Source organism: Hyla sarda, chromosome 7, assembly GCF_029499605.1.
Source record: "Hyla sarda isolate aHylSar1 chromosome 7, aHylSar1.hap1, whole genome shotgun sequence".
NCBI lineage: Eukaryota > Metazoa > Chordata > Amphibia > Anura > Hylidae > Hyla > Hyla sarda.
This window is the reverse complement of record NC_079195.1, coordinates 123,916,906-124,205,263: the sequence shown is the minus strand read 5'-3', so window position 1 is coordinate 124,205,263 and position 288,358 is coordinate 123,916,906. Positions and strand designations below refer to the sequence as shown.

Genomic DNA, 288,358 nt, shown 5'->3' with positions numbered 1-288,358 from the left:
ATCTAATTCAGATGGTACATACCGCCAGGACTTGTTCCAGCTAAAACTTCTCTCTGCAGAATGTGACGCCCAGACGTCTCCTCACTATGTCAGCGGATTCTCATCCTCTATATGAAAACAATTATTATTATAAACCTGACAGGCACTGTATCCTCTAAATATAATACTACTATACACTATACTCTTTGATTATAAACCTTCCATACACCATACCCACTGAATATAATACTACCACACACTGTACATTCTGAATATAATACCAACACATACTGTACCCCCTGAATATAAATCTGCCACATATTGTACCCACTGAATATAATACTACCACATACTGTGCCCTCTGAATATAATACTACCACAAACTGCGCCCTCTGAATATAATACTACCACAAACTGCGCCCTCTGAATATAATACTACCACAAACTGCGCCCTCTGAATATAAATCTGCCACATACTGTACCCTCTGAATATAAATCTGCCACATACTGTACCCTCTGAATATAAATCTGCCACATACTGTACCCTCTGAATATAAATCTGCCACATACTGTACCCCTGAATATAATACCGCCACATACTGTACCCTCTGAATATAAATCTGCCACATACTGTACCCTCTGAATATAAATCTGCCACATACTGTACCCTCTGAATATAAATCTGCCACATACTGTACCCCTGAATATAATACCGCCACATACTGTACCCTCTGAATATAATACTTAGAGATGAGTGAACTTACAGTAAATTCAACTCATCACAAACTTCTCTGCTCAGCAGTTGATGACTTTTCCTGCATAAATTAGTTCAGCTTTCAGGTGCTCCCGTGGGCTGGAAAAGGTGGATACATTCCTAGGAGACTCTTTCCTAGGACTGTATCCACCTTTTCCAGCCCACCGGAGCACCTGAAAGCTGAACTAATTTACGCAGGAAAAGTCATCAACTGCCAAGCCGAGAAGTACGTGACGAATCGAATTTACTGTAAGTTCACTCATCTCTAATAATACTACCACAAACTGCGCCCTCTGAATATAATACTACCACAAACTGCGCCCTCTGAATATAACATTGCCATACAGTGCACCCTCTGAATATAATACCACAACCGCAGTAACACCCCTCAACATCCGTTAGCTGATGCAATTACCACGGGAGGGGGGTATTGGTGGTGTTGCTAGTGGATGATGGGGGTGCTACTACTGGGGGGGTGTTGCTGGAGGATGATGAGGGTGCTACTGGCCATCCCCCCTGGCAGTATCACCCCCATCATCCATCCGCAGGATCATCCTCCTGGCAGGAGCACCTCCATCATCCACCATCAGGATCTGCTGATGGAGGTGCTGCTGGGGGGGGGGGGGGTGTTGCTGGTGCATGATGAGGGTGCTACTGCCAGGGGGGAGCATTAGGTAGGCAGCAGTGCCCCAACATTAGGTCGGTCGCAGTTTCCCCACATTAGGCAGCATAGATTCCCCACATTTGGTACCAGTTCCCCCACATTAGGTATGTACCAGTTCCCCCACATTAGGTATGTACCAGTTACCCCACATTAGGTATGTACCAGTTACCCCACATTAGGTAGCAATTTCCCCACATTAGGTAGCACAGATTCCCCACATTAGGTAGCAATTTCCCCACATTAGGTAGCATAGACTCCCCACATAAGGTAGCATAGACTCCCCACATAAGGTAGCACAGATTCCCCATATTAGGTAGCATAGACTCCCCACATTAGGTAGCATAGACTCCGCACATCTGGTAGTAGTTTCCCCACATTAGGCCGCAGGTTCCCTTGCAGGTTCCCCACAATGGGTAAAAGTCTCCCCACAATAGATCGCTGGTTATACCCCCCCCCCCCCCCCACACACACACACAAAAAAACACATACAACACAGAGACAAACACAAACACACACACACAGTCAGAGAGACAGACACACGCACACAGAGTCACATACACACACACACAGTCACACACACAGTCACACAAGCATAGATAGAGACAGACACACACACACAGTCACATACACACATACAGTCACACACACACACAGTCACACACACACACAGTCTCACACACACAAGCATAGATAGAGACAGACAGAGAGACAGACATACACACTCACCCATCCAGTGCTGCGATCCTTCTCACCGGGCGCCGTGCGAGTGACGTAACTCACGTCCTCCTGCGCGGCCATGCGGTGTGACGTCAGGCCGGCGCAGACGTGGGAGCGGAGGACGGGCACAGTGCTGGTGAAGGTGAGGGGGCGGGGGTGATGACGGACGGGCGCAGAGTGAAGGTGAAAGAGGGGGGGGTGATGACGGACGGGCGCACCGCACACACAGCGCAGGGGGGGGGGGTGCTGACGGATGGGAGGCCGGTCGGGCACAGATGGGGGGGGGGTGCTGCGGAGCGTCTTGGTGTCACCCCATTAGGTTGGTGTCACCCAGTGCGGGCCGCACCCCCCGCACCCGGGTCGCAACGCCACTGCACCCCAGGTAAAAATTTGTATTAATGTGCATAAAGAAGCCAAGGAAAGATGGAAAAATCTCCAAAATGCATCAAATTACAGATTATTCATTCTTATAATATGTCAACAAAAGTTAGATTTTATTTCCATCATTTACACTTTCAAAATAACAGAAAACAAAAAAGTTGCGTCTGCAAAAGTTTGGGCACCCTGCAGAATTTATAGCATGCACTGCCCCCTTTGCAAAGCTGAGACCTGCCAGTGTCATGGATTGTTCTCAATCACCATCTGGGAAGACCAGATGATATCAATCTCAAAGGTTTTAAATGTCCAGACTCATCTGACCTTTCCCCAACAATCAGCACCATGGGTTCTTCTAAGCAGTTGTCTAGAAATCTGAAACTGAAACTAATTGACGCTTACAAAGCTGGAGAAGGCTATAAGAAGATAGCAAAATGTTTTTAAGATGTCAATATCTCTGTTCAGAATGTAATTAAGAAATGGCAGTCATCAGTGGAGGTTAAAGCAAGATCTGGAAGACCAAGAAAAATATCAGACAGAAAAACTCGCAGGATTGTGAGAAAAACTATTCAAAACCCACGTTTGACTGCACAATCCCTCCAGAAAGATCTGGCAGACACTGGAGTTGTGGCACACTATTCCACTATAAAGAGATACTTGTACAAATATGGTCTTCGTGGAAGAGTCATCAGAAGAAAACCTCTTCTATGTCCTCACCACAAAAATCAGCGTTTGAACTTTGCAAATGAACATATAGACAAGCCTGATGCATTTTGGAAACAAGTTCTGTGGACCGATGAGGTTAAAATTGAACTTTTTGGCCGGAATGAGCAAAGGTACGTTTGGCGAAGAAGCGGAACAGAATTTAATGAGAAGAACCTCTGTCCAACTGTTAAGCATGGGGGTGGATCAATCATGCTTTGGGGTTGTATTGCAGCCAGTGGCACAGGGAACATCTCACGAGTAGAAGGAAAAATGGATTCAATAAAATTTCAGCAAATTTTGGATGCTAACTTGATGCCATCTGTGAAAAAGCTGAAGTTAAAGAGAGGATGGCTTCTACAAATGGATAATGATCCTAAACACACCTCAAAATCCACAGGGGATTACATCAAGAGGCGTAAACTGAAGGTTTTGCCATGGCCTTCACAATCTCCTGACCTCAACATAATTGAAAATCTATGGATAGACCTTAAAAGAGCAGTGTGTGACAGACAGCCCAGAAATCTCAAAGAACTGGAAGACTTTTGTAAGGAAGAATGGGCAAACATACCTCAAACAAGATTTGAAAGACTCTTGGCTGGCTACAAAAAGCGTTTACAAGCTGTGATACTTGCCAAAGGGCGCAGTACAAGATATTAACTCTGCAGGGTGCCCAAACTTTTGCAGATGCCATATTTTTGTTTTCTGTTATTTTGAAATGATGGAAATAAAATGATGGAAATAAAATCTAACTTTTGTTGACATATTATAAGAATGTCTAATCTGTAATTTGATGCCTTTTGGATATTTTTCCATCTTTCCTTGGCTTCTTTATGCACATTAATAAAAATTTTTACCTGGGGTGCCCAAACTTTTGATCCCCACTGTATATATACGGCTCAGCATCAGCTGTTCTTCTGGCTCTGTAGCCACTAGCACAGCTGAGTCCCGATCTATGCAGGGACATTTGCCTTGGAAAATGCTGTATGGCTGCAGAGGGAAGTTGGTATTACATGCATCCCTATTTCCCTCCTAGGATGCTGAAACTATGGCGTTTTTGCTAAAAAAAAAAAAAAAAAAAACATAGTCTCAGCATGCTGCGATTTGGCAAAACTGCCAGATTCTTATGCTAAGGGTATGTTTAGATGGGTGGATCCACAGCGTATTTTAGGCTGCAGATCCGCCGCAGATGGACCCCTACAGGGTAGACACACTGTGATGTGCAAGTCACTGCGTGCACATCGCGGCTGCTCTCGGCCTAGCTCAGGGAGCAGGGGGAGCGGCCGATGTGTGCTAGTACACAGTGCATGCCTGGCGACTCAATTATCACAGCAGTGTGTCTGCTCGTACCGGCGTATTTCCGCCTAACAAAATTAACCTAACCCCAAGGCCGAAGCCGGGGTGAAAAACCCCTTATTGCTCAACCCTTAAAAAGTAACCGTCATTGGTATGTATTAAAAACTCCCCAGTGTAAAGTTAAAATAACCCCTGACAAGTGTTTACAGGGTTAATGAGGGAAAGTTCCCTTACAGTATTAAGTGCGGTGCTGCAGACACTCACACTACCTTGTCAGAGGGTTGGTTAAAACTCAAACAGTATGCCCACCCCTACATGTTTCGCCGCACCGCGGTGTTCTCAAGAGGTATATGTGGCTACTATATATGTGGCTACCTCTTGAGAACGCCGCGGTGCGGAGAAACATGTTGGGGTTGGCATACTGTTTGAGTTTTAACCAACCCTCTGACAAGGTAGTGTGAGTGTCTGCAGCACCGCACTTAATACTGTAAGGGAACTTTCCCTCATTAACCCTGTACACACCTGTCAGGGGTTATTTTAACTTTACACTGGGGAGTTTTTAATACATACCAATAAAGGTTACTTTTTAAGGGTTGAGCAATAAGGGGGTTTTCACCCCAGGCTTCGGCCTTGGGGTTAGGTTAATTTTGTCTATTGACCCCCAACCAACCTGGGTCATTTACTTTAGGTTTTGGTTTCTGCCTAACAGGCACATCTGAGTCACCCTGTATGGGTCCATCGTCAGCGGATCCTCAGCGTTAAATACACTGTGGAATCCACCTGTCTGAGCATACCCTAAAAAGAGATCATCCAGCAAGATAAAACAGAGCCTATTTCTTCCAGACACAGCACCACACATGTATGCAGGTTGTGTGTTATTAAACTTTGACTCTATTTGAGAGGAAGTAACGGCGGCATGAGCTAGGGCCACGCGCTCCGGGGCTCCGGCCCCGCGCCCTGAGCCCTTGGGACGGACGTGGAGCTAAGCTAACCCCAGGATGCCGGGACACTGACAGTGTAATGACACCAGTACTGCATGCCTACCTGGATGCCCTGTGAGAGCTAGGGGCGCTGAATTCGGCCACAGGAGGAGGGAGGAGTGAGATGGCGGTGACGCGACCCGTTGTTGGACAGGACAGGAGGCGGAGGTGGCGGGGCGGATGTCTTCTCTCCCCCCGTGTGCTGCGAAGGGAGACGCCGGAGAGGAGGTGAGAGAGAGGGAGGTGTGGACTTTCGCGGCCAGTAAGGGAGAGGAGTGTCGGGCTTGCTCCGGAAGCCCATATATGGTGGCCCCTGCCTCACAGTGCGGTGTAACGGCGTGGAGGTGGAGAGGGGCACGTGTGGAGCCCCGCTGCTCCTTGCTGGGACTTGATCAGGCTGGGCCAGGCCCTCTCTTGTGGAAAGGAGAAAGGAATTGAGAAAATGATTTGATGCTACATTTGATAATTATTTTGACAGCTTTTAAGCCGGTGAGTTATCGCTCCCTGTTGGAGGGCAGGACATTTAAGTAGCTAGTCTCCCTGGATAGAAGAGTCTAACATGGGGATAAACTGCTATGAAACCTACTCACGGATTTCCTTTAATAGGTGAAACCAGTTATTAACATCTCTGCAATATTTTGAACAGCAGCAGGCCCCAGCACTGGTCCCATGTGGAATAGACAATACTGGACACCAGACGGTGCGGGGAGGCGGAGAGAGAGAGAGGGAAAGGGAAAATCCCCTTTTTTTTTCTCTCTCTCTCTCTCTCTCTCTCTCTCTCTCTGTGCCAGAAGGTGGGGGGGGGGGGGGGGGGTATTAATAATGAGTAGGTATACTTCTCGGATGTAGACAAGTACAAGCATGGCTATATGGCCTTTCTTTTTTATTGGTGTTGTTATGTATATCTGAATCGTATACTGTAGTTTTGTAAATTTTATATTTAAAAGAAATAAAAGATATTGTAAAAAAAAAAAAAAAAAAAACTTTGACTCTATTCACTTCAATGGAACTGAGCTACAAGACCCTACACAACCTGCAGACAAATGTGATGTTTTTTATGTTATTTTAAAGGGTTATCCAGGATGAGGAAAACATAACTGATTTGGTCCAAAAACAGTGCCACTGTTGGTTGTGTGTGGTGTTACAACTCTGTTACCATCAGTTCAATGGTACTAAGCTCTGTAATAACACACACAAACCCAGGACAAGAGTGGCACTGTTTATGAAAGAATTGAGCTGTGTTTTCTAATCCTGGATTACCCCTTTTAATGGTACAATGGGCAGTTAAAACCAGTCCCCAACATAACGCAGACAGGCTGCAATGCTACATATATGAAGGTTGCATAGACTTTGTCTATGTTCCATGGTTACGCCCAGGGCCCCATACGGGCTTGCAGTCTATTAGTTACACCTGTACTATTCAGTCGGGTAAATATTGTACATTTGTTATATTGACATAGATTGAATGTTTTCACGCTAATGTGTATTAATGTGACTGCACATTTTGAGTATTTGCAAGGAATCACTGTTGACCGAATCAATCTGTTTTCATGACTTTAAAGCCGTACTTCCTCTGACCACAAGCTTATAAATCTCCACACAAGCAGCTCACATAGACATCTAGACAAAAGAGTATTCAGCACAATCAGACCAGTGTTGACATTACACATAGCACAAATATATATATATATTGAAAGTGTAAGAATAGCTGCTGTCATTTTTATGTAACACACATTGAACCATACAGTGATTTGTGATGACTTGTAAGCATTAGATTGAATTAACCCCTTGGGGACCGAGCCCATTTTGACCCTAAGGACGGGAGCATTTTTTGCAATTCTGACCACTGTCACTTTAAGCATTAATAACTCTGGGATGCTTGTACTTATGAATTTGATTCAGCGATAGTTTTTTCGTGACATATTCTACTTTATGTTAGTGGTACATTTTTGTCGATACTTGCATCATTTCTTGGTGAAAAATTCCAAAATGTCATGAATAATTTGAACATTTTCCATTTTTATAACTTTGAAGCTCTCTGCTTGTAAGGAAAATAGACATCCCAGATAAATTATTTATTGATTCACATATACAATATGTCTACTTTATATTTGCATTATAAAGTTGACATGTTTTTACTTTTTGAAGACATCAGAGGGTTTCAAAGTATAGTAGCAATTTTCCAATTTTTCAAGTAAATTTCGAAATCCGAATTTTTCAGGGATCAGTTTTGAAGTGAATGTGAGGGTCTTTAGAAATACCCCATAATGGACCCCATTATGAAAACTGCACCCCTCGACGTATTAAAAATGACATTCAGAAAGTTTGTTAACCCTTTAGGTGTTTCACAGGAATAGCAGCAAAGTGGAGGGAAATTCAAAATCTTCATTTTTTACACTAACATGTTCTTGTAGACCCATATTTAAAATTTTTACAAGGGGTAAAAGGAGAAAAAGCCCACCCAAAATATGTAACCCAATTTCTCTTGAGTAAGGAAATACCTCATATGTGGATATAAGTGCTTTGTGGGTGCACTAGAGGGCTCAGAAGGGAAGGAGCGACAATAAGATTTTGGAGAGCAAATTTAGCTGAAATGGTTTTTGGGGAGCATGTCGCATATGGTGCCAGAACTGTGAAAAACACCCCACATGGTATACTATTTGGGAAACTACACCCCTCAAGGAATGTACCAAGTGGTACAGTGAACTTTAACAGCCCACAGGTGTTTGACGACTTTGCGTTGAAGTTGGACGTGAAAATGAAAAATTGAATTTTTCTACAAAAATTCTGTTACACCAAATTTTTCATTTTCACAAGGGGTAATAGGTGAAAATGTCCCCCAAATGTTAAACCCCATTTCTCTTGAGTAAGGAAATACCTCATATGTGGATGTAAAGTGATCTGTGGGTGCACTAGAGGGCTTAAAAGGGAGGGAGCAACATTGGGCTTTTGGAATGCGAATTTTGCTGAAATGGTTTTTGCGGGGCATGTCTCATTTAGGAAGCCCCCATGGTGCCAGAACAGCGAAAAACACCACACATGGCAACAATTTGGGAAACTACACCTCGAGGAACATAACAAGGGGTGCAGTGAGCATTTCCACCCCACTGGCGTTTGACAGATCTTTGTAACAGTTGACGGTGCAAATGAAAAATTACATTTTTCATTTTCACGGACCACTGTTTTAAAAATCTGTCAGCCACCTGTGGAGTGTTAGGGCTCACTATACCCCTTGTTAAGTTCTGTGAGGGGTAAAGTTTCCAAAATTGGGTCACATGTGGGTATTTATTTTTTTTGCGTTTATGTCAGAACCGCTGAAACAGCCACCCCTGTGCAAATCACCAGTTTAGGCCTCAAATGTATATAGTGCGATCTCATGCCTGAGCCTTGTTGTGCGCCTGCACAGAATTTTACGCCCAGATATTGGGTATTTCCATACTTGGGAGAAATTGTGTTACAAATTTTGTGGGTCTTTATTTCCTTTTACCTCTTAACAAAATGAAAAGTATGGGGCAACACCAGCATGTTAGTGTGAAAATTTTTTTTTTTTTACACTAACAGGCTGGTGTAGACCCCAACTTTACCTTTTCATAAGGGGTAAAAGCCCACCAAAATTTTTAATGCAATTTCTCCCAAGTACAAAGATACCCCATTTCTGGCCCTAAACTGTTGCCTTGAAATAAGACAGGGCTCTGAAGTGAGAGAGCGCCATGCGTATTTGAGGCCTAAATTAGCAAATTAGGGATTTTCATAGGGGTGTACCCGGATGCAAGCGTTTCATTTGCCTCCTCTACCAAAAATACTGTACGTCATTTTTCCCTAAACAGGGTGCCTTTAGCTGTTGCAAAACTCACCACATGCCTGGACAGTCGATGGCTGTCCGGCAATACTGGGAGATGTTATTTTGCAACATCTGGAGGCTCCGTTTTGGAAAAACTGTTGTACAAGACATTTTAAATTTTTATTTGGGGGAGGCGTAAGGGTGTAGTGTATATGTAGTGTTTTACTCTTTATTTAGGGTTAGTGTAGTGTAGTGTTTTTAGGGTACATTCACACGGGCAGGGGTTTACAGCGAGTTTCCCGCTGCAGCAGAAAATTTTCCGCATCTCAAACTTGAAACTTGCTGTAAACCCCCGCCCATGTTAATGAACCCTGTACATTCACACGGGGGCCATGTTAATGAACCCTGTACATTCACATGGGGGGGGGGCATGTGAACTGCAGTTATGCAACAGCTGGTGGGACACTGGTTAGGATTGGGAAACACAGAGTTAGGTAACAGACTACCGCAGTGTTTCCGCACCACTGTCTGTTTCCTTATTCAGTGTTTCCCAACCCATGTGCTTCGAGCTGTTGCAAAACTACAACTCCCAGCATGCAGGGTCTCTCAGTGCATGCTGGGAGGTATAGTTTTGCAACAGCAGGAGGCACACGGGTTGGAAAACACTGAGTTAGGAAACAGGCAATGTTTCCCAACCAGTGTGCCTCCAGTTGTTGCAATACTACAACTCCCAGCATGCCCAGACAGCCGAAGGGCATGTTGGGAGTTGTAGTTATGCAAGAACTGGAGGAGAACCATTTGGGGACCACTGTGTAGTGGTCTCCAACCTGTAGCCCTCCAGATGTTGCAAGACTTCAACTTCAAGCATGCCCAGACTACCCAGGCATGCTGGGAGTTGTAGTTCGGCAACATCTGAAGGGCCAGATGTTGCGGAACTACAACTCCCAGCATGCCTGGACAGTCTCAGGATGCTTTGAATTGACATTTGGAGCGCTACAGTTTGGGCACCACTGTATAGTGGTCTCCAAACAGTGCCCTTCCAGATGTTGCAAAACTACAACTCCCAGCATGCTGAGACTGTCCAAGCATGCTGGGAGTTGTAGTTATGCAACATCTGAAGGGCCAGGTGTTACAGAACTACAATTCCCAGCATGCCTGGACAGTCAGGGCATGCTGAGAGTTGTAGTTTTTCAACATCTGTAAGGACAGTGGTCGTCAAACTTTGGCCTTCCAGATTTGGCAAAACTACAACTCCCAGCATGCTTGGACAGTCTCAGCATGCTGGGAGTTGTAGTTTTGAAACTCCTAGATAGAGCAGTGAAGATCACTTTACGGCAGTCTTCACTGCTGCATCTGGGAAACCGTCACGGCTGCCTCCACTTGCCTGCGCCTCTTGTCAGCCTGCCGCATCCCCGCCATCTTCCCCCGCTGTGCCCCGACATCCAGGGGCGGGCAGAGCGGGGGAATTAAACGTTCACCCCCGCCCCTGCCCTGCGATTCGCAGATCAGTCCTGATCGATCAATCGCAGGGGATAGGAGGAAGTGGCAACCCTGCCACCTCGCTCCTATCCTTCAGGATGATTGGGGCTGTCTCTGACAGCTCCGATCATCCCTATTTTCCGGGCTATCGGGTCATCAGAAACCCGATCATCCCAGAATCTCCGCAAATTGCCGATCTGAATTGATCAGCGATTTGCAGCGATTGCCAACATGGAGGGGTCTCAGAACCACCCTCCCCATGCATTTGCACGGGATGCCTGCTGAATGACTTCAGCAGGCATCCCATTCCGATCCCCGTCTGGCTAGTGGCGGGGATCGAAATTCCCACGCCCGTGGTCCCCAACAGGTTAATGGGGCAAAGAAAAGAAAACAAGCTAATATTCTATTACTTGCACACTCGTGACATATTCTACTTTATGTTAGTTGTAAATTTTGTCGATACTTGCACAATTTCTTGGTAAAAAATCTCAAAATTTTATGACAAATTTGAAAATTTAGCATTTTTATAACTTTGAAACGCTCTACTTATAAGGAAAATGGACATCCCAAATAAATTATATATTGATTCACATATACAATATGTCTACTTTATGTTTGCATCATAAAGTTGACATGTTTTTACTTTTGGAAGACATCAGAGGGCCTCAAAGTTTTTTCTAAACATTTTCAAAATCAGAATTTTTCAGGGACCAGTTCAGTTTTGAAATGGATTTGAGGGGCCTTCGTATTAGAAATACCCCATAAATAACCACATTATAAAAACTGCACCCCTCAAAGTATTAAAAATGGCATTCAGTAAGTGTGTTAACCCTTTAGGTGTTTCACAGGAATAGGAGCAAAGTGAAGGAGAAAATTCTAAATTTTCATTTTTTGCACTCGCATGTTCTTGTAGACCCTGTTTTTGAATTTTTACAAGGGGTAAAAGGAGAGAAATCACCCTAAAATTTGTAACCCAATTTCTCTTGAGTAAGGACATACCTAATATGTGGATGTTAAGTGCTCTGTGGGTGCACTAGAGGGCTCATAAGGGAAGAAGCAACAATGGGATTTTGGAGAGTGAGTTTTTCTGAAATGGTTTATGGGGGCATGTCCCATTTAGTAAGCCCCTATGGTGCCAGAACAGCAAAAAAAAAAAAAAAAAACAACAACATGGCATATTATTTTGGACACTGCACCCCTCAGGGAACATAACAAGGGGTCTAGTGAGCCTTAACACCCCACAGGTGTTTGACGACTTTTCGTTAAAGTTGGATGTGTAAATGATTTTTTTTTCCACTAAAATGCTGTTTTTTTCCCAAATTTTACATTTTTACAAGGGGTAATAGGAGAAAATGTACCCCAAAATTTGTAACCCCATTTCTTATGAGTATGGAAATACACTATGGGGGGTATTTATCAATTTTGCCTGTTGAAATTTTCTTTTTACCCTTTTTTTTTTTTTTTCACCTTGGTTTTCGTGGACATGCACCAAATTTATCATTTGGTGCAAGTTGTTAGTAATTTTGACTCAAATGTTGAAATCAGATGTTCACAGCGCCTTTTACACAGAACTTACCACCACAGAGGACAACGTATTTTACCTTGTAGAGCAGTCATTTCAGAGTCCCTCCTGTAGTATATCAGCAAGCGACATGAGTTATTTTCTTTTGTGAGGTTTATAGTCCCCATGTGAAATGGGTTTTATTTTTAACTTGAGTAGTTTTTTTTTTTTTTTGGTTACTTAAGTGCTTTAACTTTCATGAACCTGTGTGGCCATGTCCAATGCTGGCTCAATGGAGGGTGAAGGTCCCTCAGAGACAACTATGTTGCAGGATAGTATTGAGCAGCCCCGGAGGCGTCGCTGCTTTCACAAAAATTTTAATGTATTTTTTTAATGTATTTTGACGCCTTTACATTTTCTGACATTCCTATGTGTGTTTTCCATGTGCAAAATTTCTTGGCGGTGATTTGTGCCAAAAAAAACCATAAACGTGCAAAATTGCGCCAAAGATCTATTGCCGCAAATGATGAATTACTGACTAAAGTTAAAATCGCACACAGGACCGTGTGATTTTGAGAAAGTTGTAAAAATTACACTGGAGAAAATGCGTCAAAGTGTTGCGCCAAAGTTAAGGGAAAAAAAAACACATAAATCCTTTGATGAATACACCCCTATAAATGGTTTTTGGGGGGCATGTCACATTTAGGAAGCCCCTATGGTGCCAGGACAGCAAAAAAAAAAAAAAAAAAAAAAAAACACATGGCATACTATTTTGGAAGCAACACCCCTCAAGGAACGTAACAAGGGGTACAGTGAGCCTTAACACCCCACAGGTGTTTGATGACTTTTTGTTAAAGTCGGATGTTTAAATGAAAAATAAAAAATGAATTCACTAAAATGCTGGTTTTCCCCCACATTTTACATTTTTACAAGGGGTAATAGGAGAAAAGGCCCCCCAAACTTTGTAACCCCATTTCTTATGGAAATACACCATGTGTGGACGTCAAGTGCTCGGCTGGCGCACTACAATGATCAGAAGTGAAGGAGCGTCCTTGAGCTTTTGGAGAGAGAATTTGGTTGGAATAGAAGTCGGGGGCCTTGTGCATTTACGAAGCCCCCCATGGTGCCAGAACAGTGGACTCCCCACATGTGACCCCATTTTAGAAACTACACCCCTCAAAGAATTTAATAAGGGGTGCAGTGAGCATTTACACCCCACTGGCGTTTGACAGGTCTCTGGACCAGTGGGCTGAGCAAATGAAAAATTATTTTTTCATTTTCACGAACCACTGTTCCAAAAATCTGTCAGACACCCGTGGGGCATAAATGCTCACTGTACCCCTTATAACATTCCGTGAGGGGTGTAGTTTCTAAAATGGGGTCACATGTGGGGGGTTTATTGTTCTGTCACTATGAGGGCTTTGTAAATACATGTGGCCTTTAAATCCGGACAAATTTTCTCTTCAGAAGCCCAATGGCGCTCCTTCTCTTCTGAGCATTGTAGTGCGCCAGCAGAGCACTTTACATCCACATATGGGGTATGTTCTTACAAATGGAATTACAAATTTTGGGAGGCTTTTTTTCCTATTTTCCCTTGTGAAAATGAAAAATTTAGGGTAACACCAGCATCTTAGTTAAAAAAAAATTTCTTTGTTTTCCCATCCAACTTTAACGAAAATTCATCAAACACTTGTGGGGTGTTAAGGCTCACCATACCCCTCGTTACATTCCGTGAGGGGTGTAGTTTCCAAAATGGGGTCACATGTGGGTATTTAAATTTTTTGCGTTTTTGTCAGAACCACTGTAAAATCAGCCACCCTCGTCTGTGCAAATCACCAACTTAGGTCTCAAATGTATATAGTGCGCTCACTCCTGAGCCTTGTTGTGCGCCCGCAGAGCATTTTACGCCCACATATGGGGTATTTCCGTACTCAGGAGAAATTACATTACACATTTTCGGGGTCTTTTTTTTCCCTTTTACCTCTTGTGAAAATAAAAAGTATGGGGCAACACCAGCATGTTAGTGTAAAATTTTTAATTTTTTTACACTAACAGGCTGGTGTAGAACCCTACTTTTCCTTTTCATAAGGGGAGAAAAAGCCCCCCAAAATTTGTAACGCAATTTCTCCTGAGTATGGAAATACCCCATATGTGGCCCTAAACTGTTTCCTTGAAATACAACAAGGCTCCAAAGTGACAGAGCGCCATGCACATTTGAGGACTAAATTAGGGATTGCATAGGGGTGGACATAGGGGTATTCTATGCCAGTGATTCCCAAACAGGATGCCTACAGCTGTTGCTAAACTCCCAGCATGCCTGGACAGTCAGTGGCTGTCCAGAAATGCTGGGAGTTGTTGTTTTTGGAAAATGCTGGGAGTTGGAGGCTCTGTTTTGGAAACACTGCCATATGATACGTTTTTCATTTTTATTGGGGGGGGGGGGACAGTGTAAGGGGGTGTATATTTAGTGTTTTACCCCTCATTATGTGTTAGTGTCATGTAGTGTTTTTAGGGTACATTCACACGGGCTAGGGTTTACGGTGATTTTCCCTCTAGGAGTTTGCGCTGCCGCGGAAAATTTGCCGCAGCTCAAACCTCACATGGGGAAGGGGGGGGGGGGGGCAAACCTCCAGCTGTTGCAAAACTACAACTCCCAACAAGCACTGACAGACCATGCATGCTGGGAGTTGTACTTTTGCAACAGCTGGAGGCACGCTGGTTGGAAAACCTTCAGTTAAGTTCTGTTATCTAACTCAGTATTTTCCAACCAGTGTGCCCCCAACTGTTGCAAAACTACGACTCCCAGGATGTACTGATTGCCGAAGGGCATGCTGGGAGATGTAGTTATACATTAGCTAAAGGTATGCAACTACAACTCCCAGCATGGCAAGACAGCCATTTTCTGTTCGTGCATGCTGGGAGTTGCAGTTTTGCAAGATTTAGAGGGCCACGGTTTAGAAACCACCACACAGTGATCTCCAAACTGTAGCCCTCCAGCTGTTGCAAAACTACAAATCCCAGCATGCATAAACAGCTGTCTGGGCATGCTGAGAGTTGTAGTTTTGCAACATCTGGAGGGCTACAGTTTAGAGACTACTGTATAGTGGTGTCCAAACTGTAGCCCTCCAGATGTTGCTAGGCAACTCACCGGCTTCCGTAGTCTGCACCAGGGAGCCAGCCCCATGTCACCGCCTCCGGATGCCGCTGCCAATGATGGTAAGTGGACATCTGGCGCTGGTCACTGGACAGTTCCCCCGTTCTGCCCACACTACTGTAGGTGGGCAGAACGGTGGAACCGAACTTTAACCCCCCCGCCCCCAATCTGCTATTGGTCAGTTGCTTCTGACCGACCAATAGCAGAGATAGGAGGGGTGGCACCCCTGCCACCTAACTCCTATCCCTTCAGGGGGATCATGGGTATCTTGGATACTCCCGATCCCCCTTATTTTCCGGGTCACCGGAGACCCGGATAACCCCGGAATCGCCGCAGATCGCCGGTCTGAATTGACCCCCCTGTCTGTCAGGACATCCCTAGGCATTTGCATGGGATGCCTGCTGATAGATATCAGTAGTCATCCCGGTCCCCCAGGGAGCATGGGCGTACCCATACGCCCTGGGTCCTTAAGGGGTTAAGGAGTCTTTAGCTCCCCTCTTGACTGAGGCATTTTATGAGTGTCTCTCCTCGGGCACTCTACCGACGTCAATGAGGAGGTCAGCCCTGATTCTTCTCTCAAAGGGTAAAGATCAGAGCCATATTGAGAATTGGGGGCCCATAGCTCTTCTCAATATGGATAGTAAGCTTCTGGCCAAAATACTGTTTAATTGGCTGGGGAAGTTTGCACCCCCGCTCCTTTCGGGGGCCCAGCACTGCTCTGTTCCAGGCCGAAGCACCTTAAGTGCTGTCCTTAGTGTCAGGTAGGCAGTGGAGCAGAGTAGTGCAGGTTTCTGGAAGGGGTACCTGCTGTCCCTGGATCAGGCCAAAGCATTTGATCGGGTGAACCACGAGTACCTCTGGTCCGTCCTCCGGAGATACGTCTTACCGAGTACTTTTGTTAAATGGTTTAAGATCTTGTATGAAGGGACTGAGAGTTTCCCGCTGGTGAAGGGGTGGTCTGGCCACTCTTTTGAGGTGGGGTCCGGAGTCCTTCAGGGTTGTCCTTTGAGCCCGCTTCTATATGTATTCACAATCGATCCCTTAGTCCGGAGGGTAGATTGTGGGCCATTGGCCTGAGTCGGGATGAGTCTGGTGGAGCTGGATGTCGCCCAGAGAGTGGTGGCGTACGCTAATGATGTCACTATTTTCGTCTCCTCGAGGGAGGAGGTCGATGTGGTGATGTCGGAAGTGGACCTCTACTCGGAGGCATCCGGGTCTAAGATCAACCGGGATAAGTGTGAGAGTCTCTTGCTGGGAGTGGGGACCCACGTTTGATCTCCCGGACACCCTTCCAAAGCCCCAAGAGTCAGCAAAAGTTTTAGGCATTACATTTGGCCAGGATGATTATCCCACCAAAAACTGGGATGGTAAACTCCAGGATGCCACTCAGAAGGTGACCCAGTGGAAGGGTCTTTGACCCTTAGGGAAAGGGTACACCTGATCAAATCGTACCTGCTCCTCTTGTTTATCTCTCTGGGCAGCGTATGTATCTTGCCAGAGGCTTATTAAACTAGAATGTACAGCCTGTTTTTCCAACTGTTATGGGGGAAACAGGTTGAACCTAGTCAAGAGGGAGGTTACGTACAGCATGAGGAGACTAGGGGGTTTATCTATGGTAAACCCTGTGGTGTTCTCAATGAACACCTTCTTGAAAGCTAACATCTCAGACCTCTGGTCAGAGAGGGCTCCTCCGTGGGTACTCTCTTGCAGGGAATAGTTTCGGCCTTTCTTCCAGGAATTGGAGAGAGGAGGGCGAGTGAAGGACCTCCATACACCTCATGGATATCTCCCGGCTTATGCTACCCTGGCTCTGAAGGCGATACATTGGTGGGGTCTGGAAGTGTGGGAGTTCAGGACCCAGTCAAGGCAGTTTCTTGACAAGTGAGTTCTGTTAACCCTCTTCCAGAAGCCTCTGGCGCTCAGGGACTGCCCAGGTCAGGATCTGAGGGTTGCTCTAAGTCTTTAGAACTTGATACGTTTTGGGACTTGGCCTGGTGCTGCTTTGAGGGGAAGCTATGTGTAAGGGACCACTTGAAGTGTAGGAGCTCCGATGACCGGGGATGTCCCGAAAAGGAGTGCGGGCCCATGCTGGAAAGCATGGATCATTTCCAGCTTCATTGTCCCTTTAATATAGGGGTTTACAACAGGGTGGGCCCTTCCATACTTGAGTCAACTTGCTGGCCTTTCTTATCCAGAGTGGGCATATGGAGCATTCAAGAACCTGGGTGGCCGTGATCGGGGCACTTTATTCTTAATTAGCTTAGTGGTTAGGTACCACATGTGGAATGCACGGTGTCTAGTATCTACATAGCGGAAAGTCCTCTCTGAGGTGGAGGTCTGTAGGAACATCACCGGTGACCTCAGGAAGATCAGGTCTTTAGAGTGTAGCAGATTGGTTACAAGTAGGGCCTCTCTCCTGTGGAGAGGGTTTTCATTTGATGTGCCCTAGTTGCTGAACCCTTTGGGTGAGGCACTTTAATTCTGGTAAGAGATAGAATGGTAGGGTCAGTGTGTAGAGACAGCTTAACCTGTTGGGGACAGAGGGTGTACAGGTACGCCCTCGTGCCTGGATATCTATCAGCAGGCCTCCCGTAGCAATGCCTAGGGAGGTCCTGAGACCCCCCATGTCGGCAACGCCGCAAATAGTCTGTTAATTCAGACCAGCGATTTGCGGCGATTCCAGGCCAATCGGGTCACTAGTGCCCTGATCGCCCGTAAAATAAGAATGATCGGAGCTGTCCTAAAGGATAGGAGCGAGGTGGCAGTGCTGATACCTCCTCCTATCCCCCCAATGGCAGTTGGGGGCAGGGGGGTTAAAGTTAATTTCCCCCGCTCCGCCCACCTATTGAGGTTTGGGTAGAGCGAGGGGGGGGGGGGAGGACACGAGCGGCGAGGGGGGGGGAGCAAGGCCGGCTTAACGGGCAGCATCGGAGCTTTGGAGGCGGCGGCATGGAGCAGGAGGAGTGCAGCCGGAAAGTGCGGCGGAGGAGGCTGCAGTGAAGATCGCCGGTAAGTGATCTTCACTGTGGCCTTCTAAAAGTTTCAAAACTACAACTCCCAGCATGCCCAGACAGCCAAAGGCTGTCTGGGCATGCTGGGAGTTGTAGTTTTGCAACATCTGGAGGGCCACCGTTTGGAGACCACTGGGTAGCGGTCTCTAAACTGTGGTCCTCCAGATGTTGCAAAACTACAAATTTCAGCATGCACTGACTGTCTGGGCATGCTGTGAGTTGTAGTTTTGCAACATCTGAAGTGGCACAGTTTGGAGACCACTATACGATGGTCTCCAAACTATAGCCCTCCAGATGTTGCAAAACTGTCAGGAATGCTGGGCGTGTAATTCTGCAATATCTGGCCCTTCATATGTTGCAGAACTACAACTCCCAGCTTGCCTGGACAGTCTGGGCATGCTTGGAGTTGTAGTTTTGCAACATCTGGAGGGCTACAGTTTGGAGACCACTACTAGTTATTGCATATCTACAACTCCAAGCATGCCCAGATTGCCCAGGCATGCTGGGAGTTGTAGTTCTGCAACATCTGAAGGCCCCCCCCCCCATGTGAATGTACCCTAAAAACACTACACTAACACAAAATAAAAAGTAAAACACTACATATACATATACACCCCCTTACACTGTCCGCCCCAATAAAAATGAAAAAACTTCTCATACGGCAGTGTTTCCTAAACGGAGCCTCCAGCTATTGCAAAACAACAACTCCCAGTATTGCCTGGCAGGCTTGGAGTCTTGCAACAGCTGGAGGCACCCTGTTTGGTAAACACTGCTGAAGGGTTTTGGTGGAGACAAGCCCCATCCTTGTATACGTGTCCGCCCCTATTGCAAATTCCTCAATTAGGCCTCAAATGCGCATGGCGCTCTCTCACTTCAGAGCCCTGTTGCATTTCAAGGCAACAGTTTAGGGCCACATATGGGGTATCTCCGTACTCAGAAGAAATTGCATTTCAAATTTTGGGGGGATTGTTCTCCTTTTACCCCTTATGAAAAGGTAAAGTTGGGGGCTACACCAGCATGTTAGTGTAAAAAAATAAAAAATTTTACACTAACATGCTGGTGTTGCCCCACACTTTTCATTTTCTCAAGATTTAAAAAGACCCCCAAAATTTGTAAAGCAATTTCTCCTGAGTACGGAAATACCCCATATGTGTACGTAAAATACTGTGCGCACGAACTACATGGCTCAGGGCTATGTACTATGCACTATGTACATTTGAGGCCTAAATTGGTGATTTGCACAGAGGTGGCTGATCGTTACAGTGGTTCTGACATGAATGCAAAAAAAAAATACCCACATGTGACCCCATTTTGGAAACTACACCCCTCACGGAACGTAACAAGGGGTATAGCAAGCCTTAACACCCCACAGGTCTTTGACAAATTTTTGGACATAAAAATTTAAAATGTGTTGTTTTTTCCCCTGAAATGCTGGTGTTGCCCCAAATTTTTCATTTTCACAAGGGGTAATAGGAAAAAAGCCCCCCAAATTTGTAACACCATTTTTTCTGAGTATGGAAAGCATATGTGGATGTAAAGTGCTCTGCGGGCGAACTACAATGCTCAGAAGAGAAGGAGCGCCATTGGGCTTTTTTAAAGAGAATTAGGCTGGAATTGAAGGCTATGTGTGTTTACAAAGTCCCCATGGCACCAAAACAGTGACCACCACCCCACATGTGACCCCATTTTGGAAACTAAACCCCTCACGGAATGTAATAAGGGGTACAGTGAGCATTTACACCCCACAAGTGTCTGACATATTCTTTGAACAGTTGTCCGTAAAAATTTAAAATGTAAAAAAAATTCTGTGAGGGGTGTAGTTTCCAAAATGGGGTCACATGTGGGGTGGAGGTCCACTGTGCTTGTACGATTGGGGGCTTTGTAAATGCACATGGCCCCCGATTTCCATTCCAACCAAATTCTCTCTCCAAAAGCCCAATGGCGCTCCTCTGAGCATTGTAGTTTGCCCGCAGAGCACATTACATCCACATATGGGGTATTTCCATACTCAGAAGAAATGGGGTTACAAATATTTGGGGGCTTTTTCTCCTATTACCCCTTGTGAAAATGAAAAATTTGGGGTAACACCAGCATTTTATTGAAATTTAAAAAAAAAATGTTATGTCCCAATTTAACGAAAGTTTGTCAATCACCTGTGAAGTGTTAAGGCTCACTGTACCCCTTGTTAAGTTCCTTGAGGGGTGTAGTTTCCAAAATAGTATGCCATGTGCTTTTTTTTTTTTTTACTGTTCTGGCATCATGCCGCCCAAAAACCATTTCAGCAAAATTCGCTCTCCAAAAGCCCAATGTCGCTCCTTCTCTTCTGAGCCCTCTAGTGCACCCACAGAGCAGTTTACATCCACATATGAGGAATTTCCTTACTCGAGAGAAATGGGGTTTTGGGGGGCATTTTCTCCTATTACTCCTTGTGAAATTGAAAAGTTTGGGGTAACACCAGCATTATAGTGTTAAAAATCAAATTTTTCATTTTCACGTCCCATTTTAAGAAAAATTCGTCAATCACCTGTGGGGTATTAAGGCTCACTGTACCCCTTGAGGGGTGTAGTTTCCAAAATTGTATGCCATGTGTTTTTTTTTTTTTTTTACTGTTCTGACATCATTGTGGCTTCCTAAATGGGACATGCCCCCTAAAAACCATTTCAGCAAAATTCGCTTTCCAAAATGCCATTGTCACTCCTTCCCTTCTGAGCCCTCTAGTGCACCCACAGAGCACTTTACATCCACATGGGGTATTTTCTTACTCGAGAGAAAATTAATTACAAGTTTTGGGGGCCTTTTTACCTTTTACCCCTTGTATAAATGAAAAACATGGGGCTACAATAACATTTTAGTGTAAAAAATTGAGATTTTGATTTTTCGTCTCCATTTTGCTGCTGTTCCTGTGAAACACCTAAAGTGTTAACAAACTTTTTTAATGCCATTTTGAATACTTTTAGGGGTGCAGTTTTCATAATGGGGTCCATTGTATGGGATTTCACAAATAAAGACCCTCAAATTCATTTCTAAACTTAACTAATCCCTGAAAAAAATTTCTTTTGAAATTTTGGGGAACAATTTGAAAATTGCTGCTATACTTTGAAGCCCTCTGATGTCTTCAAAAAGTAAAAACATCTCAACTTTATGATACCAACATAAAGTTAATATATTGTATATGGGAATTAATATGTAATTTATTTGACATGTCCCTTTTCCTTACATGCAGAGAGCTTCAAAGTTAGAAAATGTTAAATTTTCAAATTTTTCCTGAAATTTTAGAATTTTTCACCAAGAAATTATGCAAGTATCGAAGTAAATTTACCACTAACATAAAGTAGAATATGTCTTGAAAAAACAATCTCGGAACTCTTTTACAGAGTTCACCATGACCACCTTCTCCAGGAATGAATTCCACAGTCTCACTGCTCTTACAGTAAAGAATCCCCGTCTGTGCTGGTGTAGAAGCCTTCGTTCCTCAAGACGTAGAGGATGCCCCCTATAGTTATATAAACATAAACCACAAAGCGCTCCGTAGTGTAATAAAGTTGGGGTGAGAACAACCCCGTAGGTTGTGCTCCCAGTCAGGCACAACACTGATGTAGACTTGTAAATGACACCTTCATGCAGCCGATTCCTCCACCATAGCTTGGTGTCCAATATTGCAATACTTCAACCTCCAACCACAACAGGGATTCCAACAGGCGCAATAGGTGAATAGCAGCACTAGCCGCAAGGGAACTCAGGCAATTGCGGATAATAGATATTAAAATTGATTGTAGAACAACGCGTTTCAACGCCAGAACCGGCGTCTTCCTCAGGTTCATAACAATAGAATGACCAAAGTACATATATATAAGGAAAAAGATAACAAGCTTAATGAGTAAATTGACTTACATACTGCTCCGAAGCCGCAGGATCAGCTGACCGGGCGGAAGTGATGCATCACTCTCTCGAGGTTCGCGCAGTCAGCTGGCAGGGCGGAAGCATTTCGGAGGTCACAAAATGAGAAAAAGGTCAAATTAAAACAACATGAGTAAGTAAATAAAAAATGCCAAATATTAATAGACATATAAGATATACAAAAAGATATACAAGTATCAATGAAAATAGTCAGAATACAATTAAAAAAATAGAAAAAACTATAAATAAATAAATAAAGCCTGCCAATGGATCACTTATAGGGATCAAACAGTATAGGTTTATACTGTATTCTCTATTGTCTTATTGAGCCCGTCCGGATACAGACATTTTCACTTGAATATCCAGTAGGACTCTTTATTAATAAGTTTGCGGAATCGATCCCTAGTATCTGATGGAATGATATCTATTATAACTAATTTTAAATGTTCGGGATTATTTTCGTGTTTCTGCATAAAATGATGCGATACGCTATGTAAGGGAAACCCCTTTCTAATATTAAACCTGTGTGCATTCATGCGGGACTGCACCGTTTGTACGGTGTGGCCCACATACTGCAATCTGCAGGGACATTCCAATAAATATACCGCATGATTTGACTCACAATTCACATTGTGCTTGATATTAAAGGATTCCTTAGTGGCATTAGATTTAAAAGTGCTGCAGTTGTCCTGAATGGTGTTACAGCAGAGACATCTTGCTTTATCACATTTATTATTACGTTTTTTAACCGCTGTTGGAATTGTCAGGTTTTTTGACAGGTTTTTAGCAGATTGTTCTGTGTTTTTAATTTACTTGGAGCCAGAAAATTACGTAGGGACATAGGTTTTCTGAAAGTAATGCGTGGCTGTTTAGGGAGTATATCTTTAAGAACAGGGTCACTAAGAACAATTGGCCAATGTTTCCGTATAATTTTACGGATAGAGTCGGATGCACAATTAAAAGTTGTAAAAAAAATTGTGTTTAATTAACCCCTTTTGTGCTTCAATTACTGCGGCATTAGATTTATTTTTTGGACATATCAAGTCTTTCTGTCTCAATTTTTTTGTGCTGTTAAAAGCTTGTGTCAGGATTTTTGGGGGGTATCCCTTCTCTCAATCTTTGTTGTAAAATTGAAGATTGTTGTTTAAAAGTCATCCGTGCAGTTCTTAGGTATCCGCAAATATTGGCCAAAAGGCACATTCCACAGCCACTTCGGATAGTACCAGCTATGGAAGTGTAGGAAGCTATTAACATCCACAGTGTTGAAATGAGTCTTAGTTTTAATTACTCCGTTGGAGGTTTTATTGATTTCAAGGTCCAAGAACTGCACGGTTGACTCTGAGAGATGGGGAATAAAATCAAGGCCAAAAGTATTAGTATTAATATAATCTACAAATAGTAGTGCATCTTTATGTGATCCTGTCCACGAAATAAAAAGGTCATCTATATATCTTTTAAAATAATAGATATATTTAAAAAATATGTACACACGGTGCGGTCCCGCATGAATACACACAGGTTTAATATTAGAAAGGGGTTTCCCTTACATAGCATATCGCGTCATTTTATGCAGAAACACAAAAATAATCCCGAACATTTAAAATTAGTTATAATAGATATCATTCCATCAGATACTAGGGATGGATTCCGCAAACTTATTAATAAAGAGTCCTACTGGATATTCAAGTTAAAATGTCTGTATCCGGACGGGCTCAATGAGACAATAGAGAATACAGTATAAACCTATACGGTTTGATCCCTATAAGTGATCGGTTGGCAGGCTTTATTTATTTATAGTTTTTTTCTATTTTTATTTATTGTATTCTGATTATTTTCATTGATACTTGTATATTTTTTTGTATATCTTATATTTCTATTAATAATTGGCATTTTTTATTTACTTACTCATGTTGTTTTGATTTGACCTTTTTCTCGTTTTGTGACCTCCGAAATGCTTCCGCCCTGCCAGCTGACCGCGCGAACCTCGAGAGAGTGATACATCACTTTCGCCCAGTCAGCTGATCCTGCGGCTTCGGAGCAGTATGTAAGTCAATTTACTACAGTACAGTGCTGATTTATATAGTGTACCTGATGTGGTATAATGCCTAGATCCTCCCATCCACGCGGGCCGGCGTCTGACGGCAGATCCGGTGGATGTCAGGTGAGCGCAGCTAGAAACAAACGAGCTGCGCAAAAAACTTGTATTGGATCGATCATCGGCTGAAGGTAGGTGTTAGAGCTACACCATGTGTGAATAAGGCATAGGTCTATAGAGCAATCTTAGAATAGTTAGAAAATGTGTGGATATAAGACACACGTAACCACTATAAATTGCATGTGCAGACCTAGCACAAAAAAATAAGTTTTTTTACAGGAAAAATCTGAACTGAAAGATGTATCGTAACAGACGGGAAATATGGAAAAATTACTAAAATAATGTATATGAGATATAGTATATATATGGTAGAGCTAATGACCACTTACGTTCAATTATACAAATGATCTAGAAATCCATATGATCAGAAAATTCAACAAAAATTTTTCTAAAAATTCAACAAATTATCTAAGACTAGAAAAAAATCAGAACATAAATAGAACTCAAAATTGCTCATACTAGTGACACTATATACCATGATATATGTAAGATGTACCTGAATGGAATGAACAATTATAGAATTCCATTATCATATACATAAGCCATCATATCATAAGAGTCAAGGTATACACATGACAAAATTACACCTATAAGTATGCCTACTGTAAAAAACAAACAAATATGGGACAAAAATGGGTGTTACATAACTTTTTATGCAACATAACTTATTATGTAACATAACTTATTACAACCATGCAAGGGATAGTAACAATTATAAGGACTTACTATGGACAATACGTTGTATATGGTATAGTGTCCTGTGGTATCCCTTAGCAACAGTATAGGACCAACATAAAGAACTTAATGGATGTACAGAAGATCGTTTCGGTAGTTCAAACCTTTGGGGGCATGTGTGTCTAGGGATAAAAATCCAAAATGTTTCCCTGGATTGTACCATTTTGGTCCAATCCCCACCCCTTTTCAGCTGATGTACTTTTTCAATCCCACAAACCGTAATGTGTGAATCCCTTCATGGATTTCTTGAATATGTTTGCTGAGTCCTGATGATGAGCGAGCACTGTTGAAAAGATGTGTGGAAGTGGCCGCTCTCAGGTGCTCTGCTATTCGAGTTTTGAACCTCCTTATAATGTAGCCCACATATTTTAATGAACATTTATGACATGTGGCTAGATAAATTAGATGATGTGAATTGCAGTTCATAAATGTTTTAATTGGAAAAGTGGACTGATTGGCTGTAGATGTGAAAGTTCAAGTGCAATTGACAAGTTTGCATGTGCGACATCGGGGTTGGTTACATTTATGAAAGCTGGTACAAATGAGCCACATTCCAGTAGAAATAGTATCTTTGTATTCGCTTGGAGATAAGCAATTTCTGAGTGATTGTCCTCTTCTGGCAACAAATCTGATACCTGTACATAATATTTTTGCTGAAACAGAGTCCTGATGTAGTACAGGTAAATGCTGTTGTATAATGTTACAGATATTTTTGAACTGTGGTGAATAAGGAGTGGAAAAAGTAATTCTTTGAGTTTTCAGTTGGTTGTGAATGTTTTTGTTGTTATATATTAGATCCTTCTTATTCCTTTTCTTGTCCACAATGCCTTTCGCTCGTATAAGAGTGGTGTTTGTAGCCACGACTTTTTAATCGATTATCGATGTCAGCCACTGTGGTGTCATAAGCTTCTTGTGTGGATGATGCCCTGAACGCTCGGGTGTATTCTCCAATGGGCAAATTATTATTATTATAATTTTTTTTTTTACTGATAATATCTGTTATGTTTTATATTTTTATAACTAGCTGAGTATCCGGCGTTGCCCGGTTTTTCCTTCCTAATCCTTGTTGGGGAGGAAAATAAACAAAGGAGGAAGCTTTTGACTTCATATCCCGTCCTCATATATTGTTGCCATATCCCGACCTCCTATCCCGACCTCCTATCCCATCCACCTATCACAACTTCCTATCCTGACCTAATATCCCATCCTCCTATCCCGTCCTTCTATCCTGACCTCCTATCCCGTCCTCCTATGCTGACCTCCTATCCCAACCTCCTATCCCGTCCTCCTATCCCGACCTCCTATCTCGTCCTCCGATCCCGACCTCCTATCCCGACCTCCTATCCCGACCTCCTGTCCCGATCTCCTGTCCTGTCCTCCTGTCCCGACCTCCTGTCCCGACCTCCTATCCCGACCTCCTATCTCGACCTCCTATCCTTTCCTCCTATCTCGACCTGCTATCCCGTCCTCATATCCCGTTCTCCTATCTCAACCTCCTATCTTGAACTCCCATCTGGACCTCCTATCCCGACCCGTAGTATGTGTACCAGGTATTGAAATATGTCCAGCCGTACGGAAGTTATGTGGGAACATACCTTTCCCATTGATTTGCATGGGACTTTAAACAAAAACCCTGACCCTCACAAATGGGGGTAGTTAAGGGTTAAATGAACTATCATATATTTTAAGTGGACATATAAGTAACATGTGATCAAGTATTATCGAAATATCTCCAGCCGTTTGGAAGTTATGCAGTAACATATATTTCCCATAGACTTGTATGGGACTTTAAACAAAAACCCCGCCCCTGGCAAATGGGGTGAGTAAGGGTTAAATCACCTACCCCATGTTTGTTGTTGACATATAAGTAACATGTGTCCCAAGTTTCATGTTAATATCTTTAGCTGTTTGGATGTGATGCTGGAACAAGGACAGAGCATGTAGGACCCCTTAATAATGATAATGGGGAGGTTGTCACGGGCGATCAAGAGAAGGCGGAGCTACTGAATGGGTTCTTTAGTTCTGTATACACTATGGAAAAAGGAGCTGACATTGGCCAGGTCAGTGCTGGTAACACATCATATAATGTACTGAACTGGCTTAATGTAGAGATGGTACAAGGTAAGTTAAGTAAAGTAAATGTAAGCAAATCTTCAGGGCCGGATGGACTACACCCAAGAGTTCTTAGAGAGGTAACTTCAGTAATATCTGTACCCTTGTTCATGATATTTAGAGATTCTCTGGTGTCTGGTATTGTGCCAGGGGACTGGCGCAGGGCGAATGTGGTGCCAATCTTCAAGAAGGGCTATAGGTCTTCGCCAGGCAATTATAGACCGGTAAGTCTAACGTGCATTGTGGGTAAATTGTTTGAAGGACTTATAAGGGATTACATACAAGAATACATACAGGATAATAGTATTGTAAGTGATAGCCAGCATGGGTTTACTAAGGATAGAAGTTGTCAAACCAATCTAATTTGCTTTTATGAAGAGGTGAGTAGAAGCCTTGACAGAGGAATGGCTGTGGATATAGTGTTTCTGGATTTTGCTAAAGCGTTTGATACTGTCCCTCACAGACGTCTGACAGGTAAGTTAAGGTCCTTGGGCTTGGAAACTTTAGTTTGTTACTGGATTGAACACTGGCTCATGGATCGTACCCAGAGAGTGGTGTTCAATGATTCGTACTCTGATTGGTCCCCGCTTATTAGTGGTGTACCCCAAGGTTCAGTACTGGGCCCGCTGCTGTTTAATTTATTTATCAATGATATAGAGGATGGTATTAACAGCTCTGTTTCTATCTTTGCAGATGACACCAAGCTTTGTAGCACGGTACAGTCTATAGAGGATGTGCATAAGTTACAAGATGACTTGGATAGACTAAGTGTCTGGGCATCCACTTGGCAAATGAGGTTCAATGTGGATAAATGTAAAGTTATGCATCTGGGTACTAATAACCTGCATGCGTCGTATGTCTTAGGGGGGATTAAACTGGCAGAGTCACTGGTAGAGAAGGATCTGGGTGTACTTGTAGATCACAGACTACAGAATAGTATGCAATGTCAGGCTGCTGCTTCCAAAGCCAGCAGGATATTGTCATGTATAAAAAGAGGCATGGACTCGAGGGACAGGGACATAATACTCCCCCTTTATAAAGCATTGGTACGGCCTCACCTGGAATATGCTGTTCAGTTTTGGGCACCTGTCCATAAAAGGGACACTGCAGAGCTGGAAAGGGTGCAGAGACGTGCGACAAAACTAATATGGGGCATGGAACATCTTAGCTATGAGGAGCGATTAAAGGAGTTACAATTGTTTAGTCTTGAAAAGAGACGTTTAAGGGGGGATATGATAAACGTATATAAGTATATAAATGGCCCACACAAAAAATATGGAGAAAAACTGTTCCAGGTTAAACCCCCCCCAAAGGACGAGGGGGCACTCCCTCCGTCTGGAGAAGAAAAGGTTTAGTCTAAAGGGGCGACACGCCTTCTTTACCGTGAGGACTGTGAATTTATGGAACGGTCTACCTCAGGAACTGGTCACAGCAGGAACAATTAACAGCTTTAAAACAGGGTTAGATACATTCCTGGAACAAAATAACATTAATGCTTATGCAGAATTATAAAACTACATCCCTTTCCCTTATCCCCTTACACCCTTCCCTTCAATTCCCTGGTTGGACTTGATGGACGTATGTGTTTTTTCAACCATACTAACTATGTAACTAACTATGTAACTATGTAACATACACACACACACACACACACACACATTGAGTTATATATATATATATATATATATATATATATATATACATAAAAAGAGTTGGAGGATAAGGCATGGTGTAAGAACAGAATATTGGCTGAAACTTTGGAGGTGACAGGAAGATAAGTCATGATGTAACAGCAGAATAATGGTTGCAGCTCTGGAGGTGGCAGAATAGGGAGTGTAGCTTTGGAAGTGACCGGAGGATAAGACATGGTCTAACACCAAAATAGTGGCTGAAGCTCTGGAGGTGACTGTAATAGAAGACATGGTGTAATAGTAGAATAGTGAGTGCAGCTCTGGAGGCGGCAGGAGAATAAGACATGGGGTAACAGCAGAATAGGGAGTGCAGCTTTGGAGGTGACAGGAGGATAAGACATGGTGTATCAGTAAAATAGGGAGTGTAGCTTTGGAGGTGGCAGGAGGATAAGACATGGTGTAGCAGCAGAATAGTGAGTGCAGTTCTGGAATTGACAGGAGGATAAGATATGGTGTAACTGAAAAATAGGGAGTGCAGCTTTGAAGGTGACTGAAGTATAAGACATGGTGTAGCAGCAGAATAATGAATGCACGCACACACACACACTTTACATCACTCTGTCTTCATCCTGTGCAATGAGACTTAAATGGGCACTGTCAGATTCAAAAACTTTTGATATGTTGTACTGTGGTGCCCAATTATGGGGTATTGTGTGCAGGGTGTTTGGATATAATCGTAATGCCAGGGCACTGTTAATCTACATGGTCTGAGGATAGGACAGCTTCTCCTGGGCCAGGATAATAAATACACCGATGCCAGGTTACAGGCAACTGTCTTTACTGAGGCAGGAGTAGATGTTACAATCCTCACAGTGCAGATTAGAGTAGAGGATATGCAGAGTAACCCTTGGGAGCCCTGTAGACTTGCTGTGACTTGTAATATTGTACACCTACTTGACTTTACTTGTTGCAGGTTTGGGACTTTAGATCTAATTCTAAGGCCTCTCACGCTGACCAGGGTTCTGATAATGTCCAATTAATGCTACACCGCCAGGGTATAAACTAGCACTGTGTGGCCTGTCGACTCACTGGCTCTTATGCTCACAGTTAGGAATTCCCGGCTCCTTCAGGGCAGGGAACACTTGCTTCTTTAAAGATTTACTTTAGGCTTCCCTTGAATCACATCACACTCCTGCTGTCTCTTTTCTACATTGCAGCTTATACTGAGCTCTACACTCCACACTAAAACTGAATAACTCCTCCCCCTACACTATATATGGCATAGCTAGTGGGCCTCCCATTGGGCAATCAGGGTCACATGGGTACTCTGCCTCATGCCTCCTAACAAATATCCTTTACACTCCCTAAAGGTACAGTGCAAAACAATATAAATTAACAGACAAAGACTACAATGAATATCAAAACATCACCTGAGCAGCAGGGCCTAGTGCTTGTACCTGAAGCAATGTTTTCCTGACAGAACGTACTCCTGTACAGGGACACTACAGTACATCTTGGCAAAACATTAACATTTCTAATATATTTGATAAGAAAAATGTATTTCCTATTTATAGAAATCATGGCTTATAAAATCATGGCTTTGTCCAAGCTGAAGCACATGGATAGACAAAGTCCAGTAAGTTAGGGAGGGCTAGTACTCCTCTGTGCTCTCTCCTGTCTGATAGTACTCCTCTTTGCTCTTTCCTGTCTGATATGACTCCTCTGTGCTCTCTCCTAACAGTACTCCTCTGTGCGCTCTACGGTTTAATAGTACTACTCTGTGCTCTCTCCTGTCTGATGGTACTCCTCTGTGCTCTCTCCTGTCCTATCAGACAGGAGAGAGCACAGAGGAGTCCTATCAGACAGGAGAGAGCACAGAGGAGTCCTATCAGACAGGAGAGAGCACAGAGGAGTCCTATCAGACAGGAGAGAGCACAGAGGGGTCCTATCAGACAGGAGAGAGCACAAAGGAGTCCTATCAGACAGGAGAGAGCACAGAGGAATCCTATCAGACAGGAGAGAGCACAGAGGAGTACCATCAGACAGGAGAGAGCACTGAGGAGTCCTATCAGACAGGAGAGAGCACAGAGGAGTCCTATCAGACAGGAAAGAGCACAGAGGGGTCCTATCAGACAGGAGAGGGCACAGAGGAATCCTATCAGACAGAGAAGAGTGCTAGACCACCCTCCCTTACTGGACTTTGTCCATGCCTGTGCTTCAGCTTGGACAAAGCCATGGTTTTATAAGCCATGATTTCTATAAAAAATAAAAAAGTTCTTATGAAGTATATTAGAAAGGTAAATGTTTTGCCAAGATGTACAACGTATCAAAAGTTTTTGTATCTGACAGTGCCCATTTAACAACCTGCGGGCCATGTGACATTTAAAAATGGCCCATAGGGTATTGTCGGCAGAGGAGGCATTTACCATGCTTGCCTCTGACACAGAGAATGCCAATGAGGGAGAGAAGTCCCCAACTCTCTTCTTTCGTCCTCCTCTTCCTCATTATTATTCAGTGATGATGAGCCCCCTAGAAGGCAGCGCTGCAGGGCAATGCCAGTAGAGGCCTCCCATACAAGTGACCCTGTCCTCCGTTCAAGTTTCCCTGTTCTCCATTGCGATCCTGTCTCAAATTCAGATGACCTTGTCTGGAACCCAGTTCCATGTGATTGTGAGCCGCACATTCCTGGGTTTGTTGGTTGCCCAGTAATCCATATTGACCCCTCAGGAATCACTGAAATGGACTTTGTAAAGTTTGTTTTTTTTTTTCAGTGAAGAAAGAAGCTCCTATCAACTTCTGAAGACTTTGTCAATTTGATGGTGGTGAAAATAAATTTGTACACCCAACAGTTTGTGGCCCAGTACCCCGATGCTGTTTGGCAAGGCCTAAGAGATAGACCCTAGTCATTGCAGTCAAGATGAGAGCACATTGGAGCCTTGTCCTACATATGGGCCTAGTGGACAAACTTAACATTCAGCAATACTGGAGTGGGGATGTTCTTCACCCCACTTTTCCATATGCCCATAAAAAGGGCTCACTTTGAAGTGATCTGAAAATATGCGGATAATGGAATGTCTACTTGCCGAAATGATCCTGCACATGTCCGCCTGTTAAAAATACAGCCAATCATAGATCATTTCACTGCTAAATTTGCTAGGCCTATACCCTGATTAGCTTTAAAGGGAGACTCCATTTCCACCCAGTAAGAGAGAAAAGTATGGTGTGAACTCATACAAACTCTGTGAGAGTACCTTAGGGTACACTTACAGGTTTAAAGGGGTATTCCGCCCCTCGGCATCTTATCCCCTATCTGAAGGATAGGGTATAAGATATCTGATCGCGGGCGTCCCACCGCTGGGAACCCCTCGCAATCTCTCCTGCAGCACCCCATGTCATCTTGTGCACGGAGTGTAGTTCGCTCTGTGACTGATGACGGGCGATACAGGGGCCTGAGGATTGTGATGTCACGTCCCACCCCCTCCATGCAATTCTATGGGAGGGGGCGTGGCAGCAGTCACGGCCCCTGTATCGTCCATCATCAGTCACAGAGCCAACTTCGCTCCATGCACAAGATGACACGGGGTGCTGCAGGAGAGATCGCAGGGATTACAAGTGGCAGGACCCCCAAGATAAGGCATCTTATACCCTATCCTTTGGATAGGGGATAAGATGTCTAGAGGCAGAGTAGCCCTCTAAGGTATAGGAAGGGAAGGTCTCTCCCACATTGAACCCCCAGAATGCCCTCTCATCCTGGGAGGTAGCAGGAAAATTATGTGGGAAAAGGCCGGACTGGCCGGTCCGATAGGATGTGGTCTGTGGGCCCGGCCGGGTAAAGGGCCCGCCGCTGCTACTGGGGATCAAGGACACATACAACAGAAGACGTCCCCTCTGTGTGAGCCACATCTGCAGCTTACACAGAGAGGAGATGTGACCTCCGTCCCCACGCAGCATGCAGTGCCTGCACTTTGGAGGAAGGAATACGTGGGCCTTGCTGCGCTCCAGAGGAGATCACTGCTTTGGACATCAGGTGAGCATATATATATATATATATATATATAAAAAAAAAAATTCAACCTGGGAATAGGGGAGGGGGGAGGGGGGGGTAAACTCTGCTGCCTACACCTGCTAAGGGGGGAGCTCTGCTGCCTACACCTACTGTGGGGAAACTCTGCTGCCTATACCCTACTGTGGGGGAACTCTGCTACCTACATCTAATGGGAGGGACTATCTACTATGTTCCTGCCTAGCCAATATGGGGACAAACTACCAAACTAATAGGAGGGCTACCTACTACCTACATAGGGGGTTTTCATGCAATGGGCAGCTATCTTGGGGATTTACCAACAGGGGGCATGACTACCTACCTGGGGGACATTAACTACCTGGGGGCATGATCTACTAGGGGCCACTACCTCCTGGGGACATTACCTACCTGTATATTCCATAAGCAACACCTTATTTTATGTCCGCTAACACAAAATACTCTGACTAGACTCTGGATCAGCCACTGGGTGGAGGGGGTGCTGGCTACCTACTTGACTAACTACCTGGCTACCTAACATTTTACCTGGATGCCTAACTATTTACCTACATACCTGGGTATCTAACTACCTCCATACCAGTTAATAAAAAAAAAAAAAAAAAAAAAGCTTTCCACCGGAGTACCCCTTTAAAGGGTCCTTCCTTTACACATCCTGAGATCAAATAAACATATGTTATGAAACATTATTTGACTTATGATTCCACATGGGTCATATATCTCTTAATTTGTCCTTTTAAATACCTTAATGTAGGCTAGACTACCTGGAGTTTGAAAACTAGAATAAATAATCACCGGTATAGCATCAGTAAAAAGAAAATGGACTTGCCTGTTTCCAAACACTACACAGAGGTAGGACATACTGAGAAAGACCTGCGATACATGGCCATTGATTTTGTACCTGTCCCCCCCCCTAGAGGGGGAGACAGATTAGCCATTTTACGTAAAAAAAAAAAAAAAAAGAACTATGGTGCATTTATCAATTGAATACTTTACGGCCTAAAGGCCTAAATGTTGAATTTAATGCTGTATAAATGCAACGTATTCTCTTAACCCTTGATATGATGTTAACCTGATTAGAGGTTTATGACCTATGATACATATTACAAAATATTTATTTGATTAACTGACATTGATTATAATTGCCTATTATTTGTTTAATGTTTTAGGATTGGATTTTAAGATACTCTTACACAGTGAAAAGGGATATTGTGATACCTGCTCCATCTACGACACATTTATTAATGTTTTATATCTATTTCTATGTACTGGTCCATGTAATAAAAATGCTGAAGTAAAAAATTGAAGCGTTCGGTCCGGTCGACTCATTTTTGCCCCGTATGCGCTTTCACAACCGGACCTAAAACCATGGTTTTAGGTGCGGGGGAAAGCGCATACGGGGCAAAAATGAGTCTACTGGACCGAACTTTTCACTGTGGTCGGCTCATTGAAATGAATTACATACGGGAACGCATAGAAAGGCATACGGGAGTGCAAGTTTTTAGCTCTCCCCTGCCGTATGCGCTCCCGTATGGGGGGAAAACATAGTGGGAACCCAAAAATGACCAAGGGAAAAAACAGCTAAAATTTACAAATCTATATTATTGTCCAAAACTCAATTCATAAAAACAGTTACAAAAACTTACAAATCACTAGATATCCGGAGTAAAAGGACTTCTCTAAAGTGTCCTTAAATAGGAAATGGTATCCCTAACTCAAAATGGGACAATCTCCCTTAAATATCAGCAAGGACAATACCTTGCATCAATTACTAAACCCTATAATAGTAGAGAGGCTAGTTATTATTACTAATTCCACAAACCACATCAGATTTAAAAATGAACCTTATAAATGATATAGATAAAATATAAAGATATTATACTACCACATGATAATTAAAGAGATGGCTCATTAGAGCAGATACATCTCACTTTCTTACTTTGAAAATGCCCTCCACTGATACTCTGCCAACCATGGTTAGACATCTCATGGGGTTAATACCAAAATGGACCGCCCTCTACAGTACCCACAATAACCCACTTTAAATGAAACAGGCATAGGAGAGTCTCTCATTTAACCTAAAGGGGGTGACTGACTTCATCCTATGTATCCATTCAGCTTCCTTCTGTAATATCTTTTTGTCCATTTCCCTCCCCTCTGGGATTTCCGTACAACTTCCATCACGCAGAAACTAATTACAATGCTATTTGCTTCAAGTTTTTCGACAACATGCTGTGCAAAAGGAGTATCCCTTCTGTTATTAATATCACATATGTATTCCCTTATACGTTGTGTGGTCTGGAACTGAAGATTTATTCACAAAATTTGTTGAACATCTTAATCATAATCCCCTGGACCTCAAGTTCACATCAGAAATACATAGAAATGAATTACCCTTTCTAGATATCTTGATTAAGAGAGGAGACATTAGCTTTCTGGAGACCATCATCTGGACAATCATAGAGATTTGTAAATTTTAGCAGTTTTTTCCCTTGGTAATTTTTGGTTTACGACAGCTATAGGGGATCCATAGGTCCCCATTTGTCAGTGAATTGTTGCTTGCTATGGCAGGCTTCCTTACTGTGCCCTTAGATATACAAAAATGGACAGCTGATACAGTTGATGTCTTTTCTGAGCAGGAGACAGATAGGGAAGACGGTTCCGTTGTGTCGCTCAAGGGATTGTTTAAGGAATTGTATGAAGCATATAAAGAGAATCTTAAGTCTTTTTGGGAGGTTCAGTCACTTGAAAATTATCTTAAAAATAACATTATACCTAAAGGTCTCAGGTTAAACATTTATCCGGCAGAACGTTCTCGGTCAGCCAATCTTCTTGCAAAATGGGAACAAGAATCTATAGCTAGTTCATTTCGGTTTATGAATGTATTGTTAGAAGAAGAAAGATTGATTTTGGAAAAGTCCAGTAAACGGCTTAATGATCTGATCGAATAAGACTGATACAGATTATGCAAGAAGAGAGGCGATTCTAGAATCTTCAAAGGATAGGTTCTATGCTGCATTAAAGAATTGTAAACATAAGCAGTTTGTCCAAGTTCAGGGAGAAACAAGCCTGTAATTTCAGGCTAAAAGTACACATAATAATACAGGAGAAGTATCTACCTCTGATTTAGAATCTTCTGACTCGGACAAGAGAGACTTTCCCCATCCACACGCATCCCCAAGTAATAAGAGAAATCGGGGTAGGGGTAGAGGGAGATGGGGAAATCGGAGAGGAAGGGGGGGGGGCATATCCCCCAGGTACATCTTCCTCTGGATCTCAGCCCTCATCTTCCTCTTTTTTAGAGGGGAGAGGGATACCTTATGGTCTCAGAGAGAAGTCAAACCCCACACTTGTACAGAAAACCAAATAATTTACTTATCCTCTAAAGTTTTATCTTCCTCAGAGATGTCTGTCCTGTCGAAAGGTCTGGGATTTGTACCAACTACACAGTATAAAGCATTTGACTGGATAAAGGATATCAACCTCTTTATACTTAAGTTGAAATGGAATTTTTTTTTTTTTAAACTGTGATCGACAGACATGTGAGGACATGGGCATCTCTTAGGAAAATCTACCAGAGGTGAGAACTTTAACAGAACTGATGGAAGAAAATAGAAGAATCAGTGGCCAGGGTCCCTTCACTGAACTCAGAGAGAAAAACAGTAGATCTCCCCCCCCCCCCAACTAGATACACCAAATCTAGATATTTTTCTAGATATGGTGACTAAAGAATTAGAAAAATTCCACCTTGGAATCATCAAGTCAAATCCAATTTGAATGAAAGTGAGTTGATGGCTCTAAGGTCCCTTGATCGAGACACAAACATAACAATCAAACCCTCTGATAAAGGGGGGAATTTGGTAGTTATGGATACACTGAAATATCGGTCAATGACTTTGGCCCTGTTAAAAGATCGGGCATCATATAGGATCATTCCGAAGAACCCGACAGTTATCTTTAAAGATAAATTAGAACGTTTACTTGATTGGGGCCTCAATCAAAGACTTATCTCCCATCATGAACATAAATTCATGGTTCCGGAAGACCCACAAATACCCACTTTCTACGTTCTCCCCAAAGTACACAAGGGGTTGTCCCCCCTTAAGAGACGACCCATTGTGTCAGGGGTCGACTCCATCACCCAAAATATAGGGAACTATCTAGATCGTATTTTGAGAGATCATGTTTCTTCACTACCTTCTTACATTCGAGACACCAGTGACCTCATCAAAAAAATTGATGGGATTCAACTAGGTGATGACATGTTGCTAGCATCAATAGATGTTGAGGCCTTGTATAGCTCCATCTGTCATGAGGACGGGTTGAGAGCTGTAGCTTTTTATCTACAGGCAAGGGGCATCCAGTTCAGACCACACAATGAATATGTCATCCAACTGTTAGAATTTGTTTTACATCACAATTTTTTTTTTTATTCGACTCAAAGTACTACCACCAGCTCAGGGGGACTGCAATGGGGAGCCCTGTGGCTCCCTCATATGCAAATCTCACCCTGGGCTGGTGGGAGAGTACTATCGTTTTTGGAGAGGAGGAGAACAGTTGGAACCCCCATATCATATATTGGGGTAGATATATTGATGACGTATTCATTGTGTGGTCTGGAACTGAAGATTTATTCACAACATTTTTGAACATCTTAATCATAATCCCCTGGACCTCAATTTCACATCAGAAATACATAGAAATGAATTACCCTTTCTAGATATCTTGATTAAGAGAGGAGACATGGGCTTTCTGGAGACCTGTGTCTTTAGAAAAGAAACATCAACTAACAGCCTGCTCCATTGGGAAAGCCATCATCCCTTTCCGTTGAAAAGAGGTATCCCAACTGGGCAGTATCTTAGGATTCAACGCAATTGCTCAGCCCTTGATGTGTTCAGGGATCAGGCAAAGGATCTTAGAAATAGATTTCTCCAGAGAGGTTACCCGATGAAACCTCTATCTGAAGCATATGAAAGGGCATTTTCATCCAATAGACATGAACTACTTACACCCAAATCAAGAAGTGAGGATGATAATCAAATCAAAATAATAGGAACATTCGATAATCAGGCAGTAAGAGTTCAGACAGTGTCAAGGAAACACTGGCCAATTCTTATGAATGATAAGGATTTAACAGGAGTGATACCAAAGACCCCATCTATCACATTTAGAAAGGGGAGGTCACTTAGGGACAGATTGGTCAGGAGTCATTTCCGAGGTATCAAACAAGAGGGGACTTGGTTGGACAGGCGTCCCCTAGGAACATTTCAGTGTGGGAAATGTATAGCCAGTGCCTCTGTGGTACAAACAAAAACCTTCTCCAGTACAGTGACCAACAAAACCTTTGATATACGTGATTTTGCTAACTGTGACACTGAGGGGTTGATTTACCTGTGTACTTGCACGTGTTCAATGCAATAAATAGGTAAGACCAAACGAGCCTTCAAGAAACGTATAAGGGAACACATATGTGATATTAATAACAGAAGGGATACTCCTGTTGCACCGCATGTTGTCGAAAAACTTGAAGCAAATAGCAATGTAATTAGTTTCTGCGTGATGGAAGTTGTACGGAAATCCCCGAGGGGAGGGAAATGGGACAAAAAGATATTACAGAAGGAAGCTGAATGGATACATAGGATGAAGTCAGTCACCCCCTTTGGGTTAAATGAGAGACTCTCCTACGCTTGTTTCATTTAAAGTGGGTTATTGTGGGTACTGTAGAGGGCGGTCCATTTTGGTATTAACCCAATGAGATGTCCAAGCATGGTTGGCAGAGTATCAGTGGAGGGCATTTTCGAAGTAAGGAAGTGAGATGTATCAACTCTAATGAGCCATCTCTTTAATTATCATGTGGTAGTATGATATAATATCTTTATATTTTATCTATATCATTTATAAGGTGCATTTTATATCTGATGGGGTTTGTGGAATTAGTAATAATAACTAGCCTCTCGACTATTATAGGGTTTAGGAATTGATGCAAGGTATTGTCCTTGCTGATATTTAAGGGAGATTGTCCCATTTTGAGTTAGGGATACCATTTCCTATTTAAGAACACTTTAGAGAAGTCCTTTTACTCCGGATATCTAGTGATTTGTAAGTTTTTGTAACTGTTTTTATGAATTGAGTTTTGGACAATAATAAAGATCCAGCCACAAAGTTAGAGTAAAAAAAATCTGCCCCCCAAAAAGGATTGGGGGCAGACCGCAGCACCCCTGTAGGGCCCGGATCACACAGCTGAAGGTGCTGCAGACCCTTGAACACCTACGGTAGGGGACACGCTGCACACCCTAAACCACCCTAAACCTTTCTCTGCATAATCTAAAACTGTCCCTGTCAGCTAATGTGCCGATGCCACTGGATCACACAGGAGGGGAGATGGCAGCACAAGACTCCGTTCTGCTCACCAGCACATGTAGTGTGGGGTGGGCAGAGTGAAGCAGCATGTGGTTAACCCTCCCCTCTTTGCTCCTCACTGCCAGTGATTGGTCTGGTCTTCACGACTGGCCAATCACGGCTGTCCTGGGGGGTGACTGCCACCTCCCAGCTATGTACTGAGAGTGATTGGTGATGTGTCATACACCATCGATCACCCTCCTTTTCTGTGTCATCAAGTCACTGTAGACCCAAATGACCCGGAAACGCTGCAATTCGCCGTTTTGAATTGCAGCTATCGCCAACATGGGGGGTCTCAGGACTCCCCTGGCGATGACACGGGATGCCTGCTGAAATCGTTCAGGAGGCATCCCATGTCATCCCATTATGATCACCGTATGCAATAAGATATGCCATAAATATCCACTAGATGCAGGTCCCACCCTGAGATTGAGACTCCCCTACCTGATTATGGCTGCTGGAGGTGATCATGAAGCTGAAAACGTCCAAGCCAGCTGTCCTATGAAACCTGCATAACTCTAATTGACTTTAATGGGAGTTGTGTAAAAAGAGCACCAACTTATGCTCTGATGTTTCCTCAACTCCCAGAGTTACATACATTAAATCGCGTTCACTGTTTGCACCTCTCTACTTGAAGTCAATGGGAGTAATGTGCATTGCGTAAAACACCTGGCGCCGCTGTTTTCGGCTTCCTGACTACCTCTGTCAGCTGCAAGTCCTCATTCCCAGATGGAAATAACCCTTTATGTAAAAAACCTCAGCGGTGAATGGCAACAATGTTTTTACTTTATGTGCCAATACTATGCATTGAAAGATTTTTATTCAAATTTTTTATGTACACCCTTTGAGAAGAACTTGTATGATTTAACCTTTAGCAGATCAGCCAGCCAATCGTTCACCCTTAGCAATCCAACAAAACACAGACTAGCTGTCTTTGGAGACATCGGTGTAAGACAGAAGACAGAAATGTTACTTAGGCTGAAAGCTCTGAGCAGGGTGAGCCTCTTCACTGGTCCTGAGTGTTTACTTTCCACCATGTCTTTACAACACTTTCAGTTTTCTTTCCAACATCATGTAAGTTTTTCTTTTATTTTCATATATATCCCATTCTGTTTTTCTTTAAACAAACCCTCCACCATATGTTTCCCTGTGAAAGGGCTGAATATGAACAGACACTTAACATAATATTGTGGCTACTTTAAGCGATTTTGTTTCTCTGGAAGACACAACACTTTCCCTTAATGAGGTATTGAGGCATCTGCTTTTCTAACTTCCTGTATAGAATAAATGAAAGGACCACTAAAGTGTCTCATTCACATCCAGTCTCATTCATTGGTTCCCTTTTTATTTTGACACCCAGTGATAATCAGCTCTTTACACTGGCCGGCTGGACGCTCTTGTGAACGGACGGCCATCCCTTCAGGACAGAAGATAGGCTGCTATAGAAAGACTGCTCCAATCACCTTAGATAATGCAACCATACAAAACTAAACACTAGAAAGACGTTCATATCTGATAGCAAGCTTTTCTTACATTAAACAAATAAACTAAGGGGCATGGGAAATGACAGAAGTTTTTCTTCTTAAGTAAAGAAAGAAATTCAAGCTGTTGGCATGGGGGTATGGATTATAAATGAATAAATCCAAATATAGAGAAGAACGGAGCACTCACCCGGACAGCAGTAAATCAGTAAGTACTTCTTTATTTCATAAATTCATGCAACGACAAGAACAACAAGAGAGGAGGGAAGGCAGACAGGATGGTATGCGGGGGGTTAGCAGTCACACGAGGCGACGGTCCGTATCACGTGGGGGCCAGGGGGCCTGACGAAGCACAACCGTGCCATACGGACCGTCGCCCCGTGTGACTGCTAACCCCCCGCATACCATCCTGTCTGCTTTCCCTGCTCTCTTGTTGTTACTGTCGTTGCATGAATTTATGAAATAAAGAAGTATTTACTGATTTGCTGCTGCCCACGTGAGTGCTCCGTTCTTCTCTATATGTGGATTTATTACTGAACTGCGTTCTTAGGCTTCTTTCATACTACAAAATTACTCCGTTTTAAAGATCCGTTCGAAGTTCCATCTGAAAATCGGCTGTAAAACGGCAGTTACAAAATCCTATTTGCACTATCTCCATGCACTATTTCTCCCGTTACTATCTTCCGTCACAAAATAACGGCCGTTATTAATAATGGGCTATAACGGGTAAAAAAGGATCATATAAAAATCCCATAGACTATAATGGGATTTTCTAACGGCCGTATAGGATTTTGTAACTGCCGTTTTATAGCCGATTTTCAGACGGAACTTCGAACGGATCTTTAAAAGGGAGTAATTTTGTAGTGTGAAAGGGGCCTTAAGTATAGCACCATCCTAATATGTGAGATACTAGAAAGGCAACAGAACAATGTTGATATCGGCTCCTATATTGCTGGATTGTATGACTGTGCCAGGATTTACTCTGCTTCTGTGAGTGGGCTGATTATAAGTTAATGCTTCCTGAAAATATAATAGCGATATGCAAAAGATGAATATACACCTTAGATAAGGAACTGTCAAGTAATGAAGAAACAGATAACGGGTTTCTTCATGGGGAAAACAAAATAAGGAGAGTTTTTATCAAGACAGACATCTCACATGCAGGTCTAAAGTAATTTCCTGCCAATGCACTGGCACACTGGATTTATGTAGTGGTGCACATAAATCCTGGCACATCTCAGTCTGGCTGTGCCCCCTCACTAAAATCTACCTCAGCTCAAAGCAGGTGAAGGTTTCAGCTACAATATTTGACAGCTTTTGCACAAGGCAAGTGTTTGTTCAAATATTTAGTAACTTTTTGCCCTATACACCAGACATGGGTGATAAATCCCCTCATAGAGTCTACAATTCCATGCATGACAAGCAAAAATAGATATACAGCCTACCTTCTACTATTTATACCAAGCATTTAACAAAATAAGTGGATCTATTTCAACATAAAGCTATATATTTGGTCTATTGGTGTTCTTTCATTTATCTATAGTTTAACCTACATATATGTATAGTGAGGACTGTAGGAGGTTCAGCATAGGATGGCCTCTAGTGCGGTGCATAGTATCCCCCAGTTTACCATACTGGATCCAAATACAACTCTCCCCTGAAGGAAACATCACCAGTCACGAGGTCCAGCAGAATGCAGGCTTAAAGGTATTTTATTGCATCAGAGCATAAAGTGCGACGTTTCGGCTAACAAGCCTTTTTCAGGCATGGTACAAGGATACAAACATCAATCTTAAATAGGTAACAAAGATACGTGATAGGTGGAAACACAAGTGTAAACAGTAATCAGTAATCATCATTAAGCCAGCCTTCTACATTTCATAGGCTGGAGCTGTGACCATGTGATCTGACAACTGTCAAACATAAAAATATACAATCTATCTCCTAAATACAGAGTGATAGGTTCTGTCCAATTGGGGAATCACAGTAGGGGGGACTCCATAACAGTGATGCTGGTGTCTGATGTATGAAAAATCACCGTGGATCCAGCGATCGCAGTGGGTCGATGCTCCGTTCCAGTGTTTGGAAACACTGTGTGTGCAACTGCACGGCAACCCCATAAGCGATTGCGTGCATCTAAACAGCTGATCTGTGAATAACTCACCTGCGCATGCGCGAACAACATGCACCACAACCTGTTCGTGTGGCCATCTAGGGCAAGAACTCCCCCTGCGTGTGTGCATGAATGCCACGCACAGCGCAGCTGTCCTGAAACAGATACGTGGATCCGGCTGACAGTTAATGCCAGCCGGATCCGGTACTGAATCTGTCAGGGTCCGGAACGCGATCTTAAAAAGAGGATGATGTTGCCATACACTTTGAAGACGATCAGTAAGTCTATGCATGCTTGTGGTGCTCATCTGTGGAATTCCCCGTAGTGAGTTCATCCAATTGGTCAGTAACAGTGAATATAATGAAGATCACCTAAAAAAGTTAAAAAACATACATATAAAATCAACACCTCACATCATTATTATTTAGGGGTGAGTCAAACTTTTATTAGGGAAGGGGTTTATTCAGATTTATTAACTTAACTTTTTTTTTTTTACACAACTTTACAGTCCTCATAGGGGACTATTACATGCAATCTTCTGGTTACATACACTGCTCAATGCTATGCCACAGCATAGCATTGATCAGTGTTATTGGTACTCGATTGCTCCAGGTTGCTGAGACTGGCTGGAGCAACCTAGCAACGATAAGACGGCAAGGAGGTAGGTAAGGGCCTTCCCGCCGTCCTCTAAGCTGATCGGGACACAGCGGTGGTCCTGATTAGCTCCGCTGAGATTTCGGGATACATTTTTTTTCCATTTTAGACAGCGCAATCAACATTGATTGTGGCGTCTAAGGGGTTAATGCCGGACATCACCAAGATCGGTATTAGCCACGGGTCCCGGCTGCTGATAGCAGTCGGGACCACTCCACTATGATGCGGGGTCAGCCCGTGACCCAGCGTCATAGAACGGGAGCGGGATGAGGGCGTACAGGTACACTGCATGTGACACTATTTTGTACCAATCTCTCACATTCATCAATTTTTTTTTCTTGATTTATTTATTTTGCATTTATTTATTTATGGTCACATTGGGGTAATATCGCCTGTTTATTTGCTGTACTACTCACTATACAATCCAGATTTTTCTTTGTACTGTGCATGTGTGATTTTCCTGACTACCATGATCCTGGCGGACACTACGTCCGCAAGCATGCACAATAGTGTTAAGCGTGAATATTCGAATAGCAAATTTTTACAGCAAATATCGGCACTTTGCGATTTCGCGAATATTTAGAATATCGCAAAATATATTTGTTGTTTTTTTTCTTTTTACAGTACACTTCACAATGATGTGTACTGTGTAAATAAGTCCCTCCCTGCTTCCAGTTTGTGGTCCAAAGAAGGCGAATATGCGAATATCGGCACTTCCAGAGGACATTGATCCCTCCCTTCTTTTAGCTTGTGGGCCAATTATAAGGATGGAAATACAGTTGTCAGAGGTTAGCAACATCCCTAGTAACTGATAGGAAATTAGTTAGTTGGAAGATATAATCGCACATGTGCATTTTGAAAATTTCATTACGAATTTCGCATGGGAAAAAAAAGTGAACAAAAATGCAAAATTTGCGAATATAGGACGAATATTCGTCCATATACTCGCGAAATATCGTGAATTCGAATATGGCCTATGGCGCTCATCACTAATGCACAACGCAAACCAAGATGGCGGATGCCACTATACTACACTGTGCCATGCTAATCAGTCAGGTATCTAATTTTAATATTTTATCATTTTCTGTCTGCCATTGGTCAATCATTACATAAACATCTAATAGAAAAAGCAGGATCGCACTCATCAAGTCAGCATAGAAAAGCTGGTTTATTCAGTGCAGAAACAGAACAAAAAGTGCAAGGTGCATACACATTTGTTTGTTAGAGCTACATCAGTGTCCATGTGTATGCACCTTGCACTTTTTGTTTTACTTCTGCACTGAATAAACCGGCTTTTCTGCGCTGACTTTTTGAGTGCAATTTTTTCTATTGAATATTTTATGGGACTTTCATATTTACCATTGGTGGCGCACCCCTCAGTTTTCAGCACGGCTTAAAATATGCTGTCGCTCCTCTATCCCTGTGTATTAAAGGACTGCATTTTCAGGCTGAAGTGCCAACTACTGCTGCTTTTGTGATTACATACATATCTATTCGCACAATAGCTAAGCCACTCCCTGAGGAAGTCTAATGGTGAAATGTTGTAGGGGTCCTGGCTCGCTATGTGGGTATGTCACTGTGGGTTCCTTGCTTGGTCTACTGGTTGTCTCCTGAGGATGTTCCTTACGCTCAAATCAGTAGTCATCAAAGTGAGCTACGGTTCTGACACTTGTGTGTCTCACCTGCTCATTTTCTGTGTGACAATCCTTCCACTGTACTCTAGTGGATCTAGCAAGTAATCACTTAACCCTTGGTGATTTGTGATTTCATGTCTCATTGTATTCCAGTTGTTTTTTCTGTACTGTTACTACCAATGCTGTCATATAGTGATGTTATGTTGTCATGCTAGTACTTGAGATACAGCAGTTGCCTATGTACACCATTGGCACAAGTACGTTGCTTCTTTTTGTATATCTAAGGGCTCGTTCACACGGCCGTCTGTCCCCGTTAATAAATGCCGTTATGCAATCAGTTCGATACTTTTGCAAACTTGTTCCAAACCGCTGTAAAAGGATCCCATTGATGTAAAGGGGATTTTTTTTTTTTAAGTCCTTTGGCACCAGTTTGCTTAATATTCCGTTATTTTTTTTCCGGAGAAAAGACGTTGCATGCAGTATTTTTTTTCTCCTTAAATAAATAAATAAATAAATAAAAAATTTAACAAAAACGGATATAATAAATTTAATATTGAAGTCTATGGGAAATGAATGAGCCTTTAACCTCTTAAAGACGCAGTGCGTACCTGTACGCCCTGCGCCCGGTATAAAACGCGGGGTCACTCCATGACCCCGCGTCATACCGGGTCGGTCCTGGCGGCTAATGACAGCCGGGACCCTGGGCTAATAGCATGTGTGCTATTAACCCATTATACGCAGCGTTCAAAGTTGATTGCCGCGTCTAAAATGAAAGTAAAAGCTTCCCGGCAGCTCAGTTGGGCTGATCACGAGGAAATCGCGATGTCCCGATCAGCTAGAATGCGAGCAGAGGTCCCCTGCCTCCGTTGCGTTCGATTGGAGATTGATTACACTGATCTTTGCTGTGTCAATGCATGGCAATGATCTGTGTATGAGATCAGTATGTGCAGTGAAATAGCCACCAAGGGGGGGGGGGCTATAACACTGCAGAAAAAAAGTGTAAAAAAAATAAGTTAATAAAGATCATTTAACAACTTCCCTAATAAAAGTTTGAATCACCCCTCTTTTTCCATTTAAAAAAAAAAACAAAACTGTGCAACTAAAAATAAAAATATGTGTTATTGCTGCATGCGGAAATGTCTGAACTATAAAAATATATTGTTAATTAAACCGCATGGTCAATGGTGTATGCACAAAAAAAGTAGCGTATTTTTGCTTACTTTTTATATCATGAAAAAATGAATAAAAAGCGATAAAAAAAAGTCCGATCAATATAAAAATGGTACCAATAAAAACTTCAGATCACAGTGAAAAAAAATGAGCCCTCATACCGGCCCGTACGCGAAAAAAGTTATAGGGGTCAGAAGATGACAATTTTAAATGTATTAATTTTCCGGCATGTAGTTATGATTTTTATTAGAAGTACGACATAATCAAACCTATATAAGTATGGTACCATTTTAACCATATGGGTATTTAACCATATGGGTATACTCGGGTATTTATATCTCCATTGTCTATAACTTTTGTATGTCTTATGTACACTATCTAGTCCCTTCTTCTATACTGCAACAGATATACTGACTGTAGGACACTTAGAGTATAGATACTTTTCTTCAGACACCTGGTCTCTAGTAATCCACACTCACCACATTTGCATATTAGGTTCCACCATCACAATTATACTCACAAGCAAAATATATATCCCATTTTACACTACACCAATATTTTAAATATTTGCATTATCATCAATATTTAGACTTTCACATAGTATTCATACTTTTATACAATTGTACACAGATACTATGATTTTATACTTATGGTCAACAATTGGCACACAATGAATTTACTTTATATATCTCAAACATTCCATTCACACAAAAAGACATCACTTTGTAATTCACTCACGTATATTATTTAATACAGGTCTTTTTTATTTTATTTTCAATGCATTACACAGCAGACTATATGTAATTCAAGACAGTCCTATTCATTTAGTACTGAGCTCTACTACTTTCATTCATAAATCTAACACCACTATTTTGTTTTGTTTACTTTGTTCACTCTGGATCTGATGTCACTAATTGATAGAGGAGGAGTTAAATGTATAAAATACGACACAGTGACCCCCCATTACACTTATTCTTTGCTGCTGAAGAAAGGACTGAGAGAGTTCTGAAACGCGTCCAGCGTCCCCTCAATACCTATTGAGACCACCAGTATATTTGCCCTGCTTAAGTCAATAGCAGTCCGATACCGGACAATAAACTGTCAATCACCCGACACCCGGTGAAGGAGACATCCGCGCCTCGCTGCCACGAGGACGCCACCGGCATATGTACGTGCGCATCCGCAGAACCGCTGCGACAACACCACCCGCAACCCACCATTTACCAACATCACCACTGTGGGAGACTGCCGAGTCTCCGGTGATGCTGCCGCTTACCAAGACAGCTACTCAGTGCTAATACACTGCAGGATTACACAGCGCATCAGGAGGAGATCGCAGCATCCCCGTGAAGTCCAGCGCATCAGTGTCCGGGAGCGGTGAGATACAAAGTACCATACAAATATGCATGCATATTAACAGTGACTGCACACTAGCTGTTCATGTTGAATATTGTCTACAAATATCAAGTTTATCTTCTACTTAAACGTTGAAGTGCTTAAATAGCCGGACTCATCAGAACGGTTGCTACGGGTTACTAACCTTATGGTTGCCATTGGTTACCACAATACCAGAATCGGTCTATATGAGCAGGACTTTTTTATGAGAGGAGATTATTTACCATAGAGGATGGATTAAGACTCTCCCATCCAGATCCCTCTCTATATATATGTTTATGGTGGTCTCTATATTCTTATTTTATATCTTTTATAATTTTTTACAAGTATATTTTTATATTTTATATACTGTACTATACATATGCTATAGTTCTTAATAGTTGGTGCTGCGCCTACACAAGGGCCCTGTGAGACACAGTTGCTGCTATTTACATTTTATCTAATATTCAATTGCTTAATATTCCGTTATTTTTTTTCCGGAGAAAAGACGTTGCATGCAGTATTTTTTTTCTCCTTAAATAAATAAATAAATAAATAAAAAATTTAACAAAAACGGATATAATAAATTTAATATTGAAGTCTATGGGAAATGAATGAGCCTTTAACCTCTTAAAGACGCAGTGCGTACCTGTACGCCCTGCGCCCGGTATAAAACGCGGGGTCACTCCATGACCCCGCGTCATACCGGGTCGGTCCTGGCGGCTAATGACAGCCGGGACCCTGGGCTAATAGCATGTGTGCTATTAACTCATTATACGCAGCGTTCAAAGTTGATTGCCGCGTCTAAAATGAAAGTAAAAGCTTCCCGGCAGCTCAGTTGGGCTGATCACGAGGAAATCGCGATGTCCCGATCAGCTAGAATGCGAGCAGAGGTCCCCTGCCTCCGTCGCGTTCGATTGGAGATTGATTACACTGATCTTTGCTGTGTCAATGCATGGCAATGATCTGTGTATGAGATCAGTATGTGCAGTGAAATAGCCACCAAAGGGGGGGGGGGGGGGGGGGGCTATAACACTGCAGAAAAAAAGTGTAAAAAAAATAAGTTAATAAAGATCATTTAACAACTTCCCTAATAAAAGTTTGAATCACCCCTCTTTTTCCATTTAAAAAAAAAAAAAAACTGTGCAACTAAAAATAAAAATATGTGTTATTGCTGCATGCGGAAATGTCTGAACTATAAAAATATATTGTTAATTAAACCGCATGGTCAATGGTGTATGCACAAAAAAAAGTAGCGTATTTTTGCTTACTTTTTATATCATGAAAAAATGAATAAAAAGCGATAAAAAAAAAGTCCGATCAATATAAAAATGGTACCAATAAAAACTTCAGATCACAGTGAAAAAAAATGAGCCCTCATACCGGCCCGTACGCGAAAAAAGTTATAGGGGTCAGAAGATGACAATTTTAAATGTATTAATTTTCCGGCATGTAGTTATGATTTTTATTAGAAGTACGACATAATCAAACCTATATAAGTATGGTACCATTTTAACCATATGGACCTACAGAATAAGATGTCATTTCTACCGAAAAATGTACTGTGTAGAAACGGAAGCCCCCAAAAGTTACAAAATTGCATTTCTTCAATTGTGTCGCACAATAAATTTTTTTCCTGCTTCGCCGTGGATATTTTGGTAAAATGACTAATGTCACTGCAAAGTAGAATTGGTGGCGCAAAAAATAAGCCATAATATGGAATTTTTGCTGCAAAATTGAAAGCGTTATGATTTTTAGAAGGCGATGAGGAAAAAATTTAAATGCAAAAACGGGTTAATGCCATCGGTTTGCATTCATTTTTTTCAATCCATTTTTACTTCTGAGCATGCTCAGAACAAAAAAAATAAATGTTTTTTTGTTTATTAAGACTATTACCCATTTTCTTTCCCCATTAATCAGCATGGTATATTCTGACTGTTGCTATTGCTTTTTATCTTGTTTTTAATGTGATTCCTTAATAAAGATTAGGATTATTTAAATATACCTGTGTCTAATGTGATTTATGTTATATATTCATATCTGTTTTTTCCCCACTGGATCACATTATATGTTGATTATGATTAAAGGGGTACTCCGGTGGAAAACTATTTTTTTCAGATCAATTAGTGCCAGAAAGTTAAACAGATTTGTATATCACTTCTATTAAAAAAAAAATCTTAATCCTTCTAGTACTTAACTTGTACTCTGTAGTGTACAGCAGCTAATGAGTGTTCTTTTCTGTCTGACCACAGTGCTCTCTGCTGACACCTCTGTCCATGTCAGGAACTGTCCAGACCAGGAGAGGTTTGCTATGGGGATTTGTTCCTGCTCTGGACAGTTTCCGATGTGGACAGAGTTGGCAGCAGAGAGCACTGTGGTCAGACTAAAAAAGAACTATACAACTTCCTCTGTAGTATACAGTAGTATAATACAAATCTGTTTAACTTTTTGGAACCAGTGGATTTGAAAAAATTAGTTTTTGTATCTTATATAATTTTATTGTTTCATCATCTCTATTTTTTAGGTGTGCATCAATGGGAACAGTACCATTAAATATCCAGTCAAGGGGTGAAATACAGCACATTTTTCAGTAAATTTGTTTTGTTTATTTTATTTCTTCAGCTACCATACCCGTGTGTTTTTCTTTTCTTCTTCATGATTTAGTGTTCATGTTCCACCTACTGGCAGAATCTTAAAATTGCAGCTCCATGGGTCTGTTAAGGGAGAAACACATGCACCTCCTGTCCTATTATGAAGGAAAATATTAAGACAGCATTCAAAATAAAGAAGCAAAATTCAGAAAGCAGTATTATTAGTTACCATTAAATTGCTGATGACCATGTATTATCTTCTTCCTAAAATAGAGAAGGGCATAACTATAGAACAGGAATTAGAATAAAAAATAAGGCCTGATAGGCTGATAAACCAATGTGTTATTTGAAGCTTTAAGCCCTAGTACAAGGGCTTTACTTGGCCTGACACCTAGCTAGTGATTCTATACCTTTTCCCTCTATTACATATGATCTGGACCACCAAATATAGAGGGGACTTTATTAATCCGTTTAGACTGCTTTTTTTGTCTAAATTGGTCACAGGAAAAGTCGTAAACCTGGCCCCGCGCCAATTTTTCTGCGACATTTCATTTAGACTGTTTCAATTTCCTGACCATGAAGTGTTCTTATTTAGATAATATTTGGAGTAATTATTAATTCTTCATGTACAACTTTTTTGTGAAAAGTCTTACAAAAGTTGCATAGGCCAGATGTATGTCCATGCAGCATTTAATATAATTGTTGCTTGTCCCGCCCTCAACATTTAATGATAGTGTTAAATATTTGTCCATTCTTGCATCATTTCTTGGTGAAAAATTTTAAGATTTCATAAAATTTTTTAAAATGTTGCATTATTCTAACATTGAACTCTCAGTTTATAAGGAAAATAGACATTCCAGATAAATGATATATTGATTCACAAATACAATATGTCTACTTTATGTTGGCATCATAAAGTTGTCATGTTTTTACTATTAGAAGACATCAGAGGGCTTCAAAGTAAAGCAGCAATTTTCCAAATTTTCATGAAAAATAAAAAATATGATTTTTTTCAGGGACCAGTTAAGTTTCAAGTGGATTTGAGGGGCCTTTCTGTAAGAAACCCCCCATTATGAAAAGTGCACTCCTCAAAGTATTAAAACTGACATTCAGAAAGTTTGTTAACCCTTTATGTGTTTCATATGAATAGCAGCAATGTGGAGGAAAAAAAATAAAAATCTCAAGTTTTTACACTAACATGTTCTTGTAGCCCCATTTTTTTTACTTTTTACAAGGGGTGAAAGGAGAAAAAGACTCCTAAAATTTGTAGCCCAATTTCTCTCTAGTAAGGAAATACCTCACATGTGGATGTTAAGTGCTCTGCTGACGCACAACATGGCTCAGGAGGGAAGGAGCAGCTTTGCGATTTTGGAGAGCATTTTGCTGAAATGGTTTTTGGGGGACATGTTGCATTTAGGAAGCCCCCATGGTGCCAGAACAGCAAAAAAACACATGGCATACTATTTCGGAAACTACACCCCTCAAGGAACGTAACAATGGGTATAGTGAGCCTTAACACCTCACGGGTGATTGACGACTTTGCGTTGAAGTTGGACGTGAAAATGGAAAATTTGATTTTTAACACTAAAATGATGGTGTTACCCCAATTTTTCTTTTCACAAGTGGTAGTAGGTGAAAATGGACCCCAAAATTTAAAGCCCAATTTCTCCCAATTAAGAAAATGCCCCCTATGTGGGCGTTAATTGCTCAGCTGGTGAACTACAATGCTCAGAAGAGAAGGAGCAAAATTTGGCTTTTTGAAAGAGAATTTTGCTGAAATGGTTTTTGTGGGGCATGTTGCATTTAGCAAGCCCCCATGGTGCCAGAGCAGCAAAAAAACAAACAAAAAAAAACAACAAAAAAAAAAAACATGGCATTCTATTTGGGAAACTACACCCCTAAAGAAACGTAACAAGGGGTATAGTGAGCCTTAACACCTCACAGGTGTTTGACAACTTTGCATTGAAGTTGGATGTGAAAATGGAAAATTTTATTTTAAACACTAAAATGCTGGTGTTACCACAAATTTTTCATTTTCAAAAGGGTTAATCAGAGAAAAATGCTCGGCGAGCGCACTACAGGTCTCAGAAGAGAAGGAGCGCTGTTTGGCTGTAGGAGAGAGAATTAAGCTGTAATTGAAGTTGGGGGCAATGTGCATTTACAAAGCCCCCATAGTGCCAGAACAGCGCAAACGCCCCCCAAATGTGACACCATTTTGGAAACTACACTCTTCAAGGAATGTAATAAGCATTACAGTAAGAACTTACACCTCCCAGGTTTATTGAACAGCGGATTGTAAAAGTGAAAACTTGGATTTTTAACACAAAAATTCTGGTGTTACCCCACATTTTTCATTTTAACAAGGTGTAATTGAACAAAAATCCCCCCAAAATTGGTAGCCCAATTTCTCATGAATAAGTAGATACCTTTTTTATGTGCCATAAATTGCTCTGCGAGCGCACTACAGGTCTCAAGAGCAGGAGTGCTGTTTTGGCTGGAATTGTAGTTGGGGGTGCATTTTCAAAGCCCCCATGGTGACAGAACAGAGGATCCCCCAAACTGTGCCATTTTTTTGGGAAACTATACCCCTCAAGGAACATAAAAAGGGGTCCAGTGAGTATTTACAACAGGTTTTTTGAACAGTGGGCCGTAATAATTAAAATCAGATTTTTAACACTGAATTGCTAGTGTTAGACCATTTATTTTATTTTTAACAGGGATTATAGGAAAAAAGGCACTTCAAAATTTGTAGCCCAGTTTTGTTAGAGTAAGGAAATACCAAATATGTAGATGTAAAGTGCTGAGCGGGTGCACAACAGGGCTAAGGAGTGAAAGAGCACAGGGCACTTTTGAGACCTAAGGTGGTGATTTGCCCTGCAGTGGCAGAGTTTTTGACCTAAAAGCTAAAAAAAAAAAATGTAATGACCTAAATTTTGAAACTACACCCATCAAGGAATGTAACAAGGGGTACAGTGAGTATTTACACCTCAATGGTTTTTGAAACAGTTGCCAGTAAAATTGAAAAAATAGATTTTTTTAATTTAAATGCTGGTGTTACACAAAATGTTGCTAATTCACAAGGGCTAATAGGAGAAAAAGCCCCAAAAAAGTTTTGCTCAATTTCTCAAGAGTAAAAAAATACCCCATATGTGGACGGAACTTGCTGTGTGGGCAAATGACAGGACTCAAGACTCATAGAGCTATGTTCGCTATGAAATTCCAATACCTGGTGGTTACATATATTCAAAGGAAGACAAAAAAAGAAACACTCACATGTGACACCATTATAGAAATTACACCACCTGAGGAATATTTATAGGGGTGAAGTGGACATTTGGAACGGACAGGTGTTTCTTATATTTATTTTCCAGGAATAGATGAAGTGTAATTCAGGAAAAAGGAAAATTGCTATTTTTCCAACTGATATGCTATCTGTGTACTGAGTATGATGACCCAGTGCATAGCCAAAAGTAAAACTGCCCGCCAAAAACCCTATGCTCTGCTTCATCATTATGGGAACGTGTTTTTGGGTGGCCATCCCTAAACGGTTACCTGAAAATGCGCACACTGCTCAGTGGAGGAGAGAGCACTGCGCATTTGAGGCCTGACGGTTACATACATTCAGAGGAGAATAAAAATAAGAAACAGACACATGTGACCATATTTTGAATGGACGGGCGTTTCCTAAATTTATTTTACAGGAATGGATGAAGGGTAGTTTTTTGAAAAAAGAAAACTGCAATTTTCCTAATAATATGAGTACTCAGAATGATGGGTACCTCTGGGTACCCAGAGTATAGCGAAAAGTAAAAACTATGTCCGCCCCAAACCCTATACTCATACCATATACTGATTCATCATTCTGGGAATGTGATGTTTGTGGCAGTCCCTATTCTGTTACCCCAAATGCGCACCCTGCTCAGGTGTAGAGAGAGCGCTGCGCATTTGAGGCAACCATGTAAATGGATTTCTTTTGTTTTTTTCGGGGGGGGGGGGGGGGGCGTTAACAAATTGGAGGACAATGTACTGTGGACAGGTACATTGGGGTCAAATCAAGGGGAATTAAAATTGGGAAAGGAGAATTTAGGGCTCCATGGAAGTGTGATACTCCCTGAAGCAGTTTTTAATGCAGAGGCCCGGATGATCGGGGCAAGTGTCACATTGATAGGTGGTGTCCTTCCGAATCCCCCTCCTGCGACACACTGTGCATTTTTTCTGGGATCGTCCCTTCTTTCCAGTGTGGGGGACCTTACCTGGAAAGTGTTGGCCTGGGACAATCCTGACGCATACAGTTCCGGAAGTGCTTGGGGCTGCTCCCCCCTGATGGCCAAAGACCAGGGCCTTTATGAGCACCTCCTGGAACTGTATAAATCTCCCAGTGTTGCCAGTGCTCCGGTATAGTACAAATGCATTGTACATGGCAACCTGGACCATGTAGATTGCAACTTTTTTGGACCATGCCCGGGTTTTACGCATGGCCATGTATGGCTTGAGGACTTTATCAGACAGATCAACTCCCCCCATATACTAATTGCAGTCCACAATACAATCAGGATTGAGGACCGATGCCACGGTACCTCGGACACTGACAGGGGTGATGCCGTTACCATGAATTGTGGTGAGCATAAGGACATCCCTCTTGTCCTTATACCTGACCAGCAACAGGTTTTCATGGGTACAGGCACAGGATTCACCCCTGGGGATTGGCACCTGGAGGGGATAGGTCGGGAGGCTTCTCTGATTTTTCCGCATGGTCCCACAAGCGGACATAGATCTGTTGGCGAGGGATTTGAACAGAGGGATACTAGTGTAATAGTGGGTGCAAAAGGTCCCACACGTTCTTTCCGCTGACACCCGGTATGGGGGGGCGGGGACATTCTGGGGGTTCAATATGGGAATCTCGACCCTTGTATATTCTAAACTTGTAAGTGTACCCGGAGGTACTCTCACAGAGTTTATACAGCTTCACGACATACCTCGCCCGCTTAGATGGGATATATTGGTGGAAAAGGAGTCTCCCCTTAAAATTGATGAGACTCATCTACAGAGAGCTCCCTTTTGGGGACGTAGGCCTCCATAAATTTGGCCCCAAACTGATCTATGATCAGCCGTATCTTGTACAGCTGGTCATAGGCAGGATCACCTTGAGGGGGGGACATGCCGCATTATCTGCATAATGCAGGCATTTCCTTATGGCCTCAAAATGTTGCCAAGCCATGACCATACTGTAAAGCGGGGGCTGGTAGAGGATGTCCCCGCTCCAGTACTGTCTGACACAGTTTTTTTTGACCAGGCCCATATGCAGCACGAGGCCCCAGAATGTCCTCATTTCAGCTGCATTGACAGATTTCCATACATTGGGGCTAGCCAAAAGTGAGCCTGGGTGAGCGGCGATAAACTGTGGGGCGTACAGGTTTGTCTGTGTCACCATCATGTTGACAAAGTAGTCACTGAAATAATGACTAAAAAAAGTCTATTTCAGTGAACTCGGCGATGTCAATTTGGATTCCTGGGTTGCCAACAAACCCAGGAATCACGGGCTCAAAGTTCTCTGAGGTAGTCTAGAGGTACCGGTGGACTAGCCTGGTGGGCCAGCATACTAGTACAGGTGACTTGGTCGCTAGTGCTAGTATGGGGCACAGGGTCAGTTGCATGTGGAGTATCTGGCCTTGCACAGCTTGGGGGGGCTCATTATCAGAACTTGATGATGAGGAGAGCGAGGAGGAGACCTGGAAAGTGGGGTCTTCCTCGCCCTCACTGACGCTTTCAGAGTCAGAGGCAAGTAAGGCATATGCCTCCTCCGCTGAAAACGCAAAAAAAAAAGCCCCCAGACCCCAGGCGCTGCACAAGAAAACTCTGCCCCTGCCTTACAAAAACTTTCCCTAAGAGGGCAAGGGGACAGGGGGCTGCAGTAGGGCTACAAGTGGGATCTGGGGGGCTCTGGGGCACAGTATGGGGGGGGATCTCATGTTTTTCTCCTCTGCTCTGCTCACCAAATAACAGCTGTTGGTGGACAGAGCAGAGGTTTGAGGGAACCTGGAGGCGCTCCACTCCCACCAAGAGATTTGATTTGACGGTCCTACAGGACCGTACAATCAAATGGTTGTGGGAGGAGCATCACTCATGCCTCACACAGCCTAGGCTGCTGGATGATCTGGTGACTCTATGTCACCAGATCACCTTGCACTTCCGGGTCTTCGGGTCTCCAGAGACCTGAATGCCCCGGAATCGCCGCAGATCGCAGGTCTGAATAGACCGGCGATTTGTGGCGATCGCTGATATGGGGGGTTCTCAGGAACCCCCTTGGAGATGTTATAGGATGCCTACTGAATGATTTCAGCAGGCATCCCGCTCCGATCCCTGCCCAGTGCGGCGGCGGGGACCGGAATCGTTGCATATGGCCTGTCTGAATTGACCGGCAATTTCAGGCGATCGCCAATATGGGTGGGTCTCTGGACCCCCCTCGGCGATGTGCCGGGATGCCTGCTGAATTATTTCAGCAGACATCCCATTCCAATCCCCGTCCGGTTAGCGGCGGGGATCAAAATTCCCATGGGCGTACAGGTACGCCCTTGGTCCTTAAGGACCAGGAAGCAAGGGCATATCCATACACCCGTGGTCCCCAACAGGTTAAAGTCTGTGCACTACTGTGCACACTACTAGGATCATATCTTGTGCCAGCTTTAGCGCTTTCATGATATATGTTGCACTCTATGTAAAGCTGGATACACACTATATTTATCAGTGATATACCTCAGCACAAATGTATACTACCAGTGTACTAGCAGCGGGCCCATTGATTTTAATCACTCAAATGTAGTCAACTAGCTACTATATTAAGGCCACATGAACATTAATGTAGCTGAACTCAAAAGCGTGGTGTTGTGTGCGGTGCTGCACTTTTGAGTCTAGCAAAAGACCTGAACATACTCATTAGTTGACTATCATCAAACCATTAAACTGAATTGGAGAAATCCTAATTCCAATAATATTTCTAGGTACTGTAGTCCTAGTCCTCCTATTCTCAGTAATAACTCTGGTTGCAGTCTATACAGCAACACGGCACTTCTTCTGGGTTAGGCTGGGTTCACACTACGTTTTCTCCCATACGAGAGCGCATACAGCAGGGGGGAGCTAAAACCTCGTGCTCCCGTATGCCTTCGTATGCGCTCCGTGTGTCATTCATTTCAATGAGCCGGCCGGAGTGAAACGTTCGGTCCGGTCGGCTCATTTTTGCGCCGTATGCGCTTTTACGACCGGACCTTAAACCGTGGTTGACCACAGTTTTAGGTCCGGGGGAAAAGCGCATACGGCGCAAAAATGAGCCGACTGGACCGAACGTTTCACTCCGGCCGGCTCATTGAAATGAATGACATATGGGAGCGCATACGAAGGCATACGGGAGCGTGAGGTTTTAGCTCCCCCCTGCCGTATGCGCTCCTGTATGGGAGAAAATGTACTGTGAACCCACCCTTAGACAGGTGACATGTACGGGGAAGTTTACCTTATCTCACTGTATTCAGTGGAGGAGAAAGTGTTTAACCCCTTAAAGGGGTACTCCGCACCTTGATATCTTATCCCTTATCCAAAGGATAGGAGATAAGATGTCTGATCATGGGGGTCCCACCGCTGGGGACTCCCGCTATCTCTTCTGCAGCACCCCCGTTCTGATGACGGGCGATACAGGGGATGGAGTATAGTGATGTCATGGCTCCGCCCCCTCATGCCATTACGCCCCACCCCCCTCAATGCAAGCCTATGGGATGGGGCATGACAGCAGCTGAGGAACGGGGATGCTGCAGGAGAGATCGCGGGGATAGGGGATAAGATGTCTAGGGGCAGAGGATCCCTTTAAGGACCACAGGTTTTTTCGTTTTTGCACTTTCGCATTTTCCACCTCACCGTCTAAGAATCAGAAATCTTTCAATTTTGCATCTACAGACTCATATGAGGGCTTGTTTTTTTGTAATGACATCAATCATTTCACCCCAAAATTTATGGCGAAATTTGAAAGAAATTATTTGTGGGGCAAAATTTGAAAAAAAAACCCCGCTATTTTGTAACTTTTGGGGGCTTCCGATTCTATGCAGAGCACTTTTCGGTAAAAATGACACCATACTGTATATTTATTCTGTATGTCCATACAGTTACAATTATATATAGTTATTTTTTTTATTTTACTACTTTAAAAAATGATAACTAAATGCACCAAAATTAGTTTAAAAAAAAAAAAAAAGAATTTTCATCTTCTGACCCCTATTCCGTATATGGGGTGGTATGAGGGCCCATTTTTGGGCCATGATCTGAAGTTTTTATCGGTACCATGATTCAGTGGCGTTGCGACCCGGGTGCGGGGGGTGCGGAGCGCACCGGGTGACACCAGCCTGGAGGGGTGACACCACGGCCGGCAGCACCCCCCCCACATCTGCACACCGTCACTCAACTCAGCCGGTATTTGCAGCATCCCCAAACAGAAGAGGCTTCTTCCATGACCTGCAGGCTGTCGCACTCCAGTTTCAGCCCCCGACACTAAATCCTATCCCCCAGCCCCAGGAAGCTGCCTCTTTAAGACGTGCAATGCTTTCTGGGAACAGAAGTGCCGTGCGCACGTCTGCTCCCTCCCCCGACGTGTCCCTGTCTCATGTGCTCCGCATCTGCATGGGTGATAAATTCCTCCCCAACCCCCGGACATTCCTGGACCTGGAGCCGCCCGGGGAGAGGAGAAAGTGAAGACAAGAGACTGGTGAGCTGGTGAGACCTCTCTGCAAAACTGTGTATTTAATGCAGTGTTTCCCAACCAGGGGGCCTCCAGCTGTTGCAAAACTATTACTCCCAGCATGCCCAGACAGCCTTTGGCTGTCAGGGCATGCTGGGAGTTGTAGTTTTGCAACAGCTGGAAGCACCCTGGTTGGGAAACACTGATTTAATGTTTTAATGTAACAGGGAGAAAGGGGGTGCTGAGAGGCTCTGGGGGGGTGCCATTACCAGGAGGATGATCCTCCTTATGTATGATGGGGTTGCTACTGATGAATGATGGGGGTGCTGCACCCCCATTATCCATCAGCAGGATCATCCTCCTGTGAGTAGCACCCCCATCATCCATCAGCAGGATCATCCTCCTGTGAGTAGCACCCCCATCATCCATCAGCAGGATCATCCTCCTGGATGATGATGGGGGGGGGGGTGCCTCTGGCAGGAGGATGATCCTCCTTATGTATGATGAGGGTGCTACTGATGAATTATGGGGGTGCTGCACCCCCATCATCCATCAGCAGATCATCCTCCGGGATGATGGGGGTGCTACTGGCAGGAGGATGCTCCTGCAGATGTAGCACCCCCATCATCCTGGCCGTAGCACCCTCATAATCCATTGGGAGGATCATCCTTCTGCCAGTAGCACCCCCACCATCCTGGATGATGGGGGTGCCACTGGCAGGAGGATGATCCTCCTTATGTATGATGAGGGTGCATAAGGAAAGACTATAGAGAAGTCACCTGTAGTCACTGATATTATTGTGTATTTTCCTCATTATGTCCCATCAGAGCTGTAGTCACTTGTAAGTTCTAACTACAACTCCCAGCCAGGGCCGGTGCAAGGATTTCTGCCTACACAAGCGAAGCTCCATTTCGGGAATCTCGGTGGGCCGCAGCAATAAAACCAGAGAGGGTGGAGTGGTAGCAGTGACCTCTGCTGTGCGGCGGCGGGGCGCACAGGTGGGGGTCTTAGTATAAAAAAAAGTCTTCATTTTTCCGCCCCCATCAGCTGCGAGTCCATGCGCCCTCAAGCGGACGCATGGTTTGCCTTATGACAGCACCGGGCCTGCTCCCAGCATAACCTCACCACTGCTTAGGTCATACTGGGAGCTGTAGTTTTAATTGGTGAAACCTTTTTTAGCACTTTCCCATTCTTTGGCAATTGGTATATTTGATTATTATACTGGAATTTTTCACAATGCTCTACATCAGTGGCGCCTGTCACAACAGGCTAAAAACTTACTGGGGGGGGGGTAGGTATGGGGGTGACACCATTTTATATTGCACCGGGTGACACGAACCTTAGCAATGCCACTGCCATGATTGTTTTGATGGAACTTTTTGATCGCTTTTTATACATTTGTTACTGTATACAAAGTGACGAAAAACACGCAATTTTTGACTGTGGAATTTTTTTTACGTGTACGCCATTGACAGTGCGGTTCAATTAACATTATAGTTTTATAGTTCCGACATTTACGCACGTGGCAATGCCACATGTTTATTTTTATTTTCTCCCAGTTTAGAGGCCGCGATCAAATTTGATCGTGGTGTCTAAAGGGTTAATACCGGACATCAGCCCGATCGTTGATGTCCAGTATTAACTGAGACCCAACAGATACGAAGCGCGCTTAGCTCTTGAGCTCGCTTCACATAACGGGAGCTGGCCACGGACGTAAATATGCATCCTTGGTCGTTAAGGGGTTAATAAATTAGATTTTTCCTCTCACAGTTTATAACTTCTCTCTAACAACTTTTTGAAGGGCCAACGCTTTTATTTTCAACCTTTTTACTATTAATATAGTTAAATAACATGTGGGGTTAGTTTTAGTCTCATTGGCAATGAGTGTCTCCACTTTTGCTATTTTTATCTGTTCTTTTTACTTTTTTTTTTCTTTAGCTTTTTTATGCTCCTTCACTGCCTTCCTGTTTTAGTAGCTTAAATGTTTTCTGCTATTTATTTCTCCCCTAAAATTTGTATTTATCCACATTAGATTTCTCCTATTCCTGACCAATTTTTTCTTTTAAAAAGGTATGAACTTCTCACAGATAGAATTTTAGATATTTTTGATAGTTTTTGAGGAAATTATGCCAATTCATAATGTTAATGGCTTTTTAGTTCTTTGGCTACTCAAAAGGTTTTCTTATTGAAGGAAAAGTTATAATGTATTATTGGGGTCAGCATTCCCTAGGTGTCCTCCTACCTACACTTTAGTTACTCTGTCAGGTCTGTTAGCTAAAGGTGTACTCCGACAGAATAAAATGTTTTCAAATTGACTAGTGCCAGAAAGTTACACAGATTTGTAAAGTACTTCTATTTAAAATCCTTAAGCCTTCAGGAACTGTCCAGAGCAGGAGCAAATCTCAATACCAAACCGCTCCTGCGATGGACCTTACATGAACAGAGGTGGCAGCAGAGGGCACTGTGGTCAGACTGGAAAGAACTACATAACTTTCTCTGGAGCATACAGCACCTGATAAGTACTGGAATGTTAAATATTTTTTAATAAAAATAATGTACAAATATGTATAACTTTCTGGCACTAGTTGCTTTGAAAACATTTTTATTCAGAGTACCCTCCAGAGTACCCCTTAATTAGTCCAGTAGGGCATCCAATTAGTCCAATTAGTCCAGTAGGAGGGCTCTGCACCATTTAGGACAGATAATTGTCTTTAGCTATAGCCAGAAACCTGTTTCCTTTATGAGATTCACAGGTCTCAGTCTCCCAGTTTACATTAGGATAGTTTGAGTCCCCTATAATAATCACCTTATTATAATTTGCTGCCTTGCTTATTTGCCTCAATAATTGATCTTCTGTCTCTTCCACTATATTTGGTGGCTTATAGCAATCCCCATCAGTATTTTTTTTAATTATTTTTCTCTCCATATTTTTCTTCTAAAAATGACTCCATATTATAATTTCCCATACATATATCCCCCCAAGTGTAGCCTTTAGACTGGACTCTACATAAAGGCAAACTCCTCCTCTTTTCAGATTTTTACGATCCTTCCTGTAAATTAACTTCCCAGTCATAGCTTTCGTCCAACCATGTCTCTTATCCTGTAATTCTCCTCAGCCATTATCAACTCCAGTTTATCAATTTTATCGGTAATCCTTCCAGCATTAGTCAGCATGCAATATAGCGGTGCATCTGTTTCTTTTCTGTTAAGCCTATTAACAAATTCTATCCCTACCACATACAACCAACAGACAAGGCATAAAGCCTAAAGGTATACATTTACTGTCACTAACAACTACAACATTTACTAAATGGAAAGGTCTTTAGCTGCAAGTTTTGTTGGCCATTTTTTTTTTTTACTTATGAGTTTGTTTTTCATGTATCTTTCACCAACTGTCCTTAACATTGGGTCCATACGCCCTCTTGTGACAGTAATGTATATTTCATTGCTTGCTGCAGGCTTAGGGCAATGCTGTGTATTTGGACACCGTAAGGTGACACACACATTCCCAAAAGGTGAATATTACAAAGACCATACTGGCTGCTTCTGTATGAGGCATTGAATCCTCTCAAAGAAACAATACATTTAGGAGAGAATACCTTTGATAATACATTGTGCAAATGAAGCATGCCACAGTTTTAATTTATGAGCCCATTCGTCATCCCTGAGGAAAACAAACTTTGTGTACATGTGCCCTTATGCCAATTTGAAGGGGTTTTTCCATTAAAGGGGTTGTCCAGTGAAAAATTTCTTATCCCCAGGATAAGGAATAAGTATCTGATCACTGGGACCCCGCGATCTCCAGAACATGGCATCTCCGGTGCTGCCAAACAAATGAAAGGAGAGCATGCTTATTATTAAAAAAATAAACTGGCTGCATAGCCTTTTTTTGGAGACCACCACAGGGTACAAAATTGGCTGTTTCCACACATTGGCAAAAATGCCAGAAAAAATGCCAAAACACAGAAAAAGCTGTGGCAGTTTACTGGCATTGTTGCTGGTGGAAAAAAAAATCCAAGTGGAAACCTAGCGTAATACAAATCTTATGTAGTAAGGAAAAGAAACATTAGCTAAAAGTTTAAGGGCTGTCTTCTGCTTAAAAAAACTGCATACAGTAATACAATTCTAAGCATTCACTATAGTGATATGAGCTATTGAGCCATAGGTCCCAGTTTTTTAACATTTTTGGATAATTATGGGATTTACTGCCTAACACACTTTCGGTTTTGCAAAAAGTCTTGACCAATTTAATCAGTTAATATATGTGGAGAGAAGGCTTTGCTCACATTTCCTGCAATTTTGCTGATTTCAGTCACATTTCTCCCATAATTTATCCAAATTATTTTATTGTGATTGTAACCGGTAAAATGCTTCTCTCTCCCATATAGGGAACTGCTTACCGGGTTACGTTGTGTAGAATGACACAATAACTTATCAGGCATGTAATAATCAGATAGCGATATGTATATAGGTTGCAAAACAAGAAAAAAAATACAGATCTCCGCCTCAGCTCACTTGCAATTCAAAACGTAGCATCTCTCAATATAGAAGGTGCTAGTTTATTAGGAATATGCCATACAGAATTTGCTTTGAGGCATAGAATTCTTCCTCAGACATCATGAAAGAATGATCCCTGGCTTATCAGTAATAAAATACAAAATCAAACACATACATGAATAAGAATTATTATGGACATTGTTTATGTATGTGTGGAATAAACCCTGTGTTTGCTTGAACTCAGGACCGTCATTAGGAGTAAAGATTGTTGGGGACAGTGCTGCTGACAATTAGAGATGAGCCAAGTTACAGTGATTCGATTCGTCACAAACCTCGCGGCTCGGCAGTTGCTGACTTTAGCCTGCATAACTTAGTTCAGCTTTCAGGTGCTACGGTGGGCTGGAAAAGGTGGATACATTCCTAGGAAAGAGTCTCTTAGGACTGTATCCACCTTTTCCAGCCCACAGGAGCACCTGAAAGCTGAACTAATTTCTGCAGGCTAAAGTCAGCAATTGCCGAGCCGAGAAGTTTGTGACAAATCAAATTACTGTAACTTCGCTCATCTCTACTGACAATGGGTGAACTGTAGTTGTTCTGCTTTGTGGTGTTTGTTTTGAGCTTCACTGTCGTTTTGGTGCTGCATGGAGGCATATGTTCAAGGCATATGTTCAAGGAGGCCCCAAGATCATTATAGACTGATTGGTAAGGCCCAAGTTAAAAACAAAAACAAACCAACTCTATCTGAACAATTTAGCGTATGCCAATTTAATGTTTTTGATGAAAAAGAAGCACCAGTGTCAAAAAAAGTGCTGAGACTCTCACTGAACTGGAGAGCCATGCCTGGAGCTTCCTTAGTCATGTAATTTTTAGAGTTTCCTCAACTCACATTAAAGGAGAACTACGGGATTGAAAAATGTATCCCCTATCCTAAGGATAGGGGATAAGTTTCAGATCGCGGGGGGTTCGACCGCTGGGGCCCCCCGCGATCTCCCGTATGGGGCCCCGGCTCTCTGATTAGTGAGGGCGTGTTGAACACCGCACGAAGCAGCGGGCGACACGCCCCCTCCATACACTGCTATGGGAGAGCCGTAAATTGCCGAAGGCATCGCTTCGGCTCTCCCATAGCAGTAAATGGAGGGCGCTTGTCAGCTGGCGCTTCGTGCGGTGGTCGACATGCACTCTCTATGCAGAGAGCCGGGGCCCCGTACGGGAGATCGTGGGGGGCCCCAGCAGTAAGACCCCCCGCGATCTGAAACGTATCCCCTATCCTTAGAATAGGGGATAAAATTTTCAATCTCGTAGTTCTCCTTTAAAGTCAATGAAAGCAAGGCTTGGAGCAGTGAGTCTGTGCTGTTTTTGATACAAAAAATGCCTTTCTCACATCAAAAGTGCTTCTTTTGCACTAGTGAATATACCCTAAGAGTTTACCATTATTTCTCTTTATTTTACTTTATTAAACTTTTATAAATAAAGAGAAAATACAGTTAGAATATACTTACTGGTAATCATTTTTCAAATCCAAGATTACAGGTGTGGTTTGAGCAAACCCTGGGTCATGCCACAAGAGGGCATAAAAGTGCTTCCCCCACTGCCCTATAAAAAGGCTCTTCGAGTCATGTAGTGTACTACTTGCTAAGACATCATTGACCAATAGGCATGCCTCAACAATGCACTTAAAGACAGTTTGTGAGGGGAGCACATAGTTAGACAGCGAGAATCGGGATGGTTGTTTTGCCGCTAGGTTGCTGGAAGTTGTTGGGAGCATGTTTACGTGAGGGCATGCACACACTGCGAACATGCTCTGGAAGACACAGACAGACCACCAGTTTCCTTGTCCACCATCCAGACACAGGCAGACTTTCTATTACACATTGTTGTCTCTGTCTGGACTATAACCAAGTGCTTAGCAGAAGGAAATTTGGTGTCACGGCACCCATCATGTGTCCTGTCATTCACTGCCAGCCACCCTCACCTTTGTTTGCAGTGGTGTTTTAAACAAAGAAAACTGGACTGATACGGACTAGAAGCGTATCGTTTTTGTGACATATTCAGGTTCTGTTTGGGATCCTGCCAATCCTACCTTTGTTGTGGAACCAATCAATGCCCCAAATGCCGGTGTGATGATCTTCAGAACCATTGCATATGACAGTCAGTCTTTACTGATAGTGATATGAGAAACACTAACAGTAATATGTGGAGGTGACGCGACCACATGTTTTGCCTTTCATGGCAGGGCTTCCAACTGGCGTTTATTAGCAGAATAATGCTCTCCCACAAAGACAGCAAGGGTTACCCAGGAACATCTCTGCCAGGTTGCAACACTTCCTTGGCCTGTTAGGTCACCATATTTAATATTGCCAAAGAAGCATTTATGGTGAGCCAGCTTTGGCGACAAACAAGTGTGCAGGATCTAGAGGCCCAGCTGTAACCTCTTGGGCAAATGTGTCGCAGAATGCCAGCTGGCATGCCTGTATGCTTCCATACCAGCCCCTATGTCATCATGTATCCAGACTAAAGACAGCACCACGGGATATTAGAGCCTTTAGTAAATTCTAAACATTTTCTTTCATTGTAATATTGTAGTCGCTCACGTTTCATCATTGCATTTACACACAAAGTTGTGATTGATTAAAGCAATTCCTTCTCTGTGTCTTATTTTTTGTCAATAGGTGTGTGTGTATATACACACACACACTTTTTTAACCCCTTAACAACATCGGACGTAAATATACATCATGGTGCTGTGGGACTTAATGCACCATGACGTACATTTACGCACCACACCGAGGTACGCATCATGCATGGCAGGTCCCTGCTGCAGTCAGCCACCACAGACCCTCCGTTAATGGCAGACATCAGAAATTGCACTGATGTCTGCCATTAACCGCTCAGATGGTGTGATCAATACAGATCACAGCATCTGTGGCAGTGCAGCACTTAAAATGTATGGCGAACAGAGGCCTCCGTCTGTCTCCTGGGGTTTTATGCTCTGGTCTGAAATCGAGCAGACCAGAGCAGAAGATCGCCGATAATACTACCCTATGCATAGCACTGTTCAGTATATGCAATCTAATGATTGCAGTACATAGTTCCCTATAGGGACATTAAAAGTGTAAAAAAAAAAAAAATATTCCAAAAAAAAATTAGTTAAAAATCTCCTCCCAATAAAAAATGAAAATCGTCCCTTTTACCCCCCCCCCCCAATTTACCCCCCAAAAAGCGTAAAAAAAAATGTGGTGCCAATATTTGAAAAGGGGTCAAAAGGTGACCCCGGGAATTATAGGTCTGTTAGTTTAAAGGGGTATTCCAGGAAAAAATTCCAGGTAATTATAAAACCGGGGATCGGGGAGGCAATGGGCCATGGGGGCATGGCGGGGCATTAACAGCATGTCTCCAAGGTATCGATACTGATAATGTCCAAAATCGTGAATATCGGCAGAACCGATAATCGGTCGATCCCTAGTGTGAACCCAGCCTTATACGGGGAATGGGAGGACTACAGTACACAGAAAGATTATTAGGGTTATTTAGTTTAGAAAAAAGAAGGCTTAGGGGAGACCTAATAACTATGTATAAATATATCAGGGGACCGTACAGAGATCTCTCCCATGATCTATTTATACCCAGAACTGTATCTATAACAAGGGGGCATCCTCTACGTCTAGAGGAAAGAAGGTTTCTACACCAGCACAGACAGGGTTTTTTTTTTACTGTAAGAGCAGTGAGACTATGGAATTCTCTGCCAGAGGAGGTGGTCATGGTGAACTCTGTAAAAGAATTTAAAAGGGATCTGGATGCATTTTTGGAGAGTAATAACATAGCTGGTTATGTATACTAGATCAATAGGGACAGAACATTGATTCAGGGATTTACTCTGACATATATGGAGTCGGGAAGGAATTTTTACCTCTAGTATGAGGGTGTTTTGCCTTCCTCGGGATCAACTCATAGGGACTCACTAGGTATATAGGTTAAACTTGGTGGACTCTGGTCTTTTTTTCCAACCTTATGAACTATGTTACTATGGTATCGCCACGTGCGTAAATGTCCAAACTATCAAAATATTATGTTAATTATCCCGTATAGTGAACGGCGTAAAGGAAATAGAAAAATAAAAAGACCAAAATTGCTGCTTTTTTGTCACATAAAAAAAAAATGAATTAAAACTGATTAAACAGCTGTAAGCAAAATTATGAAAATGAAGAGATGTCCAGGGCAGGTTCCAAGCAATGCGGAATTTATTTATTCAGCAGTGACACAACATGATGACAGGTGGGTGACGCGTTTCAGCCACAATCTGCAGCCTTAGTCATACAACAATACAGTACAAGTGAGTCTCTTTTATAGAGGAGAGGGGCGGGGTTCTATCCCGCAGGATGGGTGTATCCAGGGAATGCAATCACTCCCCGGGTCAACCCGCTGCTGGAAATTAACCCGTCCGTCTCCTGTGCAATTGTGATGTATAATAAAAACGCATGGTTCATGTGAACACATACTAACAATATAAAACAAAAAAAACATTTTGGATGGGATTCACAATTGTAATAATTCCCATGTACAGATTAAATAGTGGTGTCTGTAATATGAAAACATAACAACAAACCAGAGTATAATATTCTTTATATATCTTATAAAAAAGAAACAAATTTTATATACTAATATCTAATTTATATACAATCTGGTTATTTGTTATTTCATACAACAAGCACCCAATGTTAGAAAAGAGAGATGTATGAGATTACTGAAAAAGACTCATGTATATTAATACTATAAATTATCTTATATAAAATATCTCCATATATACAGGACCATATATTTATTTCGATCATTTCATCATATATGATTAACCAAATACTATTTGTTAAATTTATATTATAACATTTTAAGAAACTTTTGTAGATAATGATAGGAAATATAAAATAGCTTGGGTCCAATTTAATTATTATCATGGTCTAGATATTAAATTTACATTATGTATAATATATCTTAGTTTCAAAGAAGAGGGTCTGCGTACAACACCGTACACATGCGTTTATCCACATGTGTAAATATGTACATGCACACACGTGCACACTGGATCATAATGTCAATAACGATCGATTTAGTAATGTAATATTACGTCTTGCATTTGATTAAGACCTTGGGGGTACCTGGTTTGTAATTTTATTATCCAGTATACTTCCCTATCCAGTAACTTTAGTTTGATGTTTCCACCCCTAATAGTGTGGACAACTTTTTCTATCCCCTGAAGGCTAAGACCAGAAAAATCACCCTCATGGTTTTCAGCACAATGCCTACTTACCATGGATAAAGGTCTAGATTGGAAAAGAGGAATATCTGATAGGTGTTTTCTGATCCTAGCCTTCAGGGGATTCGTGGTACACCCAACATATTGAACTTGGCATAGTTCACATGTCATTAAATACACCACATTGCTAGTATTGCAATTTATGTATCCAGACATGTTTACTGTTTCTTTTGTTGTAGTGGACGAAAACGTCCTACTATTTTTCATGATTGTGCAACAGATACATTTCTGGTGTACACATTTGTAATTTCCTTTCACTTTTAACCAGGTAGGTTTTTTCTCCTCCATTGAACTAAAAAGACTGGGAGAAATAAACTGCCCAATGGTTTTTGCTTTTCTCGAGATACATTTGTATCCATTTTCGGATGTTTTTATATATTGACTATCATTTGCTACCATTGGCAGATATTTCTCCAATATCTGACAGATTTGTCTGAAGTTTTGGCTGTAATTGGTAGAAAATATAAGTGGTTTTTTATCATTCTGCAATTTATGTTGCTCGTGTTTTTTATTATTTATTATCTCTATACATCAACTCTCTCCAATTTCTTTTGTTGGCAATATTTTTTGCTCTTTCTAATGACCATTTTTGGTATCCTCTCTGATGTAATCTTTGTCATATGTCCTCCACTTCACGATCAAAGATCTCTGAAGTGGAGCAATTACGCCTGGCCCTTATCTCCCCCACCGGTATGTTTTTAATAACGTGTGTGGGGGGGATGACAAGATCCTGCCTGCAGTATAGAGTTGGCTGAAAGTTCCTTACGGTATGTGGAGGTCTCGATTTTGGCATTTGTCACATCACCTCTCAATGTTAGATCCAAAAAATTAATTTCATTTTCGTGACTATATAATGTGAATCTAAGATTACAGGGTTTAAGATTAAGGTACTCTCCAAACTGTTGTATGGTCGGCATAGACGACCCCCCGATAAACAGGAGGTCGTCTATATACCGACCATACCACAGAATGTACTGACTCTTGCCGTTGTTATGAGAAAACAGAAATTCTTTTTCCCACCAACTCATGAAGATGTTTGCTAATGAGGGCGAGAATTTCGCTCCCATGCTCGCGCCGGTGATCTGCAGAAAAAATGTGCCATCAAACATAAAAAAAATTGTGTTTCAATAAGTAATCTACCACCAAAATAATTAGGGGTGGAAACATCAAACAAAAGTTACTGGATAGGGAAGTACACTGGATAATAAACTTACAAACCAGGTACCCCCAAGGTCTTAATCAAAGGCAAGACGTAATATTACATTACTAAATCGATGGTTATTGACATTATGATCCAGCGATCACTTTACACGTGTGTGCATGTACATATATATATACACATGTGGATAAACGCATGTGTACGGTGTTGTACGCAGACCCTCTTCTTTGAAACTAAGATATATTATACATAGTGTAAATTTAATATCTAGACCATAATAATTTAATTGGAACCAAGCTATTTTATATTTTCTATCATTATCTACAAAAGTTTCTTAAAATTTTATCATAATATAAATTTAACAAATAGTATTTGGTTAATCATATATGATGAAATGATCGAAATAAATATATGGTCCTGTATATATGGAGATATTTTATATAAGATAATTTATAATATTAATATACATGAGTCTTTTTCAGTAATCTCATACATCTCTCTTTTCTAACATTGGGTGCCTGTTGTATGAAATAACAAATAACCAGATTGTATATAAATTAGATATTAATATATAAAATTTGTTTCTTTTTTATAAGATATATAAAGAATATTATCATCTGGTTTGTGGTTATGTTTTCATATTACAGACACCACTATTTAATCTGTACATGGGAATTATTACAATTGTGAATCCCATCCAAAATGTTTTTTTTTTGTTTTATATTGTTAGTATGTGTTCACATGAACCATGCATTTTTATTATACATCACAATTGCACAGGAGACGGACGGGTTAATTTCCAGCAGCGGGTTGACCCGGGGAGTGATTGCATTCCCTGGATACACCCATCCTGTGGGATAGAACCCCACCCCTCTCCTCTATAAAAAAGAGACTCACTTGTACTGTATTGTTGTATGACTAAGGCCGCAGATTGTGGCTGAAACGCGTCACCTACCTGTCATCATGTTGTGTCACTGCTGAATAAATAAATTCTGCATTGCTTGGAACCTGCGCTGGACATCTCTTCATTTTCATATCATTATATGAGTTGTGGTTCAGTCTCGTCTGAGACGCAGGAAGGGCGTACGAGTGAGCTGTGCCTTATACTTGGACTTTATAAGCAAAAGTAGTACAGATAAAAACTAAAGATCACGGTGCAAAAAATGAGCCCCCCATACCTTCCTGTATACGGAAAAATTAGAAAGTTATAGGTGATCAAAATAGGGCAATTTGAAACATACTAATTTGGTTAAAATAGTTTGAGATTTATTTTTTTTAAAGAGGTACAATAAAAGAAAAGCATATAACAGGGGTATCATTTTAATGGTATTGATCCACAGAATAAAGAAAACATATCATTTTTACCATAAAGTTTACAGCGTGAAAACAAAACCTTCCAGAATTTGCTAAATTGCGGTTTTCTTTTGAATTTCCCCACATAAATAATATTTTTTGGGTTGCACAGTACATTTTATGGTAAAATGAGTAATGTCATTACAAAGTAAAATTGGTCACGCAAAAAACAAGCCCTCATATGGGTCTGTGGAGAAAATATAAAAGTTATGATTTTTAGAAGGAAGGAGGAAAAAATAAAAATGCAAAAATAAAATTGGCCTGGTCCTTTAGGCCAAAATGGTCTTGGTCCTTAAAGGGGTATTCCAAGAAAAGCTTTCTTCTTTATATCAACTGGCTCCGGAAAGTTAAAACAAATTTGGAAATTACTTCTATTAAAAAATCTTAATCCTTTCAATAATTATCAACTGCTGAAGTTGAGTTGTTGTTTTCGGTCTGGCAACAGTGCTCTCTGCTGACATCTCTGCTTGTCTCGGGAACTGCACAGAGTAGAAGAGGTTTGCTATGGGGATTTGCTTCTAAACTGGGCGGTTCCCGAGACAGGTGTCATCAGAGAGCACTTAGACAGAAAAGAACAACTCAACTTCAGAAGCTCATAAGTACTGAAAGGATGAAGATTTAATAGAAGTAATTTATAAATCTAAGGGAAAAAAGGGGAGGTACCAAATGCCTCTAGACTAATACCATAAAATGGTACATGATGATGGAATTACAGAAAAAATAAATCGGACTGTGCTTCACTTTAAATGATGTACAAATTTAATATAAATGAATATAAAATATTACAAATAAGGCTGGGTTCACACTACGTTTTGTCCCATACGGGAGCGCATACGGCAGGGGGGAGCTAAAAGCTTGCGCTCCCGTATGTGACCGTATGCGCTCCCGTATGTCATTCATTTCAATGAGCCGACCGGAGTGAAACGTTCGGTCCGGTCGGCTCATTTTTGCGCCGTATGCGCTTTTACAACCGGACCTAAAACCGTGGTTGACCACAGTTTTAGGTCCGGTTGTAAAAGCGCATACGGCGCAAAAATGAGCCGACCGGACCGAACGTTTCACTCCGGTCGGCTCATTGAAATGAATGACATACGGGAGCGCATACGGTCACATACGGGAGCGCAAGCTTTTAGCTCCCCCCTGCCGTATGCGCTCCCGTATGGGACAAAACGTAGTGTGAACCCAGCCTTGTTTGTAATATTTTATATTACAAATCTAATACAAAAATGCCTCCTACCACAGGGCCCTTGTGGGGAGGTATGATATTTGAATACAAAGCATATATTAAAAGATGTTAAAATATAGCATGTGGATTATATTCTACCGCTATCCCAATATATTGCCAACCGACATAGTGTACTTTTGTGCGGTACACTCCGTTCTCATGTGATCTAGAACAGTTCACAAAGTGATATAGTTACCAACTCCTAATGGTGGTTTTGGCTGGACGTCCGAGAGATGGATATGTGGGGGCTGTGTCCAGCGCTAGCGTGCGCTTACGGTGACGGGCCCGGATGCCACAGGCCAAAAAAGGTCACCGGTCACGGAGTAATTGCAGGCTCGATGGCAGATGTAGTGGAGGCTGTGTCCAGCGCTGGCATGCGCTTGCGGTGACGGGCCCGGTTGCCGCAGGCCAAGGAGAAGTCACCGGTCACTGAGTAGCTCCGGAGGTGGAGATGTACTCGGAGATAGATGGATCTTGCTCCGGAAACAAGGAAAGGAAAGCCTCGTGGAAGATCTCTCGGCGTCTGGTGGAATGGCGGATAGATTACAGCCAGGTGTGAAATCAGCAGATAATGGAGTTGTGTCGGAGGTAAGTGATGGCGGTTTGTGGATTGCGGTGGTCATGCGATAAATATTTCTTTCTCTAGACGCGTTTCAGGGTACTTTATATATGACCCTTTCCTCAGTAGAGATATCTTTAACAGTGAAGCTCAAAGTCCTTTTATACATGTTACCTGTCTAATTGTTACAGGTGTGTTTCTGTTTAGATCTTCCGCAAATAGCGGAATGGAACGAGAAACATGGGGTTGTTTCATCTTGATAAAGCAGTGTTCACATTTAGAATCAGTATGTATGCGTTCTTATTTAAATATAGTATTATATATATTGTAAACATTGGAATGGTACATATAGCACACAGTAAGATGTACAGATAGAGTGTATAATACTGAGATAGAAATATTAATAAAAATAAATATAAAAATATAAAAAAAATATAAAAAATATAGAAATAAAAATAATATAAAAAAGATAAATAAAATATATTGATAAAAGTAGAAATAAATGAGAATGAAATGAAAATTAGAAATAAAGTAGAGAAATACAGAAAACAAAAATAAAAAAGGATAATAAATAAAAAGATAAATATAGAATAGGTGCATAAATGGAATAAAATACTATAGATAATTACTAAAAATAATTAGTGTATAAGAAGGTTGAAGGATGGCCCGTCACGCAGAACAAAGATGTTAAAATGTCTAAGGCTGAAAGTCAGAAGATTTATGAATGTAATTCTCTAGAGCCGAATGGCCTGAACTCGAATTTTGAACTTTTTGGATTTCTGTAGAGTGTGTCCCGCTCTCCCCATGGAGCCACCCTTTTCTACTTGGGGGCCCCCATGGAGGGGTTGGACCCACTCTATCTTTGTTCTGCGTGACGGGCCATCCTTCAACCTTCTTATACACTAATTATTTTTAGTAACTTTATTTTGTAAATCTATAGTATTTTATTCCATTTATGCACCTATTCTATATTTATCTTTTTATTTATTACCCTTTTTTATTTTTGTTTTCTGTATTTCTCTACTTTATTTCTAATTTTCATTTCATTCTCATTTATTTCTACTTTTATCAATATATTTTATTTATCTTTTTTATATTATTTTTATTTCTATATTTTTTTATATTTATTTTTATTTTTATTAATATTTCTATCTCAGTATTATACACTCTATCTGTACATCTTACTGTGTGCTATATGTACCATTCCAATGTTTACAATATATATAATACTATATTTAAATAAGAACGCATACATACTGATTCTAAATGTGAACACTGCTTTATCAAGATGAAACAACCCCATGTTTCTCGTTCCATTCCGCTATTTGCGGAAGATCTAAACAGAAACACACCTGTAACAATTAGACAGGTAACGTATAAAAGGACTTTGAGCTTCACTGTTAAAGATATCTCTACTGAGGAAAGGGTCATATATAAAGTACCCTGAAACGCGTCTAGAGAAAAATATTTACCGCATGACCACCGCAATCCACAAACCGCCATCACTTACCTCCGACACAACTCCATTATCTGCTGATTTCACACCTGGCTGTAATCTATCCGCCATTCCACCAGACGCCGAGAGATCTTCCACGAGGCTTTCCTTTCCTTGTTTCCGGAGCAAGATCCATCTATCTCCGAGTACATCTCCACCTCCGGAGCTACTCCGTGACCGGTGACTTCTCCTTGGCCTGCGGCAACCGGGCCCGTCACCGCAAGCGCATGCCAGCGCTGGACACAGCCTCCACTACATCTGCCATCGAGCCTGCAATTACTCCGTGACCGGTGACCTTTTTTGGCCTGTGGCATCCGGGCCCGTCACCGTAAGCGCACGCTAGCGCTGGACACAGCCCCCACATATCCATCTCTTGGACGTCCAGCCAAAACCACCATTAGGAGTTGGTAACTATATCACTTTGTGAACTGTTCTAGATCACATGAGAACGGAGTGTACCGCACAAAAGTACACTATGTCGGTTGGCAATATATTGGGATAGCGGTAGAATATAATCCACATGCTATATTTTAACATCTTTTAATATATGCTTTGTATTCAAATATCATACCTCCCCACAAGGGCCCTGTGGTAGGAGGAATTTATGTATTAGATTTGCATTATTTATTTTATGTCTTATTTGTAATATTTTATATTAATTTATATTAAATTTGTACATCATTTAAAGTGAAGCACAGTCCGATTTATTTTTTCTGTAATTCCATCATCATGTACCATTTTATGGTATTAGTCTAGAGGCATTTGGTACCTCCCCTTTTTTCCCTTATATATTATTTTGTACTAGTATTTTATTTGGTGTAAATACTTTCCATTTAGCCTCGATTAATTTAAATTGTGAGCTGCACATACCCTATTTTTTTCGATTTAATTTATAAATCTGTTTAACTTTCCAGAGCCAGGAAAGTTTTTTCCTGGATAACCCCTTCAAGGGGTTAATAATAATAAAAGTATGTCCTGTCATGGTCACAATTTATTATTATTATTTTTTTTTTTACAAATAAATGTAATCTTGGATATTAATTATAATAAAATAGGGAGGGACCACTCCTAGTAGAACTTTTCTGCCAAAGGACAGACCCTCACAGGAAGAAAACTGAAGCCCATAGTGTTTCAAAAATAAGGGGGGCTTCTATTGACCAAATCTGTAAATCAGCCAGAGTGCAGGCCCTCTCTGCTCAAGAAGTAATGACTGTGAAGAATGGGCCCTAAAACCTAATAGAGGGGACTTACCTAAGGGAGAGTAAGCCAACCCAGTACCATTTGGTATTTTACTGACCATTCCCTGGGGTTCATGGTGTTTAGGCAATCCAGGAGGCCTGGCACCTTATGAATCACGGGTGGTCCAGACATCGACGAAGAAGAGGATTAAACCCTTCTCCTCCCCGTGTGTGTCGTTGTCTTGAAATAAAGCTTCTGGTATGTGATCTCCCCTCCCTATCCCATTTTCTTAACCCCCTTCCCCTATTTCAGTCCGCTATGCCTTGTGGTTTAAAATTGTTGTTTTTTGATAATGCTTTCAGAATGTATGCAGGAGTGTTAGTGTAGCATGTAGTATGATGTATAGCATAGGGAACCTGTGCTGTATATTGTGCTATCATACGATGTATGGTGACTGTATTATTTATTGCATAAGTGACTAACGATTGATTGCTAATAAAGTTATTTTCAATCTGGCAATGGACTTGGAGTAAGCCACCTTCCTTCTGTTAGGGTCCTAAAATTGAATAAAAAGTTAGGACGAAATCCTACAGTCTTAAGTCATGAGAAGGTAATGCAACAAACACCCCTAACATAGAATTAATGAAACATGGTTTCTTTTTCATTTGGAATGGCTAATACCAAAAGAGAGTAGAACCACTTCCTGAAATAAGTGAAAATTCCATACCTTTGGAAGAAAAGATTGTTCAAGAGAAATAACCAACCTATCCTGCTCAGGTGGAATTAATTGAAGGATACACCATATCCCCTACTTTTCTGTCTGATGTTTATTTTTCTAAATATAAAATGTTCTAGTCAATTTTACACACTTCTGAATGGAAATCAGAAACGGCAGACAAAACGAGATTAAGATTCCAAAAGCAGGTCCAGCCTTTAAGAAGGGTCTAAGCCTACCCATGTTTCTGGGAACCTAGGGATGAACAGAGATACAATAGTCAAATTGGGCATTAAAGGGGAACGAGCAAATGCTCAATCTCATAGTTTTGAAATGTTAAAAAGTCCTTGTCAGTCAAACATAATCCTGTGTAAGGGTATGTTCACACTGAGGAATTGGAGAGGAATTTCCACGAGTAATTCTGCTTGCTTTTTCCTCTCCAAATCATTCAGCAGTGAAAATCCCCATAGAGTTGTACAGAATTTCTGCCCCTCAGTTCACACTGAGGAATTTCCTCAAGCAGAATTCTGACGAGGAAGTCTGTTCCGCTTGAAGAACGAACATGTTCTTTCTTTTTGGTGGAATCAGCTTCTTACTTCCATAGAGATCAATGTTAATTTTTTTTTCAGTCAGAATCATTTCCACGCGGAATTGGCACGGAATTCGCGTGGAATTTTCGCATGAAAAAAAAAAAAAAGGATAATATATATATATATATATATATATATATATATTATACTCTTCTCCTCCTCGGCTTCAAATGTTCATTTCCGCGTGTGGAATTCCGCTCGAATTCTGCGCCAATTCCGCATGAAATTCCACGCAAAATCTCTGAGTTCTTGTGGAAAAGTAACAATATTTTGAGGCAGAAAATTTCTGCTTTATTTCCGCCCCAATTCCTCAGTGGAAGTGAAGCCAAAGAACAATAGAAAGAGCTGCATGAAAGATCCAGTGATCATTCTTATGACTCTGCCTGCACAAGTGTCATGCCACATGATAGGCACTCACATCAAGCAGTAGTCTAATACCTGCCAATCTAATACCACCCTTAGGTTTTTTTTCAGGACCTCTTAAAGAAAATACAACACTGAGCACACAGAATGTCAATAGGTTTGACAAACTTTTAAAGTCCATCCAAATTCTAAGATAAGTCTCTTACATGACCTTCCTGCTGGCAAAGAGTAGATATAATCTGCCTAGAAAGAACCTTCTCCAGTAAGAACTCTCTTTCAAGTGACATGCAGGTTCCTCACTTTTGGGTGAAATACTGGACCCTGAGAAAGAAGGTCCTGTGTCTCTAGAAGAACCCACTGCCTGGCTACTGACATCTGTCGGAGCTAAGTAAACCCTCTCCTTTTGACCGAAAGTGTACAAATCATAATTACCCTAGCTGACCCCTCCCTAAACTTCCTTAGGGTACCCAAGATCTGTCTGAGAAAAAAAAAAAAGCATATAAAAAAGACCTCTGTTCTAGGACAGAGAATGCATTTATTGACAATCCTGAGGGGAAAGGAAGAAGAATTTCTTCAGTTTGTTGTTTTCTAGTTGAAGCACTAGTCCCTCCTTGATGATTTGAATACTAAAAGTCAACCCAGAAGTAGTAAAAAGTATTTAATTCTAGTACAAAACCCTTACCCCACCAATGACTACTGGCGGTCCAGCATCCACATTAGAATCGTTGACCGATAAGCTTCCATGATAAAAGGAACAGGGATGTCTTGACCACCACTCTCACCTCAAATGCAGAACCTTAAATAAGACTATTCAGGTCCTCTTTCTGAAAAGGCATATACAACTTCTAGATACAAAATATTAAATAAAAATTATAATTATTATATAAATATATATTATATGTTGCCCGGTTTTTCCTTCCTAATCCTTGTTGTGGAGAAAAATCAACATAGGAAGCTTTTGAGTTCATATCCCGCCCTCATATATTATTGTCAGATCCCGTCCCCCTATCCCGACCTCACTAAGTGTTTTTTTTTTTTTTTTTTTTTAACCTCCCCACCCCCACCCCGTGAATTCTTTGAATAAAAGAAAACAAAACAAACAAGCTCAGAAATGAAGTTATGTGTATTGAACACATAAAGGGAGGTGCAAAAAGGCATGGAAAGCCAAGTCAACAGTTGAACTCTATCAGTAATTAAAACGCAATCCTGTCCCTTGACAGAGGAAATTGATATCCCAACTGATGGCCCACAAGAAGGTCCCATTGCCAAGGAGGGACACAGGACACATCTCATGATGGGTACAAGCAAAGAGCTATCCCAAGAACTTCACAATCTAATTGGCAAACTTTACATACTTGAAGAAAGGCTGAATGTAATTTACATTTCTAAAAACGCATTTCGGCATTCACATACTCCTTCCTCAGGTGTCAGATGAGACAGGACGCATCTCTGTGCATTCATACTAAACCTGAGGAAGACGTACGTGAATGCCAAAATGTGCTGTCCATTCTTCTTACGTCTTTAATAATTCCAGTGCTGTTCATCTGTGGCGGCTTTTTCTTTCTGATAAATGTACAGCTGCGCTCAACAAGACCTCTTTTTTGCATCGTTTGTTTCAGCACAGAGTGGATGCAGTGGGGTTTAGCTGTCAGGAGATCAAATGACACTTTAGCAAAAGCAATTTCTGTAGATCGCTGGAGTCCCTCTTTCTGTATAAGGTGACACCATACTTCCCTAAGGCAAGTCCATCCGTACAGTGCAGTCATGACACAAAGTTGAACACACAATCTATTTACCACAGAAACATTCTTTAATATTTTTTCAGAATTCATATTTTCAGACAAAAATTTACATATTTCCCAAAGGTATAGAAAGAAATTAAAAACAGGGCAAATTTTGTTTAATAGAACTATTTTATATATTTATTTGAAAAATACTTACAAAAGCAAATGTTTTGACACTAAAATATTTAATTTATCCTCTAGCTGTTAACATCAGTGGGTTTAAGCATGCAGTGATAACAGTCATCTGTTATGAACTTGCTACAATTACTGGAGAGAAGGAAAAAGGGGTGGGCAGGGCATTCTTCAATAAACGTGGCATTGCCCCCCCTCCTCTCCTACCTCCCTTACAGTAGTCAAGATTTGTGCTTAACTATCTGCATGGTTAATGCTGGGTTTACTTTTCAACTAATACTTCCAGTCCCTTGACTGCACGCTGGTTTATTGTATAGAGTGCCACTGAAAGACCAACTTCCCGAGTGCAGAGTCTTTCAAAAAGTTTGTTCTCTGCCAGTGGTTAACAGGTCCTTTTCTGGCAGCAAAAGCTATTAAGGTAAATTCGAGGAAGGACCAATTATACTATACACCTTGTAGAAATGCAGTGCATGGGTAACTTAAAACAGATATGGTCCTTTGGTCGCATAGACACCAAAAGGAATCCAACATATAACAAAAACGCTTTGCTTACTCTAGATATCACCACTGCAACATATAACTATTGCTAACTGAAGCAGGGTCTGAAAGAGCAAAGGCAATGGTTCCAAAATACTTAGGTTTTGCTCCTTTACTAAGAAGTTGATATACACCCTGTACACGTTAACGCTCTCTATTTAAGCATATTATTGCTAAACGAGCACCATACTGACAAGGTAGGAAATCAGCAATTGTTCTCATGGTTTCTTGAGTGGAAGAATGATTTGTCAGCAATTTACACACCTGAAGGAGCTGTGAGCTTGTAGAGTATGGATGTCTTCTAGCTCTGATGTTACTTCATTTCAAAGCCCTCCTGCACCAGTTGGGCAATCTAAAATAGTAATTACGATTCCAAATCTTGACCAAACATCTAGCACAAAGGGACTTTCCACAGGCTTAAAGGTGTTAAGACAAGACTGGCGATCACACTACAAACAAATACCTTTGCATTACAAGGCTTGGATCAAGGGTGTTTGATGCAAATCTGGCAGCTTCTCTAAGTAGGCATTCTGGACAGCTATACCAATACATTTACCTCCCATTTCTAGGTAAGGCAGAAGTACCCCTCCAGCTGGTTGTACTGTACATGTCAGAGGCAGAAGAAAAGGTCCGATGTGGGGAATATGCTGGATGCTGCCTCCATCCACCCACTTGGGGTGCAAAGCTGTTCTGTCTCCAGTCTTCCTCCGGTGGCATGTCTACTCTCCTAGGACCTTGGATTCTAGGCTGCGGTGCAAAAGATTTCCCCAACAAATCTCCCCTACCCATGGAAGAGCTACGTGGCATACTTAAGGTGCAGTACTCTGTAGACGGTGATTGTCTGCGGTTCATCTTATACGTCTCGTAGCCTCTGTAACTTGATTCTTGCTGAAACAGACCATTTTGTAGTCTTCTGCCTGGTGAGCTCTGGTCAGGTACATTTGTTGGCACCACGTGACCTGACCACTGGTGGTATGTTGGAAAATTATGTTCCATAGCTCCCGGTTGTTGCCAAGTCTCAGGTGAAGACCTCTGTGTCAGGTATAATTTGGAACCAATTTTGGGTGCCCTTGGGAGAGTTGCAAAGCTCACTGCCATATCTGAGTGTTCGGTGACTCTGACACTTTCACTCCTGTCAGGCAAAGCCAAAAGCTTTTGGACAGTTGGGTCTCCTTAAGTTAAAACGGAGAGAACATACAAACCATTATTACTAGAAATCAAAATATATTATATTCCCTAGCAAATATGGAATAAGTTCAATAAAAACATATTGTAAACCAATCTTCTATGACCCCCCCCCGCCCCCCGAAAAAGTTAACATTTAATCAATAACTGACATATGATGCAGTATTGGTCTATGGGACAGGCAGGTATAGGAAGGGTCATGGTGCTTAAAGGGAAAAAAAAAAAAGCAGAGGGGTCAATACATATAACCTAATAATTTCAGTTGCAACAAAAGGTAAGTGAATCAGACACCCAACAGCACAGCCGATCAGCTATCTAAAGGGGCCTCAATGCTCATGCTGGTGCTACAATCTCTACAAAATTTACTTCAGCTTATACTTGCAATTCCAGAACTATTTGTAGCAGCTTCAAGATACTGCAGCAATGTCCTATTCACGAAACCAGGACAAGGCTGCAATACCTTGCATCATCACTACAAATATAAGTACATGCCTTCAAACATTGAAGAGTTTGCAGCACTAGTGGGGCAGCCCCTTTAAACAGCTGATCGGTGGGAGTTTCAGGAGTTGGACCCCTGCTGATCTTATACTGATTGTTGAAAAAAAAGAAATTTATAATAATTTAGCTATTTGAATGGCCAAGGAGTTCTCAACTCAAAGGAAACCAGACAGCAGGAATAAGACTATTAAATCAAGGGCAATGAATAATATGTTGCCTACCATGTTTTTTTAGCATGTTCTAGCACAGTTCCAAAGGCAGAAATAATACTTTCAATCCGGCATGAGCCATATGTAGGCATCAAGATGGGGACCTGCTCGTATGTAGTCATGGCCTATATTTATGCCTCTAATGGCCCCTCTGCCTGTCTATATCCGCCATGTTTCTACAGCCATGATTGACAGGCAGAAGGGCCTTTTGAGTCTAGAATACAGGCAAAGCGCCTTGATGACATAGGTGAAGGTCCATGCCCTGATGCCTACATAGAGCTAATTTGCATTCAGCACACATGGAGTTATTCTTTCTGCTCTTTAGGCTGTGCAACCAGGGGCTAGAAAACAGGGTAGAAAACCCTTGTCCCAATGCCCATTATGTGATATCCTTGATCTAATAGCCTTATTGGTGCTGTCTGGTTCCCTTTAACCCTCTTGAGATGTGGCATGAGGTCAGTTCAGGGGTTCACCGTTTTTTCTCTGCGCACTGTGGAGGTTTACTCAGTGTGCTTAATTAAAGACCTGATCAGTACAACAGTTTGTGTTAGGTAACTTGCATAACAATTACACCGCATTTTTAGTTAAGTGCAGAAATCCATGGAAAGTACAGTGTTCACTTATGATTTTTTTGCAACTGTACAGTCAGACACATGGGTACAAAGGATATTGGCTACCAATCAAAAAGTAAATCAATAAATAGGGCAAAGATCATGTTTGGATTGGCATGAAGGAAATGGTGCCGACCTGTAGATTTACCAAAACTGAACTCCCCCTTTACATAAAATTAAATCTTAAAACAAACTCTCAGTTGTCCATAAATTCTTGCATTTAAAGTTTTTTTCAGCTAGAATGAGGTTTTTTAAATTTGTGCTTAGGCAGGTGGGGAAAAGAAAACGCAAGAAAACGCATATTTACCTTCCTCGTTCCCCCTCCACCAGAGTCTTTGTAACAGAGCTCCTCTCCTGATGTGCCACACTTCCTGTTTTGTGGTCATTGCAAGACATTGCTGGTCATCAAATCAGCAGCTAAGGCACCCCTGTGGCCACTGATTGCCTAGGCTGCAAATGTCTTGTGCCAGCCAAAAACACAGAAGTGAAGCAGAGCAAGGGTCCGTAACAGAAATGGGGTGGGGTAGAGAGGAAAGTGTTTTTTCCCACCTGCCTGAGCACAAATTAAATAACCTTATTATAGCTGGAATGCCCCTTAAAATGTTTAAAGGGGTACTCCACTGGGAAAAAAAAAATTTAATCAACTGGCGCCAGAAAAAAACTTTTTTATCAACTGGCTCTAGAAAGTTAAACAGATTTGTTAATTACTTCTATTAAAAAATCTTAATCCTTCCAATAATTATCAGCTGCTGAAGTTGAGTTTTTCTGCTGACATCTTTGCTTGTCTCGGGAACTGCACAGAGCAGAAGAGGTTTGCTATGGGGATTTGCTTCTACTCTGGACAGTTCCCGAGACAGGTGTCATCAGAACAATTCAACTTCAGCAGCTCATAAGTACTGAAAGGATTAAGATTTTTTTATAGAAGTAATTTGCAAAACTGTTAAACTTTCTGGAGCCAGTTGATGTATAAAAAAATATTTTTTTTCCTGGATAACCCCTTTAAACAGATTTGTAAATTATTTCTATTTAAAAATCTTTATCCTTCCAGTACTTATCAGAGGAAGTTATTTTCTTTTTGAATGTCTTTTTTTGTGTGACCACAGTGCTCTCTGCTGACACCACTGTCCATGTCAGGAACTGTCCAGAGCAGGATAGGTTTGCTATGGGGATTTACTCCTACTCTGGACAGTTCCTAAAATGTACAGAGGTGTCAGCAGAGAGGTGTGGTCAGACAGAAAGGAAATTCAAAAAGAAAAGAACTTCCTCTTCCAGCAGCTGATAAATAATGGAAGGGTTAAGATTTTTAAATATAAGTAATTTTCAAATTTGTTTAACTTTCTGGCACCAGTTGATAAAAAAAAAAAAAAAAAAAATAATAATAATAATAAATAAAGTTTTCCAGTGGAGTACCCTTTTAAGTTTATATAATTGGTGCTTTTTGTCATCTTTCTAATGCAGATTGAAAGATTCAATGTCCTGTCTTCATTTAGGTAATATGACCACCTGCTTATCAGACCCTTCCTGCTCCCACATGGAATAGTGCTGGTCCATTTGTGAGGATGGGACATGTCTTACATGTCTAGTGCATAGATGTTTTAAAAACCCAATAAATATCCAAATATTCTCAATAGTAACCCAATATGCAATACTAGTTCAACAACTTGATACAAGGTGGTGCTTCAAGTGTATATCATCTTAATCAACCCCTCAGATGCAGCCGCCACAGGCTGATACACCCATGTGACTGACTCAAATCAGACAAAATACTGACTGGTGACATATAGCTCCATATGAACAGTCAGATAACTCACCAGTTCAAGGGTTTAGGTGGAAGACAGCACATTTCTCACATTCATGTCATGTTCAAGCAAAGAAGGGTATTCCACAAGTTAGGAAGATAGTACAGTGGTGCAGGTTTTGATTATCAGTTTGTCCCTCAGTCTCGTGCCTCAAAGACTGACCCCTTACAAGAAAGCAGAGGTTCTGCACTGAAAAGGGGGCCCTTCCTTCAACAGTCAACCTTGACAGATCTTAAGCACTACTTATTATCACATTCCTGATCTGAATGATTATGCATCAACATATACTACACTTCGGCTAAGTTTCCACTTGGTTTTGGTATACTGCCCCTGCAGTTTTTGAGCCAAAGTCAGAAGTGGATCCATAAGGGAGGAGAAGTATAAGTCCTTCCTTTATATGTCCTATTCCTTATGGATCCACTTCTGGCTTTGGCTCAAAAATTGCAGTGGCAGATATCCAAAAACTGCCAGAAAAAAAAACAAGTGGAAACTTAGCCTTATACCTCGTGTATTTTTTACATACTTCAATAAGTTTTCCCCTCTAATGATAACCTAGGGTTTCTCAGGAGGTTAGAAGTGAGGATTCATAATATATGTACCACAGGACCCTGAGGCACCTGATAGCATGTGTCAGTCTGGTCTGATGTAGGTCTGGTGCTTACGATCTAGCATCTGCAATCTAGTTGTCGGTAGTTCTAGTCTAGTAGGTGACGCAGCTAAAGTAGTGAATGTTGAGGATTACACATCTGAGAAATGTGATGTCTTCTATGTGAACTGCTGGACATGTATAATAAGTTAATTGACTGTTTATATGGATTTATAGATCATCAATCAGTATTTTGTCTGATTTGAGTCATCCACATCGGTGTATCAGCCCCTGATGGCTGCATCCGAGGGGTCCAATAAGATATTAAACAATATAAGGTAGTGCTCCAAGTTTATAACTAGTATAACATATTGGGATATTTATTGGGTTTTAATGTATATCAAATATATATATATATATATATATATATATATATATTATTTTTTTTAAATAGGGTTTTGTTGTTTTAGTGAACCTGTTTATTTTAAAACTCACATTTCAGACTCTGTAGGTGGTTTTATTTATCTGGTATTGATCCTAAGTTGATGCAAAATATATATATATATATATATTTTATCAACTGGTGCCAGAAAGTTAAACAGATTTGTAAATTACTTCTATTTAAAAATCTTAACCCTTCCAGTAGTTTTCAGCTGCTGTGTGCTCCACAGGAAGTTATTTTCTTTTTGAATTTCCTTTCTGTCTGACCACAGTGCTGTCTGTTGACACCTCTGGCCATTTTAGGAACTGTCCAGAGTAGGAGCAAATCCCTATAGCAAACATCTCCTGCTATGGACAGTTCCTATGATACAAACAGAGGTGTCAGCAGAGAGTACCGTGGTCAGACAGAAATGAAATTCAAAAGAAAAGAACTTCCTCTGTAGCATACAGCAGCTGAAAAGTACTGGAAGGCTAAATATTTTTAAATAAAAGAAATTTACAAATCTTTAACTTTCTGGCACCAGTTGATTAAAAAAAAAAAAAAAAAAAATGTTTTCCAGTGGATTAACCCTTTAAGATTTGAAGATGACTTGTGGTCACCCCCAAGTTAGCGAGTTTCTGGCATCATTAGATATCTTAAGGAGCCCGGATCACATATGTTTATACAGGATGCCCAGGTCCCATGTTTCTGATTATAGGGGTATTTCCTCTGACCAATTTAGTAATCGGTCAGAGTGTGGGCACTGTATTATAAGTTGTGTCTGTGTTCATAGTGGTGACTATAAGAAATATTTAATGTCCAGGACTGGGAGCATGTTTTCAGTGCTCATAGAGCATATATTGTAAGCTGCTTGTAAAGTACAGTAAAAAAAAAAAAAATAGGCGCTGCCATCCACCCTCCACTTCTGCCATCCTTTCCCTCTGCAGAACCATCAGCTGTGGGTCCTCACTCTGTTCTTCTGCTTCACCTCCACTCCTACACCCACAGGTAGCATGTGTATATTATGTGTTAAGTGCACAGACACCTGCGCAAGATGCTGTATGTGGTGCTCCCTCCACCTGAGCATGTGGGAGTGAAAGCAGAAGACCAGAGACTACCCTTACAGCTGCCAATACCTGCAGCCAGTGATAAACACAAGTTCCCAGCCATTCCATATGCATGCCCCTCTCACAGCCAACAATGTGAACACAGGCGTATTATAATACAGTGCCCACCCTCTGAAAGAATGCTAAACCTGTCCTAGGAAATACAAACCCCTATATTTCAGGATTCACTTACTTGGGGTAGACCACAAGGCCTTTTTGAACAGCATGATCAATCCACCTTAAAATTTAAACGCTATGTATACCTTTGCAACCATTTTTTTTTCTTTTATTCAATGCACAGAATAAAAACTGAAGAAAAAATACTTTATATAGAATATTCTATTATTTTGTGTCTACAGCTACTATGACCCCGATTTATCAGTCTGCCTGACACCAAAAGCTGTCTGGTTTTACTCATAGCAACCAATCACAGCTCAGCTTTCATTTTACTATTTTGTTAAGGTATGCAAGCTGAGCTGGTTTCAATGATTTTAGGCAAATTTATAAATCTCCAATGTAAAAGATCAGGATGATCCTGCAGTAATGCTCTTCTACCTGTGTCCTACTTACTGCTACCAACCAAATGTATATAATTAAAGTAGGGGACTGATAGAAGAGGGAGCACATCCACACAGGATTTGCTAATAATTACATACACACAAAGGATGTATTCTATCAAGACAGATTACAAAGTTTGTTCAACTTTATTCTAGAACACTGGAGAATTAAGCAAATAAAGAAAAACAAAAAACAAAAAAATAAAACAAAAAAGAAGAAATGGTTGCAAATGGATACATACCCTGTACATTGTAGGGCACCATACTCTTTAAAGAACTATTCAAGCATATGTTCTCATTAAATAACCAAGCATACCTCTCATTGAATACAGGAAAATAAATAAGAAAATGCAGAACTAAACACAGCCAATTAAAGACAGCACAAAGGATATAAGGGGAAAAGCGAATGAAGTATAACAAGAACATACACGAGATAAATAAAACATGCAGGAGAGTAGTGTGCAATTACCTGGTGGCCTCTGTGCCTCACCCACCATGCTGGGCGCCAGTACCTCATGAGATGGGTGCTGCATCTGGGTTGGGTAGTGCTGGGGTTCATAGGATAAGACAGAAGGATTGTGGGTATAAGGGTTGGGGGAGGAGCTGTGAGAGCGATGACTGCTGTCCACAAGCGGTTTCCTCTCATTGGATGCCTCCTTTTAACAAATGAAACAGAAAAAATAAATACACCCATAAGCAAGATGCTTAATGTGAAACAGGATAACATTTTGTCAGAGAACAAAATACTTGCTTGGGACAACATGTGGCTAAACATCAAGCATCACAAACAAGAACTAATATTAACACACAAATCAATGACAAAGCGGTCTTACAAGCAGGGGCAATACAATTTAGAGGCCAGAAGACATGACCCATGATAGTCAGACACTCAGTACTAAGAAGTAACAAAATAACTGTCCAGAGTAGCAAAGGCAGAAGTGATTATGGAGAGTATAATAAGTCAAAAACAAAGCAAAATTGACAGAATAGGTATTAACCCCTTAAGGACGCAACTAATTTTCACCTTAAAGCGTACGAGTCAGATCCAACAAATTAAATTTTTTTTTTTAATATATCACTCTGTACCTAATCCTGACTAGGTATGTCAAATTTTCATGTCTAGCATCTTTTTTTTATTACACTTTTAATTTAGCTCACTAGTCTGAATTCCTCTCAAAGGGAGGGGGCGTGACCTTACTGTGCAGGTCTTTGCCCCCTCCCTCAGTATGCTGTCTGCTCACATCTCCCCTAGCATTAGCAAAACTACAACTCCCAGCTTATCCTCACTGACAGTAGCAGGACATGAGCTGACAGTGAGAGGATTTTTCCTCCAGCTGTGAGCCCTGAGCTCACAGCTGTCAATCAAGGAAGTGTGTCCATGACATAGGTGATAATGAATGGACACAGCAGGACTAGTATGTGTCCAAGCAGGCGCGGGGGGTGGGGGGGGGGGGGTTGGGGGGTTGGTTATTTGACTGGCTTTTTCAGTATGAAATACTGAAAATTTTCTAATGAAAGTTAGTTTTGCACTTTACAACATAACAAAAGTTTTAGTATCTGACAGTGCCCATTTAAGGAAATACCCCATGTGTAGACGTCAAGTGCTCTGCTGGTGCACTACAATGCTTAGAAGAGGAGTCACATTTGGTTTTTGGAAAGCAAATTTAGCTGAAATGGCTTTTGGGGGACATGTCACATTTAGGAAGCCCCTATGGTGCCAGAACCGCAAAAAAAAAAAAAAAAAAACACAGATGTTTGATGACTTTTCGATAAAGTTCAGTTTTTTCCCAAAATGTTACATTATTACAAGGGGTAATAGGAGAAAATGCCCCCAGAATTTGTAACCCCATTTCTTATGTGTATGGCAATACCCCATGTGTGGATGTCAAGTGCTCTGCTGGCGCACTACAATGCTCAGAAGAGAAGGAGCGCCATTGAGCCTTTGGAGAGAGAATTTGTTTGGAATGAAAGTCAGGGGCCATGTGCATTTACAAAGCCCCCATGGTGCCAGAACAGTGGATCTCCACCCACATGTGACCCCATTTTGGAAACTACACCCCTCACAGATTTTAATAAGGGGTGCGTGGATTTACACGCAACTGGCATTTGACAGATCTTTGGAACAGTGGGCTGTGTAAATGAAAAATTACATTTTTCATTTTCATGGACCACTGTTCCAAAAATCTGTCAGACACCTGTGGGGTGTAAATGCTCACTGTACCCCTCATTACATTAAGTGAGGGGTGTGGTTTCCAAAATGGGGTCGAATTTGGGGGGTTCCATTGTTCTGGCACAATGGGGGCTTCATAAACACACGTGGCCTTCAATTCCGGACAAATTTTCTCTCTAAAAGCCCAATGGCACTCCTTCTCTTCTGAGTATTGTAGTGCGCCCGCAGAGCACTTTACATCCACATATGGGGTATTTCCATACTCAGAAGAAATGGGGCTACAAATTTTTGGGGCTTTTTTCCTATTTTCACTTGTGAAAATGAAAAATTTAGGGTAACACCAGCATTTTTGTGAAACAAAAATGTCTTTCTACATTTTCCCATCCAACTTTAACGAAAATTCATCAAACACCTGTGGTGTGTTAAGACTCACCCTAACTCTTGTTATGTTCCGTGAGGGGTATAGTTTCCAAAATGTGGTCACACGTGGGTATTAATGTTTTTGCGTTTATGTCAGAACCGCTGTAAAATCAGCCACCCCTGTGCAAATCACCAATTTAGGCCTCAAATGTACATAGTGCGCTCTCACTCCGGAGCCATGTTGTGCGCATGCAGAGCATTTTACGTCAACATACGGGGTATTTCCGTACTCAGGAGAAATTGCGTTACAAATTTTGGGAGTCTATTTTTCCTTTAACCTCTTGAAAATAAAACGTATGGGGCAACACCAGCATGTTAGTGTAAATTATTATTTTTTTTTTTTACACTAATATGCTGGTGTGGACCCCAACTTCTCCTTCTCATATAGGGTTAAAGGAGAAAAAGCTCCCCAAAATTTGTAAAGCAATTTCACCCGGATATATGTGGCCCTAAACTGTTTACTTGAAATACGATAGGGCCCTGAAGTGAGAGAGCGCCATGCGCATTTGAGGCCTAAATTAGGGATTTGCATAGGGGTGGAACCGGATACAAGCATTACAATTAGCTCCCCTATCAGAAATATTCTACGCCAGTGATTCCCAAACAGGGTGTTTCCAGCTGTTGCTAAACTCCCAGCATGCCTGGAGTTGTTGTTTTGCAACAGTTGGAGGCTCCGTTTTGGAAACACTGCTGTACCATATGTTTTTCATTTTTATTGGCTGCTCGTGCATGCTGGGAATTGTAGTGTTGCAAGACTTTGACCGCACAGTGATCTCAAAACTGTGGCCCTCCAGATGTTGCAAAACTACAAATCCCAGCATTCCCAGACAGCAAACTGCTGTGTGTGCATGCTGGGATTTGTAGTTTTGCAACATCTAAAGGGCCACAGTTTAATGACCACTACACAGTGATCTCCAAACTGTACCCATCTAAAATCTTGCAAAACTAAAAATCCCAGCATGCCCAAACAGCAAACAGCTGTTTGGGCATGCTGGGAGTTGTAGTTTTGCAACATCTGGAGGGCTGCAGTTTAGAGACCACTGCATAGTGATCTCCAAACTGTGGCCCTGCAGATGTTGCTAGGCAATTACTCACCTCCTGCAGCAGGATCGCCGCACGCCGCGCAAGCTGGAGGATCGCTGCCTGCCGCCCGGTAAGGGACCTCCGCCGCTCTCATCACGGTTCCCCCACTCTGCCCTTACTACCGTGGGTGGGCAGAGCGGGGAAACTGAACTTTAAACACCCCCCGCCCGATCTGCTATTGGTCGGTCGCTTCTGACTGACCAATAGCAGGGATAGGAGGGATGGCACCCCTGCCACCTTGGTGATGTGCCAGGATGTCTGCTGAATGATTTCAGCAGGCATCCCAGTCCGGTCCCCGACCGACAAGAGGCGGGGACCGAAATTCCCATGTGCGTACCTATACACTCTGTGTCCTGAAGAGGTTAAGTGTCTGAAGTTGGGGGTCCCACTAATCATGAAAAAGCATCTTTGTCCCCAAGGTTGAATGAAGCAACATTTGAGCATGTGCAGTAGTGCTCCATTGAAATTCTATGGGACCATTGGAGATGGCTTTTCCTACGGATAGGGGATATGTTTTAACTATAGGAAAACACCTATTGTATCAAAATAAAATCAGCACCATTACATTCAATATGCAGTAATAAAGTATTTAACTTGTAAGGTAGTATTCACTGCGCGTCTTGGCTGTGCATTGCTGGGATCCAGTCCCATAATTATTTAGACACATACCTGTCACTTCTATAGCACAGACACACTGTAGTAACAATCACGAAACGCCAAGATGTAATTGCCACAATGCGTTACAATATAATAGTAATAAAGTAATGGCCACAATCCACAATGATGACTAGCAAACAATTTGGCAACAATATATCAACCTATATGTCTGCACATTAGCAGTACCATATAACCCAGGAAGAGATTTCTTATACAAAAAAAACTATATACCCAACTCAAAATAAAGACATTTTATTTTAAAATATCAATTTATAATCAAAAGGTTCATAAAAGCATAAGAACTCCTTATTAATAATACACCAACCCTCCACCCACATAAGGTGATACCAACATTATAGCCACACAACCACCAAATGGAGATCCTGACGAAGGTGGCAAAATGTGTGTGAAGGTGTTGAGAGGGAGACTCCCATACTGCCCCATTCTTATTATGGACGCTCTACACCTTTTAAATGGATTTTGGTGTGTATATACTGTTGTATGTACAGATAATGTGTTTGCTTCTCCTTCTGGGGATTCTGTGTTTTTCATTATTAGGCTTGTATGTTATCTTGATATAAATTGGGAACCTGGATTAAAAAACAGTCCTGCTCAGTTAACTATAAATGAAAAATGGAGGAAAAGGAAGAAAAGACAAGGGGAAATATGTCCAATAGATTAAATTCCAATTTATTTAAAATATACTAAGAGGTGTTCTGCAGGGTCCTCTTAGTATAAAAATAAAGTAATAAAAAAGGTGTGCTAAAAGGATAATGATAATATGCAGACTTGTTAAAATTGCTTGCAGAAATTAATTCCCCATTTGGCATACAGTCTTACTGGGAGGACTTAGAGACTCTCCACTTGATATTAGTGTATTGTACTGATACTATGATGTTATACAGTGATACGGCGTTAATCCAATGTGATGGCTCGAGGGGCGCCGTGCCTTGTTAGAAACCAAAAGTAAAGTTAGTGGGTGCCGGCATGTGTGCTCAGCAGCGCTGCAGTACCCCTATTTCTGTGCAGTTGTGTCTTTGAGTGGGATGGGGATTAGGTAAACGTGCCAGGCAGGTGCGCTATGCGGAGCTGGAGTCCCCTTGATGCTCTCCCATTTTACCCTGGCGGCACATGGATAATGTTGTATTATGTGCACATTATTCCTGTGCCGCCAGAGTAAAGTGGGAGAGCATCAGGGGGACTCCAGCGCTGCATAGCGCACCTGCCTGGCATGTTTAACTAATCCCCATCCCACTCAAAGACACGACTGCACATAGCTCTGCGCAGTCAGGGTAGAGTGGGACGGAAATAGGGGTACTGCAGCGCTGCAGAGCGCACATGCCGGCACCCACTAACTTTACTTTCAGTTTCTAACACGGCATGGCGCCGCCTGAGCCAATACATTGGATTAACGCCATATCACTGTATAACATCATAGTGCGGAGAAAATCATCATCCTATTATTGTATCAGTACAATACACTAATATCAAGTGGAGAGTCTAAGCCCTCCAAGTAAGACTGTATGCCAAATGGGGAATTAATTTCTGCAAGCAATTTTAACAAGTCTGCATATTATCATTATCATTTTTCGCACACCTTCTTTATTACTTTATTTTTAACATATGTCTGATGCAAGGACCCTGCAGAAGACATCTTAGTATATATTAAATAAATTGTAATTTAATCTATTGGACATATTTCCCCTGGTCTTTTCTTTCTTTTCTTCCATTTTCATATCCTTAACCTAGCAGGACTATTTTTAATCCACATTTTTGCTCTTTTGTCCTGGGCACATAGGGTAATGCACAGCCTCCTCGGTTTAGGATTCTGTCTTATGTAGAGCTCCCATTCAATTTTTTCTTTGTAAATTGGGAATCTGAAAGCTCTAGCTCATGCTCAGAGCTTGAATGTCCAGGAGGCAGTACCTAGCCGCAGGCCTATTTCCACCCCAATCCCTCTCTTCCTTGAGTGATTAACATACACTTAGAGCTAGGAGTCCCACCCTATCTGTAAATCAGTCAAGCCACAGAGGAGTGGGGAGGAAGGAGGTGTGCATACTGTGACGAGGAACTGCCTCCTTGACACTTCAGCACTGAGCATGATCTAGAGCTGACAGATTACCTTTAAACTTTGATAATGTCATGCTATTTTGTACCAATAAAATCTAAATTGTGATATGAGGTACAATATGGTGTATTGCTTCCAGCTTGAATCAAACTGATTCAGTTTAATTCCACTATAGAAAAAGTCAAAACATGGCCATAATGTGTGGAATGTGTGGAGTTAAACAGAAGGTGGATTGAAAGACAAACATTAGACAATAGGCATACTAAGTGACTATTCCTGGTCTGGATACAGGTGTATAGATAACAATGGGTTGTATCTGTTCTATTTGTCCATCTCAAGTCATCTATTTGAGATGGCTGAGAAAGTAATCCATGATTATTGTATTGGTGTTAAAAAGACAAGGATGTGTACTGATTAAACAGGAAATTATAGTGGCCATAATAGTCACATGGCATTTATATCTATATACCACTTATAGTGAATTAATGATTATTTGTCATGTCATAAGGGATTCCATCACAGAGACATCCCAAGATTCCTCACAGAAGTTCCTAGAAGCTACCTGAAGGGGCAGAGCAATAAAGGGGGGTAAAGTCAGGGGCAAAATGTTTTCCCATAGTTCTCTCTTCTCTGATGACTGGTTATGACAATAGGCATTTCCATGGAGCCCAGGCATCCATTTTTCCTTTTTCCAGAAGTACTATGCCTACTCTCGGTAAGATACATTGGTTTTCTATGTGATTAAGTTAAATTGATAACATCCATAATATTTTTTATATTTTTGTTGATCACAATAAATTATTCATAATTTATAATTGAGTTATGTTATTATGATATATCTTCTGACAAAATGGAGGCCTTAGGGACATGATGAGGGGGTGATTTATCAAAACCTGGTCAAAGGAAAATGAATATGGGCAATTCAGAACTTTTTCCTCTGGACAGGTTTTGATAAATCTACCCCCCCCCCCCCCCCCATTAGGCCCTAGTGTTGAAGATATTCCCCGCCAATAATCAACTGATATTTTTATGGAATAAAATAAAACATTTTGAGTTGGTTATATAGGATTATTGGCAGCAAATGTCTAAAAATACAACTGAAAGTAGAAAAATGGCACAAGAAAATAGTTTAAATTGAGCAAAAAGGAATGCAGATAAAATAGGTGACTAGTGGTAAAATAAGCAAAGAAGTTAGTACTGCCATTAGATCAGGGATTCTCAACCAGGGGTACGTGTACCCCTAGGGGTAAGCCAAGGGTTATGAGGGTACGGCAATTCGCTGACAAATACCGGCCATGCATTGGCCAGTATTTGTTAGCGCATAGCGGGGATTGGACGCGGCAGTCGCTGCGGTAGCTCCCTATATTGTACTTTGCGTGAGCTGCAGTGGCTGCCGGGGCTGACGTCTGATGTCCCTGACGTTGCGGGGAGGTGCCGGCACAGCGCAGAAGGATGTCACCCGACAGTGCGGCCCCACGACTCCCACCAAACAAGATAGACACAGGCCTGGTTAGCATGTTAAACCACAGTATGGGAGAGTGCAATTGGATGTATCTCATAAATTGGCCCAGGGGGATCAAGGGGGGGTGGGGGTGAAATGGCACAAGGGGATTAAGATACGGGGGGGGGGGGGGGGAGGATAATGGCAAAAGGGGATCAGAGGGAAGGAGCAATGGCGGCACAAGGGGATTAAGATGGAGGGGGGGTGGGATAATGGCAAAAGGGGATTAAGTATCGCATTAGTATTACCTTGGAAAGGTAAGCACATGCCATTATGAAATGAAGTACTTTTATGACCTCTTTTGTTCATGGGTACCCCTCGCGAGTTCATTTCACGTGAACTTACGAGCAAGGGGTACCCGCTGACATACCTTCACCCTTTGGGGGTACAATCATGAAAAAGGTTGAGAACCACTGCATTTGATCCAGCCATGAATTTTACACTGCACCATATTTCAATAGCTGTTTATGCATAGTGATCTGTAAAATACTGTGCCTAATTCAATGTTTTCAAACAAGTCAATCAATTGTTACTACTTACAAAACTGTGAGAAGAGACCAGAGTCTCTTCTCTGCTAGAGATGACAGTCCCACTGAGGCTCCTTGCCAGCCGTCGGAAATTCTCTGCACTGTACAGATTGTCTTCATCTGACTTCCTGCTCTGGTCCCTGCCATGAGTGACCTGCAGGTGCACACACAGTATGGCAGGATTGCTCAGAAAATATAGCAAAAATTACACCTGCCACTCTTTTCTAGCCATCTAAGTAAAGTACCATGGGGAGATTTATGAAAACCTGTGCAGAGGAAAAGTTGATCAGCTGTCCACAGTAACCAATCAGATGGCTTCTTTTATTTATCAAATACCTTTTTAGAAATTAAAGAAGCAATCTGATTTGTTTTTGTCCTTGGTCATACAGAAATACCTTATGTGCATTCCATTAGGGAAATCAAATTTATGTCAGGGGTGTCTGGAATCCGCTTTCTTCCCTACACTTACTGAAAACAAGAGAGAGAGGAGAGAAGCACTCAACTGCGCAATTCTCTCCCTGCTTTTGGCATGTCTGTAGGAACACGTCAAAAGTTTTATAAGTGACAGGCAAAATCTTTTTTTTTTTAAATCAACTGGTGCCAGAAAGTTAACTCCTTAAGGACTGAGCCTTTTTTGCAATTCTGATCACTGCCACTTTATGCATTAATAACTCTGAGATGCTTTTACCGATTATTCTGATTCAGAGAGAGTTTTTTCGTGACATATTCTATTTTAACATAGTGGTACTTGCATCCTTTCTTGGTGAAAAATCCCAAAATTTCATGAAAATGTAGAAAATTTTGCATTTTTTTAACTTTGAAACTCTCTGCTTGTAAGGAAAATGGATATCCCAAATAAATTATATATTGATTCACATATACAATATGTCTACTTTATGTTTGCATCATAAAGTTGACATGTTTTTACTTTTGGAAGACACCAGAGGGCTTCAAAGTTCAGCAGCAATTTTCCAATTTTTCCCAAAATTTTCAAAATCGGAATTTTTCAGGGACCAGTTCAGTTTTGAGAAAATGCCTCCCAAAATTTGTAACCACATTTCTTCGTAGTATGGAAAGACCCCATATGTGGATGTAAAGTGGGCGAACTACAATGCTAAGAAGAGAAGGAGCGCCATTGAGCTTTTGGAGAGAGAATTTGGTTGGAATAGAAGTGGGAGGCCATGTGCATTTACAAAGCCCCCCGTGGTGCCAGAACAGTGGAAATTCCCACATGTGACCACATTTTGGAAACTACACCCCTCACAGAATTTAATAAGAGGAGCAAGTGAACATTTACACCCCACTGGCGTTTGACAGATCTTTGGAAAAGTGAGCTGTGCAAATGAAAAATTTAATTTCTCATTTTCACGGACCACTGTTCCAAAAATCTGTCAGACACCTGTGGGGCATAAATGCTCACTGCACCATATTACATTACGTGAGGGGTGTAGTTTCCAAAATGGGGTCACATGTGGGGGGGGGTCCACTGTGTTCTGGCACTATTTTTAAACACACATGGCCTTCAATTTCGGACACATTCTCTCTCCAAAAGCCCAATGGCGCTCCTTCTCTTCTGAGCATCGTAGTTTAGTTAAGGCTCACTATACCCCTTGTTATGTTCCGTGAGGGGTGTAATTTCCAAAATGGGATCACATCTGGGTATTTATTGTTTTGTGTTTATGTCAGAACCGCTGTAAAATCAGCCACCCCTGTGCAAACCACCTATTTAGACCTCAAATGTACATGGTGCGCTCTCACTCCTGAGTCTTGTTGTGCATCCGCAGATCATTTTACGCCCACATATGGGGTAGTTCTGTAGTCAGGAGAAATTCAGTTACAAATTTTGGGGGTCTTTATCTCCTTTTACCGCTTGTGAAAATTTATAGTAAATGTAATTTTTTTACACTAACATACTGGTGTAGACCCCAACTTTACCTTTTCATAAGGGGTAAAAGGAGAAAAAGCCTCCCAAAATTTGTAACGCAATTTCTCCCAAGTACGGAGATATCCCATATGTGGCCCTAAACTGTTTCCTTGAAATACAACAGGGCTCCAAAGCCAGAGAGTGCCATGCACATTGAGGCCTAAATTGGGGATTTGAATCCGCCACAAAAATACCCTACACGGCATTGTTTCCCAAATGGGGTGTCTCCAGCTGTTGCAAAACTCCAAGCATGCCTGGACAGTCAGTGGCTGTCCAGCAATACAGGGAGTTGTTGTTTTTAAACAGCTGGAGGCTCCATTTTGGAAACTGTGCCGTACAAGACTTTTTTTTTTATGGGAGGGGGGGAGGGGGGGAAGACTGTGTAGGGGTATGTGTACATGTAGTGTTTTACATTTTATTTTGTGTAGGTGTAGTGTAGTGTAGTGTTTTTAGGGTACATTCACATGGGCGGGTTTACAGTGAGTTTCTCGCTGGGAGTTTGAGCAGCAGCACAAAATTTGCCGCATCTCAAACCTGCAGCAGAAAACTAGCTGTAAACTCGACCGTGTGAATGTACCCTGTACATTCACATGGGGGGGACCTTCAGCTGTTGCAAAACCACAACTCCCAGCATGCACTGACCATACATGCTGGGAGTTGTAGTTATGCAACAGCTGGAGGCACATTGGTTGCAAAACACAGAGTTTGTTACTTAACTAGCATGTACAGTCTAGCATGTACAGTCTCTCAGTGCATGCTGGGAGTTGTATTGTTGCAACAGCTGGAGACACACTGGTTGGAAAACACTGATTTAGGTAACAAACTCTGTTTCGCAAACAATGTGTCTTCAGCTGTTGCAAAACTGCAATAATCAGCATGCATTGACAGCCGAAGGGCATGCTGAGAGTTGTAGTTTTGCAACAGCTGGAGGCACACTGCTACAACTCCTGGCATGCCCTTTGGTAGTCTGTGCATGTTGGGAGTTGTAGTTGTGCAACAGCTGGATGCACACTTTTTCATAGAAAAAAATGTGCCTCCAGCTGTTGCATAACTACACCCCCCAGCATGCACAGACTACCAAAGAGCATGCTGGGAGTTGTAGTTTTGAAACAACTGGAGGCACACTGCTACAACTCCTAAAATGCCCCTAGGCTTTGCATGCTGAGAGTTGTTGCTAAGCAACAGCAGGAGGTGAACAGGCCTCACCTCCTGCTGTATCCTGCCGCCGGGACCGCCACCGCTGCTGCCACCAATCTTGCAGCTCCTGTCGCCGCCACTGCACCAGAGGGGACCCCCGCCGGACCAGGGAAAGGTAGGAGACCCCGCCGGCCCCGATCGTCGCCATGATCACCGTCCTGATTACCGCCCAGCAGGGTCGTGATTGGTCGTTCCGACCGATCAATCACGTGATCGTGAGGTGGCACCCGTGCCACCTCACTCCTGTTGGGTAAGGGTGAATGGGGCTTTCTCGGACAGCCCCATTCACCCTTTTTTTTCCGGATCCAGAGACCCGATTGACGTGGAATCGCCAGTCTAAATTGACCAGCGATTTGCGGCAATCGCCGATATGGAGACACCTCAGGACCCCCCTGGGCGATATGCCAGGATGCCTGCTGAATGATATCAGCAGGCATCCCGGTCCGGTCCCTGCCCGGTGAGTGGCAGGGGCCGGAAGAAAGCAGGGCGTACCCATAAGCCCTGAGTTCTTAAGGACTCGGAAATGGGGGTGTATGGATACGCCCTGCGTCCTTAACCCCTTAAGGACTTGGCCCTTTTTCACCTTAAGGACTCGGCCGTTTTTTGCAATTCTGACCACTGTCACTTTAAACATTAATAACTCTGGAATGCTTTTACTTATTCTGATTCCGAGATGGTTTTTCGTGACATATTCTACTTTAACATAGTGGTAAAATTTTATGGTAACTTGCATCCTTTCTTGGTGAAAAAATCCAAAAATTTTATGAAAAAAATGAAAATTTTGCATTTTTTTAACTTTGAAGCTCTCTGCTTGTAAGGAAAATGGATATTCAAAATACATTTTTTTTGTTCACATATACAATATGTCCACTTTATGTTTGCATCATAAAATTTATGAGTTTTTACTTTTGGAAGACACCAGAGGGCTTCAAAGTTCAGCAGCAATTTTCCAATTTTTCACAAAATTTTCAAAATCGGAATTTTTCAGGGACCAGTTCAGTTTTGAGAAAATGCCTCCCAAAATTTGTAACCCCATTTCTTCGGAGTATGGAAAGACCCCATATGTGGATGTAAAGTGGGCGAACTACAATGCTAAGAAGAGAAGGAGCGCCATTGAGCTATTTTTCAGGGACCAGTTCAGTTTTGAAGTGGATTTGAAGGGTCTTCATATTAGAAATACCCCATAAATTACCCCATTATAAAAAAAGTATTCAAAATGACATTCAGTCAGTGTTTTAACCCTTTAGGTGTTTCACAGGAATAGCAGCAAAGTGAAGGAGAAAATTAAAAATCTTCATTTTTTACACTCATGTTCTTGTAGACCAAATTTTTGCAAGTGGTAAAAGGAGAAAATTTTTTCTTGCATTTGTAGCCCAATTTCTCTCGAGGAAGCACATACCTCATATGTCTATGTAAAGTGTTCGGCGGGCGCAGTAGAGGGCTCAGAAGGGAAGGAGCGACAAGGGGATTTTGGAGAGAACATTTTTTTGAAATGGTTTTTGGGGGGCATGTCCCCTTAAGGAAGCCCCTAGGGTGTCAAAACAGCAAAAAAAAAACAAACAAAAAAAAACACATGGCATACCATTTTGGAAAATAGACCCCTCAGGGAATATAACATGGGATAAAGTGAGCCTTAATACCCCACAGGTGTTTCATGACTTTTGCAAATGTAAAAAAAAAAAAAAAAATTTATGTAAAATTTTTTTTACCTAAAATGCTTGTTTTCCCAAAAATTTTACATTTTTAAAAAGGGTAATAGCAGAAAATAGCCCCCAAAATTTGAAGCCTAATTTCTCCCGATTCAGAAAACACCTCATATGGGGGTGAAAAGTGCTATGCTGGCGCACTACAGGTCTCAGAAGAGGAGTAGTCACATTTGGCTTTTTGGAAGCAAATTTTGCTCTGGGGGCATGCCGCATTTAGGAAGCCCCTATGGTGCCAGGACAGCAAAAAAAAACAAAAAAAACATAAGGCATACTACTTTGGAAACTAGACCCCTCGTGGATCGTAACAAGGGGTTAAGTGAACCTTTATACCCCACAGGTGTTTCACGAAATTTTTTTTTTTACCTAAAATGCTTGTTTTCCCCAAAAATGTACATTTTAAAAAAGGGTAAAAGCAGAAAATACCCCCCAAAAATTGTAACACAATTTCTCCCGAGTACGGCGATACCCCATATGTGACCCTAAACTGTTGCCTTGAAATACGACAGGGCTCCAAAGTGAGAGCGCATGCGCATTTGAGGCCTAAATTAGGGACTTGTATAGGGGTGGACATAGGGGTATTCTACGCCAGTGATTCCCAAACAGGGTGCCTCCAGCTGTTGTAAAACTCCCAGCATGCCTGGACAGTCAGTGGCTGTCTGGTAGTAGTTGTTTTGCAACAGCTGGAGGCTCCGTTTTGGAAACCGTGGCATACCAGACGTTTTTCATTTTTATTGGGGAGGGAGGGGGGCTGTGTAGGGGTATGTGTTTATGTAGTGTTTTTTACTTTTTATTTTATGTTAGTGTAGTGTTTTTAGGGTACAGTCGCACGGGCAGGGGTTCACAGTAGTTTCTCGCTGGCGCTGACACTTGCAGCCGGATACTTACTGTAAACCTCCGTATGGTGCATGCTGGGAGTTGTAGTTTGCAACAGCTGGAGGCACACCGGTCATTAAACACTGAGTTAGGTAAAAAAAAAACTCTTGAGTTTCACAACCAGTGTGCCTTCAGCTGTTGCAAAACTACAACTCTCAGCAGTCACCGACAGCCAACGGGCATGCTGGGAGTTGTAGTTATGCACCACTACAACTCCCAGCATGCACTTTAGCTGTTCGTGCAAGCTGGGAGTTGTAGTTATGCAACATGCAGATGCACCACTACAACTCCCAGCATGCACTTTAGCTGTTTGTGCAAGCTGGGAGTTGTAGTTATACAACAGCTGAAGGTACACTTTTCCATAGAAAAAATGTGCCTCCAGCTGTTGCAAACTATAAGTCCCAGCATGCTCATAAGGGAATGCTGGGAGTTGTGGTGGTCTGCCTCCTGCTGTTGCATAACTACAGCTCCCAGCATGCCCTTTTTGCATGCTGGGAGCTGTTGCTAAGCAACAGCAGGAGGCTGTGACTCAACTCCAACTGCTGCTCCGGCACACAGGTCAGTCCCTCGTCGCCGCCGCTGCTCCTGGGGCCCTGATCCCAACAGGGATGCCGGGGATCGGGGTCCCCAGCTGCCGGGGTCCACGTCCCGCACCCGATCATGCTCTCCTGAAGAGGGGCAGAGCGGGTTGCGGGAGTGACAACAGCAGCAGGTGCCCTGATTGGTCGGCTGGTAAACCGGCCTACGAATCAGGGCGATCGTGAGGTAACACCAGTGCCACCTCACCCCTGCTGGCTATGACTGTACGGGGCCGTCAGAGACGGCCCTGATCAGCCAGTAATTCCACTGGAGACCCGATTGACCCGGAATCTGCCGAAGATCGCTGGGCTGAATTGTCCCCCCTGGGCAATATTACCCCCCCTGGGCGATATGCCGCGATGCCTGCTGAACGATTTCAGCAGGCATCCGGCTCCGGTCCCCAACCGGCTAGCGGTGGGGACTGGAATTCCCACGGGAGTATGGAAACGCCCTGCGTCCTTAAGGACTCGGAATGCATCCATACGCCCTGCGTCCTGGAGAGGTTAAGGGGTTAAACAGATCTATAAATTTCTTCTATTAAAAAAATCTTAATCCTTCCAATACTTTTTAGGATCTCTATACTACGGAGGAAATGCTTTTCTTTTTGGATTTCTCTTCTGTCACAAGCACAGTGCTCTCTGATGACCTCTGCTGTCCATTTTTGGAACTGTCCAGAGCAGCACATGTTTGCTATGGGCAGGGGTGTAGAAATTTTATTTAAAAAAACGACTTGTCCACGGGACTAAAATGGAGCAAAATCTACTTGTCCCTCATGACGATCCACTTGTCCGGGCCAATATTTGCTTCTACGCTTTGATTTTTTTTCTCCTCGCCCTATAATAGCCATAACTACCTACTATAATGATACCTTTTTAATTTTGAAATAACATATTCTCTGGACCAAAAAAAATATATTAGGTGAAGTGAAATTGAAATAGTAAAAGATAATTTTGCAGATTTGGTGGTTTTTCTTTTCTAAACCATTTACCTTGTGGTTGAGCCAACATGTTAGTTTCATACTTTAGGCCGCCTGATTACAGCAATACCAGATTTCTATAGTTTACGTCATGTTTTACAAATTTTTTTAAAATTCTGAACTACCCCTGTAGCTTTTTTTTCCCTCCGCATACAAGGCTGTATGAGGACTAATTTTTTGCCCCATAATCTGTTTTTTGTATCGGTACCATTTTGGTATTGATCTGACTTAATCGCTTTTTAACTTTTTTTCTGGGGATATTATAAAAATTGCAATTCTGTGGTTTGGTATTTTTTGTACATTTACCGTACGGGATACATAATGTTATATTTTAATAGGTCGTACATTTAGGCATGAAACAATACCAAATATGTATATTTTTATTATGTTTGCATGTTTTTATATAGGAAAAGGGGGTGATTTGAACTTTTAACATCAAAGGGGTTAATGTGTGTCTTTTAAACTTTTATTAAAACTTTTTATTTTTTTTATTTACACTTTATTAGACTTTTAGGAGGAATCATTAGATTCCTCATACAGATGAATCGAGTTCTATTTACCTCATTGATCTGTGTGCTCTGTGATACATTGATAGAGCCTAGTCCAGCCAGACTATCAATGACAGAGCCACGGGACAGCAGGGAACAGAGGTAAGCCCTCCGGCTACCTCTATAGTGGATCGCCCCCCTGCGATCACTCTGTGGGGGGCCATCCACCCCACTAGCCATCCTGGGAGCATACACGTCCCTTTAGATGCCGCTGTCAGCTTTGACAGCGGCAATCTAAAGGGTTAATAGCCAGCCTTGGCTATTAGCAGTGGCCCCCGGCTACTGAAAACAGCCGGGGGCTGCAGAGTATGGAGCAAGCAGGAGTCCGGTGCCCGTTCCATACAGACTGCTGAGCGCCGCATGCTGGCTATTAGCGGCGGTGTGAGGTGGAAACTTGCGCCCCGTGCAGACTTGCGTCCGCTCCTCCACTCAGCTCTCCGAAGCTAGAGCTGTGTGGAGCGAAGGCAGAGGACGCAGGTCTGCATGGCAGAAAGAAGGCAGAGCAAGGGAGATAGGACGTACACAGCTTCTCATCTCCCTTCCCCCTGCTCTGCATTCGGAGGACGCAAGTTTCCACAGCCGGGGGGGCTGCAGAGTATCTAGCGGGCAGGAGTCGGGAGCCTGCTCCATCTGAGCACCGCTGCGATAGGGCGATAGGAATTCCAAATCCCTGTATGGGGATTCTCTCCTGCTCTGGACAGTTCCTAAAATGGACAGAGGTGTCAGCAGAGAGCACTGTGGTCGTGACAGAAGTGAGATCCAAAAAGAAAAGCATTTCCTCTGTAGAATACAGCCACTAATTACTACTGGAAGGATTAAGATTTTTTAATTGAAGTAATTTACAAATCTGTTTAACTTTCTGGCACCAGTTGATATTTAAAAAAAAAAAAAAAAAAAAAAAAAAAAAGGTTTTCCACCCCTTTAACACACAACCAGCAGCTGTTTGACTTTTAGGATACTTACTTTGTAACATTACTTCTTTGATTAGAAATCAGAAATCCTTAAGTGTGACAAATAAGCAATAAAGGTGTGTGTGTGTGGGGGGGGGGGTGGGATCTGAAGCCGGTAAATAATGGTAAAAGAGCATCTTCACACAGTTTTCTTTCATGTGGATTCTACAACCTATTGATTTCAGTGGAAATGTATGCCATACTTCATTAGGTGACAAAAATATATTGTGTTACACTCAAAGGGTATGTTCATATGTACATAATCCTCAGCAGATTTTCTGCAGACTCATTGTAGTTCATGGTTCGCAACAAAATCTGAGCCCGATTTTTCGCAGTGGAAATTCCACAGCAGATTATGTACGTGTGAATGTATTATTTTATGAGGACATCTTTTAACTGCCAACTTGTATCACGGTCATCTACATCAATCATGGAATGAAGGTTAGTATTTTAAGCAAAGTGCAAGAAGAAACAGTTTTGAACAGTATATAGAGGGACATGTTTTTTCTATACTACTTAATATAGAAATGTATGGAAAAAAGTAAGGAGTGTATGAAAAACAAACTGCAATACATATCATTTCTTAGACTAATACAGATAATTGTGCATGGTATACAGTAATAAATTAAAAACTGTTCATTGTTTTGTTACACCAGTTATAGAAATAACCAAGCATACATAGGCTGACAATTATCTGATGTGCATTGATTGCTTTAGATTTGCACAAATTTCTAAGGAACACTGTAAAGTGTAATCTGGAGGGAGACAAAGGAAAGGAATTGGACAACTACCACACTTCACTTCTCTGATATACTTTCCATCAGTTAAAGTAGCTGCATGAAAACAACTTCCTTAAAGGGGTATTCCAGGCAAAACCTTTTTTTATATACATCAACTGGCTCCGGAAAGTTAAACAGATTTGTAAATTACTTCTATTAAAAAATCTTAAGCCTTCCAATAGTTATTAGCTTCTGAAGTTTTCTGTCTAACTGCTCAATGATGATGTCACGTCCCGGGAGCTGTGCATGATGGGAGAATATCCCCATAGGAACTGCACAGCTCCCGGGACGTAAGTCATCAGAGAGCAGTTAGACAGAAAACAACAACTCAACTTCAGAAGCTAATAACTATTGGAAGGATTAAGATTTTTTAATAGAAGTAATTTACAAATCTGTTTAACTTTCCGGAGCCAGTTGATATATATAAAAAAAGTTTTGGCCTGGAATACCCCTTTAAACCTTCTTAGCAGCCAACAACAGGATAACTTTAGACTACTGCAAAACGCAATCAATCGATGGAACCCAGAAGTAATTTCATTTTATCTTTATGCAATTCATAATCAGTGAAAAACTCAGAATGGACATTCACATAATGCAGTCAAATTGCTGCTTTGCGCCATTGAAGTGAAGTTTGCATTTAGTTTGACTACAACAATCAAATGATCCTTAAAACTGCCTTCTAAAAGCTTAAATAAAAATATGTTTAGAAATGCTCACATTTGGTTTCAAACGTAAAACTAATATTAAGGAATAAAAAAAAAGTGTCCCTGTCATTTGCAAAAACTTTTGACAAGTCTCAGACATGTTTAAAGTTTTGAGACCTCCAATCAATCAATAAAATGAGCTGAGAGAAGAGCATGGTTATGCGCTTCACTCCCCATCTAGTGCAACTGGATTGAGATTGCAGTATAGAACCACTTGTTCAAATGATTGGTGGGGGTCAGCACTGAGACCCCTTACTGATTAAAACTTTTGACATGTCTCTGTGACAGTGTCAATATCATTTGGAAAAGCTTTTGCTAAGTATGGTTCCCACCATCCAGTTAACAAACATACCTTAGACACAGGTGAATGTGTGGTTCCACAGAGATTGCGCTCTATCTCAGCTGTTGGTGTTCTTGACAGACCTCTACCTGCAGAATGCTGCATTTTTCTTGTAGATGTGTTGTCTAAAACTTTTTAGCAAAAAAAATAAAGAACATTAATGAAGCAAACTGGTTATGATTATGTATATTTAGCATATTTTTTTATACATATTGCTCAAACAAAAAAAGTACTAATGTTTTCTTTGCTGACTAAATTTTAACTTTGTTCTGTAACCATTCTTCCAATAGTTGCAACACTTGTGTGGTGGCGGCCAGACAATGCATAAAATTTAGCATCATACAATTTTACTTTATTTAGCCACATAATGATTTATGTCACATTCAAACAACTAAACATTGGTGAAACATGCAATTGTCTAATGTAATGTCACAGATTAAACACAAACTTCTTAATAGACATTAACACTTACATGGTTTTCCGAATGTCTGTCTTGAGTTCTCAGATCTCCACTGCAAAGTCCTGCTGCCTGGACAAGTCTGAAGACTGCTGTTATATAAGGTATTCAACTCTGAAACATCATGCTCAAAATCCTGCTTCCACTCCTGACGGAGATCAATTGAGCTCTTTGATAAGCCATACCTTACAGACTTTCGATTGGAGGAGAAACTTGGAGGAGCATCGTATTCCACATCACTGTCATCCACTTGGGCATTATAATATCTGCTGACACTATCAACCCACTGGTTCATGGGCACAGAGGCTGGCAAATGCACAGTGCTACCAAATTTCACCTTTTTCTCAGCTTTGTAATAAAACTTGCCATGATTAACACTGTCAGCCATGTCTCCTGGTAGTACTTCCTTAAAAGACACTGCACTATGGCTGTTTAGATGGTTTATATTCGCTCTATTAACATTACATGACCCATCCTCAGAATCTGGAGAAGTACTTGCTTGATCCGTACTGACAGATTTATTTTCTTGCATCACTAGAGGCTGCGGACCAGATTCTGTTCCCAAAAGGTTTAAAGAATCCTGAATATGTCCCACTGTTGAAGACTTCTCTTCAGAGCTGTCTATTCCAGTAAAATTCACACCAAAACTGCTTCTCTTTGGTGAGCCACCTTGTAGCCTCTGGAACTGTTCTGCGAGTGAGCGCACCAACCCCTTACTTTTCGGCGCTTCAACTTTGCTAGTTTCAAAGATATTCAATTCACATTGTTTATCTAGTAAGTTGTCCTGGCTGTTTGGTTTTGTGGAGATATTAGCTGGATGAACATTAAAACTATTTGTAACAGTTGGAGAGACTGGTGGAACAACGCAAGAACCAACCTTATCTTCACTTGTATGAATTTCTGTACTAACAGATTTGTTACAGTAGGTAGGTTGGATGTTTTTATCTGGAGACTGAGCGTGTGCTCGACGTGCCCAGGGAAATAACAATGATGGTAAAGAACCAGATTTAATTCCATTGAGTTTCATCTTCCGCAAAGGTAGAAGACCATCTTTAGCTTCCTGTTCCTCAGTCACCTTACCACTATTAGGGCTTCTTCCATCAGCAGCTTGATCACTTTTTTGGCTTTTAAGTTGTATGTCTGGGCTACTACTATCCACTCTTAAAATGTTATCAACCATGCTTGGTGCATGAGTTGAGGCACTCTCTGGGGAATTAGGACCTGAAGAAGCACGGTAGTTAAAAAAGGTTTTGCTACATGGGCAGTGTTCAGTAGCTGAGAAGCTGGAAGACTCAGCGGACGATGGAAGCAACTCATGGCTAGAAGCAAACAGATGTGGTAATGGAGTGGATGTGAAGTCCTCCTTTGTGGTTCTCTCTGCCATTACCTGATGGTTCACTGAAACTTTGTCCGTGATAGCCTGGTCACTGCAAGGAGGCGAGATATTATTTGCCATATTATTTGAAAATGAATCAAAAGAGAATCAAGGTTAATTATAAAAAAAAAATATATATATATATATATTACAGACAACTGATACCTTGGTGGTATATGCACATCAAGCATACAAGATGTATGTGTGCCTATCACATTAACTCCTCATTTTATGTATCTGCAGTTTAAAGGGAATCTGACAGATGGTTCACCCTCACTAAACCGAATATGCAGGGTTGTAGTGCAGGTCAACCTGATTAAAATAAGGTATAACGCACATATACCTATGGTATGATTCCTGAAATCGCAATAGCATTGCTAATATGCTAGCTGGCTGAGCTGGCATTCAGACATCCCTATCTCTGTCCCCTCTGCTTCCATATGCCCTCCTTCCTTGTAAATATTGATAAGACTCTTAAGTCTCACATCTTCATGACATTAGAGACTATGCTTATGTGACCGCTCTTTAGATGGGCATATCTGAGCAGAGGGGATGTAGGAAAGGATGCTCAGAATGCCAGCTCCCACCTCCATTGCACACAGAAGAAAAGTAACATATTAGCAATGCTATAGATATTTGGGGAACTGAACCATGGATATATGTTAGATCTTGTATTAATCAGGTTCACCCACACTAAAACCCTGCATATTCAGTTTAGTGCAGGTGAACCTTGTCAGATTCCCTTTGGGTAGGTGTTAAAAAAAAATAAAAAAAAAAAAAAAAAAAAACTTTCATAGTTCGTAGAAAGCGCTAAACTTCCCGCAAAATATATATATATATATATATTTAATATTTCAGACTGGAAAAACATAGATTGGAATGAAAAATCCAAATAGAACATGACAAGTCACAAATGTAAAAATCAGTTAAGCACTTACAAATAAACAAATGCAAATAACAGTAAAATGACTAAGTCGCAATGGAATTAATGCAGAAGAACAAATATGAACTTCATCAATGTATTAGCTTGGAAGGCTTCTGGTCTCTTGTAGCAATAAATAATCATTGATCACACATGAATTTATATCAGTACTTGTAAAGATATTGAACACTGCTAAAGAGATGGTTTATTTAATGTACAGAGATCTATCTTTGGATGAAAAGTAGCACCTGCTATTCTGTCCAACCAAGATGTTTACACTCAAAGGAAGACTATATCTCAAAAATAAAATAAAATACTCTGGGTGTATAATGATCAGTACGGCAAGAGGAAATTGAAACGTGTCAGTATTTGTAAAGTAACTTAAAGGGTGTGTTCAACGTCTCAAAAATATTTTTTTGTTGTCACAGTGCATTTAAAATTTAAAGATAAAAGAACTATTTGCAGAGTTTGTTCCATTTTCATCTACAACTGCTACACAGGCTTATAAGTCTCCATGAGCAAATCTGATCCTGTAGTCACATTCCATCTGTCCCCAGCTTACGTACTGTGTTAGCAAGAATTATAGGAAATCTGGAATGGAGTAGGACTTCTGGATCAATATCTCATGGTTTGTTTAGTATGTTTTGGACATTTAGACATAATGTTAACAACTTTTTGATGAAGGTCACTTGCAAAAAATTACAATTACAAGTAGGCCATTTCCACAGTCTTGATATTTATACTTTAAATGGCAGAGTCACCTAAGGCTGAGTTCACACATATCCACATTAAAAGGGGTATTCCTACTTATAGTATTTATCCCCTATTGACATTTATTGTTCATCTCCACCAGTGCCACAGACAATAAATGGAGCAGCGTTGTGCTACCATTCTGAGATGTGATTCTCAAAAACCCAGGGAGAGCCAGAGGTCAAACTTCATAGGATCAGACGCTTCTTCCTTATCATGTGGATAAGTAAAATAAGCTGGAATACCCCTTTAAAGCACAGTACAATGCAAGAACAATCTGCAGCATTACTTTTTTGCAGCAGAATATTGCAAAGTCTATATCGCAAATTTCACTTTTTGTAATAAAAAAAAGGGTGAATCATTGGCAAAATCTGCATGTAATGCATGCTGATGTTTCTGCAGATTTTTTTTCTGCAAAGTTTTGCTGTGAGTAAACCCAGAGTATGGGCTAAGAGTCATTTTTGAAAAGACTGACATTTTATTGGCTCTTAAATCTCTTGATTATTCTGCTATAGAGTTGACAGCAGGCAGTCCAAACAGGGTAGCACTAAAGCAAGACCCCGTTGATCAATATACAGTCAGGTTTTATTTTATGTATAGCTTTCCTTTAAATGATTTCTACGTCATGTTAAGAACAGTTCTCTAGTTCATTCCTAGTTAAGGAAGTTTCATGGCAGCTACCTTGTAGACTGGTTTATAGTTCCCCCCTGTGGAGAGGGGTAAGCTGGTGGCAGCGGTTGAGGAATTGTCGGCAGCAGCATGCGGTCCTGAAGAGTCCGTGCCTTTCGTAAACACATTTGCAACTTCTTATCTGCTAGGGTTCTGCAGTGTGTGCTAGATCTGGCATCATGCATGGCAAGTCTGAATTTAGCTAAAATGCAAAAGAAAACATAGCAGAAACAAATGCACGCACACAAACCAAAATAATAAAAATAAGATGCCAAAAAGAGCATAACATGGAATCATGCAATACAGAGGGAAAACAAAACTTAATGCATCCTTAGAGTTATTAACAATGCACACGTATGTAAGCAATGCACCCTGAGCATATTAACTGGGCCAACAGGATTGATATGAGAAGACTGGCAGTAGGAACAGGCTCATCTTTAACTATACATCTTCCAAAGAAAGTGTCATCACCCCATAATATCATAGTCTGCTCAGTTTCAATACATTGTTTTCTACAGAAATGTGATTTATTTAAAGCATTACTCTAATTTATATAAACTTTTGTCAAGACCTGTCAAAAATTTTGATTGCACAAGGTCTTAGTCTTGAGACCTGCTATAATTGTGAGTTATAAGCAGAAGCACACTTCACTCCCCGGCTGGCCAATCCAACCAAGTCCTGTGCGCTGACATATATGGATGATCTGTATAAAGTTTATATAAATGACAGTAATGCTTTAAGTATGGTACAGTTTGATCTGTTTTAAAGGAAAACTGTCAGCTTTCTCCCCCCGCACTAACCAGCAGTACTGGCTGGTAATCAGTTTGATGCTTACCGTGCCCGGATCCACCGCGCCGTTCGGCCGTAATCTATTTTTGGTATATGCTAATGAGGTACCAACTGGGACCGGCTTGGCTAACTGGCACTCTGACGTCAGTGTCTTAAGTCAGTGTCGTAGCGCCGCCCAGCTCATCAATATTCCTCCCCTCTCTCCATTACAGAGCGGGGAGAAGCGGAGGGAGGGGAGGAATATTGATGAGCTGGGCGGCGCTGCCAGTTAGCCCAGCTGGTGCCAGTTAGCGCCTCATTAGCATATACCAAAAACCGAAGATTACGGCTGAACGGCGTGGCGGATCCGGGCACGATAAGCATCAAACTGATCAGCGTCCCCAGCACTACCAGACAGTACCACTGGTTAGTGTGGGGGGAGAAAGCTGACAGTTTTCCTTTAATTCTGTGACTTCATACAATCTGGACATTCGCAGTGGTAATGTGAGAAACTGGAGCAAATCATTATTAGAGTGTGTAATAATAAATAATAATGATATACTGTATGGGTTTAGAATATAACATGGAATCAGCAAATTTTGCATCCATCCAATACACCCCATGTATTTAGTTCTATGAGGTAGTGTTTATTTTTATTTTGTAGCTGTTTGCACAGAAGGTGGTGTAAGCTCTATGGCAACTGCAGTGCATGGTAGACAATATAAATGTCTTGTATTATTACAAGGAAGTGAGGGAGTATGCTAAATAGAACAGATTGAAAAATTAATACATTGCCTTATGTGTGTACAAAGTAAACATATCTTGCCTTATAAAGGCCTTTAGCAGTACAGAACAGCTGTCATTAACTAACCTGCCCTCTTACAATATTGAAATTACTCTGCTATCCTGTACCAGACAACACAGCAAAGTTGAGGTGAGCTACAGAAAGCAAGAGACTATTGTGACTGTTCTCTTGGACAGAGACAAAACCAAAAAATATTTGAATTACTTATTTTTATGTGGAGAGTGACAGAAAAAAAAACACATCCAAAAGTTAAAGTTTATAATAAAAACATGATTTAAAAAAAAATGTCAAAAGTAGCAGAAAAAAAAAAAGTTGTTTCACTAATAGAAGGCAATATGTAGTACTTCCTGCAGCAAACAATAAATATGATGAGATCCAGAGAAGGTGTCATCAGTTACATTTAGAGCTTATAAAAAAAAATTACAAAAATTTTAAAGAATATATTTAGAAATACATATAAGGAAAATGAGAGAGTGTAATCACATGTACATGGTTTCCATTTCAATTATAAAATACAAAAACAAGAATGGATTCATACATGTCCTCCATTTTTATCTGTTCCTGACTAGGTATTCAGTAAAAACCTGAACATGTGAACACACCCTTAAATAAAAGCTGTCAGTTTTTTTTTTTTTTTCCTTTTTGGCAGACGTTTAACATGCCTGATCATGTGTTCCTATGGTCTGGCAGCAGCTTATTCCATTCTTTTCTGAACATGGGAGGATTACTTAATTGGGAAGAATAGAGGGAGCAAGGTTTTTATATGTTCTAGCATTCTTAAAATGTGTAACAGTAATGTCACAGTGGGTTCAAAGTCCTGATGAATTTGGTTACGAAGACGCACACTGCCTAACCTTCAAAGAGGAAGAAGTAATTAAAGTGTCTATTCTGATCCATGCTACACACTCTGATGAAATAGATGTTTTGTTATACTTGTCACGTAAATAATTATTGAAACCAAGAGCACTGTTTCCACACTGCAAAGTCTCTTGTAGAAATGCGGGCAAAGCAACAAAAGCTGAAAAAAAAGCAATGAAGTATTTTTTTTTTAATTATTATTATTATTATTATTATTATGAGATAACAGCAATTTGCAAGATTCTGTTGAAATAGAGAGACAAAGGTCACCTTCCACAGCCAATAGCTGAGCCACAAAATGTTAGGCATGCCATGTAAAAAATACAGAATTTAAAGCAAACTTAAGCATTGGTTAGGAGTTACTTACAAATAGCTTCATTACACAGTGCCAAAGCTGTAGTGTAATCTCCTTTCTGCTCCAGCCTCAGTGACTGTTCAAAGACAGAGTCTGCCTCCTGTATGGATCGGTCAAAGCTGTCACTCCTTCCTGTAATAGAAACGCAGAATTGTCAATTTCGTAATTGCTTCCTATATGGCCAACATCAAAATCAGCATCTTTCATCAACACCTGTACAGTTGCTATGGCCACGAGGGAGCTTCTAAAAGTCACCCATATCACTTGCAACTACACCAAGTAAAACCAATATTTTCAGAGGCGCTTGTGCCAGTCACAATAGATTAAAATTACTGCCAAGCAGCACTAACACTCATCATTGTGGTGTAACAAAAAATACACTGAAGCTCTTCACTGGGTGGATGCGCCCCCCCCGTTAGGCCTCCGGATTGAACTATCCTGAACGTCATTGCTAAAGACTGTTCCTCATGATTGTCTTTAGATAGAGATTAGGGAGGTAGTTTTGCTTAGGGCCTCCTTAGGTTCCTGTATTCCTTAGGTCTCCTGGGGTAGTTATTTGACGGCCATTTTAGTTTATGGTGGGGTGGCGTTCTAGTATTGTTGGTTTACTCTCATTTGGCTTTCTTTTGACGCTCTGTAATAGTTGTAGTTTTGGGTGTAGGTCTGCACTGTGTTAGGGTATATAAGTTACTATGTCCCGTTTAGTGGGTTTTCTTGGGGAAGTTTTGATTATGACATGTTTTTGTATATATGTTTTGTGTCCTGTTTGTTTGGTTGTCCGTTGTGTGCGGTGTGTATGGTCCCGGTGCTCTGCCCTGCTCTGTCCTAGCCCTCCTTGGGTCTCTCCTGTTTCTAGCTTATGTTCTCTGTTATGATGGGAACCCTGTAGGTGGTTAGTTGGAATGTTCAGGTGCTTTATTCTACGTTTAAAAAGGGCCTTGTGTCTCAACTTTGTGAAACACCAATCTCCTCATATTATTTGTCTACAGGAGACTCAAGTTACGGGTCAGTAGGTTCTTGCCCTGAAGATGGCCTGGATAGCGCGGGGTTATCATGCCTCTTATTTTTAATTATGCTAGGGGCATTTCTGTGTTAATAACGAAATCCCTGCCATTAGAGGTATCTCAGACAGCTTGTGACCACTTTGGGAGGTTTGTAATTCTACATTGTTCTATGGGTTCTTTCTCCTTTGTCTTGGTCTCTGTCTATGTCCCCCCTCCTTTTCATGTTTCTGTGCTTGAACTCATCACTAATAAATAGTTTCTCTCTGATCCTGTTCTTTTCATAGGAGATTTCAATGTAGTTCCCTATCCAGCTCTTGATCACACGGCCTCTGCAGACCCTGGCTCTTCCTTGTTTAATAACTGGCGCTCTCACCAAACGCTCAATGGCGCTCCTTCTCTTCTGAGCATTGTAGTTCGCCCGCAGAGCACTATTTCCATACTCAGAAGAAATGGGGTTACACATTTTGGGAGGCTTTTTCTCCAATTACCCCTTGTGAAAATGAAAAATGTGGGGAAAAAACAGCATTTTAGTGAAATTTTTTTAAAAAAAAATTCATTTTCTTGTCCAACTTTAGCGAAAATTTTTCAAACACCTGTGGGGTGTTAAGGCTCACTGGACCCCTTGTTACGTTCCTTGAGGGGTGTAGTTTCCAAAATAGTATGCCATGTGTTTTTTTTTTTTTTTTTTTTGCTGTTCTGGCACCATAGGGGCTTCCTAAATGCGACATGCCCCCAAAAACCATTTCAGCTAAATTTGCTTTCAAAAGCCAAATGTGACTCCTCCTCTGAGCATTGCCAGCAGAGCACCCGACGTCCACACATGGGGTATTTCCATCCTCAGAAGAGATGGGGTTACAAATTTTGGATGGCATTTTCTCCTATAACCCCTTGCAAAAATTTAAAATTTGGGGGAAAACCAGCATTTTTGTGAAAAAAAAAAATTTAATTTACACATCCGACTTTAACGAAAAGTTGTCAAACACCTGTGGGGTGTTAACGCTCACTGGACCACTTGTTACATTCCTTGAGGGGTGTAGTTTCCAAAATAGTATGCCATGTGTTTTTTTTTTTTTTTTTCTGTTCTGGCACCATAGGGGCTTCCTAAATGTGGCATGCCCCCCAAAAACCATTTCAGAAAAACATACTCTCCAAAATCCCATTGTCGCTCCTTCTCTTCTGAACCTTGTAGTGCACCAACAGAGCAATTGACATCCACCTATGAGGTATTTCCTTACTCGAGAGAATTGGGTTACAAATTTTGGGGGGGCTTTTTCTCCTTTTACCCCTTGTAAAATTTCAAAAACTGGGTCTACAAGAACATGAGAGTGTAAGAAATGAAGATTTTGAATTTTCTCCTTCATTTTGCTGCTATTCCTATGAAACACCTAAAGGGTTAACACACTTTCTGAATGTCATTTTGAATACTTGGGGGGGAAAGGGGGGCAGTTTTTATAATGGGGTCATGTATGGGGTATTTCTAATATGAAGACCCCTCAAATCCACTTCAAAACTGAACTGGTCCCTGAAAAATTCCGATTTTGAAAATTTTGAGAAAAATTGGAGGATTGCTGCTGAACTTTGAAGCCCTCTGAAGTCTTCCAAAAGTAAAAACATGTGAACTTTATGATGCAAATATAAAGTTAGACATATTGTATATGTGAATCAATTTATAATTTTTTGGGGAATATTCATTTTCCTTACAAGCAGAGAGTTTCAAAGTTAGAAAAATGCTAAATTTTCATGAAATTTGGGGATTTTTTACCGAGGAAAATTTACCACTGTGTTTAAATAGAATATGTCACGAAAAAACAATCTAGGAATCAGAATAATCGGTAAAAGCATCCCAGAGTTATTAATGCATAAAGTGATAGTGGTCAGAATTGCAAAAAAGGGCTGCGTCCTTAATGAGAAAAAGGGCTCAGTCCTTAAGGGGATTAAAATGCAAACTTAAATACTTAAAATAAAATCTCACGATACATGGCCCCATTCATTCTTTCCTTTACACGGATCAGTCGTGCTAGTCCCTTAGCAGAAAAACAGCCCCAAAGCATGAGATTTCCACCCCCATGCTTCACAGTAGGTATGGTGTTCTTTGGATGCAACTCAGCATTCTTTCTCCTCCAAACACAACGAGGTTTTACCAAAAAGTTCTACTTTGGTTTCATCTGACCATATGACATTCTCCCAATAATCTTCTGGATTATCCAAATGCTCTCTAGCAAACTTCAGATGGGCCCGGACATGTACTGGTTTAAGCAGGGGGACACATCTGGCACTGTATGATTTGAGTCCGTGGCGGCGTAGTGTGTTACTGATGGAAGCCTTTGTTACTTTAGTCCCAGCTCTCTGCAGGTCATTCATTAGGTCCCCACGTATGGTTCTGGGATTTTTGCTCACTGTTCTTGTGATCATTTTGACACCACGGGGTGAGATCTTGTGTGGAGCCCCAGATCGAGGGAGATCATCAGTTGTCTTGTATGTCTTCCATTTTCTAATAATTGTTCCCACAGTTGATTTCACACCAAGCTGCTTGCCTATTGCAGATTCAGTCTTCCCAGCTTGGTGCGGGTCTACAATTTTGTTTCTGGTGTTCTTCGATAGCTCTTTGGTCTTGGCCATAGTGGAGTTTGGAGTGTGACTGTTTGAACTTGTTATCAGTATAAAAGACACCTGTCCACAACTTCAAACGGGTGCCATTAATACAGGTAAAAAGTGGAGGAGACTCTTAAAGAAGTTACAGGTCTGTGAGAGCCAGAAATCTTGCTTCTTTGTAGGTGACCAAATACTTATATTCCACCATAATTTGCAATTAAATTCTTTAAAAATCAGACAATGTGATTTTATGGATTTTTTTTCTCATTATGTCTCTCATAGTTGAGGTATACCTATGATGAAAATTACAGGTGTCTCATCTTTATGTGGCAGAACCTGCACAATTGATGGCTGACTAAATACTTTTTTGCCATATTGTACATAAATTTTGTTGCAAAGTGCTGTAAAAATATCTGTAATAAACAATATATTTCATCTTTCTTCAAGGACAGAAGGCAACAATTAATTTATTGCAGTCTATATAACAATTACTACTCCATAGCCTCACTGTGTCCTTTTCTGTCCTCGGATGGGACAGGTGGTATCTGGAAAAAGGCCACTTTATTTCCTTTCCATTTTGTCTCTAACTCTCTGCCTGCATGGGCATTCATGGTTATTAGTTTTCATGTTTTATTTTAGCTTTCTATCAGGCGTGGCTCAGGATGACTGTTTTTTTTTTAATGCTTTATATCATTTACTGTGAATTGTCTTACCTTCTGAGTCATTAAGTTGTGTCTGACTCTTTGACGCTGTATGCTACAGGATCATAGAAATATAGTCTGCCCAATAGTCTGCATATTCTGAATAGTCTGTGGCCTTATTTTAAATATAGCCTTATGTCTATCCCATGCATGCTCAAGGGGATACTCCAGTGACTAACAATTTATCTTCTATCCACAGGATAGGGGATAAGTGTCAGATCGTGGGGGTCCGCGGGGTGTGTGGGTGGGGTCACCACGTCACCTCCATGCATATCTATGGCTCTCCCCTAGAGATGCATGGAGGAGGTGTGTCGACCATCGCACCGTCACTGCTCAGTGCACAGTAGTTGCTCCGTGCAAGAGGAGAGCCAGGGCATCGGTTAGGAGATAGCGGGGGGCCCAGTGGCTACCACTTCTGCAGAAAGGCTATTCCATGCATCCACAACTCTCAGTAAAGTAATGCTTCCTGATATTACTGCAGAAACATTTGCTCTTCTAATTTAAAATTATGTCCTCATGTGGTAGTTTTTATTAGTTTAAATATCCTCTCCTCCTTTACCATGTTGATTCCCTTTATGTATATAAAAGTTTTCCTATGTATATTCCCTATATCTTGTCTTTCTTCCAAGCTATACATGTAAAAGTCCTAGCTAGTTTTATCCTGTAATCCATGAACTAGTTAAGTAGCTCTTTTCTGAACTCTCTCCAAAGTACAGTCATGGCCGTAAATGTTGGCACCACCCCTATAATTTTTCAAGAAAATGAAATATTTCTCACAGAAAAGAATTGCAGTAATACATGTTTTGCTATACCCATGTTTATTCCCTTTGTGTGTATTGGAACTAAACAAAAAAAGGAGTAAAAAAAGCTAATTGGACATAATGTCACACCAAAATCCAAAAATGGTCTGGACAAAATTATTGGAACCCTTTCAAAATGATGGAAAAATAAGATTGTTTAAGCATGTGATGCTCCTTTAAACTCACCTGGGGCAAGTAACAGGTGTTGGCAATATAAAAAAAATCACACCTGAAAGCAGATAAAAAGGAGAGAAGTTCACTTAGTCTTTGCATTGTGTGTCTGTGTGCCACACTAAGCATGGACAACAGAAAAAAGGAGAAGAGAACTGTCTGAGGACTTTAGAACCAAAATTGTGGAAAAATATCAACAATCTCAAGGCTACAAGTCCATCTCCAGAGATCTAGATTTGCCTTTGTCCACAGTGCGCAACATTATCAAGAAGTTTGCAACCCATGGCACTGTAGCTAATATCCCTGGGTGTGGATGGAAGAGAAAAATTGTGAAAGGTGTCAACGCAGGATAGTCCGGATGGAGCCCCAAACAAGTTCCAAAAGATATTCAAGCTGCCCTGCAGGCTCAGGGAGCATCAGTGTGAGAGCGAATTATCCATCGATAAAATGAAATGAAACGCTATGGCAGGAGACCCAGGAGGACCCCACTGCTGACACCGAGACATAAAAAAGCAAGACAACATTTTGCCAAAATGAATTTGAGTAAGCCAAAATCCTTCTGGGAAAACATCTTGTGGACAGATGAGACCAAGATAGAGCTTTTTGGTAAAGCACATGATTCTACTGTTTACCGAAAACTGAATGAGAAAAGAACACAGTACCTACAGTGAAATATGGCAGAGGTCCAGTGATGTTTTGGGGTTGTTTTGCTGCCTCTGGCACTGGGTGTGCAAGGCATCATGAAATATGAGTATTACCAATGGATTTTGGGTCGCACTGTACAGCCCAGTGTCAGAAAGCTGGGTTCCCGTCCGAGATCTTGGGACTTTCAGCAGGACAATGACCCCAAACATACTTCAAAAAGCACCCAGAAATAAATGGTAACAAAGCGTTGGAGAGTTCTGAAGTGGCCAGCAATGAGTCCAGATCTAAATCCCATTAAACACCTGTGGAGAGATCTTAAAATTGCTGTTGGGAAAAGGTGCCCTTCCAAGAAGAGAGACCTGGAGCAGTTTGCAAAATAAGAGTGGTCCAACATTCCGGCTGAGAGGTGTAAGAAGCTTATTGATGGTTATAGGAAGCGACTGATTTCAGTTATTTTCTCCAAAGGGTGTGCAACCAAATATTAAGTTAAGTGTGCCAATTATTTTGTCCAGCCCATTTTTGGAGTTTGGTGTGACTATGTCCAATTAGCTTTTTTTCCTCCCTTTATTGTTTATTTCCAATATACACAAAGGGAATAAACATGTGTATAGCAAAACATGTGTTACTGCAATCCTTTTCTGTGAGAAATACTTAATTTTCTTGTAAAATTTCAGGGGTACCAACATTTACGGCCATGACTGTATCTATATCACTCTGGAGATATGGGGGGAGATTTATCAAAACCTGTGGAGAAGCAAAGTTTCCCAGTTGCCCATGGCAACCGATCAGATCACTTCTTACATTGTTAACAAGGCCTCTGAATAATGAAAGAAGCAAGCCGATTGGTTGCTATGGGCAACTTTGCCTCTCTGCGGTATGCCGCCCGCTTCCCAGGTTAATAACATATGATCACAGTGGGTCTCAGAATTGAGACCCAAGATGATCAATCCCTCAGACCCTGTACTACTACCCCCAATATGAAACAGACTCTGGTCCATGATGGAAGTAGTAGTACCAGTTCTACAGTAGTTTCCCCAGCTGCACACAGACTTCCGCAGCCAGGGGAATTACTACTCCTATCAAGGAAAAGAGTTTGTTCCATGATGGGAGTAGTACAGTCCCACAGCATTGCAGGAGGCTGTGCTATAATGTAGTGAGATGCGGAATCATGCAGAATACCTGCGGAATCTGTGCGATTTTACTACACTGATTCCGCACGAATTCCACACATTTAAAACCTGCAGAATGCTGCACTGAATTAATGCAGATGCAGAATTGCTGCAGATATGCAGATTTTCCACCGTGTGCACGCAGCCTTACATGTCTGCCTTTAAGTCTTCTGAAATGATCACCTCTTATTTCATTTCCACAGATACTGAGGATAGGAACGTAACAACTATTTTATATTCTGCCCTAGGGTTTTTACACTTGTACTTCACATTGCCAGAGTTCTGACCATTATTGTAGTTTACCTAAATCACTTGCTATTTGGTGCATCCCTCCCGGAACATCAACACGGTTACAAATCTGTGTGTCACCAGCAAAAATGCATACCTTACAATTGAGACCTTCTGCAATATCATTAATAAAGATATTAAACAGAATATACTTCACTAACTACAATCCTCAGCAACTGCCTAATCCATTCAAAAATATGGGAATCTAAGATCAAAAACTGCAGTTTATTAATAAGGTCTTCTATGTGGGACAGTGTCAAAATCTAGATAAGCATGCACCTCCTCCATGTATTATTTTAGTCACCTGTGGCAAGTATAATTATGCCAGCTTGAAAATTGTGGGATAGAAGAAAAAATTATTCCACAGCCATCAGTTTTTCAGGTGCTTACGATATAAAAAAAATCTAGAAATTAAGAAAAAAGTGTCTTACCCTGGTTCTGTAACTCATCTAAATCCAAAAACCGCCGAGGACGTGGATTAAATCCCATGGCTGCCTCAATCTCTTTTTCACGCTTCCAGCGCAATTCCTGCTCCCTTGCTCTTCTTGCAACTTCTTCTTGAAGTTCATCCAATTCACTATTTATGGGTCCCGCACTCTCAGCTGCTATAATTATAAAACAAATAACTTCTTGCTAAAAAAACAAACAAAAAAACACTGGGCTACACAAGAAATAAAAATATTGTGTTAATCCCTTAAATGGGTATTCCAGGAAAAAACTTTTTTTTATATCAACTGGCTCCAAAAAGTTAAACAGATTTGTAAATGACTTCTATAAAAAAAAAAATCTTAATCCTTTCAATAATTATCAGCTGCTGAAGTTGAGCTGTTCTTTTCTGTCTGGCAACAGTGCTCTCTGCTGATGTCTCTGCTTGTCTCAGGATTTGCAAAGAGTAGAAGAGGCTTGCTATGGGGATTTGCTTCAAACTAGGCGGTTCCCGAGACAGGTGTCATCAGAGAGCACTTAGACAGAAAAGAACAACTCAACTTCAGAAGCTCATAAGTACTGAAAGGATTAAGATTTTTTAACAGAAGTAATTTACAAATCTGTTTAACTTTCTGGATAACTTTCTGGATAACCCCTTTAAAGGAGCAAGCTAAATAAGCCTGTACACCCCTCAAAGACCAGGCCTGTTTTTTCAAATCTGGGATGTATGTCCTTATTAGAGTATAACTCTGGTAATGTTTTGCCTAGGAAAACAATTCTGACATTGCTTTTTGTCACAAGTTGTACTACATGTAAATAGTAAAAGTGAATCGATATCATTTGAATTTTTTTATTTACAATGCAAAAAATCATGAAATAAAAAAAAATAAGCATTTTTTTGTTATTTTGACAGTAATAGGTTGCATATATTTATACATACCGTGCAAATTGTTTATAAATATTATAATTTCATATGTCTACTTTATTTTGTCAACTTTTTTTTTTATTATTATTATTATTATTATTATTATTATTATTATTATTATTATTATTATTATAATGTCCCCGCTTAGGCCCCAATTGGTTGTTTGGCCGCGTGGTGGGACCCAGGAGAGGAGCGCTATTTACATTTCAGGACCTCATTATATGAATTATAGGCCGCACTCCATGCCTGGAAAGGATTTTCGCTGTCAGAACCATACCGTACCCCCACAAGTCACCCCACTTTGGAAACAAGACCCCTAAAGTATTCAACTAGACCAAAACTGAGTCATTTGAGTCCTTTTTGTGTGGCTGGAATAGTTTTGAAGTCAGTGGAAAAAAATAAAATGTCCTTTTTTTTCACACATGAATCATTTGTGGGACATATTTTTTATACATCCCTTTTTAAATGGAGGAAATGCACCCCATATGTTATTCTGCTGTTTGTCCTGTGTTCAGCAATACCCTCGCTTAGGCCCTATTTGGTTGTTTGGCCATGTGGTGGGACCCAGAAGGAATGGAGCGCTAATTAGATTTCAGAACCATACTATACCCCCACAAGTCACCCCTTTTTAAAAAAATTTCCACAAAATGTAGATTTTTTTTAGCAACAGAAAAAAAAAAAGGACCTTGTTGGTGCTGTGTTAAAAAAATATGCAGCATACTGGTGGTAGCAGACTAAAACAAAGTAAAAATTCATATTTCTCACGGAAATGTCCCCAAAAGAACATCTCCCAGTACATATGACTATGTCCTGCTATTTGCACAGTATAGTAAGGCTCCTTTCACACTATGAAAAGGACCAGTTATAAAATCACGGGCAATCGCGGGGTAAAATGGCCATTAGAAAAGCCCTAACTTATGTTAGTATTATAGTCTATGGGATTGTTCTTATACATGTATTAACCCATTCTCGCCCGTCATTCATAACGCACGTTATTTTTGGACGGGAGATAGTAGCGGCAGAGTCAGTCTCAGGGGTTCTGCGGGGGAGGCCCGCCGGCTGTTTTTACCTTGGCACTTCCCTGTGTTCCGAAAGATGCTTTCGGAACACAGGGACACCTCTTTTAAGTCCCTGCGGCCCCCGCATTTACGTTATAAAGGCGGGGAACGTTGAGAGCTAGAGAATGCAGGGATGTCACTCACGTCCCATGCATGCGACCATGGCAAAGGAGTGCGGAGGAGCGGAGAAGAAGCAAGAAGGACAAGCGCTGGCAGTTGGTAAGTGTTTACCAGCGGCGCGTCAGCTTCGGTGTCCCGACCAGTGATCCTCCGGTCCTGCTATGGCCGGACCCGAGGAGTGGTGGTCGGAACACTGAAGTGGGGCAGTACACAGGCATACAGCCTCCAGCAATACTGTATGGCTGGAGGAGGTATGTCTGTGGGGGAACATACTGAACCTAATGTGGAGGGGAACTATACTGCCAACGTAATGTGGGGGAACATACTGCCAGCCTAATGTGGGGGACTATATTGCACCTAATGTGGGGGAACATACTGCCAGCCTAATGGGGGGGGGGGGGGGCTATATTGCACCTAATGTGGGGGACTAGATTGCACCTAATGTGGGGGAACATACTGCCAGCCTAATGGGGGGGGACTATATTGCACCTAATGTGGGGGACTAGATTGCACCTAATGGTGGGGAACATACTGCCAGCCTAATGGTACGGACTATATTGCACCTAATGTGGGGGAACTATATTGCACCTAATGTGGGGGACTATATTGCACCTAATGTGGGGGGACTATACTGCACCTAATTTCAAAGGGGAAATGTTGGCCTGGGACTATACGGCTAGCTTGACTAGTAGAAGGCTGCTCATCCCTCCCCCCCTGGGCCTGGCCTTGTAATAAAAAATGTTTTATCACCTTTTCTTGGAAATCAAGGTATGTTCCTCGATTCCCGGATTTTTTTTAAAAGAATTACAGAGGACCACCTGCATGAGGTATATTGACAGTTTTTTATACCACACACGGGATTTCCTGATAAGGTGCAGTAACTGGTCCGCCAGGTCCACCCCACCCATATATTTGTTGTATTCCTGTACACAGGATGGCTTGCAGACAGTAGAACTGGTGTGCAGTACAGGAATATCCACACATGTATCAGGATGTATTGTGGAGAAGATACAGACATCCTTCTTGTCCTTAAACTTTACAAACAGCATTCCCTCACTATAGAGGCCCCTGATTTCCCCACGCCTTAGCTTTTGGCGAACAAGCAGTTTGGGGAGCCCTTTCTGATTTCGGCGTTTAGTGCCACATCCAACAGTTTTTCTTCTGGCAAGATTTTGATAATTATTATACTAGTGTACCCCTTTATCTGTGTATAAATGATACCCCTTGTCCAAAAGGGGATGAATAAGTTGCCACACAACTTTTCCAGCCACATTGAGGGAGGAAGGACATTCAGGGGGGCCAATTGACTGTCTTTCCCCTCATAAATTTTAAACCTGTGGGTGTACCCAAATTTACTTTCGCATAATTCGTAAACCTTCAAGCCAAAACGTGCCTTTTTTACTTGGAATATATTGCCGAAAGCTTAGGATGTCCCTTGAAAAGAATAAGGGACTCATCTATAGAGATGTTTTTTTTCGGGGGTATATATCACAAATTTTTAGTTGAAATAATTTACCAGTGGCCGTATTTTATAAAGCCGATCAAAGTTGGGATCATCTCTTGGGGGGCACTGTGAATTGTCGCAAAAATATAGAAAGGGTAATATGGCTTCAAAATGCCGGCGTGGCATCACAGCGCAATACAAGGGGGTATCATAAAGAACATCTTCCGACCAGTATGACCTCAGAGTCTGTTTCTTAATAATGCCCACATTAAGGATTAGGCCCCAAAATTTTAAAATCTCTGCCTCATCCACTGGGCCCCACACATACGGAGGTCGGATTGGAATCTATAAATTGTGTGGCATATAGATTTGTTTGCTTAATCATTAAGTTAATGAGCTGCCGACCGGAATTTTTTTTTAAGTCAGCCTCCGTATAACCCTCCACATTCATATGGATTTCCACATCGCAAGTAAATTCCGGAATCTGGGGTGAATAGGATTCTGTGGGTACCCAGTTACGGACTGCAGCGACAGGTGATCTTTCCCTGCGCTGTTCCTCAATCTCCTCATCACTGCTATCTCTGGAGGACGGAATTACAATCTCCTCCCCCTCACTTGCACTCTCCTCAGAGCAGAGTATAGCGACTGCCAGCTCCGCAGTGTAGCGCCTGCCAGACATACTTCTGATATGGTATGTAACAACCCTAAACTATTACATATACATATATATATATTTTTTTTTTTAGAAACGCCAACACTAAATAACGCTAAAATCTAGAACCTAACTTATGCTTTCCATACTTACCATACTTTCCACCCCTAAGACCCTACACCTTCCCTAATGCCCTACACCCAACTCTAACCTAGCGCCCTACACCTAATGCTAAATACCCCGCTAGCTAACTACACTACTATCTACATTATATATATATTCCAAAATAAAAAAATAAAAAAATGAATGAATGAATGAGAAAAAAAAAAAAAAAAGGGAGGGGGGGGGGGCAGGGAATGAAAGGGAGGGGAAGTGGTGCTTGGTGTACTACTGTGAGGGGGGTTAAATGGAGTTAGAGAGGTCTGGAGTATATACTCTCAGACTGCTCTCTCACACACAGCTCTCTGGCAAAGCTCCGATCTCCTTCACTCAAGCTGAAACAGTGAAGGAGTTCGGAGCTGTCATTGATCTGATGAGAGGACCAATTACATCGATCGTGGGGCGAGGATCGCTCTGATTGGGCCTCGCCCCACGAGCAGTGACCCTCAGCTGTCTGCGGCAGCGAGCATCACTCGATTGTCATCGCTGTTTAGGAGCATGGACAAGTATAGACGTCCAGGTGCCGGAACGGCCGCCGACCTGGACGTCTATACTCGTCCATGGTCATTATCGGGTTAAAGGGAATGTGTTGCTTGGATTTTTTTTTTCTAACTGAAACCTGTTTATTTATTTATTTTTTTATAAAAAATTTTACAAATTATTATGGGGGCAACCATCTTGTCAGAGCTGTTTTTATTAGAATTCATTGATCTGCAGTACAGCAGGATCCATGGACATAGACAATAGTCAGGGTCTGTTCCATTCATATAAATTGGAGACAGCACTAAGAATTCTCTGTGAACTTTTCAGTGGTCATTCTACAGGGGGGGGGGGGGGGGGGGATGCTGTTATCTGATGTAAATGGTGGTGGATCCAGTGTTATCTCTTTACTGGTGTCACCTTCCACTGTAACCCTGTCTGGTGGTGAGAACAGGAGCATTACTGGGAAATGATTTGCCCAGAAGAGTAACTTTCAGATTAATTTTAGATCTAGTGACCAAAATGGAAACTGCAAGACTTCAGGATTACAATAAAATATAGTAAAATGGAAAATTTGAAAAAAAACATCACCACAAATTATTAGAAAAAATGGTTAACCTAAAAACATTTTTTAAACAATAGGTCATCGGGGGGCGTGGCTTGCCGCGAACAGAGATGGCCGCCTGAGCTGTGAGCTCCGCAAACCCTGAGGCCATTCATTTGCTTAATTCGCACTCCCAGCCTGTGCTCTCATGCCGAGGGGCACCCGCCGGCGCCGGAAGACCCCGCCATCCTGCACGGACCCTCAACAGCTCCCTGGGGCCATTACAAGATACCTGCGCCAAGTCTCTGCCTCAGCCCCGGCCTCTCCTCCGGCATCACCAGGCCTCGAGCGCGCGCTCCGTTCCCGCTCAGTCGGCCCTGCGGTGGTGCGCTCTGCTGCTGGATCGGTCCTGCCCGGCTACCCTCCTGACTCTACGGGGACCCCTGCACCATCACCTTTGCTGCCGCTGCCTGTTCCGGACCTTGGTGTGCTGCCTGGAGGGACAGTCTGCCCGCCATCTTCCTCTCCCCCTGAGGTGGGGGTGTCTGCGGGGGACCTGGGCTCCATTCCTGTGGATTGCTGCACTGTGGAGGTAGGTGCCTCTCCGGCCCTGTTTCACCCCATACCTCCATCTGGGACTGCCTCTCCTCCTCTGGACCCCCTCATAACAGCCTCGGCCCTGCTAGGCCCGGATCCCAGGGACTCAGAGCGTTCGCCTGGAGCTGTGCTGTTTAAAGGGCCATCACCTCAGTTCCTCCCCCATACCCAGACACAGGGCTTGACACCTACAGTCCCCTTGGCCTCCTTTTCGGCTCCTCTCGTGCCTGGGCCCTCTGCTGGAGTTCCAGGTTCTGATAACCTTGTAGCCGAAGTTACTGGGGCTGATCCCCCTGAGGCCCTTATCCCTTGCACCTCTCCTAAACCGCAGAGGACTATGTCTGCCTCCAGGAGCTCGGCTGGGCGCCCCGGGGCACCCACCCCTCGGAACACACTCACACAGCCTCAGGGGGCTCCTTCTTTGTCTGTAGCACCCGGTGACTGGGGGGATGGCCTGGATTCTGAATTGGAGTGTTCGGGGGTCCCTGCTCCTATCCCGGCTACCCCTGACCTCTCTCTATTGCTTTCTCAATTGCCGACAAAGGGGGACTTCAAGGTTCTTATTGCTGAAGTCAGAGAGGCCTGCAGGGCCGAAATAGCAGATATGCGCCAAGATCTCCAACATGTCTCAGGCCGAGTGGACGACTTAGAGGAAGCTCATGACTCTACTAGGTCCTACATTGCTAACCTGCATGAAACCGTCTCTGCTCAATCTGCGTTTCTGGGTGACCTGCATTCACATGTGGAAGACCTTGACAATAGGGGTAGGAGAAATAATATTAGGGTCCGTGGATTGCCTGAGGCTACCCGGGACGAAGATCTTCATGCTACTCTGGAAGCTATCTTCAACTTGATCCTGGGTGAACCCTCGTCCCACAAGATTGCACTGGATCGAGCCCACCGGGCCCTCCGCCCTACCTCTGGCCCTCCAAGGGATGTGATTTGTTGTGTCAATGACTTTCAACTGAAGGAGAGAATTATGGCTAAATCACGCACCCTTCGGGACTTTGATTTTGATGGGGCACCTATCCAGCTGTTCCAGGATCTTTCCTGGATTACCCTACGTAAGCGCAAGATGTTGCAACCTCTCCTGTCATCTCTACGCTCGGCACAGATTCCCTACAGATGGTCCTTCCCGTTTGCTCTCCAAGCCCGTCGGGACGGACGCTCTGCAGTTCTACGTTCACATGCTGACATCCCGGAGTTCTGTGCAGCCTTTGATCTCCAAATCCCGAAGCTTCCTGACTGGGCTCTACAACCCCTTCCCCCTCCGCCTCCTCCTGTATGGCAGCCAGTTAGAGGGAAACGTCGTGGAGGTGGTGGGGGCCGGCCTGCTCAATCCACATCTGGATCACGTCATGACCCTACCTGAAGGATATACTGGAACTAAGTTCTGGGCCCACACGTCCTGTGACTATTTGTTTGGTTCTCATTTCACCTGGCGGGGTGCTGTGTTCTTTTACTTGCAATTTACTATAGTTGTCTTTTACTGCTGCCTCTAAAATAACGGGTGCCCTTCTGGCTCCCTTTGTACAGTAGGGATTTGGCATGGCCTTTGGGTGGAAGGGGTTTCTATTCTTTGGTGTGACCTCCCTCTGATGCGTACTTCCACTTCCCCCAATGAGGCCATGACAAATATAGTAACGCTGTTGTCTATTCTTCTTGCATTATTGATATGTTTTACTAAGGTCTCCTCTCTGGCTATAATGCCAGTGGTTTGTTTACCGTTTTGTATCCCTGTTTGTCTTTCCCTTTTGTCCCCCCCCTTTTGTGTCCTGCTCTTCCCCTCTCTTTCTGAGTCTCCTCCTGTTCTTTGTCTCTGCTCTTCTTTTAGGTCCAGTACTGAACGATGGTGGTCTTTGGACTCGGGCTGGCCCGCTGATGCGTTTTCTACTTCTCTGAGTGAGTACTTACCTTGGCACCTTCCTTACACCACACCTACCCCTCATGGCTAAGTGCGTTTCCCTGAACGTGAAAGGCCTTAACTCCCTCTCTAAAAGGCGTCTCCTACAACGGGAGCTGGTGGCTCTCAAGGCGGATATTGTCTATGTTCAGGAGACGCACTTTGACAAGACGGGCTCCTTCCACTTCCTACAACACCTTTACCCTCAGGTATACTTGGCCTCCTCGGACAGGAAGGTGGCGGGAGTAGCTATCCTAGTCTCACGACACTGCCCCTTGCAGGTTTCCTCCTCCTTTGCTGACCCCTCAGGGCGGTTTGTAATTTTATGTGGCACCCTTGGGGGGAAACCTCTGCTACTTTGTAATGTTTATGCCCCGAACTCTACACAAATCCCCTTCCTCCGACGGGTCTTGAAGCGATTGTCTGCATACCCAACCTCCGCCTGGCTGCTGGGCGGGGACTTTAACTTGGTTTTTTCTCCCTCTGCCGATCGCTACTCCCTAACGGACTCCCCAACACCAGCCCCTCAGTTGCGTCTCTCTACATTTTTTCGTCGGTTGATTCGTTCGGCAGGGCTCTATGACCTCTGGCGTATTAATCATCCATCCGATCGCTCTTTTTCTTTTTATTCCCACCCTCATAAACTCCATACGCGAATTGATTTTTTCGGGAACCTCCCAATGCTGCGTATGCTCTCCTCTGCTTCCATGGAACCTATCTCCTGGTCTGATCATGGCCCTGTTCTTGTGTCTTTTTCCCCTTTCACTTCTTTCTCCCGCCGTTGTCATTGGCGTCTCAATGACTCCTTGCTTAAAACTCCTTCTTCCCGGGACTCGATCCTGCATAGCATAACTACTTACTTTGCGGAAAATGAAGGCTCTGTGTCCTCCCAGGCTGTACTATGGGAGGCACATAAAGCGGTGGTCAGAGGCCATTGTATTGCATTGGGCTCTAGACTGAAGCGAGATGCCTTGGCCCGCTCCCGGGAACTTAAGGATCAAATTTCTGCCCTGGAAGCTCTCTTACTGACTAACCCTTCCCTTCCGGTACTGAGACGGCTGGTAGTTGCACGGTCCCAATTGGGTGACTTGGCCCTTCATAAAGTTGAACGTCAATTGCTTTATGCCAAACAGAGGTTTTATGAAAAGGGCAATAAGGCCCATACAATGCTGGCTAGACGTTTAAGGGATCGTGCGGCTGCTCAGTCTCCCTCTGCCCTGAAGGATGCTGCGGGGACATTGCACTATCACCCTAATACCATCTCCCGCCTCCTCCATGACTATTACTCCAAATTGTACTCTCTACCCTCACAACTCCCCTCGGATCCGGGAGGGCGTGACGCTGTGTTGGAGACGTTCCTGTCCAGGTGCAGCCTTCCGACTCTCTCTGCGTCTGACAGGGAGTCCCTGAACGCTCCCATTGTATTGGAGGAACTCACTGAAATTCTCAAGTCTCTCCCATCTGGGCGCTCTCCAGGACCTGACGGATTCACTTATTTATACTATAAAACCTACTCGTCTGTCCTTCTCCCTCGACTGGTCCCCCTGTTCAATTCTTTTCTGCGGGGGGAGGGGATTCCGCAGTCCTTTCTGCATTCCTTGATTACGTTGATTCCTAAACCTAACAAAGACCCACATGATTGCTCCAGCTTTAGGCCCATAGCCCTGTTGAACTCGGACCTGAAGTTGTTCTCTAAGATTTTGGCAGCTCGTATCTGTTGTTTCCTCCCCGCCCTTATCCATAAGGACCAAGTGGGTTTCATCCCCTGTCGTCAGGGAGGCGATAATACTAGAAGGGTTGTCAATCTTATAGATATTGTTAATAAACGATCTGAACAGGCTTTAATATTGAGCTTGGATGCCGAAAAGGCTTTTGATAGATTAGGCTGGCCATTCATGTTCGCCACTCTACAGAAATTTGGGATCACTGGTGACTTCCTCACTGCACTGCGGGGTCTCTACTCCTCCCCTACTGCCTCTCTCAAACTCCCGACTGACTCCTCCCCTCCCTTTACCCTTTATAACGGCACTAGACAGGGATGTCCGTTGTCCCCACTGATTTTTGCCCTTTGCATAGAGCCGCTGGCGGCTCTGATCCGGGGGAGTTCGGATGTCTCTGGAATCTCCCTTCATGGGAAGACCTTTAAGATTTGCCTTTTTGCAGATGACGTTTTACTTACCCTCACTTGTCCCTGCCTGCGCTGTACAAACTCTTGCATGAATATGGCTTGGTATCGGGCTACAAAGTCAACCTTTCTAAATCTGAAGCAATGTCTGTAAATCTCCCACCTTCTCTGGTCTCCCTACTTCGTTCTAACTATTCTTTCCGCTGGTCTCCCTCTGCCATTAAATATCTTGGAGTTTCCATCACCCCTACATATGCCTCGCTCTATTCTGCAAATTTCCCTACTTTGTTCAGAGAGCTACGTTCTTTGCTAGAAAAATGGAAATCGCAATACATATCCTTTTTCGGGCGAATTGCTGCGGTTAAAATGACTATCCTTCCTAAATTACTTTATTTTTTCGAAACGTTACCGGTACGGGTTCCGTTGGCAATGCTACGGTCCTTTCAGTCGGCTATTTTCCGGTTCATTTGGGACGCTAAAAGACATAGGCTCCCTATGACGGTCATGATGGCGAACCGAGTTTCTGGAGGTCTGGGGGTCCCAGATGTCACAAAATATTATTGGGCCGCACACCTCCGTCACCTAGCTGCATGGTCTACTCACTTTGCTTATAGTAAGTGGATGGAACTTGAAAAATTATGGTTGGCACCTGTCCACCCTAATTCTTTCCTGTGGTCCTTTCCGCTTCCGTCCCCTACATGCACCCTTTTAGGTCCTATGTCTTTCACGAGATATGTCTGGACTTATTGTTCCAGGCGATTCCGACTCCTGTCCCCTTTCTCCCCAATGCAGTCTTTCCTCTACCACCCTGACTTCCCTCCTGGAGGCACCTCACTTATGGTTCGGGAATGGGGCTCGAGAGGTTTGTTCTGCTGGGCTGATGTGGTACATCCTATTACTCGGACTCTTCTATCTTTTGATGACCTGAAATCTCGTTGGGAACTCCCAGCCTCTGCGTTCACTCACTATACCCAGCTCCGACATTACCTATCCTCTCGGAGGGGCTCGCTAGTGGTCTCGCTCCCTACGAGTTTTGAGAGGTTGTGTAGGAGTGGACCACAGACGAAGGGACTGCTCTCGAGTATTTACTCCCTTCTAATCTCCCCCGCGGACGGAACCCTCCCCTCCCATCGTTATATGGATCGCTGGGAGGAAGTCCTTAACACTTCTATTACAATTCCTCAGTGGAGGGTAATTTGGGATAGGGCTTCTCGGGCCTCCATATGTACAGCTTACAAAGAGACACAATACAAATTGCTCATGGGTTGGTACCATACCCCTGTCCTCCTCAATAAATTGAATCCTGACATCCCCCCGCAATGTTGGCGTTGTGGTGTGGGGCTGGGGGACACTTACCATATATTCTGGTCCTGCCCGCTGATCTCTCAATTTTGGGTAATGGTGCAGCGGCTTATCCGTGACATATTGGGAGTCGGGGTGCCCCTAGACCCTTTAATCTATCTCTTACATTTGTCGACAAGGGCCTTGTCTGGTCGACCATTTAAGCTATTTCTACACATCATTCTGGCAGCAAAAACTCTCATTGCAAAACACTGGAAACAGACTTCCCCCCCGTCTGAGGGTGAACTCCTGGCCCGGGTCCGTGAGATTCGCTCTATGGAATCACTTACTGCCTCTTTGAATAACACTATCTCACAATTTCTTTCAGTATGGGACCCATGGGACAGATTCACGGATAGGCAACCTCCCTGATCTCTTAGCTCCTTTTGGACCTTTTCCTCTCTTCTTGCTTCTCTCAACCCACTTTTCTATTTCTTTGTACGTTCCCCCTTTCTGTTCCCTTGCCCCTCTGTTTGACGTTGTTGTCTTAGTCACCCACCCCCCCCCCCCATGTCTTGGACTACTTGATCCAAATGTGCGGTTGTTAACTATAGCATTACTGGGTCACAGTTGTGACTACCTGACTTGATTGTTGTGATTTGAATTATTACTTGCTTGCATTTCTCACTTACTGTGGGGTACGTCACCCCGATCATTCCTACTGGTGTGTATTTTCCTATCTGAATATAATAAAAATTTACAGTTGAAAAAAAAAAATAAACAATAGGTCATCTTCTAAGGACACATTCCCTTTACATCAAACCTGGATATAAAGGTAGTGCAGACATGCTCTCGCCCTCAATCTGACATTGGCTATGGAGAGAAGCATCTGCACAGCACCCAGCTGCGGGGGCAGCTATTCAATGCCCAGAGAGTACTGGGAACGGATTAAAGGGGTACTCCGGTGCTTACACATCTTATCGCGCAATCAAGCATCTTATCCCCTATCCTTTGGATAGGGGATACGATGTGTAAGCACCGGAGTACCCCTTTAATTCTAAGCAGGAGCGTATGCCTGGACAATCCAAAGTACACCCAATTTTTTATGTTTTTACCACCATTTTACCATGGAAATATTTCCAATGAGCTGCTGTATGGTTTTCTGTGAAAAGCCCTTCTACTAAATAACTCATCTTAGAGAATCTCTGTGACAAAGGATCAAAATCGTACACAGAAAAATGTTTTAAAAGGGCTGTTACAGATGATGACATACAGAAAACAGTTATGCCTGTTTATGAAAACACTGGACCCTTTCTAGAAAAAATAATTAAAATAAAAAGTTAGTGGTAAAGAATATCTTACCAACATGAGAGGGATGGACCTTAACCCAGACACTTGAGGCAGAATCTGCCATATCTATTGCACTACTGCTCTGAGACTTTGGAATGTTTCGCCAGGTAGGAGCTGGAGCTGTACCAGGACTTTTCCTTGAGTGATACTCCCTTAAAGAAAAAAAGAAAAAGCAGAATTACACAGAAGAATATGTGATAATACTTTATTATGCAGGAAGCCAGAGGTTGCTCTGTCTGCACATAAAGACAAGTGCAGTTTTGCACATTTAGTACATGCAATATATATTTCCTCCTAAAACATTCCCACTTATTACACTGTTCTGTAATACTGACTCATCTCTCTGTGAGATAACTATCCTCTAAACCAGTGGTTCTCAACCTTTTTTGCCTGAGTACCTCTTAACAGACCATTCCCAAAAAATTGTACCCCCATATTAGAGACATTTTGTAATGATTATAGTATAATGCATATGCTTTACTTTCCTCTATAACAGGCCCCCTGTTCCTCTCCCTATCTCCCCAGTCCCCCGATTTACAGGTCTTCTCTCACCGGAGTTGTTCACTTTTCTTTACTATCTGGCCTAGACCGCCATTAAGATTTCTCCCATACAAGCCATCTCCACAGAACCAGCCAAACAAACATTTTAGGCTTGTTTCTGCAATACAATACCCACCTATTTACAAACTCCCAACACACAGAAATAGTACCCACTTTGGGTCCCCATAAAGTTGTTAGGCCCTCTCTGTGCCTCCAAATATAGCTGTAGGCCCCCAAACTGGCCCATATATAGTTGTAGGCCGCCATACTTTCCCCGCTTTGGTGCACCACTGCGCCTCTGGTCTGGGGACCTATTTCTATGGCTCATAGCAGTAGGTCCCCGGTCTGCAGGGGCAGTGGAGCAACAAAGCTGATGGTAGTTACTGCCCACAACAGCCCAGTGCCCGCACTTCCCCTTTGCTGTCCTCCTGCTCCGCTCCTCTGCGCAGTGATGTCAGCCTACCATTTCTTTCAAAGTGGTCCAGACCGGTAACCACTGGCTGTGGCTGCCATTACTGATTTTTTTTCAAGTATCCCCTGGAGAACTGCTAAGTACCCCCTGGGGGTACTTGTATCCCAGGTTGAGAACCACTGCTCTAAACTATAACGTTTTAGGCAGAGACTTCTGGTGAGCAGGGAATCAGGAACGGACGCATGTTACCAGGGCTTCTGGTCTCTGTCTTCCTAGAAACTGTACTGAAGACCCCTGATTTGCACCAAACAACTGGTAGTCTGTGTTGCCAGGTGAGCCTCCACATTATATATCCACCAGAGGTCCGTCTTAAGCTTGGACAACTGACCCGCTGCACATCAGCCACTCCACTTGTTCCGAGTGTGCAGTGTGCCTTTAGGATCCTCCCTACTGAGTGGTCCCTGCCAGGATTGACAGCAAAGAATCAGGGCTCTGCCGCTGCTGTCATCTGTCTGCAAATTGCGACTGCAGAGATCTGTTTCCTTTCCCAGAGCAGGATTGGATCAGCTAAACCTTCGAGTTGCACACCTCACAAGCCACAAACCAGAGACCTGCTAAGATTCCCAGCACGGCACTGAGGCACCCGACCACCATACCAACCACATGGGTCATGGTCTCATCCATCTACAGCCTGCTTCCTTGCTGCATATCCCACTCCTGCTCCACTACCACAGGGAACACCTCAAACAGGTATCAGGGCTCCCTTCACTCTGGTAAGCCCTGTTAAGTGCCGCTGGCAGCAGTATATTATATGAACACAGGACACACCAGAGGCAGTTTGGCCCTCATATAGAGGGATGTTTTCTTCTATGCAACTCCTCTATGTACTTTTATTAATCTACCTGTAGAGACATTTGTGAACAGCTAGAGCATATCTGTGAGTGGACACTGAAAACTACTGTTCTTTTCAGGCAAATGATTTTGGTCTATTTTCTTGTGTGCTACTGCTGCCACCTACTGTCTAGCTACTGCCAGTGCACAACAACATTGTCCGTCAGTTACCTTTGTCTGTCTTACTTTACATAAGTGTGCTTTGAATAGTTTCATAGCTCACTCTCAGAGAATCTAAGTATGAACAGTTCCTACTATGAAGTTGACCTTCCTCATTATCCATCTGCTGGTATTAATGCCTGCTGTATAACCAACATAATTGGAAAAAACTTTTTTTTTAATATCAACTGGCTCCAGAAAGTTAAACAGATTTGTAAATTACTGCATATGCCGGCGTATAAGACGACCCCCAACTTTTACACTGAAAATATAGAGTTTGGGATATACTTGCCGTATAAGACTACCCCTCCTACTGCGATGCACAGTACTTGTAGTTCACCCACATTAGCTAGGCAGCATGTTTCCCCACAATAGTAGGCAGCTCCCCCACATTAGGTCAGCAGCTCCCACACATTTGGTCGGCAGCCCCCCCACAATAGTAGGCAGCTCCCCCCCCCCACAATAGTAGGCAGCTTCCCCCCCACAATAGTAGGCAGCTCCCCCCCCCCCCCACAATAGTAGGCAGCTCCCCCCCCCCACAATAGTAGGCAGCTCCCCCCCCCACAATAGTAGGCAGCTCCCCCCCCCCACAATAGTAGGCAGCTCCCCCCAAGTAGGCAGCTCCCCCCACCCCACAATAGTAGGCAGCTCCCCCCCACAATCGTAGGCAGCTCCCCTCCCCCAAAATATTAGGCAGTTCCCCCCTCCCCAAAATAGTAGGCAGCCCCCGCCCCCACAATAGTAGGCAGTTCCCTCACAATAGTAGGCAGCCCCCTCCCCCACAATAGTAGGCAGCCCCCTCCCCCACAAGAGTAGGCAGCTCCCTCCCCCACAGACATACAACCTCCAGCCATATAGAGTGTATGGCTGGAGGCTGTATGTCTGTGTACTGCCCCCCACAGTGTTCCAGTGCTCCTCCGGCCCGGGGTCACAATCTACTGCTATGGCCTATGGACCATAGCAGCAGTCCCGGGACCAAAGGAGCGGTGATCGGAACACTGTAGATGATGTGCCGCCGGTCACTCACCAGGCCCCGGCCGGCGCTCGTCCTCCTGCGCCTCTATGGTTGTACGCACGGGACGTCACTGACAACCATGCATACAACCATAGAGCGGTGGAGAAGCGCAGAACGACCAGTGGAAGACCGCAGGAGGACGCGCGGCGGTCTGGGAATGGTTAGTGACCCGCGGACATCCTTATGTCCCGAAAAGATTTTTCGGGACACAGGGATGTCCGGCATAGGAATACTTATGATTATCTGCCCGCTTTAAATCATTGAACTGCAGCGGCTTATTGGTGTATAACACGCAGATAAACTTTAGGCAAAAAATTTTATATGCCGATACATATGGTACTTTTCCCTGTTTACTTTGTCTTTTACTCCCGATAAAGCTACATAATTACCTTTTAAGGGTTTAGCCTTCCATATCTTACACTCAGTGGGGGACATGTATCATTATTTGTGTACGGTAGAAGCAGTTTACCCACTTTGCCAAATTTTAAATTATGCGCAGATGCGCTAAATTTATCAATCAAGCGCAATGAGTTTCATAAATTGCAGGCAAATATAGTAATCTCCTCAATCCACTCTTTGAAAAATGGAATCGATGATTTAGAGCATCTTGCTATGTGCAGTCCAAGAGGGCTTATATTTGCATTAAAAATATGGTCATTGCGAAAGATTTCTGTGGGTAAATGAAATGTACACAGTTAATAAATTTGTGCGTACTAAATATGTCACTCCAAGGTAGACCGAAACCTACACATCTGGACGAAATGCTCCACCAGAATGTACGCAAAAAAAAGACGCAAAAAAATTAATAAATAAAAAAACGCTTACACAAAATTTTAAACACAAAACAGGGGTCAAATCTTACATACATGTCCCCCAGTGATCTTACAGTACCATTTTCTCTACCTGCCTCCTAACCTGCTGAACCATGTGACAGAACTTTATGCATAACTGTCTCCCTGAAGCTAAGCATAAGACATATAGGGAGAGTCATCACCTTCAAGTCTGAGGCAGCCGATGGATTTTTACATATAATTAAGCAGATTTTGTAATAAAAGTGAATGTTTTGATTCAACCATACATCTTCTATGTGATATATGCAAATACATCAGTGAGCATTAGTAGGATATCCGGTGCCATGCTGAAGACAGCGATTTCTACTCGCGATGATTCAGTATGACCATTGGAGTTGGTGAGGGGGGTTCAGCTGCTGGAATTGTAGAAGCATTCAGAGACTAGGGTTTGCTAGTCCTCTCGTCATAGTTACCTTCTACGCGTCATGGAAAAATATCTGCATAAAACTGCTACTGAAGTGAAGAAAGAAGGGAAAAAGGCTGCTGTGGACAATCCTCTATAAACTCGGCCCTATGCTCTATTTACATATAATACTCAACCTACTAGGACTGTTGAAAGACCCCATAGGCTTGGTCCCTCACCTTCGCCCTCACCTGATCATTGCACAATTTTTTGTAGATTACAATATGACAAAGTTAAGACATAAAATACAGAAGTGCAGTGGTGAGACACAAGACATTCGAGGAGCGTAGACAGGCAACGACTGTTTCTCACCAACAGGTGCTTCTTCTGGCCACCAGTCTGACTCATGTCTCCCCACTGCACTGCTGTATTTTATGTCTGAACTGTTTTCTACAATACCATCTAATATGGTGAGTGCTCCATCTATTTCATCTTCTCATTTAGATTCATAAATTATATTTTCTTTACTTTGCATAATTACTCCTGTAGCAAGACATTTCTCCTTAGAAGGTGACCGTGGCCATCAAACATATGCTTATAAAATGCCTGGTCCTGACGGGTTCCCAAAAGAATATTACTTTATCCTGCAACAGAAATCACTGCTTTACATAGCGGCCCTCTTTTATTACCAATTATAATTATATTATTCCCCTTGAATTTATGGCCGCTAAAACTATCCTACCAAAACTGAATAAAGATTACAAACTACTCTCTAAAGTCCTGTCTAATTGCCTCCAATCTATTCTACCGAGCATTCTATTGGGGTTTCAGAAAGGGTTTCTGTGTAATAGGCACTTTACAAAATGTCTGTACTGCCATTAGAGTTAGGTTGATGCTTAAAACATGATACACCTATTTCGATACTGTTGAGCCTGGAGCTGAAAAGGCCTTCAACCTAGTGTCTTTGGTCTTTTATACAAAAAATTACAGGAAAGTGGCCAAATTAATTTGGCAAACAAAAGCTATTTCATACTTAGGTGTCCCCATCCCAAGATTTCACTCTGCTTTGCAAAAATCCAATATTGGATTTCTTTGGTCTCACGATCTTTAAACAGACTATTAAACTCAGATGGGCAGGGTTTCCTTTGACAATCTAGTTTACACTACAAATGTCTACATTATTACTTAGTACTTTGTATTTATGTAGCAGTTTTAAAGTATATCTGTATATATATTTGAGTATTTTAAGTATGTATGCTCAATAAAAAGATAAAATAAAGAAAGGTATTTACCGAAAAGCACTACAGTTCTCTGATAAAGGCAAATCCATGCTGATGGGACTATTGCTGTTCCGTTCACTACTTTCATAGCCAGACTCCATCCTCTGGATGAGTCGTGGCTGCTGCTGATCCATAAGGTGAGGAGGAGCTCCACGTCCGACACCCCAACTCCTATATTTCACACATGGATGCTTTTCCTTTGTATCAGGATTGGTAGTTTCCCTTTGCTCATGTAGAGAGAGGTCCTTGCCTTTAACAGGAAAAAAAAAGGATTCTTCATTATACTTCATTCTATATAACTTTTCAGAAAATTATAGGGCTTCTACAGGTTTTTTAAGTGTTGCAAGTATGTTGACAAAAGATTAACACTTTTTGGCCATTGTCCATGTATGCTGTGACGTGATATCTCAATGCAATCGGAGTTTACAAACATGGCATTTGGGCTGTAGTAAATGGGGTTTGCTACACACCATGCGGTTGAATAAATAAATAAAAAACACACAGTTTATTCAAGTCCATGGTCAGTATTTTTACTGTTTATCCTAACGTGCAAATACATAAGACGTAGTCCTATGCCAGAATACAGCACATAAAGCCACAATTTCTGACATACATTTAGTCAAAGTGCCAAACCACATCTTGATAAAAGCTACTAAAATCATTGGGTGTACCATGATGGAGCCACAAAAGTCAAAGTTTAGAGCCTTCTTGCCAGAAATAAGGAAATTCTAGGGGCTAAGTCAGTGACATGTCTTCACTACAGACAACGCTCTCCTTCATAAGAATATAATTTTACTAAGCCAGATATGGCTGTTAATGTGGGAACAACATTTGACAAGCAGTTATCCAAGATCTTAGTCATCTATAGGGTAAGAAAAGAAAATATAGGGGTATAGGATGAACGAATGAACAAAATACATCCTCTTACCAGAATTTTCTGAGAAGGGACTGAGTGGACTGTATCCTGTACTTTTCCTCTTTTCAGTTCTGAAGATACTATCAACATTTAATGGCTCACGTGTTGGACGCCAAGTAGGTCGATATCTGCCGGATAATCCAGATTTAATTTCATTGCTGGTATTTTCCATTTCCCAGTCCCTAGGTCTTACTGCTAAGGTTGAGGGTGGCTTGATCTCAGTTTGATCCACTGCACTTCCAACATGATGTATGCTTGGTGTTGTTTGTGACGCTTGCGATGGTCTACTGTGAATCATATTGCTAACAGTTGTTTTAAAGTCTCTTAACCTACTGGAACTGCTGGACAGCTTCAGTCCTGTTCTTGGAACTTGTTTCTCCTTTAATGTTTCACCTAATACAACGAAGAAGTAGTTAAGGAGAAAGCCACATATTAATAAAGGAAGCAAAACTATGTATAAAAATAAAAAGTGATATTAAGCAGGACCACTAGTAAAAGTTCAGGTCAGACCTTCACTGTGATAACCTGAAGATTGGGACTCATCTCCTTTTCTCCGGGGCCGACTGGAACTTCGTTTTCGGTCAGTTAAGGGTCCCTTTCTTGAAAAATGTCTCTGACTACACTCACTATCTGTCAGGTGTCCTGTATACAAGAAAGTACACCATAAAGCCCTAGAAAATAAGGATACCTGCACAGCAACCTAAAATCTCATTATAAAAACCACAAAATATCTAATGTGATATCACACGTTGGCTTTCTTCAAAGTATTTGAGGTATAAATGTGCAAAATGTGAGTTTCATGAGGACATTAACAGCTAATCTTTGAATAGGTTTGCACACAATATAAGCTTGAAAATTGCTTTGCAACAACAACAGTTTTTTTTTGTTTTTTTGTTATATCAAGAGAAAGGAGAATATTGACAACAATCTGTCTCCAGTTTTGTGGTAGTAAAACTGCTAGCCCTAAATAGCCAAAAGGAAACTAAGGAAAACATTTCTAGCAGGAAAAAAAAACATAGCCAAATGAATGGTTAGAGAATGACCAAAAAAACACAATTTTATGTCCCAGCCATAGCTGCTAAACAGTCGGAGGTGTGGGCACTTTTCCTGAGCCTTCTGTAATCGGAGTGTCCCCAGCCCTGCTACTCACCAGTAAGAGAATGACTAGAGCTGCCAGTCATTGGTAAGATGTGGGGGTCAGGATGTTCCCATTAAAGAGAGCTTGGGGAAAGACCCAGCCTCTCTGACTATTCAGCAGCTGTGGCTGGGACATTAAAAAGGCACTAACCTACCCTTCTGCTGTTTAGGGCTCTCAGTAGTTTTACCACCACAAAACTGGTGACCGGTGCAAAATTGCAAATCTTTATTTCCTGGACACTACTTAGACAGAACTGTAGTTGACATAAAGTATATTGCTTCTACAGTGTTTATAGACATAAAGCATGCAGGCAGATAAACATGACCTTCTGCTTGTCATACATAAAACTGCGGCATGGCCTAATGACATACAGAGAAATGGGTGGAGCAGAAGAGTTGGCCTAACAGCACGAAGCAGTGTTATGCTGTCAAGCACTTTAGATACTTCTAAATATCAGTGAAATTAAATTAAGTTTGAGTTAAAATACATAAATTGTGTTGGATTCTAAAATAATCAGAATTTGATATATGTTTTTAATTTTAATAAAATTCCGGAGATTTTATTGTAAAGATACCAGGTGGAGTAAAATCAAAAGAAGAGAAGAGAAATGATTTATAAAATAAGTCTTTGTACCTGTATCTCTACTGCTCTGTGATGCTGCATCATTCTCCAAGTTGTAGATGACTGTGCCTTGGGAGTCAGAGGAGAAGTGGCTTACCACAGATTCATGATGTGAATGTTTGTAGTGATAGCTGTCGGTGGAAGAGTCTGTCCTGGTGTCACTGGAGATAGAGGGCTCTCTACCTAAGGTACCAGAAATAATTCACAACTGTGACAAACACAACTCATGCCGCTTATAGATAAGGAGGCTGTATAAACAACAACAATGGTGCATAATAAAATTAAGGTAACAATTCACCAGTACAATCCTGCAGTTACTTTGTATTCAACCATTACAAGATACCTATTGCACCATGTTTGAAGGGGTTATCCAAGAATAACAGAGCTAACCTGTCTGTCTCCAGGTTGGGTGTGGTTCTGCAGCTCAGTTCCACTGAAGTACAAGAAGCCAAGTTGTAATACCACACATAACCTGGAGACAGATGTGGTGCTGTTTTAAAAAGAAATTAGCTCTATTTTTCGTATCCTGGTTAATCCCTTTAAGATATCCAAAAGATCAACATTACTTATGGAAGGCAAACATTGTTTATTTTTTTTAATTCCAGGGGTTAATATAGAAAGATAACAGTGTCCCATTTAGAATTTATGGCTTGCCTTCATCCTAAACTTAACATGATGTAGACTTGAATATTGGAGTTTGTAAGACAACTTATTACAGATAAAGAAAAAAAGGGAAGTCAGTGTTAGAAATAGTATAAAATTGTTACCAGAGTCTTCGCTATCATAGCATGTTCTGCTATACTGCCGAATATCCATCTGAGACAAAACATCTGGAACAGACACTGGAGTACCTCTGGGATCAGCATACAGAAGTAGTAATGGCTGATAATGCCCCTTTATGCATTTTGTCACTACATCTTTCCATTTTGGACCAATCTAGAAACAAAAAAATATATAAAAATTAAAACTGTAAATCTTTAGAAATAGGTACAAAACAGGTTTCCTTCTTAACATGTGTTTGTCTACCTTTTACATAGTGAAAGCTTGCAAACAAGTACAAGCTCTCATAAGAAATTGCACTCTATGTGCACAATGTGAATTTCATTCACAAGAGGTGGGGGACAGAATAGCATAGTCAACTTAACAATAGATTTTCTAAACAGCTGAAAGGTTAGGGGGTTATATTCTGAGTAATACCCAATATAAGACCTTTTTGTGAATGCATGCCATAGCAAAAACTGTCATGAAGCAACCCAATCATTACTAACCTAAACTAACATACTGTTACAGGACAATGCTATTTTCATGGGGAAGCCAAATATACAATTTTGTTTTTCTGATTGGCAAAACACTGACACAATAAAAATCTTAGGTGTTTCCTGACCAGTGACTTCCCTGCCAATGGTCAGGAAAAGAACACAACCAGTGAAAATCCCTTTCGCCTCAAGGGAATATTTCTTTAAATAATCACGCTCTGAATAATACATAAAAAAAACTTCACATAATCTGAACTGACCCCAACCAACTTATGTGTCTCCGTTTAGGATGCTGGAGTCTAGCCATGTGAGTTGGTCACCAGGAAATCTCATTAGGGGAACTGCAGTGATAAGGGTCTACCCATTCTCTCTGCAAAGTCAGATTCCTGAGAAATTTAGGCAGCATTAGAAAATAACTTCAATAATTTAAATAAAAATCTGTATGACTAAAGACCCATGCCTGCGACATCAGCTAATACAGGTCAGCACAAGACATCCACAAGAACCTCTACATTATTCTCTAATAGTAGCCAATTCTGTACTTCTTTAAAGTCACAAATAGAGATGGCAGAATCAAGGCTAAAGTTTGCACTTAAAGTTAAAATGGGTAAGAGAATGTTAAAGACATTGTTATCGTTAGTTAAATTATTTGATTTACCTCTTTTACATGGGCATCATCAAAATACATCCACTTGCGTATTTTAGTTTGAAAGAAGAAGGTGGAGTAATGTTTGCCATAGTAACAGATCATCCCGACCAAATAGAGCTCAGAGTGCTTTGCTCTGTCATCTGTAACCCTATAGAATAACTGGGAAGAGAAAGTACAGTAAGCAGATAAATAGCACAGGGATAATACATTGTCCAGCAATGGGGCAGATCTGCTATAGAAAATTAAGCAATTTTGGCAAAATTTGTGCCACAAACCTGGCACACATGCACAAATCAAGCCAACCAACCAAATGTGTAAGCTTTGACAAGACAGTCTAAAGATGCATCAATCTTATAAGCCACTGTGATAAATCTGGCACATCTTTGACTGTATAGACTAATCTTACACTGAAACAATTAGACACTCAAAAAATTTATATAAGAGATTAACCTCTGGCGCCCAGAATACTTGGCTAGAGTGCAGAATATGGCATATTATAACTTTTGTTTGTGGTGGCAATGTGTACCTCTGTACTATTTACTGAATGGTTGCATTCCATGGGAATAATATGGTGCTAGTACACATTTTTTTTTTCAAATAACACTTCAGAACACCACTTTGTATGATCCCTCAACTGTAACAAGTTTTGCTACTTTTTAACCCGCTGGGCAAAAATGTGAGACTTTTTACAAATGCCATTTTTGTAAGCTAGTTCAGGGCTTGTGTAGATTTGCGATAAATGAGGGCTTTGTGACAATATGTGTGACTTTTCACACAAAAATCACACATGGTAAATTAATTACCATTGCAGAAAAACCACTTGATTTTGACACAATGAGAAAATAGTCTACCTGAAAAGTCAAAAAAATAAAAAACCGACAAGTTTAGAGCAAAAATATAGTCTACATACAATGATAAATTCCCCCATCACATGGAACATTGTCTTCTTATTGTTTGGATTTTGACAATGTAAACAATTAGAAAAAGCTGTCAATTACTCTACTACTGGATGCTTCTTATGATTTTAGGCAGGTAATGAGGTTGTATTAATCTCTCCACTTAGTCTGGCCTGCAAATTCAACAACATATAGTGACCATACACTTACATCCCCAAGCTTCAGACAAGTTCCAAGACTGTGAATAACATCCTCAGCAAGATCAGAGTGATCGGAATCCCAGACAAGTCCTATTGTTATGATCTGAGGAGCGTTCATGAGCACTCGGCGGATGCGGATTTTCTCACCACAATTGCTCTGTAAATTCAATTGTGATATCTTAGCACAGCAATAAAGTGGAGTTAAAAATTTTTATTACAAATTAACACATTTCACTTTTGCACAAGGCTAAAAGCACAAATAGTGAGTACTCACTGGGCAGTTCCTCAAATCTCCCATTGTACTAGCTTTTTGCAGTAATTCTCCAAACATATCAGGAGTTGGTTTTTCTCTCCTTTCCAACATACATATTGCCTGGTTGCTACAATGTAAGCAGTACAAATAATAAAGGAATTGAAGCAGTAACTACTTAAATAACAATAATGGCATTGTCAAAATCTGTAAAATAGTATGACCTAATGCAAGGCCTAAAACTTTTGCTTTCCTTTTTACTGCATGTTATTCAAATATTATAGGGTGAGCATTTATATTATAAAGGGATCACACAACAAACATTGCATAGGTCCAAGCAGTTAATATCCTCATACTACATAATAACTGTTTAATCTGGCAAATGGTAATGCCAATAAGTAATGGCGAATACAACTAAAAATAAACAGCTGGCATTATATTTAATATTTAAATCATTGGCCACAAAATTGATTTTGGCCACAAAAAGGGGTCACACAACAAAAGTGACTGTGTCGTATTGTGTGAACAGTGCTGCATTGAAGCTAATGTAAGTAAATGGGGTTGAACTGTGATCCAAGAGCAGCAGCGACCGCAACGCAGCAATTGCAAGATAAATTTGACACTTTCTGGTTGCAGTCATTTGTTGGTCTCCATGTGACCACATTTATGTAGTCAGACGCATATTTCTACGATATCCAGTCTACGCAATGCTTTCTGTGCTTCGAAACATTGAAGCAAATTAACAGTTGTGTACACTGGATACTATTCTAGCATCTTCTCAGGTACCGCTGAATTTATACAAAAATATCTTTATTATGGTGAAGCGTTCTAACAAAAGTATATTAGAAAGTTGTAAATCTTTCCATTTTCATACTGAGCATTACTTATATAAAACTGGTATATCCTTTTAAACTAATTGCCTTTTAGTACAATGATTTATACAAATTTTATCATAATAAATAGCATGGTGTGTAAAAATAAAAAAAATACAACATCACCTTACCAAAGAGCAGTTGTTGAGATATAATGTACCATCTGAATGAAAGGCAGAGGGTCTGATGTGGCACCGCAGCTGGTACATACGCACTGCAAAAGAACATTAAAATATTCAACAAAGAAACAAACAACATAGGAAGGTGTAGGCATCACACCAGAAAAGCCGATAACAGAACCATGACATGTATGCCACATCGGTTTTTAAACAGATCCAAAGACCACAAATACTTTAATTGGGGTCTGTAAGAGTCCTGGATCTTTTAAAGAAAAGATTAGCACTGTAGATTGTATTCTTGTTGCTGTAAAAATTAAAATAATAAGGATATCAAACCTCAACAGAAGCTCTAAGCACTGGTGTGAACAGGGTAAAAACAACATGAATATTAAAGCATAACTACAAAGTTTAATTCCGAATTGTTAGAGTGCAGCACTGTGCATTATATAGTCCTATTTCTAAACTGTACTTGTGCCCAAATCTGTAAATAAATACCTTAATAAGGCTTAATAGTTTTCCCAGCTCTATGCCGCTCAGAACTCTGCATTATAAGATAGAGTCTCCTGCTCGATCTCCTAGGTAACCATTCCTAGCATGAGACCCAGCAGCGTAGAAATGCATTATACTGGGTCTCGCGCTAGGTATGGCTATCTAGGAAATGGAGGAAGAGGCTTGTCCGTCTGCCCGCTCCTCTAACAAAGCCTCATCAGAAATACAGAGCTGCTTAAAAACTGGTGTATTAGGACTCATTTACATAAAATCTCTGCCCGAAGATATTAGGTCTGTAGCAGGTATCGGCACTAGGACTGCTCGGAGACACGCCCTCTCCATAGACGGCAAACAATTTCCTAGAGCATTCCAAAAAAAGAATGAACATTCACTCTTTCGGTGGAGTCTGGGGTCCAACATTTCCGCTGTGGAAGTCCGCAGCGGAAATTCTGCAGTGTGAATGGTGCAGCAGAATCCTTCTGATAGCAATAGGAGCCCAATGCATTGTATTCTCCATAGCAGAACTCCACAGCAGGAATATCTAATATATATATATATATATATATATATATATATATATATATATATATATATATGTTGTCTAACTAAAGATCGTGTTGGCCAGTTATTTCTAGTTTCAGTTAACCAGTATCTTAGTTCTGGCCAGCTCCCAACTGACCTTGGTAGAATAAATAAGCTTTTGTAGGATAATGAACTTTTTGTTACATTCAGAAAGAAACTGTAAAAAGGGACACTGTGATTGGTAATAAAGTTATACACCATGAGCCACCAGTGTTCCTTAGCCAATTAGCTCACACTCAGGGTGTTGCCATATAAAAAAGGGCTGTAGTCTAATTTTGGGTATGTTTTCTTCTGCGGAGCTGTTTTTTCTGCATGTAATGAAACATCCACCTGTATCGATACATGTGCATTAAATCTGTCTGCTAAGTTGACTAGAGTTGACTGATCACAGGGAGAAATAGATCCCAACAAGGACTCCACTCGGAAAATACATAGTGTGAATAGGCACTAAATGGTGTATAATAAAATGAATTATTAGGAGCATTTTCTGGAGTGCTGTCTCAAGCAGTTTTCTGCCAACCAACAGGATTGATTCTGGGGATGTCAACCATAATGCAATACAAACAAAGCACGGGCATCTTGAATGTTTCCTAGACATACTTGCTAAATATAGGTGAAAAACTTGATGCAAACAGGGCCTTGGCCTAATAATTGTGCCACATCTCTCATATTTACCACAAAAGTCACGTATTTCTTTTGCTGTAATTCAAACCAACATCAACTAAATTGAAGCCATTTACAGAATAAGGATCAACTAAAATACCTGTTCAAATAAGGTCATTGCAAACTTCTGATGAGAAATACAGTGCTGGGCAGTGCAGATATCTTCTTTGGATTCATCTGCGATGTGAATGTGGAGGCGGATCAGAAGATTTTCCTACCAAAATACATAAATAACACTTCTATTAAACTAGAATTTGTGTGTTACACCAATACTGATGTATAAATATATTCAACTGGTAAAAAGAAAAATTGATCAACATAATTTCAATACCATTTATTCTAGAAGGGTAAAAAGAAAAATACTGTACAAGCACTAAGCAGGGGTGGGATTAAAATTTTTAAACAAAAGATTCCCTACTTTGCGTCACATTTATTGTTCTTAGAGTATAGTATATACAATATTTCTACTTTTTCCTATTGCCAAGTCAGGTTAACATGTGCTAAATAAGTTCTATGTGGAAATTTGTTGTTTTATACACCAGAAAGGCGCCAGACATCTAACTGCAGAAGTTACAAGTAAACACATTACTGACATAACGCAGTTATAAGCAGCATAAATATTTACATTCAGTGACTTAAAAGTAACGCCTTTCCAGGCTGAAGTCGTTCCTTTTCTTCTACATCTAATGTAACCCATGACGACAGCTAGGTCTAGTCTCTGCAGAGTTTTCTGCCCACACATTCTTGGACCCTCACTTTAGAAGCAAATGCTCTCTATATAGTACAGGGGTGTGGACATTTACGGTAATAAAAAAAACGAACTACTACAATGATACCTTTTAATTTTTCCATAACATATGCTCCGAATTAAAACAAAAAAATATATATTGGTGAAGTGAAATTAAAATAGTAAAAGATCATTTTGCTAATTTGGTAGTTTTCTACACCATTTACCTTGTGGTTGAGATAACATGTTATTTTGATACTTTAGGCCGGCCTGATTACAGCAATACCAGATTTGTATAGTTGCCTAATGTTTTACTAATTTAAAAAAAATTCTGAACATTTTCAAAAAAAAATTAATTGCCAATTTCTGACCCCTGTAGCTTTGCTTTTTTTCCCCCAGCATACGAGGCTGTATGAGGGAAAACATTTTGCGCCATAATTTGTTTTTTGTATCTGTTCCATTTTGGTATTGACCTGACTTTTTAATCGCCATTAACTTTTTTTCTGGAATATTATAAAAAAAATTGCAATTCTTTGGTTTGGTATTTGCTCCTGCCAGTATGTGCACATTTAACTGGATGATGAGCCCTCTTTTGTTGTTTCCCTGAATTGGATGTCAATTTAACAACAGGTTTGGGAGAACTTGGGAGTACCAGCCGGATCCCCATTTTGAATTTAAGCAGTTACTGTTAGCACGTCACAAAAGTAGAAAAACTCACATAAAGCATCAGCTGTAAAAAAACAAAAAAACAAATACACAATGAGGAAAATTAAGTGCATAAGTAGAGATTGGCCTTTTGGTTTGCTGTCCACCTGGCAGATAACATTCATATTTATACTGAAGTACCATAGTGGAGTAACAAAGTAACTTTACCAAACTAGGGATAAACAGCTAGAAGCATACTGTGGGTGGTGTTCATTTCATGTTCTGTAACTGTAACCTTGGCGCTCTTAAAAGGAAGGGGTATTTTGTGGGGAAAAAAGTTGTACAAGTTGTACTTTAATGTAAATTCAGTAAAGGATGCAAAAAATACATTATATACACACATATACATATATTATTTATTTATTTATTTTTCAACACAATTTAAAACACAAAGTAAAATTCTAAGAAATAATAAAAAATTTACTTACAAAACATTCTGCTGCATCATCCATGATGCCCAGTTGGAAACGTTGTTCATCTTGAAAGGTTTTTGCAAGGGCACTGCGAAGAGCATCTGATGGTAAAACCTTTTCACTGCTACACTGAAACTGGTTAAAAATCCCCTGTGAAGACAACAGATTTTGACCAGTAAATAGAATGGATTGTGACATTACAACCATAACTCAAACAACTGTATTGATAAACTGATAACTTTATGACAATTACACAAGACCGCTTAAAAAAAACAAAAAACAAAGGGGGCCATGTTTACACAGTACATTGCAAGCTGTGTGCACTGAAGGGGATCGGATCAGACTGGAGGCCTTCTGTGTGTGTAAAGGATGCATTGTGTGTAGTTCGAAAGTTTGCAGAATAGGCTAAAGGCTAAGTCTTGTGGAGGCTGGAAAGAGTAGCTTTTTACTATATTTTTTTTAATTATAACTTTTTTTTTTCTTTCTTTATAATAGGGGACAACACATTCCCTGGTTGTCTAACTAATTGATTATCAAAATAGTTGTCAGCTGATTTCCAATATTTACATACAGTCATGGCTGTAAGTGTTGGCACCACTGAAAATTTTCAAGAAAATTAAATGGGTACTCTGGCGCTAAAACTTCTTATCCCCTATCCAAAGAATAGGGGATAAGATGCCTGATGGGGGGTCCCGCCGCTGGGGACCCCCGTGATCTTGCACGCAGCATGTTCGCTCCGGGTCTGATTACTAGCGAACACGGGGCCGGAGAATTGTGATGTCCCCGCCCCCGTGTGATGTCACACTCCGCCCCCTCAATGCAAGCCTATGGGAGAGTGTCGTGGCAGCTGTTACGCCCCCTCCCATAGGCTTGCATTGAGGGGGTGAAGCGTGATGCCACATGGGGGCGGGGCCGTGACGTTACAATGCTCAGGCCCCCGTGATCGCCAGTAATCAGACCCAGAGCAAACATGCTGCGGGGACTGATTGTAACGGGGTGCTGGGTGCAAGATCATGGGGATCCCCAGCGGCGGGACCCCCACAATCAGGCATCTTAGCGCCGGAGTACCCCTTTAAGTATTTCTCACAGAAAAGGATTGCAGTAACATATGTTTTGCTATACACATGTTTATTCCCTTGTGTGTATTGGAGCTAAATCAAAAAAAGGGAGGGGAAAAAAAAGCAAATAGGACATAATGTCACACCAAACTCCAAAAATCGTCTGGACAATATTATTAGCACCCTTAACTCAATATTTGGTTGCACACCCTTTGGAAAAAGTAATTGAAATCAGTCGCTTCCTATAACCATCAATAAGCTTCTTACACCTCTCAGCCGGAATGTTGGACCACTCTTCCTTTGCAAACTGCTCCAGGTCTCTTATTGGAAGGGCGCCTTTTCCCAACAGCAATTTTAAGATCTCTCCATAGGTTTTCAATGGGATTTAGATCTGGACTCATTGCTGCCCACTTCAGAACTCTCCAACGCTTTGTTGCCATCCATTTCTGGGTGCTTTTTGACCTATGTTTGGGGACATTGTCCTGCTGGAAGACACAAGATCTCGGACGCAAACCCAGCTTTCTTACACTGGGCTGTACAGTGCGACCCAAAATCCATGGGTAATCCATTCAAGGCACCCAGTGCCAGAGGCAGTAAAACAACCCCAAATCATCATTGAACCTCCACCATATTTCACTGTAGAAACTGTGTTCTTTTCTTTGTAGGCCTCATTCCATTTTCGGTAAACAGTAGAATGATGTGCTTTACCAAAAATCTTGGTCTCATCTGTCCACAAGATGTTTCCTCATAAGGATTTTGGCTTACGCAAGTTAACTTTGGCAAAATGTCGTCTTACTTTTTTATGTCTCTGTGTCAGCAGTGGGGTCCTCCTGGGTCTCCTGCCATAGTGTTTCATTGATAATGTTGCGCACTGTGGACAAATGCAAATCTAGATCTCTGGAGATGGACTTGTAACCGTGAGATTGTTGCTATTTTTCAACAATTTTGGTTCTCAAGTCCTTAGACAGTTCTATCCTCCTCTTTCTGTTGTCCATGCTTCGTGTGACACACACAGACACACAATGCAAAGACTAAGTGAATTTCTCTCCTTTATATCTGCTTTCAGGTATAATTTTTATATTGCCCACACCTGTTATTTGCCTCAGGTGAGTTTAAAGGAGCATCACATGCTTTTTTATCCACAATTTTGAAAGGGTGCCAATAATTTTGTCCAGTCCATTTTGGAGTTTGTGTGACATTATGTCCAATTGCTTTTTTTCCTCCTTTTTTGGTTTAGTTCCAATAAACACAAAATAAACACAAAAGGGAATAAACATGTGTATAGCAAAACATGTGTTTCTGTGAGAAGTACTTCATTTTCTTGAAAAATGTAATAGGTGCCAACATCTACGGCCATGACTGTATACATAGCAATTATTTCTTTGTATTAGGGTACATTCACACTGCGGAATTCCCCGAGTAGAATTCCACACAGTGAACAGTACCATAGTCCGCGAGACCCGTTCACACTGCGGAATTTCAGCGGTGGACAATTCCACCGCTGAAATTGTTCTGCGTAAAGAAAGAACATGTTCATTCTTTGCGCAGAATTACGCGAGTACTGCATAGCCGGCAATGGTGACAGCGCAATGCCTCGCAGTCCTACCGCCGCAGTATTTTCAGTGGCGGACGCCTGAAAGAATCTCCGCTCGCTCTGCGGTGGGGGCGGTGCGGGGGCGGGGCATTATCGGCAAGGTAATTGCCGATACCGATAATGCCCAAAATAGTGATTATTGGCCGATAATCGGTCGATCCCGACATTCACAGACCCTTTCACGCACGTACACGGAGCGCGCGCGCGCACACACACACCCCCACACGAAATATGATTGTTTAGACATTTCTGCATGTGGTAATACCAAATAGGTTTGTGTTTATTCTTGTTATTTTATTTGAAAAATGGGAGCGGAGGGTGATTTAAACTTTTATTACATTTATTCACATTTTTCAACACAAATTTTTTTTTTTACTTTTTTTTAGCCCCCTAGGTGACTGTTACATTCAATCTTAATTGCAAAAACTGTTCAATGCTATGCCATAGCACAGCATTGATCAGAGTTACAGCAGAGCCACAAGCAGATGGCACAGAGGCAGATGAGGGCCCTCCAGCAGTCAAGTCAACTGGTCGGGACCCCACTTTTACCCAGTGGAGTTCCCGATCAGCCAAGTTGAACCCAATATCGCCAGTCACTTGCACTTTTAGATGCCACAATAGACTAATAGGTGAGTATCTGTAATATGTAGACCTATATGTAAGCTAGGCTTGAATAGGAAAGGAAAACACTTAGGTCTTAAAAGTTAGCTTTTATTGATATACATTAAAATAGGAACATGACCAAAATAAGGTAAAAGATATAAAGATAACATAATTCTGTTATAATCCAACATAAATGGCCCTGGATGTTGGACCAATCACAAAGGACCCTATATACTGACCCTGCTTGGTCCGTATAGACCAGGGGTCCTCAAACTTTTTAAATGGGGGGGCCAGTTCACGGTCCCACAGACCGTTGTAGGGCCGGACTATAGATATCAAAACATGAACAAATTCCTATGCACACTTATATATCTTATTAGTGGACTACCACTTTAAGTACGCAGCACAGTTCCCCCCCCGGTTGGCAGAATAGATCCCCACATTAGGTTGTAGTTCCCACACATTAGGGTTGGCAGTACAGTTCCCCCACATTAGGGTTGGCAGTACAGTTCCCCCACATTAGGTGCAGTATAATGTTCCCCCACATTAGGTGCAGTATAATGTTCCCCCACATTAGGGGCAGTATAGCTCCCATTAGGTGCAGCATGTACCCCCACATTAGGTGCAGTATAGATCCCCAAATTAGGTGCAGTATAGTTCCCCCACATTAGGTGCAGTATAGTTCCCCCACATTAGGTGCAGTACAGTTCCCCCACATTAGGTGCAGTACAGTTCCCCCACATTAGGTGCAGTACAGTTCCCCCACATTAGGTGCAGTACAGTTCCCGCACATTAGGTGCAGTACAGTTCCCCCACATTAGGTGCAGTACAGTTCCCCCACATTAGGTGCAGTATAGTTCCCCCATATTAGGTGCAGCATGTACCCCCACATTAGGTGCAGCATGTTCCCCCACATTAGGTGCAGTATAGATCCCCCAAATTAGGTGCAGTATAGCTCTCCACATTAGGTGCAGTATGTTCCCCCAAATTAGGTGCAGTATGTTCCCCCACAGACATAAAGCCTCCAGCCATACAGTGTATGGCTGGAGGCTGTATTCCTGTGTTCTGCCCCCACTTCAGTGCTCTGACCACCCATCCTCCCGTCCGGACATAGCAGTAAGTCCCGGGACCGAAGGAGTGGTGGTCAGAGCACCGAAGCTGACGTGCGGCTGGTAACACTTACCTAGCTGGCCAGCGCACGTCCTCATCGCTGCCCCGCTCTTCCGCGCTCCGTTGCTATGGGCACACGCACGGCGTCAGTGACGTCCCTGTGTTCGCCACCTTCCCGGCAGCCCCTGTGTTTTTAAAGTAAACACGGGGTCTCCGAGAGAGAATCCCTGTGTCCCGAAAACATCTTTCGGGACACAGGGATGTCCCAGGCAGCGGCGGGCTGGATAAATGTCCTCGGCGGGCCGCATGTGGCCTGCGGGCCATAGTTTGAGGACCCCTGGTATAGACCCTCTGCCTGTTACTGCAGAGTGGCCTTCCTTGAGAATGCCACCTGCATCTGGAACCTCCTACCTCTCCTTATACAGTGGTCCCTCAAGTTACAATATTAATTGGTTCCAGGATAACCATTGTATGTTGAAACCATTGTATGTTGAGACCATAACTCTATGGAAACCTGGTAATTGGTTCTGAAGCCTCAAAATGTGTTCCAAAAATAGAAAAAAAGTGAGGATTAAACAAAAATAAGTAGATGACTAATACAGATAAAGCAAATCCTAACATAAAAGTAAGAAAGATCTGCTGGGAGCTGTAATCACTGTCTATGTAGAGGACAGGAGCGTCTTCATGGGCCCTGTACAGTACACACAATGTCCTTAAAAAGGAAAATAGAGCCACCCTCATCTGGTGCCCAAAGGAGCAGCTAACCGTGGCACAGGTTAAGAGTACAGAACATGTAATACCTACCTGTACTGTAGGGGGTGCTACCAGACAGCCAATCAGTCAGTGCATACACTCTAGTAATACTGGTGTTTTACCAGTGAATGCTCATTGACACATTTTGCAGTTATGGACTGTCTGTAGCATTGTATATGGAGTCTGGTTTCAAGTTACAATGGTCCAGAAAAGACCATTGTATGTTGAAACCAATTTATGTTGAGGCCATTGTAAGTTGAAGGATCCCTGTATAGAAGGATAAGGGAAGGTGCCAGATACAATACAGACCGGAGTATAGAGACCGTGAGTGGTAGTCGCTGGTTAGTATAACCTCCAATTGCACATACAGTGAGTTATAGATTATGCAAACACATGTATACAATCTGTACAGTGATTACAAGACAATGCTAGTCAATAAAGCAAAATCCAACGCGTTTCGTTGTGTCAAATAATAAAGCGGCACAACTCCTCAGGGACTAGTGCAGAGAGAGCAAGAGTATACTGTGGACTCCCGCCACTCAACACTCAGAACAAAAATGTCAAGTTATAAAACAAGGAAGTTCTGATAAGTGTCAGGTGTATTCAGATGAAGAGACCCTAGGTGCATTTCATGTTCATGTATTTGATGGCCCTCACATAATCCAATAGTAGACAGGCTGTGTACTGTATTCCTCTAACAATGAGCTCTGATTCAGCGGATCGTTAAACGAGTAGGTAGCGTCTGCTGCAGTGAGGATACCGAAGATAGACCTTTATCTTAGAGGAGATATTATATAGGGTATGTTCTACCAGGGTCTCCAGGAGGAAGATAACCTTATTGCCCGTCCAGGTAGGGTAAGGGAGCCCTCTGTTGGTGTAGCTGGAATGGCTACTATTTTTATGTCCTGCTCTGTGGCAAAGATGGCTCCCAACTGGCACGGGATGTCACAATAACAATTGAGATGCCGCTATCAAGGTCTTATGCCGGCATTGGTGTGACCACTATTATCAGACATAAGGGATGAGTCCTAGCTGCTCATAGCAGCAATTTCTCACTGGCTTTGAAGTTAGCTCTTCTCCAAAGCTTCTTTTAAAGTCCCTTCGTGGGCATGTAACATACATGTACATGTTAATATAATCACAGCATTTTGTATCACACAAAGGGCTGAGATTTCGACTGCTCTTAACTGCAATTACAATCGGGCAGCCCTACTTGGACGTAAGTCAAACAAGCAATGTGAATCTAGCCTTAAAGGAAAACTGTCAGCCTGTTAACCCACTAATGTGGGTGAACAGGAGTCTAAAGAGGGGTCACTTAAATATGTCCAGCAGGTCGTAAAGATATTTCCCTCAGAAGATCCTTTGCTGAATTCAGTGAATCGTGTGCAAGGGGGGCTGGGCTTCGCCAGCTGAATTTACATATTCATTGTCTGTGACTCCACATCCTAGTGAAGAAGTCACAGACAATGGATATGTACCGGTGAAGCCTCGCCCCCCTCTGAGCGATTCACTTAAAGGGGTACTCCACCCCTAGCCATCTTATCCCCTATCCAAAGGATAGGGGACAAGAAGTCTGATCGCGGGGGTCCCGCCGCTGGGGACCCCCACATTCTACCATGCGGCACCCACCTGTAACGGCTTCCGGAACCGCTGGAGGCCCTCAGGCTAATACCATCCCATCCTGACGCCAAGACTCTGCCCCGTGTGACGTCACACCCCGCCCCCTTAATGCAAGTCTATGGGAGGGGGCGTGACAGCTTTCACGCCCCCTCCCATAGACTTGCATTGAGGGGGCGTGGTCGTGATGTCACGATCTTATGTCCCCATGGTCGGGATGGTATTAGCCTCAGGGCCTCCAGAGGTTCCGGAAGCCGTTACAGGTGGGTGCCGCATGGCAGAATGTGGGGGTCCCGAGCGACGGGACCCCCGTGATCAGACATCTTATATAAGATGGCTAGGGGTGGAGTACAGCAAAGGATCTGTGCCATCTGCATCAATGAGCTCTGTGGGTTAAGTGTGGGTGAATAGGCTGACAGTTTTCCTTTATAAGGGAATCTACGCTGTAGACATTTTTTTTTTAACACTGAAACAAAACAGAATGGTCCCGTGCTTGTATCGGTGGAATTGTGAGGATTTATTAAGCAGATCAAAAGACAGTTACAGACAAAGTGACGCATTTCGGCATCTAGTTCACAGCCTTAGTCAGCCCTCAATATATGTATGTTTGAACTAGCAGCCGAAACGCGTCACTTTGTCTGTACCTGTCTTTTTATCTGCTTCATAAATCCTTGCAATTCCACCGATACAAGCGCGGGACCATTCTGTTTTGTTTCTATATTATTTGGAATTGGTCTATTCTGGTCCGAGACGCTCGGGGCTGTACAGGGAGAGCTGGACTTTGCATCACATTGGAATTTTTAACATTATACTCAGGCTGCCTGCCTGAGTATATAAAAACTAAAATATCTAATATAACCAAAAAACTTCCCTGCTGCAGCCTTTTTAGTGCCATGGTATTACTGCTCCCGTCCAGTCTTCCTGGTTGCTGATGGTTGACGCGGCACACTGCTGCCGATGATTTGACCAGAGTCACCTGGCAAGGTTGTGACATCAGGCAAGTCTATGTTTTTGTTTTATCTGCATGCAGCCTGGGGATAATGTGAAAAAATGTTCCACAACGGAGTACCACTTTAATGTTATTTTGTTTCAAGAATCTGTCTAAGCCTGTTTGGAAGCCCACAACTGTTTTTGCTGTGACCAGTTCTCGAGGTACACTTTTCTATAAATTCACAGTTTTTATGGTAAATAAAGCTTGTTGTCCCTGAAGACTTTTTTTTTCCCTCCAGGCAGAAGGAGTGCCAATTGTCTTTTAAGGGGGGTTACCTGTAACAGTTTTTCCCTACATATTTTTTATGGGACACATATACTTAACTGGATTGATTATAAACCCTCAAGACTAAACAAATGTATTTCCTTTAATCTTTCTTCATAACCAAGATGTTCCATGCCTCTTATTAGTTTAGTTGTGTGTATTGTACCTGTTCCAGCTCCAGGACACTGTTCCTATGAACCAGTACCCAAAACTAAACAGCATGATTCCAGGTGTGGTAATATTATATCCCTGTCCAGCGAGTCCATGCCGGTTTTAACACTTGAAAATATCCTGCTTGCCTTAGAAGCAGCTGCCTGACATTGCACACTGTTCTGTAGTCTATGATCCACAAATACACCCAGATTCTTCTCTACTAGTGACTCTTCCTGTATGATCTGCAGCTTATTTTGGCACAGATAAAGCCTGTGCTACAGGACAAGGTACCTACATTACTAGAACAAATGAAGCCTTTATTTCACTACTGAAACTAATATCAACAATGACCCTTGCTACTTACTACAAGAGAAGCTTTACGAAGGGAGCAGAAGAAATCCTCCTTACAGAACTTAATTTTCAAATTCATTTATATAACTAATAATTTCTCATTATCAATAAACTGACAAGGAACAGACAGATTTCAAAGCTGCCTTTAAAGGGGTATTCCAGGATTTTTTTTATTTGACTATGCTACAGGGGCTGTAAAGTTAGTGTAGTTCATAATATAGTGTCTGTACCTGTGTGTGATGGTTTTCTCACAATCAATTCTTATGTGATTTTTGCCCCAATATTTATTTTTTAAGATTTTTCCTAGGTTGCAATGCGGCCGGGAACTGACTCACCAGTCAGCTGATGATAGGGAGCATGTCTGCTGCAATGGGTGGAGGGATCACTTGGAGAGAGATCAATCTGCAACTATTGCAACAGCTGTAGGCACCCTAATTGAAAACTACAGGTCTCTTGAATGGATGCAGCTCCTTTACGTTTCAATGGGTGGGGTGGCTGATGTGTGGGAGGGAGGAAAATGGAATTATGGGATTTGTAGTAAAAAATAAATAAATGAAAAACACAGGAAATACCAGTTCACAAAAAGCTAGCCACAGTGTTAAGGTAATCTCACAACATAGCCATTTAGCCCAAATACAAGTGCAGATCCTTCCTGTCCATTACTGTCTGCCAGGTACGTACTAAAATCACCTTATGGTGGAGAACCCCTTTAATATATGTAGGTTTGATTTTACACATGAGTAACATTCAGAAACATTAATGATAAGCTGTGTAGCTTTGGGAATTTTCAACTACAAAATTCCATCCTGACACTCTGTTTTGAAGATATTTACAAATCTTTTGGTACTTTCCATTGCATATACTTCACCTGATGTGTCATGCCGACCAGAACAGTGGTGTAGAACGCAATTTCCTTGATCAATCCCAGGCATTCCGGCCTCATACCAATATCATGTAGTCACCACGTAAAACAAGACTGCACAGATCTTAAAAGACTGGCAGATGTGCCTATAAAATTACCTGCACAGAACAGCTAGCTTTAAATCCACAGAACTTGAAGTTGAAGTTGTAGTCCAAGAATGGAAAAAAAGAACAAATTTCTTCCAAAACAGCACCACACCTGTCCTCATGTGTGTGGTATTACAATGTGTCTCCACTCACTTCAATGGAATTAAACTGCAATATCACACACAACCTGGGGATAGGCATGGTGTTTCTAATGCTGGAAAAGGTTGTCCAAACATTTTTCTTGGAATGGATTTTGTACATGCTAGTAGTTGTAGTCATAAAATTCATATCATAAAAATCATAAAATCTTTCCACTTTTTTCTCTCACACAGTTTGATAAATCTGGACCATTATGTCCAATTAGCTTTTTTCCTCCTTTTTTTTGGTTTAGTTCCAAAACACACAAAAGGGGTATATTGGAAGAAAAAGGCAATACTGCAATTGCTGACCCCTTCAAGGACACCGGCCGGATCAGCAGGCTGCAGCTCCAGATCGTACATCTGTACCCCAACATGGAGGGGTTATATGCATGAACCCAAGGTTTGCCTAAGGTGAGTACAATTTCACCCTAGTACCTAGGGACTCACTTGTCTCACGGAATTACACGAGGCACTGTCCTCCTTTTTTTCCTATCTTTTATTCCTTTAAAACACACAAATGGAATAAACGTGTATAGCAAAACATGTTACTGCAATCCTTTTCTGTGAGAAACACTTCATTTTCTTGAAAAATTTCAGAGGTGCCAACATTTACGGCCATGACTGTATAAATAGTGAGTGCACAGCCAAAATGACAACACAAAGCCATTAATTTATGCATCTTGGAAACAAAAAAGTGAGTATATCCCTAAGTGGAAATGTCCAAATTGGGCCAAAAAAGTTAATATTTTGTGTGGCTACTATGATTTTACAGCACTGCCTTAAAGGGGTACTCCATTGGAAAACATTTTCTTTTAAATCAACTGGTGCCAGAAAGTTAAACAGATTTGTAAATTACTTCTATTAAAAAATCCCAATCATTCCAGTACGTATCAGCTTCTGTATAATACACAGGAAGTTCTTTTCTTTTTGAATTATCTTTCTGTCTGACCACAGTGCTCTCTGCTGACACCTCTGTCCATTTGAGGAACTGTCCAGAGTAGGAGAAAATCCCCATAGCAAACCTCTCTTGCTCTGGACAGTTCCTGAGATGGACAGAGATGACAGCAGAGAGCACTTGTGGTCAGACAGAAAGGAAAAAAAAAAACTTCCTGTGTATTATACAGCAGCTCATAAGTACTGGAAGGATTGAGATTTTTTAATAGAAGTAATTTACAAATCTGTTTAATTTTCTGGCACCAGTTGATTTAAAAGAAAAATGTTTTCCAGTGGAGTACCCCTTTAACCCCTTAACGACGCAGGACGTATATTTACGTCCTGCACCGGCTCCGCGATCCCGCATCATATCGCGTCGGTCCCGGCGCTCATCAATGGCCGGGACCCGCGGCTAATACCACACATCGCCGATCGCGGCGATGTGCGGTATTAACCCTTTAGAAGCGGCGGTCAAAGCTGACCGCCGCTTCTAAAGCGAAAGTGACCCGGCTGCTCAGTCGGGCTGTTCGGAACCGCCGCGGTGAAATCGCGGCGTCCCGAACAGCTGACCGGACAACGGGAGGGCCCTTACCTGCCTCCTCGGTGTCCGATCGGCGAATGACTGCTTCGTGCCTGAGATCCAGGCAGGAGCAGTCAAGCGCCGATAACACTGATCACAGGCTGTTACGCCGAGCGCTCCGGGTCCCCGCTCCTCCCCGGAGCGCTCGCTACACTCTCGCTACTGCAGCGCTCCGGTCAGATCCACTGACCCGGTGCGCTGCGATTCCGCCTCCAGCCGGGATGCGATTCGCGATGCGGGTAGCGCCCGCTCGCGATGCGCTCCCCGGCTCCCGTACCTGACTCGCTCTCCGTCGGTCCTGTCCCGCGCGCGCGCCGGGTCTCTGCGATTTAAAGGGCCACTGCGCCGCTGATTGGCGCAAGTGGTTCTAATTAGTGTGTTCACCTGTGCACTCCCTATGTATACCTCACTTCCCCTGCACTCCCTCGCCGGATCTTGTTGCCATTGTGCCAGTGAAAGCGTTTCCTTGTGTGTTCCTAGCCTGTGTTCCAGACCTCCTGCCGTTGCCCCTGACTACGATCCTTGCTGCCTGCCCCGACCTTCTGCTACGTCCGACCTTGCTTCTGCCTACTCCCTTGTACCGCGCCTATCTTCAGCAGTCAGAGAGATTGAGCCGTTGCTAGTGGATACGACCTGGTCACTACCGCCGCAGCAAGACCATCCCGCTTTGCGGCGGGCTCTGGTGAAAACCAGTAGTGACTTAGAACCGGTCCACTAGCACGGTCCACGCCAATCCCTCTCTGGCACAGAGGATCCACCTCCTGGCAGCCGGCATCGTGACACAGGCATATTAATACACGCCTGTGATCTGTGTAAAAGATCAGTGTGTGCAGTGTTATAGGTCCCTATGGGACCTATAACACTGCAAAAAAAAGTCAAAAAAAAGTGTTAATAAAGGTCATTTAACCCCTTCCCTAATAAAAGTTTGAATCACCCCCCTTTTCCCAGAAAAAAAAATAAAACAGTGTAAAAAAAATAAATAAACATATGTGGTATCGCCGCGTGCGTAAATGTCCGAATTATAAAAATATATCATTAATTAAACCGCACGGTCAATGGCGTACGCGCCAAAAAATTCCAAAGTCCAAAAAAGCGTATTTTTGTCACTTTTTATACAATTAAAAAATGAATAAAAAGTGATCAAAAAGTCAGATCAAAACAAAAATCATACAGATAAAAACTTCAGATGACGGCGCAAAAAATGAGTCCTCATACCGCTCTGTACGTGGAAAAATAAAGTTATAGGGGTCAGAATATGACTTTTTTAAACGTATAAATTTTCCTGCATGTAGTTATGATTTTTTCCAGAAGTGCGACAATATCCAACCTATATAAGTAGGGTATCATTTTAACCGTATGGACCTACAGAATAATGATAAAGGTGTAATTTTTACCGAAATATGCACTGCGTAGAAACGGAAGCCCCCAAAAGTTACAAAATAGCGTTTTTTCTTCGACTTTGTCGCACAATGATTTTTTTTTCCGTTTCGCCGTGCATTTTGGGGTAAAATGACTAATGTCACTGCAAAGTAGAATTGACGTCGCAAAAAATAAGCCATAATATGGATTTTTAGGTGGAAAATTGAAAGGGTTATGATTTTTAAAAGGTAAGGAGGAAAAAACGAAAGTGCAAAAACGGAAAAACCCTGAGTCCTTAAGGGGTTAAAGGGGTACTCCGGTGGAAACAATTTTTTTTCAAATCAACTGGGGCTAGAAAGTTAAACAGATTTAAAAACTACTTCTATTAAAAAATATTCATCCTTCCAGTACTCATCAGTTGCTGTATACTACAGAGGAAGTTGTATGGTTCTTTTCTGTCAGACCACAGTGCTCTCTGCTGACACCTCTGTCAAACCTCTCATGCTCCGAACAGTTCCTGACAAGGACAGAGGTGTCAGCAGAGAGCACTGAAAAGAACATTACAACATCCTGTGGAGCATTCAGCATCTGATAATACAGGAAGAATTAAGATTTTTTTAATAGAATTTACAAATCTGTTTATCTTTCTGGCACCAGTTGATTTGAAAAAAATTGTTTTCCACCGGAGTACCCCTTTAAGCCTTTTGGGCATGGAGTTCACGAGAACATCACAGGTTGCCACTAGAGTCCTCTTCCACTCCTCCACGATGATATTACAGAGCTGGTGGATGTTAGAGACCTTGCGCGCCCTCGCCTTCGGTTTGAGGATGCCCCACAGATGCTCAATAGGGTTTAGGACTAGAGGCACACTTTGCTACTCCATCACATTTACCCTCAGCTTCTTTAGCAAAGAAGTGGTGGTCTTGGAGGTGTATTTGGGGTAACACATGTTACTTATGTGTCAACAACAAACATAGGATAAGTAATTTAACCCTTACTCACCCCCATTTGCCAGGGGCGGGGTTTATGTTTAAAGTCCCATACTAGTCAATGGGAAATATATGTTACTGCATAACTTCCAAACGGTTGGAGATATTTTGATAATACTTGGTCACATGTTACTGATATGTCCACTAAAAATATAGGACAGTTAATTTAACCCTTAACTACCCCCATTTGTGAGGGTCGGGGTTTTTGTTTAAAGTCCCATGCAAATCAATGGGAAATGTATGTTCCCACATAACTTCCGTACGGCTGGAGATACCTGTTGTGTATACCTGGTACACATATTACGGAACGGGAGGTCGGGATAGGAGGTAGAGATAGGAGGACGGGACAGCAGGTCGGGACAGGAGGTCGGGATATGACAACAATATATGAGGACTGGATATGAAGTCAAAAGCTTCCTCCTTTGTTTATTTTCCTCCCCAACAAAATATCATCAAAGTATCTGTAGTATCTGTAGGGTTTGTGAATTTGGGTATTCAGGAATCGCTCTTCAAGGTCAGTCATGAACAGATTGGCATATTGTGGTGCCATCCTGGTCCCCATAGCAGTTCCCATCATCTGTAGGTATATTTCACTTTTGAAGCTGACGTAGTTGTGTGTGAGAATGAATTCTATTAGTTTGGTGATGATCTGAGGGCTGTATTTCTGGTTGTAGGTCTGGGAGGAGAGGAACAGTGAGCAGGCCTCAATTCCATCTCTGTGTGGGATGTTACTATACAGAGATTCTACATCCATTGTTACCAATATGGAGTTGGCAGGCAAGTTCGTAATCTGACTCAGTTTGTTAAGAAAGTCAATGGTGTCCTGTATGAAGCTGCTGGTGCGTGTAACAAAGGGTTTTAGTGTGTTTTCTACCAAACCAGATATCTGTTCAGTTAGTGTGTCCATACCTGTTATTATTGGTCTGCCAGGGTTTCCAGATTTGTGGATTTTTGGGAGTATGTAGAATGTCCCTGTTTTGGGATCGGTGGGTATAAGTGTCACTAATCCTATTTGTGAGTCCATTGGAAAGGATTGAATCCATTTTCTTAGTTCCATGGTGAATTATTTTCTTGTAGTATGTAGTGTCTGACAATTGTCGGGGGGGATGTACAGATAGCCAAACCAAACGAAAAAAGTACTGCAGCACTCCAAAAAAATAAGGTGAATGAGGATTATTAACCTGACATCAAAGCAATGTTTCAGCTGCCCGATTACAGCCTTTCTCAAGTTTGAGAAAGGCTGCAATCGGGCAGCTGAAACGTTGCTTTGATGTCAGGTTAATAAACCTCAGTCACCTTATTTTTTTGGAGTGCTACAGTACTTTTTTCATTTGCTATATTATACACACACATATACACATATATATATATATATATATATCTCTAGATAGAGAGATAGAGTGTAGAAAAGCAGCACATCCACAGAAAAGCAGCAGTAACTTTAGGTGCACGCAGCCATAGGAGACTTTGTTCAGGACTCCAACTTCAAGATAAAAGATCTAACCGCAGCACACAAGGTGTCTCAGTGCAAAAAAAGTGGTTTTATTCCATCTTCAGCAAAAAAAAAACACTGTGCAACGTTTCAGTAGTCTCACACTGCCTGAAGATGGTAGTGTGAGACTACTGAAACGTTGCACTGTGTATTGTTTTGCTGAAGATGGAATAAAACCGCTTTTTTTTGCACTGAGACACCTTGTGTGCTGCGGTTATATTATATATTTATTTTTTATTTATTTTTTTATAATATATATATATATATATATATATATATATATATATATATATATTTTTTTTTTTATAATATAATATAATATAATATATATATATATACATATATATATATATATACACATATATATATATATATACACATATATATATATATATATATATTACACACACACACACACACACACACACACATACTAGGGATCGACCGATTATCGGTTTGGCTGATATTGTCGGCCGATAATCACGCTGTGCGCAATGACGAGTGACGTGACGTGCGCGACGTGACGTCACCGTCAGTGCGCACAGTGACGGCTCAGGAGGACGCCACCGGAGCCAGATGTAAAGTGGACCCCAGGAACAGGTAATTATAAAACCGGGGATGGGGGAGGCAATGGGGCCGAGGCGGTGCGACACGGTTTGGCGGGTCGGAGGGGCGGTCGCGGTGCGGTGGGTTGGGGGGGGGGGGGCGGTCGCGGTGCGGCGGGTCAGGGGGCGGTCGCGGTGCATTGGTGGGGGGGGAGCGGTGGCAGTGATAAATCAATGATCTGCAACGGTGTCGCGGGGGAATAAATAGCCGATAACTTATATCGGAATATCGGTATAAGTTATCGGCTATCGGCACTAACATCCACCGATTATCGGTATCGGCCCTAAAAAACAGATATCGGTCGATCCCTAATACATACATACACACACACACACACACAAACTATATACACACCTCAGTACTTTAGCATGATTTCAAGGAATTATCCCAGCATTACAAATTTTTCCTCAGGACAGTTGATTGACCTTTGGGACTAACTTTCACCAACATGTTAACAAAGGTCTACTGTCCACCAAATGAATGTAGTGGCAAAAAGCATGACCATCCATTCTCAATTGGACTATCTTCTACCAACTACACTGCTCAAAAAAATAAAGGGAACACTAAGATAACACATCCTAGATCTGAATGAATGAACTAATCGTATGAAATACTTTGTCTTTACATCATTTTTGTGTGATTTTGTTGTCAGCACATTCAGCACGATCAAAATCAAATTTATCAACCCATGGAGGTCTGGATATAGAGAGTCACACTCAAAAATGAAAGTGGAAAACCAAAGCAGATGGTCTCCTGAGGGATATCCTCCCAGACCTGGACTAACATTCTCCACGGCGTCTCCAATCTAATCTATGAAGGAGCACAGGGCACCAGTGGCAAATTTGCCAATCTTGGTGTTCTATGGCAAATGCCAAACGTCCTGCACTGTGTTTGACAATAAGCACAACCCCCACCTGTGGACATCAGGCCCTCATACCACGCTCATGGGAGTCTGTTTCTGACTGTTTGAGTGGACGCATGCACATTTGGGGCCTGCTGGTGGTCATTTTGCAGGGCTCTGACAGTGCTCTTTCTTGCACTAAATCGGAGGTCCTGCTGCTGGGTTGTTGCCCTCCTACACCCTCCTTGTCTCGAGGTAGCGTCCCATGCTCTGCACACTACGCTGACAGACACAGCAAACCTTCTTGCCACAGCTCGCATTGATGTGCCATCCTGGATGAACTGCACTACCTGAGCCACTTGTGTGGGTTGTAGACTCCGTCTCATGCTACCACTAGAGCGAAAGCGTGATTCAAGTAGCAACGAGTGGCAGAAAAGAAGTCAAATTGTTTCAACTGTGGCAGCCTGGGTAGAGATGAGCGAACTTACAGTAAATTTGATTCGTCACGAACTTCTCCGCTCGGCTGTTGATGACTTTTCCTGCATAAATTAGTTCAGCTTTCCGGTGCTCCGGTGGGCTGGAAAAGGTGGATACAGTCCTAGGAGACTCTTTCCTAGGACTGTATCCACCTTTTCAGGCCCACCGGAGCACCTGAAGGCTGAACTAATTTACGCAGGAAAAGTCATCAACTGCCGAGCCGAGAAGTTTGTGACAAATCGAATTTACTGTAAGTTCGCTCATCTCTAAGCCTGGGCAAAATGGAAAAATAAATTTCATAGGCTAACCATTTTAAAACACACAAGGGGAAAAACTACAGAATGTATAGAAATTGAATGCACTATACCAATTAATTTGTGTAGGTCTTTAAATCTTTAAGAAGTACCAAACAATTGTGAGACATATAATTATGATGAAGCAGCTGAACAAGTCATGGCACATTGATCTTTAATACTCATGAATCTCTTTTATACAGAGTGTTACATTCCAGCATCCAGCCTGGCCACATTTTCAGCATAGTGTCTTCATTATCCTATCAGTTAAACATATACTGCTTTGTTCTGCAGATTAGTCAGACAGGTACTGTTTTTAATAGCATCTTAGTGCATCTATTTATGGCAATGACCAATATCCTAATCAAATCTATTCACCCTCTAACAACAGATTCCATTTTACATTCCAATCGGAAAGTTTTTACACTCTCTCACTTTTACACATTTCGTTATGTTGAGAACTTGTGTTAACAAAGAAAAAAAATATATATAATCCCCCACCAATCCTTCTGCACTTAAAGAGGTTATCCAGGGGGAAAAAAAAAAATATATTAACTGGCTCCAGAAAGTTAAACAGATTTGTAAACTACTTCTATTAATAAAAAAAAACTTAATCCTTTCAGTACTTATGAGCTGCTGAAGTTGAGTTGTTCTTTTCTGTCTAAGTGCTCTCTGATGACACCTGTCTCGGGAACTGTCCAGAGTAGAAGCAAATCCCCATAGCGAACCTCTTCTACTCTGAAGTTCCCGAGACAAGCCGGGATGTCAGCAGAGAGCACTGTTGCCAGACAGAAAACAACTCAACTTCAGTAGCTGATAATTATTGGAAGTATTAAGAATTTGCAATAGAATTAATTTACAAATCTGTTTAACTTTCTAGAGCCAGTTGATAAATTGAAAAAAAAAAGTTTTTTTCTTGAATACCCCTTTAATTCCTCAAAATCAAGAAAGAATGCTAGGAATCTATGCTAATTTATATAAAAACAAAAAAACTAAAAATATTGCATACAGTCATGGCTGGAAATGTTGGCACCCCTGAAAGTTTTCAAGAAAATGAAATATTTCTCACAGAAAAGGATTGCAGTAACACATGTTTTGTTATACACATGTTTATTCCCTTTGTGTGTTTTGGAACTAAACCAAAAAAAAAGGGAGGAAAAAAAGCAAATTGAACATAATGTCACATCAAACAAAAAATGGTCTGGACAAAATTATTGCCACCCTGTGGCTTCCTATAACCATCAATAAACTTCTTACACCTCTCAGCTGGAATGTTGGACCACTCTTCCTTTGCAAACTGCTCCAGGTCTCTCTTATTGGAAGGGCGCCTTTTCCCAACAGCAATTTTAAGATCTCTCCAAAGGTGTTCAATGGGATTTAGATCTGGACTCCTTCCTGGCCACTACAGAACTCTCCAGCGCTTTGTTGCCATCCATTTCTGGGTGCTTTTTGACATATGTTTGGGGTCATTGTCCTGCTGGAAGACCCAAGATCTTGGACACAAACCCAGCTTTCTGACACTGGGCTGTACAGTGCGACCCAAAATCAGTTGTTATCTTCAGATTTCATGATGCCTTGCACACATTCAAGGCACCCAGTGCCAGAGGCAGCAAAACAGCCCGAAAACATCATTGAACCTCCACCATATTTCACTGTAGGTGCTGTGTTCTTTTCTTTGTAGGCCTCATTCCGTTTTTTGTAAACAGTAGAATGATGTGCTTTACCAAAAAGCTATATCTTGGTCTCATCTGTCCTCCAGACATTTTCCCAGAAGGATTTTAGCTTACTCAAGTTAATTTTGGCAAAATGTAGTCTTGCTTTTTTATGTCTCTGTGTCAACAGTGGGGCCCTCCTGGGTCTCCTGCCATAGAGTTTCGCCCCTTCCCCCTGTGCCATTATATTTCAGCCCCCCCCTCCCCTGTGCTATTTTATTTCATCCCCCTCCCACTTTCCCTTTATATTTCAGCCCCCTCCCCCGGTGCCATTATAATTCAACCCCCTCTCCCCTGTGCCATTAAATTTCAGCCCCCTTCCCCTGTGCCATTATATTTCAGCCCCTACTCCCCTCCTGAGCCACATCATTTACTCATTCACCAACCCCCCCCCCCATCCCCCTCTGATGCTCTGCTATTACCTGTCCTCTGTCCCATGTACGCTCCAGCAGGCTAAGGGGCTCCGCGATTGTTAATATTACTGGACCGCATCCTCGGTCCTGACGGAGGTGTGCGCGATTAGTAACGTCATTGCACGTGCCTACGTCATGCGTGGCTCGCTATAGGCTGCAGCATACAGCTGCAGTCTATAGGAGTTTAGTGACAGGGCCCCGTTATATGCAAGTTCCTCAGGTATTTAGCCATGCTTGCCCAAAGCAGGGCTAAATGCCTGAAGAATTCACCTGCCTGGCTCCCGTAACTGCATGTTCCGGGTGATACAATTTCCACATCCCTGTAAAGATATGGTGTGACCATAAGGTCCACGTGTCTGCAATTTAATCTCAGTATAAATACACGTGTTCTGTGAAGGCCTCAGAGTTTGTTAGAAAGCATTACTGATCAAACTGCAGCATAAAGACCATGGAGCTCACCAAAGAGGTCAGGGATAAAGTTGGTGAAAAGTAGAAAGTAGGGCTAGGTTATAAACTTATTCCAAGCTTTGAAAATCTCACAGAACACCATAAATTTAATCAACAGAAAATGGAAAGAATATGGCACAAATCTAGTCTTTATGGAAGAGTGGCAAGAAGAAAGTCATTGTTGAAAAGTAAGCAACAAGAAATCCTGTTTGGAGTTTGCCACAAGCCATGTGGAAAACCCAGCAAACAATTGAGATAAGACCAAAATGTAACTTTTCCCGTCAATGCAAAACGTTATGTGCGGTGGAAACCCAACATTGCCCATCACCCTGAGCCAACCATCCCAAAGCAAGTTGATGGTATTATCATGCTGTGGGGATGAGTCTGTTCAAAAGGTAGGGGAAATCAGATTTGACGGAAAGAGAGAAATACAGGACACTCCTTGAAAAAAATCTGATGCAGCGTACAAAAGATTTATTACTTGGGCATTCATTTGATCAACTTTTTTGCTGTCATTATTGTTTGTATCAAAATAAAAAAGGAAAAGTATTTGGCAAAATGTGCAAAAAGTCCAAAGGGGTGAATACTTATGCAAGGCACTGTATGCATGGTCAGGTGTGAGACCTTATATAGACAGGGGTGTATCTTACCAAGTCATGTCCAATCAGCTGGATTTACCACAGGTGACTCCACCTATGTACAGAAATATCTCAAAGAAATTGGAGACACCAGAGCTAAATTTCATAGGTCACAGAAAAGGGTCTGAATACTTATGTCCATGATGAATTTTAGTTTTTCATTTATAATAAAATTTGCTAAATTTCTAAAATTCCATTTTCAAATTCTAATTTTGGGGCACTGCAGATTGATGGGGGGGATTACACTGCTCAAAAAAATAAAGGGAACACTTAAACAACACAATGTAACTCCAAGTCAATCACACTTCTGTGAAATCACGCTGATGTTTTGGTCACTTATGAATGTTGGCAGTGCTTTCACTCTAGTGGTAGCATGAAACGAAGTCTACAACCCACACAAGTGGCTCAGGTAGCGCAGCTCATCCAGGATGGCGCATTCATGCGAGCCGTGGCAAGATTTGCTGTGTCTGTCAACGTAGTGTCCAGCGCATGGAGGCGCTACCAGGAGACAGGCCAGTACATCAGGAGACGTGGAGGAGGCCATAGGAGTGCAACAACCCAGCAGAAGGACAGCTACCTCCACCTTTGTGCAAGGAGGAGCAGAAGGAGCACTGCCCAAGCCCTGCAAAATTACCTCCAGCAGGCCATAAATGTGCATGTGTCCACTCAAACGGTCAGAAACAGACTCCATGAGGGTGGTATGAGGGCACAACTTCCACAGGTGGGGGTTGTGCTTACAGCCCAACACCGTGCAGGACATTTGGCATTTGCCAGAGAACACCAAGATTGGCAAATTCGCCACTGGTGCCCTGTGCTCTTCACAGATGAAAGCAGGTTTACACTGATCACATGTGACAGACGTGACAGAGTCTGGAGATGCCATGGAAAATCTTCTGCTTCCTGCAACCTCCAGAATGACAGGTTTGGTGGTGGGTCAGTAATGGTGTGGGGTGGCATTTCTTTGGGGGGGGCCACACAGCCCTTCATGTGCTTGCCAGAAGTAGCCTGACTGCCATTAGGTTCCAGAGATAAGATCCTCTGATAAGACTCCTTGTGAGACCATATGCTGGTGTGATTGACCCTGGGTTCAAGTCAATGCTAGACCTCATGTGGCTGGAGTGTGTCAGCAGTTCCTGCAAGAGGAAGGCCTTGATGCCATGGACTGGCCCGCCCGTTCCCCACACCTGACTCCGATTGAGCATATCTGGGACATCATGTCTCGCTCCATCCACTAACGCCACATTGCACCACAGACTGTCCAGGAGTTGGCGGCTGTTTTCGTCCAGGTCTGGGAGGACATCACTCAGGAGATCATCAGCCACTTCATCAGGAGAATGCCCAGGCGTTGTAGGGAGGTCATACAGGCATGTGGAGGCCACACACACTACTGAGCCTCATTTTTACTTGTTTTAAAGGACATTACATCAAAGTTGTATCAGCCTGTAGTGTGGTTTTCCACTTTGATTTTGAGTCTCCATATCCAGACCTCCATGGGTTGATAAATTTGATTTCCATTGATAATTTTTGTGTGATTTTGTTGTCAGCACATTCAACTATGTAAAGATGAAAGTATTTAATACGATTAGTTCAGTCATTCAGATCTAGGATGTGTTATCTTAGTGTTCCCTTTATTTATTTATTTTGAGCAGTGTAGTTGTGTTAATAGATTTTAGTGTAAAATAAAGTGAAAGGGTCTGAAAACCAAAAAGCACTGTAGGTAACTTAAAGGGGAACTTCGGTGGAAAAAAATTTTTCAAATCAACTGGTATAAGAAAGTTAAACAGATTTGTAAATCACTTTTTAAAAATCTTAACCCTTCTAGTACTTATGAGCTGCTGTATATGTGAAGTTATTTTCTGCCTGACAACAGTGCTCTGTGCTGACGCTCTTTTTATTATAAATATATAAAAACTTAACAAAACAGAAAAACAGGCTTAACTAGCATTAACAAAACACAACACAACAAAACCTGCCTAACTGGCCAGCCCAACTTAACTAAACTAACTAAACACATAACATTATACCTACATATAAATTATCAAAAATACTATCACATACACATACCCACACATTCTTTACATAAACATAAAAATAGCTTTACTTAGCTTTAAGTAAAAACAACCAGACTTGGTAAAACTCAACCACACATTACATTCACAACTAACCCACCCCAAAACCCCCACCACCACCACCCCCCCCCCCCCTTTTTTTTTTTTTTTTTTTTTAAATATGTTTTTTAATATATATTTTTTTTTAATTATTTTTATTTTTTTACTAAAATTTAATTTTTTCCCTCACATATATACACATATACATATATATATACATATATATACATATATATATATATATATATACATACATATATACATACATACATACATAAACATACATATACACACCCTTTTTTTAATCTACACTACCATAATACAACCAATATTAAATTAAAGTAATATAAAAATGCTAACTAAATCTGATCCGACTGCCTATCCCCATCCCCTCAAATAAGATAACCAATCCTTACTATATAATAATGTATACAATACGAATATAAAAACACAAATACATAACCTAAATGCAAATACATACATAAACTATATACACCAACAAACCAAAATATACACCTACAAAACACATGACATCCTACACTAGACTAACCCATTACCCACACAACCACCCACATTGACATGGGTCAGAGTCCATAGTCCATGGATATCGAGTCCAGTCCACAATTGACCCAAGTCAGCCCCTCCAAACATCCACCAACCCACCAATTCCCCCACCCAACCTAATCTATACCCAAAACCAACTATACAAATACAACTTCATAACATAACATATACAAAACAATACAACCCACCTTAGGCCCAAGTTCGGTCGCCTGTAAGCCCTTTACGCAATCCATATTCTGAAAACAAAACAAAAGACTAGGGTGTACATGCATAGCCCACCACCAGGAAGAAGGATGGCAATCCTGATGTTACTTCATAAACTCTCTCCACTAACTTTTCCCTACGACTCACCCTACGGTTATCCCTTCAACAAACTGACCCTGCACTCACCCTCTCTCTGTCCCTACATTGCTATCCCTAACCAGAAAAAGGGGTATTCTACCCAAGAGGTCTAGTACCTAGGGCACATCAAATGAAAAACCTCTCCACAGGAGAGAAGCCCTGCTGGTACCAAGACTGCCATACTCCAAAGACCTGATCTTCCCGAGGTCACCGGTGATGTTCCTACAGACCTCCACCTCGGAGAGGACTTTCCGCTGTGTAGATACTAGACACCGTGCGTTCCACGTGTAGTACCTAACTACTAAGCTGACTACAAATAAAGTGCCCCGGTCTCGGCCACCCAGGTTCCTGAATGCCCCATAAGCCCACTCCGGATAGGTAAGGCCGGCAAGTTGACTCCAGCCAATGGAAGCACCCACCCGGTTGTAGACCCCTATATTAAAGGGACAATGAAGCAGGAAGTGGTCCATGCTTTCCAGCATGTCCTCGCACTCTTCTCTGGGACATCCCCGGTCATCAGAGCTCCTACACTTCAAATTGTCCCTCACATATAGCTTCCCCTGAAAGCAGCGCCAGGCCAAGTCCCAAAACTTCTGGGGGATCCTTTTCATGTTTAAAAGGTACAACCCCACCCTCAGATCCCGACCTGGGCAGTCCCTGAGCGCCAGAGGCTTCTGGAAGTGGGTCAACAGAACCCGTTTGTCAAGGAACTGCCTTGACTGGGTCCTGATCTCCCACACTCCCAGACCCCACCGACGTATCGCCTTCAGAGTTGGGGTAGCATAAGCCGGAAGATATCCGTGTGGCGTACGGAGGTCCTTCACTTGCCCTCCTGTCTCCCATTCCTGGAAGAAAGGCCAAAACCATTCCCTGCAGGAGATTACCCACGGAGGAGCCCTCTCTGACCAGAGGTTTGAGATGTTAGCTTTCAAGAAGGTGTTTGTTAAGAACACCACAGGATTTACCATAGATAAACCCCCTAGTCTCCTCGTGCGGTACGTAACCTCCCTCTTGACTAGGTTCATCCTGTTCCCCCATAACAGTTGGAAAAACAGGCCGTAGATCCTAGTGTAGTAAGCCTCTGGCAAGATACATACGCTGCCCAGATAGATAAACAAGGGGAGCAGGTACGATTTGATCAGGTGTACCCTTTCCCTGAGGGTCATAGACCAACCCTTCCATTGGTCCACCTTCTGAGCGGCATCCTGGAGCTTACCATCCCAGTTTTTGGTGGGATAATCATGGCCGAAAGTGATGCCCAAAACTTTTGCTGACTCTTGGGGCCCTGGAAGGGTGTCCGGGAGATCAAACGTGGGATCTCCCCCTCCCAGCCAGAGACTCTCACACTTATCCCGGTTGATCTTAGACCCGGATGCCTCAGAGTAGCAGTCCACTTCCGACATCACCACATCGACCTCCTCTCTCGAGGACACGAAAATGGTGACATCATCAGCGTATGCCACCACTCTCTGGGCGACATCCAGCTCCGCCAGACTCATCCCGACTCCCGCCAACGGCCCACAATCTACCCTCCGGACGAACGGATCGATCGCAAACACGTATAAAAGCGGGCTCAAAGGACAACCCTGACGGACTCCGGACCCCACCTCAAAAGAGCGGCCAGACCAACCGTTCACAAGCGGAAAACTCTCTGCCCCTGCATACAAGATCTTAAGCCAATTAACAAAAGTACTTGGTAAGCCATATCTCAGTAGGACGGACCAGAGGTAGTCATGGTTCACCCGATCAAATGCTTTGGCCTGATCCAAGGACAGCATGTACCCCTTCCAGAGACCCGCACTACTCCGCTCCACTGCCTCCCTGACACTGAGGACAGCACTTAAGGTGCCTCGGCCTGGAACAGAGCAGTGCTGGGCCCCCGAAAGGAGCCGGGGTGCAAACTTCACCAGCCGATTAAACAGTATCTTGGCCAGAAGCTTCCTGTCCGTATTGAGAAGAGCTATGGGCCTCCAATTCTCAATCCGGCTAGGATCTTTACCCTTTGACAGGAGAATCAGGGCTGACCTCCTCATTGACTTCGGCAGAGTGCCCGAGGAGAGACACTCATTGAATACCTCAGTCAAGAGGGGAGCTAAAGACTCCTTAAAGGTCCTGTACCACTCGGATGTTAAGCCATCCGGACCTGGCGACTTCTTAGGGGCAAGCCCCTCGATCGCCAGTCTCACTTCCTCTTCCCTGATTTCTTCTGCCAAAACATCAAGAGAGGGGTCTACCCCTGGCTCAGGAAAGGTTTCAGCCAGGAAAACCGACATCCTGTCTCGATCTAGATCCTTCCTTCCCAAGAGGTGCGAGTAGAAGGATCTGACGACCTCCAAGATCCCCGATCTGGACCGATTCAGAGATCCTGTACTATCGATCAGTCCTGAAATGACTTTACTACTCACTGACATCTTGCAGTTTCTGTAAGGGTCGGGCGAGCGGTACTTCCCGAAATCCCTCTTAAAAACCAAAGATGCGTGCCTATCGTACTGACACCTCATCAGCAAGGATTTCACTCTGGAGATATCCTCTCGGCTACCTCCAGTCGAGACAAGAAGCTCGAGTTTCCTCCTCAGACCCTGATACAAGCGATACCTGTTCAGGGACCTGAGGCTCGAGAGCTGGCGGAAGAACCCCGCAACCCGCTTCTTGAATATCTCCCACCACTCCAGCTTATTACTACAAAGATCCAGTAAAGGTACCTGACTCTGAAGAAAATCCTCAAAGGACTGTCTTACCTCCGCTTCCACCAGGAGGGACGAATTCAGCTTCCAATAACCTTTACCCATCCGGGGGGTCTCTGAAACATTCAGGGAAAACAAAATCATACAGTGATCAGAGAACTCCACCTCAACCACGGACACTGCGGAAGAGACGGCTTCCTCCTTTAAATAAAACCTATCTATTCTAGACCTGCGGCTACCTTGATGATAGGTGAAACCCGCGTGGCCCGAGGGGCTCCGGATGTGGGCGTCCTCTAGGCGAGCTTCTCTAGTTATGCTAATTAGTGCCACACTATCGCAAGTCAGTGGACCATTGGAGCCTCTCCTATCCTGGGACCTCGTGACATTATTGAAGTCCCCTCCAAAGATCACCTGCCGACTCGTAAAAAGAAAGGGCTTAATCCTCATAAAGAGATCTTTACGGCCCCGCTTAGTTTGCGGGGCGTAGATGTTAATGAGCCGGAGCTCTTGTCCCTTCATGAAGACATCAATGATCAGGCACCTCCCCATTTCTAGCTCAATAACCCGTCTGCATTCAACAGGAGCGGAAAAAAAGACCGCCACCCCACTATACGGCTCAGCCGCAAGAGACCAGTGGGAGGGACCGCGCCTCCACTCTCTCCTGGCTTTTGCCAGAGAGGCAAGATCTGACAACCTGGTCTCTTGTAAAAAGAAAATGTCGGCTTCAACACGGCCGAGAAAATCAAAGGCTGCAAATCTAGCCGTATCCGACTTTATACTGGCACAGTTAATAGATGCCAGCGTCAGTGGGGTGAGTGCCGCCATCATGGGTGATTGAGTTAGATGGCCTCACCCCTTAAACCTTCTTCCTCTCCTTCCCTCCACCCCCATCGGAATCAGAGGAAGACCCTTTACTTCTTTTTAAACTCTGGGACATATCCATCCCAGGATCTTTACCTCCGGCACCTGGTGTTACCTCTCCCCCTGAGGAAACTACCCCAGAGGAAGGAGGCTCGGTACCTCCTGGAGGCCGCACTGCCTCCTGACCCTCGAGAAGAGGAGGGGAGATGGTATCCCCGAGGGCCTCATATCGATTCGAAAGGACGATCAGAGGGTCAGAGACTGAGTTGTTCCTTCTATGGTCTGAGGCTACAATTGAAGAGGAGGACTGCGCCACCTTACTCTTACACTTCTTCCTCCTCTTCTTTTTCTGGCCACCATTTACTGTCTGCCCCTCCTCCACCTCCTCATCCACAGTTTCGGATTCAGAGGTATGACTGGAGGAAGGAGCATCTTGACCTTCTTCCCTACGCAGTCTCCCTATCTCCTCGTCCAGTTTGGCCTCACCCAAAGCCTCAGAGTTATTCTGACCTCCTTCTGAGCCAGTGTCTGGAGTGGGACCCCGAGCTACCCCTGGCACCTGGGCATTCTCAAGGGCCCTCTCCAACCTGCGCTTCTCCTCTCGCCTCCGCATAGAGGGGGTCTTATGTTTTTCCTTCACTGGCTTTGGTGCCCCCTCTCCTCCACTGGTCCCCTCCCCCGCCGGGGCAACTGTTAGGCTTTCCCCAGACGGGGCGGTCACAGCATTAGAGAACGAGCGCGGACACCGGCTGAACGGGTGACCTAAGTCACCACACAAGTTACACCGAATCTGCCCACAGGTGGCCGCCAGGTGACCCACCCCACAGCAGAGGGCGCATATCTGCTGAGTGCAGTTGGCACTAAAGTGGTTTGGGTCACCACACCTGTGACACAGCTTCGGCTGCCCCTGGTAGAAGATCTGAATCCTGTCGCGTCCCAGGAAGGCGGCCGAAGGAATGTGGGTGACCGTGTTCCCGGAACGCCTTAGACGGACGGAAAACGTCCAGGCCCCAGACCATATATTGTGCTCATCAAAGTTTTTCCGGGGGATGTCCGTCACCTCCCCGTACCTTCCCAGCCAGGTCATAATGTCATAACAAGAAAGTGACTCGTTACGGGTCAAAACGGTCACTTTCTTTACCATACTCTGGCGAGATACCGCTTTTACAGCGAAATCTCGCCATCCGGGCTCGTTTTTCACCAGCTCATAATTAGACCAGAAGAGATCTAGTCCCTCCGGCCTAACAAAGCTGACGTCAAACTCAGAGGAGCCGAAAGGGTGGATCAGGGCAAAGATGTCCCTAGCCCTGAAACCCATCTGGAAGAGAAGCTCCACCACCTTGCCCCTTTGGGGGCACGCATCTTCGCCTTTCCAGACCAGACGGGCCACATTCCTGCGACCTACCTCCTGCCCGGGTGTCTGGAGGGACCATACAGTCTCCCCATTTCTCTGTCGGAATGCTCCCAGACCATGTCTCTCCACCCAGAAAGATAGGTCCATCTCCTTTCCCTCTACCTGGAGCGTCCTTTCTCCTCTCTTTAGTGCCTCCAGGAGGCGCCGTTGCAACTGACCGTCACCAGATACAGGAGGTAAAGATCCCACTGAACCCCCGGCCGCCAAGCTGGCATAACTCCTGGCGACCGAGGGGGCAGCCGGACCAGACCATGTCCCTACGGCCCCACCTAAACCACCTGCACTGCCACAAACGTCACTATTATACACACCACTACTACTCCTCTCATTCACTCCACTATCACTCCTCCCATCTGCACCACTCCCACTCATTCCACTACCACCCCGCCCATTCACTCCACTACCACTCCTCCCATCCGCACCACCACCACTCCTCCCATTCAATCCACCACCACCACTCACTCCACTACCACTCCTCCCATCTGCATCACTGCCACCCCGCCCATTCACTCCACTACCACTCCTCCCATCTGCACCACTACCACTCCTCCTATTTACTCCATTACCACTCCTCACATTCACTCCACCATCACTCCCACATACACTCCTTTCATCCACAGCACTACTACTCCCATCATTCACACACCTTGTAGTGACATTGCTTTTGGTTTTATTAGCAGTGTTTTTGGGATCAGCCGCTGCTTCACCCACTACCTCTGGGCTGGCCAGGACGTGCTTTAGCTGGATCTCTGTCGGCGATGCTGATTCCTCCTCCATGTGGGATGTCACCGCAGACATCACATCCCGAGGCCGAGGCTGCCCCTCCAAGCGCACCTCTGCCCCTCCACCTGCCACTGACTTGCAGGGACCCTCCTCCCTCACAGGGGAAATCCCTACAGCGTCCATGCCACACACTGCGCCTGACTGCACGGGATCAGCAGCGGGTCCCGGTGCCTGGACACTCCCCCCCCTCTCAGGGGAGTGCCCTGCAGAGCTGATAACAATGCCAGGGACACCCACCATTAACCCATCCTGCTCTTCCCTACCAGCAGGATGCGTGACTGTAGCACCCACGGCCATGTTGGATGCAGCACTGTACCCCCCGTGCTGGTCCCGTTCCACAGCAGAAACTGGATCTGGCAGGGTGGGGGGCCCAGCAGTCTGAACCAACTTCTCAGGTGGCCCAGACTGCTGGATAGGGGAGAAAACAAACATGACTTGCTCCTCAGCCTTTTTCTTCCTCCTGTTCTTTTTCTTCTTCTGGCTCTCCTCAGGGCCCAGGTCCTGGCCAAAACTGAAATTTTCCAGACGGGTGGGTGACTCCTGCATCACTATGGCCCGCAGGAGCCCCCCTCCGACTGGGCCGCTGTCACCACCATCACTACTGTCGCTTTCCTCTGAGGTGGTTGGTAAGGCGACTTGGGCAGGGTTAATATATTCTGCACTTGGGGTGACAGAGGTCTTAGGGGTACACGGGGTATCACACACATCCCCCTCACTCTCATCACCCTCACTGCCGCCATCTCCCTCACCACCTTCCTCCATCTTCTCCTCTGTATCACACAGGTGTTCTTCCTCCCCCTGGCTATCCTCTTCCTCCTTCACAGGGGTCCGCATGATTTTTTAGCGGTCCTCGTTTTTTAATTTTTCTTTAAACATGCCTGCTCCCTCTATGATCTGCATTCGGGCTCTCACCACCTCCTGCTCCTCTGCCTTCAGCTCGCACACTCTAGCAGCAAACTTAGCCCTCATGGCCTTGGCAGAGTTATCTGTCTGGTAGCGGGCAAACTTCAGATCCTCCCTTAACACTTTCAGCTTCTTTCCCAGCTGTTCGTATTCCACCAGCTTTGCCTGCATGCGGGATCCAAACGTGGCAAGCGACTCCCTGGGTCCCCTCACCCCCCATTGCTGGGGTTCCGTAACATTAGAAACAGTCCCTGAAGACACAACAGTTATCTTCCTACCGTATGCCTTGCGGTTTCCAGCGATGGACGGGGGAGTGGGCTCCACATTACTGCGGAGCCTGCTGGATCTTCTGACCCCGTCCTTGGAATCGGCCGTAACTCTCTCACTCCCACCCCCCGCCGGCCTAGTACGGGAGGTGGAAGGCCGTGGGTCCATAGCAGGAGGCTCTTCCCAGGAGTCTGCCACCCTCCTGGGGAAAAGGTTGCTGGAAAAAAAAACTCCTTCTCTCCTCTCTCTCTGGACAACTCTGGAAGTGAGACACACCCAACAGCTGCTGTGTTCCACAGGAAGTGCTCTCTGCTGACACCTCTGTCCGTGTCAGGAACTGTCCAGAGCAGGAGAGGTTATCTATAGGGATAGGATTCTAATCTGGACAGTTCCTGACACTGACAGGGGTGTCCGCAGAGAGCACTGTTGTCAGACAGAAAAGAAATTCACAAATTTCTCTGTTTTGTGCAGCAGCTAATAAGTACTGGAAGACTATGTCCAGTGTTAATAAACTTATCCCCATAAGTGTCAGATCTCCCGTACGGGAACCCCCCCCCCCCCCGTCTGTCAACCAGCTGACGTGCTGAGTATGAAACATGTTCTAACAGAGCTGAGCCAGGGCCAAGCCCGGGGCCCCATTCTGGAGATCGAGGTGAATCCCAGCTAATTGAAAGGAAAGCACTTAAAAGCATTAGTCTAATAAGTCAATTCTCATAACTGGTTGCCTCACCTCTTGCTCCATATAATGGGAACTTATAGATAATGATCTGTTCTGTAGCCTTCTACTCACACATCCCAACATCACTGAGAAAAAGCAACGTGTAATCTTTACAAGCCATTGTTGTTCAGTGCTTTTATCATTGGTCATACCAAAGAATTGGAGAGGCAATGCCAAGAAGTGTCATGAATAGTGCTATCACTGCTCCCTATTTCAGCAGCCTGTTGGCCGTCACAGTATATTGCTAAGCAAACAATAAGTGCCACTGACGGTAAGGACATCTGGTGGTAGAGTCAACCTGAAGCCATCTGGTTCCAGCAACCTATTTGAGCAGAAAAAGTCCTCCAGAACTCCAGAGTGTCAGCATAGCATAGCTGAGTTTCTTCATCATACTCTGTTGTATGACCAAATCCTGCTGCAACTAACTAGTGTTTACTTTGCCTTGTTCTGTGCTGTATTGCTATGCAACATGGTTTCTATTGATCTTATCAAGGCCTGCAATGTCTCTCACTCATTGTCTAAGTATCAGCTCACATTGAAGTTCTTGATCCAGTGCAGCCTCTTGTGGTACTACTCCTAGTCCAGACTCTTAGCTATGTCTGACTTTGTTTCTGCCCAGACCATTGGATATGCCATCTGGTACCTAAACCAAAGTTAAGTCACTGCAAAACTACCTCTGCATGGCTATAATGGAGGATATATTGGTAATATAAAACACAAGGCTGCTCTTATACATCATGTGTTTCAATCTAACAGCATCAGGTAGAGCCCTGCATTGGGATTGGGATCTTGCTTGACCCAACCCAAAATGTGCCGGCAGTCAGGAGCAGACTGTCAGGCACTATGCCTGTGGGTCCTGCAAATCCCACAAGCTCCTGCACAACCCCTGTAAAACAAGTAAAATGAGTGATGAAGCCCAGAATTTCAGTCCCAACCTCCATTGGGCTCCACCTTTGTGCTGACCAATCAGGAGGTGCTGTAGTCTCCTAACCCACTGCTGCCTGTTTTCGTGCCAAGTTGCGCCTCCATTTTTCGGCCTGCCCTGGAGGACCTTACTTCTACTGTGCACTTTTTTCACCTTCTGCCGCTAGGCCCGGTCGTATTATGAGCCATGCTCAGAGCAAAGTCCATGCTGCCACTATTATTGCCATGGTGCGGCCCCGGGGTATGTGGGTATGTGCAGAGCATTCCACCCTGGTGTCTTCTACAGACACTAGGGTGGAATGGTCTGCACATACCCGCAGTGTGCAGAGGCCTGGGTCACCGGTGCAATGCTCTGCATATACCCCCATGTGTATAGCAGTGTGCACTTTACACTGCTAACCTACTATAAACAGGCCTTTGAACACATGTAGAGGTACCAAAACCTCACAATGAAATAACCTCTTTTATCCCAGGTGTTCACTATAAAACACAACTTTTAATGCAAACTAAAATAAAAAAAATTGTGAAACTGTGAGAAAAACACACTTAAAAACACAGCCCTGATTACGTATGTAAATTGCTAATACACAAGTGTCACACTGGGAACCACAGATTCGACAACCTAAGGAATAGATAATAGGTAAGTATTTATATTTCCACCTATTAGATACTGGGGTGACCAGTGGGGCAGAATACCCAATACTTTAAGTACTGCTCTCAACTGGGAGCAATGTGTTAGTAGGTGCTTAATCACCCTCTAAGTGGGATGCCACACCGTGAGTAGGTGTTATGTACCACCCTTATTATTCCACTGATGTTATTCGGTCACCCTCCAAATGCAATGCACGCCATGTAACTTATAAATGAATATTTAGGTAGAATGTTTCACTCAAAAGTGTCTGATTCTGTGGAACAATAATCGCCAACCTGCTGATCACCGCAGGTGCAAATTCTTAGTATGTGTGGCTACCAGACACTAATTTGCTCTATACTCCATATTGTGATCACTGTATAATATAAGATGCAATAGGGCTGCAATTACAGTGGGGCAAAAAAAAGTATTTAGTCAGCCACCAATTGTGCAAGTTCTCCCACTTAAAGTATGAGAGAGGCCTGTAATTTTCATCACAGGTATACCTCAACAATGAGAAACATAATGAGAACAAATCCATAAAATCACATTGTCTGATTTTTTAAGAATTTATTTGCAAATTATGGTGGAAAATAAGCATTTGGTCACCTACAAACAAGCAAGATTTTTAGCTCTCACAGAACTTCTTTAAGAGTCTCCTCTGTCCTCCACTCGTTACCTGTATTAATGGCACCTGTTTGAACTTGTTATCAGTATAAAAGACACCTGTCCACAACCTAAAAAAAGTCATACTCCAAACTCCCCTATGGCCAAAACCAAAAAGCTGTCGAAGGAAACCAGAAACAAAATTGTAGACCTGCACCAGGCTGGGGAGACTGAACCTTCAATAGACAAGCTTGGTGTGAAGAAATCAATTGTGGGAGCAATTATTAGAAAAATGGAAGACATACAGGACCACTATTAATCTCCCTCGATCTGGGGCTCCACGCAAGATCTCACCCCTTGGTGTCAAAATGATCACAAGAACGGTGAGCAAAAATCCCAGAACCACACAGGGGGACCTAGTGAATAACCTGAAGAGAGCTGGGACCAATGTAACAAAGGCTACCATCAGTAACACTACGCCGCCAGGGACTCAAATCATACAGTGCCAGCCATGTCCCCCTGCTTAAGCCAGTACATGTCTGGGCCCATCTGAAGTTTTCTAGAGAGCATTTGGATGACCCAGAAGAAGATTGGGAGATTGTCATATGGTCAGATGAAACCAAAGTAGAACTTTTTGGTGAAAACTCAACTCGTCGTGTTTGGAGGTGAAAGAATACTGAGTTGCATCCAAAGAACACCATACCTACTGTGAAGCATGGCGGTGGAATCATCATGCTTTTGGCCTGTTTTTAAGCAAAGGGACCAGAACGACTGATCCGTGTAAAGGAAAGAAAGAATGGGGCCATGAATCCTGAGATTTTGGGTCTTTCAGCATGACAATGATCCCAAACACATTGCCTGGGCAATGAAGGAGTGGCTTCGTAAGAAGCATTTCAAGGTCCTGGAGTGGCCTAGCCAGTCACCAGATCTTAACCCCATAGAAAACCTTTGGAAGGAGTTTAAAGTCCATGTTGCCCAGAGACAGCCCCAAAACATCAATGCTCTAAAAAGGAGATCTGCATGGAGGAATGGGCCAAAATACCAGCAACAGTGTGTGAAAACCTTGTGAAGACTTACAGAAAATGTTTGACCTCTGTCATTGCCAACAAAGGGTATATAACTAAGTATTGAGATGAACTTTTGTTATTGACCAAATACTTATTTTCCCCCCCATAATTTGCAAATAAATTCTTAAAAAAAAAAAAAAAAATCAATGTGATTTTATTGATTTTTTTTCACATTATGTCTCTCATAGTTGACGTATACCTATGATGAAAATTACAGGCCTCTCTCATCCTTTTAAGTGGGAGAACTTGCACAATTGGTGGCTGACTAAATACTTTTTTGCCCCACTGTAAAATGTAGTACTGTCACACCCTGACATGTTTTGCCACAAAATTTGGCTTTATCAAGGAGAATTCTGAATTCTGCTGTTAATACACCTGAAATAATAAAGAAGCCAAGAACCTGCCTACTGTGAACGTGAGTGCCCCCAGTTATTTTTTGTTGTTGTTAATTTATGGACTTTGCAGTGTCTTTTGGATGAGCACCACATGCAGATCTTTGTGCTGTGGCTGATGGCGGACATCCAGCAGCAGAGAGGTCAGTGCCAACGTCTTTCTCTACTGAGTATTTCTTGATAATCATTTACTATTATTAAAAAAATAAATAAAAAAAAAATAAAAAAAAAATAAAATTTAGTTTTCTAGAACCCAACAGCCATACCATGGCCATCTTTTGCAAAAGAGCAAAAAAAAAAAAAAAAAAAAAGCACAGGATAAAACATGCACATATGACCTACCTTGAGTGCACAGAATATGCAGGAGTCACCCATACATTTGTGTGTGGTTAACTGGCGGAAGCTCCGGCGGAAAATATCAAGATGCCACAACACCTGTAAAGAGAGATCACACATTCAGTGTATTACAATGGAAAGAAAGACCACTGAAACAACCCTGTATGGTAGTCCTAAGCACATGAATACATTTATAATATTATGTATGAAACTACATTTCTGGATTCCACATTGGGAACTTAGGCGAGCTGGTTCTTTTTTCCAGCTACCCTGTATTTGAAGTGGGCAACTCAGCAACTTTTCCCCTGATAGGTTTTGATAAATCTCCCCACAGGACTCGCATAAGTGGCTTTCCCAGGTTGTACAACTACTCAGTATGATTAAGGGCACCATGGGGGAGACCTGTCCAGAGGAAAAGTTGTTGAGTTGCCCATAGTAACCAATCAGATTGCCTCTTTCAGTTTTCAGAGGCCTTTTCAAAAATGAAAGAAGTGCTCTGATTGGTTGCTATGGGCAACTGGTCAACTTTTCCTCTGGACAGATTTTGATAAATCTCACCCCCATGAGCCTGAAACACATCACTTCCCGTCTGGCTGGGGGTATGTTTTGATTCACAATAAAGCATCTGACATTTTATTCACTTATCTGATCTTCTCTTTTCCCCTTTGTATTGTTCAAAGTGCCGCCCTACAATGATCTGTGTGCCAGGTGAGGCTGCCCCAGTGAGCTGGTCTTCATGCATCTTTTTATACAGTAACATGTGTGTATACAAATATCTAAGTTGCCAAGCATATCTAATTTTTGCCACATCATCTATTGTACCTCATTATGTTAGGGCCAGTAGTCTCTCTCCCCTGACAAGTAGGAAGAAGACTTGCCAATTATTTGTTTCATGGTTTTGGAGACAATGGTCAATAATATGTCCTGTATAGTGTGAGATCCCCGACATGCTTTGTGTGTTCTGGATATACAATCTTAAATGTTAAATGTAATTTTCCAAAATGGCGGAACAAATTATGTTCATTATGGTCATCGACACATTATGGCAACATTGATTTGACACCACATCACCCATACACACATTTTACTGTGCTTCACCTATATTGGCAGGGTTTGCCAACAACCTAATATGTATGGGGGCTTCTCGATGATGAATGCATGCTGGATTTCATTGGTACACAATCTAAGGTATATAACCAGCTTTATACAGTAAATGGATGCTATATATAGATTCCCATCGAGAAGCCAGGAAAAAAAGGCAATACCCATGCCCTAATTATGTAAAATGATCACAGCATGCCTTTGGACTATCATGGTGGCCCTGGGCCTAGGGAAGGCCTCAAGGCATGTCATCATTATATACTTAATGAGTGTACAGGTGTTCAGAGGGACAAATGTATAAAACTTGTGTATATATATATATATATATATATATATATATATATATAAAATATAACAGGCATAGCCACATTCATGAATGTCTTAACGAGTAAAAAATCATGTCATTAATCCTGTGTGCCAAACATCCTAAAAGAAAAAATAGCCTATGCAAAAATGTATGCATATTTGTCAACTCATCTCCCAAAAATTATGGATTAAAAAAAGTACTAAAGAAAAATCATATTTAACCCAAGACGGTACCATAAAATACACAGAATGTGAGCCATCACACATCTCAGAACAAGGTATTTTTTATTTTATAAAGGGATCATCCAGGAATAGAAAAACATTTCCGCGTCTGTCCCCCGGTTGTGTGTGGTATTACAGCTTGGCTCCATTCACTTCAATGGAACTGAACAGCAGAACCGCACCCAACCTGGAGACAGAAGGGGAGCAGTTTTTGAAAGAAACTAGCTCTGTTTTTCTATTCCTGGATAACCCCTTGAAGTTATAGGACACCCAACATTGTCAACACTTCTGACATGCCCCTAGCAACCAATCGGATTGCTTTGTTCATTTTTTACAGGCCACTTTAAAAATGAAAAAAGCAATCTGATTGGTTGCTATGGGAAACCAATATAGATCTCCCCCTATGTACTTAGGAATACGTGCTCCGAGTAGTCAGAAGCAGACAAACAGTGGGAGTTTTAGCGACTGGTAGGAATCTTGACACCCAGATCCCCACTGATGACACATCGCTGTGTTTTCTTGACCTTCACTGTAGTTACCCTTTAACATGTCATTTGTATTACAGATTAAAAAGTAAAAACTAAATAAATGTAAAAATAAAAAAATAAAAAAAAAACATGCGACAAATTTTTTTTTTTGTTCTACCATTATATGGTAAAATAACACACAAACAGCTGTATGAGGTTAAGAACAGTATATCATGTGCCGTTTAATCATAAAAATATGTAGTAGTTGAACCATGTCTTTATTAGTATATTATGTAGATCTATTACAGGAAATTGTATTGGTCAAATGACAAAGATTTAGGTAGGTAGCTTAAATGCTCAACAAACAGGATATTCAATTTTTTTGTTTGTTAAATAAATCTCTCTATCAGATAACCTTTTATCTTGGGTGCAGCCAAAATTAAAATAACCCACACTTGCCTATCCTTCTCTCCCACCGTTGCCATTCTAATGGTGCCTGGTCCCAGTCCTATCTGTTTCATTCTGCTCTGCCAAATACTGGATAAGGCAGGTCAACAGTGTGGTCAGTGATTTGCTATTCACGAAAGGATCCCAAAGGCAGGGAAGGCTGTCCCGCTCCCAAGGAAAAATAATAATATTCAAAGTCCAAAATTTGAATTAATCCATTTAAAAATTAGAGACATTCCGAAAAGAAAAAAAAAACAGTGAGATGAAATCCCAAGCCGACGCGTTTCGGACCATTAGGTCCTTAGTCATGGCACAGAAAGGACTGCCACTGTTCTTTTATATTCGATGTCTCCATAAGGAATACCCACATCCCACCTGGAATCGGGATTTGCTATTGTTTCTGTAGGTTTCTGACAACATAGGAAGCAGCAAGAAGCACAGAGGCCCAAACACCATCAGAAGGCAGCAGTGTAGAAAAATAGGCAAGTATTTTATTTATTAATCAAACTACCGTATGTTCCTCCACAGGCAAGCCCTTTAATTCTAGAGGAAGATATAATGTAGCCAAATTAACAGCATAAGCCATGTGACCAACAACATATCAGGGATGTATACATTTAACCACATCTAAAAATGAGAAACACCAAAACACACATTCCTAATCCCGTCAGACTTGGCCCCATTAACAGTGCTTGATTATTGTTTTGTAACAGACCGTATGTTCCAAAGTGCTGTAAAATGCCTTTAATTCAGTATGTGAGAGACCTGACAGCTGCCAGACTATGAAAATATCCTCAGAAAGGCATTTAAAAAAAATAAAAAATAAATATCAACAAGGCTGCATCCAAATACCATCACTGTTGCTTTAACTTCTATAGAAGTAAATGTAGAAAGCCACACAACTGCATGGCCATCTCACCATTCATACTTCACCTGCCGCTGCCAGGTGAAATACAGTAGAATGGGGGGTCTCATACTGGAAAAAGATGTAGGTCTCAGCCCTTAATGGGCTGCATATTCTGTGAAATACCCCCTTTAAGTAAATAAAAGGCACCAGAAACATTACAATAGCTGGACCACCGCAAATATTTTCCTTGGAAAAAGTACATAAATTACACTGGCTATGCAGCACTCCTAGGTAAGCATATTCCCACGAGCTAGAACAATATTTTATTGAAGGGAGTGGATTGAGAACAGCTTGTCTCTTAGAAGCTAGTCTTTCTCCAAGGTTACCCTGAAAGTAGAGAAATATTTGAGTGGCCGGCTGGTCCTTTGGTTCAACCCACTAAAAGCTCAGAGCTATGTAAATAGAAGAAGTAGCATTGCAGAGATTATAATTAATGTCTTAGTCATAAACCCATGAAGGGAACACCCCAGTTGACAGCTTTGAGGAAATTGTCGAAGGTTATTAAAATAGCAGTGACATTAAGAATTAATTCCGTAACCTTGGCACAGCCCAGTGATTTTAGATTCCTGGACAGTGAATCAAGTGCATGACATGCATCTAAAACACAGACTACAATGTAGAAGGTAACTCCAGTATTAAATATGTATGTGACCAAATTCTATTTACAAACATCAGTCCCTGGTTACATTTACACGTGCATATTTTTCTGCTGTAGATCTGCTGCTTTTGAAATCAAAGGGCAGCAAAATCTGCAGCAGTCAAGCTGCATCAAAATTGTGCACGTGTGGATGTACCCTAAATTTGGAATCTATATAGAAATCTCAGTCTGGTAATAGTTGCACATTGAAAAAAAATAGAAATGTTATTACCAAACATAGAATTTGTAAATATCTATATAAATCGAAAACAGGGGTAGCACACCAGCTCACCTTCTCGTCCGGCCGATGCACAGAATGGTGTGGACTTCACCACAACAGCGTAACCAGTAAGCAAGTATCCAGCATGGCACAACTGTTGACCGGGCCGAAACGCATCATCTTCCAATTGTCCTGTCTATCATGGATATATACAATAAAGTATTTTGTTCAGAAGAGTTGTGCCCTGCTGGATACTTACTTTCTGATAATCTATATAATACATCTGTTGTATTAGAGGCCTACAAATTAGGGATCGACCGATTATCGGTATGGCCGATATTATCGGCCGATAATCACGATTTTGGGCATTATCGGTATCGGCAATTACCTTGCCGATAAGGATACGCCCCCCCCCCCCCCCCCGCACCGCACCGCGACCACCCCCCCGACCGTAGTGCTGGGCGGTATACCGGTATGGATTTTTGCCCATACCGCTATACCGGTCGGGCCCCTCCCCCACCCTCCGAGTCAATAAAAAAATAAAGATAAAATAAACTTACCCGTAATGGTGGTGGTCCGGGCCATCCATCCTTCCTTCCTGTAGTGTCCGGCGGCATTCCGGGTGGATGGTGAACCGGTCCGGGCTGTCCTTCTCCGGGGGTCCTCTTCTCCACTCCGGGCAGGCTCCGGCCTAGTACGCTGCATAAACGCCGCTACGCTGCGACGTCAGGTGCGTCGCTGCGCACGGGTGTCACTGTGCAGCGGCGTCTATGCAGCGTACTAGGACGGAGCCTGCCCGGAGTGGAGAAGATGACCCCCGGAGAAGAAGGACAGCCCGGACCGCTGCACCCTCCACCCGGAATGCCGCCGGACACTACAGGAAGGAAGAATGGATGGCCCGCTTTAAATCAACGATCTGCAGCGGTGTCGAGGGGAGATAAATAGCCGATAACATATACCGGAATATCGGCATAAGTTATCGGCTATCGGCCCTAACCTCCACCGATTATCGGTATCGGCCCTAAAAAAAAACATATCGGTCGATCCCTACTACAAATCCCTTAGAGCGCATTTAAACAAACTGGTTGGAAAGGTGTTGCAAAAATAAAGCTCCTGGTACCAAGTGCTCTCCGCTTCTTTCAGATCCTGAGTGCTGACCCTGATGAAGTGCTGCCAACCAATGGCCACAGCAGTGATCTGCCTCAGCCAGTGATTGACTAAGCAGGTATATCCTGTCGAGTCGGCACACCATCAGAATCAGATGGAAGGAAGCAGATAGCACAATAGACTATAGCCTATCAGTCAGAAAGCCAACTGCATAAATGTAATGGCAGCTTAACCTACCCAACATTACTAGAAGCCGTGAGGGCACCATAGTGTTATAGGGAATCTGTCAGCCTTCAAAACTGCTGACAGCCCTACACAGAGGTCGGAGAACAGGGTGTAAGGATACTTAATGTTTCCAACAAATAACTTCCCCGACAGAACAATGTTGTTTGAGGTCTTGGCCATCGCTATGGTAAGTATCCACGAGACGGGCTCTTCAGTGCATGGAGGAGCAGCTTGGAAAGCTCTTAAAGGGGTACTCCGGTGAAAACCTTTTTTCTTTTAAAATCAACTGGTGGCAGAAAGTTAAACATATTTGTAAATTACTTTTATTAAAAAATCTTAATCCTTCCAGTACTTATTAGCTGCTGAATGCTACAGAGGAAATTCCTTTCTTTTTGGAACACAGATGACATCACGAGCACGGTACTCTCTGCTGACATCTCTGTCCATTTTCGCAACCTTGCATAGCAGATGTATGCTAAGGGCAGCATGGTGGATCAGTGGTTAGCACTGCTGCCTTGCAGTGCTGGGTACTTCGGTTCAAATCCCTCTAACAAACAACAAATCCCACAACAATAAATATAGTGTTATTATTATAATAATGTCAGCAGAGAGAACTGTGCTCGTGATGTCATCAGAGAGCATTCCAAAAAGAAAAGAATTTCCTCTGTAGTATTCAGCAGCTAATAAGTACCGAAAGGATTAAGATTTTTTTAATAGATGTAATTTACAAATATGTTTAACTTTCTGCCACCAGTTGATTTAAAAGAAAAAAGGTTTTCACCGGAGTACCCCTTTTATACAGAAAGCTCTGAGCAGCTCACATGAAAAGCCTATCTCCTGGACACCTGCCATGGTGATGGCTGGCACATCAAACAGTGATTTTCTCAATCTCGCAAGTCATCTCACTGAAACCGAAGGTACTGTTACACTCCCCTCTACAACCTCCATATAAGTTTGTCAGCAGTCGGCTCAAAAACTAAGAGACTTCCTTTAACCTATTCCCTGTCAAGGACTCTTCTACACGGCATCTCAAATATTGAATACAATTTATTTAATAGCTCCACAAAATCTGCATTCTAGGATCTTCCCTTTCCACCCTGTCAGTTGCCTCATGCCAACATATCCTGCAACCAAGTAGCAAAGTTCTGCCCTGTCCATACAATAGGCCTTTATTATTCATATATGTGATGTATTTGGAGTCTGTTTTTCTAACTTTGTCAAAACAGAAAATCATAACAAAAAGAGATTGGTATATAAAAAGGAAACTTTTCCTCCCTTTTGGAACCAGTCTTAGTTCACGCGTGCACTACAACTAAGTGACTGAGACAAAAAGACTTCACAGTGATATCAAGTGCTGCGAATATCACAGTTTGACTGAAGTAGATCCCAGTGCGATATGGAACTTTAATGCTGCATACTTAACTATAATGTTGTTGTGTGTGTTTCAAGAGATTGTGATGGGGGTGGGGGTTGGTGATGCGACTACAAATCCAACAATTTTTTGCCTTCAGGTATACATGAAAGAAATCTGTAACTAAGTCTCATTTTGACTTCTTGCATAGTCGGACATGATAAGTGTAGACTGGGCATATATGTCTTGCCAAGAGAGCCATATGGGAGGCATGGTGCTTCTTTTACATATAATGAATACTAGATTGTACCTCCTGATCAGTACAGACTGTCCTAAGCAAAACTTTAAGGGAATCTGTCAGGAGATTTGAGGGTTTGAGCGTGATCTGCATTGATCATGGCATCTGAGGGGTTAATGGCGGATATCTGTGCGATCGCAGATGTCCGCCATTACCGGCGGGTCCCTGGCTGCTATCAGCAGCCGGGACCTGCCGCGCATGACCCGAGCATGCTCCGATGCTCGCGGTTATGTATAGGACGTAAATGTACGTCCTGGTGAGTTAAGTACCAGCTCACCAGGACGTATATTTACGTCCAGCATTGTTAAAGGGGTTATCCAGCAATAACAAAACAGAGCTAAATTTCTTCCAAAAACAGCACATCATCTCTCCTCAGGTTGTGTATGGTATTACAATTTGTCTCCATTCGCTTCAATGGAACTAAGCTGCAATACCACACACAACCTAAAGACAGGTGTGGTACAGTTTTTTTTATTTTTTAAGAAATGTTGCACCCCAATTAAAATGAATTGTATATTTGTTTTATAATTAAAAAACAAAAACACTGATAAATATTCTTTTTTCTTGCTTTATTATATTTTCTGATTGTAGATTTTTTTATTTTTCTGTACAAAAAATTCTAGGGGTAGACATTTTGCCTGAGCAGCTTTTCACAGCATCTAGAGATCTGTTTTACAGCAGACACATGAGTAAATAGTCTGGAGCTGATTTCTATGAAAGAGTGCTCTAGTTATGCATTGTGATCTGTGCATAAGTCACTGTTAAGGCAGGATGGGAGGGGAAGAGGGGAGTAAGCTGTGACAATTAACTAATGTAAAGTGTAAATGGTGGATTCTGGACAATCTACGTGTTCCTTGTCATTGTATTCCTGCTTGTGAAGAGAATGAGGAGGATCTTGAAAAAAGTGATCTATACAGAACAGGAAGTGTCAGCATAATTGGGTAAGATTACAGCATTTGATTCTTCTAGATCTCTATGTGGTATTAGGCACTATAAATCACGTACTCCTGAGTACTCTCAGCTCAACTGGTCTTAAAGGGAACCAATCATGAGATTTTACCATATAAAAGGTGTTATACATAGTAAAATTTTCTTCCTCACCATCCCCAGGGGAAGTTCCTGCTCACAGGGATGAAGTTCTGAAATTAGTAGGTTTCCCCCGCCAGCCCCGTAAGACCCCTGGACGGGGAGCTATACTTACTTAGTCCTGTCTTCTACGGCTGTTATTACGCTCCCTCAGCCTTCGTCAACATTCTGCTCCCTAAGCAGACGTGGCAGAGCATTGACGATGACCTTGCCCAGGCTGTCAATCACACTGAGGGGGCATGATTACAGCCGAAGAAGAGAGGACTTTTAATTATGGCTCCCCGCCCAGGGGACTCCTTACAGATGGGTAGATTTACTAACTTCATATCCTCACCATCACTGCGGGCAGGAATGTCCCCCGGGGGTTGGTGAGGAAGAAGATTTTACCATACACAACGAGGTGCCACACATTATATATGGTAAAATCTCATTATTGGTTCACTTTAAGGACTCTGCTCTCCTGGTTTTCTTCTTAACTCTGACTGTTCAACGTCTCATTTTCCGACTCTACTTCTTTTCCTCTTGCGGTCAGGGGTTCATCAGGGATCTGTCATGGCCCTCTCCTCATTCCTCTCTATATAGCCCAGATTGGCAAAAATACCATATCTATGCTGATGACACTTAGCTATACACCTCTTTCCAGGACATCACCCCTACACTCCAACAAAACTGAAGCGCTGTATAAAACGTCATATCTTTCTAAAAACAGAACTTCAACCATAGACTAATCTACCTAAACCTGTTATTTCCATCTCAGTGTGTGGTACTAACATAACTCCTGGGCAGCATGCCCACCAAAGTTATGCTAAACGCAGGTCCCCCCCCCCCCCCCCCCATATTCAGCCTCTTTCATATTCTTGTCACCTGCACATAAAAACATCTCCAGGATTTGCCCTTTTCTCGCTGCTAGAACAGCTAAACCCCTTGTTCTGATTTAATTCTCACCTTAACTACTGTAACACTTTACTAATGGGCCTAATCTGAACTCTCCCTTCTTTCGTCCATCCAAAGTGCAGCAGCCAAACCCCTCTTCCTTTCCATCGCTCTATGCACTTTACCAAGGATACTGATTGGCTGCAGCAGTCAAAGGGACACTGAAGCTCCAACCAAAAACATCCACTGCTAAACACCAGATTGCAGACCAAAGACATCTGAAGCTCAACAAAAAAGGCAGAATGGGGGATCAGTATGGAAACTGAGGCAGAGGTAAGTAAAACAGTTTTTTTTTTCCTTTTAAACATAGGAGGACACTTATGACTGACACATGGAGGATACGAGGGGACAGTAATAACTGTGATACAGAGAGACATTAGGGGAACTCTAATGACTGACACAGAGGGAGGAGAGGGGAGACTAATGACTGATCATATGATGCCACATAACACATTGCATAGTGACATAACATTACGCAAAGTGTGACACCCTGAAATGTTTTTGCTGGCTACTAGATTCATAAAAAAAATGTCAGGCCCTGACCTATTTCACAGCACACATTGTTAAAGAAAAAAAATATATATATAAAAAAAAAGGGCCATTAACATATAATGTACTACTGTATTAACTTTTCCATAGACTTTAAAGGGGTTATCTAGGATAAGAAAGACAGAGATAATTTCTTCAAAATAGAGCACCACACCTGTCCTCATGGTGGGTGTAGTATAACAAATAGTTTTCATTGAAGTTGATGGAGCTTGGTTGAAACACCCCTCACAAACTGTAAACCAGGTAAAGTGCTGTTTTTTGGAAGACATTGGCCCTCATTTACTAAAAGTGGAGTGTAGTTTTCTTTGTTTTTGTTTTTTAAAGGTATTTTTCTACGTTACTTACTAATTTTCCCTACTTGCACTTTTCCCTGTGGTTTTGCTCTGAGCCGTCGGCTTTTCCAGAGCTTAAATCCACCACAATTTATGTGGGAACATTAGTAAATTTTTTGTGATTTTTCAAAACTCAGGGTCACGCCCCCTTTTCAGCGGCCATGCCCCTTTTTCAGGTTTTCTGTGTAAAGTGGACAATTAGGGTTTTTGGATTTTTTGGAGACATAGGACCCTACAAAATCTACTCAGAAAAGCCTTAGTAAATGAGGCCCTTTATCTCTGTTTTTCTTTCCCTGGATAACCTTTTTAATATAGCACATTAGATTATCAGATAAAACTTTTTTTTTTTAAATGACCTAAAACTGGTCTTAAATTTTGACAGATGTTCTCTCTTCCAAGTGAGGCATCTTTGTGCTGCATTTATTACACTAATTATGAAAATAAATAAAAAAATATATACATCAAACTCAAAAAAAAAAAAAAAAAAAAAAAAAAAAAAAACAGCTATTTAACCCCTTAAGGACCAGGCCATTTTATACCTTAAGGACCGGAGCGTTTTTTGCAATTCTGACCACTGTCACTTTAAACATTAATAACTCTGGAATGCTTTTAGTTATCATTCTGATTCCGAGATTGTTTTTTCGTGACATATTCTACTTTAACTTAGTGGTAAAATTTAATGGTAACTTGCATCCTTTCTTGGTGAAAAATCCCAAAATTTGATGAAAAAAATGAAAATTTTGCATTTTTCTAACTTTGAAGCTCTCTGCTTGTAAGGAAAATGGATATTCAAAATATATTTTTTTTGGGTTCACATATACAATATGTCTACTTTATGTTTGCATCATAAAATTTATGAGTTTTTACTTTTGGAAGACACCATAGGGCTTCAAAGTTCAGTAGCAATTTTGAAATTTTTCACAAAATTTTCAAACTCACTATTTTTCAGGGACCAGTTCAGTTTTGAAGTGGATTTGAAGGGTCTTCATATTAGAAATACCCCATAAAAGACCCCATTATAAAAACTACACCCCCTAAAGTATTCAAAAAAACATTCAGTAAGTGTATTAACCCTTTAGGTGTTTCACAGGAATAGCAGCAAAGTGAAGGAGAAAATTCAAAATCTTCATTTTTTACACTCGCATGTTCTAGTAGACCCAATTTTTGAATTTTTGCAAGGGATAAAAAGGAGAAAATTTTTACTTGTATTTGAAACCCAATTTCTCTCGAGTAAGCACATACCTCATATGTCTATGTTAATTGTTCGGCGGGCGCAGTAGAGGGCTCAGAAGGGAAGGAGCGACAAATGGTTTTTGGGGGGCATGCCGCATTTAGGAAGCCCCTATGGTGCCAGGACAGCAAAAAAAAAAACACATGGCATACCATTTTGGAAACTAGACCCCTCAGGGAACGTAACAAGGGGTAAAGTGAACCTTAATACCCCACAGGTGATTCACGACTTTTGCATATGTAAAAAAAATATATATTTTTTTTACCTAAAATGCTTGGTTTCCCAAAAATTTTACATTTTTAAAAAGGGTAATAGCAGAAAATACCCCCCAAAATTTGAAGCCCAATTTCTCTCGATACAGAAAACACCTCGCATGGGGGTGAAAAGTGCTCTGCTGGTGCACTACAGGTCTCAGAAGAGGAGGAGTCACATTTGGCTTTTTGAAAGCAAATTTTGCTCTGGGGGCATGCCGCATTTAGGAAGCCCCTATGGTGCCAGAACAGCAAAAAAAAACCACATGGCATACCATTTTGGAAACTAGACCCCTCGGGGAACGTAACAAGGTGTAACGTGAACCTTAATGCCCTACAGGTGTTTCACGACTTTTGCATATGTAAAAAAAAAATTTTTTTTTTACCTAAAATGCTTGTTTTCCCAAAATGTTTACATTTTTAAAAAGGGTAATAGCGGAAAATACCCCCCAAAATTTGAAGCCCAATTTCTCCCGATTCAGAAAACACCCCATATGGGGGTGAAAAGTGCTCTGCTGGCGCACTACAGGTCTCAGAAGAGAAGGAGTAACATTTGGCTTTTTGAAAGCAAATTTTGCTCTGGGGGCATGCCGCATTTAGGAAGCCCCTATGGTGCCAGAACAGCAAAAAAAAAAACACATGGCATACCATTTTGGAAACTAGACCCCTCGGGGAACGTAACAAGGGGTAATGTGAACCTTAATACCCTACAGGTGTTTCACGACTTTTGCATATGTAAAAAAATATATATTTTTTTTACCTAAAATGCTTGGTTTCCCAAAATTTTTACAATTTTAAAAAGGGTAATAGCAGAAAATACCCACCAAAATTTGAAGCCCAATTTCTCCCGATTCAGAAAACACCCCATATGGGTGTGAAAAGTGCTCTGCTGGCGCACTACAGGTCTCAGAAGAGAAGGAGTCACATTTGGCTTTTTGAAAGCGAATTTTGCTCTGGGGGCATGCCGCATTTAGGAACCCCCTATGGTGCCAGGACAGCAAAAAAAAACCACATGGCATACCATTTTGGAAACTAGACCCCTTGGGGAACGTAACAAGGGGTAATTTGAACCTTAATACCCTACAGGTGTTTCACGACTTTTGCATATGTAAAAAAATATATATTTTTTTTACCTAAAATGCTTGTTTTCCCAAAAATTTTACATTTTTTAAAAGGGTAATAGCAGAAAATACCCCCCAAAATTTGAAGCCCAATTTCTCCCGAGTACGGCGATACCCCATATGTGGCCCTAAACTGTTGCCTTGAAATACGACAGGGCTCCAAAGTGAGAGCGCCATGCGCATTTGAGGCCTAAATTAGGGACTTGCATAGGGGTGGACATAGGGGTATTCTACGCCAGTGATTCCCAAACAGGGTGCCTCCAGCTGTTGTAAAACTCCCAGCATGCCTGGACAGTCAACGGCTATCTGGCAATACTGGGAGTAGTTGTTTTGCAACAGCTGGAGGCTCCGTTTTGGAAACAGTGGCGTACCAGACGTTTTTCATTTTTATTGGGGAGGGGGGTTGTATAGGGGTATGTGTATATGTAGTGTTTTTTACTTTTTATTTTATTTTGTGTTAGTGTAGTGGTGTTTTTAGGGTACAGTCGCACGGGCGGGGGTTCACAGTAGTTTCTCGCTGGCAGTTTGAGCTACGGCAGAAAATTTGACGCAGCTCAAACTTGCAGCCGGATACTTACTGTAATCCTCCGCCCATGTGAGTGTACCCTGTACGTTCACATTGGGGGGGGGGGGGGAACATCCAGCTGTTGCAAAACTACAACTCCCAGCATGTACGGTCTATCAGTGCATGCTGGGAGTTGTAGTTTTGCAACCGCTGGAGGCTCCGTTTTGGAAACAGTGGCGTACCAGACATTTTCATTTTTATTGGGGAGGGGAGGGGGGCTGTGTAGGGGTATGTGTATATGTAGTGTTTTTTACTTTTTATTTTATTGTGTGTTAGTGTAGTGTAATGTTTTTAGGGTACAGTCACACGGGCGGGGGTTCACAGTAGTTTCTCGCTGGCAGTTTGAGCTGCTGCAGAAATTTTGCCGCACCTCAAACTTGCAGCCGGATACTAACCGTAATCCTCCGCCCATGTGAGTGTACCCTGTACGTTCACATTGGGGGGGGGGACATCCAGCTGTTGCAAAACTACAACTCCCAGCATGTACGGTCTATCAGTGCATGCTGGGAGTTGTAGTTTTGCAACAGCTGGAGGCACACTGGTTGTGAAACACCGAGTTTGGTAACAAACTCAGTGTTTTGCAACCAGTGTGCCTTCAGCTGTTGCAAAAGCTACAACCCCCAGCATGTACGGACAGCGGAAGGGCATGCTGGGTGTTGTAGTTATGCAACAGCTGGAGGCATACTACTTTGGCTGGGGATGCTGGGGATTGTAGTTATGCAATAGCTGGAGACACACTGGTTTACTACTTAACTCAGTGTGCCTTCAGCTGTTGCAAAACTACAACTCTCAGCAGTCACCGACAGCCAACGGGCATGCTGGGAGTTGTAGTTATGCAACCACCAGATGCACTACTACAACTCCCAGCATGCACTTTAGCTGATTGTGCAAGCTGGGAGTTGTAGTTACACAACAGCTGAAGGTACACTTTTCCATAGAAAGAATGTGCCTCCAGCTGTTGCAAAACTACAAGTCCCAGCATGCCCATAAGGGCATGCTGAGAGTTGTGGTGGTCTGCCTCCTGCTGTTGCATAACTACAGCTCCCAGCATGCCCTTTTTGCATGCTGGGAGCTGTTGCTAAGCAACAGCAGGAGGCTGTCACTCACCTCCAACGATCCTCGCCGCATCAGGTCAGTCCCTCGTCGTCTCCGCCGCCGCCGCTGCTCCTGGGGCCCCGATCCCAACAGGGGCGCCGGGGATCGGGGTCCCCAGCACCCGGGGTGCACGTCCCGCACCCGCTCACGTCCTCCGGAAGAGGGGCGGAGCGGGTTGCGGGAGTGACACCCGCAGCAGGCGCCCTGATTGGTCGGCCGGTAATCCGGCCGACGAATCAGGGCGATCGTGAGGTGGCACCAGTGCCACCTCACCCCTGCTGGCTATGGCTGTTCGGGGCCGTCTCTGACGGCCCCGATCAGCCAATAATTCCGGGTCACCGGGTCACTGGAGACCCGATTGACCCGGAATCCGCCGCAGATCGCTGGACTGAATTGTCCAGCGATCTGCGGCCATCGCCGACATGGGGGGTCATAATGACCCCCCTGGGCGATATGCCCCGATGCCTGCTGAACGATTTCAGCAGGCATCGGGGACCGGCTCCGCTCCAGATGGTTGCGGGGGGCCGGTAAAACACATGACGTTCTCATACGTCATGTGTCCTTAAGGACTCGGAAATGGAGACGTATGAGAACGTCATGTGTCCTTAAGGGGTTAAACAACAACAAAAAATCCTGAACTACTCTCACCTTGCTGCCTTCCCCTTCTCAATTCACTCCATTACCAGTATTTTACTCAGCTGTGCTCCACTTTTCCTCAATTCCTCCACTAAACCACTGTCCAGATTCTAAGAACACACAGCTTTTACACAACCCCTGAATGAAAAACAATGTCACAGTCAAAGTGTAACTCACTTTGACGCAGGCTAGTAATGAAAGGACAATTATACTCAATATTGTAGGAGACTATTACTGGTATATCAGGTACAATGAGTACGGCTGACAACCTTCAACAATTAAGAGCTTTACAGCACAGATTACTAAATATGTGATTGCTGCTTACAGCTGCACATATATACACTGACTATATGCTAGCCATTACTGTGTCATTATAGTACATAAATACCTTAAAGAGCAAAAACATCCCAGGTCACGGAATGCAACTGCTAACATAAAATATTTTTATAGGGTTTTTCTTTTTAATTTTACATATTTGATTTACTTCAAAAGGGATCTCCATGACCATAAACATTACCATATAGCACTTAGAGTGTTACATAGCCAAGAACCCCTAAACCTATGATCATAAACCTTTCTTCCTATTAAAAGCGAAGCATGAGCATAGTACTTGTATCCAATGGACACATGGCATGGACTACCTGGGGTACACTTACCTTAGGTTTGGGAACAGAGTCTGTAGACCACCAGAGCTAATGACATTATTAGAGAGGTATTTAGGAGACCTCTGTAAACACATTGCTTCAATAAAGTTATATTATGTAATATAAAACTTTTTTTTTTGTTATTCACTTTTACAGATGTGGCAGAGGAAGAGGCCCATTACAGAAAGCCTAGTCAAGTATATTACATGGGGGATGCTCTGTGTCACTAGCGCTGTGTGCAAGTGAGTGAGCGAGGACCAGGGCATCCCGGCAGATCCTGACAAACGGTGGCAGCAGAAAGCCCCGTGTCAGCTCTAACTTCTGGCAACACAAGGTTGTAAAAGTAAATACAAACATTTTTAATGAAGTTATATTATGAAGTTATTTAAAAAGTATATATTTTTTAATTCTTTGGAAGGCCTGGTTCACAATAAGATTGTGCCCTCTTTGGCACATATGTCAACAAACTGTCAAACTTGTGCATAAACAGGCATGGGCCCATTGACTGGTGTTGTCAGCTAGGGACTATGAGGGGTATGGATAAAGGCTTTTACACATTTTTTTTTTTTTTTTTACTGTATTTTGTCGCCATTTCCTTGCGTACGACAATTGATAATTTTGGCGCAACTAGGCTCCATTTGACGCAAAGAAAAAAAAAACATACATAAAACCACACATTGCAACATTATTGATACTTACCCCCCTATGCTTGGGTGATTTCCTGAATGTAAGAGTTTGTACAAAGCAGAACACACGTGGTATATATTTCTATATCCCTAATAATACTGTTCATCTATTGTCTGTATTTGTCTCAGTATACTCACAATTGTCGAGACTTATCAAAACCTGTGAGGAAGTAAAGTTAACCAGTTGCCCATAACAACTAGTCAGATTGTTTCTGGGCAACTAGTCAACTTTTCCTCTCCAAAGGTTTTGATAAATGTCCCTAAATATTGTTATTTGTTGCCTGACTAATAAAGCAATGCTGCTTAAAATGGTCATATTAAAAATTATTTACAGGAATTTACAACACTTCCAAGGCCTCTTCTTGTTTTACATAAAGCTAGCTAAAACAAAGTCAACCAATAGCTTCAACTTCGTAATACATTGTGTAGTAGTAATGGAGCCAACCTGATATGCAGATAAATGATCCCATTCTATAAAACTGACTCATGAATTAAAGATTATTAAGATCCATATCTGGGACTGCAGAGAAAAACTTTTTATGCAGGTTGACAAAATGACTAATCGCAAATGTTCTTTCTTGCACGTTCACCTGACCTACATATTTCACCTAAATTGAAAATATACATCTCCAACGTCAGTGTCAGTCTTCAGAGAGATTGTATATAGTTCTGCAAAAATCTATTTAGTCTATTTTTATTACAATAGTAACTTTCCTAAATAACAATAAAGCCTTACTGACCATTGTTCTACTTTTACAATTGTTCATAATTTGCCACCATGGCTGACCACTATGGGACCTGCATTGTAAACAACATTTTCCATTAAATGGCTTTCTTCTTGTGCTGCTACTCACCTGTAACTATTTCCATGGCAGCAATCACTGTGCCTCTTCTGTCATAGACAGATTAGACTCCTCAAGAGACACATACCCACATGGTTGAGAAGCATAAATTCTTACATTTTTCCTGTGCAGTACATATATATCTCAGAAAAAAAGTGTTACATCTAACATTATCATGTAACCTCAATGAAATGGAGAGAACCTTAATAAAGTGACTGATGTTTTGCATTTGATGTCATGGATAAATATTTATATTTAGGCCTTTTCATGATAAAATAGTGGCAGTGGCTTTACACCGTTACCATGATCTGGATGGCAGTTATGGTGATGAAGGTCGCCATGACTTCAGATTACCAATCCCTGCAGTGACAATATTGGGGAAATAGTAATCTGAGACTCTCCCTAAACAATGCTGATGCCTGTACATAGATGTCAGCACCGTGGGAGCACTTTCTGAAGCTGAGAGTCAGAAGAGAGGCTAGGGGTAAAAGCGGGGGGGGGGGGGGGGGGGGGAGTAGTTTTATGCTCAGAAGGTACAATAACAAAAATAACTGCAAACAATCCTATGATGATATCCTTTTAGTATGATTGTATACTCCTTCACACCAATATTCATATTTTTTGCTCTTTGCCAAACCGGTTTAAAAAAAAATAATTAAAAATACAGCAGAGCAGCATTTAAAATTTCTTCTTTAAGGAAGTATGCTACCAATGAAGTAATAGATGTAAACATGTCAAAGCCATCACCAGAAAATACCCCAAACTATTTTTACTGTTATGACATTCCCACAGTTTAATATACTGAAATTTGCTAAAAGTATCAATGAAAACAATGTAACAGACCAGGGGAACATAGAACCCATTCATTGCATCGCCTTACCTGCAGTGCACTGTTAAGGAAGCAGCTATTTTGTCCTGGTTCATTTATCAGGCCCTTGCTTGGAGCAATAGATATGGAATTGCGTGGTGTAAACATCTCCTGTACTCCTCCGCGACCCGTAGAAAAATAATTTCTCTTCCAAGACATTCCCGTCTCCAGTGCAAAAATAAATGTTAATAAATTAGAGTGAAAAAAGTTTCAAACCCACTTTCACAAAGAAGAGATCCACTGCTGAGATCAATAGCCTGTACCAGGTTGTCAGGAACAAATAAATAGAGAAATGTTTCTTTCTGTTCCACCCATAAGAAGGAGCCAAGTGATGCTGATGCAGTAATACAAAGATTTTTAGCTGAAGTCAAGGAAAAAACTTGTTCCAGGGAAAGATAACAACACGAAACAGAAAGGAGAGATTTTCTCTTGGCTGTCCAGGGTAAGTGTTTACTAATGTCCAGCAGAGTTCAGTACAGCAAATGGACGTGTCTTACTTCTCCTCAGTTCCCTCCAAAGGGTGAAGTAGGGCAGGATTGTAAAAATAAATAAAAAAAAAAAGCGCTGGAAGCAGCTCCTACTCTCACACAGCATCAAATCCGCACATGACTAGATGCCCCCCCTGTGAAGTGTAAGGGGGAGTAGCAGACAACTTCAACTACAGCAGGTTGCAGCACGATACTGAAGGAATCTTTTGTTTGTTTTGCTTTTCTCTTTCCGATTCCAGGCCGCTCCTAACAAAAGCTTTTAGAAATCCAAGCTCTATGAGATGCTCATCCCAGCCCAGCTCCTTTATATATGGAAATCCCAAGCAGCTGAGAGGTTTATATGAGAGAGGAAAAAAATGCAAAGGGTTGCGTCATTTAATTACTGAGCTGCATTGTTTTGTGGTGCGCTGCCAAGTCTAGCAAACCTCACCTCCCACAGTAAACAACAGCCTTCAGAGAAGACAGTGGGGGGAAAAAGATGACAAGGAAGACCGGGAACTCTGTGAAACAGATGGGATTAAATAAAATCTGGGATGGTTAGGGAAGGCCAAGAGAACATCCTCGGGTTTAATTCCACTAAGTCCAATGGAATCAGATCTTTGTCATACTTTCTAGCTGCTCAAATAATCCACAAGAGCTATCACTTAACTGAGTTCGATGGCTGGTCTAAGGTGATGTGGTTTTGAAAATTTTCCATGATTCTCAAAATTTCCTCCCACTGGTAAACGCATGCCCTAAAGCATAGATTTGATGTCCAATACTCGAAATTGATTTCCAAATAATGTGATCTCACAAGGTTTGAGTCTTTTACAGAGCATCCTCCAAATGTCAGGCACCTGGTAAACCGAAAGAAAAAAGAAAGACAAACTGTCAATTTTACAGGTAATATTAAAAACCATGCTTGCACAAGATTGAGATGATGTGGCTACACCCTGTGTTATATAACTGGTACACATACTAAGTCTCTTTCCTATTAGAGAAAATCTGCAATTACTCAAGAGCAGAACTCCACCCTAACAAAGTCAAAAATCCCTCCTGTCTTGTCATGGATTTCCCATACAGAAGTGACTGGATGTTGTCACCGGTTTGCCTTGGATAATGAAATGAAAAAGAATATTGTGTTTAAGATCCTCATCTGTAAAGATAAAAACCAGCCATCAGATCTGTCACCCTACCAGTGGTAAAACTAAGTAGCCCAACAGATAGAGATTTCATTGTACATGTCAAACAGGTCCTAGTAGAATCTTAGTTAATTGTTTTCAAGGAACACATACTTTGCTGGGGGTTCAAGACTCTGGCAGTTTCTATGAAAGCATTAGAATAAAAAAAAAAAACACTGAACTGCTCAAAGAAGTTCTATATGCTTAAATATTTTAAGTGTGCAACATTGTTGTAAAAACAAAAAGGTTATATTGAGATAATGTGGTGGTAAACCTAAACCAGGTCACACTTAGGCCTCTTCCACACTATGAAATAGTTCCGTTTAGGAACTTCCGTCACAAGTTCCGTCACTATATCCGGGAAAACCGGTCATTACAAAACCCCTGACGGCCGTGACTAAATCGCATTGCAGCCTATGGGGTTGTGTAACAGCCCGTTTGCACCCGTATATGCCCGTAATTCATTACAGACGTGATACAGTGACGGGACGCATGCAGTAATGTTTCCGCCATGAAAAATAAATGTTTACAAATCGGAAAGCTTACATATGGTCCAATCTACATTGAATAAGTAAACATGACACTGTACCCTGAATAAGACGACAAGTATTGTCATATGTAATTTATAATCCTTTTTAATCAAAAATTCCCAGCTGCTCCACCAAAACTTGTCACAAAAGCATTAAAGGAGAACTCTGGAATAGGAAAATTATTGTCCATACTGCCGACAGTAAAAAAATAAACAGGTACATGCCTTCCTTTGCTCCAGGTGCCGGGGCCGAAAAAGTCACCCTGCCGCTCAGCCTATAGCCGGCCGAGTCGGGACTTCGCTGTGGCCGGTGATTGGCTGAGTGCAGTATGACTCGCCGACCACCGGCAACCAGGAAGAGGATCGCGGTGGACGCCGGAGCCGGTTACCGGGGGAGCGAAGGAAGGCAGTATGGACGATAAATTTTCCTATTCTGGAGTTCTCCTTTAAGATGCTACTATCTCACCCAAAGCACATGGCTTGCTTTAGATGTATATGATGGCATAATTCTTCACACAACACCAGAAACCCGCAATGACATGGCTTGAATACACCAAAGTCAGTCACCTGGATATTTCAGCTGTTAATGGATCAATGGCCAAACATGCCAATCAAGACCTAGCGATCAGTCAATGAACAAGCAATCACTCATTTGTTAGCTGATCTCTGGGATTGTGTGGCCATAAAAATCATTGTTGATTGGCTGCAAATCTCCCACATAAACAAGGGATGTACTGTTGACAATCATGTAAGTCAAGGACCACACAACAATCCAGCGGTCATTCACGCAGTCCTTGCCACATACTGAGCCCTGTGTGCCAATAGATGGATGCTCACTTTAAACATGGGTCTGCCAACCTAAAAAGCCTAAAAGGGGGCAATACACCTTTGTCAGGCAAACATTCTTTCGGCCAGACAGCTCTGAAAACAAAAAAGGTTGGGCACTTGAAATCCACCATTCCTAATCCTGCTCTCCACAGACATAATTTGGTAGGAGAGCAAGGGGAGGCCCCCTGATAATTTAGACAGTCTTTGGCAGACTATACACTCACACACTAAAAGTTCTTATAGTCCAATCCCTCACACAAAGAAAACAAAACAAAACAAAAAACACCACATGAAGCAAAAAAAATTTTTTTTTAAATGTTAATAATTATGACCACCAATAAGTCAGTTTATGATGTAATGTTAAGAGGCAAATAAGAAGTAAGCAAACAAGCAATAGAGTTGCAGAAAAGCAGCAAATGCAAAATAGATAAATGAATTGCAGAATATTGTTTTGGAGGCCAGGACCTCTTTTCCTACACCGCTATTATTTCTCTACTTGTTTTAGCTATAATGATCTTGTTACTGAAGTATTTTTTTAAAAATAAACCGTACATTAAAAGAAGTTGTAGCATGATAAATACTGATAGAACATAAACCCAGGAGGGTATAACTACACGGCTCTTCTGAGAAGCAGAATGCCCTGTTGTTACATCAACAAACTTTGAGAACACCAAACAGCAGGTGCCCGAGTCTCTGAATACAAAGAAAGTCTTGTCTGCCTAGTGCAGAGCCGTGTGGAGCATGGTACACACTTAAGAACAGGGCAAGACTTACACTGTCCTTCCAGTATCCCTCTACTTGTTCACGCTGTGCTGACCACTACATAAAACATGTTAGGCTGGTAAAACAACACACACAATGAAGACATTATATGTGGTGTGGTTAGAAATTATAAAGTCAATTCACAGCTTAACAATAACAGAACATCATATAAGGAAGATACAGGCAGATCATTCCTATTAGTTGTGGTTGTGAATGACAAAACAAAAAGCAGCAGATATTATGTAAAATTATATAATTGTGTACACCCTTTGCATTCTATAATCCACTTGTACAAATATTAAGAAACTCTGTCTTTCATTGAACTGAAACACAAAATTTTGTTTAGTTTTAGTTTAGTTTTTTGTAAATAACATCAGTGTTTATCAGCTGCAGCATGATGTGAGCGCAGTAGTCCTCGCAGTAATGTGTGCACTCTATTTTGGCCTCAAGTTCTCTTGATGCTACCACAGCCATCCATTGCTTATTAGAAAACAAATTCTTCTAGATTTAGCATACGGCACCCTCATACTGTGGATGATCATGCAAGCTCAGGTTTATTTCCCATCATACAAAGCGTTTCACAGTATTAGATAACTGCTTTGTCAGACAAGAAGTAAAATTTCTGAATTAAGACGACGAATCTTACCATAATCTGCCAAGAAAATGAAAGAATTCTCCTTTGTGCATTAGTGTACATTATTACATGGTTTCATGTTAAATCAGTTTTTCCTGGCTAAATGTGTTTGAGGCCAAAAAGGTCTGAAGGTCAACAACCCTTTTGTTATAAGAGGTCAAAGGTTGCTCATTAAGAGGAGACAATTATTCCAATTAGGTCTCTTTCATTCGTCAGACACTTACCAATTATGACATCACACATGCCAATTTCATATTCATGTTTCCATGCTTTCAGCATCTACAAAGCTTGAACAGATTCTAAGACAATAACACAGGAGTTCAAAATATTCTAACTGTCCATTAAGTAAAAACGTGAACAATTTCAGGCAGTGGTTATTTATTGATGGCGTTTACCGCGGTGTGTATACACCATGGTCATCGCCATCTGAAAAATGTATGATGTGGGTGGAGCTTAGTATAGAGGGGGAGTGGTCTCCTATAAGAAAAAAACCTGCACCTCTTATTAAATCTGACTAATCTAACACCAGCAGGATCTAACTTAAGACCGTCGAATGAAACATCGATCTTAACAACACCCCCACCCTCCCCTCAGTGTGCTCAGTAAAATGTTTTCTGAAACCCATGACACTGTTCACATCTGCAGTTGTAGCCATACATTCAATCATATTTTGGAACTAAACCAAAAAAGGGAGGAAAAAAGCTAATTGGATAGAATGTCACACCAATCTTAAAAAATGGTCTGGACAAAGATTATCGCCACCCTTTCAAAATTGTGGATAAATAAGATTGTTTCAAGCATGTGATGCTCCTTTAACCCCTTAAGGACCAAGGACGTACCGGTACGTCCTTGGTCCTGCTCTTCTGATATAACGCGGGGTTACACAGTAACCCCGCGTCATATCATGGCGGGCCCGGCGTCATAGTGAAGCCGGGACCCGCCTCTAATAGCGCGCAGCGCCGATCGCGGCGCCGCGCGCTATTAACCCTTTAGCCGCGCGCTCAGAGCTGAGCCGCGCGGCTAAAAGTGAAAGTGAAAGTTCCCGGCTAGCTCAGTCGGGCTGTTCGGGATAGCCGCGGCTAATCGCGGCATCCCGAACAGCTGACAGGACAGCGGGAGGGCCCCTTCCTGCCTCCTCGCTGTCCGATCGCCGAATGACTGCTCAGTGCCTGAGATCCAGGCCTGAGCAGTCATGCGGCAGAATCGTTGATCACTGGTTTCTTATGAGAAACCAGTGATCAACATAGAAGATCAGTGTGTGCAGTGTTATAGGTCCCTATGGGACCTATAACACTGCAAAAAAAAAGTGGAAAAAAAAAGTGAACAAAGATCATTTAACTCCTCCCCTATTAAAAGTTTGAATCACCCCCCTTTTCCAATAAAAAATAAAAAAAACACAGTGTAAATAAAAATAAACATATATGGTATCACCGCGTGCGGAAATGTCCGAATTATAAAATTATATCATTAATTAAACCGCTCGGTCAATGGCGTGCGCGCAAAAAAATTCCAAAGTCCAAAATAGTGCATTTTTGGTCACTTTTTATATCATTTAAAAATGAATAAAAAACGATCAATAAGTCATATCAATGCAAAAACGGTACCGTTAAAAACTTCAGATCACGGCGCAAAAAATGAGCCCTCATACCGCCCCATAACCGAAAAATAAAAAAGTTATAGGGGTCAGAAGATGACAATTTTAAACGTATTAATTTTCCTTCATGTAGTTATGATTTTTTCCAGAAGTCCGACAAAATCAAACCTATATAAGTAGGGCATCATTTTAATCGTATGGACCTACAGAATAAATATCAGGTATCATTTTTACCGAAAAATGTACTATGTAGAAACGGAAGCCCCCAAAAGTTACAAAACAGCATTTTTTTTTCAATTTTGTCGCACAATGATTTTTTTTCCCGCTTCACCGTAGATTTTTGGGCAAAATGACTGATGTCATTACAAAGTAGAATTGGTGGCGCAAAAAATAAGCCATCATATGGATTTTTAGGTGCAAATTTGAAAGAGTTATGATTTTTTAAAGGCAAGGAGCAAAAAACGAAAATGCAAAAACGGAAAAACCCCCGGTCCTTAAGGGGTTAAACTCACCTGGGGCAAGTAACAGGTGTGGGAAATATAAAAAAAAAAGAAAAAATAAAAAAAATCACACCCGAAAGCAAATAAAAAAAAAAAGAGAAGTTCACTTAGTCTTTGCATTGTGTGTCTGTATGTGCCACACTAAGCATGAACAACAGAAGAGGAGAAGAGAACTGTCTGAGGACTTGAGAACAACAATTGTGGAACAATATCAGCAATCTCAAGGTTACAAGTCCATCTCCAGAGATCTAGATTTGCCTTTGTTCACAGTGCGGAACATTATCAAGAAGTTTGCAACCCATGGCTCTGTAGCTAATCTCCCCAGGCGTGGACGAAAGAGAAAAATTGATGAAAGGTGTCAGCGCAGTACAGTAACCCCCCCGTCAGATAGGTTCACTTACCTATCCCCGCTGCTCCGGCTCCACTTCACGATCCTCCGGCGTTTTCTGCATCTTCTCCGGGGTCCAGGCCTCGCTTTCTGGCGTCGTTATTACGTCGCTACACACGCCGTCCCGGCGCTGCAACGTAATAACGTCACCAGAAAGCGAGGCCCGGACACCGAAGAAGATGCAGAAAAAGCCGGAGAATCCCGAAGAAGACGCCGGAGCAGCGGGACAGCATCGGGAGCCCCTGGGACAGCATCGGAGCAGTGAGGACGCGGTCCGGAGCGGCGGGGACAGGTGAGTATAAATTCCTATATTTTACATTGCACGAATCCCTCAACATACGATGGATTCGACAAACGATGGGTAGTTTGGAATGAATTACCATCATATGTTGAGGGACCACTGTATAGTCCGGATGGTGGATAAGCAGCCCCAAACAAGTTCCAAAGATATTCAAGCTGTCCTGCAGGCTCTGCGAGCATCAGTGTCAGCGCAAACTATCAGTCGACATTTAAATGAAATGAAACACTATGGCAGGAGACCAAGGAGGACGCCACTCCTGACACAGACATTAAAAAGCAAGGCTACATTTTGCCAAAATTAACTTGAGTAAGCCAAAATCCTTATGGGAAAATGTTTGGTAGACAGATAAGACCAAGATAGAGCATTTTGGTAAAGCACATCATTCTACTGTTTACCAAAAACAGAATGAGGCCTACAAACAAAAGAACACAGTACCTACAGTGAAATATGGTGAAGGTTCAATGATTTTTTTTTTTTTTTTTTTTTGCTGCCTCTGGCACTGGGTGCCTTGAATGTGTGCAAGGCATCATGAGGATTACCAACGGATTTTGGGTCGCACTGTACAGCCCAGTGCCTGAAAGCTGGGATTGCGTCCAAGATCTTGGGTCTTCCAGCAGGACAATGAACCCAAACATACGTCAAAAAGCACCCAGAAATGGATGGCAACAAAGCGCTGGAGAGTTCTGAAGTGGCCAGCAATGAGTCCAATTCTAAATTCCATTGAACACCTGTGGAGAGATCTTAAAATTGCTGTTGGGAAAAGGCGCCCTTGCAATAAGAGAGACCTGGAGCAGTTTGCAAAGGAAGAGTGGTCCAACATTCCGGCTGAGAGGTGTAAGAAGCTTATTGATGGTTATAGGAAGCGACTGATTTCAGTTATTTTTTCAGTGTGCAACCAAATATTAAGTTAAGGGTGCCAATAATTTTGCCCAGAACATTTTTGGAGTTTGGTGTGACATTTTGTCCAATTAGCTTTTTTCCACCCTTTTTTTTGTTTAGTTTCAATACACACAAAGGGAATAAATATGTGCATAGCAAAACATGTGTTACTGCAATTCTTTTCTGTGAAAAATATTTCATTTTCTAGAAAAATTTCATGGGTTCCAACATTTACGGCCATGACTAAGTTAATGGGGACATTCAATATAACATAAAAGGGGTAATGCTGCTAAAATGTAAATACCCACAGGATAGGGGATAAGTGTCAGATCTCTGGGGTCCGACCGCTAGGACCCCCCACGATCTCCTAAATGGGCTCCGGCTCTCAGAGGAGTGCGTGCTGAGATCACTTCGTTCATTCTCTATAGGAGTGCAGAAGAAAACCGAGTGCTTCACTTGAGCATCTCCAGCGCTTCCATAGAAATTAATGGAGCACATGCCGACCCCAACACGCGCTCCTCTCAGAGAGCCGTGGCTCGTAAAGGAGATTGTGAGGTGTCCAAGCGGTCGGGCCTCCCCAATCTGACACTTATCACCTACCCTAATGACAGGAGATAAGTTACTTTTTGCTGTATTACCCCTTTTAGGCTGTCAGAATATCTCTGTAAATACAGCATCTGATGGGGCATGCAATAAAGATTTCTGAAATATTTATACAGAATCCAACAGAAGAAGAAAAAAACTCTGTATGGGCATGTTCACACATTAAATAACTTACGGTGGAATTCCTGCTTCGGCCAATCCGCTGAGATGCTTAACTGCCATTCACTTTAATGGGTCAGCCAGCAATTTGCTAATCTACAGCTATCGCTGATTTTCCATGGACATTTTTTAGTGAATGGGAACCCGCTGAAAGTTTATTAGTGTGTGAACGTACCTTATGAAATCCGTCAGGCTTGGACTTTAGGCCATATTATGGACACAATCAGGAAATCTGCAGATTTTCCACAGAAAAAAAAAAATGTTGCTGTATTTCTACACTGGCAAATATGTCCAAGATTGTACAGACTTCGTTTCAGATTTGGGGTGGGTTTATGTAAATGTTTTATCCAGGGAAATTTTAAGATTTTGTTGCCGATCCACAGCAGATGTGGATTTATACGGAAATTCTGCAATAATTGAGCAGCATAAATTGACCTACCATGGATTTTAAAGTCAGCCAATATACATGCAGACGTTATGTTGATTTTTTACTCGGATTTTTAGAAATCAAAGCTACATAGCTGCAATAACAATACATGGTAAACTTTCTGCACACAAGTCCAAACTGCAGCATAGCTGTCTCATGTGAACATACTGTATGGCTAATTTTAGTTATTTACTCTTTTTAAGGAAGCCATTTAGTTGCAACAACTCCATCTACATTTTTGCTAGATATTTTAAAAATGTAAAAAGGAGACTAGAAAAGCTAGAAAAGTTTTGTCTTGAACCCAAAAGACATTTACCGTATATACTCGAGTATAAGCCGAGTTTTTCAGCACGATTTTTCGTGCTGAAAACACCCCCCTCGGCTTATACTCGAGTGAACTCCCCCACCCGCAGTGGTCTTCAACCTGCGGACTTCCAGAGGTTTCAAAACTACATCTCCCAGCAAGCCCGGGCAGCCATCGGCTGTCCGGGCTTGCTGGGAGTTGTAGTTTTGAAACCTCCGGAGGCCCGCAGGTTGAAGACCACTGCGGCCTTCAACATCATCCAGCCCCCTCTCACCCCCTTTAGTTCTGAATACTCACCTCCGCTCGGCGCTGGTCCGGTGCTGCAGGACTGTCCGGAGAGGAGGTGGTCCGGTGGGATAGTGGTTCCGGGCTGCTATCTTCACCGGGGAGGCCTCTTCTAAGCGCTTCGGGCCCGGCCTCAGAATAGTCACGTTACCGTGACAACGACGCAGAGGTGCGTTCATTGCCAACGTACTTCTGCGTCATTGTCAAGGCAACGCCTCTATTCCGGGCCGGAAGCGCGGAGAAGAGGCGCTCCCGGTGAAGATAGCAGCCCGGACCACCTCCTCACCGGACCACCTCCTCTCCGGACCACCTCCTCTCCGGACAGCCCTGCAGGACCGGACCAGCGCCGAGCGGAGGTGAGTACTCAGAACTAAAGGGGGTGAGAGGGGGCTGGATGATGTTGAAGGCCGCAGTGGTCTTCAACCTGCGGACCTCCGGAGGTTTCAAAACTACAACTCCCAGCAAGCCCGGACAGCCGATGGCTGCCCGGGCTTGCTGGGAGTTGTAGTTTTGAAACCTCTGGAGGTCCGCAGGTTGAAGACCACTGAGGGCGAATGATGAGAAGAGGATGATGAAGGGGGGGTGTGGGGATGATGAAGGGGGGTGGGGATGATGAAGGGGGGGGTGTGGGATGATTACAAGGGGATGATGAAGGGGGGATGTGTGGGATGATAAGGGGATGATGAAGGGGGGATGTGTGGGATGATGACAAGGGGATGATGAAGGGGGGATGTGTGGGATGATGACAAGGGGATGATGAAGGGGGGATGTGTGGGATGATAAGGGGATGATGAAGGGGGGATGTGTGGGATGATAAGGGGATGATGAAGGGGGGGGATGTGTGGGATGATGACAAGGGGATGATGATGAGGATGTTAATGACGGGTCTGGATGATTACATGGGGGGATGAGGTATTTCCCACCCTAGGCTTATACTCGAGTCAATAACTTTTCCTGGGATTTTGGGTTGAAATTAGGGGTCTCGGCTTATACTCGGGTCGGCTTATACTCGAGTATATACGGTACCCCAAATGATATAGGCTTAAAAAAAATCATGATTAAATAAATAGAATAAAACAAAGTTATATTCACCAGCTTATGTTAAAAGTTCCAGATTACACACCTTTAATTGCCTAAAATCTACCCCTACAATCAGTAAAAATACCCACCAGTAAGGAAACTGAAAAATATGTTTAATTCAAGATGCAAAGTTAAAGGATTAGTTGAGGAAATACAAAAGATTCATTGTTGCAAAAGAAAAGAAAAATCAGATTATGCGGAAGTCAGCTCCGAGAACTCTTATCTTTAGTTTCATGACAAGCTGCCAAAAGGGCAGTCCAGAAATAAAAGAGAATCCCACAAATACATCAACCTGTTCTATTACATAACTCATTACAAATCCCCCTGTCAGTGTGAAGGTTTATAAATAACTAATGCAATGATGTAAGACTGACAAAGAGGGATGACAATGAAAACTCACAACTCAAAACAAACATGAGTAGTCTAGGAGCGTTCGTCACTGAGGATTTCAGAGTAGTGAAACTTGTGGATAGTGTGTGCAGTTCTATAGTAAATCCTTCAATTATGTAGACCTATTCACCCAAACAAACCAATGCTAAATGAGGCACCAAATGGCCCCTATTTTAAATGGGCACTCATTAAACATGATTTTTAATATTTGATTCCTTATGCCAAATAACTAACTTTTGTATTTGGCTTCATTTAAAAAAAAAAATGTTTTGTTAGGTTTTTTTTGCTGTATACTTATGGCCCCCAGGGGTCTCTCTTCTTGGCCAGAACACATTCCATCTGGTCAAAATGTCAGATTTTGGTCTCCTGCTTGTAATGGCAGGAGACTAAACTCTGAGATTTTGAGGTCTTCTATTCATCACAGTGCTGCAACCATGTAAGGGTGGAAGTGGTCCCCCAGCAGTCATGACATAACTAAAGCCTGCTGGGGGACCACTTCCCCCCTTACATGGTTGCAGCACTGTGATGAATAGAAGACCTCAAAATCTCACTTTCTCCTGCTGTGAGATTTCCCTATGTGAGCAAGAAGAAAGGTATGATACAGAACTTTAAGCTCTGGAATGTTTTCTAAGGGTGGGAGGAGTGTTAGGAGTAGTTAGGGAACATAGCCTGAGTTGGCTTAGAAAAGTTTATTTAGTGACAGGTACTCTAAAAATGGGCACTGTCAAGAAAAAAAACACTTAAAATCTTGCCCACTAGGTATCTTCAATCTACTGTCCACTGCCTGTTGTCAGGGGAACTTTGTCTCCAGTAACAGCTATATTAGGACAAATTAAAGGAAGTGGAAGCAGGTTTAGCAAGCATATGCTCTGTGCAGGAGAGGAAGCCTGAGAAAGCGTGGGCTGTGTACCTGCAAGCTGATCCACATTGTTTCTCAAAGGGTAATCAAGGGATTCTTCTAATCTCTCCCACCCATATAGGTAAGGGCAATTGTCCCTGGAATAAATACCAGATCATCAACTGCTGTATGTCCACAGTGCTGCAGTGTAATCTCCCCCCTTAGAGGGGTTGTCCGACCTTGCTCTTTCAGTCCCTTTAAGCAGCAGCAGCTTAGTGACACCTTTTACTTGTGGTTATCCTGATGCTGTTTCTTTCTGCCCTAATAGCACCTTGCAAATTAAGTGTATAAGTAACCCCTTTTTCTTCCACATCCCTTCAGTTAGCCTGTTCAGTCCAGAACACATTTCCGAGTACTATGTCATGGCAAAGCAGAGGGGATTAGGTGCTCTGATTGGCCAGAAAAGGGAAAGAAAGTCCATGTATTATACAAATGACAAACTACTTTATACAACCGACAAACTGCTTTTTTCCTATTTTCCCTTGTGAAAAAGAAAAAAATTTAGGATAACACCAGCATTTTAGTGACTTTTTTTTCAATTTTCTATTCAACTTTGAAGAATTTTTATTAAACACCTGTGGGGTGTTAAAGGGGTTATCCAGGAAAAAACTTTTTTTTATATATCAACTGGCTCCAGAAAGTTAAACATATTTGTAAATTACTTCTAATAAAAAATCTTAATCCTTCCAGTACTTATGAGCTTCTGAAGTTAAGGTTGTTCTTTTCTGTCTAAGAGTTCTCTGATGACACGTGTCTCGGGAAACGCCCAGTTTAGAAGCAAATTCCCATAGCAAACCTCTTCTAAACTGGGCGTTTCCCGAGACAGGTGTCATCAGAGAACTCAGACAGAAAAGAACAACCTTAACTTCAGAAGCTCATAAGTACTGGAAGGATTAAGATTTTTTTAATAGAAGTAATTTACAAATCTGTTTAACTTTCTGGAGCCAGTTGATATATAAAAAAAAGTTTTTTCCTGGAATACCCCTTTAAGGCTCACTATACCCCTTGTTACGTTCCGTGAGGAGTGCAGTTTCCAAAATGGGGTCACATGTGGGTATTTCTTTTTTTGCGTTTATGTCAGAACTGCTGTAAAATCAACCACCCCTGTGCAAATCACCAATTTAGGCCTCAAATGTACATAGTGCACTCTCACTCCTGAGCCTTGTTGTGCGTCCGCAGAGCATTTTACGCCCACATATGGGGTATTTCCGTACTCAGGAGCAATTGCGTTGAAAATTTTGGATCTTTTTTTTTCCTTTTAACGCTTGTGAAAATAAAAAGGTATGGGGCAACACCAGCATGTTAGTGTAAAGATTTTTTTTTTTTTTTTTTTACACTAACAAGCTGGTGTAGCCCCCAACTTTTCCTTTTCATAAGGGGTAAAAGGAGAAAAAGCCCCCCCAAAATTTGCAGTGCAACTTCTCCCGAGTACAGAAATACCCCATATGTGGCTTTAAACACAGTTTCCTTGAAATATGACAGGGCTTCGAAGTGAGAGAGCGCCATGCGCATATGAGGACTGCATAGGGATAGCATAGGGGTGGACATAAGGGTATTCTACGCCAGTGATTCCCAAACAGGGTGCCTACAGCTGTTGCTAAACTCCCAGCATGCCTGGAGAGTCAGTGGCTGTCCGGAAATGCTGGGAGTTTTTTTTTGCAACAGCTGGAGGCTCCGTTTTGGAAACACTGCCATACAATACATTTTTCATTTTTATTGGGGGGGGGGGGGGGGGGGAGACAGTGTAAGGGGGTGTATATGTAGAGTTTTACCCTTTAACCTTTATTATGTGTTAGTGTAGTGTAGTGCTTTTAGGGTACATTCGCACTGGCCAGTTACGGTGAGTTTCCCGCTAGGAGTTTGCGCTGCGGTGAAAAACTTCAAGCAGGAAACTTACTGTAAACCTGCCCGTGTGAATGTACCCTGTAAACCTCCAGCTGTTTCAAAATTACAACTCCCAGCATATACTGACAGACCGTGCATGCTGGGAGTTGAAGTTTTGCAACAGCTGGGGGCACACTGGTTGGAAAACCTTCAGTTAGGTTCTGTTACCTAACTCAGCATTTTCCAACTAGTGTGTCTCCAGCTGTTGCAAAACTACAACTCCCAGCATGTACTGATCGCCAAAGGGCATGCTGGGAGATGTAGTTATGCAACAGCTGGAGGTATGCAACTACAACTCCCAGCATGCCGAGACAGCTGTTTGGAGATCACTGTGCACTGGTCCCAGAATGCCCAAACTGTGGCCCTCCAGATGTTGCAAAACTACAAATCCCAGAATGCACAGACAGCAAATTGCTGTGTGGGCATGCTAGGAGTTGAAGTTTTGCAAGATCTAGAGGGCCACAGTTTGGAGATCACTGTGCAGTGGTCTCTAAATTGTAGAACTCCAGCTGTTGCAAAACTACAACTCCCAACATGCCCAATAGCTGCCTGGGCATGCTGGTAGTTGTCGTTTTGCAACATCTGGAGGGCTACAGTATCCCTCCAGATGTTGCTAGGCAACTCACCGGCTTCCGTAGGATCCAAGGAGCCAGCCGCATGACATCGCCGCCCGCAGATCACTGTCGCCCGCAGCCTCCGCAGATCGGTAAGTGACCTTAGGCGCCGGTCCCTGACGGTTTCCCCGTCCTGCCCCGCCTATTGTGGGTGGGCAGATCGGGAAAAACGAAAGTAACCCAACCCACCCCCCCCCCCCATCTGCTAATGGTCGTCGCGTCTATACGACCAATAGCAAGGATAGGAGGGGTGGCACCCCTGCCACCTCACTCCTATCCCTTCAGGGGGATAGTCGGTGTCTTGGACAACCGCGATCCCCCTTATACTCCGGGTCACCATAGACCTGTAATGACCCGGAATCGCGCACATCGCAAGAGTGAATTCACTTGCGAATTGCCGCGATCGCCGACATGGGGGGGGTCTGATGACCCTCCCTTGGGCATTTGCGCGGGTGCCTGCTTATCGACATCAGCAGTCATCCTGGTCCAGTCCCGCCCGGCGGGAACCGGAATTCCCACAGGCGTACAGGTACGTCCTGGGTCCTTGAGACCCAGGTACACAGGGTGTATCCATACAACCTGGGTCCTGTACGGGTTAATTAACTTCTTCCCAACCTCTGAAACACAGTTGGTCCCACAGTGACTTCCTTCCACCTTTCGGTACAGATCACTCATTCACACCCTTCCTCGTATAACTTAGAAATGATCTCCACAATTTTTTTATTTTTTTTTTATCATCAGATTAGTTGATCAAAAAAAATATAAAATCGGCCAATTAAATCTGTGAAAATAATGGTTGGTTGAATGAGGGCTTGGCTATACCACTCATGGCTACAAGCACATATGAAATCATAACATAGTGTAACTATAAGACTAGGCACTCAACTGGAATTCTGTGGAGAGTAGAAAGAAAGACTAAATACATTTGTTCCAGCTTCTTCCTAATTTCTTCTCTATCACCCCCTCCCAACCTGTTCCTGCTTCTCCTAATTAAAGCCCCCCCTTACCAAACCAGGAAGGCTTTTTATGGCATTTTAGATAAGTAATAAAGTCAGCTCCGCGCTCATGTAACTGCTGTACTCCATACTATGTAATCATTTCTGCATTTTTCTAATACCCTATATATCTCCATTGAAGGCTTGCATTTACTGTGTACAATGAATACAACTACACAAGGCCCCCATGCGTTCTTCAAACCACGGGGTGGTGGAACACCAATGTTCTCTTCCATGCAGACTGCTGCTGGAGTCATCCAGGTCAAAACTACACCCATAATACATTGCCACTTTTCCTGCTGTCTTCATTCAGTCAGGAACTAGATGAGTAAGGTTTGCTAAGCAATATTAAAAAGGGGTATTCCAGGATTTTTTTTATTTGCCTGCACTACAGGAGCTGTAAAGTAAGTGTAGTTCATAATATAGTGTCTGTACCTATATTTGGACTTGCAATTTATAAGTGATATTTGCCCCAGATGTTCAATTTTAACAGCATACAAAATGAGTGTTGTCTCGGGCCTTTCCCAGGTTGCAGTGCAAGACAATGCATCACTAGTCAGGCATTGAAAGGGCACGTGCCTGTGCTTCAATGGGTGGAGCAGCAGCTGGTGGGAGGGAGATCATTCTCCACAGGGTTGCAGGGAATTGTAGTTTCAAGCACAGCATGCATAGAAGGGAGCCTAGCTGTGCTGCAATGGGTGGGGTGGTTGATGTGTGGTAGGGAGAGAAGTCACCTTTAATCTTGAAACAATGAATACTGGGGATTGTAGTTTGTGGAAGGACACAAATACAGGAAATAGCTAGTTCACACAAACAAGCCAGCAACTTCATATAGGACACAGGACATTGCTATTTACCATGGACACAAGCGCGGATCCTTGTAAAGCATGTCCATTACTGGCTGACAGGTAATTAGTAAAGTCACCTAACCCCTTTAATGTTTCAAAAACCCCTTCTCTGATGCTACTACAATTTTAGCAGCTGAACCCCCTCCCCAACCCCAATGGTCATATTAAGTCATTAAGAGTTACTATCCTGATATTCTACTAATGATCACCTGTGTAACTGCATATATATCAGACATATGGTTGAATTATAAGATTCACTTTTATTACAAAATCAGCTTAATTATATGTAAAAATACATTGGGGGAGACTTAGCAAAACTGGTGTAGTGGATAAGTTTTGATCAAAAAAGTGTGCTAAGAGCCTCCATGTTTTACCAAGAGTGCTGCTGCAACCTTCATGTTATAGCCCTGCTTCTTACCTCAATACATTAAGCCAGTACCATAAAGGAGGGGATGAAATGGAGACATGTTGCCCTTTACAGTGTAAGTCTATGAGCATGACCGAAAGAAACTGATCTGATAAAGTAGGGTGACCACCCAGGAAATGTATGACATATCCCGTAATTATACCATAGATGTCTACAGTGGGCTAACCTTTTTGGTGGCTGCAGTATGCATGCACACAGTGGAGTGGCTTCTGTATTACTGTATACATGCACAGTCAGCATTGATCGTGTCCTGCTGAGAGTCTATAATTACCTACCGAATCATTGGAATATTGTCTGATCACACTCCAAACATTCCGCTAATTAAAAGCTATTTTTATAATATTGGTGACAAGTCTGCAGAAGCCATTACTGCACTTTAAATGACTAAACTATGTCAGGACTTCTCTTTAAGGGTATCTAAAGTTTAGAAAAAAAACTTAGACATCTCAGAAGTTTTAATTGGTGGGGATGCAGGTGCTAAATCACTAAAATGACCGATCAGCTGAGTTCTGTGCCTGTTTGTGTCACCTCTCAGCTCTGCTCGCAGCAGTGTACAAATTCAGAGAGTCCATAGAAAGTCTATGGACTTAAGGTCATGTTTACACATCAGAATTTTCTGTGCTGAATTCCACATGGAATGTCTGCTCAGAAAATCCCGTTGAACTCAACAGGATTCTGCTGCACTGTGCACACGGAGGAATTTATGTTCCAGATGTTTCCAGGACAGAAATTCAGAAAGAATGAACGAATGAAAATATATTGATGAATTAAACTGCGAGGTCAATTTGGTAACTTTTTATACATAAAAAATGGATAAAAAGCAATCAAAAAGTCCCATCAAAACTAAAAGGATACCGATAAAAAAATTCAGATCACGGCGCCCCGTGCGCAGAAAAATAAAAAAATAAAAGTTATAGGGGTCAAAAGATGACATTTTAAAACGTATACATTTTCCTGCATGTAGTTATAATTTGTTTCAGAAGTGCGACAAAATCAAACCTATATAAGTAGGGTATCATTTTAATCGTATGGACCTACAGAAGATAAGGTGTCATTTTTACCGAAAAATGCACTGTATAGAAACTGAAGCCCCCAAAATAACAAAATTGCTTTTTTTCTTCTATTTCCTCGCACAATGATTTTTTTTTTTGGGTTTCACTGTAGATTTTTGGGTAAAATGACTGATGTCCTTACAAAGAAGAATTGGTGGCGCAAAAAAATAACACATCAAATGGGTCTGTAGGTGCAAAATTGAAGGGGTTATTTTTAAAAGGTGAGGAGGAAAAAAACGAAAGTGCAAAAATGGAAAAAACCCTGAGTCCCCAAGGGGATGCAAAAGGCTACATAATACACATGGCTGCTTTGTTCCTAGAAATCGTGCCACAAGGGTCCGTGGTTTGTGTCTGCAATTGCAGCTCCACTCCATTGGAATGCATTTAGCTGGGCTTCAGTATCACACACAACCTATGGAAAGGGCTTTCCTGTTCCTAAAGAGGTCTAAGGGCATCCTTTGAAATGAATGACTGATTGAATGAAATGGAAAATATTACTATTAAACTATATGTGAAGTCTACGTGGAAAATATGCTGTAAAAATATTCTAAGTATGAGTGTTTATGGCATTTTCTCAGAAACCTATGAATCATCTTTAAACATTTCATACCAGTGTGTAAAATTTGCTGACATCTATAGACTCCCTTCAGACAAGGCTGTATGTGATCTATCACTATGTACTTCCCAGAATGTTAACAACAAAGTTCAAGGGGGTTATGAAGGATTAGAAAAACACAGCAGTAACACCACCACTCTTGTCCTCAGTATATGTGTGGTATTGCAGCTCAGTTCCACTGAAGTGAACAGAGGTTGTAATACCACACAACTTAAAGGGGTACTCCGGTGCTTACACATCTTATCCCCTATCCAAAGTATAGGGGATAAGATGCCTGATCGCGGGAGTCCCGCAGCTGGGGACGCCGGGGATCATGCACGGGGCACCCCGTTTGTAATCAGTCCCCGGAGCTGCGGGACTCCCGCGATCAGGCATCTTATCCCCTAAGATGTGTAAGCATCGGAGTACCCCTTTAACTACAGCTGTTTAGATACATGAGGATGTGCAGGGGTGTGGAAATTTGAAAAAAAAAAAACTACTTGTCCAAGGGACTAAAGCTGAACACAATCTACTTGTCCCTCAAGAAAATCCACTTGTCCTGGTAGATGAAATTATTTCAACCAAAATAGTACGATCCCCCCACTAGACCACCAGGGATGGATATAAGATCCCTTTAGACACTGCTGTCAACTTAGACAGCGGTGATCTAATGGTTTAATAGCGGCCACGGTGATCGCAGAATACCAGAATATTAGCGGCGGGAGGGCTGTAGATAGCTCCTTTTACGCCCCCCATCTGACCCCTATAACTCCAATTTCTCCATATACAGGGATGTATGAGGGTAATCTTATGTGCCGTGATCTGTAGCTTTTACCGGAACCATTTATTATCAGAAGTTTTATTAGGAAAGGGGCTTATTCACATATATACGCACTTCTTAAAATATTTTCAGCACTATTTTTCAGTCCTCATAGGGACTTCTACACGGAGTCTTTTGATCGGATAACAGTGAACAGAACTGTGTTACGGGGCGGGGGGGGGGGGGTTGTTCTGCTTCTCCAGTTTATATGCTGCATTTTATTTACTCTAATTTAGGTGTCAGAAAATGCTGGAAGTTGCATTTAGTTAGTAGATAACTACAACACCCAGCATGCCCTGATACAGCCTATGGTTGTGTGGGTGTTGCAGCATGTTGCACTGTATAGTAGTACAGTTAAGGTTATTGTGTAACATGCTGGGAGTTGTAGTTTTGGTTTGTGTCAGCTGCAGAGCCATAGGCTGTGTCAAGGAATACTGGGAATTACAGTTAGTAACTACAACACCCAGCATACCCAGATGCAGCCTATGGCTCTGCAGCTGACCCGAACCAAAACTACAACTCCCAGCATGTTACACATTATAGTTCTACAGTATAGGTTATGGTGCAACATGCTGGGAGTTGTAGTTTTGGTTCGGGTGTGTTTGCGTGCATCCATGGGGCTCTTGGTCGGCGGGTGAGTATGAAGTGGTGGGATTCTGGGGGTGCAATTTAGTGCGGGTGTCCAGAAGACACTAAAAAAAAAAAAAAAAAAAAAAAAAAAAAATTAGATCGCACAACTGGCGGCAGCACTTGTCAGTCCGCCCCTGTACAAAACATACATGCATACACATATACATACACCGGCCACTGCCCCCTATATCATTATTACATACATACATCATACATAGACACATCATACATACACTGGCCACTGCCCCCTATATCATAATTACATACATACATCATACATACATACACCGGCCACTGACCCCTATATTATACAGTATAGACATACATCATACATACATACATACATACACTGGCCACTGCCCCCTATATTATACAGTATATACATACATCATACATAGACACATCATACATACACCCGCCACTGCCCCCTATATTATACAGTATATACATACATCATACATATACATACACCGGCCACTGCCCCCTATATTATACATTACATACATACATCATACATACACCCGCCGCTGCTTCCCCATCATACATCATACACACATCATACATACACAGACATCATACACACATCACACATACATTCAAACCATATATACACCTGCTGCTGATACACACCCCCCCCCCCCCCCAATTATACATTACATACATATACAACCACCCTTCCCGCCGCCTGCATGCTCAGCCTCCTCACCTTAGCTTCACACTCACTTGCTTCTACATTACACAAGAAGCAGGGGGAGAGCGAGGACGAACTAAGCTCCGTACACAGCTCCTCCCCTCCCCCGCACACAGCTCCATCCCCCTGCCCTCCCCCTGATCTGTCTCCACAGGATCTACTCTACCACGGAGAGGCTGCAAGTTTGCACAGGGAAAACACAGAGTGGGGGGGAGGACGTCTGTGCACAGCTCCTGACCTCGATAATGACTACTGTGTGTGAGGAGGACAGACTGCACTGCACGGGGAGGATTTCTGTGTGTGAGGAGGACAGACTGCACTGCACGGGGAGGATTTCTGTGTGTGAGGAGGACAGACTGCACTGCACGGGGCTTAGGATTTCTGTGTATGAAGGAGGACAGACTGGGGCCCAGGGTGGGTTCTCTGAGCAGCGTCCCCCGGCTACTGAAATCAGCTAGGGGCCACCGCGCGCCCCCCCCCCCCATACACCCTGAACGCGGTTCCGAAGTCCGTCCGGCCCTGCCAGCCCGATACAGGGCTAAATATGAAAAATTCACCTGCCCGGCGCCCAAAACTACTTGTCCCGGGCGTCGGGCGATAGGATTCCCACATCCCTGATGGGTGTTTACACTCTGACCCTAAAGCACAAGAAACTGTGCTTTAGGGTCAGAGTCACATATACATTAGGAAAAAGACTCAAACATAGTAACTGACATTGTTCAGGCCATTAAAGGAGATCTGTGGTACACATTTTTTATAACCCCTTGTGCCCGAGCTACAAAAAGTAAAAAAAAAAAAAAAAATGTACTTCACGTTCCCACGTTCCCCCTGTTATTGGTGTCTTGGTCCTCCAGTGATGGGCTTCTTCCCGCTTCCTGGGGACGGTGACTCATACTGCACTCAGCATCGCCGGCCGCAGCTATCAAAACTGGGTGGATAGTAAGAAGAAAAAAAATTCCGTAATTGAATGATGCCTCTCAACCACTGCCGGACGAACCTGGCGTTCTGAACGTAAAATGTTCAGAATGTCGGGAAGGAGATTGCAGGGGGTCCCAGCGGCCAGACCCCCGGGATCAGACATCTCACCCCTATCCTTTCTATAGGGGACAAGAGGTCTAGGGGCAGAGTACACCTTTAAAATAGTTTGTTTTGGTGAATACTTTTCTTATGTGTGTGATGGCCTTTAAGGGTAGGGTCACATGTGCTGTATTTTGTTGCTGCTTTTTTGCTACCCATTCAAGTCAATAGGTATTAAAACCAGATGCAGAAAATTTGCAGCTAAATACGGCACGTGTGTCCCTACTCCAAATAGTTTTAGAGAAAAAAAATTAAGTATAGAAAAAAAAAATGACTGCTTTCTTCCAGACCAAGCCTATTGACAATACAAAAGCAGATATGTTTTTCTTGTCTAATATAAGAGACACGTGTGACAGGTTTTGGCCACTAATTCAATGTACCAAAATGGGATGGTCGTCAACAGGATTTATAAATCAAGGTTTACTTGTGATCAATTTTAGGCTGGGTTTACTCCTAATAACTTGGTCAGTATTTTAGCCAAAAGCAAAAGTGGATGAAAAACAGAAAAAATAAAATAAAATAAAAAGATGCAACGCTTTCAATTATAGTTTTACTTTATAATTTGGCTTAAAATACTGATCAAAATTCTATGTGGGAACCCAGCCTCAGAAAAGTATACAATCTCTGCATCTAGCTATGTTTTCAGTCAGATTTTAACATTAAATTTAAAATGTTGATTTTATGCCTTAAAGAAATTAAATTAAATTAAAAAATAAATAAATAAATAAAAACACCTGAAGTGAACTTCTATCCCCATGGAATCCAAAGGGAACGTACCTGTCCGCTCACATGTAGCTTCATTTTACAGCTTATCACAACAGCATATAAAAATTTAGTGTAAGGGACTTGTTTGAGACCATTTTTTGTCTTTCATGATTCATGAAAAAAAAAAATCGCTGCTTATTTTGGACTGAGTAGTCATGTAGGCAGTCCTACTCAGTGACTGACATCTCTAAAATAACCATCAATCACTGAGGGACTGACAGCTCTCAAATAACTGTCAATTAGTAGAATCGCCCTCATGACTACTTAGCAAATAGTAAGTATAGCTTTACATGAATAAATTACACTCCATCCTGGAACTTTTCCCACAAAACTATATGTGAATTTGATCAGTTCCTCCTGTTCTATAATACGCTGCCTGCAGATTAGACTGTATTTTTTATGTGCGACTGGCTCCCTTTAACCACTTAGGGACCTCGGGCATACAGGTATGCCCTGACGCCCCGGAACTTAAGGACCAAGGGCGTACCTTTATGCCAGTGGGAATTTCAGGGGACCGGGATGCCTGCTGAAATCATTGTGACAACGTTACAATGCCTAGGGGGTCCTGGCGTTTTGCGGCAATTCCGGTCATACGGGTCAAAGGTGACCCGATGACTCGGAGTTAGAAGGTGATTGGCGGTGTAGTACACACTGCCAATCACCTCCTGTAGCTAGGGGGAGGTGGCGATCCAGTTAATGTCCCCTTCTCTCAGCTCTGCTCGCCCACCGCGTTCAGTCAGCGGGCAGAGCTGTGAAAAAGAGCCAGGGACCCCCCCCCCCCATTGCTGAGATCTGAGCCCCTCAGGGCTGAAGAACTATCCGCCTGTGTCCAGTAGTTCAGGGTGAGTTTTGTCTGCAGGGACAGGTAGGAGTAAGAAATAAAATAAAAAAAAATAAAATAAAAAATAAAAAAAACGGACCAAATTACCCTCCATCCAGAGGTCCTTTGTGTTAGACCTATTAGGGGTTCAGAGCGCTGTGATTTGCCACCCTAATTTTTGTCCGTAGCTTTTTTTTTAGTATAACGGTGTGTGACTTATAATCACACACCGTTATATAAAGTATACACCAAGCACATACACCCCCACACACTTCCTAAATGCGACACTCCTCCCCCCCCCCCCCCATTTCAGCAAAATTTGCAAACGTGACTCCTTCTCTTCTGAGCATTGTAGTGCGCCCGCAGTGCACTTGACATCCACACATGGGGTATTTCCATACTCAGAAGAGATGGGGTTACAAATTTTGGGGGGCATTTTCTCATATTACCCCATGTAAAATTTGGGGGAAACCTAGCATTTTTGTATAAAAATAAATACCCCTGAGGAAGTCGCTTTGCGACGGAACGCGTGGGGTTTACTGACCCCGTCCTCTGTCGCAGCATCTGTGTCGTTGGCCCATGTGGAGTACATTTACGTGTGCTATTGTATATTGGCAATAGGGCAGTATTATAGGCTATCATTGCATTCTAGATAGAAACATTCCTTATGCTACATTATTGTGGTTTTTACTGTGCCCTAATTTTGTCTTGTGTAGCCACACTGAGCTGACACCATTTATTTATATTACATCTTCAGTAGGACGGGGTCATTTACCCGGAGCAGGAGGTCATGGCCCTGCTCTGAGGCTGTGTTGTGGCTCTTCAGGAGCCTTTTAAATGGTTTTAATATGTCTGTTAACTTGATCTGTGGTTTTGTACTAATAAAGATATTGTTGTAAATCTAGTGGAGTGCATCTTGTTTCCAGTGGCAGCTGTTTTTTGGTAATATGATGTATTGCACTGAGTTGCACCCACATCTATATATTGTATTGCGGTGAGCCCCCCCATATTGCTCTCTTTTGTTAGAAAACATGAAGTAGACATATTGTATATGTGAATCAATATATAATTTATTTGGTATGTCTATTTTCCTAACAAGCAGAGAGCATTAAAGTTAGAAAAATGCAAAATTTTCTAATTTTTTATGAAATTTTTGGATTTTTCACCAAGAAATTATGCAAGTATCGGCGAAAATTTACCACTCTGTTAAAGTAGAATATGTCACACAAAAAAAAAAAATCTCGGAATCAGATTCATAAGTAAAAGCATGCCAGAGTTATTAATGCTTAAAGTGACAGTGGTCAGATGTGCAAAAAACACTCTGGTCCTTAAGGTGGAAATAGGCTTGGTCCTTTAAGGGGTTAAAGTGTACATCCAATTATATAAAAAACAATAGTGCAGAAATATGCACAATAATAATTTTTCCATCAGCATCACGTCAATTAGGCCAAGTTCACAAATCTATGTTAGCATTCCGCTTAGGGAGCTCCTTTAGCAGAATGCATTGATTAAGTACAACATAAGTAAAGAAAAAATAATAATAATAATAAAAGTAATAATTTTTTTCTACACTCAAATTCTGCTAATAAACAACACCAAATGAAAATGTATGCCCATCACCCGCTCTTACTGTATAAAGCACGCTCAGGAGCTAGGCTATAAAAATAAACAAATCTTTGGTATCGCCGCATGCAGAAATGTCCGAACTATTAAAATATAATGTTAATTAAACCACACGGTCAATGGCATAAATGTATAAAAATACTAGAGTCCATGTCACTTCATATACCAGAAAGAAAAAAAAAGAAAATTAGAAAAAGTTATGATAACATCCAATCAAAAATGGTACAGGTAAAAATGATATATCACTGCATAAAAATAGGACTTCTCATACAGCCCCGTATACAACAAAATAAAAGAGTGTTATAAGGGTCAGAAGAGACCAGAAAGCTTGTGGAAAAAAAAAATAAATAAAAAAAAAATAAGGAAATTTGGGGAAAAAAAGCTCAGCATTAAGCTTAGTGAAGTGTGACGTGTCAGGCCCCAGAATGCGGAAGAAGACAGAGGCTGAAGGAGGGGAGACTGATATTGACAGCATTGGGGGAGCAGTGTGAGGTAAGTTAAAGCTTAATATTCTTGTTGTTGCAGCCTGGGAAGAATGGGGGAAAAAAAAACAATGCTGGATAATCCCTTTGAAGTTAATAGAATCCAACAGGACCCATTGGTGTCTGTTATCTGACAGACAGTAACGCTCAGTTTGTTCCGTCAGAGAAGGAGTCCCAAATGGAGCTATGACGCAGATATGAACCTATCCGTACTTACACATAATATAAATAATTGTAACCACTGTCCTGCTACATGTATTAAAAGAGTCCTGTAGAATTCAATTAGAAATTATTGTGCAAAGTCCTGAAATATCATTTTTCTACATAACTGGAGGGACACTATGGCTATGTTCTCACACGGTATGTTGGGCCATTAGTTGATCTGTAAATGGCTTAAAAACAGCTAACAAAAACTGCGTGTAAACATAAAAACTGCTCAAAATAAGCCTGAAAATAAGGCCAAGAATACTGTGTGTAAACAGCCATTTACTGAAATAACACAACCTTCTCCTGTATATTTTCTTACACTGTGCTGAGTCTTTCCTCTGTTATTCCTTATGGAAATGTATTAATATAGTAATTGAGCATTATCAATCCTATGCTAATATGTTGTTAGCAGTTGACACATGTCAAGGTATTCATTTCCAGGTGAAAGAATAGAAAAGACAGTGCAAACTTTATTTTACAAGGAAGATGTGTATTTTCTAAGACTGACATGTCAGGAGAACAGATAAGTCCTCTGTAATTACTATAAACAAGAAGCTAAAGTTACACTCCCTAGTGATGTCAATTACTCAACCCCAAAGGCTCAGAATTCCTTCAATACAATGACGATAAAAGGAGATCCAAGAAAAGGAGATGAATCGCGCTGCCACAAGAAGTATATATAGGTAAATTTATTGCACACAAAAGGATCCATGCAACGCGTTTCAAAGCCATACTGGCTTTTTTGTCAGGCGTGGTTACACATTACACAAAATCCAGTGCACCTTCAGAGGTGGCCACTAAGTGAGTCAATGGTTGCGGCAGTTACCTGCTTCATCCAGTTACCGTCTGAGTGGCCACTCTTGTTTTGACACCAAGATTGGGAAGTAATTAGCAGCAAAATTTTGTCCCTGGACATCCCCTTTAACAGTTATCTGATGAGGCAGCCACATTTATTCCATATTGGCCGGCCACAAAAATCATTTAAATCGGTTACATGCAATTGGTGACACGGGCAGAGGAAGAAAGATGTTTCTGGGAATTAGGATAGCACAATAAATATTTTGCTAGGAAGAGTAACAGGCTTAGCTCCAATGTTTCTGCTGATTGTCAGCTTCTGTACAGCGCAGCCCGGCACTGCTGGGAGAAGCAACAGTGGGACGTACGCTGGAGGGGCCGGGCTGCGCTGTAGCCATGCAGCAGGTCTATGACGCAAGCTCAGGAGCTGAGCTCACTTTATACCAATTCAGTACCGGCTGCTATTAGCAGCCAGGACCCATGGCTAATGCTGGACATCACTGATCAGGGATGTCTAACATTCCAAAAATCAAATGCCAGTAGCTCAATGAAGATGATCGGGATACCTGTGGCAAATCAGTTGTTAGGACAGGCAGAGAGTTCCTATCTGCCATCATTTCCGTCCTATCGGCGCTCCAATTGTGCAAGCTGCAACTAGCCCCTATCAAGATTTCATCAGTAAAATCCAATTTTTCCAAAACATCTAGAGCTTAGTCATTGGTTAGTAGAAAAAAAAAAATTATATATACACACACACATACACACACACACACACACACTACCAAATGACTGAACAGTCTCAATGTCAAACAGTCCCTGTGGTAGAACCAAGCTGAATTTACAGAGCATCTAGAAATGTTTAACTAAAATTAATAGCAAAACAGATCCACACATTCACTCTCCCTTTTGAAAGAAGAATTGCACAAAGAAACGCACATACATACAGCAACATCTATACACCTTTTTTTGGGCCTTAGTAGTATACATTTTTTTTTTTTTTGCCTTACCTGTACATCTACAGCTGGCACAGCACAATATCAGACAGTAAGCATTTGCGTGTGCACGTTCTGTCACAGTTTACCAGATGACTCCCAGGCTCGGCTCATCAGATTGCCTTTATCGATTGTTTCAACTGAAACGGAACTCAACAATCAATAATCAGGACCATAATTGCATGAGGGAACTAGAAAATGTCCATTATTTACATAACATTGTGTCATATTACTGACAAGTCTTTTTCCGACAGGAGCATACAGATGTCACTTACACACAGTGAAAGAAAAAACACATTCAAAACACATCGCCTATAAAATAAAAAAGAATTAAAAACACATAATAGACGGCTATACGTACAAAGTTTCCCTGGATAAGCTGCATACGAGTTGACAGAGCAAATCAAAGGCATTACACTAGCATATCAAGGCTGAAGCAAATTCTTTGTTTTCATGACAACTTACGAGCATTCCCAAATCTCTGCACTGTGATTGGTCAGCGTGGCTTCCTGATTTGCCATAAAGATTGTTCTGCTAGGGGAAAGCAGGCTAAATAAAGATGGCTTCAGAGAGCAGCGTTCTGGCCCAGGACTGCAGTCCCTGAGGCAGAAGCAACTGACAGCTATGCTAATGATAATGCTGATATCCCACGAGCTGACAGACACACAAACCAGCTCCTCTGTGCTGCTGGCATCAATGACAGTGAACACGCTTACACCTGTTCCTTTTATTTTCTGTTACAGCAGATTCCAGTAGCTTAGCAAGAAGCTTAACTGGAATTCCTTAGAAAAACAAAAATGGGAAAATAAAAAAATTGCATGCATCTACAATTCTGCAAACAAACATGATATATGTAAGTGATAATATACTTATGTTATTAATATTACAAATCTACAAGCGCAAACAGGAAAATACATCTATCACCATCGATTCTCCCTTTTCTCATCTAGAATACAGTACAGCATCCTCCACGGGAATCTCTATTCAAAGTATTATCAGCATCACACCAAGCAATAGCCGCTATTACCTAAAATAGTCAGCCAATGAAAGGCATCCTCTTCTTCCCTCCCTCCTCTTCTATTAACCATAGCCGTTCTGATCATGGCAGCTTTATACAGCAATATATCAGCACCACTAGGCTGTTTCACCCGTGCAGGCAGCTGAAGTTAACAGAAACAGTGCCGCCTATTCCTTTGCAGTAAGTGGGTCACCAAACGGGAATATTGGAGAGGGCCTAGGATCATGTGACCACGTCGCACAGGCCTCAGCACAACATGCTCTACCAGCCAGGCCAGGAGGATTTAACTACACAGTTTAGATTTAATGGTTTTCCAGAGGAAATTATAGTTGTGATAAAATACAAAAACAGAATCTATTTGCATGTTTTATATATTACACACACATATACATATACATATATATATACACACACACACACAATCCTGCTGCGCATATATATATATATATATATATATATATATATATATATATATATACACACACACACACACACACACATATTGTGAGAAGGTGAAAGGTATGGTGGTCGATGGACACTATGTGTCAAAGCTCCTGGCTTTGGTGAGGTAAGAGCCGATATTTTTCAGTGTCTGTACTGCGAGGCATTCTGACACGAAGTTGTAGTATGGCTTTAAGGCTATTCTGGGACGGCTCTTACCGGGAATGACCAAGTGCAGGGTGGGGGTCATTCCCCACAATCCAGGCCGGCTTTTGCTGACCTTAAAGTGAGGCTGTTTCACCAGCTGCGGGGGGGGGGGGGGGGGGGGGGGATTTGCCCATTTGCAGCTCACAGTGCATGTGGAAGCTGTGTCTGGAGTTCTTTCCTCTGGAAGCCCTAAGAGTGGAAGCTGCGAAACAGCCTTGCTGGAGGTTAGGAAAAGTCTTGCTGAGTGCCGCACGGCACGAACTCTGGTGTGAACAAACACCAAGGAAATTCAGGTGGACTTTGTGTTTTCCTTTTGGTCTGAGTTTAAAGACTGTTTTGTATGCTGAAGTGTGAATAAATCACTGGACTTCATAACGCTGTCTCCTTACCTCAATACATATATACATTTGTGTATTTGTGTGTAAAATTGCCGGCGCTGATAGCCAGGGGGAGAGAAGCGGCGCCGACAGCCAGGGGGAGAGAAGGGGCAGCGGCACCCATTGCCGGCACCGCTGCCCGTTGCCTCCCCCAGGCTGGGGGAGAGAAGCGGGCAGCGACGGCCTCTCTCCCCCTGCCTTTCCTGGGGGTGTATCGGGGTATACATTATAAATACGGTATAATTATATATATATATTATATATATATACGCATACATACACACACACATGTTCAATGCAACACTCCAGTTACACATCCACTATAGAAATTGATGGCTTCAGAGGGTATTACACAAATAATAGCCTGTATTGTGCAACACAGTACAGGCTATTATTTGTGTAATACCCTCTGAAGCCATCAATTTCTATAGTGGATGTGTATCATTATCACTTATTGGATATATATGCTCGCTATATCTGTATCATCTATTATGTCAATTTGACCATATCTTCAAAGACAGATCTCTGACTAAGACTGACACAGACTTCCTCTCTGAGACGCCTGCTAATTTCTGTCACCCTTTATCATACTATTGATTACTTTATTGTATATGTCTTATTAGGTACACCCATCTATATCATTTGTGTTATGTGGTTCTCTTATCCCTGATGAGTCCCCCCTTCATTAAGGAGGGCGAAACGCGTAGGTAAAAGAGACCTACCACAATTTTAAGATTGTATTGTACTACCCCCTTTATATTGTTCTTTTTCTATTTCCACACTTATATTAGGAGTAGAATTGATTAGGGACGTTAAGAATAGGGTTTCACCTGTACCCCTTTTTTCCTTATGCCCCCAATTTATGTGTGTACCCCTTATTATTATTTTTTTACTAATATCAGTAAAAGCTATGTTTTAACCTAACTCGAATGGTGTTTAAACTAAGTGGTGCTTGAAACTCAATTCTCATCACCAAGAGTTCTATATCGTTGTAAGGTTTTGGTACCTACTATCCATACCATAAGTTGTGTTTTTTTTTTAGCAAAAGTGCCAAGCCAGTTTTCCAGACATCCGGACGGACATGGGGGTGCCTCTTCCGTTCCACCTTTATCCTTGCTGGACGGTTCTCAGACTTCTCCACAGAGCCTATCCTCTAAAAGACCTGCTTATGATGCAGCTGCTTTGGATCAGTGGTTTTCCAAACTGTTGACTGCCTTTACTTCTTGTCAATCCATCATTGTGACGAAAGTTGATGAACTGTGGCAAGAATTTGTTATTTTGCGCCATGAGACCCAGAAGACATGTTAGCGCACTAAGGAAGTAGAGCGTAGAGTGTCTGCGGTGGAGGACACTTCATCTATTGCCGGACAGGGTGGACTCACTGCAGCGCCAGGTGACGGGAGTTCTGGGTCTGTTGGATGATATGGAGAATCGGCTGTGGCATAACAATATCCGCCTGGTGGGCCTTCCCGAAAAAGTGGAGTGGAAGGATCCAGTGCTCTTGAAATTTAGCTCAAAGAACTCCTTCCAGTGGACACTTTATCACCATACTTCTCAGTTGAATGAGCACACAGAGTCCCGGCCAGACCTCCTCCTCCCAGGGGTCCCACACGTCCTTTTCTGGCCAAGCTTCTCCATTTCAAAGATAGAGATGCTATTCTGTGAGCTGTCAGAGTTAAGGGAGAAGTTATTTATGAGGGGAGCAGAGCTTCTATCCGGACTTCAATGTGGAACTCCTCAAGCAAAGGGTGCGATTTACCTAGGTCCGGTCGAAGCTTTGTGCCAAAGGTTACCGCTATTCCATGCTCCATCCTGCTCACCTGCGAGTGGTAGATGGGACTTCGACTAAATTCTTCACTTCTCCACTGGACGCACTTCACTGGGTGGATGCAGCACCTCACGTCAGACCTCCGGACTGAATTGTCATGGACTGCCCTGCTCATAACTCTTCCCGCCAGAGTTAGATAGCGGCAGGGAGTTAGATTTTAGTTCCTTTTTTAGTTTGCGTAGCGTTGTGTGGACACCTCGCAGTAGTTGTATTTTTTGGGTATAGGTCTGCATAGTGTTAGGGGATAGCAGTTACTATATCCCGTTTAGTGTTAGACAGGGAATTAATGGGATTGTTCTGATTATGCTCTGTTGCTTTTGTTTTCCTGTTAAGTGTTCGTGCCCAGTTTGTCTTTTTGTGGTGTGTGGCCTTCCTTTGCTTCCTACTGTTCCTATATTTGGTTGTGTCCAGTGATGGGGACCTTAAAAGTTATTAGCTGGAATGTCTGGGGGCTTAACTCCATGTACAAGAGGGCCTTTTGTCTTTTTCCCCTGACCCCATTCTATTTATAGGAGATTTCAATGTCTATAAAGCTTTTGATTCAGTACTGTGGTCATACCTCTGGGAGGTCCTGGGCGTGATTGGGTTTGGCCCTAGGTTTTGTGCCTGGGTCCACTAGTTGTATGATTGCCCCAGGGCTCGTATTCGTACTAACTTAGATGTTTCTGCCTCCTTTCTCCTGGGTCGAGGGACAAGGCAGGGGTGTCTCCTATCTCCCGTCCTCTTTGCGCTGGCGATTGAGCCCTTGGCAGCGGCCAAACGTAGAGATCCCACAATCTGTGGCATTCCCAGGGGATCCATTGTGGAGAAGGTTTCTCCTTACACAGATGACACACAAGTATATTTAGCAGATACAGGGGGTTCTCTTGTTTCTCTGATTGACCTGCTAGATAGGTTTAGCTCTGTTTCCAGCGTGCGGGTAAATTGGGATAAAACCTCTCTCATGGTATTCTCATCTGATATTCCACTTCCCTCTTCTCTACCAGAGGGGGTTCAGGTGGTCTCCCGTTTTCGATTTTTTTTTTTTGGGGTAGCAGTTACTACATCTATGGCGGAATATATGTCCCTGAATTTGGACCCACTCCTGACTTCCACAGTAGATAGGTTGCATGCCTGGGCCTCTCTCCCTCGCTGGAAGGATAAATATTTTTTTTAATGATTTACCTAGCTAAATTCCTTTAGCTCTTCCATTTTCACTCCCGTGGTTCCCCCTAGGAAATATTTTAATAAACTGTGTGGTGCTCTGGGATCCCTCTATTGGCAGGGAAAGTCACCCAGACTGTCGGGCTCTCCTTCAGGCATGTTGGTTTAGCTGCTCCCGATGTCTATAACTATTTTCTTGTCTCTCAGTTGGTCTATGCAGCACGGTGGATTGACCTGGATCTGTCGAACTCGATGACTGCCTTGGCTGGAGCGCTTATGGGCTCCTAGGAAGCTCTTACTTACTATACAGGTACCATTCTCATTCCTCTTATCCTCTTCCCCTGCAAACTATAGCTAAAGTGTGGTCCGTGGTGTCGAACAAATTTCCGCAATGGTTGGCGTCTCCTAGGGCACCCTTGTGGGGAGAATGTTCATTTACCTCACCTACATGGGTTACAGGAGGCCAGTTTCTGGGTTTCTCATGTAGTCAAATTTGTAATTTGTTCCGAGAGGATCAGGTTTTCCTATCCTTTGTGGAAATGAAAGAACGTTAAGGTATCCCTGGAAATGCATTTTATAGGTATCTTCAGCTTAAGCATGTGGTTCAAGCGGAATTTGGCTCCCTGACGTTTACTCCTGTGTCTTCTGATGTTGAGATTCTCCTGGGCACCACGGATCTCACTAAACCCCTTACTCAGTCCTATGCTCTCCTTCAGACACTTGGGCCTAGCCCGTTCTCCAATGCTTATCATAAGTGGGTGGCTGATATTCCTGATCTGTCCATGTGCCAGTGGAAGGAAGTTGAGGGCTCATATTACTCCATGGTGGTGAGTAGTAGGGACATGTTGATTCAGTCTCTGTATGTTTTGAGGTTATATTATACCCCTGCTAAGCTGAAGCGTATAGGGGTTTCCCCGTCTGACTTATGTTTTCGCTGTTCGGTGGAGGTAGGTACCTTTCTGCATGCGATTTGGGAGTGTCCTGTTATAGCCTCTTTTTGGAGGGAGGTGATGGGGTTTTTGGCAGATAATCTAGATTTCCCCTTCCTATTACCCCGGTGGTGTGCTTGTTGGGAGCCCTCAATGAGGTGGTATCTGGTTCACAGACTTATATTGCTCCGTTTTTTGCTATTCTGTGCCCGTAAGGTGGTTGTGCTGATGTGGAAGTATATTTCCCCTCCCCCTTTGTCTTGCTGGCTGAATATGGTAACTAAATATGTCCCATTGTACCAAGCTCTGTATAAGAGTCGCAGGTGCTTGAAGAAATTTGACAACGTGTGGACTCCATGGCTTTTACTAGATGTGTCGGTAGCTCTATCTGGGGTGGTCCATTTACTTCTTTATGCTAGGATATTGGTTTTTGCGGGGGGGGGGGGGGTCGGTGTCATTGGGATGTGTGGTAGAGTGAATGTATGCTTGTCTTTTGGTGTGGGGCTTCTCTGGATGGTACTTGGGATGCTCCTTCCTTATGTGACTGATTGCCTTTATGTTATCTTAGTCCTGTCATAGTGATGGAGTTGACATATGGACGTACAGAAACACTGATTGTGTGGTGCACTTTATTGTGCTGTTTGTTTCTTTTATGCAAAAAAATTTAATAAATAAATACTTTAAAAAAAAAAAAAAAAAAAAGTGCTGTAAACACGGTCTACCATTATGTGAGAGATTAATTACCCAAGACAACCTTTTCTCTAAAATTGCCCACGGAATGAACAGAGCACACCACACATGCACAGCCAGTACTGTTCATCTTCTATGGGGCTGCCGAACACTGCCGGGTTCAGAAACCAAATAAGATATTCCTGCCCCTTTTGAGAATTGAGGGAGATAGAACCCCCAAAACATGTTAAAAACTGTATTACCAATAACTGCTCTGAAAGATCATGGTAAAAACACACGCGTTTTTTCAAAGGCTTTCTTAATCATGTTCTATTTTTACATCTTTTCATAGACCACATGAACTAACTATGTCAAAACATATTTTCTATTTGCCAATGCCAGATAAAATATTTCGTAGGCTGCCGCTTATAACAACGCAGCTGGGTTTTAATCCTATAGCTCTTATTTGTAACCGATCCAAAAGAAACATTCACAACTCATATCACATTTCTATTTGGATAGACTCCTACACACGATCTACACTGCGCACCTCCAAAACCTTGTTTATCAATAGGTGTCAACCACAGATGTATTTCAGTACTAGAAAACAACAGGTTCATCCATGGAAAGTTACTGAAACAAGAAATATGTTCAGATTATCTCTTTTCTATTAGATGTGGGCAAGGTGGGGAGCGGTAACAAAAACATTTCTCCTATATTTCAAAAATTACTACTGAGTAGATCTATGTTTGGCAATGACCATAATACTATTTGGTGGGAACTAGATGCAACAATTTCTTTGTATATGGATAGAAAGGTGATCGCTTCAGCACTGGAAGGACACGAATCCCCCAAAATTGAAACAATTTATCTCCAAGATAGAAGAAGCTGCACATGGGCAGCAAAACGTATTGCATTTTGGTCAATAAAGTCCGTTGTATCCTCCATACCTTGTCCTGGTCACTTAGTGCCGTGTGAGGCTGGGTCCACACTACGTTTTGTCCCATACGGGAGCGCATACGGCAGGGGGGAGCTAAAAGCTCGCGCTCCCGTATGTGACCGTATGCGCTCCCGTATGTCATTCATTTCAATGAGCCGACCGGAGTGAAACGTTCGGTCCGGTCGGCTCATTTTTGCGCCGTATGCGCTTTTACAACCGGACCTAAAACCGTGGTTGACCACAGTTTTAGGTCCGGTTGTAAAAGCGCATACGGCGCAAAAATGAGCCGACCGGACCGAACGTTTCACTCCGGTCGGCTCATTGAAATGAATGACATACGGGAGCGCATACGGTCACATACGGGAGCGCGAGCTTTTAGCTCCCCCCTGCCGTATGCGCTCCCGTATGTCATTCATTTCAATGAGCCGACCGGAGTGAAACGTTCGGTCCGGTCGGCTCATTTTTGCGCCGTATGCGCTTTTACAACCGGACCTAAAACCGTGGTTGACCACAGTTTTAGGTCCGGTTGTAAAAGCGCATACGGCGCAAAAATGAGCCGACCGGACCGAACGTTTCACTCCGGTCGGCTCATTGAAATGAATGACATACGGGAGCGCATACGGTCACATACGGGAGCGCGAGCTTTTAGCTCCCCCCTGCCGTATGCGCTCCCGTATGGGACAAAACGTAGTGTGGACCCAGCCTGAGCCAGATTCCTTTATTGAAGCCATTCTATTCTACTGCACTTGTGAGCTGAGACCTCTAGCCCAGATTTCTCACTAACCATGGGATAACATGAACTTTAAAGGGGTTCTCCGGTGCTTAGACACCTTATCCCCTATCCAAAGGATAGGAAATAAGATGCCTGATTGCGGGAGTCCGGCGCTGGGGACCCCCGGGATCTTGCACGCGGCACCCCATTTGTAATCAGTCCCCGGAGCGTGTTCGCTGCGGGTGTGATTACCAATGACCACTGGGCCGGCGGCGTGTGACAAACGGGGGGCCGCGTGCAAGATCCCGGGGGTCCCCAGCGGCGGGACTCCCGCGATCAGGCATCTTATCCCCTATCCTTTGGATAGGGGATAAGATGTCTAAGCACCGGAGTACCCCTTTAAAAGTCTTCATATTTTGGTGTTCTCCCTCCCATGGCTCTATATTTGTAAAATTACAACTTTCAGCATGCCAACAGCCTGCAAAGAGTCACAGGTTGGAGACGACTGATGTATCGTGGCATTTTTTTTTTTTTTTTTTTTTTTTTTTAATACAGCACATATCGCTGTAGTGACCGTACACTCAGTTCACTCTTTCCTCAGGTTAGTGAAAATATTTTAGTGAAGAAAAGAAAATATTTTTTCTTTGCTATACAATACTCTACAATGGTTTCCTGTTAAAATAAAAGTCATCTGTGTCTTCTGGATCTTTTTCATGTGTGTTTTAGCTGGAAGATAAATGTACCTTATTAGAACATATGGTAACTTTTCATGGTTGGAATCTACATTGTTCATCTGCTTCCAGGAACTTCTTACTATCATAACACAAACGTAAAAGACAGTAGGAAATCCCAGAGAGCAATGCTTTACTGCGGTCCACCACGTTGGGTGATCATCTGCAGTATGTGAAGACATCTGCTACAACATAAGCATTGACACACATAGACATGCACTGACATAAACGTCGAAAGCTAAACTAAACCCAAGTATCACCGCTGCCAAAACTGCCAAATGTTTTTCAGGATTATTACTAGGGATACAAGAGCGATGCACATTTTTGTGGATAAAGAACTGAAAGTCTACTAAAGATTAAAGCAAACTTCCCCCTAAAGTTAAAATAATATAACTATTCTGTATTTTCTTGAGTTGCCCTATTTACTACCTCTAAGGGTAAAATCCTGCAAGGGGTAATAGCTGTGAATTCTGGATTGGTTGGTGGAAAATCTGCACTGGATTTTACTACCTCCTCTACTTGCAATGCTTCTCTGGTATTCTGCTGTCTCAGCACTAGGGATCGACCGATATCGATTTTTTTTAGGGCCGACATCGATAATCTGTGACCTTTCAGGCCAATAGCTATTACCCCCGCACCCCCCCGGCCCGCAGAAGCGGCTGCAGATCAATGATTTAAAACGGGTGCTTTAAATCAATGAACTGCAGCGGCTTTTGGGGGGCCAGAGACCATTGCCGCCACCCGCTTCTCTCCCCCTGCCTGTCCTGTGGTCCTCCCTAGTCCAACCACCACCACCGCCACCCCATTGCCTCCCCCATCCCCGGTTTTATAATTACCTGTTCCCGGTGGCATCCTGAGCTGTCACTGTGCGCACTGACGGTGACGTCGCGTTGAGGACGTCACTCGTCATTGCGCAGCGTGCAGTACGCTGCAGGAGCCAGAAGTAGCGTGGACCCCGGGAACAGGTAATTATAAAACTGGAGATGGGGGGAGGCAATGGGGCAGCAGCAGCGGTCTCTGGCCGGGGAGGCGGGGCATTATCGGCATGGTAATTGCCGATAACGATAATGTCCAAAATCGTGAATATCGTCCGATAACATCAGCCAAACCGATAATTGGTCGATCCCTACTCAGCACACCCGAATGACTGGTCATCAAAGGAGACCGCTAGAGGGGTCACATGTGACAATCATCGCTGGAGACCAGCTGCACAGAGACTTAGAGGAGGGCAGAACGGAGTAGCAACGCCATGGGAGCGGCTTTTTTTATTTCAACAAGGAAGATTTACAATACAAAAGCCTCAAGTCGTCAAGATTTGTTGTAAATTTGCTTTTAAATTAAATTTGTAAAAGGATCAGGTTTGCAATAGAACAATCCAAAGCAAATGCAACCTGTGGGAACTTATCCTGGTGTTACCATAGTGTCACTTAGGTTTCCCAGAATCCTAAGCAGCAAATCTGCAAACACATGCAGTGATATATTGCAGCTATCACTTCCCCATCTAACTAGGCAACAGAGAATCTAGAAATATAGACATTCACATATACATCATATTGTTGCACAACCAGGCAGTTTTGTCATTCAAGGTCATTGGTAAGCTGCATGGGGCTATGAATGTGACTATATTGGCTAAGAATCAACTTTTCCAGACTCCCGAGCAGCAAATCTACTACGTTATGCTATGACACATCCCATATTGTTGCATAACCAGGCTGTTTTGCCATTCAGGGTCACTGAAAAGCTGGCTGTCCTGACCTGCAAATCTACTACATCATGCATTAATGCATTCCATACGGTCACATAACCAGGCAGTTTTGCTATTCAGGGTTATTGGCGAGCTGGGTGGCAGGTTTTATCGACGGCCGTACGTGCAAAACTACTAAATTATGCCTTGATACATTCCATACGGTCACATAACCAGGCAGTTTTGCTATTCAGGGTTATCAGGGAGCTGGGTGACAGGTTTTATCGATGGCCATATTGGCTATCACTCAACTTTTCCAAAGTCCTGACTAGAAAAACTACTGAATCGTGCACTGATACATCCCATACTGTTTCATAACCAGGCAGTTTTGCCATTCAGGGTTAAAGGGGAGCTGGGCGACAGGTTTTATCGCTGGCTAGATTTGCTATCACTCAGCTTTAACTGCAATTCTGACAAGTCCTGCAGTAATTTATCCTATACCAGTGTTTCCCAACCAGGGTGCCTCCAGCTGTTGTAAAACTACAACTCCCAGCATGCCCGGACAGCCGAAGGCTGTCCGGGCATGCTGGGAGTTGTAGTTTTGCAACAGCATGAGACACCCTGGTTGGGAAACACTGTCCTATACTTTTGCCTAAGCAGACTGTTTGCCATTTAGGGTTCTTGGGGAGCTGGGTGATGGTGTGTGCTGGAGCTGTCACTCATCTTTATTTCCAGGGCTTCTGATTGATGTTCAGGGAAAGGACAGTACAGAGCATGCCAGGATTCACCTCCAGCTAACACATGGCAGGGACCTGCACACTCTGCAGCTGCTGTGGCACTACAAGTCGCAGCAGGTTGCACAGGTATGGGCACATAGCGGGGCCTTCAGGGCCTGTACATAGCCAGCTGGCAGGGTTGCTCTCCCTCCATCAGTGCATGCTCCAGCAGATGCAGCCTCCCCAGCACCGCCTAGTAACATGTCTATATATATGTCAGTAAGTGACCAGCTCCATAGGCATCTCCATGGCCGGCTGCAGCCATGACTGCACCATGAGTGCCAGGTCAGTGGGTGCTAGGCCCGGCTGGCAGTGCCAGTGGTTGTCTCCTGTGCACAGCTGTGCAGGCCGGGGGTTCTTACATAAGAAGTTGTCAATACACACGGAGCGCTGCGTGTGTCACCTTCAGGAGGGACGGGCACAGGCGGCCACTCACCGTCAGCGCCCGCGGTCCGGAGCGGCTCCTCATCCTCCCATCTGGAAGAATAATGAGAATAAGAATGATAGCGCGGCTGCATGTAGGGCTCCGCTCTGCCTCGTCCGTCCCTTCCCTCTCTCCCGGCCGGGCAGCGCTCCTCACAGGGATGACATCATCCTCCACAGACGTGCACCTGATTGTCAGGATGCGGCCCCTCCTCCCACACACAGGTCATTGTGCTTCTTAAAGGGACAGCGGCTCCTAAGTGACTGGGCAGCGTCTTCCTCTGTCGCAGCTCGTGGGGACAGTGTGGCTGGCAGCGTCTTCCTCTGTCGCAGCTCGTGGGGACAGTGTGGCTGGCAGCGTCTTCCTCTGTCGCAGCTCGTGGGGACAGTGTGGCTGGCAGCGTCTTCCTCTGTCGCAGCTCGTGGGGACAGTGTGGCTGGCAGCGTCTTCCTCTGTCGCAGCTCGTGGGGACAGTGTGGCTGGCAGCGCTGAGCGCGCTCTCTCATTCGTCCACTCCCCTATTCGGTTCCTTTTTGACTCGCGCATTATATTTTGCTGGTTTCTGCATGAAGAGAACTTATAATAATCACTTCTATTGAAATCAAGAGCCCTGAGGTAAATACAGACAAAGGCAGAAATAGGCATCAAAGTAGGCATCAGTATTGTAATAATAAAGGTTTATTGACGTTGGGCACCTGATACACCAGTGTTTCCCAACCAGGGTGCCTCCAGCTGTTGCAAAACTACAACTCCGGGCATGATGGGAGTTGTAGTTTTGCAACAGCTGGAGGCACCCTGGTTTGGAAACACTGGGGAAGATTTATCAAAACCTGTCCAGAGGAAAAGTTGCTGAGTTGCCCATAGCAACCAATCAGATCGCTTCTTTCATTTTTCAGAGGCCTTTTCAAAAATAAAAGAAGCGATCTGATTGGTTGCTATAGGCAACTCAGCAACTTTTCCTCTGGAAAGGTTTTGATAAATCTCCCCCACTGTGTTACACACTGCCAACACAGAGAGATGTTGCACAGCCTGGACCAAAGTGGTTCTGGTTAACCCCTTAAGGACCTAGTCAATTTTCAGTGTAGGACCCGGCCATTTTTAGCACATCTGACCACTGACCACATTTAACCCCTTAAGGACTGACCCCTTTTTGCACCACTGACCACATTTAACTCCTTAAGGACTGAGCCCTTTTTCACCTTAAGGACGCAGCCCTTTTTGCACATCTGACCACTATCACTTTAAAGGGGTTGTGCGCTGCCCTGACTTTTGGAGCTCCGCTCACAGCGTCCGGAAGTTCATTACTCCGAACGCTGTGTGCGGGCTTCCGTGTTCGCGGCCGCCGGGCGTGACGTCTCACCCGGCCCCTCGTGACGTCTCTCCCGCCACCTCAATGAAAGTTCACGCCCCCTTACCATAGACTTTGGTAGAGGGGGCGGGCATGACGTCCCGATGGGGGCGGGCGAGACGTCAGGAGGGGCGAAGACGGAAGCCCGCACACAGCGTTCGGAGTAATGAACTTCTGGACGCTGTGAGTGGAGCTTCGAAAGTCAGGGCAGCGCACAACCCCTTTAAGCATTAATAACTCTGGGATGCTTTTACCGATTATTCTGATTCTGACAGTTTTTTCGTGAAATATTCTACTTTATGGTAGTGGTAAATTTTCGTTGTTACTTGCATCATTTCTTGGTGAAAAATTCCAAAATTCGATGAAAAAATTTAAAATTTTGTATTTTTCTAACTTTGAAGCTCTCTGCTTGTAAAGAAAATAGACATACCAAATGAATTATATATTGATTCACATATATAATATGTCTACTTTATGTTTGCATCATAAAGTTGACATGGTTTTTACTTTTGGAAGACATCAGAGGGCTTCAAAGTATAGCAGCAATTTTCCAATTTTTCAAAAAAAAAATCAAAATCTGATGTTTTCAGGGACCAGTTCAGATTTGAAGTGGATTTGAAGGGCCTTCATATTAGAAATACCCCATAAATGACCCCATTATAAAAACTGCACCCCTCAAAGTAAAATGACATTCAGTAAGTGTGTTAACACTTTAGGTGCTTCACAGGAATTGCAGCAAAGTGAAGGAGAAAATTCAAAATCTTCATCTTTTACACTCGCATGTTCTTGTAGACCCAGTTTTTTTAATTCTTGCAAGGGGTAATAGGAGAAAAAGTCCTCCAAAATTTGTAACGCAATGTCTCTTGAGTAAGTAAATACCTAATATGTGTATGTCAAGTGTTCGGCAGGCGCAGGGAAGGAACAACAATGGGATTTTGGAGAGTGAATTTTGAGGAAATGGTTTTTTGGGGGGCATGTCACATTTAGGAAGCCCCTATGGTGCCAGAACAGCAGAACCCCCCCCCCCCCCCACATGGCATACAATTTTGGAAACTACACCCCTCAAGGCACGTAACAAGGGGTCGAGTGAGATGTTTGACGACTTTTCGTTAAAGTCAGATGTGTAAATGGAAAAAAAAAAATTCACAAAAGTGCAGTTTTTATTCCCAAATTTACAATGTTTACAAACGGTAATGGGAGAAAATGCCCCCCCAAATCTCTAACCCCATCTCTTCTAAGTATGGAAACACCCCATGTTAGGACGTAAAATGCTCTGCGGGCGAACTACAATGGTGAGAATAGAAGGAGTCACATTTGGCTTTTGGAAAGCAAATTTAGCTGAAATGGTTTTTGGGGGGCATGTCACATTTAGGAAGCCCCTATATTGCCAGCACAGCAAAAAAAAGAAAAACACATGGCATACTATTTTGGAAACTGCACCCCCCAAGGAAAATAACACGGGGTACAGTGAGCCTTAACACCTCACAGGTGTTTTACGACTTTTTGTTAAAGTTGGATGTGTAATTGAAAAAAGATGCTGTTTTTTTCCCCCAAAATTTTACATTTTTACAAGGGGTAATAGGAGAAAATGACCCCCAAAATTTGTAACCCCATTTCTTCTGAGTATGGAAATACCCCATGTGTGGACGTCAAGTGCTCTTCTGGTGCACTACAATGCTCAGAAGAGAAGGAGCGCCATTGAGTTTTGGAGAGTGAATTTGTTTGGAATGGAAGTCTGGGGCCATGTACGTTTTACAAAGCCCCCATAGTGCCAGCACAGTGGACCCCCCCACATGTGACCCCATTTTGGAATCTACACCCCTCACAGAATTTAATAAGGGGTGCAGTGAGCATTTACACCCCACTGGTGTTTGACAGATCTTTGGAACAGTAGGCTGTGCAAATGAAAAATTAAATTTTTCATTTTCACGGACCACTGTTCCAAAAATCTGTCAGACACCTGTGGGGTGTAAATGCTCACTGTGCCCTTATTACATTACATGAGGGGTGTAGTTTCCAAAATGGGGTCACATGTGGGGAGGTGGTCCATTGTTCTGGCACTATGGGGGCTTCGTAAACACATGTGGCCTTCAATTCCGGACAAATTTTCTCTTCAAAATCCCATTGGCGCTCCTTCTCTTCTGAGCATTGTAGTGCACCTGCAGAGAACTTTACATCCACATATAGGATATGTTCTTACTCAGAAGAAATGGGGTTACAAATTTTGGGGGGCTTTTTTCCTATTTTCCCTTGTGAAAATGAAAAATTTAGGGTAACACCAGCATTTTAGTGAAAATTTTTTTTTTTGTTTTTTCATTTTTCCATCAAACTTTGAAGAATTTTCATTAAACACCTGTGGGGTGTTAAGGCTCACTATACCCCTTGTTATGTTCTGTGAGGGGTGTAGTTTCCAAAATGGGGTAACATGTGGGTATTTCTTTTTTTGCGTTTATGTCAGAACCGCTGTAAAATCAGCCACCCCTGTGCAAATCATCAATTTAGGCCTCAAATGTACATAGTGCACTCTCACTCCTGAGCATTGTTGTGCACCCGCAGAGCATTTTACGCCCACATATGGGGTATTTCCGTACTCAGGAGAATTTGCGTTACAAATTTTGGGGGTCTTTTTTTCCTTTGACCTCTTTTGAAAATAAAAAGTATAGGGCAACACCAACATGTTAGTGTAAACATTTTTTATTTTTTTTACACTAACAGGCTGGTGTAGCCCCCAACTTTTCCTTTTCATAAGGGGTAAAAGGAGAAAAAGCCCCCCCAAAATTTGTAGTGCAATTTCTCCCAAGTACGGAAATACCCCATATGTGGCCCTAAACTGCGTTTTTATTGGGGGGGACAGTGTAGGGGGGTGTATATGTTATGTTTTACCCTTTATTATGTGGTAGTGTAGTGTAGTGTTTTTAGGGTACATTCGCACTGGCAGAGGTTTACAGTGAGTTTCCCGCTAGGAGCTTGCGCTGTGGTGAAAAATTTGCCGCAGCTCAAACTTAAAGCAGGAAACTTACTGTAAACTCACTCGTGTGAATGTACCCTGTACATTCACATGGGGGGGGGGGGGGGGGTGCAGACCTCCAGCTGTTTCAAAAACAAAATTTTTCAGCTTGTACTGACAGACCGTGCATGCTGGGAGTTGTACTTTTGCAAAAGCTGGAGGCACACTGGTTGGAAAACCTTCAGTTAGGTTCTGTTACCTAACTCAGTATTTTCCAACCAGTGTGCCTCCAGCTGTTGCAAAACAACAACTCCCAACATGTACTGATCGCGGAAGGGCATCCTGGGAGATATAGTTATGCAACAGCTGGAGGCACGCAACTACCACTCCCAGCATGCCAAGACAGCTGTTTGGGCATGCTGGTATTTGTAGTTTTGCAACGTCTGGAGGGCTACAGTTTAGAGACCACTGCACAGTGATCTCCAAACTGTGGCCCTCCAGATGTTGCAAAGCTACAAATCCCAGCTTACCCAGACAGCAAACTGCTGTGTGGGCATGCTAGGAGTTGTAGTTTTGCAAGATCTAGAGGGCCACAATTTAGAGATCACTGCACAGTGATCTCCAAACTGTGACCCTCCTGCTGTTGCAAAACTACAAATCCCACATGCCCACACAGCAAACAGCTGTCTGGGCATGCCGGGAGTTGTAGTTTTGCAACATCTGGAGGGCTACAGTTTAGAGACCACTGTATAGTGGTCTTAAACTGTAGCCCTCCAGATGTTGCTAGGCAACTCACAGGCTTCTGTAGGATCCAGGGAGCCGCATCACTGTCCTCTTCTTCCGCTGATGGGTAAGTGGATTTCGGTGCCGGTCCCCTTCGGTTTCCCCGTTCTGCCCGGCCTTTTGTGGGTGGGCTGAACGGGGAAACCGAAAGTTAACCCCCTCGCCCCCGATCTGCTATTGGTCGTCTCTTCTTGATGACCAAAGCAGGGATAGGAGGGGTGGACCCTCCTATCCTTTCAGGGGGTCACCGGGTCACCATAGACCCGTATGACCCGGAATTGCGGCAAATCGCCGGTGTGATGACCCCCCTTGAGCGGGGTGCCTGGTGATCAATATCAACAGTCACCCCGGTCTGGTCCCTGCCTGGTGTGCGGTGGGGACCGAAATTCCCAGGGGCATACAGGTACACCCTGGGTCCTTACCCAGGAAGCCAGGGCCTAAGGGGTTAAAAACTGCCATATAAACAGTTACTGAAAGTAGTAGTGCAGCTTTTATACATAAAAAGAAACAGACCAGGGGTTTTCAAATGAGACTGGAGCTAAATCTTTCTTTATTGGTATAAAAGCACAAGCAGCGCGTTTCAGGACCAAAACATTCCCCTCATCCAGCACTGCACACCTAGAATGTTCACACAGTCAGGTATTAGAGGGGTATTCCAGGAAAAAAACTTTTTTATATATATCAACTGGCCCCAGAAAGTTAAACAGATTTGCAAATTACTTCTATTAAATCTTAATCCTTCCAATAATTATCAGCTGCTGAAGTTGAGTTGTTCTGTTCTGTCTGGCAACAGAGCTCTCTGCTGACCTCTCTGCTTGTCTCGGGAACTGCAGTGAATCTGAGTAGAAGAGGTTTGCTATAGGGATTTGCTTCTACTCTGGACAATTCTCGAGACAGGTGTCATCAGAGAGCACTTAGACAGAAAAGAACAACTCAACTTCAGCAGCTCATAACTACTGAAAGAATTAAGATTTTTTTAATAGAAGTAATTTACAAATCTGTTTAACTTTCTGGAGCCAGTTGAGATATATATATATATATATATATATATACGGTTTTGGGTACGGGAAAAAAACTGACAAAACCGTACAGAATGCAAAACGGACAAAACCGGATGCATCTTTTGGCATACGGTTTTAAATGGAGAGTTAAGGCATATGGTCTTCAATACGGTTCCATACGGTTTTCAGTTCCCGTATACGAAAACATATACGGGAACTGTATTGCAAAAACGGCCTTAGTGAGGGTGGAACTAGCACTCCTCTGTGCTTTCTCCTGTCCTGACTATCAGACTCCTGTCTGAAAAAAGAGAGGGGGGGGGGTTACAGAGCAGCCCGCAGTGATTGGGTGAAGATACCCAGCACTGCACAGCAGACTCAGGGAGGAAGTGAATGCATGGTGAGTGAGGGTGGGCTCAATGCTTGCCTTCCTGAGCAGTGTATATCAGATCTAGTAAGCAGCTGATCAGAGGGATTTGAGAGCAAAATACAGAAGCTTGGTACGTAAAAAAGATATGTAAAGAACTCACATGACCTAGTAAGCAACATATATAAGCATTATTTGTTTTCTGTGATATGACAGGTACACTGCTACTGACTAAAGACAGTCCAAAATATACCAAATTTATTAAAGTGTATGTCTGATTATAAAAGTGCCACAATTCACTCCAAAGATCATTTCCATTGTGCTATGAAGTACCAGCTGTAATAAATGGGAGCCAAAGACTAAAGAAAACTTAGCAGCAGCTCCTGCTGATGTGTTGTCATCTCCTCCACCTCCAGTTTCTGCTGTGGAGTTTCTGGTAGAAACAGCTCAATTGTTAAATGTTGTAGTGAAACTGCCATGTGCTGTGCTATGGACTTATACTTACAATAGATAAAGACCAGACACTTTCCTTTTATTATGTCTGAAGACAGAGCAGTTCAAATGCAAAAAAATTATCGGCTTATCGGCAAGGTAATTGCCGATACCGATAATGCACAAAATCGTGATTATCGGCCATACCAATACCATACCAATGACAGAGCCTTGAGGTGGCAGCAGCAGCATGAGGGTCATGCCAACTGAGGGTTGAGTCTGAGGAACCCACCGCCTGTTAACTGGGGTTTAACTGGGATTAGGGCCTAACGGCGTGGCAGATCCAGACACGGTACGCATCAAACTGATCAGCGTCCCCCGCACTACCAGCCAGTACCGCTGGTTAGTGCGGGGGGGAGAAAGATGACAGTTTTCCTTTAAGAAGTCTCACCAGAATTTCATTTTTATAAGCAAAATACTTATTTTTAGATATTTCTCCATATTTCTCCAAGAGCTTTCTCCAGGGCACTTGCTTAAAGTGTCTATAACTATTTTATATATTTGTTTGTTAGGAGTCACAATATATGATTGTGTTGTTTTGTAATTGTTATTTATATTTGAAAGATTTTGTGATTTAAATAATTATGTGTTTGCTGTCTTGTATTAGAAAACTGAATTGACACTTTTCAAATCTTAAAGAGGTACTCCGGCGCTAAGACATCTCATCCCCTATCCAAAGGATAGGGGATAATATGCCTGATCGTGGGGGTCCCGCCGCTGGGGACCCCCATGATCTTGCACGCAGCACCCCGTTAGAATCAGTCCCCGGAGCATGCTCGCTCTGGGTCTGATTACTGGCTCCGCCCCCTCAATGCAAACATGGAGCGAGCACGCTCCGGGAACTGATTCTAACGGGGTGCTGCGCGCAAGATCACAGGGGTCCCCAGTGGCGGGACCCCCGCGGTCAGGCATCTTATCATTTGGATACGGGATAAGATGTCTTAGCGCCGGAATACCCCTTTAAGTGAAAAAATGAAGTCAGCACCCTTTTCATCTATTGAGAAGCGATTAAAAAGTGAAATCGTTAATTTAAGAAAACCTGCCCATTGAAAAAGTTTTGGGGTTTGTTGTTCCCCAACAAAGTGGGGGAAAAAATACATGTTTCTGCTCAACACCAGCAGTACACAACAGTGCGGCAGCACACAGTCGCTGTGTAATAAACCCAAAATTGCACTCTCTCACAGACTATTAGGAATGGACTCCTGGGTATGTATTATACCATCTACAGACTAGTATAACCAGCAGACCATTTGTTGTGGCACAAAGAGGGCAGAAAAATGCGCTACAGTGTGCTTAAAAAATGTATTGGAGCAAAACACCAGCCAGTGATTACTTTTACCTGGACTTTCACAGTATCTAGGTCCTTGACAGATTAACAGGTACAAAATAGTACACCAATTAGATGTAGGTATGTGGTTTATTCACTTATGAGAGCAGAAAAATGCGCTACAGTACCCCAAAAACTGTGCTGCAGACACAGTCAATGTGTACTAAACCCAAAATTGCAAGAAGACTCTCTCTCAAATACTATTAAGAATGGACTGCTGGGTATGGATTATACCATCTACAGACTAGTATAACAAGCAGACCAGTTGTTGTGGAACAAAGACACAGAGTTGCCCTAAAAAATGATTTCTCCCTCCTTTGAAAACTTTCTGCAGCTGAGGCAACACACAGCTCTCTGCCCCTCACTAATACAATGCTGTTAACAGTGACTGAGGGGTTAATTGCTGCAGTAAGAATTAATTTCTGTGCAAAAACGCTGTGCTCTGTGTCAAACAGAAGGCTGAGGTGACTAGGAGGTGAAACGCTGCTGCAAAAAGCTTTTCTGTGTAACACACACACAGCAATGTCCATCCTATCTCTCTGCAGTGTAATGAATGAAATGACCAGCCGGAAAATGGCTGCCGAATATATAGTGCTGTGAGGGTGACTGGCTGCTGATAGGCTGCATCCTGCATGTGATTCAGGGTCATCCCGCCTACCTGCCTTCCCACCTTGCTTTCCCAGCGTTCCTTGCCCCATGTACTGACATGTGGATCTGCCATTTTAGATGCCCTGGAGCCTGGACTGCAGTAAATGGAGTTTAATTCAGCGATTCGCGCAATATAATTTTTCCTGAAACTCGTAATGAATTCAGGTTCGTCAGCTTCGATTCACTCATCTTTAGTGCATTGTCTTGGTGCCATTTACCAGATGCTACATAGAGCAGCTACAAGTTGTCAAGTGGCTGAGGATTTAAACTTGGGCACTCTCAGTATTGTGAGTTGTATACACATAAATCTGCTTTTGCATTACATCCTTGATTAAACTGACGTCTGTTGGATGTGAGAGTTAATGTATTCCTTTCCCCAATCTGTTTAGCTGTTCCCAAGATATGGCACAATCTCGCAATATGGAAATGAACAGCATTGGAGGTGGGTTTGAAGACTATTTGCACCTCTGGCGCTTCCCCCACTCCACCCTGCTCATCAAGGAGAAGATCAATGCTTTGTGGGACTCTGCATATTGTAAGATTGTGCTATATCAGTTGAACGGGTTGGGGTAAGAAATACATAATTTGTCTCAGGATGACCCACACTAACCACCTGTATATTAGGGTTAGTGGTGCTGATCCATCTGTCAGTTTTCCTTTTAATATTTGCAATCTTTACTGCCACCCTTGACGAATTACATTTGTACAGGATGAGTGGCTCATTGGTCACATGACCCTTTCCAGTCCGTTTCTATGTAAAAACTCCCAGTAGGGCTGATGGAATAGTTCCTAAGTCCAACCCTCTCTCCCCTTGGGGCTGGACCTAAAAACCATTGGGTTTGGCCCTAGCCAGAGAAGAGTGAGGAAATCTACTAGCTCTTCTAGCAAGATAGCTCAGTTTAGTTCACACCAGAGAACCAAGTACCTTTCTAGTTGCTAGAATCTTCTAACCTGAGGCAGATCTAGACCAGGATCATGGGACTTGCAGAATTTTAAAGGTAAATTCACGACTACCATTTTTGAAGCAATCAGATATTATTGATAATGCTGAAAAATAGTCTCCTATACTATCCATTTTAGCACTTAACAATAGGCTAACATTCCCAAATGTATACTATACATCTTGATATGTGTCTTAACACAGAGTGCTACATTTCTAGAAACAACAAAGAAAAAATACATCAACCACACTTGCATTTTAATATACTATTTACAATTGTGAACTTTTATTAACTATTGCTAAATTTTTGCACACGTTTCTTAATTATATTTTGTTTCTGTTAAAGCTGAGTGGCAAAGCCTATTTCTTTGAAATTCTAAGAGCTGCTGTAAAATGGCAATATCTGTACAGTGCTGTTCTCGGTTTTATGCTTCCTCTTAACTTCCACAGCATTCAGGAAAAGTCACATCCTACCACTTTTAGGTGAAACAATGGAAAAAGAATGCTGATACAGACAAAAAACCTCAGTGGTAAATTAAGCCATTCATTGCCATTGTTCATGTCCCTGTGTTAGTCCATTCATATGTACATTTGTATAAGGGCACTACTAAAGCCAGTTAAGAAAAGCTGTTTACAAACTCTAGATAAAAGTTGGCTAATCCCAACATATAGCATATTTGAGGGAAAGAAAGCTCAAGTTTGTTTACTTCCACATGCTGATTCATTCTTTACCACATGGGATAAACCACTGTCAGAGCAGCTTGCCAGCAGCTTATCCACCTATCCCCATGGAATGCAACATATCAAGCAAGTATGTGTATGGGGTCAGGAAAAAGCATATGGTGAGTGTTAAATACTGTACAACATTCACAGATCTTCAGATCTTAATTTATTTTTTATTCTGCCCAGGTTGCCACAAAAAAAAAAAAAAGAAAAAAAAAAACAATCCTTAACTTACCTTCTGCTGCTCCCCTGGTGCGCCGATATCAGTCTTCTCTACACCGTTCTTCTTCTGCATTATAGGTGACCAACACATCACACTTCGCTGATCCAGATCCATATCAGTGCACTGGGGGGAGTGGCAGGAGGCAAATTTTGAGTTTGAGTTTTTTTTGCAGCAGCTTGGGTATAAAAAATAAAGCTGAATAACCCCCTTTTAAATGGGCACTGTCAGATAGATATGGTTGTACATCTTTGCAAAACATTAACCTTTTTTAATATACTTCATAAGAAAATGTTATTTCCTGTTTATATAAATCATGGCTGAAGCACAGGCATGGACAAAGTCCAGGAAGTTAGGGTGGGCTAGCACTCCTCTCTGTCTGATAGTACTCTGTGCTCTCTCCTGTCTGATAGGACTCCTCTGTGCTTTCTCCTGTCGGATAGGACTCCTCTGTGCTCTCTCCTGTCGGATAGGACTCTTCTGTGCTCTCTCCTGTCTGAGAGCACTCCTCTGTGCTCTCTCCTGTCAGATAGGACTCCTCTGTGCTCTCTCCTGTCGGATAGGACTCCTCTGTGTTCTCTCCTGTCTGATTGTACTTCTTTGTGCTCTCTCCTGTCTGATAGCACTCCTCTGTACTCTCTCCTGTCCTATCAGACACACAGAGGAGTGCTAGCCCACCCTCAGTTACTGGACTTTGTCCATGCCTGTGCTTAAGTTTGGACAAAGCCATGATTTTATAAGCCATGATTTCAATAAAAAGGACATTTTCTTATGAAATATATTAGAAAGGTTAAGGTTTTGCCAAGATGTACAACATATAAAAAGTTTTTGAATCTGACAGTGCTCATTTAAGGGTTTAATTTATTACTTCAGCTTATTTAAACCTTCTTTTTGAGGGAAGGAGGAAATAGGGAAAAAAATGAAATCTGCCATCACGCTTTGCCGCATTTGCACAATAAAACATGTTTTATGAAAATAATGTTTGAGATAATTTTTATATTTGTTTTGGTTTTTGTGGCTTATAAAAGTTAGTTTTTGCAGGATGAATTAGAATAAGAATAAGTAAAGTAAAACCACATTCCTTACACCATGTGGTATTAATTTTGCATATGGTACCAAATATACTTCTCGTTAATGTGTATTTTTTTTTTATTATAGTTTAATTGTTTAATAAGAAATTGATAGACCAATAAACAGTTACATCTCATTTCAACTGTATTCCAGCTTGTATTGTTAGTCTTCCTGTAAACTGCGCACTATATTTAAAGGTGTTTCCCTAGACACATATAAAATAAGGACCCTAAAATGCACCCGTATTAAGACCATGATAGACAGATTTAAATACTGTACTAAGCAGACATGATCACAGAGTACTTAGATATTTCATCCAATGACTCACAAGTGATATCTTCTATTTTGTAGAAATGTCCTTTTCTTTTCCACAGTGCAGTGGATTTGCTGCAATTTACATAAATCACATCAGAACCAATGTGGTAATTTTACAGCCATTTTGCCATGACTTTGTGCAAGATTACAGCAAAACAACAAAATACCTTTAGGATCCCGGCAAGGGATTCATTGGTTGATCTGGTGGGCCAGTCCAAGCCTGTTTGTAAATAGTTTACAACATTAGTGTACTGTCAGTAATACCACAGCAGGCATCAGATCCATTGTCTTAAATGGCTGATAGCAGGAAGCAATAAAACAAACAGAAAAATTAATTTAGGGATGCGTCTTTAAAGGAGTACTCCACCAGGAGGGAAGATTTTTTTTTTTTTAGAACTATGCCCATTGTTTAGTATATATAAAAAAATAAACCTCTACTTTCTTCCAGTACTCCCACAGTGCTTCCAAGGTCCTGCTCCAGTCCTCAATGCAATCCTCTTCCAGCTTTTGGGGCCTGACACGCAACCCTGCAGCCTTGGAAAGCGATTGGCAAAAGACCTGTGCCTGGGCCCAATATGTCACATTGCCGCTTAGGCAATCACTGGCCAAGACAGGACACTGATGCAGCCAGCCATTAGCTCCGCTGCAGTGTTGCATGTTGGGCCCCGAAGCAGAAAGAAGATTTCTCAAGGGACTATAGCAGAACACTTGAGACAATACCCCTCTTGTAAAGTATAGACTAAAGTAAAGATAATATATTGCTATTTAAAACTGGGTTGTGAAACATTCATATACACAGATAAGCATAGTCCATTTCAAAATAATCTCAGTAGTTTATTGTGGTAAAATCAGACATCACTGATCATGTAAGATCGAAAGAAGTCATGTGACGCGTTTCAGGTATTGCCACCCTTAATTGTACATAGAGTTGAAGCTCAGAACTTCCTTATATAGGGGAAATCACTAGCCTCAAGCAAGTGTAAACAGGGAGAAGTATGATTAACCCTTTACAGTACAAACAGAAACACTAATGACATATAAAATCAGTAAATAATGAAATTCCAAAGTCTTAGTTCTATTGTTATTATTGCATATTCGAGTGTTCACAAGAAAAACCCTTTACAAAAAATGCAACAAATTTATTGTATTATACAGTGAAATCTCCCTTAGTGGACACCTCCCAATAAGGGACACCTCCCAATAGTGGACAGTTTTTAATTCCCCGACAGTCCCATAAGACTTAATGTATTTGCACCCTCTGAATAGGAGCCATTCCCAATAGTGGACGCGGACACACCCAATAGGGGACAAGACACTCCCATTAGGGAACAATAGGGGACAAAATACTCCCAATAGGAGACAACCAGGCTTATTTGCCGTCCCTACCTTGTATACAGGGTTGCTGTCAGAGGGTACAGCCAATAACCCAGTAAGGGGCCCAGACTCCCAGGGGGCCGAGGCCCCCACTGCAGCCCCCTGCAGCAGCCCCAGCACAGAAGCAGAAGACCTCAGTGGTCTCCTGCTTCATCCCTTCCCCTTTTTAACCCCTGTGCCACATAATTTTCTCTTGATCCCCCCAGTGCTATTTCATTCCCCCTTTATCCGCCTTTGCCACTTCATAAAGAGAGGGTGATGAATGAATGTGTAGAGATACCCCTAGTGGAAAAAAATATATATATATATATGTATATGTACATTGATAGGTACATAGCTATCCAATTCCTTATCATTTGTACTATTGTATCCATTTACATGATGACTGAATGGTGTTCCCCCACCGCTTTTTTTTAACCTGTCTTTTGTATTATATGTATTTTATGGGTTGGGAACTAATGGGCTGTTCTGTACAATTAAATAAATAATAAAATTTGTACTTTCTCATACCACTGTGTAGATTACTTATTATTGTATATTGATACATTTAAGTATTTTTTTTTCTAGCGCTGTAGGTTTTTTCATTTCTGTTTGCGCCCCCCCATTTTGGGAAATAGCATGTTTTTGGTATTTGTGGTCATATTTATGTAGGTTGTTGACTTTTTATTCCCTGTGAGTGTCCACTATTGGGAGATTCTACTGTAATTGCATATGATATTTTGAATATATAATATGATTTGAATAAAAAACAAATGCAATAATAAAAACTGTGTGTGTACCAAACTCCAGTTTGTTACATATAATGAGATAATTTTGGTCCACCTAGCCTTAGGGCAAATGCACATGACCGAGTATTGTGACTGGAACCTGTTCAGCTGTGTATGGAGGCATGCAGAGGTACAATAAAGGCTTCATGTACCCTTATGGTAGCTCCATTACAGTACTGTACTAAATGAGGGCATGTTACATGGGTCTGTGCATGACCATTTAATCACCCTTTGCTATAATGTTAGGAATTTATGAAGAAAAATGCAGGGACAGCTTTTGTTAATTGTTTGTTGGCTTGTACTTTATAGCTTCCAAACAATTGCTCATGGGTCCTGGCACTGACAAATGATTACTTGATAATCACAGTCTTATCCTAACATGCCCTTTCCCACGGCCTATCTCTACCCCATCCCCCAACCCCCCTCGCAATCAAGAGCTAACCTCACTGATCCTTACCATAACTCTAGACATTCCTACTTAATCTTATTTGTAAGCATCAGCACATACAAGCATGGAATAGAGGAGATACAATGTCGCTCTGGTTAAGAACAAAGAATTGATGAGCAGGCTGGTAAAGAAGCAGGGAAGCAGCACAATAACATGTAGATTGCCAGAAGAGTCATACCTAAGCCAGAAGGTATGGTTAGCACCGCTACAAAGATCAGGAATGCTTAAATGATCAGAAATATTCCAAAAGAGATAAGGAATAGACAAGTTAAGAAAGATGAGAAAGACATTTTGGAGCATTTAACCCCTTAAGGACACAGGGCATATGGATACACCCTGCACATTTCCGGCCCCAGCCGCTAGCTGGAGTTCAGCAGGCATCCCGGCATATCGCCCAGGGGGGTCATTATGTCCCCCCATGTCGGCGATGGCCGCAGATCGCTGGACAATTCAGTCCAGCGGTCTGCGGCGGATTCCGGGTAAATCGGGTCTCCGGTGACCCAGATTTACTGGCTGATCGGGGCCGTCTCTGACTGCCCCGAACAGCCAGAGCTAGCAGGGGTGATTCCCGGCCGACAAATCAGGGCGCCTGCTGCGGGTGTCACTCCCGCAACCCGCTACGCCCCTCTTCCGGAGGACGTGAGCGGGTTTGGGAAGAAGACCCCGAGAGCTGGGGACCCCAATCCCCGGCGTCCTTGTTGGGATCGGGGCCCCAGTAGCGACGGCGGCGGCGAGGGACTGACCTGCGCGGCGGCGGCGTGGATCTGCAGTTGGAGGTGAGTGACAGCCTCCTGCTGTTGCTTAGCAACAGCTCCTAGCATGCAAAAAAGGCATGCTGGGAGCTGTAGTTACGCAACAGCAGGAGGCAGACCACCACAACTCCCTGCATTCCCTTATGGGCATGCTGGGACTTATAGTTTTGCAACAGCTGGAGGCACATTTTTTCTATGGAAAAGTGTACCTTCAGCTGTTGTATAACTACAACTCACAGCTTGCACAATCAGCTAAATTGCATGCTGGGAGTTGTAGTGGTGCAACTGCTGGTTGCATAACTACAACTCCCAGCATGCCCGTTGGCTGTCTGTGACTGATGAGAGTTGTAGTTTTGCAGCAGCTGGAGGCACACTGGTTGTGAAACACTGAGTTAAGTAGCAAACCAGTGTGTCTCCAGCTGTTGCATAAATACAATCCCCAGCCAAAGTAGTATGCCTCCAGCTGTTGCATAACTACAAGTCCCAGCATTCCCTTCCGCTGTCCGTACATGCTGGGGGTTGTAGCTTTTGCAACAGCTGAAGGCACACTGGTTGCAAAGCACTGAGTTTGTTACCAAACTCTGTTTCACAACCAGTGTGCCTCCAGCTGTTGCAAAACTACAACTCCCGTACATGCTGGAAGTTGTAGTTTTGCAACAGCTGGAAGTATTCCTCCCCCCCCCCCCCCTAAGGTGAACGTACAGGGTACACTCACGTGGGCGGAGGTTTACAGCAATTATCCGGCTGCAAGTTTGAGCTGCGGCAAATTTTCTGCCGCAGCTCAAACTGCCAGCGAGAAACTACTGTGAACCCCTGCCCGTGCGACTGTACCCTAAAAACACTACACTACACTGACACAAAATAAAATAAAAAGTAAAAAACACTACATATACACATACCCCTACACAGCCCCCCTCCCCAATAAAAATGAAAAACGTCTGGTACGCCACTGTTTCCAAAACGGAGCCTCCAGCTGTTGCAAAACAACTACTCTAAGTATTGCCAGATAGCCACTGACTATCCAGGCATGCTGGGAGTTTTACAACAGCTGGAGGCACCCTGTTTGTGAATCACTGGCGTAGAATACCCCTATGTCCACCCCTATGCAAATCCCTAATTTAGTCCTCAAATGCGAATGGCGCTCTCACTTTGGAGCCCTGTCGTATTTCAAGGCAACAGTTAAGGGTCACATATGGGGTATCGCCGTATACGGGAGAAATTGTGTTACAAATTTTGGGGGGTATTTTATGCTATTACCCTTTTTAAAAATTTAACATTTTTGGGAAACCAAGCATTTTTGGTAAAAAAATATATATATATATTTTTTTACATATACAAAAGTCGTGAATCACCTGTGGGGTATTAAGGTTCACATTACCCCTTGTTACGTTCCCCGAGTGGTCTAGTTTCCAAAATGGTATGCCATGTGGGTTTTTTTTTTTTTTTTTTTGCTGTTCTGGCACCATAGGGGCTTCCTAAATGCGGCATGCCCCCAGAGCAAAATTTGCTTTCAAAAAGCCAAATGTGACTACTCCTCTTCTGAGACCTGTAGTGCACCAGGAGAGCACTTTTCACCCCCATATGGGGTGTTTTCTGAATCGGGAGAAATTGGCCTTCAAAATTTTTTTTTTTTTTGGGGGGGGGGTATTTTCTGCTATTACCCTTTTTAAAAATGTAAAATTTTTGGGAAAACAAGCATTTTAGGTAACATTTTTTTTTTTTTTTACATTTGAAAAAGTCATGAAACACCTGTGGGGTATTAAGGTTCACTTTACCCCTTGTTATGTTCCTCAAGGGGTCTAGTTTCCAAAATGGTATGCCATGTGGTTTTTGTTTTGCTGTTTTGGCACCCTAGGGACTTCCTAAAGGTGACATGCCCCCCAAAAACCATTTCAGAAAAATGTTCTCTCCAAAATCCCCTTGTCGCTCCTTCCCTTCTGAGCCCTTTACCGCACCCGCCGAACACTTTACATAGACATATGAGGTATGTGCTTACTCGAGAGAAATTGGGTTACAAAAACAAGTAAAAATTTTCTCCTTTTACCCCTTGCAAAAATTCAAAAATTGGTCTACAAGAACATGCGAGTGTAAAAAATGAAGATTTGGAATTTTCTCCTTCGCTTTGCTGCTATTCCTGTGAAACACCTAAAGGGTTAAAACACTGACTGAATGTCATTTTGAATACTTTGGGGGGTGTAGTTTTTATAATGGGGTCATTTATGGGGTATTTCTAATATGAAGACCCTTCAAATCCACTTCAAAACTGAACTGGTCCCTGAAAAATATCAAATTTAAAAATTTTGTGAAAAATTGGAAAATTGCTGCTGAACTTTGAAGCCTTCTGGTGTCTTCCAAAAGTAAAAATATGTCAATTTTATGATGCAAACATAAAGTAGACATATTGTATATGTGAACAAAAAAGAAATTTAATTTGAATATCCATTTTCCTTACAAGCAGAGAGCTTCAAAATTAGAAAATGCTAAATTTTAAATTTTTTCATCAAATTTGGGGATTTTTCACCAAGAAAGGATGCAAGTTACCACAAAATGTTACCACTATGTTAAAGTAGAATATGTCACGAAAAAACTATCTCGGAATCAGAATGATAAGTAAAAGCATTCCAGAGTTATTAATGTTTAAAGTGACAGTGGTTAGATGTTCAAAAAATGCTCTGGTCCTTAAGGTGAAAAAGGGCTTGGTCCTTAAGGGGTTAAACCCAAGTATTCCTATGAATTTTTACAGTTCAATTAAAAAGTTTTCAGTCCCTTTCACTTTTCCCCCCATTTTCTTAAATTATGGACTTGTGCTAAATATTATAATATATACAGTATTATATCTTTGTTGAAAAGGAAAGAGTAAAATAGGGCATTGACATAAGTATTCAGACTCTATACTCAGTACTTAGTTGAGGAACCTTTGGCAGTGGTAACAGCCCCCAGTCTTGGGTATGATGGCACAAGATTTGCACTCCTGGATTTCAGGATTTTCTGCAATATTTGTTTGCAGATTCTCTCGCTTTGTCAGGTTGGATTGGGGCATCTGTGGATAGCCATTTTCAATTATCTCCAAAGTAGTTTGACTGGGTTTATTTCAGGGCTCTGGCTGGGCCTAAGTTGTCCCTAAGACACTCCTATTTTTCACAAATATGCAAAATTAGGAATCATGATTACAAAAGAAAATTACAGGATGATTAAAAAAGAATTACACACACACTTTCAACGTTCATAATAAATAAACTATAGATGTCAAATAATCAACAATATATATATATATATATATATATATATATAATATATAGCAGAAAAATTAGATGGAAGTGGCACTCCAATAAAGAAAATAAACATGATTTGTCCACTCATCTGTGTACAGCGATGTTTCGGCTTATCAATAAAGCCTTTCTCAAGCATGAAAAAACAGTGTAAACAGTGCATATATATCAGCCCCCTAATTGCACATGCAAATGAGGGGTGTGTGTTATAAAACATAATCACAACAAATACATAAGGATATAAGAGACCGCAATCGGTCATATAAATCAATGTGACAAATCAAGTATAGTGGACCCATATATAATACAGACTCTTACACCGTGCAATCGTGTATAGTTCATAAATACAGTGTACATACAATCCAATAATTGGTGTCTGGTCCGGCTTCAAGGGCGGCGCTCACCTGTTGACATGAACATCCTGGACCAATAGAAGATGATCGCTCCCCTGGCGCATTGTGTTTGTAAACAATTCAGTTGCACATGTTCCCTATCACTGTAGCCGATTCCGCCCGGAAGTCGTCAGTGATCACGGGTTCCTGCGTTCATTAGCTCAATGCGTGAAGTAATCTCTGCGCATGCGTCGTTGGCTGGCCTAAATCTGCATCTGCCATCTTGAATATTGGCATGTGTAAGGGCAAAGGTAAATAAGGTGGAACACAAATGGAACAGAGGATGACCATACTACTGAAGTAAAGCACAGGCAGATCAATTCAAATTAAAGAAATATATTATAATTAATGGAAAATATATATCATATTATGTGTGGTTTGCTCCAGCTGTGTCCCATTATTAGAGGCTCTACCCCATGGGCAGACGTCCCATTTGCTCAAAGACAATTTCATCTTAATTGCATATATCGGCTCATTTCGAGTCAAGCACCTTCAGGATGTCTGAGGAACACCTACGCCACCTTGTCCCCATCCCACTTCTGGAATTGCCAGACATTATTTGGCTTCTTGTGGTGTCCTCTCTGTCCGTGCATAAGGTCTGTCTATGAGGGACATACATAACCCCCTCGGGACTAATTGAGCTCCCTCACACAATAACATATAAAGAAAAAGATTCTGCCCTTAATATCTATATCTAGGTCATCCAATGTGTCATATAGTGTCCACAGCAAAAAAGACAAAAAAAGGACCTCTCACAAAACCTCAGCAGGAGCTTCCAGAGGATAGCCAAAGATGCATGCGCAGAGATTACTTCACGCATTGAGATAATGAACGCAGGAACCCGTTATCACTGACGACTTCCGGCCAGAAAAGGATACAGTGATAGGGAACATGCGCAACTGAATTGTTTACAAACACAATGTGCCAGAGGAGCGATCATCTTCTATTGGTCCAGGATGTTCATGTCAACAGGTGAGTGCCGCCCTTGATGCCGGACCGGACACCAATTATTGGATTGTATGTACACTGTATTCATGAACTATTCACAATTGCATGAGGTAAGAGTCTGTATTTTATATGGGTCCACTATACTTGATTTGTCACATTGATTTATATGACCGATTGCGGTCTCTTATATCCTTATGTATTTGTTGTGATTATGTTTGATAACGCACACCCTCATTTGCATGTGCAATTAGGGGGCTGATATATATGCACTGTTTACACAGTTTTATGATGCTTGAGAAAGGCTTTATTGATAAGCCGAAACGTCGCTGTACACAGATGAGTGAATAAATCATGTTTATTTTCTTTATCGGAGTGCCGCTTCCATCTAATTTTTCTGCTATTGCATTGGGATTTGGTCTGCTCCTGAAGCTGAGCACCCAAATGCATCTGGAATCCTGCAACACGGTGCTTCTCCTCCTTCTTTTTGTTGTGTGTGTATGTGTGTATATATATATATATATATATATATATATATATATATATATACACATATATATAATATTTATTTATTTATTTATATATGGATTAGTTAGGAGTAGCCGTATTAGTCCAGTGATGCAAAAAGCAAAATCATCGGTAGTTGCAGTATCTTGTAATATCTTTTTTATTGGACTAACAAGATTATGTAGAAACAGCTTTCGGGATTCCTCCCTTTATCAAGTCATAAGCATATCAAAACGCAACCCATAATGCAGAAATTGTAAACATCACATAAATATCAAATTAACTCTCTCCCCTATCCACTCTCTAAGGATTGTCAGTTTCACATAAAATGTACCACTGAAAATCAATGGAGAGTTTCTACCCATCCCAAATGATTCGCCCAATATCAAAGTCTTACAATCCCTTGGTATAGCGTATCCTACGCTTCTCTCCAATTCCTGTATTACTTCCCAGAATTTCTGGATCCTAAAACAGGAATAGATTAAAAGGAGAAAATCAGCCGGAGAGCTACCACACTTAGGACAGGTGGAATCTTCCCTAATGCCCTTTCTATGCAGCCGGTCTGGGGAGAGATAGCATCTCTGTATTATTTTGAATTGAGTAATCCTATGTTGCTAGTTCTCTGAAGCTTTACTTTTATTACCCCATCTATTAACTCAATCGTGTTCCTCCAAATCCCCTGTGATTTCTATTCAACTTTTTTGACAAATTTCAATACCCATGAACTTGTGAATTTCTACCCATTTTTGCTATTATTTTTTCCCCCTAGTTGATAAGTGCCAATAAATCCAGCCTCACACAGGGGATTATACTAAACATTTCAGTGAGCCAAGTTGCCCTAATTGCGTGAGAAATTTGTGCATTTAGGAAAAATCAGTAACATCAAATTTAAAACATATTTGATCAAAAGGGAGAAGTTTACCTTCTTTGAAATTAGGGTGAATCCTCCGATTTCAATCTTAGTTTCATCAGACCAGAGAGTCTTGTTTCTCACAGTCTGAGAGCCCTTTAAGCGCTTTTTTTTTTTTGCAAACTCCAGGTGGTTTTCTATGCATCTTTTTGGAGAAGTGTTGAAGTAATGGTTGACCTTCTGAAAGTTTCACCCACCTGTACACTTTGGTGCCCATCTGGATCTTTGGAGCTCAGTCAGTGTGACTATTGTTCTTGGTCACCTTTATTACAAAGGCCCTTATCCCTCTATTAGTTAGTTTGGTGGGGTGGCCAGCACAAGGAAAGTTTTGGATGTTCCAAATTTCTTCCATTAAAGAAAAATAAAATAGTCACCACTATGCTCTTGGGACCTTTCATTGCGACAGAAACTTTTTAGTAGTCTTCTCCAAATCTGTGGCTTCACACAATCCTGACTCTAAGCTCTACAGGTATTTCTTTTCTTCTCATGGCTTGGTTTTTGCTCTGATATGCATTTACAGCTGTGAGACCTTTATATAGACAGGGCTGTGTCTTTCCAAATCCTTTCCAATCAACAGAATTTACCACAGGTGACTCTGGTCAAGGTGTGGAAACATCTCAAAGATGATTAAAGGGGTACTCCGGTGAAAACCTTTTTTCTTTTAAATCAACTGGTGGCAGAAAGTTAAACATATTTGTAAATTACTTCTATTAAAAAATCTTAATCCTTCCAGTACTTATTAGCTGCTGAAAGCTACAGAGGAAATTCCTTCCTTTTTGGAACACTGATGACATCACGAGCACAGTGCTCTCTGCTGACATCTCTGTCCATTTTAGCAACCATGCATAGCAGATGTATGCTAAGGGCAGCATGGTGGCTCAGTGGTTAGCACTGCTGCCTTGCAATGCTGGGGACTCTGGTTCAAATCCCACTAAGGACAACAATAAATAAGGCGTTATTATTATTATAATAACGTCAGCAGAGAGAACTGTGCTTGTGATGTCATCAGAGAGCATTCCAAAAAGAAAATAATTTCCTCTGTAGTATTCAGCAGCTAATAAGTACAGGAAGGATTAAGATTTTTTAATAGAAGTAATTTACAAATATGTTTAACTTTCTGCCACCAGTTGATTTGAAAGAAAAAAGGTTTTCACCAGAGTACCCCTTTAAAGAATAAAGAAGTCTGATTGCAGCTTACCAGTGAGCTGCCGCATTTCCTCTTCTTCTGTGATTCATATAAACAACTTGTTGCCGTTGCTCCCCATCATTAGTATGGCCGTTAAAGTCACAAACAAAAACAAAAAAGAGAGTTTAACGGCCATTCTTGACATGGAGCTATAGCAGTGTGAAAGGGTCCTTACCTATGTTAGATGTTTGGTATTGAATTTCTTTGGCTTCCTTTTTCACGAAAGTAAATTTTTTGCTGCCTACAAAATGAGTGGTAACATACAAAGTAACATAGTAGTATAGTCTGTAAGGTTGCAAAAAAGACAAGAGTCTATCGAGTTCAATCTAAATCCCTACTGTGTTGATCAAGAGGAAGGCAAAAACCCCCATGATGCTGATGCCAATTCCCCCATGACAGAGGAAAAATTCCTTCCCGACCCCAATATGGCGATCAGAATAAATCCCTGTATCAATATTCTATCCCCATGAATCTAGTTTCCATAACCTCGAATGTTATTAGTCTCTAGAAATACATCCAGTCCTCCCTTGAACTTGTTTATTGAGTCAGACATCACAACATCATGTGGCAGAGAGTTCCATAGTGGTGTCTTGGTGTCCCAGATTGTTGTGCGGCCAGATGTTAGCTGTAAATCAGTGAGAAATCGCAAAATTCTTTTTCCACTTTGTGTTTTTCAGTTTGCTGCTTTTTTAATCCTTTTGGCATTTTTTCACTCTTTTTTGGCGTATTTCAGCTCCTTGGCTGTTTTGCAAAGTCACAGCATGTTGAGCCTATGGCGTTTTTTTCCCCTGAAATCGTGGCATTTTCCTCCCATAGAAGTCTATGGGAGTAAGAAAAACAACATGTGGGTTTTAACTTTGGCATCTTTGTAGGTGGTATTTATTCTATTTTGGACTTAAGCGATGTGAAGTGATGGACATACCTTTTTTTAATAAGATTTCGCAGGGTATCATTAAAAAAATAAAATAAAAAAGATACAGTAGTGATGGGAAAAATTGTATCTAAGAAATTTATCCATTTTATAACGAAATTTTTTATAAATTTTTAAAACAGAGATCAATTTATGTGGGCGGGCAGGGCACAAAAAATGTAGCCAGCAATAATAAAAATGTATTGTGTTTTTTTTTTCACTTTTTTTTTTTTTTTTTTTACATTTTTTAGGTAGGACCACACTGTTCCATGACGGGAATAGTAGTACCTGTACTTCTGACACCTGTTGCGATCCTCCTGTACAATGTATATAGATGTGGCCAGCCGCTCTTCTATGGTCCCCTGCACTGCTGTATATATACACCTATTCATATTTCCCGCAGAGAGCTGTGATTGGCCGGATGGTTCCAGCCAATCACAACTCTCTGTGGGAAATATCAATAGGTGTATATACATCAGTGCAGGGGACCATAGAAGAGCAGCATCTATACATTATTCAGGAGGATCGCAACGGGTGTCAGGGGTGACATCCGCTGTGATCTGTCCTTAACTGCAGGTACTACTGCTCCCAACATGGATCGTCCTTCAACCATCATCCTTGAGATGCGGAGCGGCTTTCTCCTGTGCATGCATCTCTGCTTTGTACTCCGGCCGGCCACTCACCATTCATATTTCTCGCCGAGAGTGGGGATTGGCTGCCACCATCCGGCCAATCCTCACTCTGGGCGGAAAATATGAATGAGTGATGTGAATTTCTATTCACATCACCGGCCGGAGTATGGTGCAGAGATGCAAGCTCAGCATCTCTGCTATGTTATGGATGATCACATCAGATGTCAGGAGTGACACCCTGGGCGATCTGTCTATTAGTACAGGAACTACTACTCCCATCACGGAACAGTGTGTTCCATGCTGGGAGTAGTAGTACTACCTATTAAAATATACAAAAAAAAGTGAAAACACACACACTCTAAATTTTTATTATTGTCAGCTACGTTTTTAGTGCCCTGTCCGCCACATAAATTGATCCCTGTTTAAAAATTAATAAAAATTTCACTATAAAAAATATGAATTTCGTTAAAAAAAAATTCCAGCACTACTGCATCCTCTTTTTTTTTTTTGGTACCCAACAAATTTAGTAAAAACGCCAAGGGGACAAAAAATTTCCACACAAATGAAAAAACGCCAGAAGCAAAAAATTGCACTGGCGTTTTTTCCGGCGTTTTTTTTTTTCACACACAAAAAAAAAACACAGGACAAAAAAACAAGTAGAAACTTAACCTTACTGTATGAGACTTAATTACCAAAGTCAACTTATGTTGCGCAACTCATTTAGGGAAACCAATATGATATATATATCATATTGGTTCTGTGCAGAAAAATACAACTGATATAACAAATACAACGGATTTAATACATAAGTATAAAAACATACTCCACCAATGTAGGTATGAAAAAGATCATTGTCATTGACTGGGCCACTAACAGAGGATTCAACCTGAATCATAGGAGCTTTATTATGTGAAATAGGATGTCCAGTTTTGTGTAAAAAGAACAAAATCACTCTATGGATACGTTCACACGTATGCAGATTTGATGCACAGGATTTGCTGCTGCAGATTTCACTGTAAACTAAATGACTGAGCACAGCTTGTAATCTGTAGTGAAAAATCCTGCACATAAAATCTGCACAGGATCCTGTACGTGTGAACGTACCCTATAAATGAATAGTACTACAACTTTCTTGTATACTATATTGGTTTAATTCTTCATTATTATCAAGATATTTATGAGACATCAGTGAATAAAACCATGTAAAAGGCCTCTAAACAAGTACAGACCCCCTCAAGGTAAGTCTACAACACTGCAAAGAGACATATATTTGGAAAAAGTAGGAAGAAAACAGGAACACAGGACAACATATGGTAAAATAATACAATTACAGGTTAGATCTTGGTGTTCCTATGACAACGGGTGAGCTAATCGTGGTTCGGTCAAGGCAGAAGCACAAGCAACACAACTGAGTGAACTGCATTTTGCTAACAATACAGGTTGTTAATCACTAAAGAACAAAAAGCTGGCATTATGCCTAAGTGTTTTCTCAGATTTAAATGTAGCTACTATGAGTAGATATGGAGGTTACTCATCAGTAAATTGCAGAACCAATTTAAATCATTTTTGGAATGTTGCAGTTATGATTAGATACAGGAACAACTCATACAGAAGACAGCCATGTTTAATGTGATGGAAAGCAGGGGAGGCACATACCATTCCCATGACAAAAATGACCTACTTCCTACACTGATCCAAGTAGTTGGCATGAATCACAAAAAAAAACACTGTTTTGCAATGGTTCATTTAACGTATTTGTTTTTAACATTGAAACAAGCAATGTACTTGGGCACTTCTTCGTCTGAAACAAGCTGAGAGATGTTAAATGTAATAGGAATGGTCAGAATGCACAAAGCATTATGAAACAGGTGGAAAACTGTGCACTTTAAATGATTGCTATTGTACAGTACATTTTTTTTTCTGAGTAAGTTTGGCCATTACAGCTTGGCTTGTAGCTTGTTGTGGGTGGGGTTTGTTGGTGTGTGGTTTGCTGTGGGTGGAGTTTGTTAGGGCATAGTTTGTCATGGGTGGATTTTGTCTGATAAGCATTTATTTTTGCTATATCCCAGACTATGGGCCTCATTTACTAAGAGTGTCGGGTTTTTACTAGTGGGAAAAGTTGTTTCAGACTTGCAGGATTCCTCTCTATTTACTATTGGGAAAAGTCTTGAACATTTTCTGACAGCTTTTTCTAGGTGGATATTTCCAGCCATTTGTTGGAAACCACGGGTTGTGAAACCACGCCCTTTCCGGTCCGACCACGCCCCTTGTGACAGACCCCGCCCTTTTTGGGCTTTTCACAGTGCAATGTCGGGTTTGTCGGATTTCCAGGCGCACACTGTCGCACACTGGCGCAGACATGTCTCAGACACTCTGCGCCAAAATAACCAGAAAAAAACTGGTCAGTTTCAGCTTAGTAAATGAGGCCCTATGAGGAAGATTTATAAAAACCTGTGTAAAAGAAGAGTGGTGCAGTTGCCCATAGCAAACAGATTGCTTCTTTCATTTTTAAAAAGGCCTCTAAAAAAAAAGAGAGAAGCAATCTGTTTAGTTGCTATAGGCAACTGCTCCACTCTTCACCCCAAATACTCTCAGCAAATACTTTACTTAGGAGTTATTTTGCACTTGTCCTTGACAGAGTAGGTAACTAGCTTTGCGTCCTTATTACTAGAGCTAACTGGACATGGATTCCACGGGGTTAACCATGGGAAAAAAAACTGTAGAACTTCAGTCTATATTCTTTTATGGAAAACTGAGACACTTGGAGAAGCGTATCCAGAAGAAGTTTCCAGACATAATGGTAATGCACTGGTCCAACCTGAGGCAAAACTAGATCCAGTGTAAACTGGAAAGTCCTTGTGAATCTTAACTCTAAGGCTAAGTTTCCAGTTGTTTTTTTTTTTTCTGGCAGTTCCTTTATATGTCCTATTCCTTTAATATGTCCTATTCCTTTTGAATACACTTCTGGCTTTAGTTCAAGAACTTCAGTGACAGTTTTCCAAAAACTGCCAGAAAAAAAAACAAGTGGAAACTTAGCCTAAGCCAGACTTTATTTTGATTCACACAAACAAGATGGTGAGAGGAGAGCACAGATAGGTAATGGTTGCCAGTATATACAAACTGCCGTGATAGGTAGTATATGAGGGGCAGCGGCCGGAGCTAACTGTTGAATGGGAAGTGAAAAAGTTGGTGCTCAATTTCCACAGCCTTAGACACATAAGCAAAAATGAAATACAGACAGAGATAGAAAGAGCTAATAACCGCTATCGTGTCTTCTTAATCCAGGTGTACTGAATTGCGGAGAGGCATTCTTAGATGCCTACAGGGCACTCAGAGGCATAAATAGACCTAGTGTAAAGACAACAAAGTCCTTGAGAATCCTAACTCTGTTGTACCTCTTGCAAAAATACTAAAGAACTGTTTAATCCTTGCAGTGGGACTCGCTAGGCAACAGTCTGGATTTTGATTGTAGACAGGGCAAGTGTATTTTGTGGCCTAAGCCTTATTTTATTTTGACATAGGCTCGCTACTTTCGGCTTCCTCATGTAATGTGAGAGGAGGTGATAAAATGACATACTCTCCTGGCTCTAGCTAGGGATAGATTAACTCACTGGACAGAAAAATTGAACCACATCAAACCTAGGGGGTGGAGTTGGGACAACTCCTGCATTTATTGGCTAGAAGCTTGAAATGTGACTAGATTCTGTCTAGATTCACACGTACAGGATCCGCTGCATATTTTTGCAGCTGATTTTGCTACCCATTAAAGTCAATGGGTAGCAAAATACACTGGTCTGAATGAATTAACTAATCATATGAAATACTTTCATCTTTACTTGAATGTGTTGACAACAAAATCACACAAAAATTATCAATGGAAATCATATTTATCAACCCATAGAGATCTGGATATGGAGTCACACTCAAAATCAATGTGGAAACACATGCTACAAGCTGATCCAACTTTGATGTAATGTTCGTAAAAGAAGTCAAAATGAGGGTCAGTAGTGTGTGGCCTCCAGGTGCCCGTATGACCTCTGTTCAAATCCTGGGTATGAGGTGGCGGATGTCCTCCACGACCTGGACTAAAGCATCCGCCAACTCCTGGACAGTCTGTGGTGCAACGTGGTGTTGGTAGATGGAGTGAGACATGATGTCCCAGATGTGCTCAATCGGATTCAGATCTGGGGAACGGGCGGGCAAGTCCAAAGCATCAATGCCTACCTCTTGCAGGAACTGCTGACACACTCCAGCCACATGAGGTCTAGCATTGTCTTGCATTAGGAGGAGCCCAGGGCCAACCGCACCAGCATATGGTCTCACAAGGGGTCTGAGGATCTCATCTGGGTACCTAATGGCAGTCAGGCTACCTCTGGCAAGCACATGGAGGGCTGTACGGCCCCCCAAAGAAATGCCACCCCACACGATTACTGACCAATCGCCAAACCGATCACGCTGGAGAATGTTGCAGGCAGCAGAACGTTCTCCACGGCATCTCCAGACTCTGTCATGTCTGTTACATGTGCTCAGTGTGAACCTGCTTTCATCTGTGAAGAGCACAGGGCACCAGTGGCGAATTTGCCAATCTTGGTGTTCTCTGGCCAATGCCAAACATCCTGCACAGTGTTGGGCTGTAAGCACCTGTTGTCTGTTCCATTTGCACAACAGCATGTGCAATTAATTGTCAATCAGTGTTGCTTCCTGAGTGGACATTGTGATTTCACAGAAGTGTGATTGACTTGGTGTTACATTGTGTTGTTTGAGTGTTCCCTTTATTTTTTTGAGCAGTGTATGTAGTAAAGATATGCAACAGATCCTATATGTGTGAACATACCCTAACAATCATTTTTATTAATTTTCAACATATAATTACAAACATTGTAAGTATTGCATATTATAATAACATAGGGAACACTCTTGTTTTATGGTTATCAAAAGTCACCTCTCTAAGGCTGGGTCCACACTACGTTTTGTCCCATACGGGAGCGCATACGGCAGGGGGGAGCTAAAAACCTCGCGCTCCCGTATGTGACCGTATGCGCTCCCGTATGCCATTCACTTCAATGAGCCGACCGGAGTGAAATGTTCGGTCCGGTCGGCTCATTTTTGGGCCGTATGCGCTTTTACAACCGGACCTAAAACCGTGGTTGACCACAGTTTTAGGTCCGGTTGTAAAAGCGCATACGGCGCAAAAATGAGCCGACCGGACCGAACGTTTCACTCCGGCCGGCTCATTGAAGTGAATGGCATACGGGAGCGCATACGGTCACATACGGGAGCGCGAGGTTTTAGCTCCCTCCTGCCGTATGCGCTCCCGTATGGGACAAAACGTAGTGTGGACCCAGCCTAAGAGAGGTTAGAAGTTCAACTAGATTCTGTTCTCTGTTGTACAGTTTGAAAATGAAAGACACATTTTAGCAAAACGTAACCCATTACATGCAGGAGAACACAGTGTATTCCTGTTATGACAGGAAAATACTTATGCAATGTAGACACAGATACACAGATACAGTTATATAGGACTTCAGCACTTGATTCACACATTTAGCAAACCTTATAATATATCTTGAAATATGCTGTGACCCCTCTATTGAGTGAAATATATTGTGCTAGCTGAGTAAAGCAGTATAACATACTTACCTCTCTCTGTACCATGCTGAAAAGATACCAATCTGCTAGCCAGGCCTGGAACTTAGGAAGGGATGGTGTCATGGTTAGTCTGCTCATAGCTGCAATCCGCCGCTACAAGCAGACAGACTGAGCTGCGAGTTGCGTGTGCCATGCGCAGTGTACTTGGGTAAAGTAAGAGGCTAGCTCAAGGGGCGGTCAGTAGTGCATGAGCAGCGTCAAATATGATGCGCATGTGCTACGTGTGACCTTACCCTTAAGATGACTGGACCAGCTGAATTTTAAGCATCACACGGATTCAAAGCACAGTTTTCTTTTAAGTATTGATTACACATATGGTTTTTAATTGGAAGAGCTACAAGAACTTCAGCTTTTAATAGTCAATAATAAAATTATTTAAAATATTTAACCCATTTCACATACTATTTACCTACCTTTTTAGTACATTATTATGGTTGCCCCCATAATGATGTACTAAAAAGGTAGGTAAATAGCATGTAAAATGAGTTCTATATTTAAAATAATTTTTTGAGCAGCATCTAGAAATATGCTTTCTAGCAAGCCCCACGAAAAAAGACACATCTCCAGATCCTTTTCTTTGTATGGAACAACATGCTATGGGACCGGAACAAAGGTCACTCTAGTATGAGTTTTTTTTTTGCCTTCCTCTGGATCAACTCAGTAGGGACTCACTAGGGTTATAGGTTGAACTTGATGGACTTTGGTCTTTTTTCAACCTTATGAACTATGTTACTATGTTACATGGAAAGGCAGGCTGAGCTGCTATTGTCTTCTCTATCTACTACTGTCAGTTTTGCTATAATGCTGTACATATTACTGGATCATTCACAAATCATTCAAGTTGATTTTATAATATAGATAGTAAATGGAAAGTTCTTAAAACAGATGTTTAACAATAGATCATTTTCTGATGGCACATTTTACTTTTCCATCATTAAACCTGTATTCCAATATATTATAGAGGAGATTTATCAAAACCTGTAGAGCTGTAGAGAAAAATAAGACCAGTTGCCCGTGGAAACCAATCAGATTGCTTCTTCCATTTTTAATTTTTTTTAAAAAGGTCTCTATCCCCTTAACCCCTTAAGGACCAGGCCATTTTACACCTTAGGACCGGAGCGTTTTTTGAACATCTGACCATTGTCACTTTAAACATTAATAACTCTGGAATGCTTTTACCTATCATTCTGATTCCAAGATTGTTTTTTCGTGACATATTCTACTTTATGTTATTAGTAAAATGTTGTCGATACTTGCATAGTTTCTTAGTGAAAAATTTCAAAATTTGCTGAAAAAATTGAAAATTTAGCATTTTTCTAACTTTGAAGCTCTCTGCTTGTAAGGAAAATGGATATTCCAAATAAAAAAAAATTTATTCACAAATACAATATGTCTACTTTATGTTTGTATCATAAAATTGACACGTTTTTACTTTTGGAAGACATCAGAGGGCTTCAAAGTTCAGCAGCAATTTTCCAATTTTTCACAAAATTTTCAAACTCGCTATTTTTCAGGGACCAGTTCAGGTTTGAAGTGGATTTGAAGGGTCTTCATATTAGAAATACCCCACAAATGACCCCATTATAAAAACTGCACCCCCCAAAGTATTCAAAATGACATTCAGTCAGCGTTTTAACCCTTTAGGTGTTTCACAGGAATAGCAGCAAAGTGAAGGAGAAAATTCACCATCTTCATTTTTTACACTCGCATGTTCTTGTAGACCCAATTTTTGAATTTTTACAAGGGGTAAAAAGAGAAAATTTATACTTATTTCTCTCAAGTAAGGACATACCTCATATGTCCATGAAAAGTGTTTGGCGGGCGCAATAGAGGGCTCAGAAGCGAAGGAGCGACAAGGGGATTTTGGAGAGTACGTTTTTCTGAAATGGTTTTTGGGGGGCATGTTGCATTTAGGAAGCCCCTATGGTATCAGAACAGCAAAAAATCCCCACATGGCATACCATTTTGGAAACTAGACCCCTTGTGGAACGTAACAAGGGGTAAAGTGAACCTTAATACCCCACAGGTGTTTCACGACTTTTGCATATGTAAAAAAAAATATATATATATATATATTTTCACTAAAATGTGTGTTTCCCCCCAAATTTCACATTTTTGCAAGGGTTAATAGCAGAAAATACCCCCCAAAATTTGTAACCCCATCTCTTCTGAGTATGAAGGTACGCCATAAGTGGACCTGAAGTGCACTACGGGCGAACTACATATTTGGCTTTTGGAGTCATATTTGGCTTTTGGAGAGCAAATTTTGCTCGGGGGGGCATGTCGCATTTAGGAAGCCCCTATGGTGCCAGGACAGCAAAATAACCCCAACATGGCATACCATTTTGGAAACTAGACCCCTTGAGGAACGTAACAAGGGGTACAGTGAGCATTTACCCCCCCACTGGTGTCTGTCAGAACTTTGGAACAGTGGGCTGTACAAAATTTTTAATTTGCACAGCCCACTGTTCCAAAGATCTGTCAGACACCAGTGGGGTGTAAATTCTCACTGCACCCCTCATTACATTCCGTGAGGGGTGTAGTTTCCGAAATGGGGTCACATGTGGGTTTTTTTTTTGCGTTTGTCAAAACCGCTGTAACAATCAGCCACCCCTGTGCACATCACCTCAAATGTACATGGTGCACTCTCCCTTCTGGGCCTTGTTGTGCGCCCCCAGAGAACTTTGCGCCCACTTATGGGGTATCTCCGTAGTCGGGAGAAATTGCATTACAAATTTTGGGGGGCGTTTTTCCCTTCTACCTCTTGTCAAAATGAACAGTATAGGGCAACACCAGCGCGTTAGTGTAAAAAATTTATTTTTTTACACTAACATGCTGTTGTAGACCCCAACTTCACCTTTTCATAAGGGGTTAAAGGAGAAAAAGCCCCCTAAAATTTGTAACACAATTTCTCCCGAGTACGGCGATACCCCATATGTGACCCTAAACTGTTGCCTTGAAATACGACAGGGCTCCAAAGTAAGAGCGCCATGCACATTTGAGGCCTGAATTAGGGATTTGCATAGGGGTGGACATAGGGGTATTCTACGCCAGTGATTCCCAAACAGGGTCGCTCCAGCTGTTGCAAAACTCCCAGCATGCTTGGACAGTCAACGGCTGTCCGGCAATACTGGGAGTTGTTGTTTTGCAACAGCTGGAGGCTCCATTTTGGAAACAGTGGCGTACCGGACGTTTTTCATTTTTATTGGGAGGGGGGCTGTGTAGGGGTATGTGTATATGTAGTGTTTTTTACTTTTTATTTTATTTTGTGTTAGTGTAGTGTAGTGTAGTGTTTTTAGGGTACAGTCACACGGGCGGGGGATTACAGCGAGTTCCCGCTGCGAGTTTGAGCTGCCGCACAAAATTTGCTGCATCGCAAACTTGCAGCCTGATACTCACTGTAAGCCCCCTGCCCATGTGAATGTACCCTGTACATTCACAGGGGGGGGACCTCCAGCTATTACAAAACTACAACTCCCAGCATGCACTGTTTATCAGTGCATTCTGGTAGTTATAGTTTTGCAACAGCTGGAGGCACACGGTTGGGAAACACTGAGTTAGGAAACAGACAATGTTTCCCAACCAGTGTGCCTCCAGTTGTTGCAAAACCACAACTCCCAGCATTCTCAGGCATGCTGGGAGTAGTAGTTCGGCAACATCTTTAGAGCCAGATGTTGCCGAACTACAACTCCCAGCATGCTGAGAGCTCTAGTTTTGCAACATCTGGAGGACTACAGTTTGTAGACCACTAATACAGTGGTTCCCAATCTGCGCCCTTCCAGATGTTGCAAAACTACAACTCCCAGTATGCCAAAACTGTCCAGGCATGCTGGGAGTTGTAGTTCTGCAACATCTGAAGGGCCAGATGTTACAGAACTACAACTCCCAGCATGCCTGGACAGTAAGGGCATGCTGAGGATGTGTAGTTTTGCAACATCTGGAAGGGCACAGTGGTCTCCAAACGGTGGACCTCCAGATGTTGCAAAACTGCAACTCCCAGCATGCCCAGACGCCAAGGGCTGTCTGGGCATGCTGGGAGTTGTAGTTTACAGGGTCCCATTACAGCAATGCATGTCGCTTTACGGCGACGTGCATTGCTGTAAAGGGCCCGACCGCGGCTGAAGATCTACTCACCTGTTGCCGCCGCCGCCATCTTCCTCGCCGGGATCCGGGTCTTCATGGACGATGTAAGTACCGGGGCTGGTCCCCAGCACTCCCCCGTCCCCCGCCGCGTCCTCTGGTCTTCCTCTCGCCCTCTCCGGACTTCAAGGGGCCGGGCAGGACGGGAGGAAGTAACCGCCCCCCCCCTTGCGATTGGTCGGTTAGTTAACCGACGGATTGCAGGGGATCGGAGGAGGTGGCAGGCTTGCCACCTCGCTCCTATACTTTAGCATGGTCCTGGCTGTCTGTGACAGCCGGGATCATGCGAAATTACCGGGCGGTCGGGTTCCAGAGACCCGATCAGCCCGGTATCGCCGCAGATCGCAAGGGCGATTTCCTGCCTGATTACTTGCCTACATGGCCCCCTCGGCGTTTGCCCTGGATGCCTGCTGAAGGATTTCAGCAGGCATTCAGTTCCGATCTCTGCCCGGCGAGCGGCAGAGACCGGAAATACAACAGGACGTTCTCTAACGTCCTTGGGCATTAAAGCCCAGGTAGTGGGGACGTTAGAGAATGTCCTATGTCCTTAACATAAGGACGCAGGGTTTTTCAGTTTTTGCACTTTGTTTTTTCCTCCTTACCTTTTAAAAATCATAACCCTTTCAATTTTCTGCCTAAAAATCCATATTATGGCTTATTTTTTGCGTCACCAATTCTACTTTGCAGTGACATTAGTCATTTTACCCAAAAATTCACGGCGAAACGGGAAAAAAAATAATTGTGCGACATAATCAAAGAAAAAACAAAATTTTGTAACTTTTGGGGGCTTCCGTTTCTATGCAGTGCATATTTCTGTAAAAATGACACCTTATCTTTATTCTGTAGGTCCATACGGTTAAAATGGTACCCTACTTATATAGGTTGGATATTGTTGTACTATGAAAAAAATCATAACTACATGCAGGAAAATTTATACGTTTAAAAATGTCCTCTTTTGACCCCTATAACTTTTTTATTTTTCCACGGACAGGGCGGTATGAGGACTCATTTTTTGCGACGTGATCGGAAGTTTTTATCAGTACCATTTTGTTTTGATCAGACTTTTTTTTATCACTTTTTATTCATTTTGTAATGGTATAAAAAGTGACCAACAATACGCTTTTTTGGACTTTGGAATTTTTTTTACGTGTACGCCATTGACCATGCGGTTTAATTAATGATATATTTTTATAGTTCGGATATTTACGCACGTGGCAATACCACATATGTTTATTTTTATTTAATTTTTGTTTTATTTTTTTTATGGGAAAAGGGGGGTGATTCAAACTTTTATTAGGAAAGTGGTTAAATGACCTTTATTAACACTTTTTTAAAACTTTTTTTTGCAGTGTTATAGCTTCCATAGGGACCTATAACACTGCACACACAGATCTCTCATGCTGATCACTGGCATGTATTAACGCGTCTGTGATCAGTGTTATCGGCGCTTGACTGCTCCTGTCTGGATCTCAGGCACGGAGCAGTCATTCGTCGATCGGATACCGAGGAGGCAGGTAAGGGCCCTCCCGGTGTCCTGTAAGCTGTTCGGGACACCGCGATTTCACAGCGGCGGTCACAAACAGCCCAACTGAGCAGCCGGGTTACTTTCACTTTCATTTCAGACGCGGTGGTCAGCTTTGATCGCCGCGTCTGAAGGGTTAATACAGGGCATCACCGCGATCGGTGATGTCCTGTATTAGCCGCGGGTCCCGGCCATTGATAGCTGCCGGGACCGACCCGATATGACGCGTGGACACCGCTTGACCCCGCGGCATATCGCGGGAGTCGGCGGAGGACGTACATATACGTCCTTCGTCGTTAAGGGGCTATTAGTTAAAGGAAGCAATCTGGTCAACTTTTCCTCTACACAAGTTTTGATATTTATTTATTTTATTTTATTTATTTATATAGCGCCTACAGATTCTGCAGCGCTTACAACTATGGGGTACAAACAAAGACAAGTATCAGACATAAAATTACACAATAACTATTCAAACAAGAGGTGTGGGGATATGATGAGAATGTGTTGAGGCCAATTAGAGAATGTTATAGGCCTGTCTGAAGAGATGTGTTTTTAGGCCACGTTTGAAACTATGGATGTTGTTGTTGAGTCTGAAGGATTGAGGGATAGCATTTCAGAGAAACGGTGCAGCACGAGTGAAGTCTTAGAGACGGGAGTAAGAAGTTCGGATTATAGAAGATGTTAGTGTGAGATCATTAGCAGATCGTAGAGAACGTGTAGGATGGTAGACAGAGATGAGAGAGGAGATGTAGGGAGGTGCAGCATTGTGGAGAGCTTTGTGTGTGAGACTGAGGATTTTGTACTGTATTCTGGACTGAATTGGTAACCAGTGTAGTGACTGGCACAGGGAGGAGGCATCGGTGTAGCGGCTGGAGAGGAAGATGAGTCTGGCTGCGGCATTAAGGATGGACTGGAGAGGAGAGAGTTTGGAGAAAGGAAGGCCTATTAGTAAAGAGTTACAGTAGTCGAGGCGGGAGTGAATCTAAGCAATAATGAGAGTTTTAGCAGTTTCAGTAGTGAGAAACCTGCAGATTCTTGAAATGTTTTTGAGATGCAGGTGACAAGATTGTGAAAGAGACTGAATATGGGGAGTGAAAGACAGATCAGAGTCAAGTGTAACTCCAAGACAGCGAGCCTGCTGCCCGGATGTTATGGTAGTACCACATACCGAGATGGAAATGTCAGGGTTAGGTACAGCATCAGTTGATGGAGAAAAGACAAGAAGTTCTGTTTTAGAAAGATTTAGTTTCAGATATAAAGAGGACATGATGTCTGAGACAGCAGAGAGACAGTCACTGGTATTCTGTAGGGTGATGTTGGAGGAAGAGGTATAGAGTTGGGTGTCATCAGCATAGAGGTGGTACTGGAAACCAAATCTACTGATTGTTTTTCCAATGGGGGATGTGTAGAGTGAAAAGAGTAGAGGACCCAGGACCGATCCCTGGGGAACCCCGACAGCAAGGGGAAGAGAAGAAGAAGTAGAGCCAGAAAATGAGACGCTAAAGGAGCGGCCAGAGAGATAGGAGGAAAACCAGGCGAGAGCAGAGTCCTTGAGACCGATGGAGCGGAGACTACTGAGGAGGAGTTGGGGATCCACAGTGTCAAAAGCCGCAGACAGGTCCAAGAGAATCAGTAAAGAGAAATTGCCATTTGATTTGGCCGTCAGAAGATCGTTAGTGACTTTGGTTAGGGCCGTTTCTGTGGAGTGAAGGGAGCGGAAACCAGACTGTAAGGGGTCAAGGAGAGAGTTCTCGGAGAGATAGCGGATAAGGCGGGAGTAGACCAAGCGTTCCAGGAGTTTGGAGATAAAGGGAAGATTTGAGATGGGTCGATAGTTGGCTGCACAGGACGGGTCCAGAGATGTTTTTTTTCAATAGTGGGGTTATGATAGAGTGTTTGAAGGAGGAGGGAAAGACCCCAGAAGAGAGGGAGAGGTTAAAGATTTTAGTTAGGTGACAGCTGATAGCAGGAGAGAGAGACTGGATGAGGTGTGAAGGCATGGGGTCACTAGAGCAGGTAGTGGGTTGCGCGGAGGAGAGGAGCCTGGAAACCTCATCCTCCGTTACAGGCTTCCCGTGGCTGTTAGTTTGATACCGTTTGGGGACAGCCAAGGAGGCATCTGCAGGCAACAAAGGTAGGTGTGTGCTTGTGTGTGTGTTTCCTATGCAGATCCTAAGCCCAGTGTCACATGCAAGTAGGAGGAGTAAGAAGGGTTCCTGGCAAATCCGGGTTATGGATTGCGTTTAAGAATGCTCCATCAGAGTGCAATGGGCTCCTGTCTTGCTGCTTAACAATAATGATATGGGTTTAGGGTCTGCTGTGTGTACTGGTGGGTGACTGCCACCCAGCCAGAGTGTGTATGGGAGGCTGCCAGCCAGCCTCCGTTCCTGCAAGCAGTGATAGTGCACATGAAGGGTACATTGTTGGGCCCGCCCCTTTCACGGTTATCGCTTCTCGGCCTTTTGGCTAAGATCAAGTGTAGTCTCTGCATTTGGTCTGGTCGGAAGGTGTCTGTGGTACCCCACTTCTCGGCCTTGGGGGATTGTCTCTCCTTGCGGAGGGACTTCACCCCCTTGCTGCTATTGGGGAGCAGGCTTAGTCCACAGACAACGGGTTCCGATCCCCCTGTTTCTGGGACCTTGTGTCTCAGAAGGCATTTTCGGTGCGTTGAGCGTTACCTGTAGCTTTGGAAGTACCTGGGGTACCCCCGACCTCTGCCTTGGGTAAGGGTTCCGCTTTTATAGCGGGATTCCGAGCCCCTGCTGCTATTGGGGAAGGGGCTTAGTCCCTGGGTGTGGAAGATGCTGTTCTCCTGTGCTTTCCCCTCTTGGGAAATGTCAATGCAAAATACCATCCACATAGAGGTGTCAGAGAGCCATCGTCAGTTGAAGAACCTCCGCTTCATTGCAGAGGTGATTCTTCTCGACTGCTTCCGCCTCAATAGGGAGGACATCCTGTGTCTAAATGACCAGGAAAGCTGTGGCCTGTATACCGTCACCTTCACGGCCACGGCGTGTTGCGATAACATCTATGCAACCTTGTCTGGTGCGTACCAGAGGGAGGATCGACTGGACAGTCTTTCGTTCCAGTTCCTCTACGGTGAGGAACATATACCATTGGTGGTGGCTATGCACAGTCCCCATGTGACCACGGAGGACATAGCCACTTTTCTTCGGCGATACTGCGAAGAGGTGCGATTCGCAAACAAAATCTTGAACTCCGTGCGGTTATGGAATGGCAAGAGGAAGTTCTGGGTCAAGCTCCGTAAGGATCCCGGTGGTATTGGGGGTCTTTGCCATCCGCCCCCAAATTTTGCCATCGGGAGAGTTTGGGGCTTCCTGTTCTATCCTCAAATGCCTATGTATTGCCGAAATTGCTTGAGGTTTGGCCACACCCAGGAGACCTGCGGCGCGTGTGATTCGCTGCAATAGGTGTGGCCAAGAAGGTCACATAGCCTCAAGATGTAGCAATACGATAAGGTGCAACCTCTGCAGAGAGGAAAATCACGATTTTAATTCCTGTCCCCATAAAGCAAAAACTACGATGGGTGGGTCAAGACTGGGCCCACCCAAAAAGGGGATAGGACAAAAGACGTCCTTTTTTAAGATGCCCAAACCCCAGACGCCAGGAACTGATGGGTCCAGGCCCAAGACCTCTGGTGCTCCATCGGGGGGCCCACGGTGGTAGTGCTAGGGGGAGGCCATGGGGATTCCACAAAGCCCGGGCAGGTGATCGAGTTTACTGCCCGGGAAATTGAACGACGTCGATCGACTTCCTGATTGGCTCAAGAGCCCTCTGAAACTTCTGAGGGGGGCTCACCTGTGGCGGGTGGCATCCGACGGGCCTCAGTGGGGGCAGGGGTGGACCCAAAACTGCAACATAGGCCAGGTGCTGGCCGGACAAACAGGGCCCGGTGAAAGCCCGCCAGAAGGAGAGCCAGGTGGCCAGGTCTGAGCCCGGTCCTGTTACTCCGCCTATACAGGACAGGGCCAAGAAGATAAGTGGCACCAAACCGGCGTTTGCTGCCCCCCAGCAGTGGACCCGGTGGGTAAAACTGGCCATCGTCGATGGATGGGGAAGTCGGAGCAACAGTCCTCAGCAACGCGGCAAAGGTTCCGGAAAAGAGGCCTCACAGGCCCCTGTGCAGCAGTTCCAGTTGTCAAAAGAAGAAAGAAGACACAGATCCATCAGCCGGGGGCCAGAGATTACATCGAGTGAGAGCAACACAGAGGATATGAACAGCAGTGTGACGTTTAAAAGACAAAGAGAAGAAGAAGACATTCAAAGGAAAGCTGCGTGCCGTAGTTCGGACGAGAGCGAGCTCAGGGTCGGGGCATCATCGATCTCAAGCTCCGACCCTCAGAACATCAAGGAGCTGATGACCCCGCAGGCGGGGGATGACGGTACACAGCTTATTATTGACTTTGATTCTCCAAGCACGGACTCTCCATAAACTATGCCTATCCCTGTTAAAATTGCCTCACTCAATGTGAGGTCCTTAAAGTGCCCTGATCGCAGGGCTGCTTTATTTTCTTATCTAGAGACATGTGACTTTGACCTTTGCCTGCTACAAGAATGTGGAATCCCTAGTAAAATGGACTATAAAGACTTAAAAGAAGACTGGAAACTGGGCCCATCCAGTTCAAATGACTGTCGTTCTGTGGGTGTTGGGCTGCTCTGCCGAGGCCAGTCCTTTTCTATTCATACAGTAACCGAGATTGTGCCTGGCAGAGCTCTTTTAATTCATCTATATTTTAATGGACTTTTAATTTGTGTTTTAAATGTGTAGGCCCCTCCTGATAAACAGGAGCGGGCAGAACTATTTGAAATTTTAACACTGTTTTGTGTTTGGTCTTCCCCCCCTGCTGGTGAGAGGTGATTTTAACTGCATACGTGATGGGGAACACTGGCAGGGTGGGGATATTAATTGTAAAGACCGCACTTCTTACCTGCTTAAAAATGTTATTGATGATTTTAATTTAAAAAAATTGCTGGAAGGATCTCTTTCCGGAGGATCTGGGTGCCACATTGTCCAATGGAAGAGTGAGCTCCAGAATCGATTTTATTTTTTCCTCAAGAGCTTTTAAACCCCTGAAATGCACACTTGAGCAGAATATCTGCTCTGATCATAAGCTCCTCTTGGTGTGCCTGGAGCTGGAGGGGGAGCAAAAAGGGGCCTCTGGAGACTAAACACCACACTCCTAGAGGATCCTGAGATAAAAGAGGAGTTTGTGCGGACCTACCAGTGCTGGCAATCACAAAGAAAAACCCACGAGCCTATGCAGCACTGGTGGGAGGGCACCCAATCTTAAATCAGATTTTTTTAAAAATCAAAGCAGGTAAGAAGAAGGCAAAAATGTTCTTAACATGCATTTAAATATACTTTTTAAATTGAAAGAAGCTGGTATGGATGTAGAAAATTATATTTTAAACCTTAAAACTGAAATAAAACATGCCATAGAAAAGAAAGGGAAACAAATCATTTTTAACTTACATGTGCAGCACCTGGAGGAGGGCGAGAAATGTTCCCGTTTCTTTTTTTAAAAAGTGATGAATAGGAGGGATATCATCCAAAACCTTGAGGGTGAATCCACTCCAAAAGGCATGTTAGATGCAGTTTTTAACTTCTACCAGCTTCTTTTTAATAAGAAAGATCTTAATCCATCCTTTTTAGACCATGTTCTTAATTCCCTTGATTTTAAGCTAGATGTTTTAGACCAGGAGGTTGTATCCCGTGATCTTAACTTAGATGAACTTTTATTTGTTTTTAAAAGTTTTTCTAGTGGGAAGGCTCCTGGGGAAGATGGTTTACCCATCAAATTTTATTTAGCTTTTTGGGATATTTTAAAGGATGATATGGTTTTATTGTATAAAGAAACTTTTATTGTTAATGAACTTCCCCCTTCCTGGAGGAGGGGGATTGTATCATTACTTTTTAAAAAGGGTGAAAAGGATATGCTAAAAATTGGCGCCCCATCACACTTTTAAATGTCGATTATAAAGATTTAGCCAAGTTATTAGCTGTCCATTTTAAACCTTTTATTCATAAATTAATTCACCCAAATCAGGTTTGTGGGGTACCTGGAAGGTCTATAGCTGAATCCCTAAATATTTTAAGAGATGTTTTATGGTATTTTAAGGATAGAAATCAAACTGTAGCAATTTTATCCTTAGACTTTGAAAAAGCCTTTGATAGGGTCTCCCATGAATACCTGTTTTTAGTTCTTAAAAAGATGGCAGTGCCTGAAACGATTTTAAGCCGAATCATGCTTTTATTCCGATCCTGTTTTAGTAAAGTCTTTGTTAATGGCTTTTTAACCAGCGGTGTTCCTCTTTTATCAGGTGTCAAACAGGGCTGCCCCCTGTCCCCACTCCTTTTTATCTGCGCAATCAAACCACTGATGGCCCTCCTCAGGAAAGACCAGGTAGTAAGAGGCGTACCGATACCTGGTGGAGGAGGGACCCATCTAAAGGTGTTGGGGTACATGGATGATGTCACCATACTGTGCCCGGACTCTCCATCCATGAGGGGGGCATTGAGGAACACCAGCTATTTCTGCGAAGTCTCTGGTTTTAAGCCAAACACAGATAAATGTGACTGTTTTTATATTGGCTCCTGGGATTCCTCCATCACCCCAGGAGTCACAATGCAACAGGATAAAATTAAAGTTTTAGGTATTGTTTTTAACCAGGTCAATGATGGGAGCCCTAACTGGGATTCAGCTATAGCTAAGATGGAGAAGAAGATTTTTTTTTTTTTTTGTATAACTGTTTATTTATTTTAATGTGGAATCTTAGAAACCTTTCCATGGAGGGGAAGATTTTAATAATAAAGATGGTTTTACTCCCTATTATGCTATATGTTGCCATGGTATTTTCTCCATCTATTGTATACATTAAAAAAGTAACTAGAATTGTTTTTACTTTTTAATGGGGTTTAAAAATTGAGAAATTAAAGCGTGATTTTATGTACAAAAGTAAAGATGATGGCGGGAAAGATGTTCCTAACCTTTTTACTTTCTTTTACATAAAGTATTTCTGTTTCTGTTTTAAAATGATTAAATCCAATGGCATTTTTAGCTGCTTTTTAAGGTACGCTACGGGCATGGTTTTTAAAAGATGGTTGCGCATCCCTCTGAACGCTCTTGTGCTGCTGTGTCCCCCAAAACATTATGTGGTGTTGGAAAAGACAGTCAGGCTCCTGGGCCTCCAAGATTTGGAGCCGGACAAACTGGGGGACCAAGGAAAGGTATCAAAGATCCTCAGGCGGAGTGAGGTTACCCTGGCAGTGTCCAATTACGCACAGGCAAGATCCAAAAAGGTATGGCGGAACGTGTACGGGAAGTTTCTGGTGAATGTACACAGGGATCTTGCTTGGGCAATCATCCACCATTGCCTCCCTACTCGTGAGTTCCAGAACAGGCAAGGACTGGTGGCGAGAGCCAAGTGCCCGAGAGATGGCTGCGGAGTGGACGAAACGGTGCTGCACATATTTTGGAACTGCCCTTTTGCACAGGAGCTTTGGAGGAAGGTAGGCACATTTTTGAAGTGGGCCTGCGGCCTAAAAGATTTTAATCACGAATATGTATTTTACGGTCTTTTTAACTGCCCCAATTTTAAACAGCAGATGATCTGCTGGATGATTGTTAATTGTTTTAAAAATGCCATCTGGAAAGTTAGGAACATCTTACTTTTTAAACATGATTTTATTGATGTTAAAAACTGTATAAAGCTGGCCCTGAGTGAGATGTACATCTACTACCTGAGAGACAAGAAACAGCTGGGGGCCAGTGAGGAGGCATCCATGTGGTGTCTGCCTTTATGGAATGAAATAGCAATATAAACTGTTTTTATGACATTTGTATAATGTTTTATCCTGCCATTTTTATTTTTCTCCTTTTATTACTGGTTTTATTATTTGTATTTTAAAACTTATGTAAACCAGTTTTATGTGAACCTTTTATTATATTGCATTTTAAATTTTGTTCAATAAAATTTTGTTGAAACCTTATCTGTTCTTATCAGTTTAATATCTGATACGTCCCCTATCTGGGGACCATATATTAAATGGATTTTTGAGAATAGGGGCCGATTTCTGTGGTATTTCAAAGATAAAAACAAATGTTTCCGGCCATCCGTTGCACTAATGGATAGGTCATCGGCTCGCTGTCTATGTCCCGCATCAATATAGACCAAACTACAGAGGGTTAGGCTAGTCTATTGTGCACCTAATGTATCAAAAGGCGCAAGGCCCTTGATAAATTCTGTGCACAGACTTTGAGATCTATGCTTTAGACTGTATTTAAACCTGCTCCAACATGGACTGACATTTCGGCATACTTTCAGCCGATGCAACTTGTCGCTGAAAAGTCGCTTGTCATATATTCAGCACCAATTCATAATGTTCTAAAAATCCTCTAGAGCAAAAGTCGCAGAAATGTCGCACATATTTGAGTTGCGACTTTCTGTGCGACAAATGTGGACAGGAAAAAACAGTCTAAATCCTTTGATAAATGTCCCCCAGTGTCTCCACCTGCTGGCGGTATTGAATAAGCATTGCTGCAATGATAGGGTCTGAATAAGATGAAGAATAAGAAGAAAAATAAGAATAATACGCAGAGAAAAAAGGAGGAAGGAAGAAAAACATGTAAAAATGGAAAAAAAATTAAGAGGAAAAGAAGGGAGAAAAAGGTGAAAACGGGTTTAAAAATGAATTCGGCGAAGAAATATATATATATATATATATATATATATACACATATATAAATGTATTCTCCATTGAGATATTGCTTAGCACCGTGCTATGATGTCACTCAATACCACTGACATCGCGAGATGTAAACAACATCTCACCTTTGCTGTGTATGTGACCATGGAGATGGTGATGTCGTCTAGAACCTTCAGAGAAGCAACAGGAGATTGTTGCATCCATCTAGAACCCTTAGAAATATTGTGCTATGATGTCACTCACTTCCACTGGCATTGCAAAGTGTAAACAACAACTCACCTTTGTTGTGTATGTAACCATGGAGATTGTGATGTCACCTAGAACGTTCACAGAACCGACAGCTTTATGAGAATCAGCACTGCCATGAGCAGAACCATCACCGCCATAGGTTGTCAAATAACCCGGATTTAACCCAAACAAGTGAGTCCAATGGGATGCAGGCATGTCCTCTATCCTTACGGCTTCCCGTGGCTGTTGGTTTGATACCGTTTGGGGACAGCCAAGGAGGCATCTGCAGGCAACAAAGGTAGGTGTGTGCTTGTGTGTGTGTTTCCTATGCAGATCCTAAGCCCAGTGTCACATGCAAGTAGGAGGAGTAAGAAGGGTTCCTGGCAAATCCGGGTTATGGATTGCGTTTAAGAATGCTCCATCAGAGTGCAATGGGCTCCTGTCTTGCTGCTTAGCAATAATGATATGGGTTTAGGGTCTGCTGTGTGTACTGGTGGGTGACTGCCACCCAGCCAGAGTGTGTATGGGAGGCTGGCCAGCCAGCCTCCCTTCCTGCAAGCAGTGATAGTGCACATGAAGGGGACATTGTTGGGCCTGCCCCTTTCACGGTTATCGCTTCTCGGCCTTTAGGCTAAGATCAAGTGTAGTATCTGTTCTTATCAGTTTTTCATGCTGGTGTACCGTAACGCCGGTATGGGGCTGGTGGGGATGGGTGCTGCATGGAGGATGCAGGTGTACCAGGGCTTTCCGGGGCTGGTTCTGAGGAATCAGCTCGACGGCTGCCCCGATGTGACCTGTTCCCTCCGGGTCTCGCCATGAGGCTGAGAGGGTCTAGAGCCGAGGTACTTTTGTGCCTCGGGGAGTGGTGACCCCGAGGTGCCGAAACTCACTGGGAGGTTAGACTCACTGAGTTGAAGCACGGGCACCATAATCTCTTCACCTTGTGGCACTCACCTCTTGATTCCCGGCCTTCTGGCTAGGATCAGAGAAATTTTTATAGATCCGGCCGGATGTCCGGGCAGTATATCTGCACACATTCACTTATTTATTTATTTTTTTGTCTCACTGTGTCACTTTTTGCGTGTTGTGTGTTCACAGGATTTGTCAGGATGCGGTAGCCCTTCTGGGTGTCCCTCCTGGCGGTCTAGGGGAGGTGTGTGTGGCCATTAGGTTCCGCACCTCCCTGCAAACACCCCGGGTACTCCTGCTTGGCAGGGTACCTACCGTAATCGGCTCTGCGGGCAGATACCTTGGCTAACGCCAAGGGGGATGCCGGGAGCATTTGTGGTCCCCTAGTAGCTTCGGCGAAAAGGGACATTGAACCTGGAACCTCGCAGGTACCTTTTGGTCCGGAGGCGAAGGGTAAGGTTTGTTGGGGGGCCTCTCTCCTATCGGAGAAGGGCTAGCGATAGACCGCATCCTTTGTGCACGTTTTTTTAGTGTAACACGTTTGCACTTTTTCTTGCACTTTGGGTGAATCGAAAGCACGTTCCTCGGCTTTAGATATAAAAAAAAAATAAATCTGTTCTTATCAGTTTAATATATGATACATCCCCTATCTGGAGACCATATATTAAATGGATTTTTGAGAACGGGGGCCGATTTCGAAGCTTGCTTCCGTCGCCCTATGCATTGACCAGATATGGCAGTATCTTCGGGTACAGTGCACCACCCCATTACAGTGTTAAAAAGAAAGATTCCTTGTTTCATTGCTACTTGCTTGCTGGCTAGCTAGTCCTGTGAGCCTTGCTGCTGCTGCAGCCGAAAAACAAAAGGTGGTGCTGATTGTGTCTGTTGGAGCGTCCAGGCACAGGACTTCTGCTGCTGCTGAATAAATGGCCTCCTTAATTGGATCATCTCAGCAGCCAGCACACCTGTGCAGGTTGGACATGACATGATAGGTAGCTGTCTTGTAGCTGGTG

At 42.5% G+C, this 288,358-nt stretch overlaps 1 protein-coding gene, 2 non-coding genes and 1 pseudogene across 10 annotated transcripts; 3 read left to right on the top strand and 1 right to left on the bottom strand.

The window, feature by feature from the left end:
* Positions 1 to 79,334: 79,334 nt before the first annotated feature.
* USP54 (ubiquitin specific peptidase 54) lies at positions 79,335 to 242,529 on the bottom strand. 8 transcript variants are annotated; one of them, XM_056530669.1, is made up of 24 exons: positions 241,911 to 242,529; positions 230,035 to 230,159; positions 202,506 to 203,817; positions 184,373 to 184,465; positions 149,360 to 149,494; positions 147,600 to 147,713; positions 145,778 to 145,860; positions 144,799 to 144,904; positions 144,535 to 144,681; positions 143,438 to 143,587; positions 142,291 to 142,459; positions 141,536 to 141,706; positions 140,275 to 140,406; positions 139,777 to 140,157; positions 138,861 to 139,098; positions 133,370 to 133,509; positions 120,725 to 120,898; positions 112,936 to 113,055; positions 110,150 to 110,339; positions 106,437 to 107,848; positions 105,977 to 106,095; positions 95,402 to 95,542; positions 87,432 to 87,618; positions 79,335 to 81,162 (listed from the first exon to the last, which is right to left on the bottom strand). In XM_056530669.1, the coding sequence occupies exons 3-24, from the start codon at positions 202,650 to 202,652 to the stop codon at positions 80,543 to 80,545; spliced, it is 5,169 nt and encodes a 1,722-aa protein (XP_056386644.1). In that variant the 5' UTR covers positions 202,653 to 203,817; positions 230,035 to 230,159; positions 241,911 to 242,529; the 3' UTR covers positions 79,335 to 80,542. The 8 variants fall into 8 exon arrangements, with proteins under 8 accessions (XP_056386644.1, XP_056386647.1, XP_056386645.1 ...); XM_056530672.1 differs by having other exon boundaries at positions 120,725 to 120,895; positions 241,911 to 242,434; XM_056530670.1 differs by lacking the exon at positions 241,911 to 242,529 and adding an exon at positions 230,485 to 230,895.
* A 42,930-nt stretch (positions 242,530 to 285,459) lies between these two features.
* On the top strand, positions 285,460 to 285,644 carry LOC130283538 (U2 spliceosomal RNA). Its single transcript, XR_008846730.1, has one exon. It is a non-coding gene; the product is annotated as a U2 spliceosomal RNA (small nuclear RNA).
* Positions 285,645 to 287,047: 1,403 nt separating this feature from the next.
* On the top strand, positions 287,048 to 287,157 carry LOC130283748 (U2 spliceosomal RNA; annotated as a pseudogene).
* A 771-nt stretch (positions 287,158 to 287,928) lies between these two features.
* On the top strand, positions 287,929 to 288,110 carry LOC130283685 (U2 spliceosomal RNA). The gene has a single exon (XR_008846798.1). It is a non-coding gene; the product is annotated as a U2 spliceosomal RNA (small nuclear RNA).
* The last annotated feature ends 248 nt before the right edge of the window (positions 288,111 to 288,358 follow it).

Bases quoted from the DNA above. Each gene is read 5' to 3' on its own strand.
- USP54 (XM_056530669.1), bottom strand. From the start codon at position 202,652: ATGTCTTGGAAGAGAAATTATTTTTCTACGGGTCGCGGAGGAGTACAG. The intron at 145,861-147,599 runs GTATTTTAGTTG...GTTCTTTTGCAG, and splicing joins CAATGACCTTATTTGAACAG to TGCGTATGTACCAGCTGCGG. The intron at 106,096-106,436 runs GTAAGTGTTAAT...TTTGCTAAAAAG, and splicing joins ACAGACATTCGGAAAACCAT to TTTTAGACAACACATCTACA.